Source organism: Triturus cristatus, chromosome 1_1, assembly GCF_964204655.1.
Source record: "Triturus cristatus chromosome 1_1, aTriCri1.1, whole genome shotgun sequence".
Lineage (NCBI taxonomy): Eukaryota > Metazoa > Chordata > Amphibia > Caudata > Salamandridae > Triturus > Triturus cristatus.
Window position 1 is genome coordinate 81242217 of NC_140579.1, and position 288358 is coordinate 81530574.

Here is a 288358-nt window from a genome sequence, read left to right on the forward strand (position 1 = left end):
ATCGGCATAAAAAAGTGCCGGAATTGGGACGATGAATTATTTAGGGTAGGTTAGCTAGCGCACTTGCTTGTCAAAGTGTTCCCTACACTGTTAAGGTAAAGATTAAACAGGAAGGGGGCAAGGATGCATCCTTGACGTACCCCTCTTCTTATATTAAAAGGCTTGGTACAGTTACAATTAATACCGTAGCGCACTCTGCCACTGGCCAATGCGTACAGGTCTCTAAGGAAGTTTACAATTGCACAATCCACTCCCAGGCTAGTCATAATGGACCACAGTTTCTCGAGGACCACAAAATCAAAAGCAGAAGACAGGTTCACAAAAACTAAAAACAAATTCCCTTCCTTAATATACATATATTTGCCAATTAAAAAAATCCAAATTAGTGGCCTGTTCGGTAGTCCCCAGCCCAGGTCTAAAGCCGTACTGCAGGTCTGAGAGGATGTTGTTAGATTCTGCCCAATCCTCCAATCGATCCAAAAGAATAAGCCCAGCCACCTTCACTAGGGAATCTAAAAGGGAAATTGGTCTATATTGTGTTGGACTGTTACGGTCACCCTTTTTATATATGATTATATTAAGTAATAATGTGGCCCCATAGATCAGTATTGGACTCAAACAAGTCGATGGGGATCTCATCTGGGCCCGGGCCCTTACTAAACTTCAATGCTGCAGCTACTTCATCCAAAGTGAAGACCGGATAATTCCTTTGAATAGGAGGTAAGTTTGAGGCGGAAGTGCTAAGGGAGGGTAAGGCGATCTGGAAGGTCTCAGTGTCATTAGTGAGGGAATATAGGTCTGTAAAGTGTGCTAACCAAGTAGCCTCGGTAATGGCTATCTCGGCTCGTGGGCGATCCCCAGGGTCGTAAGAAGGGGAATTGATAATACGCCAGAACATAGTGTTGGTCTTAGACAAACTGGCTTCGAGTAAACTATTCCAAGTGTCCTCCTTTAAAGAGTTTTTTCCATTGCTTGATGGCCTTGTTTTACGCAGCTCTGCATTCCCGTACCTCCAGGACCTGTCGCGGCTTTCTAGCAGGGCGAGTTTTAGCAATTTGTGTGTTTTAGAGCGTGTCGCGTCAAACCAACCAGGTTGAGGTGATCTGCATGATGAACAGCCCTTCGCCAATGCCCTTTTTTATAAGAATGAATGCTTGGATAAACTCATCTGCCTCCGTGTTTTCATCAAGACATTGTTCGAAAGCCTCAATATTTTCTCGAATTAATTTCGCTAGAAAGTTAGACAAATCCACCAAAGACCATCTTAAAACATACCCATGACGACATGAGATATCAATGTTCTTCAAAGTAATGGCTTTATGTCTGTCCTCCCTCTGGGCCAAAAGATTAATATTCAGTATAACGCTTTTAGGAAAGTGGTCGCTAATAGCAATGCCATGTAAAGATAATCCTTGTACTAAGCTAGAATGGCGCTAGGAGAAGAGTAGAAAATCTATCACATTATTCTCACCTCTGCCGTTGGAAGTACAACACACTGGAACCGGGGTACTACTAAGCTCGTTACAGAAAGACAAATTATGTTTAAAAAGCATATCATTTAGATAGTCCCCATAACCTGTGTGGGAAAAATGGGAAATATTACTGTTATCTGGGGACGTCATGCCACAGATCTTGAATGAGGATGTTAAAATCGTCGCCCCAGAGAATTCTTACAATTGACTAGGAAGGCTATCTCTAAGTCATGGTCTAAACAATTGAGAACAGCAATAATTTCCAGGCTGCAAGCATTGTTATAGAAATTTTCAATAGCAATAAAGGAGTGTGCAGATATTTGTAAAATGACAATTTGATAAAATGCACTGGTAGCAATTACAGTTGTATTCAAGGGAGCCAGCAAGTTTGATACGTGTATGCACAGGCCCCCTTTAGGACGTCCGCTATTGGATTGGATCGCTGAACAATGATATGTTTTAAAACCTTAAGGGTATCCGGTCCACTGACCACATTTCCTGTAAACATAAAATGTGAAAATTGGTAATGAAATCAAACCTCTCGCTCATGGTACTTTTATTGCGTAGACCAGCAACATTCCAATATAAAGCCGTGTTAGCTTCCAGGGGAGTCTCGGTGTCATTGTGAGGTGATGTCAATGACATAGGGGCATCCACAGTACCAGGATGTTGTGCCCGAGCAGGGCAGGGCTTACATAACTTTTGAATCTCGTCGGAGTCCAAGCAAGGGACCCCTGCACGTTCTAGAGGTATGACAGGTCCGCACAGTTTGTCGCCGCTGGGCCGGTCAGACTCCCTCAGTCAATCCACACCACATAGGGTGGAGAGTGAGCCGAACCTATTAGAAATTTTGGTCAAGGAAATTTGTAATGCAGGAAAGTGCACCTGATGTTGTGGCAGGGCTTCTAAAGAGGACAGGACTGGTGGCTGGTAGAAAAAACCAAGAGGCAACACAACAATCTGCTTAGTCTTGAGAGATGGTATACTAGCTCTCTCTAATATTAGCATTACCAAGTTAGGGGATGTGAATGAGAGCCCCACACAGTCTCCCTCCAAGGTTTTTACAACCTGAGCCCACCCATTTAACTCTCCTGATCATTTTTAAGTTGGCAAAGAGTGCGTTGCCAATGCAAACCCTTGTATTTAACCAGTTCAAAGATTTATTTTGTTACCCTAAGTAGGAGAACTTATGAAGAAAGGCTACAAAGAGGAGATCCGTTGGACCTGGGAACAGTTCCCCAGTCATTTTTTGCCTCTGTCTCTTTTACAAAGTGTATTTTTTATAGGTCCGGGAATAATTGAACTGAACATTCATAACAGGTTGCATCAACTAACGTATCTGCAATTTCTATAGACAATGGCAAATATAGTAGGGGATGCACCCGCTATAACATATGAAAGGCCTAAAAGCCTTAGAGACAAGAAAAGTGAATGGGGGAATAACATAAATGTTTTTCACAAATGCAAGAATGGCAAAGTATGTGAATTAAGCTTAAAAAAACCCAATTTTACTCTTAAACATTGTGTGCTTCATTTGTGAAAAGTGTTGCATTGCTGGTTGAAAACATTTCATTGTGCCCTCTCTTCGACACCTTGGATGCGATGTATTTACAGTACATTTTGTCGCAAGCATTGACTGGATCCGCCAGCAATCCTGACGTATTTGGTGGCACAATAATGACGCATTGCTGGAGTGTATCGGAAAACAGATGCAACTCCAGCAATGTGTCATTGCACATGGGATAGTCCAATGTAAAAGGGCCTGCGTCAGTCCTTATGCCTGCTGTGAAGCAGGCAAAAGGATTTGATGCAGTGAACTGGTAGAAGGGGCACAATGAAATCTCATAAATTTCTACCCGAGCTGCAGAAATACCAGCACAACTGCAGTTTGCACTGCACTCTGCCACTCGTGGGAACTTTGCAGAGTTTTTTGTAACATCGCAGAGTTCCGCGTAGCCAAACTCCGCGAACTATGCCCAGGCCTACTAGAAAATCCCCCACAAGGACCGACTAAGAGGAGGCATCTCAATTGTCCACAAAACACCCTCTGCCTGACCACTTACTTGGTCGACCCAGCAACCATGGAACACCACCATTTCCAGATCCAGACCAACCTCAACACCAATCTCCATGGCAACCTCCTCTACAGGTCTCCCGACCCCCTCCCATCCTTCACCAATGCCAGTGTAGACCTCATCACACCCCAGACTCTCACATCCACTGATTACACCCTACCCAGCGACCTCAGCTTCCACCTGAACCACCCTAGTGAACACAACACTGCATCCCTTCTGGAGAATGTTGCCAACATCAGACTGAATCAGCTAGTCACCGCTCCGACCCACGCAGCAGGACACACACTCGACCCCGTCTTTTCTGCTAGCGAAAAATCACCTAAAGCCATGCCACCAACCACCACTGCGTACACTTTGCCTTCACCACATCCACCGTACATCACCACCCTCACCACCCGCCTTCATAGCTGGAACAAGACCACCAAAGAACATCTCACCAACCTCCACAGCACTAACACACTGCCGACATTAGCAGACACTACCACCACCGATGGATCTTCCACTATGCCAACACTCACGCACACTTCAAGAAGGCACCAGGCAAGCAACACTTCAAGAAAGGCAGCTGGTTCACTCCTAACCTCACAAGTACAGCTGCACCTGTAGATGACTCGAGAAGAAATGGAGGATCAACAAAACCCGAATAACCCATGCAACTTTCAAAATGGCAATCAACGCACACCACCTCCTCCTCAAAACCACAAAGAAAATGGCCCTCCAAGACATAATCCATGACAACTCACACAGCAGCAAAGAACTGTTTGCCATTGTCAAGGAGTTTGCCAGGCAAGATCACAGATGTCCCACCCTCACACGACCTCTTCAAAAAACTCGGCACCATCTTCTACCACAAGATCAGGTAGATCTACAACAGCTTCGACTCCCAATACACTCATACACCCACTGATTCATCAATAAACCTTAGTTAATATATTAACACTCACAAACATTTTAAAAACGCTGACAGTCACTGTGTGATGTCATCAGTTATGTAATTTGAGATGTCAACAGTGATGTCATCAGTGATATCACTGACCATGTCATGAGTGATGTAATATCTGAGGTCACAAGCACTACATTGCTGGGGCGTGAGTTATAGTTAGCTAAGCTAACTGTAACGGCTGAATTTCACTGGTTATGTACAAGTGAAATGTCAGCCTAACTATAATGTCCTTGTAACCTTAGTTTTTTTCTGTGAATTTCTAAGTTTTTAAAAAATTCTATTTCCTTACTAGATGACCATGCAGCGTGACAGATGACGCAACGTGTCTCTGGTGTCACACAATCAGCTGGGCACCTCCTTGACACTATCTTTTCCAACATTTACCTGTTAAAAGTCCATACCCCTCTCCTTATGACTTAGAGAAATCACTATTTAATTTCAATGTCCATCTGCTTAGAAGGCCCTAAACAGCCCTTGTAATGAGACCCTATTTCTAAACGCCCATGGCACAAGCTCAATTCCAACAGAGTTTTAGATCTTCTTTGAACGCAGTGCCCTCAATTGACCTTTAATGTTCAGGCAGCAAACAGTCTCTTCCATGAATGGCTTACTCATGCTCTTGACATGTCCATCTCTGTCAGATCGACCTGTAGTAAGAGAACGCAGGCCAGCCCTTGGTTAAATGAGACATTGACTTCAGACAAAAACTGCAATGTCCTTGAACGTACCTGGAGATGCTCCCACGATCCCTCTATAAAAACACTTTACAGAGCACCCATTAAAGCACATCATACACTGATTCTGAATTCTAGGGCCAAATACTTTGCAAATGCAATAAAAAACAGTAGTAACCCTGCACAGTCATCTTCTCTCATCACACTGATCGCATGAAACCTGCATCTGCGGTAGAGCCTTCTATAGCTTCTAATGCCCAATGCGAGGAACTGGCAAAGTAATTTAGTAGTAAGGTAGAACATCTTTATTTCAACTTTATCTCTGATACTAGGGATTTAAGGTTAGAGGTTCATACCAGTTTCTTCTTGCCACGCCTCCACTGTCTTCCTCTACTATCCTTTGAGGAGCTACAGATTCTCTGCAACAAAGTCAAATCAGGCTCACCAGCTGATCCCCTTTAGCTGGATCTGTTTTTTAAATTTCAGCATTGTCTTTTTCCACTATGTCTTGAGCTGATTAGTCTTTCCTTGCCATCAGTAACTGTACCAGCTTCTTGGAAGTATGCCAAAGTTATTCCCCTTCTGATAGAACCTGCTCTGGATGCTTCCAAACCTGGAAAATGTGCTCCCCATCTCCTTACAGCCATTTCTTGCTAAAATCCCTTAGACACATATGAACACCATCTTAACACAATCCGAATCCTGGACATTTCTCAGAATGGTTTTACTGACAACACAACACCTAGTCGGCTCCAGATGCTGTTACTAAGCATCTTCGAGGCTCTCTAGATAAAGGCAGATCCTCTGTTATGATCCTGCTTGACTTAAGCGCTGCTTTTGATACCGTGTCTCATGATATTTTACTTTGGTGTTTACAGGAGATTGGTATCTGCAGAGCTGCTATTACCTGGTTCTCCTCCTTTCTCTCTGAATGATCTTTTAAGGTTGTTTCCCCCCACATAGTTCAAATTCACATCCTCTGCAACATGGTGTTCCCCAGGGCTCCTTGCTGAGCCCTACTCTATTTAGCATTTATATTGAACCATTGTCCATGGTTGTAAAAGCCCAGGAACTTACTATGGTTGCATATGCTGATGATACCCAGCTTGTGATCTCCTTTTCCAACATTCCTACTCTGGATCTGGCTAAGTTCCAAAGTGGTATGATGGCTGTTGCGGAGTGGATGGCGGCCACTTTCCTACAACGGAACTCAAGTAAATCCGAAATACTTATTTGTGGAAAAGAGATATCCATTATTGGGGCGACCATTGGTGGACCTTTTCTTTAGGGCTACCCCCGCAGACTAAGGTGGTGGCAAAAAATGTAAGTGTCTGGATCGATAATGTCTTGACCTTTGAAGTGCAGGCAAAATCAGTGGTAGGCCTCCCGGTTCCTGCCGGCTCCCTGCCTCCTGCAGGAGCCTGCATTGCTTTGAGACCCAGGGAGCTGCTCACAGGCAGCTCCATGGATCCAAAAGCAAAGTGAGTGTTTCCCTGCTTGCTTCACAGCAGGCAGGGAAACAGACATGTTCTGCCTTCAGCAAACAAGAGCATTTTTGCTCTTGTATGCTGAAAGCAGAGCTGGTTTGGTATTGCTTGGCAGGAGCGGTGCTCCCACCAAGCCATAACAAACTGCAATATCCTGGGTGGGTGCACCCCAGGACATTGCTAGAGCCAGCCCCAGAGAAGTTGAGGTCCGGGTGGCCGGGGTTCAGTAGCGGACCCCCTTCATTATTCTAATTGTGCTCCGCGGTGGCGGTCCTCGAGGTTGCATGGGGGACCAAAGTCCTTCATGCATTATTATTTATCTTAGCCCAGGGGAGGTGCAGGGGAGCCAAAGGTCTTACCCTGCATTGTTTTTTTGGGGGGAATTAATTAATGCATGTGCCCCAGGGAGGTGGTGGTCCCTGAGGCAGCAGGGGGGGCAAGCAGGCCCTGCACTTTTGCATAGAACAGTGCCCCGGGCTGTAGCAGTCCCAGCGGCAGCGGGAGAGGCTGTAGGGCCTCCCCACATTATTTAATTATAACATTTTTGCCCCGGGGAAGTGGCGGTGACTGGGGCTGCGGGGGAGGCTATTCAGCCTCCCCCACATTATTTAATTATAACATTTGTGCCCCAGAGAGGAAGTGGTGTCTGGGGTAGAGGTGAGGCCATAGGGCCTCCCCAGTATTATTGAATTGAAAACATTTGTGCCCCAAGGAGGTGTCAGTCCCCGAGGCAGTGGGGGAGCCACCAAGCTCCTGCACATATAATTAAATCACTGCCACGGGGAGGTGGAAGTCCACCGCATTATTTAATGATAACCTTTGTCCCCTAGAGAGGAGACGGTGTCTGGGATATCAAGGAGGCCATAGGGCTTCCCACGCATTATTGAATTATAACTTTTGTGCTACAAGGAGGTGGCAGTATCCTGGGCAGCAGACAATCCAGTGAGTGCATCAGTAGGGAAAGTGTTGGATAGTGGAGAGGTAAAAATTACTATTCCCACTCCAGTTAGTGCAACAGTAGGGAAAGTGTTGTATAGCGGGTGGGTGTATCAAAGGTTATATTAGGGTGTGAAGAGGTGCATCAGATAGTAAGTGGATGATGTCATCAGTGATGTCATTTGAGATGTACTCAGTGATGTCATCAGTGATGTCACTGACCATGTCATAAGTGATGTAAAAATACTATCCCCACTCCAGTTAGTGCAACAATAGGAAAAGTGTTGGATAGCGGCTAACGACTCGTACCCCGGAATTCCACCTAACAATTCCACCTAACAAACCAGCAAGTACGATTCGTACAGAAATACCATTTCCGTACGAATCGTAAAAAACACCATACGGCTAAAAAATACATACAATTCTGATCCTGGACAGCCCGTACGCGACATCCGCATGGAGTCAGGCAGCGTTTTACGGACCAGCAAGTACGATTCGTACCTACAGCACTCCGCACGGCTATATTTTTACGGGAGCCAAAAAGTGCCGGAAAAGCTAAGTACGCTGCGATGCACGAGGAAAAGGGGGCCTGCTACGTGACGTACATGCCATCACCCACCTCGTACGTGTCATCATGTGCGGTGCATATCCCAACATTGCATATGTGTGGTCCTTACCCCCCACCCCCCGTTTGTATGGACCGTACCCCCCACTCCCCGTACATCCGCACCGTACCCCCCACCACCCCGTTTGTACAGACCGTACCCTCCACCCACGTATGTCCGCACCGTACCCCAGGCGTACCCCCCCCACCCGCGTATGTCTGCACCGTACCCCAGGCGTACCCCAATCCTCGTGTATGTACAGACCGTACATACGCGAGGATTGGGGTACGCCTGGGGTATGGTGCGGGCATATGCGGGTGGGGGTACGGTCCATACAAACGGGGGTGGGGGGTACGGTGCAGACGTACGGGGTGGGGGGTACGGTGCGGACGTACACGGGAGGGGTGGGATGCTGGGGTGGCCGTACGACTTGTACCCCGGGCACAAGTGTACTCGGGGTAGGGGTCGTACAAAGTTCGCTCCATACGGGGCCTTCTCCATGCGCTTGTGTTTTCGGATGGGCGGTATAGATCATACTTGCGCGCGCGGACTTCAGTTTTACCATTTGTATGTAAAACTGTCCAGGGACGTCTCGTAGACTTTTCCCAAGGCGATTCGTATGGATTTTTCACGTACGAATCGTACTTCGTCGTTTGTGGATAGTCACATAGCAATATCCGAGTATGTACATCTTAGCTATAACTGGCACAGGTGATAGCCGTTTCCTACAGTGAGAAGAAATGCCTGAGATATCAGTTGTCAGTGGCTAGATAGCCAAGTTCAAATGTCGGAGTATGCACACCTTAGCTATAACTAGTGGAGGTGATACCCGTCTCCTACTGTGAGGAAAAATGCCTGAGATATCAGTTGTCATTGGCAGGATAGCCACGTAGCAATATCTGAGTATGCGCATCTTAGCTATAACTGGCGCAGGTGATAGCTGTTTCCTACAGTGAGAAGAAATGCCTGAGATGTCAGTTGTCATTTGCATGATAGCCACGTAGCAATGTCCGAGTATGCACATCTTAGCTATAACTGGCGCAGGTGATAGCTGTTTCCTACAGTGAGAAGAATGCCTGAGATATCAGTTGTCATTGGCAGGTTAGCCAAGTACAAATGTCAGAGTATGCACATCTTAGCTATAAGTAGCGCAGGTGATAGTTGTCTCCTACAGTGAGAAGGAATGCCTGAGATATCAGTTAGTAAAACGTGTATTGTTTTTGATTAATTAAAACCATTACAAAAGTACATTCTAATAAAACATTTTGATAAATTGACTTTTCGATCAATGCTCTATTAAAAGATTTGTGTGTCGATGCACATGTGCGTCAGTTACTGTTGCTGGGAGCCTGTGGGGAATTATATACTGGTTGTGGTACCAAGCATCTTTTGCTTTGATACTACTAGAAGTAAGAAGTTAACAAGCTTCCCATTTAGTTGTGGATCCATTGGGTTGGAGCATGCGAGTACTGTTTGTCTCCGGGTGCGTATGCCTCGTTCATTAAAATGAGTTTTTTGCAGGCCAACCTTTTCCTCATTTAGCTTAATGCAGGAGCATATTATGTGTTCAATGTCCTCCTTTCAAACTCCGCATAGCCGGCATGAGTTCCCGTAGTTCTTTCTCAGCCATGGTGGAAGATGGGGTATGGCAGGCAGGATTCCTAACCTGTGTTTTAGAAAGTCTTCTTTAGGCTTCCTAGAATACCCCAGTCCAAAGTATGCCTGTGATCCAAATGATGTGTAACTGGACAGAGTCATCCATACATGGCTCCTGTGTGCAAATGCGGCTTTGTCTTCTATGAGAGAAAGTTTCTTGATAACCTTATTTGTGACGAGTTTAAAGAGCAAGTGAGTTGTTGGGGTTTCCCATATGTCGGCTAGTTCAGTTATGGCGAGCCATTCCTCCAAGTAGGCTTTAGCCTGCGAGGTAGATGTGCTGCTCAGTGTAACGCCCTGAACGTCTCAGGATCGTTTAACAGACACGACAATGAGGACGCAACCACTTGTGAAGGGTTAGTTCTTTTAATGAAGGCAAATAAAATACAAAGAACAAACAAAAGTTATAGTCACTGGAATCCTCCAGGTTAAGTACGTTACCAGCCCACAGCACGGATGGTCCTAACCGTCCTCTGCATATACGCCGATCCCGGCGTATGCCAACAGAGGGCAGAAATGAAATGGCCGACAAAGCCAATCGGTAGGCTGTGAGGGGCACGAAGAGTGTTGGGGAGAATCGAGGAGTCAGGGAAACACCCAGCCGGGGTCTCTACCTGAAAGGAGCAGCCGCTCAACCTCTTCCTCAGACTGCACCGGGACGCGGAGTCACCTCCTGGTGATGCGTCACCGATACCCCAATCACAAGCAAGAAGACTGAACCGAGAGCAGCCGCTCGATCGATCCTGTGGACTTCCGAGTCTGTAACGCGGCAAAGACCTCCTGGTGTGCGTTACAGCTGGCAGTCCCTGTGTCTCTGGTCGGGCTGGGAGTTACGACTCCAACCAGCAAAAGCGCCACTGCGCTTGGACTCAGCCGAGTCAAAAAGCGAAGCTCAATGGTTGACCGGTAGAGCTTCCGGGTCCTTCACAGGTGACGATGGGGCAAGACACGGCCCAGGGAGTAACGACTCGACCTACCTCCGTTCTTGCCTTACTGGAGCACCACTCCGGAACACTGCTCTTCACGAAGCAGGTACGTCGGTGTAAACACAATATCCGACAGCGTTGTACCTCCCGGTTCCTCCCTTTATAGGGCGTGTTTTCCTTGAGTTATGTAACAGCTCTCCTGTTTACATAAGGGCGTGTTTCCCTTGGGTTATGTAACAGCTCTCCTGTTTACATAAGGGCGTGTTTCCCTTGAGTTACGTAACAGCTCTCCTGTTTACATAAGGGCGTGTTTCCCTTGAGTTATGTAACAGCTCTCCTGTTTACATAACCTCTCAACCGCTAAGCATCCTGGGAGATGTAGTCCGTTTTCGCTGGTTACCGTTTTCCTCCCCTCGTATGACAGGAATTCTTGACAGTACATCCTCCCTCTCAGCGGCTCCCCACGGGTCCAGCGCTGGCAGGAAAACGCCGATGGAACAAGGAGACCAAGCGTGGAGCATGAACCCCTTCAGCCGGTTCCCATGAATGCTCCTCCGGGCCATAGCCTTTCCACGCAACCAGGTACCACAGCTTCCCCCTGCGCCATTTGGACGCCCGTATGCCCGACACTTCATACTCCACCTCCGACTCCACGCATACCGGCCTAGGTGTCCCAGATGGATTGGAGGGTGCTGGTTTGAGCAATGATACATGAAAGACAGGGTGTATCCGCAATGACTGGGGCAAGCACACCTTCACGTTCACGGGACCCATACACTTGGTAATTCGATAGGGGCCCATGTACTTGGGATGGAACACACTGTTCTTTCGAAACCTCATGTTTCTTGTGGATATCCAGACGTAGTCTCCAGTGCGGTACAGTGGCCCGGGCCTTCTCTTCCTATCTGCCGCAGCCTTGTATCTTCTCTTGGCCTCTATTAGGACAGCCCTTGAGCGCATCAACGTGTCTTTTATGTGTGCCACCCTGTCCGCTGTGGCGGGAATCCTGTCCTCTCTGAACGGATGTAGAAATGGCAAGAACCTGGGATGTTGGCCATAGTTGCTATAGAACGGAGATGACTGTGTGGAGCTGTGAGTGGCGTTGTTATAGGCTATCTCTGCAACCCATAGCAAGTCGACCCATTCTTCCCTGCCCTGGTCCACAAAACATCGCAGATACTGTTTGAGCGTTTGGTTCAGGCGCTCGGTTTGGCCGTCCGTTTGAGGGTGGTAGCTGGTGGACAGGGCGGTCTTAACATGCAGCGCAGTGCACCAAGTCTTCCAGAATTGCGCAGTAAACTGCGACCCCCGGTCCGACACGATCACCCCAGGTAATCCATGCAGTCGTACCACATTCTTTAGGAGTAGTGACGCCAATTCCCCGGCCGTAGGGACTCTCTTGCAGGGGATGAAGTGCTCCATTTTCGTCAAGTAATCCACCACCACCAGTATTGCCGTCATCCCCTGGTCTACCGGTAGGCCCACCACGAAGTCCAGTGATATGCTATCCCATGGTCTATCCGGGGTCGGAAGTGGATGTAAGAGCCCTTGGGTTCGGCCATGGTCGGCCTTCATGGTAGCACACGTAGGACACTCCTGTCCCCACCTCCTGACATCCACTCTCATGGTTGGCCACCAGAAATGCCGTCCCATGCTAGCCACCGTTTTTTCAAAGCCCAAATGACCTGCGCATGGAGAGTCATGGCACCAGATGAATGCTTGTTTCCTTAGCCTAGGCGTGGGTATCAATAGGCACCTGCCCTTCAGGGGTATCCCGTCCTTCAGCTGCCATTCTCTGTGACTGAGGAGCCACCTCCGCCATGCGAATGACCTGATCCCTCTCTTTATTCCCCTCAGGAAAGTATCCGGTTGGATAACCCCCAATACCATCCTCGGGGAAATGATGGAACGCTCGGTCGCAGGCAATGGTTCCTTAACTGCAGATTGACGGGACAGGGCGTCCGCCTTCCGGTTTTCCGTCCCCGGCCGATATGTGATGCGGAAGTTGAACCCCGCAAAGAAGATCATCCACCGCAGCTGCCTGGGAGAAAGGTGTCTAGTGGCCGTCATGAACTGTAGGTTCCGATGGTCCGTGTACACCGATACCACATGTCTTGCCCCCATCAACCAATGCCTCCATTCGGTGAAGGCGTCCTTGATTGCGAGAAGCTCCTTCTCCGCAATATGGTAGTTGCGTTCGGCGTCGTTGAGTTTGCGGGACATGTACGCAACGGGATGAAGCACCCCTGTGTCGTGGTTGCGTTGGGACAAGATAGCCCCCAGCGCCACATCCGACGCGTCCGCTTCCACCACGTAGGGGAGATCCGGATCGGGGTGAGCCAACACCGGCGCCTTACCAAAGGCGCTTTTCAGGGCCTCAAAGGCTTTGTTCGCTTCAGGGGACCAGACAAACTCCTTGGACTTCCTCAGTAGCTGTGTGATTGGGGCCACCACTCCTGAAAATCCATCTATAAACCGCCTGTAAAAGTTGGCGAAGCCAATGAAACTTTGGACGTCCTTCACGCTTTGGGGCACCGGCCATTCTTTCACCGCCTTGATCTTTCGTTCTGCCATCTCCTGTCCCTCTGGACTCAGCATCACTCCGAGGAATTCCACGGATGTGACGTGGAAGTCACACTTGCTGAGTTTACAAAACAGCATGTTTTCCCTCAGCTTTTGGAGCACAGCTTTGACGTGGTGTACGTGCTCCTCCACACTGGACGAATAGATGAGGATGTCGTCGATATATACGACCACGTAGATATCCAACTCCTCTCTGAATACCTCATTCAAAAAGTACTGAAAGGCTGCCGGGGCGTTGCACAGACCGAACGGCATGACGAGGTACTCAAAAAGGCCGAACCTGGTCTTAAAGGCGGTCTTCCACTCGTCTCCGTCCCTCATGCGCACCAGATGGTATGCCCCTTTCAAATCCAACTTGGTGTAGATACGAGCTTTCTTGACCTGTTCCAGAAGTACACTGATGAGAGGCAAGGGGTACCGATTTTTTATGGTTATCGCATTCAATGCCCTAAAGTCCACACAGGCTCTCAGCTCCCCATTAGCCTTCGGGATGAAGAAGAGTGGCGAGGCGGCCGGAGACTTGGACGGGCGGATGAATCCTAGCTTGAGGAGTTTATCCAGGTACCCCGGAGATGCACGTTTTCAGGCTCCGTCAGGGCATACAGCCTGCCGCTGGGAACGCTGGCCCCTGGCACCAGGTCGATCTGGCAGTCAAACTGTCTATGTGGTGGTAGCACTTCCGCCTTCACCTCATCAAATACATCCTCAAAACTGTGATAAGCCTGGGGGAGAGCCACATCTTTTTCTGCCGCTGTAGCCACCGTCTGACTCCCGCTCTCATCTGCGTCAAGGGATTCCGTTCTTATTCCACAATGCAGGATGCAATACGGTGACGTCATTTCGATGCGATGTGTTGGCCAATCCACAAAGGGGTTGTGTTTCTGTAGCCACGGCAATCCCAATATGACGCCATATTGGGGCGCTCGGATGATGTTAAAATCGATTTGTTCCAAATGGTTCCTCCCATATCTCATCGGAAGGACCCCCGTGTGCTGCCCGATGGGCCCCGTCACCAATCGCCTTCCGTCTACCGCATAGACGTCTTCGGGTACTGCTTTGGGAAGAAGCACTAGCCCTAGCCTGCATGCCTCGTTGTGGTCCATAAACATGCCAGTGGCCCCTGAATCCACCATGGCCACAACGGGTATCCACTGGTCATGCACTCCCACGTGCACCGTGATAAACAGGTGTCGTTGTCCCTTAGTGACCGAGTTGGAAAGTGAAGGGATGGATGAGTGACTCCGAGATGCCCCTTCTCTGGTCTTGGAGTCCTCTAGTTTTCCGCCGGTATGTCCACCACGGCTGTTACCGACCGGTTGGCCCGATAACGTGACGTCTTCGGTTTGGCAGGGCATTCACGTACGTAGTGGCCTTTTTTGCCACAATATAGGCACAATCCTTGTTTACGGCGTGACTCTTTCTCCGTGGCTGTGAGGCTCGCTCGTATTGCGCCGATGTCCATGGGTTCTCCCTTGGATGCGGTGGAAGTTTCAGGACTTCCCACCGTCACATAGGATGGAAGGGATTTTCCTTTTCTCCCATGATCCCCCTTTCTTTCACTTAGCCTATGTTCCAGCCGTAATACCATGTTGATAAGGCCCTCACATGTCTTGGGTTGAGGGTCAATATGAGCCACGGCGTCCTTGAGCTTATCGCACAGCCCTTGATGGAAGAGCGCCGTCTGTTTAGCAACAGGCCACTTGGTTTCCGCAACCAGCCTTCGGAACGCGTTGAGATACTGCACCAGGTCGTTGGATCCCTGTCTCAACTCAAGCATTTCACGGTCCGCCGTGTACGAGTCAGCCCTTCTGTCGAATACCTTCAGGAATTCCTCGCGAAACGCACCCCAATCACATAAGAGGGGGTCGTCTCTGCTCACCAGAGGTACGGCCCATTGTGCCGCGTTTCCAGCCAAATAGGATATAAGGAAAGCCACACGAGCCTGACTCGTGGGGAACGCCTTTGGTTTGCACGATAAATGTAGCGCCACTTGTGTGAGGAATACCTGCACTGTGTTAGGATCCCCACTGTACCTCTCTGGTGTTGCCAAGGGGATGGCTACCGGCATTTCCACTACTACCGCAGGGGTCTGGTTCGTGAGGGAGGTGCTGGGCGTGAGCGGGTCCAATTGGATAGCATCCAGTCTGGCTTTTACATCGGCTGTTTCTTGCCTAGAGGCAGCCACTTCAACTTGCATGGCCGCTAAAGCAGCCAGCACATCCTCAAGTGTTGCCATGTCTGTTATCGACCGGGAGACAGTTAATGTTATTAAGGTCGGATATTTTGTAACGCCCTGAACGTCTCAGGATCGTTTAACAGACACGACAATGAGGACGCAACCACTTGTGAAGGGTTAGTTCTTTTAATGAAGGCAAATAAAATACAAAGAACAAACAAAAGTTATAGTCACTGGAATCCTCCAGGTTAAGTACGTTACCAGCCCACAGCACGGATGGTCCTAACCGTCCTCTGCATATACGCCGATCCCGGCGTATGCCAACAGAGGGCAGAAATGAAATGGCCGACAAAGCCAATCGGTAGGCTGTGAGGGGCACGAAGAGTGTTGGGGAGAATCGAGGAGTCAGGGAAACACCCAGCCGGGGTCTCTACCTGAAGGGAGCAGCCGCTCAACCTCTTCCTCAGACTGCACCGGGACGCGGAGTCACCTCCTGGTGATGCGTCACCGATACCCCAATCACAAGCAAGAAGACTGAACCGAGAGCAGCCGCTCGATCGATCCTGTGGACTTCCGAGTCTGTAACGCGGCAAACACCTCCTGGTGTGCGTTACAGCTGGCAGTCCCTGTGTCTCTGGTCGGGCTGGGAGTTACGACTCCAACCAGCAAAAGCGCCACTGCGCTTGGACTCAGCCGAGTCAAAAAGCGAAGCTCAATGGTTGACCGGTAGAGCTTCCGGGTCCTTCACAGGTGACGATGGGGCAAGACACGGCCCAGGGAGTAACGACTCGACCTACCTCCGTTCTTGCCTTACTGGAGCACCACTCCGGAACACTGCTCTTCACGAAGCAGGTACGTCGGTGTAAACACAATATCCGACAGCGTTGTACCTCCCGGTTCCTCCCTTTATAGGGCGTGTTTTCCTTGAGTTATGTAACAGCTCCCCTGTTTACATAAGGGCGTGTTTCCCTTGGGTTATGTAACAGCTCTCCTGTTTACATAAGGGCGTGTTTCCCTTGAGTTACGTAACAGCTCTCCTGTTTACATAAGGGCGTGTTTCCCTTGAGTTATGTAACAGCTCTCCTGTTTACATAACCTCTCAACCGCTAAGCATCCTGGGAGATGTAGTCCGTTTTCGCTGGTTACCGTTTTCCTCCCCTCGTATGACAGGAATTCTTGACACTCAGTTCCTGCCAGAGCTGGTGGGAGATATCAGTTGTCATTGGCAGGATAGCCATGTAGCAATGTCCGAGTATGCACATCTTAGCTATACCTAGTGTAGGTAATAGCCGTCTCCTAGAGTGTGAAGAAACGCCTGAGATATCATTTGTTGTTGGCAAGATAGCCAAGAACCAATGTCCGAGTATGCACATCTTAGCTGTAACTAGTGTAGGTGATAGCCATCTCCTACAGTGAGAAGAAATGCCTGAGATATCAGTTGTTGTTGGCATGATAGCCAAGTAACAATGTCCGAGTATGCACATCTTAGCTATAACTAGTGCAGGTGATAGCTGTTTCCTACAGTGAGAAGAAATGCCTGAGATATCACTTGTCATTGGCAGGATAGCCAAGTACCAATTTCTAAGTATGCACCTCTTAGCTATTTCTAATGCAGGTGATAGACGTCTCCTACAGTGAGAAGATATGCCTGAGATATTAGTTGTCGGTGGCAGGATAGCCAAGCACAAATGTCTGGGTATGCACATCTTAACTAAAACTAGTGCAGGTGATAGCCATCTCCTGCAGTGAGAAGAAATGCCTGAGATATCAGTTGTCGTTGGCAGGATAGCCAAGTACAAATGTCTGAGTATGCACAACTTAACTATAACTAGTGCAGGTGATAGCCATCTCCTACACTGAGAAGAAATGCCTGAGATATCAGTTGTCGTTGGCAGGATAGCCAAGTACAAATGTGTGAGTATGCACATCTTAACTATAACTAGTGCAGGTGATAGCCAAATGCATGAGATATCAGTTTTATCACGTAGAAGTAGTTGTTTGTTAGTGGGGGATATTTGCTGGACCACAGAGAAATTTAAAATGCATTTATGAACATACTGTTTGGTATACAACAGGGGACAGATTTACCATCATTTTGCATCATGGTTGTACCACTTTTGTGATGCAGCCACAGTGCAAACTGCTGGTAGATATTTACAAAGCCATGCCGGGGACAATCTGCGCTGCCTTGCATGGCTTTATAAAGAAATGAAATACAACGCAGTGGCTTCTGCTGCACATCATTGCATTTCATTCTGGGAGGCGTTCCATGGTTGGAGCATGGGCATTCCTGTGCATTCAACAATGGATTTCAAAGGTTTGTAAGTCAAGGATTGTGTGAAATCACTGCACCTTTTAGAGGATGGTGTAATGAGGAGTAAAGTGTCTTCCTCTTCTCATTAGTTCCTCTTTCTATGCAGACATAGAAAGAGGGAAAGTTTCTCTTTCTGCACAAAAACAATTCTGCTTGTTATGCAGGCACTCTTGCATGTGGTGCATGGGTGCCTGCGGTTGGGACTAGGCTGCCTGAAGTCTGCCAGCGCTATGAGAGTGGAAGTGTGCCATATCTTTGTAGATATGGCACATTATTGCTCTCTCCCTGTCATGCAACGCAGCGCTGCAATTTGCCTTGCTGAACTGCGTTGCATGAAAGGTTAGTAAACTTGGCCCCAGGTTTTGAGCCTATAAGAAAGAAGAATTTACACATCCTTTTGCATGAACTAGTTTCCTGTCTGAGATTCGATGGGCAGCTGCTGTGGTATCCTTGCAAGAAGTTACTGAAGCAGGTGCTGTGGGTATTCAATGGAGATGCAAAACATCTTTTAATAGACGTGTTGATGAACACGTCCACTGGGGATACGTCTAGTGCAATGTTCTTTCTTTATCGAGCTGAAGCAATAAACATTGTTAGCAGCTATCAGAATATGTGGCTGATGCACTCACTCGACAGTGAATGATTAACATCTAACAGTGTAATGTGTTATCTATACAAAGGTTTGTGTTTAGTGATTACAAAATTGTACTGCGTAACATCTGAATTTTAAATTTAACGGATGCGCAGTTTGTCTATTCAAAGTGTTTGATGTATTTTATACCTGAATACAGATTCAATACCTTGAATTGCTCAGTCTTCCAAGGCTGTCTCCATCTCCCCAATGATACTGGTGCCGAGCCGCACAGTATTCGATGGGATTCATTAGGCAGCCATGTATCTACAGGGATTTCTTACTGTGTGGTTTTTAGATACTGGTCGAGGCACACAGAAGCTTGTGCCTCAATTTGGCTAGTGTTTATTTATTATACTGAAATGTGTGAGAGTATTTGCCCCTTCACCCCTTGATGATTTCACGATGGTTCCAGTGATCTACAGACACATAGGCCCAGATTTACTAACATTTGATGCAACGCAGCGCTGTAACACAACCTGCTGCGCTGCATCCACTGCAGAGCGCATACGGCGCATTCCTGCTCTCGCTCTGCGCTGGCATACTGAGTGCCGCCTGGTGCAAATGCAATGGTGCAAGGATCCCTGCATTACAGGCTGGATTGTTTTGGGGCAGGAAGGGACACCTTTAGAATGCAGCACATCTAGAAAGAGGAAACAAACACAGTTCTCCTTATTATGCCTCTGTAGGGATGGAGTAGCATTGTGATGCATTCTTAGGATTACTAACCATAGCGAATCTGGGAATGGGCCAAAATCTGTGGGTGAATGTGTGAAAGTGCCCACACTTCACCCATGGGATGCTCACACTTCACCCATGGACCGCCCACACTCCACAGATGGAACACCCACACTTCACCCATGGAACGCCCACACTCCACCCATGGAACGCCCACACTCCACCCATGGAACGCCCACACTCTAACTCCCACACTCTACCCATGGAACTCCCACACTCTACCCATGGAATGCCCACACTCTACACATGGAACGCCCACACTCCACCCATGGAACGCCCACACTCCACCCATGGAACGCCCACACTCCACCCATGGAACGCCCACACTCCACACATGGACGCCTTCCCAATGCAGAGTAAAGCAAGGTAGGGATTTGCGCTGCCTTGATTAGTCTGGATTTACTGAGCCACACAAGGCCAATCCAGGTGGTTTTACGTGACTTAGTACATATCACTGAAGCCCTTGTGTTGCCGTACCTATCCTTGTGTGACTCAATGGCAATACAAGGGCGTTGTAAATCTGGGCCACATAGCTCCTCATCTCTAGATAGTGACAAATGAAATGAAATGCTATTGTTGTTTCTGTGATCTCAATATTCTTCTGCTTCTCCTACTGCTCTCACCTGTCCTCCTCTCTCCCCCTCACTAGTCCATGAACGCCATACACAAGGCCTGAATCAACAAAGGTAAACTTACAGTTTTGTGTAAGTTTACCATTTTTTGGTTTTCACAAAGGGATTAGCAAGTAGTATCGTTAAAGATGCGGAGTGTCTACACATAAAAAGTTAGGAGTGTTTTTATGTGTGGAGACTGCACTGGTAAAGATACTACTTATAAATCTCTGTGTAAACACCAAACAATTGTAAACTTACACAAAAGGCTCACAATGTTTCCAGACCTTCCCTCTACAGTGAAGCAGGACCACATCTCCCCCAACCCACCCTAATGCAGCAAAGAATTTTCAATACAGGTCTCATAAGCAATTTTTAAACATAAGAGAGTCAATGAGGGTACTCGATCGGGCACTCAAAAATCATTAATACACACAGACACCTCATAGGCATAAACTTAAAAAACAATAGGACATGTTTGGGCCTAGATTAAAAAAAGGGCTAACATGCCACACTGTTTTAATCCAGGTGTAAGGTGAAAAATAAAGCAAACAATAGATTGACAGACCACCTTGAAAACAATTTTAACTTTTATTTGACTGTTCCAGTACACCTGTACCCAGAGAGTACCTGACACCGCATACAATGATACAAAAAAAATTGTTGTCCCTCGGGTGTTTCTCCAAAGATTTTCGCAGGTGCGATATCAACCCCGCGGACCATCCTATCATTCCCCGGTCACTATGCAATTTCATACGTGCTCGCGTAGGCCCCCTTTCTGCTGGAGAATGTTCCCTTGGCACCTCGGCAATCCCGCATACCAAGATATGCTCAATACGGCGATCACTACTTCTTTGGCAGATAATGGCCCACCCGCCCCCTCTGGTAGTGGGAAGCCCTTAAACCAACAATTCGCGGCTCTGAAATTAGTTACCGCACTACAGAGAAACATACACATCGAGAGCTCCTTGACACCCTAGAGGCGCGCCATGTGACCCTATCTTCCGAACTCAATGCCAACCCTGGCCGCATCCTCTGCCGTAATCTGCTACTCGCACAGCAAGAGCTGAGACAATATCTATTGAATGAGGCCAAGGAAATATGGGAGGCGTCAGAGCATCGAATATATCAATGGGGTGAAATATCCAGTAAAATGTGTTGTAACTTGCCCTTTAAGTTGCAGTTCTGACCTGGAATGTAATGACATGGGCTGGAATGGTACAAGGGACTGGAGGGACAGTTGAAGCTGAAGTCTGCTGTCATCGCTTGTACTTGGTGGGTGTGATGATTAAACACATATAAAGAAACTACAGATTATGTGTACTTCATCCTTATAATACTGGCGACGACTAAGAAGAAACACCAACCAAGAGAAACCCAGCGTGCTATCAAAAAACGAGAGAAGAAACGAACTCCAAGGTCTGAAATTGATTAATATTTGAATCGAAGGGCTGCCTGTGTGACACTTGGGAGAAGAGTAAGGATCGGCGATCGTACGTGTTGAGAGGCAAGGATGATTTATTTGGGAATTACAGCCTCATTTTAAAAAAAGAAAAGGAAAACGTGCGAGGAAGAAATAAAAGCGCAAGGTGTGTTCCCAACGCGTTAGGCAATCGTGTGATGACAGCGGATTGAAGATTGGAGAATATACACTTTGTGCGAGGCAAGTCATGCTATGTTGAGATTTATGGCTTCATTTTAAGAAACGCGCATTGTTTGAAAAGAAGCGCGTGGTGTAAGCCAGACGTGTTAGCTGAGCGCGTGCTGACAGCTGCTTGCTCGTGTGGAATAGAAGCGCGAGGTGAGAGCCAGACGCGTCAGCTGAGCGCGTGTTGACAGCTGCTTGCTTGTGAAGATTTATTGAACAATGGAGAAAGACGTCGGCGCGTGTTGTCTCTGAGCCATGGAATGCTAATGATGTGAATTAGCTGAGTAAACAAAGGCGGAGGAAGTCAGCGCGGGGAGTCATTGTAAGAAGAGCAGCTGCACTAAGATTGCTGCTGATGAACATAGTTTGTTTTTGACGCTTAATGGCAATGTTAACATAGTTGAGTGGAAAAAGTGGTGAAGTTATTTATTTATTTATTTAGTTTTTTTTCCTTTTCTCTCCACAAATGGGTTATGCGCTGGATTGTGGTTTAGAGCTTTCAACAAGAGTTACACAGTGCATGGAGTGAACATTTTTTTTTGTGTTAACATTTGCTGAATATTAATTCTGCGCATAGATAAGTTCATACAGGAATAAGTCAATTCCTTACATTTTGAACATCAGTGAGAAAGTATTCAGACATGGCGTCGGCAAGTGGCATGAGTCAACCACCACAGTTTTTAAGTGAACGAGGGGAACCTGTGCTTCCCTGGAAAAAATGGAAACCGCTTTTTGACTTATATTTGTTGGCAATTGGTGGTGAAAAGTTTTCTGCAGTAAGGAAACAAGCTATACTACTTCACAACCTGGGCACAGAAGGAAGGAATATTTACGACAGCCTGGATCCTATACCAATTGACAGAGGTGCAGGTGAACCTAATGATGTGTTTGAGATGACGCTATTGCAGTTGCAGAGTCATCTTGGACCTCGCATAAACGTGGTTATGGAGAGGCACAAATTTTTTATGCGAGTACAAGCCAAAGGAGAGAGAGTTGGGAACTATGTGGCAGCATTAAAGTCCTTGGCACAGACTTGTGAGTTTGATCAATTGTCTGACTCCCTCATCCGTGATCAACTAGTACGATGCACCAATGATCCAAAAGTTCAGGAAAAACTACTGTCAAAAAATCCAAATCTTAAAGAAGCCATTATGATTGTGGAAAGCATTGAACACACATCTTTTTGGGTCAAGGAGATGCGAAGTGGGATACCTTCCTCTGTTCCCATGTCTAGTGTCAACAATGTGGACCAGGGAAGTGAGTCAGGTGAAACATCTGTTGCTTTAGTTAGCAGAGCAAATCCCAATCAAGACAAGCCTGCTGTTAAAGTGGATAAACAAAAGTCAAATTTTAGTTTCAATAAAGAAAATAAGTTTAAATGTCCTAGATGTGGCAGTCAGAACCACGGCCAGAATTATCCAAATTGTTTTGCCAGAAGTACTATTTGTAGAGGTTGTGGGAAAAAAGGTCATTATGCTCGCATGTGTAGGAACATCAAAGTGAATATGTTAAGTGATGCTGATGAGTTTTCTCAGCGAGCAATACATTGTATTACAGATAGTAAAGTTGAGTCAGTGAATAATGAGAAGGCAATAGACACTGGAAATGTTGATATGCTTTTGTGTGATGTGTACATTGGAGGTAAATGTGTTCCCGTATTAGCTGATTCTGGCTCTCTTTATACTCTTTTGAGTGATAAGTTTTGGTTCTCCATTTTTGGCTCTTGTGATATAAAACTCATGACACCTGACATCAATCCTGTGGGTTATGGTGGGCAGAAAATTGATTTAATTGGTTTTTCGATTCATCCTATTGTATTTGAAGGAAGAGAAACAGTAGGGAAAATCTATGTTGCAAAACGAGGAGATAATTTGTTGGGTTGGCGCCACCAAAGGGATCTTGGTATTATCCTGAACCCCAATGCACCTAATCAAGTCATGCTAGTTTCACAACAGAGTGATGTTCAAGATATTTTGGGGAGGTTCCCGGAAGTGTTCAGTGAAAAGCTTGGGTGTCTTAATGGTTTTAACCATAAAATATTTTTTTTTTTAAATTCCACACCGATTGTACACAAAGTAAGGAAGGTTCCCAACCTTATGTTGGAACCTTTGAAAGAAGAAATCAACAGGCTTCTCGATCTGCAGGTGATCGAAGAAATAGAGTCGTCTGAATGGTTGGCTCCCATAGTTTTGGTCCCGAAGGATAATGGGAAGAAAATCAGGATGTGTGTGGACTTGAGGAGTCTAAACAATTGCATCTGGGTGGACAGACAACCTTTGCCCAACATTAATGAGGCATTATCAAAGTTGGGTGGTTCTAGTTTATTTAGTGTAATGGATTTATCTGAAGCTTACCACCAAATTTTGTTAAATGAAGATTCTAGACACCTCACTTCATTTGTAACCCCTTTAGGTGTATACAGGTTTATTCGTATGCCTTTTTGGCTGGCAAGTGCGGCAGCTTGTTTCCAAAGGGTGATGAAGAATGTTTTGAATGGCATTGATTCTGTTCTATTTTTCCAGGATGATATTCTTGTTCATGGGCAAGATAGGGATAAACATGATGAAGTTTTATTCCGTGTCCTGTCAAGGTTGAGGGAGCGGGGACTCACGTTGAAGAGTGAAAAATGCAAATTTAGAGTTACCTCTGTTTCTTATTTAGGACATTCAATTTCTGGAGAGGGCATTAGTCTTAAGGTTGATTTAGCAGAGGCAATTTCTCAAGCACCATCGCCTCTGAACAAAGATCAGGTCAAATCTTTTTTAGGATTATCTGAATATTATTCAAAGTTTGTGTATAATTTTGCTAGTGTTATGCAACCATTAAGGGGTTTGCTCAAAAAAGGAGTGGAATTTGTTTGGACAAATGAGTGTGAAGATGCTTTTAAAAAAGTAAAAAAGGAGATTGAAAGTATGCCAACCTTAGGACATTTTGATGTACAGAAAAAGACCATTTCAACTACGGATGCCAGTGTGCGTGGTTTGGGTGCGGTGTTATCGCAGGTGGTGGATGGCAGTGAAAGGGTGATTGGTTTTGCTTCTCATTCATTGAAGGGTGCAGAAGAGCGCTATTCGGTGATAGAACGTGAAGCATTAGCTTGTTACTGGGCTATCAATCATTTCAGGTTTTACTTGTGGGGCATACCTTTCCTGGTCAGAACAGACCACAAACCGCTTGTACATATGTTTTCTTGTAGAAATGTTGAAAGCACCACACCAAGAATTAAAAGGTGGGTTGAGGGACTTTGGGAATACAATTTTACTGTGGAATATTTACCTGGGTTGAGAAATGTCCCAGCAGATTTCCTATCCAGGATGCTTTTAGAAAAAGGCTTGGTCAGTATTCCTGACAATACTGTTTGTTGGGTGAGAGAGTCAGCCATTGATAAGAAGGAATGGGAAGCTGGTTGTGAGGACGATGAGGCTAGAAGTATCATTATGAAGTTCATTGTAAATGGTTGGCCTTCTTTGGATATGGTTCCAAATTGTGTGAGAGGTTTCTGGAATGTACATGAAGAACTGAATATTTTACAAGGAGAGCTTTTGCGGGGGGACAGACTGATACCTCCCATTAGTATGAGGGAGAAAATTGTCAATCTGGCTCATGAGGGTCATTTAGGCCGTAGTTTGACCAAAGCGAGAGTTAGAGAGGCTTATTGGTGGCCTGAGGTGGATCGTAAAGTGGAAGAGGTGGTCAAGGATTGTGTCATGTGTGCAGGTAATGACAAGTCAAGGAAAGTTAGGACTGCTCCCCTTTCTCCTGTTGCGATACCTGAACGTCCTTGGTCAAAGCTTGCTGTTGACATTGTAGGTCCTTTTGACAATTTGTCCCCTTCAGAAAGATTTGTGGTGGTACTAGTTGATTACACATCCAAGTGGGTGTCTGCTTCTTGTATGGGTTCAGTTGTAACCAAGAATATTATTGAATTTCTGAGGGATGCTTTTACTTGTGAAGGCATACCGGATGTTATTGTTTCGGATAATGGGGTACAGTTTACCTCTCAAGAAATGGCAGATTTCTTGAAAGAACTTTCCATCACTCATCATAGAACTGCTCTTTATGCTCCACAGGCAAATGGGTTAGTTGAGAGTATGAATAGACTAATAAAAGCTTCTGCCCAAAGTGCCTTGGAGAGAAGGGTTCCACTTAAACCCATCCTTAGAGAGAAATTGTGGGCGCATAGGAACACACCCAATAGTGTGACTGGTTGTTCTCCATTTGAAAAGCTTAAGGGGAGAACAGCTGGTTCTAAGTTGAATCCTCTTTGGTTGAGTGTGAAGGATAGAGGGTGTGTTGTGAGAAATTGGAGACTCAATAGATATCAAGAGAATTACAAGCGTAGGTTTGATATGAGAAATGGGGTATATCAACCTATTTGGAAAATTGGTGATGTGGTTTTTGTAAAGAAAGCAGTTTGGTCTCCCAAGGGTGAAACAAAATACTTTGGTCCGAGGCGCATTATTAAAGTCATGAGATATGTTGTAATGCTTGATGGGGGTGATGTGTGGAGCATGTCTCGGTTGTCGAGATGTGCTCATTCTGGGGATGGTTTCAGAGATGCTCTAGTTCAGCCCAAATTGCCGGTATGCAATGAGAATGGTACTTGATCTGTTCCATTTTCTCGTGGTTCCAGAATTAGGAAACCACCTGTGTATCTTCTTGATTACTGTGTAAAGCACAGATAGTATTAGAGAGTTTTATGTTTAGCTCTGCAAGCTAATTGGAATTGTTATGTTCTCGAACTATGTGTTTTCTTATATTTGCTCCAGCTGTTGTATTTTATCTTTCTTTTTGTTTTCATGCTTTCTGTTGTGTTTTTATATTGTTTATAAAGGGAAGATGTGTTGTAACGTGCCCTTTAAGTTGCAGTTCTGACCTGGAATGTAATGACATGGGCTAGAATGGTACAAGGGACTGAAGGGACAGTTGAAGCTGAAGTCTGCTGTCATCGCTTGTACTTGGTGGGTGTGATGATTAAACACATATAAAGAAACTACAGATTATGTGTACTTCATCCTTATAATAAAATGCTTCACAGACTGTGCCAGGCAGAGAGGGCCCTGACTGTGATGCCCACTATCCGGGGTTCGGATGGGTCCGTCTACACGACACCTAAAGGTGTTGCCAGGGAGTTTGCAAGATACTTCACATCCCTATACGCCCGGAAGGAACAGATTTCTCCCGAACTTATTGCGGAATTTGTAGTGGACATTCCGCCTCGTCGTCTCCCCGACTCGGCCCGGGAACATCTGGAGGCCCCGATCACGTTGGACAAACTGACTGCCGCCCTCAATGCACTACACCCTGGTCGTGCCCCGGGTCCCAATGGGTTCCCCATGGAATTCCTGTGTTCCCATTTGCATCTTCTAGGGCCTCATCTCTTGGCGACTATCACTAAAGCCGCAGATCTGGCCTGTATGCCGAGGGACTAGCGACACGCGGAGATTGTACTCTTTCTCAAGCCGGGTCGACCTCCAGAAGATCCCGCCTCTTATCGCCCCATCTCCCTTTTTAATTTTGAACCCAAACTGCTAGGGAAGGTCCTAGCAGATCGCCTTCGAGGGTGTATCACAGATCTGATTCATCCTTACCAGTCTGGCTTTATGCCCCAGAGGGCCACCAGGCACAATATCAGACGAGTCCATAACGCCATAGCTGCCGCCCCTACTTTGGGTAGGCCCGCTGCTCTGTAATTAGCAGATATTGATAAAGCCTTTGATTCACTGAGCTGGATCTATCTTTCAACAGCTCGAGGCGATCAATTTCGCACCCCGCTTCCCGACGTATATACGCCTGTTATACACGGACTTAACGGCATAAATCCGGATTGCGGGACACCGCTCACGTTCTTTCCCAATCCAGAGGGGCACCCGTCAAGGCTGTCCACTCTCTCCATTGTTGTTCGCCCTTGCAGTCGAGCCTCTGGCGACCTGGGTCAGAAGTGACCCAGTGCTCAGGGGGTTTGACTGGTCCCGATCGCGGTCAGACCGTATAGCTTTATATGCGGATGGCGTTCTCTTTTTCATGACGGACGCTTGGTATTCTGGACCCCGCATATTGGAAATTCTGAGGGTATTTGGGAGCACTTCGGGCCTTCACGCCAATCATGCCAAGTCCGTCTTGTTTCCAGTATGCGGACACCAGGGTCGCGAGTCATGGGCCGCACAGTTCGCTCGGGCTACAGATGGATTCAAATATTTAGGGATTTATGTCTCCCCTTGCCCCAAGATCTCCTGGGTGCATAATATTACCCCATTGTTAACTAGCCTTAGGAATGAAACAACAATATGCTCCGCTCTCCCCCTCTCCCTCTATGGGCGCTCAGCCATCTTTGAGATGGTTTCCTTACCTCAGATCCTGTACCGCCTCCAAAATTTTCCTTATCCTCTTCCACGCACTTGGTTTGCGCAGGTAAATGCTTTACAAAATAATTTCCTCTGGGGTGGTGGGACTGTTCGCGTGGCACTCCGTACGTGTATACAGTCCACAGGGGGGGATAGCGCCAGCAGATATTTATTCCTATTACGTTGCGTCTCACCTCCTCGTAATCAACGAATGGTGGTACAATTCCCCTACTGACCCGGCATACACTATCGAACATGCCGCAATGGAACAAGTCCCTCTTCTCCACTTACTGTACAGGCACACACGCTTAGACCACCTACCGCCGGCTGGCAGAGTAGTCATACAGCTATAGAGGGCCAAGACTAGACAAATGGGGTGGAGGGCAAAACTCACTCAACAATTCCCCTTGTGGCATGGCACACACCTTCGATCGGCGACCTCCTTGGGCGGGTTCCGGGGATGGGACCTAGTGGGGATCTCGACCCTAGGGGATATAATACGGGGTACTACCCTTAAATCATTTCAACAATTACAGAACAGATGGACTTCGGGCTCCATAAGTCACAGTTTTATAAATTCTTGCAACTCCGTCATGCACTCACCCCCCAGATCCGAAATTTAGAGGCTCTCCCCGAGTTCCAGCCCTTGGAGGGTCGCCTGCTGATGGGTGACCTTGGTTTACACAAAATTAGGCAAATATACCAAACGCTGACGACGCACACACCCACTACCCTCAACAACACCAGACTGGCCTGCCAGGCAGATATTCCGGAACTCACAGATGACGACTGGGCTGAGGCGATTGCCAGCCCGAGGGGCGTGGCGGTCTCCACACGATACCGGCTCATCCAGTTCAAATATTTACATAGGATATATTACACTAGGGTACGACTGTGGCGAATGGGGGTTATTCAGTCCCCAACGTGTCTACGGAGTGGCATAGAGGATGGGTCCTTCATACACACGGTATGGAGCTGCACAGCTCTGCAGCCCTTCTGGAACAGGGTTAGATCATGCCTTGGTGAGGTGTTGGCGTGGGTGCTCCCACTCAACCCCAACTGTTTTTATTGCATTCCACCGATGACATAGGGGGGGGGAACCGCTATAAACAGCATCTACTATTCCTTGCCTTTACTATTGCCAAAAGGGATATTGCACAGGGGTGGAAGGCGTAGTCTCCCCCGAATATAGGCTAATGGAAAACTGAATTGGATATTTGCATGTGGGCCGAGATTGCTGTGTTTGAGGCCCGGGGCTGCCCTAGGAAACATCGCAAGATCTGGACATGATGGGCGACCTATCGAGGTATTGACCTGCCCCCCCTGCCTGAAGAGGATCCATGAGTGTCTTCCTCATATCCCTGACATGTATCACACAATATTATGTCATTTGGTCGTATTATTGCACTGTCATGTTGTATTATTAGAATTGGACGAATCTTGTGCTGCATTATTGAGATTAACAACTGTCTGCATAATGGTTGTATTATTGTTTCACCTGCATGTTTGGCGGGTATTGTTCGTCAGTATAAAAATGGTTACGGATGCAAATATTATCCTTCTTTTCACACAGATCCTTGTAGGGCCTACGCGCACTCCAATGCAGAATAACCAGACAAAAATGGATTAAAAAAAAACAAAACAATCCGCTACTCTACTTGGTTGTGATCGATCTCTCCAGTGTATTCGACTTTACGGATCAACTTTGTTGTGATCCAGGATCTCAATATTAATGATTCTCTTTCCAGGTCTTCCTTGTTGATGCCAATAACTCCTTCTGCTTCAACTGGATCAGAGCAGCTTGTTGAGGGGCTTGAGTCAGGAGGGTATCCAAAAGGATTTACAGAAGAGCAAGTTCTGGGACAGGCCCTTGGTCCTTCTGTTCACTAAATGAACAAGGAGCCAGAGACTGAACACTCTGGGGGTCTATTTGTAGCAAACCCTATTTATCTGTACCATGTTTCATACCAGGGAATCACCTTTGTCAATTCTTTCCTTTTTAGTATTTTTGAGGGGAGCATTCTGGGTTCCCTGCAAGAACAAAAATCAATTACTTGCAGGGGTTTTGCTATTCTTCCTCATCAATAGCGGACCATAAGTGGTATCCTGATACTTTTAAATACTAAGTCAATGGAGAGGGCATATCTCAAGGCACACAAGCAGCCACCTCTCATGGCCAACTACTGCTGCAATGGTGTTGCAGCACATAGCATCGCCACCCCTGGGATCAGCATGCTCTTGATGCAACTAACTTGTATGTACACTGCCTCATGCTCACCTTTGCAAAATCGTTCAAAACCATTTTTACAACATTTTCATTGTTACAAAACTAGATCAGAACCGCACCACCCTTCTAGGCAAATATGCAAAAATTCTTAAATGTCCATATCAGTCCCATTTGGTTAAATTAATGCAAGAGAGGTCACTTGATCCAAACTATGATTTATAATTTCTTTTATTTTCAAAACAATCCTTCAGCCAACGTGTTTTCTCCTACTCTGCTAGGACTTCTTCAGGGCAAATATATTATCTGTATGAGAAACTTCAGAATAGGAGCGACTGTCCGGTATAAAGTAGCCAATAGTCTCCAAATAACTGATGGTTCTCAGCTATTTCACTTTCCATCATATTTGGAATAGTCCACAATGGAAATATCAATAGACATAGAAACGAACCACTTACTGCTGATAGTTGGTACAGATTCCATTGACAGTTTACACACCATCATTACATACAATACAGGATGGATCTCATGTGGCCATGTTAGATTTTATCGATATCCACTAGATACATTTATCTGAAATCAATCTAAATAGAAACCCTTTACAATGTCAGTGGTTATCCTGAACATCTGGCATACATCAGCATTTCACCAGCAATCACTGAGTCATTCATCTGCACGTCATTGCCTATGATGGAAAGCTGGGTTTTGTATGTGGGATGTGTTTACAACAAAGAGGTGGGTGGAGAGAGAACATTTTTAAAGAGGTGTAACAGATAAAGAATTGGTTGTGAAAACCGTTTTAAACTCACTCAATTATTCTCATGTTTTGTGTAACTTTACAAGTAAAGTTATGTTATGTTATGTTATTGAAATTTGTAGAGCGCGGCAATTACCCGGAGGTGTCCTGGCGCTGTCTAGAATAACCTGAGAGTCCTGAAACCGGGGGAGCTAATAGATGGATGACCGGGGTTATTCATTAAGGAACAGCCAGGTCTTGAGTTGCTTTCTAAATGGCAGAAGATCTGTCATGGTCCTGAGATAGAGAGGAAGGTCGTTCCAAGCCTTCGCGGCCCCATAGATGAAACTCCTACCACCCCAGCGAGCTTTCCTAATGCGCGGAACATGGGCCAGATTAGCTTCTTTTGACCGCAGGCTTCTACCCGGCACATACCAGTGTAGTCGGTCCTTTAGGAATTCTGGGCCTAGGCCATGCAATGCCTTGAAGGTCATGGTCAGTGCCTTGAACCGAATTCGGCTTTTGACAGGGAGCCAGTGCAAGGTTTTTCTTCCCAAGGAAGCCGAAGCAAATCTTGAGGAGCCCGTAAGTAGACGGACTGCAGCATTCTGCAGAATCTGTAGTTTACTCAATGCTCTGTGTTGCGCGTTTAAATAAAGTCCATTGCAGTAATCCAGTCTTGCCAAAACCAGCCCCCTGACCACCATGTGTCTGCTATCCTGTGGCAACAGGGGTAGCACTTTCCTCAGCATCCTGATGGTGTACATAGTTTTGGATGTCACCTCCTTAATATGATGCTCTAGCGTCAGTCTATCATCGAGTATTATGCCGAGGTTTTTGGCTTTTGCAACCGGAACTGGGAGCGTACCCATAGAATCGGGCCAGCAGGCCGGGGTCCAGAAATTGGAGGTGTTTCCGAACAGAATAACCTCAGTTTTCTCTGAATTCAATTTGAGGCAGTTCTTAGCCATCCAGCTCCCTACTGCCAGCATGCACTCCCGCAGACGTCCTTCCGTATCAACCTCCCCCCCTGGAGTTAGAGATACGACAATTTGAGTATCATCTGCGTAGGAGGTGATACCAAATCCATATGCGCCAATAACAGGTGCCAGTTCGCTCACATAAATGTTAAAAAGGGTGGGGCTAAGTGATGACCCCTGAGGGACACCACAAGGTGTGGAAAAAGGTTTAGACTGGAACTCCCCCAGAGTTACCACTTGTTTTCTATCTGTAAGAAAGGATCTGATAAGGTCCCAAGCTTTACCACCAATACCACACGTTTTTAAGGGATTAAGAAGTATAGAGTGGTGGACCGTATCAAACGCTGCGGACAGATCGAGCAGGATCAGTGCCGCCTTACCTCCCTGATCCACTGCCGCCCTAATCTCTTCCGTGGCTTCAACCAAAGCGGACTCCGTACTGTGACCTGGCCTGAAGCCATATTGAGTAGGGTCAAGCGCCTGTGTATCTACCAAGAAGAGACTGAGTTGTCTGTTCAAGAATTTTTCGACCAGCTTGGCCGGTAGGGGAAGTCTGGCGATCGGGCGAAAGCTATTAGGATCATTGGTTGGAAGGTTGGATTTTTTTAGTAATGGTAAAATCGATGCTAGTTTCCACTGCCTTGGAAAGAGACCAGTTTCAAACATAAGATTAAATATGCTTGTAAGCCTCTTTGCAATCAGACCCGAAGCCAGTTTAGCCACCCTGCTGTGGCAGGGGTAAAAAGGGGAGCCTGAGTTAATTTCCATCAGGCCTTTTTGTATATCCAGTGTAGAGATTGTCCGGAATTTGTCAAAGGTTGGGCCGGAAACATGCTCTGACCTCGGGCCTTCCCTGCTCACGTCCATAGAGCCAGTACTTCCCTCACTAAAAAACCCCGAAAATAACTTCCGCCTTGGCCAGAAAAAATTCGGCCAGGTCTTCACATAGTTGTTGGCTCGGTTGAACCGGCCTATGCTTTGGCGATGCCAACATCGCCACCATCTTGAACAGTTCTTTTGCTGCGTTTTTAGACTCTAAAATTTGAGCGGCAAAGTATCTTTGTTTGGCTGACGCGATTTCTTGTTTATAGGTCTGCAGGCCAATTTTATACGTTTTTTTCTCGGCTTCTTTATAATTGCTCCTCCAAGCGCGTTCAAGCTGCTTACAGTTGAGCTTTTGGGTCCTGAGCTCCTGCGAGTACCATGGGGCGGAGGGCTGTGCTCTCTTTGGCCTTAGTACTTTAATCGGAGCCAGTCTGTCACAGGCCTGCTGCAGCCAGCCCGTATAATTTTGACAAGCGCTCTCCACTTCATCTGACATACAGGCTGCTGAGGAGGATAGCATCTTATTAAGAGAATCTTCCTCCACCTTATTCCAGGCTCGGCTTTTTATATTGTTTTTTCGACCAATGGTTTCCTTACCAAGATTGCCTAGTCGTATCTCTAACCACCAGTGTCCATCCTTTCCTCCATCAAGTGGCATCCTATTCATGTATGGAAGTCTTTTCTCCAAGCTGGTTATGATAATCAATTCTATGTACTTAGTCAGGTCTTCATGTATTTGTTCTTCTAAGATGTTCATCGCTTACAGAAAGAGGAGACCCTTTCATGATTCTTCCAAATCCCAAACAAGCATTTGCAATGCAATAGGTCTCACATTTGTGGGAGTTTAAGCTATTGGCATTGTAAATGACAAATAAAATGCATTATCTCTTTTGATAATAAACACATAAATAAAAGGCATTGTCATTTACAATGCCAATAGCTCAAACTCTTGTGAATGCGAGACCTGTTTCACTACAAAGAAGCAGCTGCCATCGTCACGGGCAGCTTGGAAAGTGAAAGCAGGCGTGGAGCGCTGAATGGTGCAGGAAAGCATGTCATGCCTGCAGTAGGAGAAACTCAAAGACAATAGTGCTTACAAACTAAATAAGACATATCGTGTAACAACACATGAACACTCAAATTCGGAGCAAAAGAGGGAAATACAACCAGGACGCCCTCCACTCATATTTTTTTTTTAAAAAGGCCTCGTTATAAGCAAACATATACATTTGAAAGAATGTTTGAATCAGCATCACATCGTACTGCTTTGGCAAGGCAACGCTGACAAACTAGTCATGCCCACCAATGTGTGTTACTCAGATTAATAAAAAATCATCAACCCCCCGCGTCAAGTCGAGAGGCCACCAGCCTATAGTCTCAGGACGGGATTACAAGATATAAAGAAATGTTTTATAAAAAAAGTGAGGTGGGTTTGAAAGTGCCTCACATAAGCAAGATCCATGTAGCTACTGGTTGGTAACCACCAGTTGGCTCAGTTTATCATCTGCACTTTCCTGACAAGAATGTGAGCTAACTCCAATTAATATGTGAAGAACAATAAAAGAGCGAGGACTATCAATGCAAGTGATATCTATCTACCATCTAAGCCCCGTAGTGTAAAGGAGGTAAACTACACTCCCCTTGAGTTGAAATTGAGTTGCAGACACCTATCACCCATATCCTTTCATTTTAAATGGTGTTCGCACTCAGTTAAAAAATAATGGCATGGTTGGACCATTTTAACCTGAACGGCCGACATGTTTCATTGCCCGAAACATTTGTGGCAATTTTATCAGGGCACGGGCTACAAGGTGGTTGCCAGGTGGACTCCTATCAGCAACTCACCTGAAGTGGACCTGGAGGGTGATGGCCCCCCACATACCAACGCAACCAAAAAAGCACACCTGAAAGTAAATATGTGCACGTTACCATCAAAAGAATAAATCTTCCCTTTTTCCAAATCCCAAGGTACTGTAGAAAGAAAAGACCCATGCCCGTTATAATCCCCCAAAATCAATGTGATCAAGTTTTCAACCTTCATACATCTGTAATTGTAAACTCAATTCACCGCCTGGCTCGGTACTAGCGTTAAGGGTGAAATCAATAAGCCTCGCTTGTTATAATCTAATAATTAAAAAACAAGTTTGAAGACCCTATCTCTGGTCTGCTAACATTTTCTGTTGTAGGATCAACGCCCTGCCAGGCACTCGCGTTTAGGACGCAGTCAATGATCGCACAGGAATCGGGTTCATTAAGACACATGCCAGCGTCTCCCGACCCGGAAGGAGTCTGCGGGCATGACCTTCAATCCACGAAGAGTTTTTCGACAGCACGTACACTGCATAAACGAGGCCGGTCTAGTCTGGGGGGGCCATCTTGAAGTGACTACTAGAATAAGGATGGCTAGTCATGGGTGCCATCTTAGAGTAGTGGCAATACGCAATTGGTATTTCGGGAATGTTTATATAAATTGACAATGCCCATACATGAAAAGCTCTAGGTAATACATATCCTTATTATCCTGACGGTCAGAATGAGAAAATGTGTCGTTTATAATAAGTATTTCAAGGCCAAAGCACAGCAGGACCCTATAGGTGGACAATCATTTAAAACTCATTGATTTTGCACATTCATCCCTACCATGATGTCAGGATTTGAATACTCTCAATCATATTGCTCGTACATGATTCCAAGTGTGATAGCAGGGTGCAACAATACCCACTCACAATCAGATACTAGGTGCCTACAGTCCGAAACATAATGAATGACAATGACATAAGCCAATGACAAAAATGGGCAGAGTGTGGGCGGGGCTTCAAGTCCATTCTCAAATACAGCATGCCTTGCAGAGCAGTGCATGCACTGCCCAGGCTTGACCTACAAATGATTATTGATGCCCTCGAGGGCTTTGTTGCTGAGCAAGCATCAAGGAAAATCAAAACCATCTACGACAACACCCTACACATGGAACCCTCACCCACCTTTCCCCACACCACGCAGCCCACACTTGACAGCTAGACCACCCTCAGCATTGAAGACACCATGAAGACTATGAAGTCAACCCACTCTGGGGCCCTCATGGACCCCCGCCCCCACCACATCTACCACAGAGCCACAGACATCATCACCCCCGAGCTTCGACGAATCATTAACCGCTCCTTCCCAGATGACTGGAAACACACCAAAATCAACCCCCTCCTGAAGAAACGCTCGGCGGACCCCACCCACCTCAAGAATTTCAGACCGATCTCCAGCGAAAGTCATTGAAATAGCAGTCAACAGTCAACTTGCCTCCTTCATAGAAAAAAACAACATCCTCTACTCCTCCCAATCAGGCTTCGGGAGAAATCACAGCACCGAAACTGCCCTCCTCGCCACGAAAGACGACATCCTCTCTGCCCTCGACAGAGGAGAGACCGTGGCCCTCATCCTCCTGGATCTCTCCACAGTCTTTGACACAGTCTCACACCGCACCCTAGTCCGCAGACTCCACGACGCAGGAATCCAGAACAAAGCCCTCGACTGGATCTGCTCTTTCCTGTCTGGCAGAATGCAGCGGGTCAGACTCCCACCTTTCCTCTCGGAACCCACACTAACCACCTGCAGAGTCCCCTAAGGATCCTCCATCAGCCCCACCCTGTTCAACGTCTACATGACCCCGCTCGCATCCATCGTCAGATCACAGACTCTAAATTGTATGATACGCAGACAACACCCAACTCATCCTCTCCCTATCCAACGACCCAACATCTCCAAACACAAATTTCAGGAAGGAATGGAAGCAGTCGCCAGGTGGATGAAGGACACTCAACTCAACACAGAAAAAACGAAGTACTCATGGGCCCACACCCGAACGCCTTGAACTACACCTAGTGGCCCCCTGCCCTCGGGAGGCTTCCATCCCCCAAAGACCACGCACACAACCTCAGAATCATCCTGGACTCCGAACTCAAAGTGGACCGCCAGATCAAAGCTGTCACCTCTACCTGATACCACACCCTCCGCAAGCCCATCAACTGGATTCCCCTCGAACACAGGAAAACCATCACCCGTGCCCTCATCAGCAGCAGACTAGACTACAGCAATGCACTCTACACCGGGATCAACAAGAACCTGACCCGCAAACTCCACAACATCCGGAACGCCACCACCAAACTAGTCCTCACCCCACTGCCACATCAGCCAACACCTACGGATGCTACACTGGCTCCACGTCAAGAAGAGAATCACCTTCAAGTTTCTCCCACGCAGCCATGCTCACAAAGCACTCCACAATACCTGGACCTGCCTACATGAACCACCACCTCTCGTTCCATGCTACCCAAAGATCCATCTGCTAAGCCCAGCTCTCTCTTGCGACTGTACCATGCATCAAGAACACCGGAACGCGATGACGCTTCTTCTCCTTCCGGCCAAGGCTTAGAACACCCTCCCTCTCCACCTCTGACATACACCATCACTCTCCAAGTTCCTGAAGGGCCTGAAGACCTAGCTCTTCGATGAATCACCGTGAACTCCCAGGAACTGCGCCCCACCTCCCCTGCAGGGCCTTGAGACCCTTCCGGGTGAGTAGTTACGCTTTATAAACCCTTGATTGATTGACAATCTGATGAATTGTTTTCTTTTCATCTCCACCAGAAAAAACCTGGCAGTCTCAAACAGACACACAAAAAAAAAGAACAATTACCTCTGCACTCTGGAAGAAAACTCCTGAAAGGGAGAAGGGCGATTCTTTTTTTGTTTTTCAATAATCAACGCCTGCTTTGGCAGTTTTTTCTTTGAAAAGCAAATAAAAAATGTGTGCAGCCACCCGAAAGACAGAGGCTGAGGAACAAACTTGTAGTGCCTTCATAGGAGATCACTGTTGGTCTTGCCATGATCTCTAGGTAGGGTGGGCAGCAGTCCATCAGGGTGGTGGACATAATGTCCTCCACCTCTCATTGACAGTGGGCTGCTTGTCAAACAATAAATCAGACCCAAGGTTTTAGCATATGGTGGAAAATATGTACCACCATATCCTGTTCATTTGCTTTGGCATGCCTTTTGTTTGTTTCGCACTGGACTTTAGAATATCCAAGCTCACTGTTGAAGGTCCATGTTTATGTGACATATGATAGTGTAGCACTTCAGCCCAATTCGTTTTCAGGGGCACCCAAAGTGTAGAGAGGGTGATATCTTGATTACATTTTTCCCCCCTCAACATGTACTGTCTCCCACCCTCTTTATAAAATCTATTTTCCCACTAGTGACAGTCTTCCTTAGAGTGTATATGGTTGGTAGACTGTGGAGCTGCATGTACCTGGTATGTGTGGGAGCAAGCAAGTAGACTGGTGTCCCATGTGGACTAGTAAGTATGGTTAAATGTGATGGTGATTCTATGGCAGGACTGGAGGTGGGGATTATGCAAAGACTTTCTTGGTTTATTTTAACAGCAGCCATTTCATTATATTTTAACACAACTACAATTCCCATGACCCACAGGGAATTTAGTGAAAATCATCAAGAGACAACAATGCAGAGACAGTCAATCGGTATCCAATCACAAGCCAGTACTCCTATGAAGCCCATCCTCCTGTGACCTCACAGCCTCTTTCTTTGCTGCTTACAGCCAAGCTAAGTCTCCTCTTTCCTATTGCTTTTGTGACAAGGCCTTAATTTGTTGGCTTTGCATTTTGTTGTTAAATATTGCTTGCATTGGGTTCGAGTGTGTGTAACAGTGCCAGCAGAGGGACCTCCAAGTGCTCCTTCTCGTTGGTGATTTTCATCTGGTGCGGCTCGCTCTGTGGGGTGGTCTTCCACCCGCTGGGGGGGGGGGGGGGGGGAGGGTCTGTGTGCAGCAGCGTAACTCTATGGTCAGGGCGCGAGACTTCAGAATCTCCTCAGAAACTGGTTCCAAGTCGCAACCGTTTTCCCTGTGTTGCTGCCTCTGAGCCTTGCCCACCTGGAGAGTGACGCCCCACGCATCAGGGTCTGTACAGGCTGCGACCTGCATTTTTCCATTCCACCCATCAAAGGTCTGTAGTGTGCATGTTTGTCGATCACCCAGTAGTGTCAGTATTAACTTTTAGGCTGTGAAGGACTTTTTTCAAGGCACATGCTACCAGGCAGGGATCCCCACTAAGATTGTAGCACCAGAGGGTCTCTCCCATGGCTGTGACTCACCTGATCGTGAGGCATTGCCCATCCCTAACTGCTGCTGGCGCCCAGCCCCAAAACAAAATCTGTAGCGCTTCTGCCCTGCCTTTACCCACCATAAGGCACTGAGATAGCACTCTCTGAGGGATATGTGGGTCCCCCGAAGTAGCTACTGCTCTTTACTTGCTCGTATGCTCCCACTGGCTTGCCATGGAGAGGACAGAAGATATGGTGGGAGAGGGAGACCCCTTCTGTGCTCTTCCTTGGGATGACTAGTTTTATCAGGCAGTAGATGGCTCTATCGAGCTGTGGAGGAAGCCATGGCGCCAATGGAGCAACACTTGTCCCAAAAGATAGCGCAAAGCTGATGCCTGCCAATACTTCTCCAGGTCCCGGTCCCCCCTCCTCCTCCCCTACAGTCACAGGACCCAGACTTGATCCCAGTTACATGGCCTTGCGAGGCAGGGGTGAATTAGGACGCGTATGAGCTTCTTAGAGAGGTTTCCTTGGCGCAGCACCGACCTCCTATACCCAATTTGGATTCAACTGACCCAGGTACTCCCCCTCCCCCACCCCCCACAGGCCTCTCCTGATCCCCTTTATGATGGGCATGGGAACTCGGATGATGTTGAGGGCCCCTCAAGGCCCTGGCGCCCCTCCCCGCCAAACCCCAATCTCAGGGCATGATACCCCCACTGCACCTGATGACCCCACCGACTTGCTTGAGCCTAAGAAGACACTGCATCCTCGCTCCTCTGAGTGGGCTCCCTCTACATGGTTGACAAGTACATAGCAGCAAGAATTAGGGCACGATGGGCAAAGAGGCGCATAAGCGCCTGAGGGCTGAGTGTCCTTGACCCTCTTTAGATGGAAAGGGGGATCTTACCCCGGAGCTTCTTGGCCAAGTTTATGAAGGACCTCAAGAAGGGGATTGATAGATCTTGGCGAACATGCCAGAATAAGCTGCTTGACATTCTTGGCCCTCTCACCAAGATCTTCGACACGGTGGAAGATGCCAAAGTTTTAGATGCTTTGATTTCCCCGTAGGTCCTGCCTGGATGGGCGCAGCGAGCAGTCATCTTTCTAGGCATTGCGAACTGTGTGCGGTCCACGGAGCACTGCTGCTCCTTGCTCATAACGATGGACCCAAAGCTGGGTGATCGGACTGAGCACTGTGGTTCAAGGGGGACTCTCCGGGGAACCCTTTGTCAAAGAATTGGGAAGGTTTGTGAATAAGTTCACGCGTTTGGACCAGGCTACCAATTCTGGTGAGACCTCCATTAAAAGAGTTTTCCCCACTTGGGTTTTCGGGGGGGAGGGGGGAGAGAGGGGCGGTCAAGGCAGGGGCCACTAACCCGGTCAATCCTCACAATAAGTACCTGGATGCAAGGCTGCAGAGGGGAACATTATCAGGACCAGTCCCGCTTTAGCAACTTTTACCCAACCAGGGGAAGGTGCTTCAGAGGACACGGATCCAGAGGCTTTGACCAGACTGCCAGTTCCGGTGAGTGTTCATCCTGCTCTCTTTCTAAAAGTAGGGGGCCGTCTAGCCAATTTTATCCAAGTTTGGAAACAGATCCTAACCAATGCATGGGTCCTACAGCCCATCCAGGGGTTTCAAATAGAGTTCCTTGGTTCCCCCATTCAAGCAGTGCGCCCAAGACCCCTCCAGTTATCGGCTCAGGAAGCTGCGCTGGTGGATGCAGAGGTCACCGCACTTCTGGCCACAGGGGCTATTTGCCCAATCACACCATATCCTCACGGCTTTATCAGCAACATATTCTTGATTGCAAAGGACAACGGCCAGTTATAAGCATATGCCAATTCAATGAGTGTCTAGGGTATCGCCACTTCAAGATATTCTCTGCCCCGCCGACTGGATGGTTTGTATAGACCTGAAGGACACCTACCTGTGCGTTCCAGTGTTTCCTCCATACAGGCGTTTCCTCCAGTTCCTCTACCGCCAACAGGCCTTTGAGTTTTTCACTCTGCCCTTCGGCCTTTCCTCCGCCCCATGGTGCTTCACGAGAAGATTTTATGGTACAATAAAATGTTGCCGTAATGGAGTATACCCAAGTACAAATAATAATGTGTAGTTATCAAGATATGAGAATTAACATTGATTTATGGAATTCATTTGATTTTAAGATGACTTTAATTGAAATGATAATATGATTCTGAAATCGAACAATGCTTCATGTTGGAGGGACTAATTTAAACTTGTTCTGAGCTAAACGATGGTCTACTGAGATTAGAAATTGTTATTTTTTCCATACTTAGAGTGAACATTCCAATGGACATTATGTGATTCGGTTCTCATGAGAATATGGACACCCTGAAAGTTATGCTAACCATAGCATGTATGATACAATAATGTTTCTTTTCAGAATTTGATATGAACTCATTCTTTTCCGTTCTCATGAAATACATGAGATTATTAGTTGATGTTTCTACTTTCTAAATGAGCTAATTCTACATCCTGGACTGGTGATGTCTTTCAATGGTGGTGTGACACCACCTGACGCAAGCATTTGTAAGAAATCGTATATAAGATGGAACACCGAAGGAGGGGCAACACACTCAATTAAAATTTTCCTTTGTGAGTGGCAACACATTCCCAGTTTCTCCTTACTCTTTGAGAGATGCACTTTGCTTTTTGATGCGGACTGACTTTGGAGGATTTTTCGAATTAATTTTGGAATTATGGCTCTATGCTACATTCAGTAGCAGACAGACTGGGCTTTTGCCCTCCTGAACCAGAACTAATCTTGAGATAGATTCTCTCTTTAGTTAATGGACAATTCCCATAGAGACTTTATTCTTCTATCCTTGGATTAGTGTAGCTCTTTCTTGTTAGACCTGGAGAATTATCCTTCTACCCAATGGCAGTCGGATTGTGTACCTCTGTGTTTTGATTCTGATTTCCTTGCATAAATGCTGAGGGCTTTGATTAAAGGAATTGTATTATTAACTGAATTATTGAAAAGATTATTAATAATGATTGATTTTGGATCTTTAATACAATAATGTAACTAAATCTGGTTTGTAATTTTATTTGTTTCTGTTATTTCATTGAACTGTGCAACTATTTGAGTAAGTAAAAAAAGTTTATGGAGAGTAAATGGGAATTCACCCCTGCTATCATCTAAAAAAAGGTACATCGAAGATTTAGAGATAAACGAAGATCAGGATACTCTAATAGTAGGAGGGTCCAGTGCAGTTGGGGTATTGGAGAAAAAGCTTTATGCTTCCGCACGTAGAGATAAACTACTCTAACAGTTCCTTCCTGTGGGTTTCCAGTACAGAGATGGAACATGTTTGTCATTGTGTTTAATCAACAGGTCTAGAAATGGTATGCAGCCATGGCCTCTATTGTAGGTGAACTTGACATTATTATAGTTATGTTCAGATATTCAACAAAACATTCATAGTTCACTTGATTAGACATTTGTTTTTCTGTTCCTAAGGTTACCTATATTTTCTCTGATCTGCCACAGATTATTATTAATTAACATTTGATAGAGCGCATGGCTACCCTTAGGCATCCCAGCGCTTACGACAGCAAGCGGTCGGGTACAGTTCAAGGTCACTTCTGGAAAAGCCATGTTTAGTGGTTTCCGAAACAAGAGATGGTGGATCGTTGAACGGAGAACGATGGGGACCATATTCCATAGTTTTGCAGCGTTACAGGTGAACATTCAGCCTCCAGACTGTGCTCTTTTGATTTTGGGTACTGTCCCCAGGAACAAATTAGCTGGATGCAAGCTTCCCAAGGGGCGGTGAAAAGCTATAACTGAGAGGGTGATTTTAGGGTCCATACCCCAACGTGTTTTGTGTGCTATGCATAATGATTTGAACTTTATGGGTTCCTTGATTGGTATCCAGTGTAGCTCTTTTAACGCCGGCTTGGCCGAGTGTGCTTTAGGGATGTTGCGCAGCAACCTGGCTGCACAATTCTGCACCACTTGTAGTTTCCTTGTTCTGGACTTTGGAGTACCCAGGTAGAGGGAATTTCCATAGTCCAGCCGGGATAACACCAGTGCCTGAACCATAATCCTACGTGCAGATTCAGGGAGAAGTGGAAGAGTTTTTCGCATCGGTCTAATGATTCCGTAACATGAGGCTGATAATTGTACTGCTTGATGGTCAAATTTGAGCGACCTATCCAGCCAGACTTTTAATCTTTTCTTTGGGTTGTGGAGATGAGCCAAGACACCGTATCGAATGTGGAGCTCCGGTCAAGCAGGACGATTGCACCGTGCCTCCCTGGTCGAGACCTTTCCACGATTGCTCCACTACTGTTAACAGGGCCGTTTCTGTTCCATGATTTGGTCGAAAACCTGTCTGGGAAGTGCAGAATCGAGTGAGCTCCTAAGTACTTAGAGAGAGTTCTATTTACATGTTTCTCTAAGATTTTACTGGTCATGGGGAGGAGCGAGACCGGACGATAGTTGCCCCATAAGTCAGGATTAAGGCTGGTTTTTTTTTAAGTTTCTCTTATCATAGCGTGTTTCCACAATCTGGGCACTTGGTCAGTTGCCAAAGAAGAATTTAAATACTTCCAGTAGCACAGGTAAAATGACATCCCCCACCTTGCGCAGCATGTCAATGGGGGGCTACGTCCAGGGGGGAACCGGATTTAACTTTGGGAAACAGTTGGAATAATGTAGCTAAATCCAAAGCAGGTATATCTTCTAGCCGTGGGAAACTACCCCCCGGAATTTCTACCTCCTGGTCCAGGTTATTAAGGCTGGAGGCATTAGGAAAAGTATTGTAGATATCTAGAATTTTTTTATTAAAAAACTCTGCGAGTTCCGTGCAACGTTGCTGAGAGGATTCTGCAGGTAACTCAGCTGGTGAGCGCTTTGTAAGATTTTTCGTTATTAGGAAAATTTCCCTAGGAGCGTTGGCTGCCACTGTAATCTCCTCATAATATTGTATTTGTGCTCTGTTAGTTTCTGCCTGATAAGATTTTTATAGCTGCTCTGTAGTTCTGTTTATTATGATCAAGTAACACTAACCCTAGTGGCTACACTTACCTCTAGCTGAATTATAGAATAAGTATGCACAAATAGTTTGTTTTGATATGCCCTCTGGGCTTGACAAGTGTTATGTGCTTTGAAGTAGCTCATTGAGACATCTAATAAGTCAACATCACTAGACTATACCTTAGTTTTAGTTTCTATATTTTAATTGCCCCAAATCACGTTATCAATGCCTCTGGATGGAGGTTTCTTCATTATACAATTTGGCTCCAAGCACATCCTAAGAAGCAGTGAAACGCTTCTGCGTTTCTAGTCTTATTCCCATCAGAACAAGGTATCATGTCTGAAAAGCAGATGCCTTTCGGGCCGCGTTTTCGCCAAAGATGCGCGCGCATCCCAGAGCCATTTTGGCTGGACAGTGACTGTATCTCCACCTCTCTGTTGCGCGAAGGTCTCCCATTGTGAGATGTTAGGTACAGGCTTTAACCTTCAGATTCTGGGTCCTCGTTGCTCCATAGTTATTGTTACCTTGGCAACGCGAGAGCCAGGTCTTCAAAGCACATGGCTGCAGATTTCCTGACTGCTCTTTAGAGTGATGCGGGTAAGAACATACTCCATTCCCACTATTGATACATGAAGCAAAAGTGCATTTCTGAGAATGGCATCCAAACAAATGATCAAAACACACACAGCCAGTTCCTGAACACCGACTTTGCATAAACGCCGAAATGTTGCTAGTGCACTTAATTGGCAGATTGCCCATTTTATACGCAAACTGACCCAACCGGATCTTAAACCTAGCCTTTTACTCATTTCTGCCCTCAAATCTTACAAGATTATAGGCTCCCAGTTGATCTTGTTTAGGGAGCCTAGCTGCCATGAATATCTAATCTTACAATTAATGACAGTAAATGATGATCTTCAATACTGATGAAAACAATGTACACTTTTATGTTGGGAGTTTTCTTGGCTACTAGTGTCTCCGCTTTCAGAAACTTGAGGGCATCATAATAGAAAGTTCTGGAATTTGAAGACTACAATTAAAGGTTTTGTAATAATTACTATTACTATTATTATTCATACTCCCAAAATTAAGACATAAGTGGAAATTACCCATGCCAGCTCTTTTTGTGAAGAAATGTGGTCAAGTCAGCAAGTCGGGGCCAAAAGAGTATGTTTTGATAGGGCTGTTTAGTCCCTGGAGCACTCGGCTGAAGCACATACAGTGGAACAATCACATATTCATTACTATCACCATTACCTAGACAAATCCAGCTAAATTAACTGAGGGTAGGCAGAGCTGTTTTCTGGCCACTGATATACTGTCGCTAGTTAAGGTTGGCGATTTACAGGTTGGACTACATGCTCTTTTGTAAGTTTTCAGTTTTTCCTATTTACTAATAGTATCAGGTACAATCACACCTGACAAGCTTTAAACTGAGGTGGAGATATCAAATATGGTACAAATGAAAGGATTCAATAACAATGTTCTGCATCTAGGTGACCGTTGTGGAGGAAGGCTACGAGTACTTTAGATATAGTGCAGTGCAAATTCAAAACACAATCCGCTACTCTACTGCGCATCTTAGCGTAGGTGCCAGAATTGTTGGGAGGGCAAGAAAAGGAACATTATTAAACCCAAGGCAAAGACCGGATTATCAATGATCATGTCCTCCCAATTTGAGAAGTGGTCTTTCTTCCACAAATGCACAGTGTAAGGTTTCCTTTGTACAGAATGCCACTGGGTTGGAAACACATACATGTCACTAGTAGAATTACAAAGAAAGGTGCTTGCTGGGAGCAGCAATGACGTGTCTTCAACTACTCTTCTATCTAAGTTCTACACAAAGAAACCTAGCAACAATATACATTTACAGGCAGTAGACATAGTGGTAAATCCAGGAGGAGGATCATTTGCGCAAGTTTGCCCCTTGGAAGGTCTCACCCTACTAAAGGGTATGAATAGCAATACATCTACATATCTGTACATGTGTTCTTGTGAAACAAACTTAATATTGGTTTGTATTTGGTTTACATACTCTTTATAAATGAAAGGAATATGCTACTTACCAGTATGTATCTGTTCTTGGCATGTAGAGCTGCAGATCTACACACTTTTACCTGTATCTGTTCCAGTCTATCTTATTTAGATACAACACACATGGGCCTCTTCACTGTTACTACTACGCTCCATCTTTCCTTGTTGGCGAAAAACAATCTGAGGATGGAGCCGAAGCCCATGCGCAATACGAACCAAGGGAGGAGTCACCGACCTCGTGACTTCCAAAGACTTTCCAAGAGGAAAAACAAACTGCAAACATCCGGGCCCAACACCAGATGGCGATCTATGAAAAAGTGTGTAATCTGCAGCTCATATGCCTCGAACAGAAGAGAACCATATATGTAATCATAAATGTATGAACTGTAAATCAAGTATAAACATGATGTCCTATTTGCTTGAAGCTTCCCATTATAGTGATTGCAGGCCTTAGCAGGCTGGGGAGCTCTAATGTTACATGTTGTACATTTTCCAGTATTCTTCCCTTCAAGGCTGCCCTGGACTTCCTTGAGGGGAAGATCCTAACACCTGCACTATCAGAACAAGTTTCTGTCAAGTGATCTTATTGTTTTGACTTGTAGGCAGAGACATTGGATATATATACTAGCTCAATTGGACATGTTTTTTAGCTCTGTGCTCGAACTGATCATTTTCTAGGGAGAACCTTGGTAGGTTAAAAGGACAACTGTCCTTGCTGTTTTGATTGGATGCTTTCTATTTAGCATTAAAGACTAGTTGGATTTGAAAGCTGTCAGTTGTGTTATGTTTTCATTTTAACACTTTATAACCAGTGGTTCTGTTAGTAGACAGGCCGATCCCAGCTTTAGAGGATCACCGGCACATCTAAGAGAATCTTTGGCAGGATCCATCTGCCTCCGTTCAGGTGTCGGGAAGAAGATAGCACAAAGACATGAATGACACAGTGGGGGAAGAGAGGTGTAAACTGAGAACAAGGAGAGCCTGCAGTACAGTAGGAAAATAAGCAGACTGAATGGGCAAAGGTGTGCTCTGAGTTAGTATTAAAAAAACAAATGCAAAATTCTCGTTTTTGTAAAGGTTTTTTAATATATCTTCGATATGGGCACAAAGTTTCAAAGGAAGATGATGAATTATCAATGATCAAAGGATTTTTAACGAAATCCAAAGGATGGCGTCAAGAGCTGGATGGTAAATGAGTGCAAAAATAAAAGTGCAAAAACATCAAAGTAAAAGACATTTGAATCCCCAAAAAGTCCGGTTAATCCAAATATGTGTTAAAAAATTGAAAGGTTTAAGTTAAAACAATGTCAAAGGTGATATGTTAAATCCGGGTGCGATTGTTGACAACATTAAGCTTGTAAACTTGGGTGACCAAACAAAGCTCCCACAGGTTTCTTCAGATTGAAAGAGTCAGTCAAACCCCAAAAGCGCAGTCCTGTGAACCTCGTTAAAAGAACGCTGTGCCTGCTGTCTCTCAATCATCATCTGCAGGATGGTCTGGGGCACAGCACAGTAAAATAAACCTTGCTTCCATCAATATTCTTGGAGCCCTCAAGGATGCTCCAATTCACATTAGAGGATAAGACATCATACACAATCAAAAACAGAGAAAAGATGGTTGCGGCACATATGCTTTGCATTCCACATCTCATGACCCCAGTAGGACAGAAACCTAAGGGGCAGCTGGGATCCTAAATCACAAATTAAAAGAAAACAATCCAGGCTTAATGAAGTGATCCCCTTCACCCTCTTCCAATTTGTGACTAAGGTTGAAGGTGGTTAATACTGTGGCTTTGTGTAAGGCATTCTCAACCCTGTATCAACACCCTACCCCTTCTAGAGACGGAAAAGCCTTATTCAACATGCCCTCCTGCTCCCCCGCCTCTCTCGTATATCATACATTTCTTTTAAGGCCCACAAAGTCCATTAGCAGCGGCTGCAATGATCAGTCACAGAACCACATGAACAGAAAACAGTGATAATAGACAAATGCAGTACACGCGCTAAAGCCACTCGCCGAGTGGACCTTCACTGGAGGTCTCCCTACAAGTAGAGGAACATGGTGATCCTAACAAATGGCAGAAGACCTCGCTTAGGCCCGCCTCCCATACACTAGGGTGCATGATGGAAAAAGGAACAGCACCGGCACTGCCAGTTGCAGCCACTTTGGGGAGGTATGCAGAGTGAGAGAAAATAAACACAAAAGGTAGCCGGGGCAGGAAGAAGGGCAACACACACTGGCAAGTGTGTGTGATCTTAAACCAACAAGAGGCATTCCAGACCAATAAATAAGTCAAAACAGGTCTTTGCAAAACTGAGTTCCCATTGCACTTACTGGTCCTTTCATCCAGGATGCTAGGACAGTTTCTCATGAAGGTGTGGAGCCACTGATGGGGTGACTGGTCTGTGGCCAGAGATCCACCCAGCTTGAACTCTGCACCCCAGAGCCATTAGATGACAGTCTGCAGCCAATGATCATCGTAACTAGTCACCTTTTTCTGATTTAAACAGATCTGGCTCAATGGTGACTCAATAATCACATTTACATGTTCAATAGCCATACTGACTGTTCACCACAATTCAAAGTTTTCATAATCCTGGGCCTTGTTCTGTACCTGTAGGAAGCCTCCACAATAATTGCAGTACTAGCAAGGGAGGGGCAATTTCAGTACAAACATATAAGGGATGGGATTACATGGTCCTGCCACAGCAGAAGATTGTGTTCAGATTACTGCAGCCCTGGAACAAACCTCTTCAAAGACCTCTCAACTGCTGCATGTAAAGGAACAACCTGGTGTAGACCATGTGTTAATCACAGCATCATCACAGCCCCTTAGGGCTCCACTCTTATGAGCAAGTGGGGTTATTCTCAAAACCAAGGCAAGCATACCCCGATACAAAAAAAAACCCTAAGAAACAACCAGCCATTCCTGAAACACCAAAAGTCAAGGCGAGAAGGAAGAGCACCTTCATACGTGCTGAACCGCAGGCTTTGGACAGAGGGTCTCTCTCAAGCGTAAGAGCAGCAGAGGAACTACACATGCTAGTGTATGGCACCCTGTGGACGGAGAGGTGTGGACTGAGACGGACGCTTTGGGGAATGCAAAGGCTCTTTCAGAGGTGCACAGTTAGTGTCTTTCAAAGGAACCCGTTAGGAACTCCTGCACCAGGCATTAAATGCGTTTAGACTTCGGTCCCCAGGAATGCCAGAAAGCTTCATGTCTGCTCCTAAATGTTTGTCACATCCTAAAAGCTGCAAGGACTGCACCTATCGCCAGTTCAAGCACTCTGAATCCTGGTCAGTAGCTGCTTTCTGGATGTACTGTCAAGCTCTTCCAGAGCCCCACAGAGGAGTCCCGACAAGGAGGCCTTGAGCAGGTAGGAGACTGACGAAGGAAGACGAGCAGCAAGGTATGGATGCAGGGGATACAGGAACGGAAGGTCTCTCGTCTAGAACCGTCATTAAGGCACACCATTGTTGGTAACCTCCAAGACACGCTTGCGAAGGTGAAAAATGAACTCGAACATGGTCGCTGCAAGGCTTTGACTGATGAGATATTTGGGCAGGCGGCCCTATAAGAGAATGAAATATGTTGATTAGCAGTAGAGAAATGACCAGACTCAAATACAGCCACAACAGCAATTACTGTAGGCAGCTATGGGGCCACAAAAACATTTGCTAAAGCATACAGCTGGGACAAACATAGCAAAACGGACTGGAACAAAGCAGAGGGAGCAATATGAACATTCAGATGGGTATGCAGTTTTATTTGTTTGACAACTTTAGGAGAGCATTTTGAGAAGAAATGCTGTACATAGCTGTCAGGCTACATAAAAAACAAACATTGAAAATGCAACAGGTCTTGCTTTGCTAATGGTATTATATAGCAAAGCAAATGGCTTTAACTTAATTAAAGGCGAGACCTATTGCATTTTTAATACTTGTTTAGGACAGGTGAACAGATCATTCGGCTGACACTGACTGCACGAAATACCAGACAGTATTTGAATAACAGAGCTTTTAATTGTGTAGCACAAAGCAAGTGTTTCAAATTCTGTGCACGCCGTTTACAATATGTAAAGGGGGGGGCTTCAAGGTCTTCCAAAAGTATATTAGTGCTTTAAAGGCTGCAATTGGAACTTAAGCTTTATTTAATGAAAAAGCACAGACCTAGGAAATATGGGTCGGTATTCCCCACAATATAAACTCCCCCGACATAGAAGTATTTACTTAAGTTTTTTTTTCTTCAAGATATACATTTTAGTTGGAGAAAGCATGAGAGCGTTCACAAATTAAACCATTTTCAAAAGCATGGGTGTCAATGCCCCATCTTTATCAGTGCATTCGTCAATGGGCTGAACGATGCACCACTCATAACCCCCAGTCCACTGAATAAGCATAAACCCTTTGACTGCGCAAACATTAGCAAGACATGTCCATTGACATTTGTGGCTCGTGCGCATGATATATACGCGTCATGAGAGCGACCTGGCTACACACACATTTTAATAAGGCAGTCGAGGAGTTTAATCGGAAACTACCTGATAGCTAGCATACTTGGCTGTGTAGAGTGCAGATTAGAGTTCAATAACATGCCCACACAATGGTGGGTGTGGAGCCCAGGACCGCACCTGCGGAGTAGTGGGGGCAGAGTGAGTCCACATGCTGTTACCTCAGATGGAAGGTGGGTCTGGAACGGTCTAAAGTCCAACCCATTTTCCCTCCTCCAGGGATGGGTTGATGTAGAGACCCAGACCAGATTAGCCTCCATGAGCACTAATAAAGCCCAGCACCACCACTGCAGAGCAGTGTGCACGAAGTCTTTAGCATCTCAGCAACACACCAGGGCAGTGTGTGAGGACCTTAGCATCCGCATAGCCCTACCACAGGAGGCGAAGAAATCAGTGAGAAGCTAGCACACAGAAGCAGTAGGACAAGAGGCAGTCCAATCCCAACCCCTGCAGAGCAGATCATCTGTCAAAGGGCAACAGCAACACAAAAACGCATAACCAAAGAATTGGTGGGAAGAAAGTACAAGAGCAGCCGGGCGAAGTAGACAGGTGGAGGTGGGTGCGCAACTAGGGAGCACAACAGGAACAGCAAGCAGTCGATGCGGAGTTCAGCCCTGCCTTTGTGAAGCGATGGGCAACTACAGTGGCCCTCTACAGGTAAAAAACAGCACTCACCTCAATCTTATGGCCCCCGGGCGGAGGTGCAGGCCCGAGGTGAGAGTTGCGGGCGAGCCAGGTATGTCATTCAAGCAGGAACCGCGGAGATCAGCCTGAGCCCTGCGCAAAGAAGGGATTCTCTGCAACCGTGGCAGAGGGTGGGGCCTAGGCCCGGGCTGAAAGCCGCGGTGCTCCGGAGCAGCAGGAGAGAGGGATAGTCAGAAGGGGACCGCAGGAAGTGACGCACTCATAACACAAGTACAGACCGGGTGGCTCTTCCCAGCAAAACGCACCAAGGAACCTGCTGCGGGGTGGAGTCGATGCTCAGACTTCAGCCCGCCTTAGGGAACAGTTGACATGCTACCACCAATCCCGTGCAACCATGCAATGGGAAACTTCCGCCTGCCAGGGGCACCGGCTCATTGAAATGGAGTGGAGTTACTCTCCCATTGAAAAATCATTATATCTGTGCTATCGTTACTAGAGTCGCCTACTGACAGACGGCGAGATGTGCAGCTGCTCAAGACAGCGCCACGGGGGCACGTGCACTTTCCGAGCTCATAGAGCCAATGAGGTACTGTAAAGTATTTTCCCAAACAATAAGCTCGTGTTTAGTTTCTAAGGCAAGCCAGCCAATAAAACAAGCTATCACCATTGCACAAGTAACAAGCGCGGTACCAAAAGTGAAAGAGAACCACGCTGCAGCCGGAGCATGGGGATCTCTTGTCTTTATGGGGCCATGTGTTTCCAATTAGAAACACATGGCCCAATAAAGATAAGAAAGTGCTTTGCGACAGTTGCAAAGCAGGCGACCCAGTCCGGCTCAGAGGCGAAAGGACGTCATCCAAAAACCCTCAATGGCAGGCCACCGTTTAGCATAAACGGTGACGCCAGCCAATGGAAATGAGGGGCGGGGCTTAAAGCCCTTTTCTGAAATTCCTCATTCACAATAAATCTCGCCGACGCTAGCAGCACTTTGCGATGCAACGCCATGCGAGACCTAAAAAGAAAGTGTGCATTCATTGGCAGGCGACAGGCAAACAATGCTAGGCGTGCTCTGGGAAGCCGAGTCCTGACTGCAACACCCATTCCAGATCTGACCCTGACGCGGTGAGCTGCACTGATAATAAACTGCGCTCCACGTGTGCAGTTATTAGCTAACAAGACCGAAAGAACCGCACTGTGAAACCGAACTGACATTCTCAGCGGCCAGTAGAGTGTACAGCCCCTGTGTGACGCTGTGTAACTCTGTCGGACATTTCCGTGCAGATGAATCAATCAATTAATCAGCGAATTTGTATTGCGCGCTACTCACCCGCAAGGGTCTCAAGGTGCTGGGGGGGGGGGGGTCGCTACTGCTCGAACAGCGAGGTCTTGAGTTGAGAGATGGTTCTGGGTCAGCCGTAGGTGGGTTGGGAGGGAGTTCCACATTTTGGCTGCCAGGTAGGAGAAGGACCTTCCCCCGGCGGTGGTCTTGCGAATGCGTGGAACGGAGGCGAGGGCGAGGCTGGCGGAGCGGAGCTGGCGGGTGGGTGTGTGGAACGTGAGGCGGCTGTTGAGGTACTTCGGGCCCATGTCGTGGAGGGCCTTGTGTGCGTGGGTGAGGAGTCTGAACGTGATCCTCTTGTTGACGGGGAGCCAGTGCAGGTCTCTCAGATGGGCGGAGATGTGGCTGTGGCGGGGGACGTCCAGGATGAGACGTGCTGACACGTTCTGTATGCGTTGGAGTCTTTTCTGAAGTTTGGCAGTGGTTCCGGCATAGAGGGTGTTCCCGTAGTCCAGGCGGCTGGTGACGAGGGCCTGGGTGACTGTCTTCCTGGTTTCGGTGGGGATCCATCGGAAGATCTTACGGAGCATGCGCAGGGTGTTGAAGCAAGTTGATGAGACTGCGTTGACTTGCTTGGTCATCGTGAGGGAGGAGTCCAGGATGACGCCCAGGTTGCGTGCGTGGTCCGTAGGCTTGGGTGCGGTGCCCAGTGCCGGGGGCCACCAGGAGTCGTCCCTGGCGGAGGGGGATGGTCCCAGGATGAGGACTTCCGTCTTGTCTGAGTTCAGTTTCAGACGGCTGAGCTTCATACATTTCGCAACGTCTTTCATGCCCTCCTGGAGGCTGGATCTGGCGGAGGCGGGGTCGTTGGTGAGGGAGAGGATCAGCTGGGTGTCGTCGGCGTAGGAGATGATGTTGAGGTTGTGTTGACATGCGATGGCTGCGAGAGGGCTCATGTAGATGTTGAAAAGGGTGGGGCTGAGTGAGGAGCCTTGTGGGACGCCGCAGATGACTTCGGTGGCCTCGGAACAGAATGGTGGGAGGCGGACTCTCTGGGTTCTTCCGGTGAGGAACGAGATGATCCACTCTAGGGCCGCTCCTTGGATGCCGGAGTTGCTGAGTCGCTGTATCAGTGTGCGGTGCGATACCGTGTCGAAGGCTGCCGAGAGGTCCAGGGGGATGAGGGCCGCTGTTTCCCCGTTGTCGAGCATGGACCTGATGTCGTCGGTGGCAGCGATGAGGGCGGTCTCGGCGCTGTGGTTTGCTCGGAAGCCGGACTGTGAGGGGTCGAGGTAGCTGTTCGTCTCGAGGAAGGCGGAGAGTTGTTTGTTGACGGTCTTCTCGATGACTTTGGCAGGAAAGGGGAGGAGCGAGATGGGACGGAAGTTCTTGAGGTCCGTGGGGTCCGCGGTGGGTTTCTTCAGGAGGGCGCTGATCTCGGCATGTTTCCAGCTCTCCGGGAAGGTGGCGGAAGCGAAGGAGCTGTTGATGACGTCCCAGAGATGGGGTGCGATGCTGGAGTCGGCTTTGTTGAAGATGTGGTGTGGGCAGGGGTCGGTAGGGGATCCGGAGTGGATGGTGTTCATCAAGCTGGTGGTGTCTTCGGTGCTGACGGGGGTCCAGGTGCCGATGGTGGTAGTGGGGGACGTTGCTTCAGTGGTTGGGTGTGTGGTCTGGGCGCCGAAGCTGTTGTGTATGTCTGCGATCTTCTGGTGGAAAAAAGTGGCGAGTGAGTCGCAGAGGTTTTGCGAGGGTGTGATGTCGTTGTTGCAGGCGCTGGGGTTAGAGAGCTCTTTAACGACGCTGATGAGTTCCTTGCTGTTGAGGGAGTTGTTGTCCAGCCGTTCTTTGAATGACGTCCTTTTGGTGGTGCGGATCAGCTGGTGGTGTTTGCGGGTGGCGTCCTTGAGGGCTGTCATGTTGTCTGCTGTCGGGTTGTGGCGCCAGGTTTTCTCGAGGGTGCGGCAGGTTTTCTTGGAGTTCTTGAGGTCGTCGGTGAACCACTGGGTTCTCCTGCTGCCCGGGAGGATTCCTCAGTGGTGCGAGGTCATCGGCGCAGCTGGTGAGCCACTGTGCGAGGTTGCGGGCTGCTTCGTTGGGGTCCGTTGTGTTGGTGGGTGGGTTCCGGCTGAGGGCGGTGGTGAGCTGGTCGGAGGTGATCTTGCTCCAGCTTCTGCAGGTGGCCTGTTGCGGGTGGTGGTGGAGCGTTGTTCTCCTGAAGGTGAAGTGGACGCAGCTGTGGTCTGTCCAGTGTAGTCCGGTGGAGTGGCTGAAGGAGATGTGCTTGCTGGAGGAGAAGATGGGGTCAAGCGTGTGGCCGGCGTAGTGGGTGGGTGTGTTGACCAGTTGCTTGAGTCCGAGGTTGGCGAGGTTGTCCAGCAGGGCGGCGGTGTTGTGGTCCTTGTCGTTTTCCAAGTGGAAGTTGAGGTCTCCAAGGAGGATGTAGTCCGATGAGGTGAGTGCGTGCGTGCTGACGAAGTCTGCGATTGCTTCGCTGAATTGTGTGCGTGGTCCCGGGGGTCTGTAGATGAGGATGCCTCTGAGGGTGGTCTTGGGGTCAGTGTGTATCTGGAAGTGGAGGTGTTCGGCGTCGGTGAGGCTGTTGTCGGAGTTGGTCGTGATGCGGAGGGTGTTTTTGTGGACGATGGCGATGCCTCCTCCGGTTTGGTTGACGCGGTCCCTCCGTGTGATCTTGTAGCCGTCCGGGATGGCTATGGCGATGTCGGGGGCTGAGGAGGCGTTCATCCAGGTCTCTGTGAGGAAGGCGACGTCTGGTGAAGTTGTGTCCAGGAGGTTCCAGAGTTCGACGGCGTGCCTGTGGACGGAGCGGGTGTTGAGCAGGATACACTTGAGGTGGTTGTTGCTGGTGCTGGGTTTGGTGGGTGCAGTGCAGGTCCGGAGGCAGGTGAACTTGCAGGCTTGGCAGGTGAAAGGTCCGTGGGTGCGTCTCGGGGTGGCTCGGTAGCAGTCGGGGTGGCTCGGCGCGGCCGGCATAGGGGCTGCGTGGCCCGTACTATGGGGAATGGTGACTTTCAGGCCGAGGTAAGAAGGCTCACTTTGGGGTTTATGCACCGAATGCGAGCTCTCTGAACTCGGCGATGCGCTCCCGCTCAAGATATTGGAACTAATAATCAAGGCGTAAAAGCCACGAGGCGGCAGAACGGGCCCTCGTTCCGTTATGTATTTCGATGCACCTGGCTGGGGTCTATTTCCACCTTGGAATTGGAATCGGCGATTTAGCAGCTCCAAAAAGGCGCCCTCAAAGCGAGCTATTTATTCCCGTGACGTCTCTACCTCTAATTTTGCCGGTTTGGGATGAAATTAGCTGCTTTCATCAAGCGATGACCTTGGGTGTGTTAATCTGTGACATAAAACACATGCATGTCCAATCCCACGAGGAGACTGTATGCAAATGTGCGTACCAAGGGGGTAAGTCATGTCTCCCCTCTCCGTGTGAAAACATTTAAATTTTGCACAACCTGTGCATTTATTTAACAGGATGTCGTCGTGTAAGGAGTTCATTGTGCTGGATAGAAATAAAATGCAAAGAACCCATACATTCCAGTTTATTATTCACATTATGAACTGCCCTTGAGCCTAGTCTGAATCTCCAGACTTCTCGTTATGCCGAAGAGCTCTCTGGGTAGATTGTTTCTCATACGTCAGGTATCACTGTAATGCAGGAATTAGGACTGATTTGAGGTTTCGTTTCTGGTTTCCCACCTTAACCTTTCCATTTAAACGATTCCAAACAAAATGGAGGCCTGTGTGGTCCTTTTGCAGTTTTCAGCCTTTGACCGGGTGTAAGGAACAACTGGTCGTGAACGAGGTTTTTTTTATCTTGTTGGGGTTTGTTTGGACACAGGAGCATGACACTACCTGGTTTATTCCACGAACCCGGCCCTTTTTAGTTTATCCGACGAGAAAAGACGAACAGAAGGTTTTTATTCATTAAACTAGAAATGTCCTTGTGGAATTAAGATTTTTGTTTCACATCAACTGATACATTTGTTTTTAGAAACAGCTTCCAAGCACTGTCTAGATTCACCTGCGTTGCTCGAGACGTCTACAAGAATTGATTGATTGTCAAAAATGTTAATTAAGTCAAATGTTGGTAATGTTTGTTACAATTGTAAAAGTAAAATCTTGAACAAATGAGTAGATTTCGTCCATTCTTTCTTTATTCCTTGAAGTTTTACTCTTTTGTGTCCTTAGCAGTAGCTCTCGCTATAAAAACGTTGCCGTGGCATGACACTTTGTACTTTGTAATGTCTGCTTCTAGTTGTACATTCTACAAATCCCTAGTGTGCGCACCCGTGTGACCATGTGCACATACTCACACTTATCAGATATCGCGTGCACATACCTATACACACTGTATAAACAGACCTTCTCTATGTGTAGCACAAGTGTTGCACTGTGGGCCCCTCGGCTCCTGTCAAGTGTTTCACTATGACGCCTTCTTATGTTCCGTTTCAAGTTGGTTTTGTTTTTAAAGGCTTGCGGGCGCGGTGGAGCCCGGCACTTGGCCGCAAACTTAAACCCTCCAAATTACGCAGAATTGTACAGGGGAGTGAGTACCTTTGTGGGATTCATTGCTAAAGAGAATAGCATCATTACTTATTAACTAATTTGACAATTGACTCTGCCCGGTGTAGAGATCGACTAGTAACGAGGATGGATGGATAGATGGATGACAGACAGACAGACAGACACACACACACCTCAGTCCGTCCCCGTGGAACTCGTGCCTTTAAAATACCTTCGACAACACAGGCTTCGATAATGAAAGCTTTGTTGTGTACAATAAAGTGCCCGTTAAATGCCCGTTAAATACCCTGTTTCCACAGAAAATAAAGTACAAGTTTCAAACATGACTTTTATAAAGGCAAGCTGACTATGTTCAATGTACGTATCAAAATACATTTTTGTGGCGGAGACAAACAGGTTACTTAATTGTGTATTTTACTGCTATACCCCCTTTTCAAAATCGGCTTTTCTAGATCACAGTGTTGAAATGTATGTATATATTTCCCCGCTGCTATTTTAGTGGCGTCCTTTGAAAACATGCGTGTCCGTAACTTTGAGGTGGAGGGGAGGTATCGCTAGAAAGTTTCAAGTGCAGATATGTTTCAGGTGGGTTATTAGCATGGGCCCCCCCACTCACAGTACCACCGCCAACACAGAAGATCGGATCTGACTTCTGCACCGGCCAAAGTAACATTTGATTGGATGAATCGGCCAAAGACCCACCGCGCAGCAGTGTGCACTCTTCCCTCCAGACTGGGTTTTATATGTACACTTCCAAGCCACAAAGCAGAGCCCGCTTAAGAGGGGTTTAACAGAGGCATCTCATCTAACCCCGGATACCTCTGCAACACCAACATGGCGGAAATGCACGGCGCCACTCGCCTTTCGCAAAGCAAACCTTGACTTTTCAGCACTACAAACCAAGAAACTTATATTTCATCTCGTCTGTTTCATCCCAGTCCCAGGTTGGTTTCTGAAGAAGCAAGGGGGGGGGCGATTATTGATGAACTGACAAAGCGGTGCCTTCTGCTTTACACTACAACAAAACACTTCTAGAGTGCCCAAAGACTTCACAACATAGTGTACTGAAAGAACAAGCGTTGATCTCTTATCTTTATGGGGCCATGTGTATGTAACACATGGCCCCATAAAGATAAGAAACTGCTTTGCGACAGACGCAAAGCTGGCCACCGAGTCCACCCGGAGGCCAAAGGGGGTCCACCAAAAACCCTAATTTCCAATGGCAGGCCATCGTTTACCATAAACGGTGACGCCAGCCAATGGAAATAAGGGGCGGGACTTAAAGCCCTTCTCTAAAAGTACTCATTAGCAATAAATCTCGCCGAGCGAGCTGCGCAAGTGCGCCGCTGCGCTAGGCAAGACCTAAAAACCATATATCTATAATGATAGCATCACCTTTTCTGTCTCGTCAGTACTGTTTTGCTTTTTTTAGGTGTGCTACATCTATTCAAGGTGTACAACTCAACTGGCTTCACCAAGGCCTCCATTCACTTGTGAGTTTTGTACAACCCCATTGGCTTCACCAAGGCCTCCATTCACTTGTGAGTTTGTCTAGTTGAAAAATAACACAAGGTCCAACAAATGCTCTCTTCTGATTACTGGGATTTGCACTGTTTTCTACAAGAATTCCACATGCCACCGTAGGCCTACCTTGAGTGGCGTAGAGGCTGCAATACGGCACCGAGCAACCGCCGGTGGCGGAAATTAATTCAATTAATTTTTGTAACATGTTTGTTATATAATGGAATAAGGTTCGTGCAACCTACAACTTTCCTGCTGGAACATTTAGAAGGAAGACAGCCAATGCACAAACCTATTGGGGGCACAAAGCTTAGCTTTGCTTAACACCCAATCCCAACACTTTCAGTGAGCGCTTTCAAAGAAAGACATGTAACCCTGAACAAAATCCTCAGCTTCACTCCACCAGTGAAGTCCTCTGGAGCGCTGTTTTATCTTTTGCCCAAACCTCTTAGCAGTCTACCTGTGTGCCCCCTTAAAGCGTTAGGATGACCCTCAAGAATGCTGCTGCAATAAACTTAACTGGGCATAGTTATTTGCATCCACCACACTTGTGTCACTGGGAGCAAAAGGACGGACAGCCGATGCGCTCTCTAGACAGAAACAGATATTCTGTATTGTGATCCTCACATGGGAGTGAATTAGATTATCAACTTTAACTCTGAGAATCTGATCTTCCACTGTGATCAGGGAGCACAGACATGCCTGTCAGTTCCCTCTCCACGCGGAGTATTTAGAAGTCAACAGTGGGTTGCAGAAGAGTGGTATTAGTTGACCTGGTCAAACTCATGCACAGCTCGTGATGACATTGAATAGGTGTCTTGCACCAGCTAACTGCAGCAAAGACTAGAGAGGGCTAAGTCAACGTACCAGGCAAATTCAGCACTGAGACAAGGAGGGAGGCAAGCTGCACTGATGTACAGGGTGGATGCATCATGAGCAGTGCCAGATAACAGCAATAATATTGTAGTGGGGTGCAGAACTAAGTGGGGGATGAAGGAGGAGCATGAGCAAAGTGGAGACCTTGCCATAGAATGTGCAGGAGATCAGTGGAGGATGGAGAAGGGTGAAAGTGGATGGGGCCAGGGGAGTGGAGGCAGAACATGGAGACTGCAGGTTGGCAGAGGATGATGAAAGATGTAGTCCCAGGTAGAGGCTGGAGAAGGTAGTGGTGATGGAAGCCTGAACAGACAGTCGAATAGAGGTGGTGGGGGACATGCGAGGGGAATGAAGGCGGAAGAGGAGCATGGAGGCGAGTGGCGGCTGCAGAAGCAGGAGCTAGATTCTGGGTGAGGGGGAAAGAGTAAAAGCAAGAGCAGGGGTGACACCCCACGGTGTAGGAGGTTAAAGAAGGGCATGAACTATCCAAATTACCTTGAGGTCAGTGTTGAGGACCCAGATGACTGTACACACTGTTGGATTCCGGGAAGACTTCAAGACCACAAAAGCACCAGGACCGTTTTCTCCACTGACAGAAAGAGGACATGAATGAACATGCACAATGGTAAGAAGCTACATGAAGACATCCAGTGGTTGTGTGTACACTTGCATGTGCCCACACACACTTCAAATTCTGAAGAAATATCCCACCCACAAGATTGAGAAAAATGCTTACCGCACGTATTTGGGATGTGGAGGCCTGGCTGCATGAGAGACAGACATCCCTGAGGAAATATAGCGATCCTTTCGTCTCTCAATCCGGCGAACATTCACAAAATCCCTAAATAAGGAAAAGCAGCATAGACTGAATGACCAGAGCAGGGTGCAGGAAATCAATTAGTTCAACAAAGTAGAGGGCGAAGCTAAAGGACTGACTGCACTTATGATGTGGACACTACTTGCTAGGTCTCTTGGCGCCGGTCGGAAGCACTGTCTAGCCAAACAATATTACTCTGAAGTTTTTCCTGAAAATTGTCAGTGTAGAGAAGAGCTTCCTGTCCAGCAGAAGCGTCTTCCCAGACAATTGTCTGCTGAACAGGAAATCCACTCCAAGAACCGACGGGTAATCAGGACTGTGAAAAGATATTTACTTTTCTGTATCAATTATGCGAACCTTTGTATGTAAGCCAGATACAGCTCTGAATTGGAGGACTTGGCAAAGTTTTAGGTATTGTGCAATAGAGGGAAGTGCAGGAGTTCAAAGAGGGATTTATTGCTACACAGTCACCTAAAGCCTGTGTTTCTTTCCCCAGAAAGAAGCAGAAAGCTTGCATGTCATTTCATAAACTGAAACTAGCAGTACGCTGCTACCGAGCTGACCTCTGGCGTAAGAGAAACTCAGCTTTTGAACTCTATTTGTAGGCTGCAAGTCCACACCAAAGATTTTCTGAGTTGGTATGGCTGCTTGAGGTCTGCCTTTGTGGGCAAATAAGAATCCTATTTGGAGTTGCTAAGTTGAAGATAACGGTTATGGAGGGCTGAACGCCTGCAAGTAAATGCGCATGATCTATATCTGGTGTGGGGGGTCCAAGAACACAGCACATACAAGGGTGTCTATCATTAGCGTAGCATTGGACAACATCTACACTTGAAAATGTCAAAGAAGGCAAGATATAGATTAAACAGGGTATGCACAGAGATGAGCCATGAGGAACCCCATCAATTAAACTATATAAGCGACAGAAACCACCTTCAACATTTCATTTCAGCGAAACAGCCAGTTTCTCTTAAACTCTCAAGCCTCCCCATAGTAGTCTCTCTCCAAAGCACCATCGACTTGCGCCGGCCCCTCACGCCCAACCGTAATCAGGCCTCTCCCCATGTCTTTGAATCTCTATGCCCATGTGTAGGGTACTTGCCACAGTGTTCATCAGCTGCTGTTCTTCCACCCCTGCAAGCCTACCTATGAGACCTGATCTCACATGAGAGCTTTCCAGAGCCAATCAACGCCTTCTGATGCCATAATACAGTGCAAAATTGGGTTAAAATGTAAAGTTTAATAGTTTTGTAACCTGACATCCACCTCTGTTTGCAAATACCTTAAATGAATGGGCAGACTAACCTGCTTGTTCCAAAGTACAAGATGATTAAAGCTGCAGACTGGATTTATTTGATGTTTAATACAAGAAATAGGTTTGTCCTAAGGAGGGTTTCACGGCGAGTGGTTATGTGGGCTAACTGAGTAGCATGCAGATAAAAATTCCGCAATCATCGTACAGCCTCCCATGATTCTTGCAGTTGCAGCTGAAGGAAGCTATGAGGACCATGTCCAAGTTATCTGATGCGTTGACTTTAAGATACTCGTGAACCAAAGGAATATAATGAAAGGCATAATGGAATTCCCCTAACCCAATAATTCAGTTAAAGACAACCCTCGTATGGAATTCTCTCCTGTTTCCGTACAAAAGAAGGGAAAATCTTGATGACTGTCCTTTGTCGCAAATGGATCTACAAGAGGACACCCCAGCTCAGGCTCTCCGCTTAAACACTGCTTTAACCCTCAAGACGAAACTCTGCACGAAAGGTGAATCACCCACTTGTATAGTTAACAGTCGGCGGACACACAGAATGAAGCGATCTCTCTTCGGGTCAGTTCAGAAATGGCTAGGATGTCTGAGATCTAGAATAAGTTTTCCCTGAAAAAGGGAACAAAGGATCTTACTTTAGTAGATTATTTCTTGGACGGACACAAACAATGAGTAATTCGCCCATGGCATTGTGCGGCCCCGTAGAGCTGGGTGGAGTCTGTTGTCGATGCCGTTTGTGCCAGTGGAGGCTAAGTACAGAGCTTTGTGAAGGCTGTATTGCTGAGATCATAAAAATGCGTGTGAATGTTGATCAACAGACTCTTGCTAGCTTGCAGCGAATGTACTCTGGGATTCAGGAGTTAATAGCCATTCCACACTTCAAGAACTTCATCAGTCGGAGGTGCATATTAAGGTCTGGCCATCAAAAAGCACCTTCATGCCTTAGGCCTTAATGTGTATGTCTTGAGCCAGGCGTCCCCGAGTGTAGTCAGCCATTCACAGCTCTGCCCGTCAGGTCTCTGTTGATCTCCAGCTGCTGCAACGCAGATTCCTTGGCTGCTGAAGTCCAGAAGACACATGGTCTCAGAAGGAAGCCGTTCTTCAATGTAGTCAATGCTGAACAAGTACGTTTTCAAGGTTATAACCGGATAAAGAAGACATAATTAGCCTTCGGGAAAGAGAAGTATTCTGGATCATTGTCTTTTCTTGATTCTCTCACATTTCAACCTCGTTTAAAATTGGGAAAAGGGAGACGGCTGCTGTGTCAACTGCTAAATGAACAGGGAGATTTTGGATTACGATGAAGGGGTGATCCTGAGGAGACATTTTAAACACAGTAGTGGACACTGCCATCTTTGAATGCGGTCTTCTTCAAGTGAGCACCAATAAATTGTTGGTGAATCGTATATATGCTTAGACAAAAACAATTGGGCAAGCCTAGACACCGTCAAGAAACATAAGACTTACAGAGTTGGAACAAACTTGCAGCCTGCTTAGGTTTTAACAGTATAAAACCCATTAAATGGATGTGGCAGATCTGGGTGATATCCAGCCTCCGAACTCACATCAGAATCTGTAAGCATCACGCCAGTTGTAGAGGGATAAAATGGAAGTGATGATCTTCGGCAACACCAACCCTTGGAATGACTCCTGGTGGCCCTCAGAACTAGGACCATCACCCAAACCAACAGACCACGCCAGAAACCTCCATATAATCCTGGAGAGCAAACTGGTCATGAAGCCCCAGATCAACAAAGTTGTTACCGCCTGCTTTCACACACTTCACATGTTTTGAAAAGTCTTCAAATGGCCCCCCCTGAACACCAGGCATACCATCACTCGGGCCCTAATCACCAGCCGATTAGACTATGGCAACGCACTCTACGCTAGGAACACCAAACACCTTGTGCAGGTACTCCAGACCATACAGAACTCCGCTGCAAGACTCATCCTTGACCTCCACAAATGGACCCACATCACCCCCCACCTTAGAAAATTCTACAGGCTCCCCATGCAGAAGAGATGCCAATTCAAGCTGATGATCCAAGTCTACAAAGGATTGCACAACCAAGGATAACCCTACATCAACCCTCGCCTGAACTTCCACCACCCTACCAGACAACTACGCTCTGCCTCCCTCTCACTCGCCCACACTGCCTGTAGCCACCAAACCAACAGTGGAGGACGCTCTACCTACCTCGCAGCTAAAACATTGACCGACCTCCCTCTGCAGCTCCGGACCGCCACCCATTTACTGGGCTTCTGGCGAGCACTCAAGAACTGGCTGTTCAACGGAGTCGCTTGAACGATTATGCCCCTCTACAGCGGATAACAGACAGGTCGCTGAGCCCCGCATTGATGCTTCTGGTAAAGAATACAAATAATGACCTGTACTCAGTGTGTTCAACGCAATGAAGATGAACCTGGAGAGCTGTATATTCATCAATAATAAAGGTGTAGGAGGAGGAGGAGTAAATTAATACTTTGGGAATACTAGATTGTCCAGTGCAAATCTGGTAACCCACTTGAATGGAATTGTTGAAGACATGCCACTCAGATGGCACAGAAACCTATTACGTGACTTGTGTCAAAACACCTCCAGCATTGAGAGACCATGGTACAAAGACATTCTGCATTGTATTGACATACGTGCACAAGAAGACACAAGCCTGGCAGTATATTTAGATACATGCCTGGGAGAGACGACACCTCCTGCAACCCCTGAAGCCACGTCATAGGTCACCAGTGTATTATCATCCACTCTTTGAAGGACCTGCATTAAGAAAACAAAACAAAGGTTACATTTAGGATGCTGGGACCCGTGTAGGTCTGTACTCGATACACAAATAACTATCTGCGTGAAGTCAAAAACGTTGGTCTTGCAGCCGGTGGATTTGACCCCGGTTAGCAGTACGTACTGCCAGTGTAAACTGCGTTGAAACTACTTTAGAACATCCTATCACACACCGCAGCGGCCCACCCTTAAATACATAAATATTGTGTTAAGTTGTAGGCCATTTAACAAGTTGGCATCACTTGTCGAATGCTAGGTTGGCGTTTGTGTGCTGCCCTGCTATAGTAAATGATCAGTCTACTGCTACATGTTCTCTGCTGTGAGCCGCCTGTCCCCAGCTCAGACATGTGCAACTCGATTCCATGGGCTGGGTGGGCACAGCTGTAAGCTGCCCGGCTCCGCCGTGCCCTGCACGATCACATCAGTCATAAGAAGGTAGCTCCCTAAAATGATAAACGTTACCCCTCACCCCTGGGTACGGCCATATGGCACATACTTCATTCAACTGAGGCTCCCTTGGCAAGGAAGAGATGCTCACTCATCACTTAGAAAGAAGGGGCGGGATTTAGCTCCCTCGCGACCATGACCATTTTTAGATTGGGCTCATAGTGCTGCTATCTATAGGACCTATTGTTTACAGTAGACCCTGGGTCTGTTCCCTTCTGCAGGTGGCTGGTTGAAATCAATCACCTCTTGGCTCATACCAGAGGGCCGTTCTCTCAGCACATGATGCTGTCTGTCTGGTGTAGATTCCTTTTCAGCAACAGCTGTAGGGAGCGATTTGGAGGAACTGAAAATTCACCCAGAAAAGAAACCTCCCCTCTACACGCAACACCTGAGAAATAGCGTTGACATGTGAGCGGACATCCGTAAATGAAGATCTGTGCGGTCTGACGCCAAACTCGGATAAACAGATACCTCTGTGCTTGTGGCTCAGTGTTAAAAACTGGGATCTACTAGCAAGGGCTATGGTTTCGGCTCATTTCTCATTAATGGAATATGCACTGACCTGTCCAATAACTTGCTGAGCAGCAGGAAGGAGGCTGCAAGTCTAGCTTCAATCATATCCGGGTCCTGCAAATCCTTTTAGAAAAAAGATTCGAGAGCTGCAGAACTCCTTGGCAGCCGTCTGTCTGCCCAATGAGCAGATCAAATGTGATCCAATGGTCCAAGCGCGGAGTGTGTTCACAGGCACGCGACATGTCTGAGGGTTCGGTCTCAGAGTTCTGCTGTCACTCAACAAAGGGCACGATGTGATTGGCAGGGACCTAGTTTTATCCATGTAGCCATAAGCTCTGGGTTTTGAATTCCATCCATCTTTTTTTATTAGGCACATTACAGCATTGTCTGGAGTTTGGGGGATATGGGGAACCTGTGGCAATGACTTATCAAAATAAAATAAATCCCAATAAGGGAGCCAGAGGCCTGCTTGCCGTACATCCTCGACACATGAAACATAACTACGGCTCCCGGTTTTATGGTATTTATTTTTTTAACATTTCCGTCTGTGTTTATCCATATTTATTTTTTGTTCATTTTATGTGTATTTTTACACATTTATTTTTATAGCAAGCAAAAGAAGAGGCTGCAGCTAGTATTTTTTCACATTTATTTAAATAGCCAATGCACTCTTGCACTCGGTTGTTATAGATTTATAAACGTATCTACATATGCCAAATTAGCGTTACTTATTACACTCATCTGAACACTTTGCCATTGTAGCACAAGCCCATGTTCAAGCTCCTAGAGCCAGAGTGCTCGTGAGGACCAGATCAGCTGTTTCCCTTTGCAGCCCGACGCCAGTCGTGCTGCACGTTTCATGACGTGTGTAATTATTGCAGGATCGATGACATAGGACACGTTGTGATCCACTGTTGTGTGCTTCCTAGCAGCTCCTATACTTCGGTTTTAAAACAAGCTTCAGTACAACACTGAGAATGACGTCATGTAATAGCTGCAACGTGCAACGTTCCAAAACAACAAAGACAAAATAGACCACCGGTGTCTGTAAAAAGTTATACGTTTCCTATCCCACTCAGAGGAAAGCAGCCAGCAGTAACTGTTCGCCACCCACTGCATGCCAGGAGTACAGGCCGATCTCGCACCCCATTCTGGATATTTAGTATTTAGTGGACTTCCCCTTAGATACCCTGCGTCGCCTCCCACCCCCTGCACCTAAAAACCTCAATCTCGAAATAGCGCACTCTGATACCCTGGTGGTTTAGAATGAAGGCGCGCTTATGCTTCTGAAACGTCAGAAGTTTAAACATCATATAAACAGAGGGACACAGCATTCGGCAGGTGGAGGGGCTCTGCACTAGCCCCATCCAGCTGTCATTTCTCCCTTAACACCAGTAAGGAATTAAACCACGACCCCCGCACCAGATATAGAGTCCAAAACCTGAGTTTCAAGGTGGCGCAGAGAAGTGTGACTCAGGCTCACCTCTCCACTTAAAGCAAGGTTTACACTACAAAAGGCCACCCCCCTCCGTCGCTCCGCCTTATAGATGTGCCCCCTCCCTTTCACTTACATTGGCTGAGGGGGGCTGTTATGCCCACACTAACACACGAATCCGACAAGGATTAGGTGAAAGGCACGGATTAGGAAAGGTCAGCAGGGGGTTGGCGGCAGGCAGAGTGCGTCCACAGATCTAAATCGGACCGAGGGAAGTGGCAAACCTGGGCTGGAGCCTGGCTGCCCAGTACAAGTTTCCGAATCCGTTTTTTACCGTTTCTATTTATAAATACAGACAAAGGAAAAACAGTTTCCCGTCTGTATTTATATGTAAAAATCAGTGAAAACCAGGAGCCTTCAACATAACACCCCAGCTATGGCGAGGCCTATATTCCTGAACTCATTTCTGGAATAACAAAACTATGTGTTAGAAAAGGCTGAAATAAAATAAGGAGATAGATTTGGACTGAAAGGCCACTCCCACTATTAGTGGCATACTTCATCATCGGCCAGTTTGCCCCACCATGTTAACATGATACTAACTTGGTGGCTCAACCTCATTGGGGAGGGATATCAGATTAAGGGTTCTCTGGTCATAAACGGGGTCCAGATCATTTTTTAGAACAACCTTCGTTGCCGCCTCTCCCTGATTGAGGCATAACAAGATCAGCCAATGAAAGGAGGCGACAGCCACAATCCTCCAGGAACCACCAAGGCTTCCTTCCCGTCACTTGATGACGGCTCCACGTTCTGGGGTATTAACATTTTTAATGCATTAGATTAACTTGATTAAAAAAAATAATAATAATAAAAGCCAGTACCATTTACAATTCAAAACTCACACTAGTACACATGCAATGCGATAGATTTCGTAAATACAACAAAGTGAGCTATCGCCATTTTGCATTCCACCATTTGATAAATGCTTCAAGGAGGGAAAAAACCCAATAACATTTGTGTGTGCTGGGAGAAGCCAATAGCAAATATAAAGTGTTAACCATAAGTGTGAGGATTGCCGGCTCAAAAGAGGGCAGTGCTGCGTGGGCCCGACATATCCTTCACCTCCGTCTCATTACTGAGAAACTTTCCCTGCACCTATTATTTACGAGGGTGAAATCGGTTGCGGCATCAATTCCAATGGCCATTTGTATTACCTTATGTCAGTTATAGCTCTATAGAGTACGCATTAGAGCAATAGGCACTTAGGCTCTGTATTGCCTATGTCTGATAGGGCACAATCGGAGAATTGCCTGGGTTACCTGGAACTGCAGAGCGTGTCTGCACGAGGCAGACTGGTTAAGCCAGGGTGTCCCATACAGGCAAGGATCATGGTTGTCCCTGGGACTCCTATCCTTGCAGGATCATGCTTGGACCAGGGGTCTCTTATACTTGCAGGAGTCATGATAGGGCCCTGGATCTCCTGCAATTGCAAGGACCATGGTTGGGTCTTCTGTACTTGCCGTGGTTATGGTTGGGTCCTGGGTCTCCTGTACTTGCAGTGGTTATGGTTGGGTCCTGGGTCTCCTGTACTTGCAGTGGTTATGGTTGGGCCCCGGGTCTCCTGTACTTGCAGTGGTTATGGTTGGGCCCCGGGTTGTACTTGCAGAGGTTATGGTTGGGCACCGGGTCTCCTGTACTTGCAGTGGTTATGGTTGGGCCCTGAGTCTCCTGTACTTGCAGTGGTTATGGTTGGGCCCCGGGTGTCCTGTAGTTGCAGTGGTTATAGTTGGGCCCGGGTCTCCTGTGTTTGCAGTGGTTATGGTTGGGCCACGGGTCTCCTGTACTTGCAGTGGTTATGGTTGGGCCCCGGGTGTCCTGTAGTTGCAGTGGTTATGGTTGGGCCCCGGGTCTCCTGTAGTTACAGTGGTTATGGTTGGGCCCCGGGTCTCCTGTACTTGCAGTGGTTATGGTTGGGTCCTGGGTCTCCTGTACTTGCAGTGGTTATGGTTGGGCCCCGGGTCTCCTGTACTTGCAGTGGTTATGGTTGGGCCCCGGGTTGTACTTGCAGAGGTTATGGTTGGGCACCGGGTCTCCTGTACTTGCAGTGGTTATGGTTGGGCCCTGAGTCTCCTGTACTTGCAGTGGTTATGGTTGGATCCTGCGTCTCCTGTACTTGCAGTGGTTAGGATTGAGTCCTGGGTCTCCTGTGTTTGCAGTGGTTATGGTTGGGTCCTGGGTCTCCTGTACTTGCAGTGGTTATGGTTGGGCCCCGGGTTTTACTTGCAGAGGTTATGGTTGGGCACCGACTCTCCTGTACTTGCAGTGGTTATGGTTGGATCCTGGGTCTCCTGTACTTGCAGTGGTTAGGATTGAGTCCTGGGTCTCCTGTGCTTGCAGTGGTTATGGTTGGGTCCTGGGTCTCCTGTACTTGCACTGGTTATGGTTGGGCCCGAGTCACCTGTACTTGCAGTGGTTGGGTCCTGGGTCTCCTGTACTTGCAGTGGTTATGGTTGGGCCTGAGTCTCCTGTACTTGCAGTGGTTAGGATTGGGTCCTGAGTCTCCTGTACTTGCAGTGGTTATAGTTGGGCCTCGTGTCTCCTGTACTTGCAGTGGTTATGGTTGGGTCCCGGGTCTCCTGTACTTGCAGTGGTTATGGTTGGGTCTCCTGTACTTGCAGTGGTTATGGTTGGGCCCAGAGTCTCCTGTACTTGCAGTGGTTATGGTTGGATCCTGGGTCTCCTGTACTTGCAGTGGTTAGGATTGAGTCCTTGGTCTCCTGTGCTTGCAGTGGTTATGGTTGGGTCCTGGGTCTCCTGTACTTGTAGTGGTTATGGTTGGGTCCTGGGTCTCCTGTACTTGCAGTGGTTATGGTTGGGTCCTGGGTCTCCTGTACTTGCAGTGGTTATGGTTGGGCCCCGGGTCTCCTGTACTTGCAGTGGTTATGGTTGGGCCCCGGGTCTCCTGTACTTGCAGTGGTTATGGTTGGGTCCTGGGTCCCCTGTACTTGCAGTGGTTATGGTTGGGCCCTGTGTCTCCTGTACTTGCAGTGGTTATGGTTGGGTCCCGGGTCTCCTGTACTTGCAGTGGTTATGGTTGGGTCCCGGGTCTCCTGTACTTGCAGTGGTTATGGTTGGGTCTTCTGTACTTGCAGTGGTTATAGTTGGGCCCAGTGTCTCCTGTACTTGCAGTGGTTATGGTTGTGTCCTGGGTCTCCTGTACTTGCAAAGATTATGAATCAGTGCTGGGTCTCATGTACCTGCAGGGAGTAAGGCATAGTCTAGGGATCCCATATACCTGAAAGGATCATGGCTGGGTCTTTGGGCTCCTGTGCTTGCAGAGAATAAATGGGGTCTTCGGTACCTAAGAGAACCATGGTTGTTCCCCTGTTCTTCTACATTTGTATGGACCATGACTGGGCCTTCGGCCTGTACTTACATGGATCATTATTCTGCTCTTTGGGTCTCGCCCATGCTTGGATCATCAGCGCCAGGCACACCAAGATGAGGCAGCAGTGTCCTAGAAATATGATGTATTCACTGTAATTGAACCGTAGGTGTACGGTGCATGCTGGAATCATGGATGGGTCTGGGATTACCAGGTTCAGAGGACTGACTATATCAGTGACCACATGGAACAGTGACAATACAAAGCTGAATATGAAACTGGAAAAAGGCACAAGTTTTAATGTCAATATGTGTACGAGCGTCTTCTGTAGCCAAATTCTCTCCCTGGTCGCACTGTATTCTGACACAACTAAAAACTGAAATTTTAGGGGCCTTCTGCAATTTGTACAACATTGTCTTCCTTCCTTCCCCATTTCTACGGGGGCAGGTAGGATGACAGGGTTTAAGGGTATGCACAATGGGAATAGACAAAGGATTTGATGCACTGACTCCTGGGTTACACACCTGACATAGAGAGACGGTTTTATTCCACAGGGTCATTTTCTCTGGCTGTAGGATAACCTCTTGGTAGATCACTTCAGCAGTACACTGCATGAAAGCCTGGGAAGAAATACAGTGATGAATTTGAGAGAGCCTAGAGGAGAAGAAGGTTTCAAGTGGTACAAAGCTTAAAGGGAGAACAAGCATGCATAAGAGAGAACCTGTGGAGGAAGAGAGCAATTAGTGAGAGTTTGAGAAGTAAAAGATGCATGAGTGGGCTAGAGTCTTGGGGAAAAGTGGCATGCATAGGGCAGAGCTGGGACAGGCAAGAGGCATACATGGTGAAAGGAAGTGGCATACATGGGGGAAAGGAAGAGGCATACATGGGGCAAAGGAAGAGGCACACATGGGGGAAAGAAGAGGCATACATGGGGGAAAGAAGAGGCATACATGGGGAAAGGAAGAGGCACACATGGGGGGAAAAGAAGAGGCACACTTGGAGAGAGTCATGAACAGAAATCAACCTGCAGAGAGGGAAGTCAAAAATGGACGAGGAGGAAGACTTGAATGAAATAGTCACCACAAACAAGAGAATCATGAATGGGAGACAGAATGAAGGAGGAAAACTGACCCAAGTGGGCGAGAGCTTTGAGAATGTATGGTCATGAATGGACAAGAGCAGGAGAGAAGCTTAAGACTTTTCTTGGGGTTCAATGCCTGTTGGAGGCAATAGGGAATTAATTGTAGAAATGAATGTTCTTTATCAGTGGTGTTCTTATGCCACAACATCTGTGCACATCTGGATAACCAAATGCTCCTTTTCTGCAATTGACTCTCAAAGGACTGCATTCAAGACTTATTTCAAAAGGTGGTGTCAGATTAAAAACTCAGAAACAGTTTGACACCACAGACAACCATTAATAATGTTAAGGTCTGGTCAGTTCTTAACTTTTATGAAGAAAAAGGAGGTTAATGCATGTTAGTACATCAAAGAAGCTTACAAATAGAACACAATGAAAACCTGAAGTGCCTACCATATTCTGGCCTAGAGAACAAGCACAAAACTTTAAGTGCCGGTGCCCCAAAACAGTTTAACACTGAGCCCTGCAGACGAATGTAAGTGATGACAAACGCTTCACCTTCTCTAAGGTTAGTTCAGAAGTGCTGGCTTCTTTAGCAAAGTCACTGAGAGGCAACATTCAGATGGAAAGAGAAAGTGTTACACTATTGGTAATCAATATGTCTTTTATTAATATTCAAGGACTTGGACTCAAGTTAAAGCTATTTAAGGGATGCAAGCTGTGCATCCTCCACGCTCCTAAGGCCAAACAAACAAGTGCCCACCCTTCACAAAGGATTTCTAGATTCTTCAAGGACTTTGTGTAGTGTCGATGAAGTGGCGCACCATGCCCATTGAAGGGGAGCAAGTCAAGCACTGAACTCTAAGCTGGGGACAGTGGCTGGTGACGCACCATGCCCATCGAAGGGGAGCAAGTCAAGCACTGAACTCTAAGCTGGGGACAGTGGCTGGTGGCGCACCATGCCCATCGAAGGGGAGCAAGTCAAGCACTGAACTCTAAGCTGGGGACAGTGGCTGGTGACGCACCATGCCCATTGAAGGGGAGCAAGCCAAGCACTGGACTCTAAGCTGGGGACAGTGGCTGGTGCTGCACCATGCCCATTGATGGGGAGCAAGTCATGCACTGAACTCTAAGCTGGGGACAGTGGCTGGCTTGCGTGCAACTAAACACTAGGAGTCCCTCGGATGGCTGTTTTAGAAGTATGGGAATTTATCTTGAGCTGCAGCTAGTCGTGGTGAAGATTGTTTGGTGGTAGGAGCACCAAAGTGCTGTAACATCCATATCAGATAACGAAGAGGCCAGCAAGAACCAATGGTTCTTAGTTGCGGTTTTGACTCGTGATCTCTCAAATCAGAGAAGCTATTAAGTCATTTACAATGGTTCCAGAATCAAGACAACCTCCTCCAGCTAACATGGAACCCCAGGCCAGGAAACTGAAGTCGGTTCAATTCTCAATTGTGAGGGCCATCAAGCGACTTCCTCAATTAAGAGGCAATCGTGCTTGTCCCTGGGTAGCTGGCTCAAGACTCCTTGTGGCTCTGGGGCAGTCGGAGTACATCAAGATGTCCTCTACGCAGGCCTTCTCAGTTGCCTGGTCCCTGGCGACCCTCTGTGAATCAGATTACTCATACTGGCAGGGACAGTCCAACTCCTTGTCATAGTAGGCAGACTGGTCTTCCGATCTCCACAGACCCTTCAACAACTCTCTTCGGCAATCTTCCCGGATTTAAGTTGTTTCAAAGATAGTAGCAAACAAGCAGTGACAACAAACTTAGAAGCTAGTACTTACCCTTTCTCTGGAGAGTAAACCATACCAATCAGTGAGGCTGCCTTATGTTATATCATATCTCATTAATATTTTTGTTTTGTCTGTTTAAAATGTTTTTATTTTTTTACAAGTAACATATTGAATACTTAGATAATTCTCGCAGGGCTTTACAGTGCTTCACCATTAATGAGTTTCCGCAGAATTAGAAAAAGTTTACAGACACAGTGGCAGGTGTAGGACTGATGAGACAGCTCATTTGGTTGTAGGGCAATATTGTATGTTCCCCGTAGGCTGCTCTACCTAATGTTCTGGTTGGTTTACTCTTACTTCCATCCTCAGACTAGATCAGCCCATTGAGTTTCATCCCATGCCTCATACATTTTTAAAATATCTTTAGGGCAGCCCATGCCAGCAGAAACTGTTTTTTGCTGCTGCAACGCACCAGTCCATCAATATACTAAGTCCCTTTAGCTACGATGAAGTTCACGATCACAATCACTCTCTGGTATCTATTCAAGGTCTGATCATCCCATATTCGTAAATGTACAGATGCTGTCTCCAGGCCTAGTGGTACTCCCTGGGTGGCAGCTATTTAAGGCACCAAACCAGCACTGTGCTATTACTATTCACTACCATATTGTATGAAGATTCCTTGTTCAGTGCATTCCCTCAGGTAAGCGTCTCCAACCGTTCTAGGAAAGATCTGAGCCCTCGTGTGTATTCTGGGAAGGACTAAGTTGCCCCAAGTTGAACCGCAATCTCAACAAGACCTCCCTGGAGTGCTCGAGTGCCTCTTCCCCGGCCTCCCGCTCAGGTGTACCTTTGTCAGCTTCTCAGTGCGGTTTTAGGGTTCGCTAAATCCCTCTGGGTAGTATTCAGTCGCTTTCCATAGACTAAAGAGGTGTCTAGAGTTTTGCTCTTCACAATCAATTCTTGATCGTAGGACATGTATGAGCTGTATGTATTTAAAGTGTTTGATATGCTGTCTTTTTTGAATGTTCAGATGAATGTTCAGATGTTACCCAATGCCTGGGGGAGTTTGCTTACAGCCATTAGAGACTAGTTTTTGTTTTACTCCAAGTCTGTGATCTCTCCTGACATGGCCTGTTCTGGGCAACCATTTCACAAAAGGATGTGGTCACAGACAGGAAAGGGGGAATTTCATGTTTTGCCTTGTCATGGGAATCTCTACTACTGAAAAAGCAGTGGCCGGCTAACTCTTCCCACTAAACGGGCTGATCTGGTTTTGGCTAAGGAGAAAGATCAGTATTTGAAAGCTGGCATGTCTAAAAGGTCAACAACCAGCCGGGGACAATGGAGATCACCATTTTGTGCAGCACAGACACATACATTGACTCCAATGTTCTGTCACAAGTCCATTCGTAGACAAACACACATCTACCAGTCCTGAGGAAGACTAAGAATCCATGTATAGGGGATTGAAAGAACTTTATGGAGGAGATGCCTGCGGACCTGCTCCTAACTCCCCACAAGAATACAGATATAAAGGTATGTGCTCAACTCCACGCAACAATGCCACGGCTGTTAACCCTGCATTGCCTAGGTAGAGGGGCAGCCTTACAAGAATAAAGTGCACTACAGGTATTAGAACTGAGCGATTATGTCACTTGTGGTTTAAACAGAAGAAATTGTACATAAAGGGACCCACTCAGAGGTAAGTGAGGTCAGGGAGAAAGAGGGGAAAACAAAGCAACTGAAACAAGAACAGCTCCCGTAAGACCTATATTTCTTTATCGGACATTAAATCTCGTATGGGTTGAAATACAAATCTAACTAGACATTATTTTGACATTTAAATACACATATACATGTTCTGTTTTTTTTCTAAAAATTAATTTTATTTTTAGTTCTTATTAGTTTTCATCTGTTGTTTATCAATACATATTATTTTATATTTTTTTGTTCACTAAGAAAACATTTTTTTAAAAACATTTTGTAGTACACAAATAGATACACCTGATTATAGACAATACAAGATAACTATAACAACCCCCAACGGAAAACTGAATCTGAGGTCAATTAAGATGTTTTAACAGAACTCCAAAACTACATTAATGCAGCACACTTGGAGCCTTTGGAGTTTACTGGGCTCAAAAGGCAGGATACACAAGGATTGATCGTGGCTAGAGACCAGGGACCGATGGGCTTTCTGAAGGAAATAGGAAATGGCCGGTTGTATTTTGGGAGGAGATGACAGAGGACGTAATATTGCACATCTGCATGATGAACGAGATAAGAAATGTCCAGATGGATCCTGGGATGGTGTCATTTATGAAAGAAAGAATGCACCTGCATATGAACGTTGTGTGAACTGTAGGAGCTCATCTGCTCATCTGCACTGTGAAAGGGTGTGGGTTAGCCATGGAGATAAGCAGTAGTTAAGGCCTCAGCTGGTTAAGGAAAGAGAATACCCAGGTAGGTGCGACATGGAGTAGAAAAGTAAGCCGGTGTTCTGTGGGAAGAGGAGTGTATTAAGTAGGTATCCTTACCTTCAAGATGAAGGACTTGCCATAGAACGGTGTTTCGATGGTGTAGACAACATCTCCCACTTCCTGAATAACGAAAAAACACACAGAACATATTAAAGGAGACTGCACTATAAGGAAATGAAGGTGCGGAAGATCAAAACTGACTCCGTGAAAGAAGGTGGGCCACTTCAGCCGTGAAAGAAGGTGGGCCACTCCGTGAAAGAAGGTGGGCCACTTCAGCCGTGAAACAAGGTGGGCCACTTCAGCCGTGAAAAAAAGGTGGGCCACTTCAGCCGTGAAAAAAGGTGGGCCACTTCAGCCGTGAAAAAAGGTGGGCCACTTCGGGAATGAAAAAAGGTGGGCCACTTCGGGAATGAAAAAAGGTGGGCCACTTCGGGAATGAAAAAAGGTGGGCCACTTCGGGAATGAAAAAAGGTGGGCCACTTCGGGAATGAAAAAAGGTGGGCCACTTTGGGAATGAAAAAAGGTGGGCCACTTCAGGAATGAAAAAAGGTGGGCCACTTCAGGAATGAAAAAAGGTGGGCCACTTCAGGAATGAAAAAAGGTGGGCCACCTCGGTCATACATTAAAGATAAGCACTCAGTGACTGGTTCAGCTAAGCGGGAGGATGAGCCACTCGTGGCCGATTTAACAGGCAGGGGAAAGGGCAGACAAGGGCAAACATCCGGGAAAGAATTAACGTATTTCTGTTTACACTTCCACATCTCTGATACAACGCAGGGCGTGGAGCATTTGCACTATATACTGGGTGGTGGTAAACGTCTGCTGCTCTCCTTTGGGGGCTAACTGCCTTATTCTTCATGTGGTTCCGAGTAACAGTTTGTTATGGTCTAGGAGAAACACCGGCACAGTCCAGAAGTCTCCGCAACTAATTGCCTGGTCTTTCTTCACCCTTGCTCCTTCTGGAGTCTCGTCCTCCTATAAGGAGTTTGTTAAACGCAAGGAACATCTATGCCTAGTAGATAATACCTCTAAAATCCCACTATATCTGTGGAGTGGGTCTACTACATTTCAGCTTTTGTCCCCTCTGCACTGCCCCACGTGTATACCCTCTTCCTACAATTGTATGTGTGCATGCTGTGTGTGTGTGTCTACCGATGGAATGTGTGTGCTGTGTGTCTGTGCTTGTGGTTTTCGCAAGTGTTTGCGCGTACGTGCTTGGGCATGAATCTTTGCTTAGGGTGACCAGATTCTCAAAATAAAAAACGGGGACAGGTCATAGACATAGAAGTAGGACTACGGTTTGCAGTAACCATCGACATAAAAGTAGGACTATTTGACAGCTGTCATAGACATAGAAAAAGGACTACAATTACAGCTCCCTCCACAGACCGAGATGAAGCATTACAGACAACAAATCCGCGGTCTTTTATTGGCAACCCTGTCCTTCACACAGCAGCATTAGTACTTTTTATTACATTTACACTTTTAAGGACTATACCATATATTTGCCAAAAATCAATAAAACATCACAGGCTAGCAAACGCCAGATTTACTAGCTTTATCAATGCTCGTTTCTATAGCTGCAGGTCAGCACCACATAAAGTACAACTCACCAATGTTGCTTAGTTGCTCATGACAGAAAAGCATGGGAGGTAAACTGCGGAATGCTAAATTGCCAAATGGCAGCCATGGACCAATGTACAAAAAAAAACTTCTCTCCAGGTATTACTGCCTTAGGGTCTTAAGGGTGGCAAAGGTTGGCCGACAACACTGTCCTCCCACATTTGCGTAGTCACTGCTGAGATGTCATGTTACCTTACTGGGGTATGTATAGTGCACTCTAGCCATTGGTGTCATCTCATAGTGCAATAGTGTGAAGACCTGAGCAAAAAGCTCGAGCATCGCTGCTCGCCTCTCCCACAGGCGTTAACCCTGCTCCTTTAAGTCCTTTCCAGCTAAACAGTTTGCCGTGATCTGAAAGGTCAGTCAAAAGGTCAAGTCATAGCTTTGATATGGAGAACACAAAGCATGCATCAATTGGTTATGAATAAAACATGCAATGAGCAATGCATTAATCCTTGCACGGTATGCATAAGGGCTACTGAAAAGTTTGTATGACTATGAATACAAGCTACAGGATGAAGAAATAATATTTTATCCAAAGTAGAAACTTTGGCTGGCACGATGACGCAGGTGGCGCTGCGTGTAAAATGTCTCTCTTCAAAGGATTTCCCTTCTTGCTACAGCGCTCACCTCAGTGACGACACATGCCGTAAACAGTGCAAAGAGAGCATGCGCGCACATGCTCAACCGGAACAATGAAAAACAGGGACATTTCTGTGTTTAACAGGGACACTGTTTGAAAACAGGGACATTTGAGTCACTTGGAGAAAAGTGTCGGGACACGGGGACACTTACCCAAAAACGGGGACCGTCCTGGGAAAACGGGGACGTCTGGTCACCCTATCTTTGCTGCATGTACATCTGTGCAGTATGTACCCATCCGTGTCTGTGCATTATGGTTTCTGTGAATGTATCCGTTACTGTGTTGTGTGCGTCACTACTGTGTTTGCCTACGGTGCAAGTCTATTTGTGGAGTGTGAGTTTTATTTGTGCAACAGTGAAATGGAGCATTTTATGAACATTTGTTTAAAACATTTTTTAGTAAAATTGAAGGGTATCTGAAGAGTGTGTTCTTCCGAGTGAGCTGTGTTCATTCCTGTGACACATTCTGAAACAGCAGCCAGAGTTCAGTGCCTTCTTCGCACCTACTTGTTTTCTCAACCACGTACACAAACACTTGGCACTTATCCGATATAAAGAAACACGTTTCGTAATTTTGAACTTGTGACTCGTTGTCCCTCTACGTGAGTGTACTCATTCTGGAAGGAGTTCCTGTTACTTGTATGAGGCATTATTATACTTTCAAGAAGGAACACATTTCACAACAAGATAGTTTTAGAATGAAGAGGGACTCTGGAAATATAGATCAAGTTGTAATGGTAGCCAGTGAAGCACTTGTATGTATAAGAGCGGAAGAACGGTGGCCCCCGGTGGATCATACGCCCAGGGCAGGCCAGCGAGGCCTGTACCCGGGAGGGGTCCGAGACGGGCAGGCCAGCGAGGCCTGTACCCGGGAGGGGTCAGAGACGGGCAGGCCAGCGAGGCCTGTACCCGGGAGGGGATCGAGACGGGCAGGCCAGCGAGGCCTGTACCCGGGAGGGGGCCGAGACGGGCAGGCCAGCGAGGCCTGTACCCGGGAGGGGATCGAGACAGGCAGGCCAGCGAGGCGTGTATCCGGGAGGGGGCCGAGACTGGCCGGCCAGCGAGGCCTGTATCCGGGAGGGGATCGAGACGGGCAGGCCAGCGAGGCCTGTACCCAGGAGGGGTTCGAGGCCGAGACGGGCAGGCCAGCGAGGCCTGTACCCGGGAGGGGTCCGAGACGGGCAGGCCAGCGAGGCCTGTACCCGGGATGGGTCCGAGACGGGCAGGCCAGCGAGGCCTGTGCCCGGGAGGGGTCCGAGATGGGCAGGCCAGCTGGCGCCTGTCCTCAGGTGCGCTTAGTGGGCCGCTGTTAGATAACTCAGTGGACATCACTCCCACAGCCATAAACCCACTATTAAATGAAACGCTGCTGGAATATTCAATCCTGAACCGTGCGTCCCACCGCCATCCATTTGATTTTACAGCCCCCTCAGCCCCACTGTGAAAAGAACAATGGATAAGATGACCACTCTTCAGACCCCCCCCCTCTGATGACTTCCAGACTTCCAAAGCAGCTCACGCTGGTTCCTGGTGCCAAGAGTTCCCGAGATGAATTCCGTGCAGTGCTTGTTAAAGGTGCTGCAGAGGTATCAGTGGAGGGATGAAGTAAGTGCTGCCTGGGTTGAAGTCAGGTCCAATGAGTACCGGTACTCTCTTCATTCTAGGAAAAGTGCCGGTACTCAAGGGGAGAAAAAGAAAAAGTGCCGGCACTCAAGGGGAGAAAATGAAAAAGTGCCGGTACTCAGTACCGGCGAGTACCGGCCCATTTAAAGCACTGCTTACAAGCCATTCATGGTTCATCGATGATTCAGACCTGTAGACTGGGGCAGACATGCCAACGAAGCTGCTAAATACCAATTCTATTTCCATCCAAGTTTGCACATTTTCAAATAGTGGTCTAAGTTGGTTCTAGGGATTTCAAGGTGGTAGGAGAGACCGGCCCCCTGAACTCCTGGAAACTTGTGTGCCACTCGGTGTTATGACTGATCGCCAAGGGACTCGGGTGTAATTTTGTCCCCCGTATCCTATTATCTTTGTATTAGTGGCTCATCAGCAATAAATCCTAATGGCGACTGCGCCTTGAACCTATATTTATTGACTGCATTCAGGAACAGGCTCTGCACCTGGATGGCTTCAAGCCCATCTCCTGGAACTGGATTGGTGGACCACAATTCTACAATGTATTTACAAGCAGGATTGTTTTACCAAAATATCTCAAAGAAAAAGCTAATTACTCTTAAATACTCCTCCAGTTGCAGATACAAGGCACCTGCAGATGTGTAATGTGGAAAGGGGACTTGACAATTCTACAACTTGCTGGAGGAAAGAGGGGAAATGCAGCAAGAAAAGGACTCTAAGAGATTTCATCAAAAGGGCTGCCCTTCCCAAGAAAATACATGATCTGATCATACACATTCTGCCACAGATCCCCATCGGTATTCACTCACGTTGCTTTTCTCGAATCTCCAGCTGGCCTCTTGTGCCAGGATCTGCTCGACCACTTCCAAGGACTCCTTGCCTTGCTGCACATACTCTCGTTCCTGAAACACAGGGGTTGGTTATTCTTGGGGGCGGTTGGGACAGAGACCCGCTTCACAAAGCCAGGCAGAGCATGCAATGCTGCCCGGCACCATATATGACATATCCGGGAAGTGACAAACCGGGGAACTTTGAACACCCCTCTGTTTTCTTTGGTTTCATATTTCACATTTTAGATTCCTACAACCTACACTTCTAGATGACTGTGCGGGTGAAGTACAAACGTTTTATGGATACCAGAAGGAACATGGCTATGTAATTGTAAGCTTTATTGTTTAGTTAATTAAACCATTACAATAGATAATATCTACAAAGAGTAAAAACAATTGTCAGACAAAATTCTTTAAAAAAAACTTGTGTATAAAAACATGTACAAATGAGATATTTGTAAACAATCGGTCAGTTTAATACAGCTTGTGTTTGGTGAAACGCAACAGTTCTACTGCTTAAAATATGTACATTAAAGTTTACTGAGGCAATCAGCGCATTCCAGGACTCTTTAGAAACTCTCGGACTGCAGAGCGGGATCGGCCTGTTGGGTTTGACTTTGCATTTCCACCCAGAGCTTGTTGATAGACCCCGCCTGAGTATGGCCACATGTGTGCGCATCTTGCCATGACCCAGGGGCAGAATTTGAAAAACAGATGCTGGAAGCTTCCTGACATGGCTATGGCCCTAAGGCATTACTCAAACTAGTGTCCCTTACAAAGCAACATACCAGTTACCTCTAAATGTCCTAAATGAAGGTGACCTGGGATCCAATGTCAATCATTTGGCTAGACAAGCTGCATAACTGGTTGATATTCAAATCAAGTGGAATTCTTTTTTCACCTGGCTGTTCTCTAGACTGAGAAGTCTCCTTTATTCACTAGTTCCACTGTCTAAGACAATAATTAATCCCAACTATTTTATCTGGACCTTTTTCCTACCAAATTCAAGTCAGAATTTGTGCTAGAAAGGAAATACTCGTGAAAAAATAAAGTGGATATTTTGTAAATCATAAATTGATTTAAGTCACCGCTCACACATCACACATATACAGGTCTAAAGTAAATGCAAATACACCTGCTGACACATTTCTTCCACAAACACCACTGCAAAGATAACTTTTTTGATACGGGGTTCTTCAGAAATGTTAGCACGAGGTAAAAATAGTTGGAACCCATCACTTACCTCTTTGCGATCGCATTCTGCTTGGAAGCCCAGCTTGCCAGACCCGAGCTAGTGGTAGAGAGGAGAAGAGAGGCCCACCTGGCTAAGACTACTTGGAAAGCCGAAGGAGAAGTAAGAGTGGAAGAAACGAACACTCCTCTACGCTTTTAATATGGTTTTACTACTCTCAACATTGCATCTTTTCAGCCAGCAGGGCAGTTTCTTCTCCTAAAATACTGGAGATTCCGCCAGATTATCTGTTCCTTCAACCATGAGCAAACCCAACAATTTACCTGAGCTGTGACTGCTTGTCCCCCTGTCCCGCCATCATCAGACTCATTGTCAGATCCTAAAAAAGGCAGAGACACAGGTCACAAGACAGATACCGGCCAGTATACCAAAAGATACAGACCTCTGAAGTTCTCTTGTGCTAGAGGACATTTTCTCACACAAGGGGTGTTTTTTTAAAAAACTGGAACACTGGAGTAGAGACCTCTGGTAATAATTCATAGCTGGTGCAACATGGTCTGATGGAAAGGGAGGCAAGATCACTTGAACAATTCCGCACAACCCGAAAGGGATAGGTTTTCACTAGCACAATGGGAAAGTCTACGATCATACATGGCATTTCCAACTCCAGGGCAAGGACGCATCACAGAGGATCCAATGAGATCTTCTTGCCCGGGGTTTGGGTGCACGAGACCGCCACAGTAGATCCCAGTAGTGCAGTCACACATCAGCTGCTCCACATTCGTTTAAGTTTCTAGAGGGATCCCCTTCTCACCTGCAAAGGACTCCGGGGGAGAGTAGAACTGTCCATCTGAGATGGCGCGAGGGTAAAGCAGGGGCCGATGATTGGCCGCAGACTGTGTCGCCAGATACCCTGCAACCAACAACAATTAACAAAAAGAAAGGGCGCACGTGCACAGAATTAATGACGCTCCCGCCTCTATCTTTAATGGTCATTACACGATGAAAGTTGAAGTTTGGTGAAATTACTCCTCCTAGAAACCCAACTCCCATCATCCTTTGCCAGCAAGGAGCCCAGACACCACTGCCCCAGTAATCCAGGATAGAACTTGCAAGCATCTCACATAAGTAAAGAAATTCAATAAAAATGTACTTAAAAAATACACTTCTGAAAATAACCTTCCCTGAAAGGGTAAACAAGAGACATTTTTAATACAGCAGATGCAGCATCACAGGTCCACGGCCATCCCCGTAACGTCTTCCAGGAGCAGCCGGTGTGTGTACAGGGAGGCTGGGGCACGAGGGCAGATGCTAAAGGTGCAGGCCTCCTCTTGTCTGGGGTGAAGTGCTCTGAAGCCCAATTATGGCTCCTCAAAGGGCCTGATTGGGTGGTAAAGGATAGTTTTCAAGCGAATGTATTGTATTGTATTGTAATTGCATTTATATAGCGCTCACTACCCCTGACAAGGTGGCAAAGCGCTTTTCGGAGAGTAGCACGCTACTCCGGAGCCCATAAAGGATTAATTTTGAATTAGTATAGTGAAATATGAAAGTAATTTGAGTGGTGGATAGGTTACTCAGTTATTTGGATTTCAGAAGGATAGCGTAGGGATAGGAGAGGAGAAAAAAAGGTTTTTATTTATATAGCGCTTGTTACCCGGGATGGAGTGTTGAAGCGCTTTTTCGGCTAATGTGTAGCAGCCTCTGAAATAGTACTTCAAATCCGTGCACCCCCATCTCCTAGACCTCTGATATTAATATACTTTGGCTACACAGGGGCCAGATTAAGCCTCACCATCTCGCCAATGGCAGTAGTGTCATGCCTCCCCAATGGCAGTGGTGTCATGCCGTTCCAATGGCAGTGGTGTCATGCCTCCCCATCTCCCAAATGGCAGTAGTGCCATGCATCTCCATCTCCCCAATGGCAGTAGTGTCATGCCTCCCCAATGGCAGTAGTGGCATGTCACCCCATCTTTCCCAAAGCCAGCAGTGTCATGTCTCCCCATCTCCCCAATGGCAGTAGTGTCATGCCTCCCCATCTCCCCAAAAGGCAGTAGTGTCATGCCTCCCCAATAGCAGTAGTGCCATGTCTCCCCAATGGCAGTAGTGTCATGCCTCCTCATCTCCCCAATGGCAGTAGTGTCATGCCTCCCCAATGGCAGTAGTGTCATGCCTCCCCAATGGCAGTAGTGTCATGTCTCCCCAATGGCAGTAGTGTCATGCCTCCTCATCTCCCCAATGGCAGTAGTGTCATGCCTCCCCAATGGCAGTAGTGTCATGCCTCCCCATCTTTCCAATGGCAGTAGTGTCATGCTTCCCCAATGGCAGTGGTGTCATGCCTCCCCAATGGCAGTGGTGTCATGCCTCCTCAATGGCAGTGGTGTCATGCCTCCCCAATGGCAGTGGTGTCATGCCTCCCCAATGGCAGTGGTGTCATGCCTCCCCAATGGCAGTGGTGTCATGCCTCCCCAATGGCAGTGGTGTCATGCCTCCCCAATGGCAGTGGTGTCATGCCTCCTCAATGGCAGTAGTGTCATGCCTCCCCAATGGCAGTGGTGTCATGCCTCCCCAATGTCAGTGGTCTCATGTCTCCCCAATGGCAGTAGTGTCATGCCTCCCCAATGGCAGTAGTGGCATGTGTCCCCAATGGCAGTAGTGGCATGTCTCCCCAATGGCAGTGGTGTAGGTCACCTCATTCTCCCCCATGGCAGTCTTGTAATGTCTCCCCATACCCCCAATGGTAGTAATGCCATGTCTCCTCGTCTCCCCAATGGCAGCAATGTCATGTCTCCCCGTCTCCCCCAAAGGCAGTAGTGTCAGGCCTCCCCAATGGCAGTAGTGGCATGTCTCCCCAATGGCAGTTGTGTCATGTCTCCCCAATGGCAGTAGTGTCATGCCTCCCCAATGGCAGTAGTGTCATGTCTCCCCAATGGCAGTAGTGTCATGTCTCCCCAATGGCAGTAGTGTCATGCCTCCCCAATGGCAGTAGTGTCATGCGTCCCCAATGGCAGTAGTGTCATGCCTCCCCAATGGCAGTAGTGTCATGTCTCCCCAATGGCAGTAGTGTCATGCCTCCCCAATGGCAGTAGTGTCATGCCTCCCCAATGGTAGTAGTGTCATGCCTCCCCAATGGCAGTAGTGTCATGCCTCCCCAATGGCAGTAGTGTCATGTCTCCCCAATGGCAGTAGTGTCATGCCTCCCCAATGGCAGTAGTGGCATGCCTCCCCAATGGCAGTACTGTCATGCCTCCTCATCTCCCCAATGGCAGTAGTGTCATATCTCCCCAATGGCAGTAGTGTCATGCCTCCTCATCTCCCCAATGGCAGTAGTGTCATGCCTCCCCAATGGCAGTGATGTCATGTCTCCCCAATGGCAGTGGTGTCATGTCTCCCCAATGGCAGTAGTGTCATGCCTCCTCATCTCCCCAATGGCAGTAGTGCCATGCCTCCTCATCTTCCCAGTGGCAGTAGTGTCATGTCTCCCCAATGGCAGTAGTGTCATGCCTCCTCATCTCCCCAATGGCAGTAGTGTCATGCCTCCTCATCTCCCCAGTGGCAGTAGTGTCATGCCTCCTCATCTCCCCAGTGGCAGTAGTGTCATGTCTCCCCAATGGCAGTAGTGTCATGCCTCCTCATCTCCTCAATGGCAGTAGTGTCATGTTAGTTGAGCCAGCTGGCTTCAGTTATACTGGCCCATACTTATCGGCAAGGATGGCATGAATCCAGGAAACAAAACACACAGCGCTCCCAGCCCACCAGCCAACTCACATCTCTCCTCCGCGGCTTCCTGAGATAAGACTTTGAAATCAAGGAACCAGGTTTCCAACCAAGCGATGACGAAGGACACGATGGGAAGGAGGTAGCCGAATGCCCCTTTTGAGAGAAGCTGCAATGGAGGAAGTTACACAAGACATGAGATGCGTCACTTGGATTGGCGATCTGTTATGACGAAAATGTTGCCTCAGCAACAATGTTGAGAGCAGGACAACATATTCATTCACTTACCTGCCTTCACTCAAGAGCTCGGTTGGATCTCAGCACAACTTCTATAAAAACAAAAAGTGACTGGTGCCAACTCTGCAGCCTAGGTGCATTATTTGTGCATTTGTGTCCAATGGTGCCAGGAGAATGGACACAAGACTCTCTCCTACTGAGGGATCCATTCGCCTCAGCTGCACGTGGGACATTCCAATGTAGCAGACAGTGAAGAGCACAAGGGCAGGTGCTGGGAACCTCTTCCTTTAGTTTACACTCTTCCAAGAGAAGTAGTTAGTACAGGGAGGATATAGTCATGCCCAATGCTTCCAACTAAACAGGCAGCTATAGAGCTAGAAACATGTCGCCGTAGATCAAATATAGCAATGCCGAAAGCAATCCGAGCTAGAATCGATTCTTACCTTGGAAAGTGTGAGGGCTGAAAAAACCCAAAGTCACACTAACCACCACAACAGTGTTTCAACAGCCTGACCCTACAGATTATAAATGTAAAACAATGTATATACATGCGCAATAAAAACATCAGAACTACTCTGGCAGGGCAAAGAGCCTTGGCTGTGCCCAGACGAGGAGCGACCCGCAGATGAAGCATGCCACCTAGTGCGGGTTAGGGTTTGTGTCCTCTTGAATTGCGACAAAGGGGACAGTAGGGGTGGATTTTAAATTGCACATAACGTATTTATAATACAAAGAGCGGTGGTTGGGGGTATTTGTGGAATAATTCAGTACAAGGGTGGCAACCTTGACCCCTTTGAAATGACACTGCTCTTTCTCTCCCTTTTACTGCGCCCCATCATCATGGATGCAGACAGAATTAAAAGGATGCGGGGATTCTGGCCGGCCCCACTCTGGGGTCTCTGGTGCTGCACCACCAAACTAGTCAACTGGAAAGACACTGCGACTCAACACACCAAATACTTTGTGCCTAGTGTTCAGAGGATGACTTGCTCAGTCTTACAACTGCAGGGACAAAGCATATGATTTTAGGGAGGACCTAGAGGCTCCATGATGGAAGAAAATAGCCCGGCGCGTACTGCGTTGGTCTCTGATCTGGACTGGAACCCCAGGTGCTGAAGGATTCAAGCCTTGACTGAAGGCTTTGCTAAAAACCTCCAATACAACCTGTGTTGTTTCTCTTATGGGTTGGTAGACGGGGCACTCTGTCAGACTGTGGTTTCTGGTCTCCAGCCCGAGGTGCTGGAAGAGTCAAGCGTTTACTGAAGGATTTTGTAAGAACCTCAAACCAAGCCCCTTTACATTTATTATTTTTGTAAGTAATAAACAACCTTTTTATGGTTTGGGAGACGGGGTACTCTACTGTGCACACTATCTTAAATAGATGTAACTGTCGAAGACGGGAGCGTTTAGAAAAATCTGGCAAGATAATGCAGCAATTTGCGTTAATTTAAGCAGCAACCAAAACTCTGGCAAATTAAGTGCTACCATCAAAACTCTAGTCATGCAACTTAAACTATCGATTCGAATGGCGATTTCATTTTAATCGAATGAGACGGCTCCACCTTTCTATGGAGGTTGTGCAGTTGCCGATTGTAATATTTCTCTCACTCTTCGTTTGTAAGGGGTCAAAGTTGCCTAAATGCGGAAACACTAAAAAAATAAACATAAATGTATTATTTTACCTTCACTAATGTTGTCCCTACCTACGTATTGAAAGCAGTGAGGAGGACTAGGCTAAACAAGCATTGTTAGCACCACGGTGCCCAAAACATGAAGTGCGGTGTTGGAGTATACCGCACTTCATGTTTTAGACAGCACAGCGCTATCAATGCTTGCTTATTTTAATGCGGTTCGCTAAAATAAACATGCATTGTTAGCACCCTGATGTCCAGAACATGAAGCGGGTCTCAGGGAACAAAACGTGAAGCGCGGTGTTGGAGTATACCGCACTTCACGTTTTAGACAGCACCACGCGATCAATGCTTGCTTATTTTAGTGCGGTTTGCTAACATAAACATGTATTGTTAGAATCCTCCTGTCCAAAACATGAAGCGCAGAAGCGGGGAACGAAGGAGTGAGACGGAGTCCTGCTGCAGGGGCGGTGTGCACTCTGAGGGAGGTGTGGCGTTTCGACAAACTGCTACAAAATAAAGAAGCATTGTTAACATGAAGCGAGGTGCTCAAGAAGCGGGTGCGTGCTGATTTTTAAATTTTTTTTTAATGAAAAACATCCCCGTTTTATTGATGTGGCTGAGAGGTCCATTCACGCTTAGAATCGTATTAAAAATGGCGTGGGCTGTCCTAAAGTAAACATGACATAAAAAAACACCAGTCTTACGGATCGGAAAATAAATGACGGTATGATCTGTGGGACCCAGACAACAAGCAGGACTTTTCCTTAGGAATGTCAATATGCAGGTGCTTCTTAGCAGCACAAATACACCGAGCCAATAGTAAGGTCTGTCCATCGGTATTCTGTAGCTCCTCACTGTGGCATGGGCTGAAAGTTAAATAAAAGACGCGCTCTGTGGTGAGGAAGGGGCGGGAATTGAAGCGCAGCCGGGCTGAAAGTTAAATAAAAGACGCGCTCTGTGGTGAGGGAGGGGCAGGGAGTTGAAGCGCGGCAGGGCTGACGTGTCGGGTCAGTGGCAGAGAAACATTATTTATCATGAAGATTAATAAAACAAGGGAGAGAGGCTGAGTGCTGAAAGCAAAAGAAAACCAAGCCGCGAAAGTGATCGGACAGAGGCAGAGGGGAAAGCACGGGAAATAAAAACAAGCATTTGCCGCGCGACGCGGGAAGCTTGTAATAAGAGACGCTGACGAGGAGGGAGTGGGAGAAGGGAGGGGGTAGGAGATGGGATTCACGCGTGCGCTGTAAAGCTTAATGAGCCATTACAGAAAGCCAGATGGCAGCTGTGCACGTCGCACACGCTTGTGCGCGTAACAGCAAGCTGGTGGCCGGCAAAAGCCTGTGGGTAGCACTTTTAAAACCCAGTTACTAAATGTCTCGCCAGAGCAGCGCAAGCGCTGGCTCAGGCGAGACCTAAACATGAGTTTCATTATTGATAAAAATCTTTCCCTGAAACCTCAGATGTCCAGGGTTACGGCATCCTGCGTTGTTCTCACTCACAATGCACAGGGCAGCCCCTCACCCCTAGAAGCACTGCACAGCCCTCACTTGTGAAGCATAGGACAGCTCCTGACCCTAGAAGCACTGCACAGCCCTCACAATACACTGGCAGCTCCTGACACCTAGAAGCACTGCACAGCCCTCTCTCACAATGCACGGGAGAGCTCCTGACCCTAGAACACAGGTCTTCAAACTGTGGGGCGCGCCCCCCCTGGGGGGGCATGGATGGGTTCCCATGGGGGCGCAAAGGCCTCTACAAGCACATGTAAATGAAGAGGCCTGAAGTGCAGCGATGTTTATTTGCTGTATTTCCAGGCGGTCTTCATTTACTCTGAAGCCCTCAAGTGCTGTGGGGCCAGAGTTCACTGGGTGTGCTGATGGGGGCTCACTGGGCAGTGTCTGAAGTCTTATTAAGACTCCAGCACGCCTGAGTTTTTCACAGGTCTTTAAAGACCATTGGCACATTTACATACCTTTGGAAACTGGTTACCGAGGCTTAGTTTTTTTTTCTGTTTCCAGTACCCCCTGGGCCCCCACTCTGCCTATTTTTACATTGCATTTTACATTTACTGCTGTAGTATGAGAATGCATTTCATGAAAATGAATATAAAGTAGGGTTGCCAATAGAAAAAATGCCAGCCATGTAGGTTTAAAGAGCCTGCAAAGACCTTGCTTTGACACTAAATAGGGATTTAAATAAAAACGTATGTATTCATTTGTCATGTGACTTTGTCTGTTCCTTTTATTTTCAGTCATGAATCATTCAGGCAGCCCTAGAACACATTTAAAAGTGCTTTATATTTGCTTTTTGATGTATGCACAGATAAGTGCTGAAAATAGGGCTTTAGGTACTGTTTATTTTTGTACTGTCTGGCACATCAAAATAATGAGCTGGCAACCCTAATCATAAGACTGGAAGTTTGTTGCAGGATCAGCACATTTTTATTTCCTTCGCCCCGTCAATAACATGCTGATTAACTTCAAGTGTCTGGGAATTCACCCTGCATTTAGACAACTCACTCCTCATTCTCACCCTTCACTTTCACGCTTACCCTGCACTCAAAGCACATAGTTATGGTTTTCCTGCATTTGCCACATAATCCATTGTCTGCTGCATAATTTGCAGATAAAAAAATGCAGTGGAAGGCCCTTTCTAAAGGTTAACTGGTCACCTTTCTGTTGCTTATTTCTATATGTGGGTGTTAGTGTGGTACGTATGAGGGGCAATAAAGGCCAGGACAATGTCAACAAGTGTAAAAATAGCACAGTAATGCTATCACAAAAAAGCAGCATAATTCACCTTTGCTTGCTGCAGAATTTAGTCAACCATGCTGCATAATTTGGCCTTCTCCGTTCCGCATAATTCCAATGGCCCTGTTTATAGTGCTGTGAGGTCCCAGCCTGTGGCAGAAAGCACTGTGAATATGTAAGTCATTATTTTAAATCAGTATTCACATACGCTAAGCTAGTCTGCTGCAAAATGATGCAGTGATTGAGATAAAACAAGTTCTTACAAAATATACTTTTTAGTAAGAAGTAATCAAACTGGATCTAATGCAGACATTTTTGTACGTGTCTCCACTATTCCAGATTCCAGCTGATAACTCCTTTACATTACATCTTAAAAAGAATAGATCTTTGCCACCATAAAGCTTTAAGCAGATCCACTGGAATTATTCAGCAGAAGAGGACAACATTATGCGGCACGTTTGACTAAATTATACAGCAAGAAAAGGTAAATTATGCGGCACAATGTGCCACATTTTATGGTTAGCATTACTTCATTTTTTATCATTTTAACTCACGGTAACGCTGTCAGGGGAACTATTTCACCTCATTAGTACCAGTTTAACACCCAAATACAGCAGTAAGTAACTACAAGATTACCAGTCAATCTTTGCAAAAGGCTTTCCACTGCTCCGAAAACTTTGTCATGCTTTAAGTAACTTTTGTTTCGTTTGAGCTAGAATTAAGTTTTTTTGGTTGAAATGTGCAGATTATGTAGCAAATGCAGTAAACTGATAATTATGTGGAAAACGCTGCTGCTGCAGAAACTCATAATTCCAGTGGCCCTAGCTTTAAGTGACTCAATCAATCAATGACTGGTAAGAAGGCTGGTTTCTTTTTTTTAACTTTCTGCACTACCACCACACACTTCGATTTCAGGCAGAGGCATCTCAAAGTCCGTATTAACCATGCAGGGGCAGTTTTTTTTTGTGAAAGTTGAGTCCATGGGGTGGTAGGTAGGTCAGCAGGGTTGCATTCAGATGCAGAGCCCTAATCCTCTTGATCCTTGGGGCTCACAGTAATGGTCCAGGAGAAAGAGGAAAGGAGCGCGATTCATAGATATTGACAAAGAGAACGCCCAGAATAGGGAGCACTGTATACGGACTCATTTTTAGGTCTCGGCTAGCGAAGGCTGCGCTTGCGCAGTCTCGCTCGCGAGACATAATGACTTGGAGAAGAGGGGCTTGAACCCGCCCCTCTTCTCTCCTCTTCTCCATTGGCTGGCCTCTTAAATGCTGGCCAGCCATTGGAGAAGAGGCTTGTCTCGCAAAACAAGCCCCGTCCTTTTCAGATTCGGGGGCGTGTTTTTTCGTTGCTTTTCCCAGGGCGTGTTTAAACGCCCCCGAAGCCGAAAACACGCCCCGAGTCCGAAAACGCCGCTGCCTTTCTCCTAGGTATTTCTGCTTCACCTCGGAGAAAGGCAGCAAGGCTCAGCTCAGGGCACCGCAGTCTGCCACATTTCCAGCTCCCAAGCCACTCTTCGAGCCTCGGTACTTGTACAATTTTAAATGAATTAAAGTATATTTACTCGGTGACGGGGCTGTAGTTTAATAAAGCAGAAGAAAGTTTAAGCATAATATTCCCCGCCGGTTCTACCATAGAATTGTCCTGCCCCGACATATGATCAGTCAGAGTGGATTAACCAAGGGGATTCCCACAGCATCGTGTGGAGTACGTCGCGAAGGGAAAACATGTCGTCACTCGACTCCAACAATGTCGTGTACGGATCTTCCGATGCCTAGCGGAAGAAGGAAATTGGTAATGCAAGATGGCCGCTGTCGGAGAAGTAACAATAAAGTTGACAGTCTAGTCTTTCTTCTAGTCTTGAGAACGGTTGCCCTTCAGCCTGTGGTTGTGAATGATCTACGCACGATGCGACGTCACACCACCTCCGCCTGTCACTATCGGATAGCGACTCTCCATACCCATTCGCCGGTTCGCTCTGTGCTGTGACAGTGTGTGCACTTCCCGGACGTCCTCGGAGCTGTCACCATGAACACTTTACCCTATTTCTGTAAGGGGGAGGTGGTGAAGGGCTTCGGCCGCGGTTCCAAGGAGCTGGGTATTCCCACTGGTGAGTCGTGCTGTTGGGGTGCTGCGGAGCGCTACACTAGGGTGTTGCGAAACATGCTGGGACAGCGTACGCATTATCCCCTTTGCCTTCTTCTATGATAAAATCCCCTTTGACAGCACATTTCAACTGTTTCCTCACACCTACAGCACAGCTCATTAATCATCAACCCACAGGAGGTAGATTTTGCGGCTCATGGTGCGGGAATTCAGTGTGCTACCTGGTTTGCTTTAGAGATACGCTTCAGGAGGAAAACGAATGAATTCCAACCTCGTGTGGATCACGTTTTCTATTAAACGTACACAGTTTACCAGTGACCTTTTTAACAGCATATTTTAAGGACCGTCTTAACGTAGCTAATTTCAATGATAATAGGTCCCTTCATCCGTGACCGAAAGTTTGTTGCTTATCATTGGAAGGCTTGACATGTATAACTTCAGACGGCAAGAATTCTTTTCTTTTTCAAAGTGTTCATGTTCATTGGTATGTTGTACTCGAAAGGGGGAAAACAACTCCAGCATCCCATAGAATTGGCAGTGGCACGATGCAGCACGTTTCCAGCTGTGTTTTTTTTTTCGTTAAATATGTCAAATATGTCAAGCCTCTGAAAACTGTATTTTGTTGCATTTATTTACTTGCCCTTTGGAAACACTCTGAAGTGCAGATAGCTGCAGGACCAATCCAAAAGGCTATTCACGGGCTGCTCTTAACACACCCACAGTTGCATGACCTGCAGCTGTCCACCTTTCTTATGAGTTCATGACGTTTACGATTATACAAATATATAGTTAGTCCTAAACCTGCCCCCCCTCCCCCCCGCCTCCCATCAGCAGTAACAAGGATGCTGTGAACCCAAAAGCAAGGAAGGAAACTGGGGACACTGCTTGGGAAGTAAAAGAAAGCCATAATTGGGGTGCAGTGGGGCCCTGACACCCCAAGGTTCCTGTCACACTGGAACTCCTGCACTAATCATACTAGCCCCTTGACCTGAAATCTCAAATACAGACCACTCGTTTGGACAATACATTTTGCTGGAGACGGTGCATGGATTCCCTGTTGATAAGTCATAAGCCTCCATCGCCCACGTTAGATGTGAAAAAGTCTTTAAATGTTTTAAAAACATAAACCAAAATAATGTCATGAGCAATGCCAATAGCTGTAACTTTAACAATGCCGAGACCGTTGCATTGTAAATGCTTGTTATGTTTACAAATGGCCAGAGACCACTTCTTCAGAGAGATACCCCAAAGAAGGGGACAATAAGTGTTTTTTTTTTTTTTTAAAGGGACATTCATTAGTGAAGTTGGTACTGCTGCCAAGTGTGAAAGTGGCCACTGCTGGTTATCATAAATGAGCAGATGTAGCAGTACTGGGGCCCAGGGATTTGGGGGCCCACTGCATCACAATTATGACTGTCTACCTTTAAAAAAGGGGCATCAGCGCTTATTGTCCTTTCAAGCATTAGGACAGAGGTGATGATCCATCATGGAGAGGAAGAGGTAAAAGAGGCAGAGGAGATATCCTGCTACTCAGGACTGCAGTTATCATTAGTGCAGCAGGTATAGTTGCATTGGGGTCAAAGAGTGTGAGGGGCTCACAACACCCCAATTATGAGGAGCAGTTTAGGATATCTGTTTTTGTTTGATGCATTTGCTGTTTTATAAGTCTCATACTTGGTGCGGTTCTTAAGCTATAGAAAACGTATTCCTGAAATCATCTCATAAGCTCCTCTCCCTGCACGCAGCCATGTCCCTTCCGCTCCCCCAATCCTTGCCATAAAGTTTTGGAGGGGGGCCCGACCTCAAAACATTTTGCTTAGGGGGGGGGCTCAGAGTAAAAAAGTTTGAAGACCTCTGCCCTAGAAGCACTGCACAGTCCTCGCAATGCAGGGGGCTGCTCCTGACCCCTAGAAGCACTTCACAGCCCTCATTCACAATGCACGGGCCAGCTCCTGCAATAGGAAGTTGTGCATCGCTATCACAATGCATAAGGTTTCTCCTGAACCCCTACAGAACAGCCCATTCACAATGCATGGGGCAGCTCCTGACCCCTAGAAGCCCTGCACAGCCGTCACTAGCAATGCACAGGGCAGCTCCTCACCCCTAGAAGCACCGCACAGCCCTCACTTGTAATGCATAGGACAGCTCCTCACCCTAGAAGCACTGCACTGCCCTCACAATGCACGGGCAGCTCCTGACACCTAGAAGCACTGCACAGCCCTCACTCACAATGCACGGGCCAGCTCCTGCACCATGGAGTTGTGCACCGCTGTCACAATGCATAGGGTATCCCCTGACCCACTACAGAACAGCCCTTTATCAATGTACGGGGCGCTCACTTTTAATGCATAGGACAGCCCTTGCCCCCTAGAAGACCTCTCTCGCAATGCACGAGGCAGCTCATGACCGTAGAAGCGCTGCACAGCCATCACGCGCAATGCACAGGGGAGTTCCTGACCCCCAGAAGCACTGCACAGTCCTCACTCACAATACACAAGGCAGATTCTGACTCGCAGAAGCACTACACAGTCTTCACTCACAATGAACGGGGCAGCCCTTGCCCCCTAGAAGCACTACACAGCACTCACTTGCAATGCACCAGATCGCTCCTGACCCCAAAAAGCACCGCACAGCCCTCACTCACAATGCACAGGGTGGCTCCTGACCCTAGAATCACTGCGCAGCCCTCACTCAAAATGCATGAGGGAGATCCTCACCCCCCAGAAGCACCGCATAGCCCTCACTTGTAATGCATAGGACAGCTCCTCACCCTAGAAGCACTGCGCAGCCCTCACTCACAATGCATGAGGTAGCTCCTGACCCTAGAATCACCGCACAGCCCTCACTTGTAATGCATAGGACAGCTCCTCACCCCTAGAAGCACTGCACAGCCCTCACTCACAATGCTCGGGCAGCTCCTCAACCCTAGAAGCACCGCACAGCCCTCACTTGTAATGCATAGGACAGCTCCTGACCCTAGAAGCACTGCACAGCCCTCACTCACAATGCTCGGGCAGCTGCTCACCCCTAGAAGCACTGCACAGCCCTCACTCACAATGCTCGGGCAGCTGCTCACCACTAGAAGCACTGCACAGCCCTCACTTATAATGCATAGGACAGCTCCTGACCCTAGAAGCACTGCACAGCCCTCACTTGTAATGCATAGGACAGCTCCTGACCCTAGAAGCACTGCACTGCCCTCACTCACAATGCTCGGGCAGCTCCTCACCCCTAGAAGCACTGCACAGCCCTCACTTGTAATGCATAGGACAGCTCCTGACCCTAGAAGCACTGCACAGCCCTCACTCACAATGCTCGGGCAGCTCCTGACCCTAGAAGCACTGCACAGCCCTCACTTGTAATGCATAGGACAGCTCCTGACCCTAGAAGCACTGCACAGCCCTCACTCACAATGCTCGGGCAGCTCCTCACCCCTAGAAGCACTGCACAGCCCTCACTTGTAATGCATAGGACAGCTCCTGACCCTAGAAGCACTGCACTGCCCTCACTCACAATGCTCGGGCAGCTCCTGACCCCCCAGAAGCACCACACAGCCCTCACTTGTAATGCATAGGACAGCTCCTCACCCTAGAAGCACTGCACAGCCCTCACTTGTAATGCATAGGACAGCTCCTGCACCTAGAAGCACTGCACAGCCCTCACTTGTAATGCATAGGACAGCTCCTCACCCTAGAAGCACTGCACTGCCCTCACTCACAATGCTCGGGGCAGCTCCTGTTTACAATCCACAGGGGAGCTGTCACTCGATTGCAGCACCACAGGGCTACAGCTGTTGAAGGCCCTGGTGTCAGCAGAGGTGACCTCACACATGACCCTCAAGGCACAGGGGACCTGCACAAGATGAGGACGCTCTGGAGGCCTGCGGGACGCAGACAAGAACAAAGAACGGATATTTTAAAGTAGACTGGGGGTTTGGGATATGAAAGTATAATGCTGCATTAGATCCTCATAAAGTCGCAGAAAGAAGGAAATGAAATCGGAGGTCAGAAGGGAAATTCCCAGTCTGATGAGGAGAGAAAACAATGGTCATGTGTGCTTTGGGGGAAGGGCGCTGCTGCGAGAGTTGCTGTGAAGGGGTCTGGCACTCGCAGGTGCATCACTGTGCGAAGAAAAGAACTGCAGATATCAGGTTCAGTACAGTACCAGAAATGTTACTGCACAGAGAAAGGAGCTGTAGATCTCACGGCAGGCACTGTACAGGGAGAGCTACTATGCAGAGAAAGGAGCTGTAGATCTCACAGGTGGTGCAGTACAGGGAGAGCTACTGTGCAGAGAAAAGGGCTGTAGCTCTCACAGCAGGCATTGTACAGGGAGAGCTAATGTACAGAGAAAGGAGCTGTAGATCTCACGACAGGCACTGTACATAGAAAGCTACTATGCAGAGAAAGGAGCTGTAGATCTCACAGGTGGTGCAGTACAGGTAGAGCTACTGTGCAGAGAAAAGGGCTGTAGATCTCACAGGTGGTGCAGTACAGGGAGAGCAACTGTGCAGAGAAAGGAGCTGTAGATCTCACAGGTGGTGTAGTACAGGCAGAGCTACTGTGCAGAGAAAGGGGCTGTAGATCTCACAGGTGGTGCAGTACAGGGAGAGCAACTGTGCAGAGAAAGGAGCTGTAGATCTCACAGGTGGTGCAGTACAGGGAGAGATACTGTGCAGAGAAAGAAGCTGTAGATCTCACAGGTGGTGCAGTACAGAGAAAGCTACTGTACAGATAAAGGAGCTGTAGATCTCACAGGTGGTGCAGTAAAGGGAGAGCAACGGTGCAGAGAATGGAGCTGTAGATCTCACGACAGGCACTGTACATAGAAAGCTACTGTGCAGAGAAAGGAGCTGTAGATCTCACAGGTGGTGCAGTACAGAGAGAACCTCTGTGCAGAGAAAGGGGCTGTAGCTCTCACAGCAGGCACTGTACAGGGAGAGCTAATGTACAGAGAAAGGAGCTGTAGATCTCACGACAGGCACTGTACATAGAAAGCTACTGTGCAGAGAAAGGAGTTGTAGATCTCACAGGTGGTGTAGTACAGGGAGAGCTACTGTGCGGAGGAAGAAGCTGTAGATCTCACAGGTGGTGCAGTACAGGGAGAGCTACTGTGCAGAGAAAGGGGCTGTAGCTCTCACAGCAGACACTGTACAGGGAGAGCTAATGTGCAGAGAAAGGAGCTGTAGCTCTCACGACAGGCATTGTACAGAGAAAGCTACTGTGCAGAGAAAGGAGCTGTAGATCTCACAGGTGGTGCAGTACAGGGAGAGCTACTGTGCAGAGAAAGGAGCTGTAGATCTCACAGGTGGTGCAGTACAGGGAGAGCTACTGTGCAGAGAATGGAGCTGTAGATCTCACAGTTGGTGCAATACAGGGAGAGCTACTGTGCAGAGACAAATCTGTAGATCTCACAGGTGGTGCAGTACAGGGAGAGTTACTGTGCAGAGAAAAAATCTGTAGATCTCACAGGTGGTGCAGTACAGGGAGAGCTACTATGCAGAGAAAGGAGCTGTAGATCTCACAGGTGGTGCAGTACAGGGAGAGCTACTGTGCAGAGAAAAAATCTGTAGATCTCACAGGTGGTGCAGTACAGGGAGAGCTACTGTGCAGAGAAAGGAGCTGTAGATCTCAAAGGTGGTGCAGTACATGGAGAGCTGGTGTGCAGAGAAAGGAGCTGTAGATCTCACAGCAGGCCATGTACAGGGAGAGTTACTGTGCAGAGAAAGGGGCTGTAGATCTCACAGGTGGTGCAGTACAGGGAGAGCTATTGTGCAGAGAAAGGGGCTGTAGCTCTCACAGCAGGCACTGTACAGGGAGAGCTACTGTGGAGAGAAAGGAGCTGTAGATCTCATAGGTGGTGCAGTACAGGGAGAGCTACTGTGCAGAGAAAAAAGCTGTAGATCTCACAGGTGGTGCAGTACAGGGAGAGCTACTGTGCAGAGAAAGGAGCTGTAGATCTCACAGGTTGTGCAGTACAGGGAGAGCTACTGTGCAGAGAAAGGGTCTGTATCTCTCACAGCAGGCACTGTACAGGGAGAGTTACCGTGGAGAGAAAGGAGCTGTAGATCTCATAGGTGGTGCAGTACAGGGAGAGCTACTGTGCAGAGAAAAAAGCTGTAGATCTCACAGGTGGTGCAGTACAGGGAGAGCTACTGTGCAGAGGAAGAAGCTGTTGATCTCACAGGTGGTGCAGTACAGGGAGAGCTACTGTGCAGAGAAAGGGGCTGTAGCTCTCACAGCAGGCACTGTACAGGGAGAGCTCATGTGCAGAGAAAGGAGCTGTAGATCTCACGACAGGCACTGTACAGAGAAAGCTACTGTGCAGAGAAAGGAGCTGTAGATCTCACATGTGGTGCAGTACAGGGAGAGCTACTGTGCAGAGAAAGGAGCTGTAGATCTCATAGGTGGTGCAGTACAGGGTGAGCTACTGTGCAGAGAAAAAAGCTGTAGATTTCACAGGTGGTGCAGTACAGGGATAGCTACTATGCAGAGAAAAAAGCTGTAGATCTCACAGGTGGTGCAGTACAGGGAGAGCTACTGTGCAGAGAAAGGAGCTGTAGATCTCAAAGGTGGTGCAGTACAGGGAGAGCAACTGTGCAGAGAAAGGGGCTGTAGCTCTCACAGCAGGCCGTTTATAGGGAGAGCAACTGTGCAGAGAATGGAGCTGTAGATCTCACAGGTGGTGTAGTACAGGTAGAGCTACTGTGCAGAGAAAGGGGCTGTAGATCTCACAGCAGGCACTGTACAGGGAGAGCTACTGTGCAGAGAAAGGAGCTGTGGCACTGTAAAGGGAGAGCTAATGTGCAGAGAATTGAGCTTTAGATCTCACAGGTGGTGCAGCACATGTAGAGCTGCGGTGCAGGGAAAGGAGCTGTAGCTCTCACAGCAGGCCGTGTACAGGGAGAGCCACTGTGCAGAGAAAGGAGCTGTAGATCTCGCAGCAGGCACTGTACGGGGAGAGCTACTGTGCAGAGAAATGAGGTGTAGCTCTCACAGCAGGCCGTGTACAGGGAGAGCTACTGTGCAGAGAAAGGAGCTGCAGCTACAACAGTAGGCCCTGTACGGGGAGAGCTACTGTGCAGAGAACCGAACTGTAGATCTCAGACCAGCATCGTATGGGAGGGTCATTGTGCAGAGAAAAACTGCCCACATCAGAGGTGGTGCAGTACTGGAAGCGTCACTTTGCAGAGAAGCTAAATGTAGCTCTCAGAGACTACATGGTAACGCAGAGAAAGGCAGAGTAGACTGCATGAAGTAGTATGGCACTGCACACTTTAGTGTCAAGTGAAGGAGGTGTACGGCACATTCTCCAGGAACCATGCAATGTATTACTCTGCAGAGAAAGGGAGTGCAGGCCTCACTGGTGGCACAGTGCCGGATGAAGTACTGAGAAATTAAGAAAAAGGGAGTACAGACCTCACTGGTGGCACAATACCGGATGAAGTACTGAGAAGTGAAGGGAAAAGGGAGTACAGACCTCCCTGTGGCTTCCACCATTCTCCTCCTCACCAAAACGAGTGACCACAGGGGTTCCACAGGGATCTTCGTTGAGCCCTCTTCTTTTTAATATTTACGTTACCCCTCTGGTTCAACTGGCTGAGGACTTAGACGCGAAAGGTAATCGCTTACGCCGATGACACCCAGCTCTTGTTCCCTTGGAGTGAAAAACGAGTCCTCCATCTCTGCCGCCAAACATTGCCTGTCTGCAGTTTTTAGATGGTTGGCGGCAGCCGAATTGAAATGTAATGAGGAAAAATCTGAAATCCTCTTATTTGGAAAGTTTAGCTTTAGAGAATCAATCTGGCCGTCCGGCTCTGTTCATCCTGCCTCCTCAGGGCAACCTGTCAAGAACCTGGGGGTTTGGTTCGAGGAGAACCTCCTGTTCGTGACCCAGATTAAGTAATTGGCAGGGACCTGTTTTGGACTTTTAAAAACTCTTAGGAAGTTCCTTCCTCTCCTTCCTCAGGCTTCCAAGGAGACAGTCATACAAGCCCTAATTCTTTCTCGGTTGGACTACGCCAACACCCTATATGTTGGCGTCCCGAGTGATATACTTCACAAACTGCAAGTGGGGCAGAATGCGGCTGCCAGGCTTCTCCTGAACATCTCGGCCAGGTGTAGCGTAAGACATCTTCGCACTCTGCACTGGCTGCCTGTTACAGAGAGGGCTAGCTTCAAGGTCTTAGTCATCGCCCATCGCACTCTGTATGCTACAGGGCCAATCTATTTGCAGAAACGATTCTCCTTTAACACCCCTGCAAGATACCTGCGCTCCTCCTCCCATATTTCTGGCTCAAGTCCCACGCTTTCTCTTGCAAAGGACGGGCGGTAGCTTTCTGGCTGTCAAGGCCGCTTTAGGCTGGAATGATTTGCCCCTTGCGCTCCGTTGTACTCGGGACTTCAGTCTCTTAAAAAAAAAGCTGAAGACGCACTTATTTCCTTAATTCTGTGTCCCCTCACTCTTTCAAGGCTTGTGCCGGGACACTCCTGTAGTATCTGTGCGCGTTAGACGTAAAAATAACATAACAACATAACATAGTACCGGATGAAGTGCTGAGAAATGAAGAAAAAAAAAAAAAAGTAGTGCAGCCCTCACTGAGAAAGGATGATATGGGAGGCCTCCGGGTAGCCGTGCACTATACACGACCACAAGAATAGAATAGAATGGTGGGGCGCGTGGGGTAGAGGGTGGACGGGGAAAACAAAAATGCATTATTTCCATGATGTCAACAATTTAAAGATACAAATCGTCTAGTAATAACAATGGTAAAGACGCGATGCCCCAGGGGCGCAACAAGAATAGAGATAAAGCAATGAGTAGCATCGAACTGAGACAGATATTAACTTTATCCAGTCATAAACCAGGGGCTGGTCAAAGCTTATTCCAGGAATTGTAAAAAATAAGTCTTCCTAAAAGCTGTCTGTAGACAAGATCTAAAGAAAGAAAAATATAAGAAGTGTCACAGAGGGGTCAATGGAAAGCTGAATTATTTCAGTAGAAAACAAGATGGGGCGTGCAGCTCGGGTGTGGGTACCATTTTTATTTATTTATTTTTTTTAAATCAGACAACTGTGACACCCTTAATCTCCTCGTCATGGAGCACCTTGCCAACCTAACCAAGAAAGTGGTTCTTGGAAGTCTCCCTCCTGGAAAAAATCTTTAATTGAAAAGTGTGTCAAGTGGTGCAACTGAAGCTAGTTTGTGAATTATTTTTGTGAATGCACACTGGAAAGGATTTTAATGTGCGCACAAGGAACATTTATATGACCAAGTCAGTGAAGTTACTTTTACATTAAAAAAACGTTTGTAAAATTACATATGCGCGCACACACACACCACGCATATATATACATATATACACACACACACACCAAGCGCACACGTGATCACATAGACACACATACTCATACGCAAAAAACAATAATAAACTGCAATAACCTACCCAAATGAGGTCACATGTCATACATAAACACAAAAAAAGATCAATTGATCAATTACAAAACTAAACTGTACTCTTAAAAAGAACACTCACTGGTAGAGACACTTCTGCTTTTGATATAATTTAGAGTGGCATGGCTGATCAAAGATAATTTGATAAATTTCTCATTTGTACACGTATGCGCACACATACACATATATGCACACATATATAGATGCATATATACATATATGCAAGTCAAAACAATACCCTTTCAGGCTTAGAGTGACGCATAAACTATGCAAAAAAGAAGCAAAGAATTCTGGGTAGATCTCAAGTTTGGATGGAAAGCAGCTCCAGTATAGAGCACCCTCAACACCAGCGACACTCTAAATGTGCTCATCTCAAAGGCCTGCTTTCCTGTCATAGCGATAAAAGGCTTTTGTCATTTTACCGCTTGGCATGGACAGCAGTGCTAGTCCTATGCTTAAAGACTTTGCTGTACAAGTGACAAAAGACTTTGTCCCTGCTTCACTTGAATGAATAATGGCTGCACCCCTGCGACACTCTAAATGTGCTCATCTCAAAGGTCGGCTTTCCTGTCATAGTGATAAAAGGCTTTTGTCATTTTACCGCTTGGCATGGACAGCAGTGCTAGTCCTATGCTTAAAGACTTTGCTGTACAAGTGACAAAAGACTTTGTCCCTGCTTCACTTGAATGAATAATGGCTGCACCCCTGCGACACTCTAAATGTGCTCATCTCAAAGGTCTGCTTTCCTGTCATAGTGATAAAAGGCTTTTGTCATTTTACCGCTTGGCATGGACAGCAGTGCAAGTCCTATGCTTAAAGACTTTGCTGTACAAGTGACAAAAGACTTTGTTCCTGCTTCACTTGAATGAATAATGGCTGCACCCCTGCGACACTCTAAATGTGCTCATCTCAAAGGTCTGCTTTCCTATCATAGTGATAAAAGGCTTTTGTCATTTTACCGCTTGGCATGGATAGCAGTGCTAGTCCTATGCTTAAAGACTTTGCTGTACAAGTGACAAAAGACTTTGTCCCTGCTTCACTTGAATGAATAAGGGCTGCACCCCTTTCACTGTACGAATCCCACATGGAGAGATGTGTCCATTCACATGCATGTGAGAAGAGCAGCATGCTGAGAAGAAATGCTCCAGTGGAAAAGTTGATAATGTCAAAACACATGTTTCTCTTTGAATTCTCACCAGGCCAAAGAATGCTATTTTGGGCAATTCTTTTTTAATAAGTTTTATTGGAAGCACCAAGATGTGGCACAATTGGCAGTGTGCTCTATCCTATAAAAGAGCTATCGCTCTGTTCGTCAAACAGCATGCGTAAAACAAAAGAGCATGTGTAAAAAGGGACGCGGTTTGCATGGGCCATGTGACTCATGCCCCATTGCTGGTCTGGTTATAGTATCCTTTTCAGACTATATAGAGTAAACAGGCGAGCAACAAAATTGGTTGGAATTTGGAGTTTTCATATTTGTGACATTTTAACCTTGTTTTAGTATTGATACGGCAGATCGCATGCGCAAATCAACATGATTCATGTGTAAGGAAATTGTGTGCGTTTTTTCTCCTCTTGGTTGCATCAAAATAAAATTTAAGATACATTGCTATAATTAATATATAGTTTTAAATGGACCAGATTTGTTTTCTCCAGTTTGCAAACAAGTGTCGTATTTGTAATGGTCATGGGGTACTGCTGGAAAGTCATTTGCTGTGACTTTTCAATGGGAGTATTTTTCTTCAGGGTTGTAATTTGGTAGTACAGCGCAGCTCTGGCATAAGATCAAGGTAGCAACTGCCATGCTGATATTAATTTCAGCTCATATATTCTTCAGTTAAGGTCCCTCTATAGAAATGTATGAAGGTCACAGTGTGATATGAGGAATGGCGCAAAAGCATCACATGCATTTAACAATCCGCGTCAGTTTCAGGGACTCCTGGCAGTCAGTGATTGGGCACTGAGATTGGGGAGAGTCCCAGACAATTCTTTCAGAAGTGTAGCATAGGGAGAAGTGTAGTGCAGGGAGAAGTGGTGCAATCCATTGAGTTATTGCGGTAGAGGAGAGGAATGTTCCTCGGAGAACTTGGAGCATAGAGAGAAGCAATGCCATGGAGACTAACCGAGCGCGCCCCTCGACGGTGGCAGGACTGGATGCGCCTACCAGATCAGAGAAGCAAGTGGGGCTGTGAGTGACGAAAGCTGCATAGTATAGGAAAAGCTACTAGAGAGGAAGAGAATGAAGAAATGTATGCCTCGGAGGCAATGAGGCACACAAAAGAAGGGAGAAGATAGAGGGCAGTATGTGCCACGGAGGGGATTTGGTACAGGAATAGTTTATATATTTAAGAAAAAAGGTGTGCACCAGAGTTGGAGAAGAGATACTGCAGTGGAGATTAGATGGAACATTGGACCTCATAGGCAGTGTGGTGCAGGAGGTACTGCACGGAGAGGCTCTAAAGAGCTTCTGATAACAGTGATCATCAGAAATGGGTGACTTCATAGGACCTTGGAGCTCACTCGAAAGCCACACACAATCTAAACTGGTCAGGTCTCTCAACCGCGGTGCTCATGGGGGTGGGGGGGATTCACCCAACTCCCCCATCCAAGGATTGACAAACAAATCATATGACCTTAGGCACACGTAAAAAGTTCTCAAGATCATACAATATATAGTGGTAAACATGGATGTCTTTTTTGATGTTTTATTTTCGGCCAATTGGCCTCTTCTTTTAGCCTTCTTTTTTAGCTAACACACGTTTGTCTTCTTAGGGTATCCCTACGATTGTCGCAAATACTGAAGCACACATGCTCAGGCGAATTTTGGAATACTACCACGGGAGGGCATTCCCAATTTCGAAGAGCGCCTACTGGCGGTGTTGTAAAACAAGCATTTGCAATGCAATAGGTCTCGCATTTCGAGAATTTGAGCTATTGCCATTGTAAAGGACAAGGTCTTTAATTTATGTGTTTTGAAAACCTGCAAGCAGTGCCTAAACACGCACTTTGAGCTTATAGTCCTTGCTTATGAACAGCAAGGCTGGCAATAAAAGAGGCGCAGTTACTGCCAGCCTTGCTTCTCATTAGCAACAACTATAAGTTAGAGCACTACAGATTAATACAGACCGATTCTTGTGGGCAGACATGCTTGGTTAAATGATACCTCCACTAATTTCTGCACTTGCTGCTTTGATAACTGTGCAGCCTGCAGGTCACCGGTTTAAAGCCCAGAGGAGTGGACTCTGCCTTTCAATCTTTAAACCTCATTAAATTGAGTAAAAATGAGCTGGGCAACAGTAGCACTAGTTACCTATAGCGCTACCTAACACCAAATATTTAGTCGTGAACGCTACATAAAAACATTGCAGTGTGCACTGAACAAATGGTTCAAGAGTTAGAGAACACCTTTGGATTTTATTAAAATAATATGTATAATATAATTACTTATTATAGGGGCTTTCGGGCAGTCCTCTTCTTCCATTGGTCTCTTGGTGTTTGTCACTTTTTTCCTCCCACTACAGCATACAGCCGAGGGCAATGGGTCAGCCCACTTCCACCACTGGCTAATTTCACTGTGAGTGACAGCAGTCTGCGCTTTCACAAGGAGCACACCCGCACACAAGGTAATTTCCTCCAGTGCTTGGAGCCATCATAGTAATGTTTATTTTTTCAGACTGCAAAAATATTTTGTCCGTAAGCTTTTTTTCTTTTGTGATTGATTGATGAGGGTATGGGAGGTTCAACAACAATAACGTTTAGCAATAATGATCACAAAGTAAGCAATGACAAAACCAAAAGGCTGGTGGCCAATACCAGACTAGTGGCTATGCCAATGCCTATTGCTAATCTAAACGAGACCAATCAATTTATCAGCAACGGTTGTTAGGTGACTGCTAGTCGGTGTATTTCTACATTGCCTATTCCGCTGAGCTTGCCTGCTATCCCTTCTAATATGAAGCAAACGATCCTGTCTGGATGGGCCGTTCGAGAAGGAGACAGGCCGGTAACCAAAAGCCTCCTTTTCAATGGGAAGCCAGCGTTTAGCATAAAAGCTGACTCAACCCAATCAGAATGATGGGCGGGGCTTAAACTCAACTTCCCAAAAATCCCGATTACAAGAAGCCTCACAGAGCGAGCAGCGCGTGCACGCTACAACGCTAGGCGAGACCTAAAAATACGTGATATTGGTTGGAACTGTGAACAAAACAGGTTACTCCGGGTCGGATTGTCAACCGGAAGTAGAGGAAAGGCTTTAAATAACTGTTTAGCTCAACAGCCCTCATGAAGTCGTAGGGATATACCCTAAGGCGATGAGACACCTGTTGGCCAACTGGCCGAAAATAAACCATCAAAAAAGACATGAATGTTTACGACTATATATTTTATTATCTTGTGAACTTTTAGCGTGTGCCTAAGGTCATATGATAGTTTTGATAACAGGAAGATTTTAAAGTCAACTCTTCCACAGAAATCTCACTAATATACATTAGTTCTTTCAACCCAGACTAGTCCAACTAGAAACCATAAACTGTCAATGTGTGAAACTTGAACCTGAGCACAAGCGGCCAGAGCTGGGAACAGCTAACTCACCTCAGACAGAATGACCTTTGCGATCAGAAAGGCACAGGACACCAGTGTGGTGATCTGAGAAAAGAGCAAAGGGAACGGTGAGTGGTGCACAGTTCACAACACCGGGTATACTTCAGAGGTCCCCCCACCTCAATACCCCCTTGGGAAAAACCAATGAAGTGACCTGCCTGCGATTCACCGGATCCCATCCGGGGACTAGCAGACTCCTGCCACAGCTCCACGCAGCATCCAAAGGGCTGTTTTAATAACATCACAGTTTGTTGATTTTTGGAGCAAATACAACATATGTATAGTGACGAGTGCAGAAATGCTCAAAATCTGCAGCAGCTTTAAGGGAATTTGCTCACTTCCAATTATAGAGATGTGGGTATTTACCGATAGAAAAAGTGGCGAAACATTCTACGTATTAAAATGGAAAAAAGAGCCGTCTGTTTCATTTCCAACAATTCATGGAGAGCATGCATTTCTCTTTGACCTGCTAGGGGTTGCCCATCAGAAGTGGGCAAATGAGAAAATGCAGACATTATTTGCTAAATGAAGCCCAATGAAGCATTGGGTTTATGTAATGCCACACAAGAAACAAACACATGAATTGCCCGTCACCTTTAAAGGACCAGCTGTCCATTACCTCTCCTTCTAAGCACCTGTATACCCACTTTAAGAAGCCTGCACTGGCTGCATATTGCAGTCACCTCAAAGCACTGGCTGCTGCAGTTCCCCACTTCTAAGGGCCAACTTTCACCTTCCACTTGAAAATGGAAATAACCCACCTCCCCGAAGCGGCAGTTGTCATACTGCCTTCCAAATACCAACAGTTCTCTCACATTCCTAGCATCGCTGTCCTTGCGGCCTTCCAAACAGCAAGCCTCACCTTCCTCCGAGTAGCATCTGCTGCTGCTCCTCTAAACATAGTCTCACACCACACACCCGACACACTTCTGGACCATCACATCACTTCTGGAATTCCTAATGGCCCTCAAGATCTGGCTGGTCGAATAAGTCTCCGGGGCCTGCACGCTCCTGGATACCCTATCGGGTGACTAGCCATGCTTTATAAACCTGATTTATTGAAGCTCTAATTTGGTTGGGAGTGTGGCCCTACCTCATTCCAAGTCCCTGCCTCCTGCATTGGCTGCTGCTAAACCATGTAGCTACAGACAGAACCAGCGCAAACTCACTAGTCCCATGTCCTCTACTCAATCCAGGCATCACCGCTTCAACCAACGGGCATGTCTATCACAGTGTGTACCTCCATATAGGGCAAAAGTTACAGTACTACTTACCGCTATCACCCACCAGTGTTGAAGACGAAATACCGCGTACCCCAGCAGCAAGCCTGAGAATCGAAAAAAGGCAAGAACCTAGAGAAGATAAACAAGGTGTGTGGATTAGAGGTGGAGAGGAGTTGGTGCAATGGAGATTAGATGGAGCATTTTAACTCAAAGGCAGTGTGGTGCAGATTTAAAATTGTGTCCCAGAACCAATAGAGGGCCAGAATCGCACAACCTTATAGTTTTTTGCACTTTCTGGTTTTCCAAGAACAACTGATTTCATTTTGCGTTATCTTTTACTTTAACAGTCTCACTACATAGCTTAGAGATCAAATTAGCCCAAACATTCCTGCACAGTCTTGGGGGCTGGGCTCCAGTTTTCTGTTTTGCCCAATTTCCTTCTTTTATTGACAGGGGTAAATGGAGAATTTCCTCCAAGAAAGAACATTCACTGGAGTCATGATGAATGTGCCTCAGCCTGTAGGCTGTGGTGGATATCCGCTAATGTGGAGTTCCATGTAATCAAAGATGACTGGATCTCACCGTGACAGCTGTGGGGTATTCAAGGCATGCAACACTCCAATTATAGGACCTGTGGGGCCCTAGTCTCCACGCACATTTGCATTCAGGTGAAAACCTTGAACAACATTTTTTTCGGGATAGTAAACAGGCTAATATGTATTTAAACTGGCTCCATCCAAACAAGTAGTGAATAAATGAAAACAATGTCAAATCAACATATCCATGATTGTTGCAATTTATTCATTGCCAAAATGTTACTTGAATCTCCATCTTTTTCTTTGTACAATCCAAAATTTTCAAAAAATAACTTTTCTAAATGCCCAATGCATTTCGAGCCTACTGGCTCTTCGTCGGGGGCTGGGTATCTAGTAAGAAAATAAATCAACAATGTATGTATTCTAAATGAACATGACAATGATGTCTAAACGTCAGTTAGCAAATACACGATCAAATTGCAGGTATAATAATAACATGCTGAAACTCAATTAAATAAGTAAGCTGAGTGAGCGGATAATAACCATGAGTGACCAGCACCATAAAGTGTTTAAATGAAGTTGTGTGAAAAAAAAAAGAAACGTGAAAGAAGAGACGCTTGCTGAAGCCGTTACCTTAACGTTCAACAGAAAAAACGCTCTTCAAAACGTGAAGTCCGATCTGAAAAGAAAACCATGGTGATGTCATCTCTAAAACAATATAAACGCGAAGCTAACTGGAACGATCTAGTGAAGAATCTTACCAACAAGGTTCAGTATGGTCGGACCAATTCGGAAACCAAAAGGTAGAGAAAACCTGACGAGCTGTTGGTTCAAAGACCAACAGAAGAGACTGTTAACGGCGGGAAAAAAGTTCGCGCGTATATATGAAAACGTACTGAAAATAGACAAGGTGACTGAAACGGGACCCTGATAAGACTGAGAGGAACTCTCGTATATATCGAAACTGTACTATAAATAGACAAGGTCGCATGTACGAGACTGATGACGATAAAATAAAAAGTGAACGTATTCAAGGCATCCCACGCTGTCAGTCGTGGTGTTCTCCAGGGTAAAATAGTGCAGTCAAGGATAAAAGGTCTCATGCTACCAATGGTTGGGGGGGCGCACGGGATCTTCTTGAATGAGGACCCTCGCAGTCCAGTGCAACAGGATCTCGCCCTGTGCTCAGTGGTGTCCTCACTGCTGTCAAAAATAAAGTGCCTTGGCCTATCGCCTGCAGGGTCTTTTGAGAAGGGGTAAATTCAATGTAGTAAAGGTTTCTCAAAAAAACATCATGATTGAAGCCAGACCATCTTCTCTACTGCTCTTCATAGGCCATGGACACTTCTGAACGAATGTCTAAATGGTGCATCCTCAAACTAAAACAAGCATTGAAAATGCAATAGGTCTCTCCTTTAAGTTAAAGCCATTTGCTTTGCTATACAATATTATTAGCAAAACAAATGGCTTTAACTTAATAAAAGGCAAGACCTATTGCATTTTCAATGCTTGTTTACAAATGAAGCACTGACATGTTATGTTATATGTATCTGTAAAGTGCACTATCACTCGCGTGGCATACTCACACTTAAGTCCCTGTGATCTCACTGGGCTCCACTCTTTGACCTGGCGGATTTGGGACTTCAGGTGATGATGACATCTTTCCCAGAGAATGTTGGAACTCCTGCTCGGTCTCTACACTGACGGCTCCACATTGAGAGGTGGAGGCGTATGACGAGAGCAGCGCATGCGTGCTGCTTTCGCCAGCCGAGACCTAAAAAGACAGGCCAATGCCAAAAATACCCACATGGATTGAGCAGTCAGTTCCTGGCTTGCTGGGTCTGCTCTTTCAGATGCAATGGCCTGTCAGTGAATCTCCCAGACCTTATCAGTCAGTTCATCCAGGGTATTGACTGCTCTAATTTATACGAAGAACAAAATATTACGTGGATAAAAGAAAACGTGTTCGTCTTTTGGGAAAGTGTCATTGTGCAAATTGCATTACAGAAAACAATACGATTTCATTTGACCATTTGGTCCGGTGCGGGAGGCGGGCTTCCTGATTCCGCAAGTGACAGCTGAACAACCAAGCCACATTCCACCCCGGCCCCAAACTGTTTGTACTTTAAGAGTCAACTGACAGGACTGTTTGTCAACAGGTATTCCGAAACAGAGATTGTTCTACAGTTAAAAAAGCCTAGAGAGAGCAGGCATTGCATTACGTGACTTGTGGTATGCGGAACACATTGCTTTGCAAACCCTGTGAACATGCTTAGGAATGTGTTTTTTCTAAGTGGGCGAACCTGCTTTCTAGAACGGACAAGTTTTCAGCACGTCAAGGGGAAGGGTCGTTCCACTTTCATAAGACCTGAAACATGATCACGCGCTTAAACGGGGCTACTGTGCGCATATTTTGTTGACGTCCCTACTGCAAGCGAGTTATTGCTTTAAATTTAAAGACACAGATAAAGCTTTATCACCAACTTGACCGATTGCCAAACACAGAGTCACAACACTGCACCCTACCCTAGGAGAATTATTCCTGCACCACTAAGTATTAGCAGGTGCTATGGTTTCCATGTGAACAGGCTACGGATAATCTGGAGAGGAGCAAAAATATCCATCAAAAGCCATCATCATCTGCAAAATCAAGAACCTGCAGACACGTGTGCTTTTTTATGAAGTCTGACTACAAACAGCGTTTGCTGTCTGGACGACCTGTTCCATTCTTTAAAAACAAAACAAAAACTAACAAACTAACAACTAACAAAAATGATGCACTGAGAGAGCGGACTATGGTATAACCCCGCTCAGCTATTGCCTTCCACACAGTTTTCATTCTTTGCAATTGGGCGGAAGGGCTGTTCATCAAGGCAATGCCATTTTGTGGATGGTGACATACATTTCCATTAGGTTTTGGTGATGGGGAATGGAGTAGTCCTGTTATGTATCATGACATGGAGCGTGTGATGGAGAGGTAATAAGAGTGGTTTAACTAATTTACTTTGCTGAAACAACAACAACATTTGAATTTCTAGTTTATGGCTTTTTCGTTCAGAAAGTGTGGTCCAGGATCACGTTCAAGTAAAAAGGAGTGCAAAAGGCACACTAGAGGGCGCTCAAACACAAGTTAATGCAATAGCGAAACCATAAGATGCGGATCCAGCCACGCCACCACTCATATGTCCCCCAGTTCCCTCGCAGCGCCGCGGAAGGCCATCAGCTACCAGACAATCACAATACATACACCCGGCTAAACATATATAATAAAAACAAAAACAAACATGCAACGCCTAGAGCTTTGCGGGTGTGTCGGGAGAGCCGCTCAAAGACTGAGAGGGCACAGGGCGACCTCTGTTCAGAACCCAGAATCCTACTAACAAACTGTATGCAAACGCAGCCGCGTGTATATTTTGCTTCGCGCTTTCACTTTAAGTGAAAGCGCGATGCGAAAATAAACACGCGAGAGTCAAAAAGTAATGGAACAAATCCCCACCCATGGAGAAGTCAGCATGAAACTTACCTGTTGGAACAAATCGCGTCCTGCAAACATTCACTGGCGATTTTAAGCCAAGTGAGAAGAAAAAAGTGCGTGGGGACAAATAATGGAGTGTCACGCCGCCAGTAAACGATCCAATGCCGGGAGGCGTGGCCAAAAGGAGACATGGCAGCAACAAGGAGGGACTAAGAAGCCTCCTTTACAATCAGAAGCCAGCGTTTTGCAGGTAAGATGACCCTAACCAATTAAAACGATGGGCGGGTCTTCAACTCCGCCACCGAGAGCTTCAGAATATGCATTGATTTCAAGAAGCTCTCGAATGCCGCGAGCAGCGCATGCGCTGCTTTCGACAGCTAAGACCTAAAAAGGGGACATTAACGCACACCTGGAAGGATCCACAGGTCAGATTAGTTTACTTCCTTTATTTAGCACAAACAGCTTCAAGGCACCGGACGAGGCAAAGCAAAGATAAATGCAAAGACAAATATAAAAAATGTAAACACAAAGTTTTCAAAAATGAACCGTTAGAAGTTAAAAATAATGTTGTTTATGCAAAAAAACAGAAAACAGAAAACCTGAACACTTGAATGGGGCATAGGTTGCAGTAGTCTGTTTTCTATTTCTCCTGCAACGCTAAACAGGAAGTGAGGGGAATTGAGAAAAATAATGGGGAAAGGTCAGAAACCGATGGCTGATCAAAAGTGAGGCAGGAAAAGTAAGTAGGAATTAAGTATTAAAAACGGAGCAATGCAGAGAGGTGAGGGAGTATTCTGCTTCTAAACTCAGTTGAAAAACAGGAACACAGTGAAACAAATTGTATGTAGTGAACACGTAGAAAAGATATCGGAATATACATTGTTTTAATCATGGGTTCTGCATGTTGCATTCTTTTCTTCCGCTTTTGGGAAATAAATCCTGTAGATTTTGATTGCTGTTGCATATTACTACAATTAAGGAATGAGGAAGCAAACACTGGCAAAGTCAATGGGACAGGCATTGTCGCCAGTCTGTTTGCTTTGTCAATGCTACTGTTGCATTGTCCTGTTTTTTAAATAAAAAAAAATTAAAAAACCTTATTGGGAAAACTGCTGGGCTCTCAAATAAAAAATTAACAAAATAAAGAAAATATTGGCTAAAAGCAAAATCTTTTTTGGATGTCACAGCACACAGTGCAATAGCAGTCCTTGGCACTTAATTGATTGAATGTTTGTGTGGACGTGCTCCTTGTGAATCTGCGAAAGGGCAGCGTGCCGGCACTTGATGGCTGAAGTGGCCCACACATTGCCCCATAATGTATATTGTGGAGTCATGCACATTTATTCCACCCACTACACACGACCAAAGGATGAAGAGGGCTGGCTGAAGGCCCCATAAGTTAGTATATTATCTGTATAATGGTAGTAAAATTAAAAGGTCTTGATTAAACTCAGACCTTAAAACAGGTCGCACTTACAAATATATCGAAGAACGAGCTTGAAAACGTATACTCCAAAATCTCCTTCCTCAGATTCTCCTTGATCCCATCACTGGTCTGAGGATGAGAAACAACAACAATAATGGGTCATAAGGGCTGTGGAAATCAGAGGTGAAACTGTATGAAGACTACAAGATTAAGCTTGCCATGAGAAACCTGAGCACAGTCAACAAGTGTTTCAAGGCACTAACACCTGAGTATCGTACATGAAACCCCTTTGAGAGAGACCTATGATCGTCACTGGCATTTGTAAATACTAAGATAATCAACCTATATATAGGATATCACTTAACAAAACCCTTTTAAAGCCCCAACTAAAGGCACAGTTCTCTTCTTGGTTTTAAATACATTAGACATAAGTAGGACCATTTAAAAGATGTACAATTCTTTTAAATTGTCTTCCATCGAAAGCTAAATGGAAAAGAATACTAAGTCCATCCCAAATAACCAAATGTACACTAAGGTGTCTACCCAAGGGGGCAGATCCCAGTAGTGTTGACTGGGTGCCATGGTTGAATATTTATTATAGCCATTGTGCTCGATCAAGAGTTATCCGAAGAGGCCACCTCGCCAACTACAGGAAAACCATGATATGTAGAAGTATGAGACCTAACACGGCTAGTCCCAAAGGGCCATCCGTCACAATGGTCACTCATAATGTTGCCTTGAGATACACTGCAACACTCAGTCCAGCCCCAGGGGCTCCACAACCTCTCTGGAATGATCTCCCTTCTTATATTCTTCCCCTGTAGGGGACATAACTGCTTATCTACCTTCACTAGAGGGATAGGAGGATTCACATCCTCACAGCTAGCACCCACTGCACTCCTTCCTTTTCCATAAGGTTGTAGGCCATAAGGTAGTGAAGCATGGATGGGTATGCAAGTGGTTTGAGGGACTCTGCTATGTCCCATGCTGCTCCAACAAATGGATAGGGAGGCCTGCCGTAACTATTTGCCATGTCTGAGGCAGCCTATATCTTCTGGCGCGCCAAGTCCTACCATTGCCATCTCTCAAACCTACACCACTCCACACTTGAGATCGAAAGGGTCTGGGCATTTCGCATAGCAGTGGCTTCTTTACATCTCCTACCACACTTTCAGAAGCGAAACCTCTCAGAACCTGAAGCTCCCAAGGAAACCGCCAGCCGGTGTCCAGGCCCCTCCACCCTGCGTTGGTCTCTTACATGCTGATGCAGTATCACAGCCCCAACTGCAGCTCTGAACACAATGCGACTGAGAACAGCCCAACACACTCACCAGGGGCAGCACCTCAGTTATGGCGGAGAGACGTCACCTACTAAAAAATTGAATGATAATAAAACCAGTTTATTATCATTTTATTTTTCTTACTGAGTTAATTGCCAGCCTTAGGGCAGGGGCAGAACCATCCTGACAGAGCGTCACTCAGCTGCAGGGAGGAGAGTTTTGCACTGTAAGTGCGCATGCCGGTTTGGCCGGCTTTCTTAGGACGGCCAAACCGACATGCGCACTTACATTTCTCCAACCCAGCTGTGATGCACAGCCGAATGGAGAAATAGCACAGGCTCCCTGTGCCTGAGCAAGCGTCAGGTCACCCCGATCAGGCCAATTATGGCGCTGCTCTCATGCTTGTATAACCAGCATGACAGCAGCGCTGTGATTCGCCCATAGGAGTCTGTGCAGTGTGCCCAAGGTCAGGAGAGGAGCACCAAGGTGGCCGCTGCAGCGGCAGGTAAGTGTTTAAATGTTATTATTTCCCCTTCCAACCACCTACTGCCCCCCAACCCCCGGCGTTTGCTTTGGCACACCACTTTGCTGTTAAAGCAGCCGCCACTGACTCACTGCAACTGCACACATATTCACCACTGCTGACCTGTCTGTACACACACTCACTACTTCTGGATCACAACCAATCAACTATCAATATGCACTGTCAAGCTACAGACCAAGCACACACTGCAGACACTGCCCTTTGTTGAGCTTGAGGCAGCGATGGCCTTTCGACTATCAGGCGACTAGGTCTCCAACGTGCACTACAAATTGGTGTATGGTACACAAAATTATGCAATATTAATAAAAAATTACACTGTGATGATTTTCACATTACAGCATTTCAAACTTCATGTATTTTTCAGCATATGTGATGCTTACAAAAACGAAGTAGACCATTGCAAAATATAAACATTACACACTTTGCCCAAACAAAACAACAAAACCCAATGCATTTCGGGACTCTGGATCCCTTCATCAGGGGTAATCTGAAATAAATAAAGAAATGGGAAACGTCTCAAAAGATGCACGTCTGAATCAAAAGAATTGTCAAAATGATTTGAGAGCGTCTTACAGTCATAAGTGGTCATGCACCCTACACCTCATCGTGATAAGATGAGTGACACGGTGTGGTCAGGGCACTTACTATTTTCGCTGGGGCGACGCTAAAAATAGAATCTGTAATAACAGTATAAACCAACATGGATGTATTAAAAAGAGACAAATGGCCAATGCTTTTGTGCATAGTCATATTGATAGTTCACGTACCTAGGTGAACTGTGTTCAAAGTTCTATGTTCACTCAAGTAATTTTTCTGTGGTCACGTGGTGTCACGCACCTCACATGAAATTATGCCTGATCCCCAGACAAATAACGGGGAGGCAGCGCACTCCTATTTGTTCAAGATAGAAAATTGATTTTATCACTTGTGACTAAGGTGCTGGAGTGGTATGCTTGCTGTCAATCGAGCATAATGTCTGAAAGAAAAAGAAACTAACCATGCGGTAGTCGCCACTGCGCACAGTGCTAGGGGTAACTATGACCCTTGATTATTAATCACCTTATCAGATGCAAATTAATCAAACAGATCAATTGAATTCAATGAACATTTATTGATTCATATATGTAAATCATTTTCACACATATACATATAATTCATTTTGTTACAGAATACATCGCTTGTAGTGTATCCTGATGCTGATAAACATATGTCAATAAACAAACAAGGTACATTTTTGGTTAACACAGTTTAGTACACGAGAGAATAAAGATGAGCCCAATGCATTTCGGGACCGACACGTCCCTTCGTCAGGGGAAATCTAAAAACAAAAACACAATAATGATTGACATTACTAATAATCAAACACATACTGGTTGTACCCAATGAAACCCATTACAAATGATTCAACAAACTATTAGCCACACTACATCAGTGGTGAGACAAGACCCAGTTTTTGCAGTGTGTGAATACAACAATTTGCTGTGCTGAAATGGAGGCAGCAAGAACCACGCCACCAGAAAAAGTCATACACCGTGGTGATAATCAAGAAAGTGATGATTTGTACTCTACTGGAAAATATGAGAGGAGGAAAAGGTGATTCAAAGGTATGTATGGCGAGGTGGACTCACCTCGACTAATGTACCAAAAAGAAACGCATTGAAGGGAAGATTGCGGGCAAAATCGTAAATACCAGCCAATATAATTCTGCGGGAGAAACAACGGTGCAAATTGTAGAAAAAAGGCTGGGTAAACGAAATGATAAGATACGAGGGAACGTGGCTTCCCACTTACCCACCGCTGATCGCGTGGTGAAACAAAAGTAGTGTTGTGCTAAAAAACGTAAAAATATATGGATAAGAATGATGGGGCAGTCTCATGAAACAAACGAAAAACAGCCTTGAAAACAAACGAAGCTATGCGGAAAAAACATTGAGAGAAACTTACATGGATGTCAGAGAAGAAGAGCGCGAACCGTTGGATCAGGTGAGGACCAGTACCTGGAGGGAATACTCGCGAGACTGCAGAAAGCCGCTAGATAAAGACTAAAAAGGGAGGACGGCTCCAGTGGGTGACGTCCTATGTGGACCATATTAAAGATAGAAACAGGACAGGCGAGAGTCCCGCCATGATGTAATAGTAAAGGTCTAATGCTACTAAGGACAAGTGCACATGTAATAGGGATAAAATCATGAAGCTTCCTCATAAGAAACACGATGGGGGATAAGTGAAGATGGATAATAAACTACTAAAAAACGGGGGGAGAAATGTCAAAAACGAACCCGATGTCGGGCTTCAAGGTCAATCTATACAATACGGTAAGTAAGGAATACAAAAGGGAACGGGACAACTAACTGCCCTCAAAGGCATACGGTACTGTAAAGAAGAAAAAAGATAGCTGGTGTAAAAAATATATATAGACCAAACTCCATGGGAAGAAAGAAGGCTTCGCAACCAGAAAGTGATAGTTGAGGTACAGATAATAAATGTCAAAAACCTAAAAGTGTAGTGTGATAAATGGAGAGTGAGTAATGAGATCAGAGGACTGTCCAGGACTATTGCATCCAAACGCAGGTGTGTAATTGAAAGAAGATATAGATGATATGGGAAGAAGAGATTGAGTGTTGAGGGAATCCTGAGGTTTACTTTAGAAAGACTTATTATAAGAAACATGACATATCCAGACGATCATTAAGACCAGATGGGGTCAGAGTATGTCGTTTTTGGATCCAGTAGATTTCTTTACGTAACAGCATGTTGGTAACATCTAAACCTGGTCGAACGTTTATTGTCTCAATAATTTGGAACCGCAGTTGTGAAATCGTATGTTTGGCCTCGGTCCAATGAGTTGCAAGGCTTGAGGTAGTGTTCTTGTGTCTGATTCTGGATTTATGTTCAGTTATGCGAGTTTTAATTTTTCGTTCGGTTTTCCCTACGTATGCTTTTCCGCAAGGACATTTAATGCAATAAATGACGTTAGCTGTGTTGCAGTCGCTGGTATGTTTGAGCTGTATCTTCATGCCAGATAAAGGATGGGTTAACATGTACCCTGTGATTACATTGTTGCAATGAATACAAGATAAGCATCTTCTCGTCCCATGGTATAAAGTTGGTTCCTTAGTGATGACCGGGGAATTCAAGAGAGTGCGTAAATTTCTTCCTCTAGTATACGCAAACAGGGGTTTATGTTGAAACAGGTCATGAAAATCCTCCTCTTGTTGTAGAAGTTCCCAACGGGAATTAATGATGTTCCTTATGTCGGGAGAAATGGTTGAAAATTTAGTCACAAATACCAGTCGTTGTTGAGGAATGCGTGGTTGTTGTGTTAGGAGATCCTGACGAGGTTTAGCCATAGCTTTTGATAAACAATTCGTAAGAACTTCCTGGGGGTAACCCCTTGCTGAAAACCGTTTAGAAGTTTCAAGTAATTCAGTGGAACTGTTCTCAGTGTCAGAACAAATTCTACGAATCCTGATGAACTGGGATAAAGGCAGGTTCCTGATAAGACTTCGTGGATGGAAGCTTGAAAAAGCTAGTACGCTGTTTTGGTCTGTAGGCTTGTGGTAAACGGTAGTTTGAAAATGATTGGATGATGTTTTCACAACTTGCACATCAAGGTAATGTATGGTGTCTTTATGAATTTGGTATGTGAGTTGGATGTGTGGATTTATGCTGTTCAAAGACTCAATCATTGTGGTAAAAGATAGCTCGGAGTCGTTCCAAATGAGGAAGATGTCGTCAATGTAGCGATAGTAAAGAATGATTCGAGACCACCAAGTGGGATTGGCAATGATGTTATCCTGCTCGAATTGCGACATGAAGATATTGGCATATGCTGGTGCTCCGGAAAATCCCATTGATATTCCTGTGAGTTGTGCAAAGAATTTGTGTTGATATTCAAAGTAACTGTTATGTAGACAAAATTTGAGGAGTTGAAGAATGAAAATTTTCTCAATGCCTATATCCTCCATTTGGAGAAGCGCCCATTCGACCGCATCGAGACCTGCTGTGTGCGGTATTGAGGTGTAGAGTGCTGTTACATCAATTGTACATAAATAAATGGAACTTTGAGGATCAATCACAACTTGTTGTAAAATCTGTAGAAAATGTGTCGTGTCCTTTAAGTATGTACACCACTTCTGGACGAACTGTTGTAAAAAGTAGTCCAAGAATTTCCCAGCGGGATCAAAAATGGAGCCACATCCGGACACAATTGAACGAAATGGTGGGTCATTAGGGTCCTTGTGTATTTTAGGGATCATATACAATTGAGGCCTCCGTGGGTTAGTAGTCGTTAGGTAAAGGTGTGTAGCGTCATTGATCCATTCGTTGTCGCATGCCACCTTAAGGAGATTATTAAGCATATCTTGAAGTTGGGCAGTGAGATCAAAAGGAAGTAACATATAAGTGTTAGTGTCCGAAACATGTGATGATACTTTAAGATGATAATACTCAGTATCCATAACCACTTTGGCCCCTCCTTTGTCAGCAGGTTGCAAAGTAATCGATGGATTGTTGGCAAGATTTTGAATAATATTGCGATCGTATTTAGAGACATTGCTGTAGTTTTTTGGTCGATAATTGAGTTTTTCAAGATCTTTGTTGACTAGAGTCTCAAAAGTATCCAATGTCTTATGCGAAGTTGGAGGCATAAATGTGCTTTTTGGTTTAAATCGCAACTGAGTCTGTTCAGTTTCTTGATGGTCTGAAACTACAACATTGGTGAAAGTTTTTTTCAGTCCGATGGTACGCATGAATTTAAAGAATTCACCCTGTGTTTGGAGAGAGGTGGTGTGGGATGTAGGTACAAATGACAATCTCCGTCCAAGGAGGGTTGTTTCATGCTCGTTGAGTGTATAGGAGGAAATGTTGATCACTAGATTACTGTTTTCCCACTGCGTAGAGACTTTCCGCCTGCTTCCTTTCCCTCTGCGTGTTTTTCGTGTTGTACTTGCTTGGATTGATCTAGATGGGCCAGAGGACGCCCATGATCCATAGCTTGAGCTAAAAAAGGAGTAGGAGGAGAAGTTGATGTGCCTGATGCCGTAGCGACAGATGAGGTAGAAGGTCCAGCTTGTTGAGAGAGAATTATGGCTGATGCTGGTGTGCGGCTAACGGTTGTATCTTTGTCTGAGACTAGACTCTCATCAGAAGATATTGGCGTTTTCTTAGTGTCAAACCGCTTTCGGGTGTATATGTCGGCCCAAGTATAAACCTCATTCAGTTTATAATCAATCGTGTCCCGCCTATACTTGCGTAATTTGCCTTCTTGCAATTCTCTTTCATACTTCGAGTTTCTAGTTAAGTACTTCTAGTTGCAATTTCCAAGAATCAGACTCCATACGCATCTGTAGCTCGCTTTTAAGAGAGTATATTTCGTCCTCAAGATCTTTGATGGTTTTAGATAATTCCTCTATGATCAACAGTATGAGGTCTAAGGCGCATTTGTTAAGGATAGCGTACCACTTATCCATAAAGCTTGTATTGAGATTAAATCGAAATGACATTGGTTTTATAGCTAGACGTAAACCTCTGGGGATCCTCTTGGCTTTGTGATATTGAACAAGAGTTGACGCGTGCAATTTTTGGTTAAGCTGTCTCCTGGTTATGAATTCACGTTGACGTAGTTGTTGAGTAATGGTTCCACCATGAGTGTCAGTAGTTTTGACTTCTAGAATAAGGGCATAAATTTCAGTTGCTTCATCAGAAGTATAAGCTCTAGTGTTAGCTCTATTGTCTGTGATATTAGTAATAGTATCAAAAGACATGTTGATTGGATGGGTGCTGCTGCTGAGACAGTGCAATCAGATAAAAAAACGGGGAGGCAGCGCACTCCTATTTGTTCAAGATAGAAAATTGATTTTATCACTTGTGACTAAGGTGCTGCAGTGGTATGCTCGCTGTCAATCGAGCATAATGTCTGAAAGAAAAAGAAACTAACCATGCGGTAGTCACCACTGCGCACAGTGCTAGGGGTAACTATGACCCTTGATTATTAATCACCTTATCAGATGCAAAGTAATCAAACAGATCAATTGAATTCAGTGAACATATATTGATTCATATATGTAAATCATTTTCACACACATACATACAATTCATTTTGTTACAGAATACCTCACTTGTAGTGTATCCTGATGCTGATAAACATATGTCAATAAACAAACAAGGTACATTTTTGGTTAACACAGTTTAGTACACGAGAGAATAAAGATGAGCCCAATGCATTTCAGGACCGACACGTCCCTTCGTCAGGGGAAATCTAAAAACAAAAACACAATAATGATTGACATTACTAATAATCAAACACATACTGGTTGTACCCAGTGCAAATGATTCAACAAACTATTAGCCACACTACATCAATGGTGAGACAAGACCCAGTTTTTGCAGTGTGTGAATACAACAATTTGCTGTGCTGAAATGGAGGCAGCAAGAACCACGCCACCAGAAAAAGTCATACACCGTGGTGATAATCAAGAAAGTGATGATTTGTACTCTACTGGAAAATATGAGAGGAGGAAAAGGTGATTCAAAGGTATGTATGGCGAGGTGGACTCACCTCGACTAATGTACCAAAAAGAAACGCATTGAAGGGAAGATTGCGGGCAAAATCGTAAATACCAGCCGATATAATTCTGCGGGAGAAACAACGGTGCAAATTGTGGAAAAAAGGCTGGGTAAACGAAATGATAAGATATGAGGGAACGTGGCTTTCCACTTACCCACCGCTGATCGCGTGGTGAAACAAAGTGGTGTTGTGCTAAAAAACGTAAAAATATATGGATAAGAATGATGGGGCAGTCTCATGAAACAAACGAAAAACAGCCTTGAAAACAAACGAAGCTATGCGGAAAAAACATTGAGAGAAACTTACATGGATGTCAGAGAAGAAGAGCGCGAACCGTTGGATCAGGTGAGGACCGGTACCTGGAGGGAATACTCGCGAGACTGCAGAAAGCCGCTAGATAAAGACTAAAAAGGGAGGACGGCTCCAGTGGGTGACGTTCTATGTGGACCATATTAAAGATAGAAACAGGACAGGCGAGAGTCCCGCCATGATGTAATAGTAAAGGTCTAATGCTACTAGTGCACATGAAATAGGGATAAAATCATGAAGCTACCTCATAAGAAACACGATGGGGGATAAGTGAAGATGGATAATAAACTACTAAAAAACGGGGGGAGAAATGTCAAAAACGAACCCGATGTCGGGCTTCAAGGTCAATCTATACAATACGGTAAGTAAGGAATACAAAAGGGAACGGGACAACTAACTGCCCTCAAAGGCATACGGTACTGTAAAGAAGAAAAAAGATAGCTGGTGTAAAAAATATATATAGACCAAACTCCATGGGAAGAAAGAAGGCTCCGCAACCAGAAAGTGATAGTTGAGGTACAGATAATAAATGTCAAAAACCTAAAAGTGTAGTGTGATAAATGGAGAGTGAGTAATGAGATCAGAGGACTGTCCAGGACTATTGCATCCAAACGCAGGTGTGTAATTGAAAGAAGATATAGATGATATGGGAAGAAGAGATTGAGTGTTGAGGGAATCCTGAGGTTTACTTTAGAAAGACTTATTATAAGAAACATGACATATCCAGACGATCATTAAGACCGGATGGGGTCAGAGTATGTAGTTTTTGGATCCAGTAGATTTCTTTACGTAACAGCATGTTGGTAACATCTAAACCTGGTCGAACGTTTATTGTCTCAATAATTTGGAACCGCAGTTGTGAAATCGTATGTTTGGCCTCGGTCCAATGAGTTGCAAGGCTTGAGGTAGTGTTCTTGTGTCTGATTCTGGATTTATGTTCAGTTATGCGAGTTTTAATTTTTCGTTCGGTTTTCCCTACGTATGCTTTTCCGCAAGGACATTTAATGCAATAAATGACGTTAGCTGTGTTGCAGTCGCTGGTATGTTTGAGCTGTATCTTCATGCCAGATAAAGGATGGGTTAACATGTTCCCTGTGATTACATTGTTGCAATGAATACAAGATAAGCATCTTCTCGTCCCATGGTATACAGTTGGTTCCTTAGTGATGACCGGGGAATTCAAGAGAGTGCGTAAATTTCTTCCTCTAGTATACGCAAACAAGGGTTTATGTTGAAACAGGTCATGAAAATCCTCCTCTTGTTGTAGAAGTTCCCAACGGGAATTAATGATGTTCCTTATGTCGGGAGAAATGGTTGAAAATTTAGTCACAAATACCAGTCGTTGTTGAGGAATGCGTGGTTGTTGTGTTAGGAGATCCTGATGAGGTTTAGCCATAGCTTTCGATAAACAATTCGTAAGAACTTCCTGGGGGTAACCCCTTGCTGAAAACCGTTTAGAAGTTTCAAGTAATTCAGTGGAACTGTTCTCAGTGTCAGAACAAATTCTACGAATCCTGATGAACTGGGATAAAGGCAGGTTCCTGATAAGACTTCATGGATGGAAGCTTGAAAAAGCTAGTACGCTGTTTCGGTCTGTAGGCTTGTGGTAATCCCATAGATCCCCAGACACACACTTCTCTGATGAAGGGTTTCTACATACCTTCAACCACACAATAGATTTGGATATAAAACATTCACAGAGATAACCAGTATAGATACACAGAAAAAACACAGTTGAACACACAGAATTAAAGAGTCAACTGCAATTAGATCAACAACCCATCCTTTGATACAATCTTCATGCCCGCAATTTCCACACTTTGAGCAAAGTCGTAGACCTTTTTGACAACACATGTTTCGTCGAGATGGCATATCACCCACGCCTTCATCAGGGCTTAATATAAACAACTAACTGTAATGCTACCAATATAAGGATGTTGTAACAATATCAGGAGTACTCTCCGGTGCTATTGGGATATGAAATATAGCATTTTGCACATGAAGAATTCCATCTTCAATGGTAGCATTACAGTTAATCGTTAATATTAAGCCCGGATGAAGTTAGCTAAAAGTTCAAAGACTTGGCTCAAAGGGTGAAAACTGGAAACATGAAGATTATATTAAAGGACAGATTGTTGATATAATTGCAGTGGACTCTTTGATTCGGTGTGCTCAAAGGCGTTTTTTTCAATGTATTGAGCTTGTACAGTTCACTAAGGTGGTTTGGTGGCCACCTTTCCGTTTAGAGGAGTGTAGTAGTGCTCAGATCAAACCACATCACTTTCTGACAATTTAAGTGTGCGCCACTAGTTATACCAATCCACAGAACAATTTGTTACTATCAATACACAGATTAACAAAGGACACACATATTCACATACACAAACAATGCAAATGCAGACATCCATATATTCACACAAACATGTAGACTAACATATCAATTCAGTCAAACAGCAACACAGATAAGAATTCAAACCTATTTATAGGCACCCATCTATATAGCTTGGAACAAATGCAAGTATGTGCAGAATCCACACAACGCAGAAGCAACATAGACAAAAATAAACCATGGTTATGGAAAGCTTGAGAGAAAAAAAAAAAGATGTGGTAGGGGCAAGTCTACCGCACAGTAGTGCGTCACTTAACCACTGTCTAGTTAAGAGCTTCACAAACTTTTTAGAACCACTTCCACTTTTTAGAACAACAAACTTTTGCGGCCCACCTAGCTTTAATGGACATAAGGCAGGTGGTTTTTTGATGTAACTAAAGCATCGTCTGCCAGTGCCCTCATTAACAGGCAGCACATCTTCTATTGAAAGGCCACTAAATTTGCAGAGACATAGAGTTTACTATTAAAACTATACATAACAGAAATCTGGAACACCGAACATAGAGAGGCTGTGGCGTTGTGGCCAGGGCTGCTGACTTGGGAGCTGGAGAACCAGGTTTGAGCCTCGGTGCCGGCACAACATCCTATAATTCTGAGCAAATAACTTAATCTCCATGTGCCTGTTAAAACGAATATGTCCTTGTGTAATGTAACCGGCGCACATGTAAAGCGCTTCAAGTCGACTTTGTGCTATATAAAACAAGCTACGACTAACAAAAATGTGAGAAAGGGGCATGCTACGACTGGAATGAGGTGGTGGGAGGGACAGGTCAGCATGAACGGAAAGGGGCATGCAGCAAAAGAAGTGCGGTGGTGGTAGGGACGGGCAAGCAACCAACTGCATGTAGAAGCTGAAAAGTTAAAAAAAATATGTTTGTTAAAAGTGCTCGACCAATGGAAGGACACAGGCTGCCGGAAGCAGTACTTGGTCCAAGTACCACAGCAAGGTCGAAGACGTGAAGCCAAGCAGGAAGCTGGAGGCAAGAGGAGAAGTTGACCAACAGTAAGAAAGGAAACAAGAGTGACGTGGGATCCAACTAATGGTAAGTAAAGGTAAGTAATGGGCGGGCTCCAAGCCCCTTTTTTTTTTTTTTCAAACGATTTTTCAAGAATGGCGCAAACTAAAAGCATAAGCAGCAATTTGTCAGAAGATACAGCATGACATTTGACTACTGCCTTTGTATTTAACTTGTCACATTTGCCGCACTTCAGAGTTTAAAGGCATCTTAATTTATAGCTTGGACTTTTACGACTCACCAAAAATCACTAGTGGCTTACGACCTACAGTTTAGGAAACACTGGTTTAAATAGTTTAAACTACACATACATACATGTACCATGAAGGTGAAGAGCCCAAACAATGGGAGACTGCATGGACTTTACAGAAAGAGAGTCAGTAAGGTATCCCACAATGCTTTTAATTATGTGTTTTGAAAACGTGCAAGCGGTGCTTATAGTCCTTGCTTACGAGAAGCAAGGCTGGCAGTAACTGCACCTCTTACTGCCAGCCTTGCTTCTATAAGTACAAAGTGCGTATTTACACACCGTTTGCAAGTTTTCAAAACACATAAATAAAAGGCGTTGTCATTTACAATGCCAATAGCTCAAAATCTCGCAAATGCGAGACCTATTGCATTGCAAATGCTTGTTAGTTGTGATTCCACAGGTTGACCTGGAATTTACCCTGCATGTAAAAATGTGTGAGGCGCACTTTTGGCAGTCCTTGATGCTTGCATCCTCTGTGTTTATAGTGTAAGGCAAGACAGGGGTTGGGGCTGTAGTCAATATGGAAACTCACTTGGTATGCTGTAAACAATCGCAAGGCAGACATCTGGGTTTCCCTTGGCAGACTTGGTTAGCTAATGACAAAGCAGTGACGGTGGCACTTGAAGACGAACAGAGTCCGTTCCTTCCAGCCCTAGAACAATGCCGTTTTACATCAACAAATCTTTCATATTGCCTGAACTGCTTTCATTTTTTCTTGCACCAATGCTTCAGAAGCCTTGCAGACTGCTAAAAGCACAGCCCACCCTGCAGAGGTGAAGGTGTGCAATAAAGAACTGCTTTACGCTGGTTCTGTGGGAATAAATAAATATGAGATGCATTTGGTTCTTTGAAAGTGAGAAGAGTCAACGGTGTCCTGTGTAACGTCCTTGTTTCTTCCAGTGCTCTTGTGTGTCCAACGCGCCCTGGGCTCTCTGATTTTCTGTGAGAAAAGGAGCTTACCCATAAGACTACCCTCAGTACTTTTCGCTAATGGGGAGAAACATTTTTAAACAAAATAGGTAAATCGCACGTCAAAGGATAGAAAAACTAGTGGGACACTTTCTTAGCAGCAGGCAGTTTAACCCTCTGCGCTGCCTTAGGATGAATCAAACTTTCCACTACAGAAACCTCCGGTCTGTTTCTAGGAAGCAGATTAATGACGGGGCTTCTCTTGACATTTTAATTGATGTCTGGAAGTTGCTGGAGGGCAGGAACGAAACTGAACGCGCGGTGGGAGCGCAAGAGACGCCATGAGCGTGCACATCGGCTGTCCCGGCGCAAGATGAAGATCGCCAGAGAAGACACGCCGTCTATCCGCGCTGAGGCTCCGAGTCTGAATCAGAGGCCGAAGCGTCCTTGAGCGGCCACCTGGGCAGAGGTACACTGAGCACCCCGTGAGCTCTGGAGACACGCTGCAAGGCATTGCACGATGTATGGCGTAGCGGTAAGGAATACGGGGGGGGGGAGTAGCTGTATGGAGGGGGCGTCAGGGGCTGAAAGGTTCTGCTGCGATGCCTTCATCCTGGCGAGGGTAGGAAACGAAGTCTGTAGTCCTGGAAGAATATGGTGGGGGTCAGCAGAGCGCAGGGCTGGCTGACACAGGAGGGGGTGCAAGGACAGCTGGGGATTGGAGAGGAGCGACCTGGTGAGATACGCAGGAAGGTATGTGGCAGTAGGAGGAAGCGCTCGCCTATGTGTAGAGTGTGTTTGTGAGCCAGAGCGAGATGGAAGCGAGAGAGTGTTTGTAAAATATGAGATTTTGCATGATTAATCTGGTAAGATAAGACGTAAATTTTCCGTCACCCCTGTTCACGTGTTTGAGAGTTGTCCGCCAACCATACCTTCACTCTTAGTACAGAAGTAGGCGCCTGCTTTGGCCAGGGGACGACTACTTAGTGCACGATGATCGGGAATCACTTAAGTCAGTGCCTAATTGTGCCATGGGGTACTTCTGAGTACACACTCAATCGGAGCATACGAATGTTTTTTGAAGCATGGCAAAAATTGCAATGACAATGAAGTCTAAATCCGTTTTCCAAGCGAATAATTATTTAAACACCAATTTTTTTTTTAAAAAACCTAAACGCTATCTTTTCCAGCCATAAAACAAAATAACCCCACGAATCCTGTTGTACATGAAGAGTGTGTCTGCGAGTGGCCGTTTTGAAAACAAGGGAGTTTACCATTGCTGTTCAGGAAGGCGGCATGACCTACGCAGCGCTCGTAAAGGAATTTAAAAAAACGGGTGAAAAGCAATGTTAATAAAACAAAAAGCTGTGCGCTTGTAACGGAATTTTAAAAAAACGTGAAGCAGCAACAGGGGGAAAGTGACGGACAGAAAAGCAGCGGGTGGAAAGCAACGTTAAGCCAATAGTCCGGGCTTGTTGTAGGTGTAATGTTATTTGTTGTGTAATATATCTGGATGAATGGACAGAAGCAGCAAAATAACATTCGGGCGGCACCCTATGCTAAGCACACATTTTTAGCTTGTGTTTTAAGCCACGCCCTTTATTACAGCGGTCACACCTCTATGAGCGACTCCCGTTTTTTATCTCACTTAAAAAGAGGGGTAGGGCTGGGCCAAGGTCAGTGAAATATGATGCCTCGGATAGGTGGAACGAACTGGAGGCTGGTTAATCACATGTGAAGCCGATCCCTCTGGGGCAGTGTTAGTCGGGCCAGGCCGGCCCTTTGCAATGTGGATAGGCCAGTTTAGGGCTGGAGCAGTGCCACTTACTGTGGGCTCCCTTGGGGTATTGGAATACACTAAAACATAGGTGTTGCTTTACAAGCGCTCTCACACCAGATTAGCGGATGCAAGACAAACAAGTGAAAGCGCGTCACTCACCGGGGCTTGAGGACATCCCGAACTGAGCATGCGTGCACATTACCAAAGTGAAACTGCGTGAGGCTTGCAACGATGGAAGGGGGACAGGAGTTGTGCACATCGCGTGTCTGTACGCGTGCACATCTCCTCAGTAAAAAAAAACGCCATACACGTTTGGAATCGAGTCAACTAATGAGCAACAGCACTTATTCGATTTCCTGCGCTGTCATCATTGGGCCAATCGTTTACAGTGATGTTATAATTATGCTTTATTTGAAACAAACCCTACCTCTTTTTGTGCACCTTGTTCCTTCGCCTCGTAAGTACACAGGGACTGCAGAAGCCTCCCGCCTTCAGCCTCGAGCGCATTGGGAGGATGTCGGCAGAGACAGGGCGCGAGCGGAGTCCCTCCGGAGTGAGAAACAGCGCCTCTCCTTAGCCGTGCACAAAGTGCCGAACCGCCGCCAACTCAGGCCGATGGGGCAGTACAGCCGAGCGCGCGGCGGGAGCGCTCGAAAGTTAAGAGAAGCTGTGCGTGTCCAACTCAGGCCGATGGGGCTGTCCAGGTGAGCGCGCGGTGGGTGGGAGCGCTTGAAAGTTTAGAGACGCCTGCCATGCTCATCTGCTGCCCGGGGCAAGCTCCAGGCGCAAGCTGAAAGACACGCCATGCGCGTGCCCATGTGCTGTCCTGGAGCAGGCTGATACACACGCCGTGAGCGTGCACATCGCCGGTCTGAGAAAGTGCACATCTCCTGTCCCCCTTCCAAAGTCAAGTTGGCAACAATAGATCTCGCTAGCGAGCAGCTTCGCTGCATCGCTAGGCAAGACCTAAAATGCGGACGCATCTTTGAATTCAGATATCCTGTAGTGTTGCATGGGGTAGGAAACCATGTTAAATGCTGCAGTGAGGTCCAGGAGGAAAGGAGGTTTGCCGTGTCTCCTCTGTCCAGTCTCATGAGGATGCAGACATGGGTATAACACACTAACAGGGCACTGGAACGAGGGCTTTCAACACAACACAATATCCAGAGCCCGAGTACTGTGCCATGAGGGATCTTCCACCCAAGGCACAAGAGCATTGTGTTGCAGGAGCCTTCAAAACAACACACAGAAACTTCACACAAAGGGACTATGGCATGAAGTGTGTCCTTGCCAGCTACATGAACTCTGCACAGCTCTGCTATGGTCCTCCCTGTAAAGGGTAATCTTTCTAGAAAGATTCCCCGTATTAGAAGATCTTCCTGCACACTGGCTACCCTGGGTAACACCTCACTTCGTCCTAGAAAGCAGGCCTCACCGGAACGAGTGCTTTAAATGGGCAGGTGCTGTACCTGCACTTCTTAAAAGCGCTGCTGTAGGAAGGCATAGCCGTCACAGGGGTGATCCTAGCTGAGGTGTAAAGTGCGCCGCCTCCGTCAAGGGTCCCCCTCGCAGTGGAGCCTCACATTCAGGCGGCCATCTTCCTTCGTGGCCAGACCACGGCCCCCAGCAGGGGAGATTGATAAATAAAAGAAAAAATGAAAACTCTTAGGGGGCCCCATGGGCCTCGAAACTCTGGAGTCTTTAAAGGTGCAAGGCCTCATGGCTGGGAGCAGGCGCGGGCCCTGGACAGCTGCCCATGCCTAGTGCCGGGAGGGGGGGGGGGGTATCTCAAACGTGCATGGCCGATGTAATTAAGGGCGTGGTTTAAAGATACGCAAGCTAAAAATCCCTGCTTAGCACAGTCTGGCGTCCGACTGGTATTTTGCTGCTTCTGCCATTGTATGCAGATATATCATACAAGTAACATTACACATACAAGACGTCACGGATATAGGCTTTGCCAATGGTTGTTAGTTGTATAAAATAAATAGCAATAACTATGGCTTCGTTGTATACAATATTGAACATGCTTCAGTTCTCTAATGAGGACACCGAAAGAACTAAAACGAGTCTCTTTAAGGTTACCTCAAAGGCAGTGATGGGTGGTACTGCTGCAGAGTTAAGATTTATTTTTCACCCTGAGGGCAAAAACGTAGAGCCTCAGCACCTGCTTTTTAGCCCAGCCACTTAAAGCCCTGGCTGTATCTGTTGGTGCTATGGTGCGATTTGTGTTGGTAAGGTGAGATGGAACTCAGCACAGTTGTACTCCATTGCCTCACTTGCACACTGTCTTGCCCGGTACCACACTTGGAATACCTCCCGGCTTCACCCGGCCACAGCACATGTAAAGCGGCACAAACCAGAGAAAGAGGGCTAACAGTAGCTACCAAAGCAGGGGCAGCCAAAACAACGGCCAGAAAACTGATGGGACGATTGTTACCAAACACAGATGCAATAATCCTGCACGTGTGGCCGCTGACCCTACATACATACAATTCTTGACCTCATTATTTCGAAAGGGCAGACCGTCACCTTGGACTTTATTACCCCATGTGACTGGTCAGACCACCACTGCATCCTTGTTTTTTTTATCAACAAGGAGGTACAGGTGTGGAAGCCCAACCAACGAAATCAAAGATATGGAAAAGGGACCTCAGACTAGTAAACCCTGTTGAGCTAGCCGCCCACTGTACATCTGCCCTCTCCTCTCAAGTGGACCTGACTGAGGTGCAGTTACTCACTGACTCCTACAATGTGACCATCTCCAACATGAATGACATTGCTCCACTCAAACATACAAATGCCTTAACAAAAATATCCAAACCGTGGTATAATGATAACCTAAACACGGAACGTCGCAACCTTAGGGCAGTTGAACGCTCCTGGAGATCAAATCCCTCCTCGCACCAACTTAAACTCCTAAGAGACGCTAGGAGCCTTTACTACAAACAAATCAGGAACGCCAAGTCTAACTATTTCAGACACCAATTAGATCAAGCGGCAAACCGGCCCAAGAAACTTTTCGAATTGGTCAAACAGCAATCAATTGTAGGTCCAAACCTATCGGAACCTGGAAGCAGTCCACCCTCCTGCGACGATCTTGCTTCTTTCTTCATTGAGAAATCAAAACTTATATCCTCTGACCTCGCTGCTAAGAAGGATGTACTCCTCTCCTCCAGGGCAGCCTCTCCACCTGACCTCTCTGAAAAGCTCAACTCTACCCCCCTGATCCCTAAGTACAATGCTGCCTGGGACACCTTTACCCCACTCAGTGAACAAGACATCAAAAAGATTCTCCTGAATATCAACCCTTCCAACCACTTCAGTGACCCGTTACCCCCATCCATTTTCAAGGAAATCAAGAATGCACTCATCCCTACCCGGACAAGGATTGTAAATGCGTCTCTTTCACAAGGCACAATCCCGGATTGCCTAAAAGCAGCTCAAGTATCCCCTATACTAAAAAAACCTAACGCTGATAGGACAGACCTCAATAATTTCCGAACTATCTCCAACATCCCCACCCTTGCGAAACTCCTTGAAAAATGCATTCAGTCCCAACTCTGTGCTCACATTGAGAACTACCAGCTCTTAGACCAACATCAATCCGGCTTTCGGACGGGGCACAGCACTGAATCGGCCCTCATTCATGTATTGGATGACATTCTAAAGATTCTCGATCAAAACGAATCCTAGCTCCTGATCCTCCTTGACCTTTCCTCTGCTTTTGACACGGTCAATCATGACAACCTCTTAGCCATCCTGCAAAACAGGATGGGTTTTGGTGATCACGTGCTACAATGGTTCTCGTCCTTCCTCCATCACAGATCGCAAAGAGTCAAGGCAAATCACTCTCTCTCCAGGCCTTCGCCTGTTCTCATGGGGGTCCCCCAAGGATCTGCGTTATCTCCTATCCTCTTCAACCTTTTCTTGGAACCATTAGCTAACGTACTGAACTCCATGGATATTCATTTCCACATGTATGCCGACGACACGCAACTCTACTTGAAAATCTCATCCCCGGAAAACCTCATATCACTTAACACCATCCTAATGTATACTCAAAACTGGTTAACTGAGAACCATCTCCTGCTCAACACCTCAAAAACAGAATTCTTGCTCGTCTCCCCTCAGAATTACACCCCCAATTTGACCCGTGGCTGAGCCACCTCACTGCTTTCAACTGCACTCCGCTCATCGTAAACTCAGCCAAATCTCTAGGAGTCACTATGGACAAGAACCTGAATATGAAAAATCATATCAGCAATACATGTAAAGGAGCAAACCACTTGATAAGAACACTCAGAAACATCAAACCTTTCCTCCCTCTTAAGGATTTCAAGCAGGTGGTTCAAGCGCTTGTCCTACCGAGGCTAGATTACGGTAGTGCCACCCTCTGTGGCCTACCCAAATACACCCTGGCTCCGCTAAGGGCTTCACTGAATGCTGCTGCTAGACTGGTTACAGGCTCCAAACGCAATGAACGCATATCGCCAGTCCTAAAAACTCTAAATTGGCTCCCCTATGAAGCACAAATCCAGCAAAAAATTGCCACTATGACGCACAAAGCTAACCACTTCAAGACGCCCAGGTACCTGGCACAAAAACTTGAACTATCTTGTGGTGCAAGAGCCTCCAGAAGCGCCACTACCTTACTCTTGAAACCACCTATCCTTAACAAAAAGAGAACCTGTCACAGAGCCTTTTCTGGCGCGGCTCCAAAGATATGGAACTCTCTTCCTCCAGAAATACGCAGAATCTCCAGAACAACGGTGTTCAAACTGGAAGTCAAAAGATTCCTGATGAATAAACTCCTTCAATAATTGGGCTAGCCCCTTGGCCCGTTGTCCTTGTTCCTTCTTCCATTGTTTCAACATTTACTACTACATTTTTATTTTTGTGTGTCATACTGTGTCCCTCTGTTGTTACACTGTACCTTGTTTAACATAACTTCTATTTGAATTTTCGTGCACCTTATGATCATTTGTGTTTTTAACTTGTTGTTGTTACATTATTATCCTTCCAGTTCTAGTTTCATTGTAAAGCGCTCTGATATCCATTGGGATCTTGTTTGCGCTATATAAAACTTTATAAATAAATAAATATGAATACATTTACAAACTCTATCCATTCCTGTACTATATCTGATCCTCTCTACTTCAAAGGCACCCACCAAAGAGCAGAAAGAGACAGACGGCTGAAGGCAGGAGGCAGAACAGGGCACCAAATTCGGCGGTGGGACCACAGGAAGGGACAGAGGGCTGAAGGCAAGAATCAGAACAAGGCACCAACCTCGGCGGTGAGACAGCAGATTGTTGCGGAAAAGGCAAGAGGCAGAACAGGACACAGGCTGTGGTGATGGGAGAATGGATTGCTGCAGAAAGGGTCAGACTGGAAGGCAAGAAGCAGAACAGGACAAAGGCTTCAGTGGTGGGAGAGCACAATGCTGCAGAAATGGTTAGAAGCTGAATGCAAGATGCACAGGGGTTTTGGAGGTGGGACAGTGGATTTTTTGAGAAAAGGACAGACAGTGGAGGGCAAGAAGCAGAACAGGACATAGGGTTCGGTGGTCAAACAGCAGATTGTTGCAGAAAGAGACAGAGGCTGAACGTAGGAAGTAGAACAGGACACAGGGTTCGGTGGTGGAACAGCGGATTGTTGCAGAAAGAGACAGAGGCTGAACGTAGGAAGTAGAACAGGACACAGGGATCGGTGGTGGAACAGCGGATTGTTGCAGAAAGAGACAGAGGCTGAACGTAGGAAGTAGAACAGGACATAGGGTTCGGTGGTGAAACAGCAGATTGTTGCAGAAAGAGACAGAGGCTGAACGTAGGAAGTAGAACAGGACACAGGGTTCGGTGGTGGAACAGCGGATTGTTGCAGAAAGAGACAGAGGCTGAACGTAGGAAGTAGAACAGGACACAGGGATCGGTGGTGGAACAGCGGATTGTTGCAGAAAGAGACAGAGGCTGAACGTAGGAAGTAGAACAGGACATAGGGTTCGGTGGTGAAACAGCAGATTGTTGCAGAAAGAGACAGAGGCTGAACGTAGGAAGTAGAACAGGACACAGGGTTCTGTGGTGGAACAGCGGATTGTTGCAGAAAGGGACAAACTGGTGAGGGAGGAAGTAGAACAGGAAACTGGCTTAGGTGGTGGGACAGCAGGTTGTTACAGAAAGAGGCAGAGGGTAAAGAGGGCGTATGACAAGTAGAAAGCGAGGGGCACACAGGCCCAAAATGACCCAGGCAGGGAGTAAGAGGTGAGCGTAGGAGAGGAAGGACAAATTGCAAGCAAGATCCATCCATCCATGAGGTTGAAACAGCTACTTACATAAAAAGGTAACGCACCAATAGTACTCCAAATGTGATGAAGAAGCTATGCTAATGTACCGCAATCTTGACTGGCAGCACCCTTATGTCACTGGACTGGGACCATCCCTCTGTTTTCATGATATTCCTAAATGGTGCTTTGAAGTTTCGGTGGGTCCAGCTATGTTCTGCTGCATAGTCCACTACTTGGATACATTATGCCAATAGCTTTCCTCTTCTGATGATAATAGGTCACTAATCAAAGCTAGTTGTGGGTCATTAGAATAGGGAAAGGTGGCAGATAGCGGTGCATCATATTACTAGAAGAGCAGTGAATGTTAAAGGTCAGAAGGAAGGAGCTTTGGAAGAGCCCTCAGGAGGTCTTAGTAAGACAGGTCAACACAGAGGTGCACTTTTAGACATGTCTCAATGTGGGAACAGCAGTACGCGAGGCAAGTCAGACTGGATGAGAGATGGCCTCTTCACGTCCCTGCGGAGGGATAGCAGCTAAAAAAGAATGCAGATTACGAGAACATTCCATGCACAAAAGTGCAACATTAGTTTACGGTGAAAGGAAAATATTTGTGGTTGTGATCCAATTCATTCATTTTGTTATGGAATTGTAATATTTGGGAATCCCCTCTAAAATTCCATGTGTGGTCAAGGAATGTGTGGTCAAGGGGAAAAAAAAAAAAAGAATCACCAAATCGTACCACTGGACTTCAATAACATTGTTTGAATGTCATTTATTCGTTAGTTATAGTCGACCAATCATGAAAGTACATCAATATTTCTACAGTAAACAAGTGTTTTGCAAACTCTGGAGCATTGCGGCCTACTTCACAGTTGCCCGACTAGATCTAATAAAAAGAATTACCGTCCACACAACTTTAATGAATAAGGATTAGACAATTCTTGGATTTTTATCGATCATACAATAGATTTTTAGACTCCCCGCAAGTGCCATAATCAAGATACCTTAGAATTGGCCCTACTGGGGTGAATAGTGACCGAATCGAGGATTACATTATATGGCCCAATAAAGCTTCCTTTTGCACCTTGCTGACTAAAGATTGCCATCAATTCTAACAAGACAAGTACAGTAAATAGTTCAAGAAACATAATATATTCAAATTGTCTCCCTGAAGTTTTACACAAAACGTAAAATGTACTAAACATATTTTAAACTAAATGTTCCCAAGAATAAGGTTTACTTTTTAGAATAACACCCCAGCAAAGACCTCTTCCACCACACCCACCATGTTCGCTTGTCATACTGTACTTTTTGAGCAGTTATGCCGAATTACTTGTCAAATTCAGACTTAAGCACCTGAATACCAGAGACAGATACCACCCCCGCCCCGACTTTGGATGATATAATACGCAGAAAGCATAAGGGGTGAAAGGACAGACAGTGACCGGGTAGGTCATTCCCTTGCCTCCTGTCGAGCCTCTAATCCACCACTAGTGGTTTTGGAGCAGCATGCATGGTATGATGAGAGGTGGTGGCAGTTTGGCAGCAGGTGGGGACTCTTGGCAGACTAGATAAGCCTACAGACCCCTATTTAATCTTCACTGTACAACAAAAGCCAACTGTACAATTGAACTTCCTCGTCAATAAGTTTCTATATGTACTCATAACTATGCTGAACCTGTAACCTTGCATTTCTCTGGTCATTAGTAAACCCCTTTGGATATTGAGAGGGTGTGGAACAGACACCAAGGAACATCAAGAGCAATTCCCCGGTGGGCTGCCAAGATGGGGGCTGGTTTTGGACCCGTGGGGATCAGTTTTTTTGTTACACGGGGCAGGGGTCGCAGCATAGCTGTAATATCGGCCCCCCCTGTAACAAAAGCAGCCAAAACCAGCCCTGGCAACAGCTCACCCGCACCCCCACTCCCCAGGGGAGGACGAGGTGGGTGCCAGGGCCAGATTAGGTTACCAGTCCGGCTGTGACCCAAACATCCAGTTGTGCTGCCATCCTTACATGGCCATCAGAGAAGGCAGCATTATAACAGCATTCTAGGGGAGAGCAGGATGCCACCCAGGCGCCCGGAAAAGATTCCAGCAACCCAGACTCAAGTTAGCAATAAGCATCTCTCAAACCTCCCATCGTTAACCTTACTTCACCCTCAACACCACAATTTGGATGTGTCGTAACAGCCAGAGCAGTGAACTATGGAACTGGGGAACCAGGTTCGAGTCACAGAGTGAGCTCAACATCCTGTGATTGTGGGCCAGTCACTTAAGATCCCTATCCCTACCAAAGATGAATGTGTCCTTGTGTAATGTAACTGGTGCTCATGTAAAGTGCTCCAATACCTTAGGGTCGAGTTCACGCTATATAAAACGGCAGAAAAAAGAAAAAGCTTCCTCTATTTTCACCACATCTTCAAGACCAACTTTAAAACTTAGGAATGGGGCACGCTCACAAAGAGTAAGTAAGAGAGGCAGCAGCTACTCTACAGGTGAAAGTGCATCTTCACTGAAGCCAGTGTGGGTGGGACTGCGGGAGGGTGAATGTGAAAGCGAGTCAAATACAAGCTAGAAGAGCGAGTGCATGTATGTAAGAATGAGGGAGTGCATGTACGGATGAATAGGTCAGACATTTAAGGCCCCAAAAGGATGACCACCACACTGACCGTGTGATATGCAACAACAAATGAATGAAGGCCTTCTGCAAGGCTTCTTTTTGGTCCTAGGTAAAAGATGGGTTGTCGAATAGAAAAATCATGATCATATTTCTCACAATATACCTCTATCAATATATCCTCTAACTCCACTCTCTCGTTGATCTCAAACCCCATACCACTGCTATGAGCCCCAAAATAACCCATTCTAGACTCTTTCATACTCTACCCCTCCTTGTATCATATCATACTTCTCCGATCCCCGAAAACAAGCATTTCTAAAAACCCTTCCCTCCGACTATTCCCCATCCATCTCCCTTTTACTCATCCCAAGCCTCCTTTTCCTGCTCTGAGCTCCAAAACATCCCTCCACTATCCTTTTCATTCCAAACAATAGACTAACATGTCCACCTCTCAAATTCATTTATTTCACTATACTGATTCACCACTAATCCTTTATGGGCTCCGGAGTAGAGTGCTACTCGCCGAAAAAGCATTTCGATGACGCGTATGGGGTAGTGAGAGCTATATAATTAAAACAGAATACAATGATAACTTCAGTCAACAAATCAAACGTACTTCCTTGATCTGCTAAAATATCAAACCGCCCCACAATCCCCGAAGGTTGATGACAGAAGATGACCCATTGACCCAATCACTGAACTGCAAAAATGAATAGCTGGTTCTAGTCCGGGCCTGTGTGCCTTCAGAGCATGGTCTGAAAATGAATGTATGGAAACACCCTTATAACAAAACATCATATCCCCTGGGTGCGCCCTTAGCTCTTCCCACCCAAATCTTGCTGCATCTCTAAAGCATGCTGCAGAGAGGCAATTGTGTGACATGTGGCAAATGAACCCACCTTTGCTGGAGGAAAACTCAAACCCTCCTCACGCCCAAGCATCCACGACAAGCATCCACGACTGCCATCTAAGTCCCATGAGGCAATTCAGTGAACAGACCTCTCCGATGCAGAAGTCATTTATTCAGTCATTCGTGGTGGACGGCCGTTATTCACTTACTCACTTCCAGCCCCTCACAAACTAATTACAAACGACATCTAAATAAATAGCTCAATTAAAAAAACCACAAATGGATACGGTTGTGTTGGAGGGTGGGGGGGGGTACTTACGTTTAACTCAATAATCCACAGGAGGGAAACGAACAGAAGGTCAAAGGTCACAAAGAGGCAGAAAGTCCGTCTGACATCCGAGATTGGCTTCTTCTTCTCGGGAGTCAGGAAATAGTGCGGGGAGTAGAGCTGGCTCTGGGCGTAGGAGGTGTTGATGGATGCGATGGCGGGCAGGCTTTGCTCCAGCTCACTAGGGTAGGACCCCAGCGGCTTACTCATCGTCCTCTCAGAGCCGGGGCCCGGGGGCAGGCGCGGGGGTACGGCCAGCAAGCATCAGCACACAGTCTGAGGATAGAAACGGGGACAGTGAGTGGAAGGACATGTATAGAGCAGTGGCGTAACAAAACTTGAGAGGGCCCCCCTGCAAAGCACATGGAGGGGGGCTCCCCCGGCGGCATGGCCCACCATCTACCACTTTGCCCTACCACCCAGAAATCTAGCATATTTTGATTTGAAACCTCCAACATTTAAATGAAATGCCTCTATATTGTCTTTCTCTAAGTTCTAATGAGAAAGTGTGCAACACTCTTAACATACAAGCTATGCCATTTGTAACAATACTGTCAAAAGCAGATTATTTAACTGAGGCAGCAATCAGAACAAAGCCAAGGAGCGATCCTATTGTCTCAGGAACTGCCTATGGCTGAAGAACAAAGAACAACTATGAAGGTTCTGAAATAGAATTGACAATACCTTGAAACTTTGAAAGACCAACCCAAACCTGCAATTCCATAAAAACTCGACTGACAATATACTTGAGAAGTACACAAGCTATAACTCAGTATCCTGCGAAAGTCAAGAGAAATAGACTGGTGAATTATCTGCATGTTAAAAAAAAACGAGTAAGCAATAGGGTCTGAGGGAACACACTACCAGCCCGGACTAAGTGCCCCTACTAACAATATGAATACACAGAAGTCCAGGGGTATAGAAAACCAAACAAAAAGAAAAACAAAATCCACCTGTCTGCAGTGAACCTAACAAAAGCCTGAATGAAGCTAACACTAGAACCTAGTATTAAAGTCCTCATAAAGAGGACGTAATCCCATCACCCACCGTGGTGGCATGCTTCATCATATGGGATCTCCTCTTAACCAAACCTGGTTTGGCTAAGGAGCTGCCACTCCCAAGGTGTATCTAAGGGAGGAGCTCGCGGATGTTTTAAACTTCGCTAATGAAATGAGATCTCCTAAAGATCAATGAGGCTAGCCGAAGTTGGGTGAGGCCCTAAAGTGCAGTGTGAAACTAAGTGATATAAAATGGACTACAGGAACAGAAAGAGTTTAATTAGGAGTGTGCCTGTGCCAATGTTAAAAACAGAGTAGTTGCGCGGTCTGATCAAATTAACGAGCGCGCTTACAATAAACCAAAAAAAGGTCTACATGTTTCAGCCATAACAGATCATAAAATTGTGATCAAGGCTTTCTTCAGGACCAAATAACCAAAACTACTGCAACTGCAAGCTAGTGCAAAAGTGAGCACTGGCGTGACATCGTGTCTAAAAGTAGAAACATGAAACGATACAACCAACCTTGTACCACAGGATCGATTGCAAAAATTTGAACTCCTACCGGTCAAGAAGGTAAGTGCCAGTATCAATGTAATAAAACATGAAAAAATATATATATAATTAATAACCAGGAAATGTACTTCATACAGGTTTATAGACACTGCAAATCGAAGATATCAAATAACCCAATATGAATCTTACCCGGAATGAAATCGGGACTAAGCCTGCCGCTCCTGGTAGCAACTCAGAGCGTGAGGCAACGCTCTGTGAAGGAAACAATTAAAAACATGGTCTAGTATGATGAAACATGTGTGCATCAGAGGTGCAGCAGGCACCGAAGCCTGTCGCTCCCTCAACTGAATCGCAAAGACATTCAACAGGCAGGGAAACAAATGTATTCAAAGAGGGACCGTGGGATGACTCAACCATAGGGCCGAGTGAATCCTCACTAAATCCCAAAAGCAGGTACACTTTATATATACAAAATTAGAATAATTAACAATAGTGCCCGAAACAGCGGAGCACACGGATTTTCTTAAACTGTCAACATTGAAATCAAAACGGGCGATCGTAAATGAGGAGATCACCTCAAAGACCAAAATACCCGCATGTTATTTTTATTCATAATTTTTTGCATGATAATAGCAAATACCCTTCATAGATACTTCAAGAGTAGCTCGCACTTCACTGGTGTTCAAAAGTGCGCGACTCTAGTGTCAAGAAACAGCCTCAAGGGCTAACAACACTACCAGCAAAAAACGGGCAGTAGATAGAAAAAGGGAAACCCTCTATATACGAGTAAAGGCAGCCGCCGATGAACTCGAGAAAGGTACATCGCTGCCGATAATGCAGCAACAGTAGCACACGTCAGTAATTACAACAAATCTCCGAAGATTGTAAACGAAGATTCATAACAACCCAACCACCGCAATTAAAAAATACGGGCAGTGACTGGGAAAAACAGTGTTACGAACAAGACGGCACAATGCAGAAGGTGCATCGACACGGAGAATCTCACCTCTCCGTCGTTACCCCGAACCTTCTTCCTGGATGCTGGCGGCGGCAACCAGTAAACGGCCGAACACGGGGTAAAATAACACCAACAACGCCCAGACGCACAACATAGCGTAATGACGTGGCGCGTCAGTGGCAAAGTGCAGAGCCCTATTGATGACGTCACAGCAGGCAAGGGAAGTCTGGGAAATGTAGTTACCCAGTCTCAAAAACCTCCGGCCAGATCATATAAAGCCTGAGAACTTACAAGAGAACAACAATGAGTTCCAGAGAAACAATCTACCACAGTCATGCCACACAGATGGAAAGGGACCAACACAACAGTATTGGTCACTTCTAAAGGCATCCTAGGCTGATCGGACAACAAAACGCAAAATAACCGAACAAACCCAACTGGATCACTAGTGTGTAGGTAAGCATAGTGGTATTCTGCATGATGTTTGACATGAAAGCAAATAACAGCAGACCATGCACACCATCCACTAGACTATCTAGTGAAAAAACTACCACTTGCCTGTAGGCTGTTTGAGTGCTGATGAAAAATCACAATATACAGATACAGTCACTAAAATACAACCCACTCACGATAAACATCTACAGATGGGACCATGGTATGGAATCATTTAGACCAAAACAGTCACTTTGTAACTTAAACACCCAACGTTGTTCTTTATTGAAAAGAAATTTAGACACATCAGAAACGTGTGCAGGAATAAATGGTTGTTCAAGTACCGTCCAAGACATCTGATTAGGACTGTGATTACACTCCAAGAAATGGTTAGTCAGTCTCGTTGATGCCTTTTTGCATCGAATGGTGCTCTTATGTTCCATGATGCGTTGTTTCACTTTTCTCATGGTCATCCCCACATATTGTTTCTGACAGGGACAAGTGCTTAGGTACACTAACTTCTCACTATTGCAATTAGTGTGACGCAATGGTTTCCACGGTTTGGCAAGACCAATGTTAATCTCAGTAGTGTGTGCTGTCTGCGCACAAACCACGCACCCACCACACGGGAAGTGTCCCCTAACCGGTGGAAGATCCCATAAGGGGTTAGCAACAGTTGGTGGTACGCTACGAGGTCTGGTATGGACCATGGCATCACGCAAATTGTCCCCCTTTTGTACGAAAAAAGCGGAAAAGCCAATTTTAATTGGCCAGTATTCAAAATACGCCAATGTTTCCGCAAGATCTTCTGAATTCGATTGGAAAACGTACTGAAGGTGTTCACAAAAGTCAATCTCTCATGTTGTGCTTTGGGAACAGCAACTTCTAAAAGGGCATCCCGATTGTTATTGGCTGCTCGTTTATAAGACTGTTTGATCAGCTTCGATGGATAGTTTCTAAGCTTCAGGTTCTGCAAGAGAACATTGGCATGTTTCGTAAAAGCTTCGGTGGTAGAACAGTTCCTTCTCAACCGAAGGAACTGGCCAAAAGGCAGACCAGTCCTTAGTCCCTTAGGATGGAAACTGTCAAATTTCAACAAAGAGTTTCTTGCCATGGGTTTAGTATATAATTCACTACCAAGGCCTCCCTCTGTAGGAAAGATCCACAGGTCCAAAAAAGCCAAACCCAGTTTGCTAAATTCAACAGTGAAGTTGAGGAAGACATTTTGGTCATTGGGCCAATGGTGAAAAGCCGAAAGAGAGACATCGTCTCCTCTCCATATGACCAAAACGTCATCGATGTAACATTTCCATACTTTGATGGATCCAAGAAAGGGATTGGTTGACGTGAGCACGTAATTCTGCTCGAAGAGATGAACATAGAGATTGGCCAGGCTGGGGGCAAAAACACTGCCCATTGAAGTACCGGAGATCTGAAGGAAAAACCGGTCTTCAAAGTTGAAAAAAATTTCCGTCATGGCCAGCCTGGCACACTCCATTATGAAAGGAACAGGTGAACTCAGTGGCTCAACGATGTTGTCCAATAGCGATCTAATCGCTTCAAGTGTATCAACCTGGGGAATGCATGTGTACAATGATTCCACATCGAAACTGACCAAATAGTCAGTCTCAACGTTGAAATCAATACCAGGTAATATGTTCAAGACGTCCTTGGTATCCTGAATGAACGTGGGCATCGTTTTTACCAATGGTCTCAAGAACACATCTACAAAAGATGACAAGGGTTCTAAAAGTGATCCGATGCCCGAAATGATGGGTCTACCAGGAGGAGGACGTTGCTCCTTATGCACTTTAGGCAATGTGTAGAAATAAGGAGTCACAGTGTAAATCGTCACCAAGTAGTCAGCCTCAAGACTAGAGATCCATCCTTCCAATTTTGCTTCGGACACCAGTTCACAAATCTCTTTTTGGAGTCTCACCGTAGGATCGGAACTCAACAGTTTGTAAAAGCTCTCGTTAATGAGTTGCCGCAGGCACTCTTCACGGTAGTCTGAGGTGATAAGTATAACAATAGCACCGCCTTTATCGGCCGGCTTGATGATAATAGCCGGATTTTTGGACAAGGATTCAATAGCCTTTTTGTCAGTGTTAGAGAGATTATGATAGTAGTTGTTAGAGCCCATGTCTAATTTCGAAACCTCAAGGGAAACCGCTGTTTCGAATGCCAGTACAAGTGGGGGTACCGAACTCGCGGGAGGTACAAAGGTGGATTTATTACGTAACCCACTATCTGTAATCTGATCCATTGGGGTAGCATTCTCAACGGTTTTATCTTGAAAGAAAAAACATAATCTGATCTTACGAAAGAATTTGGCTAGTTCACACTGGATCATGAATGGATCACCTGGGTTTGTAGGTACAAAACCCAACCCCTTGTTAAGAACATCCGTTTCAGCAGGGGTCAAAAGATGTGAACTCAGATTGACAATCAACTGCTGCTGGGACCTGCCGTTTGAGGCCCCTTCGTCATGCTGCGCAGACTGCGTGGAGATGGCGGCAGACTCCAGTGTACTCGTGTTTGGCCCTGTTGTCCTCTCCTTCTGCCTCGGTTTCTGCCTCGACCTTGCCCTAAAAAAGGCTGTTGTTGAAACATCTACGGAGGCGGGTTGAAAGGCATCATTTGTGGGTGGAATGGGACATTCGGAAAATGCCACGGAGCCGGGTTCCACCATTGTGTATGGGGATTCCCTTGCCAATTCCGTCTGTAGCCCTGTCTGCCTCTCCCTCGGTTAAGCAAGAACTACCCCAAATAGCTAAAAAAGGCTTAGCAAGGGGGCGGGGGGATGGGAGGCCTAGCAGCGATGGGGTTAAATATTGCAAATGCGAGACCAAGTGCATTGCAAATGGTGCAGGATGGTTTTAGTCCTTACTGCAGGGATGTGGAAATCCTATAGCCCAATGCCTGGTACATATTGTTTGGGAATAACACTGAATTTACTCCAACTGACCAAGGACTGGTCAATATCAACACACGTAGATGGAATATTGTGAGGAAGCTATTGAGGGAAAATATTAACTTCACCACTAGGTGAGTAAGGAAGCAATTCCTTTTGGTTTAGGTACCCTCACACACCCTAGTGGTGTCATGCTTCATCATCGGGTCACCCCGATGCCTAGAAGTCGGGGTGGGCTCAACCACAGTGTTGGGAGCTCTTTGAAGATATTGTAGACCATGGGGGCTAGAAAATTAAAAAACCTCAGACAGATCCCCAGTATCCCTTTATTATCGGGTCTGTCTGGGATACTAAAATTATTTAAATTAGGGTCTCTATAGGATTGTTATGGTCCTATGACCCTAGTGCCAACATGTTTCAGTCCGTATGTGGCCGTAAAGGTCCAGGACTTTCTTCAGGGCAAACAGAAGGCCACCCTGGGTAACAGAGGAAGGAATTCCCTAACCTGTTTTTCGTAGCAAGGGCAGAGTAGCTGCTCCTTGTTTGAGCGACTGATTAATTAATCTGTCATGCTTCGTATCCCATCCAAATTTCGAATGACATCCGTTTCTCGAAACGCCGGGGATCGAGACCAAGTAGGTGGACAGACGGGGCAGGACTCTTGACGAAGGTTTGACTACAGAGCTACCCCCAATAGCCTTACGATCCCCTGAGAAACGGGTGTCATTCGAAAGTCCTGGACCTTTACGGCCACATACGGACTGAAACATGTTGGCACTAGGGTCATAGGACCATAACAATCCTATTGAGACCCTAATTTAAATAATTTTAGTATCCCAGACAGACCCGATAATAAAGGGATACTGGGGATCTGTCTGAGGTTTTTTAATTTTCTAGCCCCCCTGGTCTACAATATCTTCAAAGAGCTCCCAACACTGTGGTTGAGCCCACCCCGACTTCTAGGCATCGGGGTGACCCGATGATGAAGCATGACACCACTAGGGTGTGTGAGGGTACCTAAACCAAAAGGAATTGCTTCCTTACTCACCTAGTGGTGAAGTTAATATTTTCCCTCAATAGCTTCCTCACAATATTCCATCTACGTGTGTTGATATTGACCAGTCCTTGGTCAGTTGGAGTAAATTCACAGTGTTATTGATTATATAGGGAGGTGTTACTCTGACCTAGAATCCTCACCACCCTTCCGGCACATGAAATACCCTTTTCAATAGCCTTTTGTATACACATATTGTTTGGGGTCAAGGGCAACACGTTTTCATGTGTAGGCCCAACCCCGTACAGCACAAACCCTTTGGCTGCTAGTTTGCAGTACCACATTATGGATCAGGGAACGGCACTGCAGTTAAGGTCATATTTGTGTCCCGGTGTTAATGCTGTTCAAACATGTATTTATGGTTCATTAATGCCAAGCCTTTATCATTAGGGTGAGCGCTTTAAGTAAATGTTTTAAGCTCAGACTGCACTACTATCAGTGGTTCCAGTATAAAAATGTGTACACAAGTTTTCAATGTTTAGCAATATGAGGCTATGTATACCGTTCCCAGAATTCTCTCTGATTAGATGCAAATATTTGCAGAAGATTGAAAGCAAAATTGATGATTCTTTGGTTTCAAAATAAAATGTTCACAAAAAAATGCAAAAACATTTCGCTAAACTACAGTAAAATGTTAAGTACCATTTCTTTGCAGCATCATTAAGTAAAATGTGTTAATGTATGCTAGCATTGCCCAAAATATTTATAATGGAAAAATCAGGGTAACCAGTTTTAATAATATGATGGGAAACATAAAAATAAACAAGCATTGGTAAAGCCAGTAGGTCTGAAATTGTTGGTCAGCCTTTTACTTTTGTCAAGGTGCGACTTGTTTTGGCATGGTTTCTGTAAAACCGTATTGGTGTGTGAGCTGCCAGGCCCCTCACCATTTTAACAAACATTGGCAAAAGCAAAAACAAAATTTGGTCTCAAAAGCACACATTGCCACAGTGTTCTTGGCACTGAACAAAACGACTGTCAATACGCTCCTTGTAAAAGAACAGAATGCTGTCACTCAAAGTGAAGCTAGCACATAGACAGAGAATTTTAATAAACACATAAAAGTCATGGTTAACGCTAGACCTATTTAGGGGCCCGATTACTAAATGAAGTCTCAAAAGTGCACCCATGTCCTTGCATTAAGTGCAGATATACGACTTGTGTGAATTCACTCGACTTTACACAAGTAGGCCAAGAAATAGTACTCCTAAAAAAGATTTGTGAACTGCATTTCAGCATGAGCAAATATCCAGGTGTAGATTTGCTCAAGCGAAAATCTGACTGTTTGCAAGTTCACTTTCCGTCCAACCACTTTTTTTCCCAACCCTGGAAGAAGTTTTATGTCTGCCATGGTCAGGAGTAAATTTCCAACCTCTCTCAGTATGGGAAAACAGAGAGTTGGTGAAAACCCTTAAAACATGCAAGTTAGTAGGTTTGCACAGACTCAAAAGGGCATTCCAACCCTGGAACTATTGCTTACCTCTACCTTCAGCCCCAGTATGTAGATCTGCAGAAACACAGCAACATAAGGGAATTGCTAGTATTCACACCCTACTACGGAAGGAGCCGTGCCATAATCGGAGAGGCTATTTTAGAGGTCTAATGTATAATGAGATTGCTGCCATCATTTGTCGCCGCATTACACGGCACCAAAGAGACAAGTGAACTTTGTTACAGGACAAGTGAAGTTATGAAGCAACCGGCCCCAAGGACAAGGAGATATTTTATTACATTTCACACCCCTGTTACCGTTAAGATACGTCAGGTTACAAGTTTAATGGCACAAAGAAATTGAGCCCTTCAAAGGGTGATAATGAAATAAAATTGTGATAACAGTAACACTGGTTATTTACAGCAGTGTAAGCAGGAAAAACTGTGGTAGGAAACAGGGCAACATTGTTACACACCAAAAGGCCGGAATAGAGATTCTTAGGGCTGCAAGCATTAGTATGAGGGAACATTATTTAAATCTTCGAGAGGTTGTTAAAAGTACGTAAAGAAAGGTTAACTCCAGCCCTTCAAAACTTGTTCAGGTAGAAATAAGACGCTCTTCTTCCATGAAGCCGTAAAGCAACAGCTGCTGCCTCAAGCACTGGCACTGCCAACCCTCTCTCACCTCCACCCCGACGTCTTTCAGGGAGCTCACAGAAATCCGCAGGCTGTGCAGAGTGCCAGCTGGCAGACCTGTTCGGTCTGCATGGGAGCGGCCAATCTCACTCGGCGCACAGCAACATCTCCATCACCTTTCTCCTGCCTCCTGTTGCAACACCTCCTCCTACCATCACTTTACTGGTGTACTTGGTCTCTCCCATCACCTAAAAATTCATCACTCCACTAGGGCATCATAAATGACCATCGCACTCAGTCCCGGTGCATTCTAATTACTCCATCACTCTCCTGGTGCAAATTTCCAAAGGCTTCCATGCACACCCCAGCCCCTCCCCCACTCCGCTGGGGCACCAAACCCTCTCCAGTTACTCCCTTGCCCTCCATTACTTCGCGAGAGGACCTCCAACCCTCCAGTTACTCCTTTGATGCACAGTAATCCCCCATAAACCCCTTCGTAAATGCTAACCCCTCCATTACTCCAGTGGTACACGACAACCACTCCACCACTCCCCTGGATGACCTGAACTGTATTACTCAGTGGTGCACTGCAACCCTCTTGTCCACTCTTTCCTGACTTCCAGTTTCACCTTAAATTCAAATCCCCGCTGCCTTGAAAGTACACTTCTATGCGTACATGCACAATTTAAGAACACCCATAAAAATGCAGCATTTCCACTTGCATAACTTCACAAACATCAACTTCCCAGTTTATAGGCCACAGAACACAATTATTTTTGTGCTTTTACACTGAACTTCTGGGCACCAATTGCCCCCTCCCCCAAGCTAGACACATGACGGGCAGAACAATCGCTTCCACTGCAGCAACTAGCTCCATCTTCTCACAGCACATCATGTCGGGCAGAGCATTTCACATCCTATCCGATGCACAGCAGGCCCCAGCTGCAGTTGGACCTTCCCGGCCTCAGCTGTAGTAACATATCATCAGGACGCGCTCTGCTCGCATCACTAAGGAAACTCAATTCCAAACCCCTCATTCTCTGTGTGGAATTGGGAAATTCTTTCTGCTAACCATTTTGTGACTGGAAACCCAGCAAAAAAAATATTTGCAATGCTATAGGTCTCGCATCTAAATATGAGACCTATGGCATTGCAAACAAACGGCCGCCATTGTCCCAGTGGCTGTGAAAGTGGGTGTGGCCCACTGAATGTAAGCAAAGCACGTCCTGATGCCTAACGTAGGGAAAACTCAATAAATAAAAAGAACACTTACTGTGTAACAACCAAGTAAAGGGGCCAGTAGCCATGGGAGGATACAAATTACAAGATGGCCCTACTAAGGAGGGACTAACGAGCCTCATAATGAATCAGAAGACAGAATTTACAAAGGACAAACACCCAAGCCAATGAAAATAGGGTCTGGGAGGGATGGCATCAAAGTGAGAACCCAGTGGGACAAGAGATTGAAAGTGAGGGGACCTTTGGCAGCCAGGGCCGGACTGGGAACCAAAACCGGCCCTGGCAAAGTTGTTGGGCCCCCATGGATACTGGCGTGGGCTGAGAAAGAGAGTGGTCCACCTCTATTCTTTGGGATCTGTGATGGTGGAAGGACGTGAACCATTGCAACACCAGACCAGAGAGGCCCATCCTGTGCTCCAAAATAGATAAGAGGTTTACATGATTTACAGTATCAAATGCAGAGGAAAGTTCAAGGAGGATTAGGAGGCAATATTCATTGTGGTCGAGCATTTTTTAAATGTCATCGATAACGTGAGTGAGAGCCGATTCAGTGCTGTGACCACTCCGAAAGCCAGATTGGTGTTGGTCTAGTAGTTGGAAATTCTCAATGTGAGGGCAAAGTTGTGATTGGATGCTTTTTTCAAGGAGTTTGGCCAGATTAGGGATGATGGAGATAGGGCAGAAGTTGTTAAGGTCAGCACTATCAGCATTAGTTCTTTTTAGAATAGGTGAAGCCTGAGCTGCTTTTAGGCAATCAGGGATTGTACCTTGAGACAGTGAAGCATTGATAATCTTTGCCAAAGGGGGGGATGACTTCCTTGATTTCTTTGAAGACAGAGGGTGGGGGTCGCTAAAATGATTAAATGGGTGGATACTCTGAAGAATCTTGTTAATGTCTCTTTCGCTGAAAGGAGTAAAGGTGCCCTATGAGGCATTGTTCTTAGTGCTCAGACTAGCTGGTTCGAGCTGTTCTGAGAGGGAAGGAGGGTGCGCAAACCAATGGGATGGCAAAGAAGCCTACTTCGATTCCAGTTCGATATTGAGAAGTCTTGATTTCTCAGTAAAGAAAGCAGCCAGAGCGTCGCATGAGGGTGGGCTGAATTCTGGGCCAGAGCGAATGGGTGCATCAACTGATTGCGGTTTAACAATTTCAAACAGTTACTGGGGCGATTAGAGGCTTGGTTGAATTGTGACCTGATGTAGTCGGCCTTGGCGCGCTTGATTTGTTTGTTATAGGAGCTCCTTACCGTTCTAAGGACTTTAAACTGATCCGAGGATGGTTTGGATCTCCAAGATCGTTCAATTGCCCTTAGGTTGCATCGTTCAGAATTTAGGTTGTCATTGAACCATGGTTTGGAGATTTTTGTTAAGGCTTTTTTTTGTTGGAGTGGTGCAATGGAATCCGTGATAGTAGAGTTGTAAAAGTCTGTGAGTAAATTAACCCACTGACATGTCAGCATGGGAGGAAAGGGCAGATTTACATTGGGTTGCTAGTTCAGCTGTATTGATATGTCTAAGGTCCCTTTTTCATATCTTCAGCTTCTTCGGTTGAACCTTCTTCAGGACACATCCCAGTTAATATAAAAGAGGATGATGTGATGGTCGGACCAATCACAAGGGGAGATGTTATCCAGAGAGATGGTGTTTCCACTGGAGAGGATGAGATCCAGGATTTCTCCTTTATTATGCGTTGGCCGGTCACAGTATTGAATCAGCTTGTGATCATCTAGGAAAGATTTAAGGCATTGACTGCTTTGTCATTGGGGTTAGACCAGTGAAGGTTGAAATCACCAAGGAAGATTTGGGACACTACGGAATAGACATTACCGGAAATGATTTCCATTAATTTCTCGATGAAGGAGAGATTGTCCCCCACTGGAGGTGATAGAATGTATGTAGTTTACATACCGGGAGGTGGTTACTTGACATGTTGAGACAGAGGTATTCACTGGAGGAAAGCGTGAGGATTCAGAGTGAGAGACCGAGAGTGTACGCCGATATACACAAGCTAGGCCACTGACCTACTTCAAGCAGGGATGTATTCTCCCCAATATTGCCATAGGTTGGCCTGGGCCACTGCATGATGTTACGGGGCTCACCACGGATAGGGTTTGTTGCTTCGAGCTGCGGCACCTCCATGCCTGAATCTGTGAGAGTTAATTCCTGGCGTGGGAAGGATTGGCATCCTGAGGAACTGAGCAGGGTGGGACCGGCAACCACTCTCAGAACACCGGCAGAAAAGGGCGCTCCTCCCCCTGGGGCCCGAGGGTGGGCGTCCATTAGCTACAATAAATAAACCCTATCGGCTCTTAGCAGGAACGGCCCCACAGGAAACAACGGCACTGAGTCCCTCCCCCTCCATGTACTGCAGCCTTCATCTTAAAAAGTCTGGGAAACACCGTTCAAGTCTTAAGGGACCGTGCTGGGTGCTATTTTACACACTATATCCACAAATACGCAACATGGGGTTTTCTACAACGCGTTTGTGTTGCGATTGGGAATCACAACGAGAACAAGCAGTCATGGACGGCATCCTCCCAGGTCAGAACTGCATGCAGGGACTGCGTGCGCGTGGCTGAGTGCGCGTGGCTGCGTGCGCGTGGCTGCTCACTTCCACGGCAGTACTCCATGGGAGTTAACTTCCCAGAAAAGGTGGGACATGCACCCACCAGTAGTCATTTGCAGGCTCCAAGTTTTACAGGACACACACAAAGGCCAATACAAAGGCGTGGGAGGAGTCAAACCCCACAAGTACATACCACAGATCACCACAGCGCAAGCGCTGTAAGCTCAACCTAAAAATAGTCCCACAGAAAAAAACACTTAAGCAACCAAAGTATAAAGATACTTGTGCTTTGGAGTTGCCCTGCGGGAGGAAACTAAACACAAAGGTGGGACAAAGAAGGATTCACTATTAGCAACTACGCATTTGTAAAAGACAATGGAAGGAACAAATAAAAAAGCCAGGTGGCGGGCTGTAAGCCTACAGAGTGAACGCAGCACTTTGTACTATACCTGTATAATTGTACACAAGGTGCCTGCACACATTCTACTGTCTGCTTGGCGTCTGTATACCGCAGCGTTAGCATGTAACAGTACCTTCATGCTCTCCATGCAGCTAAAAAAAAAAAACGTGCCCACATTTGCACATCAGGGCAGTTTGGCACTTGCATACGATCTATAGGTGTTTTGGAAGGTAACTGAGACTGCATACATATGTGCTTCATATGGGCAATGTTTGTAGTAATAGTAAGGAATTAGATGATGGCCCACAAAGACCATACACCAGGCCCAGAAATTGCCCCCTCACACTTTATTGCTGACATTGCAAAAAAATGTAATTTGGGGAAGCCATAAATTGGGGGTAAAGGTATGGAAATGGGGTAGAGTAACCAGGGCGGAGTCATAAAAAGCAGAGCCAGACAGTCAGCTTTTACTGTTTTTTTTTTTAGCTCTGCTGCAAAGCAGCTAACACAAACAAAGGAGACATTAAATCTGTTCCGGCTCAATTGGTTAAAAAGGCTGCATTTAAATAATGCGTATGTGGTAAGACATGCTGCATATATATTTGTGTACCCAACAAATATCTGGGGATAAAAATATTGGTAAAATAACTCCTGTGGTTAGTGCATTTGCTGGAGAGATCAGTCACAATTTTGAATCATAAAGTAGCATAGCGAAATAATGCATCTCCAGATAGTTCCCAGCCAGGATAATACTCTAACAGGAGGGCTGATGGCCTTTTTTCTTGGGTCTAGCTTGAATTGAAAATGCACATTGCTGCCCCAAATAGAAAGCAGACAGTACGGACGCTGCTGAATATGTCCCAGTGTTTGCAAATTACACCAGGACAAATTCAGCATAATTCAAAGGGTCTGGCAAGATCCCCCTCATTTCCTGCACTGTCAGACCAGCCCTTCTGGCACTGCCAGACAGCCCCGTAGGCCACTCCGACCCAGCCACAAAGAAAAGAATTGGGCCTAACTTTTTTCCAAAGCCTGTATCTGGGGTGCCTCTACCTCCGAGACTTGACTGTAGCCCCTCCTCTCAGGACAAATATTAAAATATGAGGCTGAATTCCACTCTGACACTATGCACTGGTTTGAGCCCATCCAGAGTTTAATTCTTTACTGCCTGGGTTTTATGTTGGGAAGAATTTTTCGCCATTCTGGCAACCTGTTCTGAACACAAATACATGGGATAATTCCTATCTGCCCTCAACAGACAGAAAGAGTTCCCATACACAGTACCGACCAATTGGCTGGGGAGAAACCCTACACCCACTCAATGCCTAAATACACAAAGTCTGAAAGGAGGACATTGCCTTGACTCGACACAGACTCCTGCCTTGAGCATACAATGGTCAAAACTTTGCCATGTTTATCTCTGTCCAACTCTCCCCTGTTCAGTTTGCTTTCCAGCATATTTACCCAACACGTATCATGGGGCTGTCTCTTCTCGGCACACACTGGTATGAGAAAGGGTGCTGGCTGCCCTAATCTGTGTAGTTTTTCCACCACTACTTTCCCAAGCCCAGTTCACAATCAGAGTCTTGCCAACGCTTTTATCACGTTGCTGCCCATTCTTGCTAGCCCTTTATTAGGGTGACACAATTTCTGCCAAATTTGAAGTGTACCACTGGATGCAGAGGAGGTTCTCTGTGTAGCGGTGTGGGAATCGACAGAAATTGCAGTTAGCATGAGCTGAAGCCATCCTGGTTGTCGCATCCATTTTGTTAGCCATGTGACTCTTCCGTCTTCACTGTTGCTTGCTTTTCTATTCTGCTTGAGTCATCAATTGTAGTTAACTCCTTCAGTACCGTGCCAGAGCAATGTGTGTGGTCAGAAAGGCCTGTAGCTGCTGGAATGCACCTGCTTTAGAATGTAACTGTCAGGTTATTTCAACTGATGTATGCAGTTCCGTTTCTCCTCCCACTCTGCTGACTAAGTAATGTTTGTCTGACCATGTTGGTCAATAGCTATCCCTGTGTGCGCCTGTACCTTCTATTTGAGTCTCCATGCTTACTTAGCTACAAAGTGGGTATAAAAGACCCATGGTTTCTGCATTCCATGTACTACCTCCTACAGTGCCCGAGGGTGCTATATTGATGTAGACCCACTCATGTGTGACTGATAAACTTGTTATTTGATATTTCAGCTTCCGTGTTATCTCTATTTTGTTGGTCTAAGGACCCGTGGACAAGATAAGGGTGACCCCTGCACCGGTGAGCCCCTAAAAAGGCTCATTTCCACAGCTGCTGTAGGTATGTGTACAGTATGGTCCAGGTACTGTCTACATTTGGCGATTGTGTCTTCAGGCGCTGCTAAAGGTCCAACGATTCGGGCTGGGATTGTGAGGGCACTCCAATTCTACCTCTCAGTCCACCTTGTCTACTCACTGAGACATCACATTAGTACAGCCTACGATTTCCTGTTACACAGAATTTATTCTTTGCCTGCTGTGAAAACATTCCACATTCAGTTCTTTTAAGTAACGAAACAACATAAAACACTTTATAAAAACTCCTAAATAAGTAAATAAATAAAAAAAATATTGCAGCATAAGGAGGAATAGTTTTGGTGTTTTAATCTGATAGAATGACTGCCGAAAGGGGCAACAAGGACTAGGAATTGTAGTTTGGTAACATCATACTTTGGTCCAACCATAAACGTTACTCACAGTTTGCAAGTAAAGAGCCCCAATCCTAGAATGCGCACCAGTGTCCGGAACAATGCCTCTCTCCCCATCAAGACAGGTCCAACCTTGCACCCCTTTAGAAAAAGATACACCGGTTTGAAGAGCGCCACATCACAATGCAATAACCACGCCCAGCTACGACTCCGTTTGTTTGTGGACTGTAATGCTGCCCTTAGCCCTGTACAGCAAGCACTCCGCTGCCTTCTGGCAAGGTTCACGCCACTCAAATAAAACTCATATGTACAACACGTATAATGTTCGAATCATTAGTTTTCAACAGGAACTTGAGCACCTGAAATTCGGAAAGCGACTCAAACACACTCTTCTTAACTAGGGCCCGTTTTTAGTTCTTCTTAGCCACAACAGCATCACTTCAGCCCCTAAAATGGGTCTCCATATAGTATTTTATGTAATTGTAGTTCATCCACCCATTTATTCATTCCATTTGCCGGGATACACTTCTCAGGTTATGCACCATTAGCATTCTCATAGAATCAGGTAATTATTGATTTTAAAGACCACCACCTCTACAGAGAAAGGCAAACCTGGAATTGAAGATCACAAGTGACATTGCTGTTTGGAATGGCCTTGAGCTGCAGAGGTCTTGGAACAGGGTGAGAACTCACTGACTGCATGCAGATTTAGAAGTCATAAAGACCTGTCCTGATCGCTCACAAAGGACTTCTATCAGAAAGACACATTAAGGGGCTGACTGGAGGTAAGGGGGGCTGTCTCCAGTGAGGACAAAGACAACTCAGGCTTTTCACCAACAGCTGGGCTGAGAGTGTTGTCACTAGCTGAGATCAAGCTATGTGAGACAGGGCCAAGAACATGTTTCCTTGGGTGCTGTTACTCAGATGGAGCAGCAGAAAGTTCTTAAAGGTTATTTTTAAGGCATTGTTACCAAGGCCGTAGGAGACACAAAGGGCCTCATGTAGGAAGCCAAATACCGGTCGGTAACGGCCGAAATTCGGTAAATATCCCGTTACCGACCGGTATTTAGGCTTTTGCGATGTAGGGGGCTGATTTCTGGATTCGGTATTTACCGAATCGGAAATTAAGAAATCGGTAAAATACCGATTCGGTAAATACCGAATCCTGAAATCAGATGTAGGGAGCACTTTAAAGAGTGACAATTAGTAATAGAAATTCGTTATTTACCACCAAATACAGGTTGGTGATAAATAACGAATACCTTGCAAAAAGTAATATTTTGCAGATTTAAGAGTGCCATGTGGCAGACATACATGCCCTTAGGGCATGTATGTGCACCACATGTGCACACATGCAAGATTCAGGGGTGCAACAGGGTGTCAATGTGACACCCTGCCACCCTTGAATATGCTCCCCCCATTACCGAATCGGTATTTACCGATTCGGTAATGAGGCATACCTTCCCATTGATTCCTATGGGCCTCCAGGCCCATAGGAATCAATGGGAAGGTATACCTCATTACCGAATCGGTAAATAGCGATTCATAATTACCAAATTTTTCCGATTCGGTAAAATTTACCGAATGATTACCTACATCACATTTACCGATTCATAAATACCGAATCTGTAAAATTCGGTATTTATGAATCAGTAAATGTGATGCTCCCTACATATGGCCCAAAATGTCTGGGGGGAGCACAGACAGCCAAGTGCCTGATTTGGTTCCAAGAGCCAAAGCATGAGTCGAGCCATCAATAGATGTAAATCAGGTAAGAAATGGTACAAAAAACTGTGAGATACTGTAAAATGAAATGCACTTTTCAAAAAATTTTCTAAATTAAGTACCTGATTGTCACTCAATTCAGTGATATTTACTGTATGTAAATATATGTAAATATATGCAAGTCAAGAATTCCCCCATGCACTAGCAACCTTGCCATGAGTTTAACAAAATGTGTCCGTTTATGTTGTCTAATTCTATAGCCTATATTGGTCCTAGATGAGAAGGAAGATGATTTTCTATTAAATATATAAGTAAGGTTCTGTATAGGATAGATCTTGTATGGAATTACTTCAATGAGCTCTCAAACTGGATAGTTAACAGAAAAATGTGCAGTGAAATACAGCAGTAAGACCTGGATTACATAATTTGATTAAGTGGGGATGCCGGGATTAGGACCCATGATCCCTAGTCTCACACTAAACAATGCAGAGACTTTAGAGTTACAGCCTTCTCTCTTCCACTTAGCGCCAAAGGTCAGTGCTTTGTATTCATGCATGAAAGTGTCCCCAAACTTTTTTCTCCAATGCTGATGGTTATGGTTTTAAAAGTGCACTGGAGCATCCTAACCAGACCCGATTGCCAGTACTGTCTCCCTAAAAGTGATGTATGTGAATTGGTAACTCCAATTGGCAAGGAATCTAGCCCCCTTAAAAGTCTCTGGTAAGTAGTACCAGTGGTACCCAGGGCATTTAGAATTAAAGGTTTCACCAGGGCCTGAAGCACTGGCTGTGCCACCCTGTGTGGCCCAAGTCAACAGATGACAGCAGTCCTGCCATTGCAGATTGCAGAAGCTATGCAAACTGCTCCAACTCAACTTTGCTGTCAAAATGAGTAGCATGGTCACAACACTATTTTTAATATATGTCAGTCACCCCTATGGTAGGCCTCTAGAGCCAAAAAGAGTTAAACAAACAGGGGTAACCCTATAACCCAAGGAACCTGGGCTTCATCAATATATAAGAACAATGGTTCCGTAGGGAGAAAAAATTATTTACAATAGAAATAAATCAATTAAACAAAACAACACAGCAAAAGATGATCTAGCAAATAATTAATCCTTAAGCAATGAATAATTATTCAAAAAACATAATAATTTATTTTTTTGTATTTCAAGTGAATTTTAAATCATTCATCAACTCCTTTGAATATGTACAAAAAATCAAAAAGGCTGTATATACAATGATATTTACAAAAAAACGACGCAGTGACAAAGTGAATAAAGTGACTTGATGCGATAGTGAAAATGTGAATATTTACAATATATGTATGTGATTATCAATAAAATACATAGAAAGTTTTGCAAAGATTTTTTGCAAAAGAGTCCGCAGCTGAATTCTGGTTAGGTAGTGATCCTTGTAAGGCACTGGTCCTAGTTTTTCGTGTATACAAGGAGTTCCGATTAGTACTGGACTGTGGAACCGTCAACGTTTCGACCCTATACCACCAGTTGTTCTATACAATCATAGCGGGTCTTCATCAGGACATGGGAGGTGTATAACAGCCTACATGAAAAGAATTTGGATCAGTTTCTTAGCTGTGTTAAAGATCTAAAAACAGGGAAGAAAAGAATTTTCCCAACAACTCACCTAATAGTAGGTGATATGGCAAATGTCCAGCAGTGTGACGTAGTTGCCGCTCACTTTCAGTCAGAAGAGACTACCTAATGACATGTGTGCACATTAGTAAGCATATGATAAATGTAGAGCTCAATTATATCACATTAGGGACATGTAAACATAATTTAATTTACCAGTGTTGTGGAAGATCTAAGTTCGTCTTCTCCTAGTTATTTGGTCATTTTCTTCTTTTTAATTCAGATTAATGAGCCAGGTTTGAATCACTAAAGACATAAACGCAGATAAGGGTACTCAGAATGATGAACGGATAGCTTAAATTAGGTATCAATGGAGATTTGTGGCCCACGTAATGGCTCACCTGACTTCCAGGTAGATACTCTGCTTTGCGGGAGGCACGGTTATCAGGATGCGATTTCGACTAGAAGAAACCATATATAACCCACATTAAATACCACTGACCTCATGTTGTCTGTAGCTATTTCAAAAACACCCAACTGTTAAGTCATAGTCTGTCCTAATTCCCTGCGTTGGCAAATTACCATGTGATCCTGTTGGAGAGAGAAGATTCAACCCCATCGGTGCATACGCGAACTAGGTAATGTATAATCAATCCTAAAAACATTTCTAAAGGTTCCAGCGATGAAACAAAACAATCGATACATAAAAGCACCAGGCATAGTATAATCGATCATGCAGCCATGTCTGCCGGTTCTAGCTACTCTATATCTCAAAAAAACCAATCGGTCAACGATAAAAATTAACTACTCTACGCATCACCCACAACTCCTGAAGTTGCTACTTTATGTTGTGGTTCATCGGGCAGTCCGTCTACAGCAAAACACCGGCTCGAATCCGGAGCATGCAGCAGCTAAATAGTAGCTGTTCAAAGATATGGCTCTCTAAATGACCGAACGGTCGAATTGGGAATTGCTAAACTTGTTACAAGGATTACTCAAAAAGCACTTCTAATCCGAACAAATTATTTGTGTAATAACCCTGAAAAAATGTCTTTGAGGGTTCTAGCGAGCGGTGCATAAAAGCACCCAGCAATATAAACTCGATCACATAAACATTTCTGAAGGGTCTTGTTATTCAGTGTCCGATAAGTTTATCAGCCGTCATTTGACGATAACTAACACCTGCTTAACAAGCGTCCCACATCTATCCTTAAAGAAAACTCATACCTGATATGTGAATATATTCTTAGTCTCGGGCAATCAGTCCGGAACACGCCACCAGCTCGAGTGCAGAGCGTGCAGCAGCTAAATAGTTGCTGTTCATAGATGTAGAAACAGGACTATCTCGAAGCCCAAACGATCGGGTTAAAAAATGCCAGATCTGTTAAAATGTTAGGCTGCATGGAAATTAGGTCGGACAGGGCCATGATTTGATTAATCAGACTTGTATTTATAGTCTGGCCCAAGTATTTGCGCAAACTGGTAACATTTAATAAAAATCAGCTTACGAACATTTCATTACAATGTGAAAATCAAAACAACATCTTTTTACATGCCTGAACGAAATCAAAATCATTGGTCGAACCAACAATACAATAGATTTTTTGAAAAAACAAATATTTGGAAAAACATCGTATTGCCATCATGATAAACGGCAGTTGTTCTAGATAGTGCACATAGTAGTGGATCATAAATTTCCCTCAGCCAATTCGAATGGACGAGTTTGAATATAGTATATAGGCATATAGTAGTTTCAATAAGATGAAGCACACGTGATGTTATTATATGAGGATTCTTCAACTTTGCGTCACACCTTGGTGACTGGAAAAACAAATGACGGCCATGGTGTATAACTTATAAAATATTATCAGTAGACTAACATGTTCATCCCTGTTAGTATGTTACTAAGATGGAATAACCATAGTATGAAGATGGTGTCATTAAATCTGTATTTTCAAATGTACATCGAGTCTTTAGACCAGGACTGAGAATCAGTACAATAATCATGACATGAAACTATGGATAGTTGTCAAAGAACCCACAAACTTATAGACAGGCGAAGTGGTAATCTATAACTACCTAAAGCATAACATTCCCAGTTGTTTATTAGTCTCCTCATTTTCATTGAGCCCTGTCTTTACAGAATCCAGAGAGTGGATCCATCTGCACTCCTTATAATTGAGCATGGAATGAATGTTACCACCCCTCAGATGCAGCCGCACCCTCTCAATTACAGTCCATCTCATACTGTCTGGTGGATGGTTGAGGTTTAGGAAATGGTCCACTAGGGGTGCCCCTAGTGTTCTGCATTTAATCCTACTCATGTGTTGCAAGATTCTGGCCGGCCGCAACACAGTGGAGGGAGTCGGGGGGGCCAGGTCCGGCCCCCGGGATATTCGCAGCAGGTCCGGGGCGTCAATGATCAGGATAACGGCCAGGCTGGGTGCGGAGCTCTCGGCTCACACGTCCATCTCCATCAGCCTCCAAGCCACGCCCTCCATATAAGTGCAAGCTTACATGTTCCGATAGTTGCATCTTTCTATTAAGGGCTACTATAAAAGTGTTCAGGGGGGCATAGCATAAAATAGGCTGCCAACGCCATTATGGTCTCACTGAAATATATATTGTTTGGCATCAGACAACTTGTCTCAAACCCAACATTTTCTAAATTCAGATTTTATAGGACATGCACCCAGGTGGCTACTTTAGAGGTTGCCTATGTGGTTGCCCCAGCCTTTTCTGTACCCTGGCTGCCAGCCTACAGCTGCTGCGGCCAAGACAGGAATCTAACCGCCTGCCAGAAGGTGTGAACACTCCCAAGAGTCAGAAACTAAGGCCTGTCTGGGAAGGAGGTGACACCTCTATCCCTGACAGGATGGCTAGTGAAGTGACACATCAAGGCTTACACTGCCTCAGATATTCATTCAGGCTGCTTCCCAGGAGGGAACAGCCAACCCCCTGACCAAGAGGTACATTTGCCTCCTGACAAGAAGACAAATTAGGTAGTCAGGAGCTGTACAACCCAAGAAGGCTAGCCATGCCCCAAAGGTGGGCTACCTGGTCTGTACAGCCAAGGAACATTTCTGCCATTTTTAAAAGAGGCAGAATAGTGGTTCTGTGTAGAAAGGGTAGTACACCTGCTCCAGATGTGGTCACCTCAGGGGCGGTTTAGCTGCTGGGGATAGTAGCCCATCGGCTACTTGCACCCACACCTCTAATACCCTTAACTATAGGATTTAAGGGGCACCCGTGGCACCCAACCTCAGATCCGATTCGACTTGCAACCAAGGACAAAGAGACGAGTCTGCTACTTCAGGACCTGCAGAAAGCAAAGGCGCGATACCCTCACCTGTGGCAACCACTCTGTAACTGCACAACAGCTTAATTAGTACTGCAAGAGAGCTCGGTTACTCAAGCAACAGGAACCCCTCTGGAGCCAAAGTAAACTCAGAACACCCTTGGACTAGAAGCACTAGTCCCTTGCAGCTACAAAACGTGCCCAGAACCAATAAATCACTGGCCATCAGTCCCGTCGAAAAGTAAATCTTCCAGTGAGTTGTGGAAAACGTAGTCCTAACCTCCAGCAAGTAACAGGAGGCTATCGTTTTCCCCCAGACTACAAGATGCCAAAATAATTCCATGTGGAGCATGCCGCTCCTAAGGCCTGTTGGTGGCCAGTCCTCCTACCGCTAACTTTGTTCTATGCTATGTCTTGAGGGAACCCTGCAGCATCTTCAAACCGCCACCTCAGTGGCCCTGTTGAGCGTTTGCATCCGTTTGTCCCCCGCACCGCCTAAGCGGTAATACCAGTTCCCCCGTGCCACCTGCTTCATCACCAGGGACAGCCAGAACAACTTTGCACCTGGGCCCTCCGAACCAGGTAAAATCGAAATGAATGTAGTGGCCTGGTCCTGGGACACACATCACCTTACCCACTAGTGGTTTCCACTAGACTCGACCGGTAAGTGACTGATTGTCACTAGTGTTTATCTCCACTGACCACCATGTTAAAGTTTTGCAGTACTGAATTATTTTTCATTCGAAACTACATAACTCCAGTTATACTGACCAGATTGTGTTTGTTTAGGTCTAAATTTATATAAATATCTACTTTATGTTTATAAATTGGTGTAGGATTTATTTTTAGTCATGTCAATTATTTATCGTCCGTGTTGGTACTCTGAAATGCTTAACTGCTCTGTGCCACAGTACCAGTACTGAGCTAGGGATTTATTAGTGGGAATCCAAAGAACCTATTTTGGGTTTTGAGAGAGTATTGCATAGTGAAATCTAACCAGCCTGCACAGAGGTGTAGCAGAGCAGCCAGACTGGCTGACTCCGGAGTGCGGGGCTCACGGTTCGATCCCCAGCGACAGCTCAGCATCATGTGAGCCTGGGCAATAGGTCACTTAATCTCCCCAATGGCCCCCAGAGCCTTGAAACCCACATGGGTGATATGTTCGTACTTTATTATTATTATTAAATTTTATAGAGCGCGTAGTCACCCGTGAGTATCCCAGCGCTAAGATCAGTACACCTGGGGGTAGTGGGGGCAAGGGGGGGGGAGGTTAGGAGTTAAGGGAAGAGGTGAGTTTTCAGTCGCTTTCTGAAACGCAGATAGTTAGGTTCTGTTCTCAGGTCGCGGGGTAAGGCGTTCCAGAGGCATGCGGTATGAACCGAGAAGCGTCTTCCACCAGTGCGTGCCTTCTTGACTCTGGGAGTGATGATGAGGTGTTCCTGATCGGATCGAAGGGATCTTGGGGCTTTATAAGGATTGATAAATTTTCCTAGGATCGGGGGACCTTTGTTTTGCAACAGTCTGTGAGCCAGGCAGCGGGCTTTGAACTTCACTCGTTCTCTAACCGGGAGCCAATGGAGGAGCTTCAGAGCTGGTTTGGCCGAGGCTCTGGCAGGAGTGTTGGTGAGGATCCGGGCAGCCGCATTTTGGATCCTCTGTAGCCTGTTCAGGGTTGCCTCAGGAGCGCCCAGATAGATGGAATTACTGTAGTCGATCCTGGATAATATTAGGCCTTGGATCAGCAGTTTTTTTGCGGTAGGAGGAAGTAAGGGCAAGATCTTTCGGATTGATTTGAGAAGCCCGAAGCAAGTCCCGGCTACTTTTTTTGCCTGTGTTGCAAACGATAGATCTTTTTCGAGCCAAATGCCCAGGCTCTTAACCTCGGGTTTCGGGTCAGGAGGCGGGCCTAAACAGGGTGGCCAGATGTTCTGTGACAGGGAGAGTCCCTTCTGACCCAGGAGGAGAATGTCAGTCTTTGAACCATTGAGTTTCAGATAGGACCGGTTCATCCATCCTTGTATCTGCGTAAGACAGTTGTAAAGGTCCGCAGGTTGTTGGCTTGGGTGAGATAGGGATACCACTAGTTGAGTGTCGTCGGCGTAGCTGACGATACTCACTCCGAACGGGATGACAACCTCCTCCAATGGGGACATGTAGATATTAAACAATGTGGGACTCAGGGAGGAGCCCTGAGGTACACCACATTGGAGGGGAATTTCGGAGGAGCGGGTGTTGTTCTCCCAGATCTGAAAGGACTGATGACCCAGAAAGGACGATAGCCAGTGTAGTGCTTTTCCTTCTACACCGACACTCCTGAGTCGGTGGATAAGGAGTTGGTGATTGACGGTGTCGAAGGCCGCACTGAGGTCGAGGAGGATCACTGCCACTGATCCTCCAGCGTCAAGAAGTGCTCTGGCCTCCTCCACCGCCGCAAGGAGGGCGATGTCGGTGCCCTGCCCTGGGCGGAATCCCGTCTGCGAGCTTTTCAGCCGATCATTAGTTTCCAGAAATTGTGAAAGTTTTCTGTTCACCAGCTTTTCGGCGACCTTACTAGTTCCTGGGAGGAGGGAAATTGGTCTGTAATTGGCCAAATCCGCAGGGTCAAGGGAAGGTTTTTTCAATAACGCCTTGACAACTGCCGCCTTCCAGCTAGAGGGGACAACTCCCTGTTGCAGCGAAGCGTTGATAAGCTGGGTAAGGGGGGGATGATCGTGGGTGCTACTCTCTTGAGGATACGTAATGGTGCGGGGTCCATGGGGGAACCGCTTTTGATGTTATTAAGCGTGCTTTCGACCTCCTCGGCAGTCACTTGTCCCCAAGAGGTGAGACAGGGTGAAATAGGAGTGTTATTGATCTCTTTTTCCTCGCTCGAGTTAGTGGTTGGAATTGAGTCGAGGATTTTCTGGATCTTATCCTTGAAGAAGTTAGCTAGTTTATGGCATTTTTCCTCGTCTGCCTTGGGGTCTGGTGGATTTCTGGGTCCGGGGTCAGGGACTTTAAGGAGTTCTTTTAGAATAGTAAAAGATTCCTTGCTTGAGCACGCGGAATTTCCTATTCTTTCTTGGAAGAATAGACTTTTGGTCTTTCGAAGGGTAATTTTATAAGTTTGTAGTGCGGTGTGGTACGCGTCCTTTTTTTCCTTAGACTTATCCTTCCTCTAGGAACGTTCCGTTTTCTTACATTCCTGTCGTAGGGACTTAAGCTCCGTAGTATACCAGGGAGCGGGGGTCACCCGTTTGGTATGTTTAAGAGTAGTAGTTTTGGGGAGAAGTTGATCCAATGAAGATGTGACCCAGAAATTAAACTGTTCATCGGCAATGACAGGATCGGCGGAGAGAGTGGGTCTGGAATTTGAAAGGGTAGTGGCCCATTCCTCTGGAACAAGCTTGTGCCAGCGACGATCGGTGACCCGAGTTTAGGAAGGTTGGGAGGGGGCTATGAATAGATGACAGGAGATAGGGATTAGGAAATGATCTGTCCATGGAAGAGGAAGGGGGGAACCAGTAGTAATGTCCGCGATATTAGTCAGGACGGGGTCCTGGAGATGTCCCTTGTCGTGGGTGGGTCCATTATTGACCAGCCGAATGTTAAATGACCTCAGGTCATGCAAGAGGTCCAGTGCTATGGAATCTGTGGGGTCTGTGAGGTGGAGATTGAGGTCGCCCACTAAGAGGAAGTTAGAGGCGGAAGAAGCTAGTTGTGCCACCGTTTCGGTGAAAGCGTTAATGAATTTCCCGGGTGTACCCGGAGGTCGATAGATCAACAGTCCTGTTATGGAGTGTGCCGGGGAGGTTTGGAGAGCGAAATGGCAACTTTCGCAGTCTTCAATGTTAGCATTGCTGGTTCTGCAAACTAGGTGTTCTTTGTGGATTATTGCCAGTCCCCCTCCTCTCCCTTTAGGTCTATGCAGGGTTTGGATAAGATAACCTGGGGGAAGGGTATTGACAATATCAAAATCTGAGCTGGCAGAAAGCCAGGTTTTTGTGAGAAACAATACGTCCAGTCCATGATCTTGTATCAGCAAGTTGGTTTCGTGCGCATGCTTGGGGAGGGAACGGCAGTTAAGAAGGCCCATCTGTAGTCCAGGCTTTACCGGAGTCTGGGCGACTGGGTTACAGCGTGCACAGTTGATATACGGTTTGCCTTCATCATGGATGTAGCGACATTCCTGATTTTTTTCCAGGTGGAGAGCCCGAAGCATGTCACTTGTGTACACCAGACGCCCAGGCGCCAAATCCGGCAGAGTTCCTGGGCCTGGGACCGGCAGGGCCCGGACGGGCCCAGACGGGCTTGCCTTAGGCGCGCCTTCGGCGCGCCCGCTGCGCGTACGTGAGGTGCACATGTTTTTGTATGCGGAGTGGGCGTGGCCTCGAGCGAGTGGGCGTGGCCACAGGACCGGCTCACTCGCTGCTGGCGACAATTACTTGGGCGTTTCCCGCTGCAGCGATTAGCTCTGCTGCTAGGCGGTGAGGGTGTGAAATGAAGCCCCCAGTCTACGTGCAATTGGGTGAAAAAGGTAGGTTTCCCAGTGAAAGTTTTTACACACAAGATAAAATTACAGCGCTAACTTTTTAAAAAACAATGCTCCCGGCTGTGCCTCAGGAGTACAATCCAACCAGAGCTCTCAATCGGCTCGGTTTTGTAGGCGGAGTGGGCGTGGCCTCGAGCGAGTGGGCGTGGCCACAGGACCGGCTCACTCGCTGCTGGCGACAATTACTTGGGCGTTTCCCGCTGCAGCGATTAGCTCTGCTGCTAGGCGGTGAGGGTGTGAAATGAAGCCCCCAGTCTACGTGCAATTGGGTGAAAAAGGTAGGTTTCCCAGTGAAAGTTTTTACACACAAGATAAAATTACAGCGCTAACTTTTTAAAAACAATGCTCCCGGCTGTGCCTCAGGAGTACAATCCAACCAGAGCTCTCAATCGGCTCGGTTTTGTAGGCGGAGGGCGCGTGGCCTCGAGCGAGTGGGCATGGCCACAGGACCGGCTCACTCGCTGCTGGCGACAATTACTTGGGCGTTTCCCGCTGCAGCGATTAGCTCTGCTGCTAGGCGGTGAGGGTGTGAAATGAAGCCCCCAGTCTACGTGCAATTGGGTGAAAAAGGTAGGTTTCCCAGTGAAAGTTTTTACACACAAGATAAAATTACAGCGCTAACTTTTTAAAAACAATGCTCCCGGCTGTGCCTCAGGAGTACAAATAGGAATTATTATTTACTACACAATAATCCACTTTCCTACAGTTCAGTTGTTTGATTAGTATTGGGAGTTCATAAAACACACTTATCACACCTTAAATCAAACTCATACTATACACGAATATACAGATGTGTGCAGTGATACAATTGCTAGACAGAGTGATTTTAGGAGCAGTTTGAGGTTATGATAAGGGAGATTTATAAAGCGCACGTACACCAACAGGTCTCTTGGTGCTGGGTTAGGAGGCCACCAGTGATAAGGGTCTGTGTCTAGCTATATGCATGGGTGAAGAGCCATGCTTTCAGCTTTTTTCTGAAACACATGTAGTCTGTTTCTTGTCTGATGGGAATGGGCAATGAAGTGCAAAATTGGGGTCCTTGTATGGAAAAACGTGAACCTCCTGTCCGTTTACGTCTGAATCTAGGGACCACAAATAGATTCATTTGCGCAGATCTGAGAGTGCGCTTCAGGGAGGATCTGTGAATCCTAGAGGATAGGTATTTGGGGCCTGTTTAAAAACAAGCATTTGCAATGCAATAGGTCTCGCATTTGCAAGAGTTTGAGCTATTGGCATTGTAAATAACAATGCCTTTATTTATGCGTTTTGAATACTTGCAAGAGGTGCGTAAACACACACTCTGTACTTAACAAATTATCACAATCTAACTCATTAATACTTTCTTAATAAGTTAACCCATAAGAATCCACGTTACCTGCCTTATGTGAAGGCAGGCCCTTTTCTGCCCTCACTCATTCTCGCAGGACTAACATCCCAAATGTCCAACGATGTCACTACCAAAACATTTGGTTTACAACATACAAATCTTCCTTCTGGTAGCTCTGAATAATTCACTCGGCCATGTCAGGTATGGATATTTTTCAATTTAAATCAAAATGCCAATTCACCATTTTCAGCTCCTCGTGGGCCCTTGTGGTTCATAAGTAATTAGCAGTTGCACATGTTGGGATCAGCTTTTGCCTCTAGATACTTATTCAATTACTGCACTGCATTTGCAACAAGCATTTACAATGCAATGGTCTCGGCAATATTATAGGTAGAGCTATTGGTATTGCTCATTATTTTTTTATCATTTTTGTATCCCTAAATAAATGGCATTGTCATTTCTATTGGCATTAGCTTTTTTTTGCATATGTGATACCTATTGCATTAGCAGAGAGATAGTGAGAGAGAGAGAGAGAGAGAGTGGGGTATTGAAATAGAGAGTGAGGTAGTGAGCGAGAGTGAGGTAGATAGAGAGTGAGGTAGTGAGATAGAGAGTGAGGTAGATAGAGAGTGAGGTAGTGAGATAGAGAGAGTGAGGGAGAGGAATGTTGTGAGGTAGTGATATATAAGCATAGAGTGATGTTGTGATGTAGTGAGATAGAGAGAGAGGTAGTGAAAGAGAGAGTGAAAGTGAGTTAGTGAGATAGAAAGAGTGAGGTAGTGAGATAGAGAGTGATTGAGGTAGTGAGAGAGAGTGACGTTGTGAGGTTGTGAGCTAGAGAGTGAGGTAGTGATGTTTTGAGAGAGAGAATTTGTGAGATAGTGAGGTAGTGAGATAGAGTGGAGTAGTGAGGTAGAGAGAGTTATGTAGTGAGAGAGAGTGAGGTAGTGAAACAGTGATGTAGTGAGGGAGAGGGATGTTGTGAGGTAGTGAGATGTAAGCAGAGTGGTGTTGTGATGTAGTGAGATAGAGAGAGGTAGTGAAAGAGACAGTGAAAGTGAGTTAGTGAGATAGAAAGAGTGAGGTAGAGAGATAGAGAGTGAGCGATGTAGTGAGGTAGTGAGAGAGTGAGGTAATGATCTTTTTAGAGAGAGAAGTAGTGAGATAGTGAGGTAGTGATATAGAGGGGAGTAGTGATGTATAGAGAGTTATGTAGTGAGAGAGAGTGAGGTAGATAGAGAGTGAGGTAGTGAAAGAGTGAGTTAGTAAATGTGAGAGGTATTTTCTGACGTAGTGAGATAGAAACAGTGAGTGATGTTGTGAGATAGAGAAAGACTGAGGTAGTGAAAGAGAGAGTGAGGTACTGAGGGATGTTGTGAGGTATTAAGATAGAAACAGAGAGTGATGTAGTGAAGTAGTGAGATAGAGTGAGGTAGTGAAAGAGTGAGTGTAAGTGACTTAGTGTATTTGAGAGAGAGAGAGTGAGGTAGTGAGATAGAGAGAGTGAATTAGTGAGTTAGAAAGAGAGAGTGAAGTTGTGAGGTAGTGAGAGAGTGATGTAGTGAAGTTTTGAGAGTGTGTTGTGATATAGTGAGGTAGTGAGAGTGAGATAGAAATAGATAGTGATGTAGTGATAGAGAGTGAGGCAGTGAGATAGAGAGAGAGTGAAGTTTTTAAGTAGTGTGTTATAGTGAGAGATAGTTACTGTGGTAGTGATATTGTGTTGCTGTGAGAAAGAGAGAGTTGAGTAGTGAGTTAGAGAGTGAGGTAAAGAGTTAGTGAGAGAGAGTGTAGTATAGTGAGAGATAGTGAGGTAGTGAGAGATAGTGAGAGAGAGAGTTAGGGAGAGAGAGTGACGTAGTGAGAGAGCCAACCCCACACACATACAGAACCACCCACACAGAGCCACACACATACAAAGTGTATCCCCCAGACATACATACAGAGCCACACATACAGAGTCAGCCAGACACAGATAGAGAGCTATCCACACAAATATTCAGAGCTACAGACATCCACATACAGAGCCACTGACTTACACATACAGAGCTGGCTAGAGAAATAGACATGTCCGTCAGGCACTGCTGCACCGCCTTAGCATCGCCAGTCCACGTGCCCCTCTGAGGCCCGACATCCTCCATGATGGAACTAAGCCTGGGAAGAGAGAGTAAACACGGTGAGCCATTCGCCATTCCCCGGCCGGTGTGCCACTCCAGGGCAGCTGCCCCGGCCAACTATCCACGCATGGCATCACTTTCAAACAAACAATTCCTATAGTTCGTTGCATTGCACGGGTGAAGTTGCGAAACAGTGCAGGGTAACAACATCAAGTCAATGCGTCAGGCACACAAAATGCAGAAGAAGCAGATTGTTTGGGATATTTTAATGGGAATACGGTATAGGTAATAGGAATTTCAGTAGTATGTTCAATGTAACACGTTGTGTCCCCATTATTGCATTTATGAATAATTTGCACATCTTTGATTTCGGTGGCATATCGGAGAGGAGTGCACAATGTAGGAGGTAGACCCCCGGAGTGTACAGACGGGAGGGTGCCCCCCCAACACCCCTTGTGTTCTAGCCATTTTTCATGAATCATGCCCAATGTAGAACTGCCGATGGACCTCTTTTAAACAGCTACACATTGTAAGTGTTTAAGCACGCGCGCTCCCAGTGTTAGAAAAGCGCGCACGTGGACCTCAAGTGATCTGTCAGTTTCTTGGCATCTGCCAACTAACCATTAGCCCGGGAGTACGGAGAGTCGATCCTGCGGATTACCATAATCACGCGCTTTCCCCAGTGGTATGTATTCTAACTAGGGAGCAGGGCTTTTTGTGAGAGCTACGTGCTCATTCTGATGAGGGTGGTGAAAGCCTCGCCCTGCACGGGAGCAGAAGCGGTGTCTGACCGGAGCTTCTGCGCCGTTTGCGCGAGCCGGGCTGCTAATACTTACACTGCGCCATGTGGCTGCCGTGTGACAAGCGCTGTCACAAGGCACGCTCCTCCGCTCTACTGGCGTAGAAGCCGGATTGACAGAGGTAGGCAGGTATGTGGAAGCTCGTCTGCAACTGAATGACACCGAGAATTAGTAGCACTATATAGAACAGGGCATCCTCTGATTTTAGCGCTTTATTTAATGTTCGGACTTTACAACTATTGTCTAGCTTCGGAAACAGGATCGTTTTAACAACTTCTTTATAATTATCCTAATGTCTATTGTAGGGCCAGGGTATAGGGATGTACGCATTCGTTTTGAGACCTACATGCTTCAGTGCATTCTGACACAATCTAGACGAGAGTGCGCGGCCTTGCGCGGAAACAAGCAATCACGCCTTGTTGTGGGCACTGAAAGCAGGGCTGGAAACGGCGATACATGTAGCAGGACTGCAGAGAGCGTGGCACCCACAACTCGACCGCACTCGAAAGAAGTGGGGAAACTGCAATAAAGGCAACACCGCACGGCTTCATTAGCACCTTCAAACCAAGGGAGCAGAGAGCAGGGGGAGAGGACAAGCACACCACTGCCTTTCTCCGAGGCGAAGCAGAAATGCCTCGGAGAAACGCAGCGGCGGTTTCAGATTCGGGTGCGTGTTTTTCTTTTCTCTCCTCTTGCCATTGGCTGGAGGAGAGAAAAACACGCCTAAAAAAGGGCGTGGCTAAAAAGTGGAAAGAAGAGCACGGAACACGCCCCCGAATCTGAAAAAGACGGAGCCTATTTGGAGGGACGGCTCTCTCCTCAAATAGCTGCCCTCCGTTTAGGAAGCCAGCCAATGGAGGAGAAGCAAAAAGAGAGGCGGGCTAAATGGCCACTCTAAGAATCATTAAATCTCCGGACTTCCGGTTCTGCCTTCGGCAGACCGGACGGTCCCTCGACCTAAAAAGGTAAGAAAGATAATCCCAAATTCCCTCAAGTCATTTTAGAGTACGGCATGGCCACCGGACAAAAAGCATTTATCAAATAGGCTTGGAAAAATATACATGGGAGGGGAATGGAAGGTGTAGAGTTCATATTATTTGGAGGTGAATCTGGAGCGCTTATAGTACAGAACAATGAATAGCTTTGGAGGCTATTTCCTGACTCTACTAAGGGCACCATAAGGCTTTCAAGATCAGGTGTCATTACATGGGGAGATCAGTGAGAGCCACGTCAAAGGAGGTACTGAAGGGGGTTCAGGAGAGCAGCCGGACAACAAATTGTCGGAAACATGTTTTGTCTTCCTATGTAAAAGTAGTGTTTAGTAACTTCATACATAATCCTGAATGTAGAAACAATTTAATCAACTATGGTGGTTGTTTTATTCTCGTTTCCAGCTTCCTGTTAAGCTGAATATGGTTGCTAATTATCTTTTATCTTTTACTGTACTTCTTTGATGTTTTGTATTATACACAAGTTGGACTTTAAGCTTCCCGACGTGTGTGTGGGTTTTGTTTTAACAGAAAGTTGTCAAAATTGTAACATTGGTTCAAAATGGGTGTTAAAGGAGGGACATAATGAAGAAAAGTGAGAGAGGGGTGTGTCTGTAGTAAGGATGGGTAAGGCCGCCAGATTAGTCCATGTGACCGGAACACTATATTTCCCAACTTAATATGTATCTAAGTCTCTTGCTGTGTCTCTTCTTCCACGGTGTGTCCAGTATGCTGTGACTGTTGGTCTGCAGTGTGTTCAGTGTGGTCTTGTTACTCTGACCACATCCACCGACATTAAACATGTCTCCACTTCAAGTGCCTTCAGATGGTTGGTGGAAGCAGGTCACACCCAGCACAACCCCACTATATGATTATATTTGAAGTGAAACAGTGAAGCTGAGGAGTAAAACCCCTGCAGGTCTATTGGACGGATTGGCCTGCGTGTGGAGCGGTGCAGCGTGTGGTTCACTCCAGAGGTGGCATTCTTACATTTTGAAAGAGAGGGCTGCCTACTACTCATATATTCTGAACTAGAATCTTCTGCCGTCATGCAGTAGTGACCATGGTATGCAGGGGCATTATTTACGGATCTCCTGGACTATTCTTTCTGCCAATAACATCACAGTGAGTTAAAACACAAGCACATTATGGTAACAATTATTATCTTAGCAGGATTCGTTGTTATCATGCTAGGAGCTAACCCGACCACATGCCGGGCCAATTGTATCAAGGATAAATGACATTTAGGCTACCAGACTGCTACACATGCCTGCAGCTGATTTTGAAAGATTGAGCTTACCCATCAACCCACAGATCAACCGGAGGTGCCACAGACGTTTCCAGAAGGGGCAGTAATACCAGTCCGCCCGCACCATCAGCAGTAAACCTTGGCATTACAACCAGGAACACTGCAGCTGATTAGCAATGCAGAAACATGGTTAGGCGGTGCTGCTTCTGGAAAAAACTGAAGTGACTTATTGCATCCACAGCCAACCATAAGCCTGCTAAGAAGAGCAATGCCACAGTTAACAAATGGCAAGCGGCAGGAGAAATTACCCGGGAGTTTCACCCCGATACAGATTACTTGAAGTCTCGGAGAGACAGCACATGCAAGCTGCCTAGGCGAGACCTAATGATACAACCTATTTTGAACATGGATTGCTGCTCCACTAGAAGCCAGTAAAGTTCCTTCATCAGAGGTTTATAATGGTAGCGCCTAGGTTGTGGATAAATGATCCTGGCAGATACCTCAATGGCCTCAATTAATTTACAAAGAGGTCTTGTGGCCCCCACAGAGTTACCTCCTCTGGTTACAGTACTACATATGCTGCATGGCTTCAGAAGAACTTGATTGGTTTCATTCATGCCAACCCTCCCAAATCAGGTGGGAGACTAACAATTTTAAGTCTAGTCTCCCGCCTCCTGATTCCTGCATGCAAAAACCCGATTCCTCTGCGAGCTTCTGACGGCAGGCACTGGTCTTGAAAAACTCAGATTATACACGGACAGTAACATGCTCTTGCAGGCAAGTGCACCACATTCTTGTCACGCTCTCTCTGCCTGCCATAGCGCTTTCTCAGTGGTCTTGACAGGTAAGGAAAAAACATATATTTGCATTTCTCACATCCAATCCGGCAGCAGCACACTTGCAAGTCCCATACATGCCAATGACCCTATGCAGACTGCAATACAAGTTCTACCACCTTCTTCTTCTAAAATGTTGCAATGTATGCTGTTTGCAACAGTTTGTTCTGCAGCGGTAGTACCAACAGAGTTGTTTTTTTAGGCTTAGAGAATCATGCATCGAAAAAAAATGAAATTGCATCATTTTCTTTGCAAGGTTTCGAGGATTGCAGAACAGTTGGTGCATGTAAACATGCACAGGATTTTGTTTTTTCACTCGCTCAAATGAAGCACGGGGCGTCTTTTCAGATTTCAATTCAACGGACTGAAAAACAATACTCCAATTCAGTTCATCAACGTGTTCGTACGGTACAAAAGCAGAAACTCCATGGAATCCGTGCTCATGCAAATCGGATTCAATCACTGGAGCGGCTCGCTTTTGCATACACTTTGCAGGCACGTTTTTAGGTCTCGCTGAGCCCAGCACATGCGCTGGCTCGGAGAGACATTTTGGAGGTGAGTTTTCAAAGTGCTGCTGGCTGGCCTAGCGCTTGCGTTCACACGCGAACGGCTAGCCTTCAGCAGCACTTTGAAAACTCGTGCTTTAGTGCGTCATCGCGATCACTTTGGCTTTCAGAGCGATCGCAATGACTTTCGCTTTTACGGGCGCGCGGCATTACTTTTACTGCCGCGCGGCCAATGCTTGTTGTCTTTGGTATTCAGCCGTCCTGCGCCATTTCTTGCCTGACCCCTGACGCTCTCTCTGCCAGGAACAGGCGCATGCCTGCACAGAGATCTTAAACCAGCCCCCGGCGTGCAGAGGTACCGCGGGTATGTAGCTCTTCTGACAGGGGCCAGGCCACCATCAATGCGCAGGGCTCACACGCACGCTCAAGTACATCGAAGAAACAGTCTTTCACAGCCTGTCACACTGCTCGCTCCATAAACAACGTGGCGCCCAGTGCACAGGGCAGGAGACAGCAAAGGCTCTGCTTGGAATGATTCATGTGAGTCCAGAGCACTGGTGGGGTCACTTGGGCATCAGACAGATGGGTGTTGCTCAAAGCTGTCACCCCACACCGCAGCAAAAATTCAATGTACAGCCTCAGAAAACAAAGTGCTCAGCAATGAATAACTGCCCATGATGGGATGCCCCCTCGCAGTGACTGTACAGCCAACGAGCTTTACTTGTGACAACCTTAGAATACATCGCCTTCAGGGCAGCACTGGCAGCCTGGTATTGGGCTCAGGTTCAAAGCTTCGCAGCCTCCTCAAGCTGCGAGTAACGGGAAACAGTGAATAAAAACTAGAGATATACCGGCTCGTGCCAGCGGAGTAAGGACCAGGGGCCGCATTACAATAAGTGCCCCTGGAGCGGGCCTCCGTTTTACAAATACCCGAGCAAGATATTTTGTAATTCTCACGAAATGCTGTTCGTCCCAAGTGAGCTTAGGCAGTGCATGCACTTGCCAAGTTTGATTTTAACATGTGGGATTCTAGATTTTTTTTTTTAAATTGCCTGGGCAGCTGACCTGAGAGGCGTGCGAGGCTACTGCTCCCCCAGCCCTCCCAATCCCAACTCTCTCCCCCACCACTCAATTCAGCAGCGCATCACTCCTCTGCAGAAACCCAGCACCGCACCTACACACCGACCAGCGCATGCCCAAAGCACCGAGCAAGATATTTTGTAATTCTCACGAAATGCTGTTCGCCCCAGTACACTCCACTTAATTTTAGTAGGAGGAAAAACAGTGCGACAACCCCTGCAAAAAGCAGCAGAAAGTTGACGAAATGCGACACTTTTCCCTCCTCCCCCACGTGAGCATTACCACCTAGAATAGCTGAAGAGCCAACTCCCCCATTGTATCAGGGCCCTACATGCTGTCAGTGTGCATTTCAGCATCACGGGACTGCATTATTGTCCCATCTGCCTTCACCTTATCGCTCATGGGTTGTGCAGCATCCATGGTATTTTAAAAACGCGCTGTAGCGTACTTTAATATGCCTCTCTACAGTTTCTCATCTATCTTTCCAGTCTTTTTATTTCATTTGTCACTGTTTTTTACCTCTCCAATCTATCTCCCTTCACTGGCTCCTCACCCGCCCCTTCACCCTTCCGCTCTCTCACTCCCACTCTCTCCTTTCGAGGTTTCCTGTCTGCACCCAAATGCCAGAAGAGCTATGCCATATTTGTAGGAAAGGTGTGTTTTTCTTCAGCTGGGGAGTAACAAGGCCTTCTGTGTCTCTATTGATCATAATAAATGAACCACACTTGCGTAACAGGCATAAACCTTGTACTAGTTCAGCGGCCCACAGCTTGTTTCAAAGCAGGTAATGTTTATAAAGAACTAAACTCAATGTCCACAGGTCTGTTTTTAAGAAACCATGAAAATGCAGCCAACTCTTTCTGCTCTTTTACTTTGCTTAATACAACCCATGTTGACCTTCAAGCTGTGTAAGGGAGTCTGGAGAAGTACGGAATAGGTAAATGTTGTAGAATGCCAAAATGAGGCGCCACAGTGAACTACTTTTACAACGTTTTTATACTATCATTTCTTTGACGTTTTGTTGTTTTCTGCATGCTGGTAGTGTTTGTTTACACAGTAGTGAATAACTTACTTCACTCATGTGTTTAGGTACCACTAATGCGATACTTTTACCCACACTAAAATTATTTTTGCGGGTCATGTCTGTGTAAGAGCTTGTGATGATTTTTAAAGTGTCCGTTTATAAACCACTTTCATGTATATGCAACATACGATTTCCATCAGCATTACAAAACCGAACAAACACAATGCTCATAGACCATGTCACCTATGAGACGCCAGTCAGTGTTGGTTCTTAGTCAGAAGACTTGCATTATAAGATTTGATTTTTTTTTGTTAGTTACCTTGCAATTAGCAGATAGATGCCCACGCATGCAAAGTGTGCTTGGTTAAAAGTCCAACTGATTGGTTCAAGTATAGGACCTCAAGATTGGCCAGTCTCAGAGGCACATATTTCCCTCATTCTTTTTGTTGGCTTTTCAGTGCAGAATATCTGCATATGGGTGGGGAAAGCAGAACTTCCAATACCAGGCTACCAGGAAGTACAAAACAGAATTTGAGACAAATGGACTAACACGTAGGCCAAATGTTTGTATGAAGTAAAAAAAAGCATTGACATAGCCATTAGGTCTCGCATTTGGGACCTTATAAGTGTTTAGTTATCCACCACAATATCCTTGGTGCAACAACATCAACTGTTGCATGGCTAAACACTTATAAGGTCCCAAAGGCGAGACCTATTGGCTATGCCAATGCTTGTTAATTCCTTCAGTCTAGTCTGCAAAGGTGCAGAAAAGAACCAACGAATGATAGGGAGCTGCATTCTTTGAGGCGGAGAAGGAACAATAGCCTACAAAAACCACCGCTCTCCTCCGAAAACAGATTCCCAAAGAGTTACTGAGCACGTACACATAAACAATTCCAGTAGTTTCATATATTATGTCCCATAAAACGAGACTGTCCTTCAATTATTATTTTTAAGTGTTACCTTTGTTGACAATAAGAAATCCCATCGTGGGATAACAAATATTTGGCTAAAACTGAAAAGCGTCGGCATCCTGCCAGATCCAGTCTCTAACTCCACACTTTACCTGCCACCCGCAGGTCATCTTCAGAATATCCGTGTGTGATTCTGCATCGCTTCCGGGTCTGCAGGGTCAGCGAATGGGAGAGCTCATTTCTTGTGACTGACAGGGAGTTGGAAACGTAACGTTCGCTCCGGAAGAAATAATAACGGAAGTTATCGCCCCAGTGCATGATCCCTGCGAACATTACAGTGAATCCATGAATAATGACTAGAGGACAGCCAACCAATGAGAACGAGTGTGCATGGTCTCCTCTCCGGTCCTCTCCATGGCTGTGTTCAATGTGAGATGAAAGATATCGAGGACGGACATTGGACGTTGCCCTGGTCCAATGAGCAGAAGAGTTTGGCAGTTTACTTTCTGGCTATGAACGGTTCCTTCATTTTTGCAGTTTTATATAGCGCGAACTCGACCCGAAGGCATCAGAGCGCTTTACACAGGCACCTGTTACGTCACAGAAGGACACCGTCCTTTTTGGTAGGCATGGGGGGAAGGGGGGAACAAGTGATTTACCCAGAGTCACAGGAAGCTGAGCTCACACCAATGGTATTTTTGTCCCGTGACGCACCGGCAGCGTAAGGGGCTTGTCCAATCTTTGGTCAACATCGCAGGCGTTTCAGGAAGTACGGATGATAGGAGGCTTGCTATTGGAAGTTTTGTTGGTCCAATGAGTTCACACGGCGGGGAGTTTCCTCTCTGGTCCGCAAGTCCTGTTAGTGCAGAATGTCGTGGATTCACGAATTGCCCAGTTATGCGGTTTCCTCACCGGCCCGGACTCAATGATTTATGCTCCAAACTTTGTTCGGAGATAAAACGTTTCTGATTGGTGGCGGCTCTTTGCCAATGAGTGGGTTTGCTTCTTACACTTTCGCACTGAAAGTAACGAGTTTTGACACATTCAGACTTCCTACCGAAAGGGCTACCTCACCTGCGGGTTAGAACCCGAGTACAAACTTAGGGGCAGATCTACAAGAAAGTGCTGCATTGTGGCACCGCCAGCCCTTTGGCTGCACCACGCTGCGGCACTTTCAGAGCACAGGACTGCAACATATTTACAAGAATATGTCGCATTCCTGTGCTCTCCCCTGCGCTGGTGCACAAACAGCTGCCAAGCGCCGTCGCAGGCACCCCACCCATGCAATATGGTGCTAGGATGCCTACGTCGTGGGGAGATTCTTTTTGTGCAGGAAGGGACACCTTCCTGCACAAAAACAATCACTAGAGGCTTTTTCCTCTTTCAATGCGTGCTGTAGAATGCAACACGCATTGACAGAGGAATAAACGAGGAGAAATGAAAACCTTTCTCCTCGTTGCGACTTGATTCGCTACCTCTAGGGTGGCGTAGCATTCACACGCATCTCCAGATTTACGATTTCTCGTAAATCTGGAGATGTGTCTTGTTCCATGGGTGTTGCGTAGGAACACCCAATGCAACACCCATGGAATGCCCCTTCAACGCAAAGTGCTGCGTGTGAACGGGCCGTATTTACAAGGAGAGGAAAAGTCACGCAGGGTGGCTTTTTCTGCCCTTGTAAATATGGAGCACCCTCCCCAGCGCTACCAGTACGTCACAAAAAGTGACGTACTGGTGGCGCAGGGGGCTTGTAAATTTGCCCCTTAGTAATCAGGCATTATTTTTTTTTGTTGCAGTTTTATATCGCGTGAACTCGACCAGAAGGTATCCGAGCGCTTTAAATGAGCACCATTCGCAGTACAGACGGACACATTCACTTATGGTAGGCATGGGGAGATTAAGTGAGTTGCCCAGAACCTCCAGCCAGACTCCAACTTAGTTCCCCAGCATCAAAGTCGGCCGCTCTGGCCATTACGCCACATCATCTCCTAAACGACTTCCACAGAAAGGGCTCAATGTCGTCACAGGTTCGTAAAAGAATGTCTACATTTATTTTTTCAAATAACCACTCGAGAAGCCAGTGAAACAAGCATTTGTAAAAGCATTAGGTTTCACCGATATTGTTAATGGGCTGTTTAGGTTTTGCCTGCACAGCGCGTGCATCGAATGTTTGAGGGGTGCAGAAGTGGTATAAACATCCATTACGCTTCAGGTATCATGAAGAGGCCCGTCTCAACTCTCTGGAGGAGGTGAGGTGGATTTCTGGTGACATCCCACAGGACGAGTGCTGGGTGATTAATTGTACAATAGGACCTGTTTTCCTCCCCACACAAGGCTGAGTCACCCGGGTACCACATCTGGAGTAACACACCCTCTGAGGTGACCATGTACAGGTGTCACTTCAAAGGTTTCCGCATTAGAATTTAGACACCTGCTGTTTGGGGTCCCCAAAGGGAAACTAATCTGAGTGTGAATTTGTGAATCTCCCCTCTGGACGCGAGGACGGGAAACTATTCTTTTCGTTTAATGACTCATGATCTAAATCAAGTGATGGGCACTGCCCAGATAATGTTTCCCTGGAGCTGTAATGAATGCGCAGATACAAACGTCCCCACTGCAGAGATGTCCTTTCTTTTAAACAGCCTCAAAGCTGAACTGACATCATTTTGTTATAAAAGTTTTAAAGGAATAGTTACCCACCCTCTGACACAGAGTGGTGCGAGTCAGATATATTAGCAGGGAAGGGAGAAGTCAGGAAAATAAAACACCTTTCACTCTTATCACACAACTGTTGGTGTTGGTGCCGAAAGGCTGCTTTGCTCCTAAGAATTTTTTTGAAGGGCCAAACAGTACATTTTACAGCAGAATGTTGTAAAACAGTTTCCACAACCAACATATTTTCCGGGTAGTTCTGAAGGGTACTAATCCAAAAAAGTCCCACTAATGTGCTGATGTTGACCCAATCCAAGGACCCAGAGAGTTTCCTTCTTACCTTCTGCCCTCTTCTGCCTTTTCTTTTTTCTTACTTCCCTGTTTTTCTTTTTCTCACCTCTACACGTTTTGTTCCTTTCTGTCTCTCTCTCTCTCTCTGCCCCTCCTCTATTTCTCTCTTTGTTACTTCTCTGATTTATCATTTTTCTTTCCCTGAGTACATCCCTGTTGCACACTTGCCAGCCCTTGACCCAAGAGCTCTCCATCGCCTTCTGCTGATATTATTCATCAGTTTCCTCATAAAAAGAGGGGTGGGGGGGGGCTAAAAGCAGTCATTTTTCTTTCATTATGACTAAGCCCGCCACACCATTGGGCTCAGTAGCAGCCCCAGACATTGGCTATGTTAATGCATTTGTGTATATCACTAGAAACAACCAAGAGCCGCACACAGATGCATTTACATTGCCAACCCCTAAAGGTCTCTGATTGCAGAGATCTATTGGCTTTGCCAATGCTTGTTTTCTATATGTTTTGGAATATGGATTCCACCGATAAGATAAGAATTGTCTGTCCCATTGTTGAATGTGATTGTGAATGTTAACCTTGCTTCTCTTTTAGGGAGCAGACAGGCCTCCTTTAGATGCCTTTTTCTGCATTGTGGCTTCCTCCGCAGAGTTCACATCTAGAGGAATTAGTCAAAGAACCCACCAAGGATCGGAGACGACTAACTCCAGTGCGCCCACCTTCGAGAGGGAATGGATTTCGATCCTTTGTCAGGTGTCCTCTTCAAGAGGTTCCATTCAGCCCTTATGTGGCAGGGGATGAGGCCCCTTTGGTGAAAGATCATGACAGCAGCCAGCTATGCCTCCGGCACCTCCAGCAACCAACTATGCCTCCTGCACCTCCAGCAGCCAGCTATGCCTCCAGCACCTCCTGCAGCCAGCTATGCCTCCGGCACCTCCAGCACCTCCAGCAGCCAGCTATGCCTCCGCCACCTCCAGCAGCCAGATATGCCTCCACCATCTCCAGCTGCCAGCTATGCCCCAGCACCTCCAGCAGCCAGCTATGCCCCCAGCACCTCCAGCAGCCAGCTATGCCTCCAGCATCTCCAGCAGTCAGCTATGCCCGAGCACCTCCAGCAGCCAGCTATGCCTCAAGCACCTCCAGCAGCCAGCTATGCCTACGGCACCTCCCGCAGCCAGCTATGCCTCCAGCATCTCCCGCAGCCAGCAATGCCCCCGGCACCTCCAGCAGCCAGCTATACCCCCAGCACCTCCAGCAGCCAGCTATGCCTCCTGCACCTCTAGCAGCCAGCTATGCCCTAAGCCCCTCCAGCAGCCAGCTATGCCTCCGGCACCTGCAGCAGCCTGCTATGTCCCCAGCACCTCCAGCAGACAGCTATGCCTCCGGCACCTCCAGCAGCCAGCTATGCCCCAGCCCCTCCAGCAGCCAGCTATGCCACCAGCAGCCAGCTATGCCCCCAGCTCCTCCAGCAGCCAGCTATGCCCGCAGCACGTCCAGCAGCCAGCTATGCCCCCAGCACCTCCAGCATCCAGCTATGCCTCCAGCTTCTCCAGCAGCCAGCTATGCCTCCAGCACCTCCAGCAGGCAGGTATGCCCGCAGCACCTCCGGCAGCCAGCTATGCCCCCAGCACTTCCAGCACCCAACTATGCCTCTGGCACCTCCAGCAGCCAGGTATGCCCCCAGCACCTCCAGCAACCAGCTATGCCCCCAGCCCCTCCAGCAGCCAGCTTTGCCCCCAACACCTCCGGCAGCCAGCTATGCCTCCAGCACCTCCAGCAGCCAGGCATGCCCCAGCCCCTCCAGCAGCCAGCTATGCCCCCAGCACCTCCAGCAGCCAGCTATGCCTCCTGCACCTCCAGCAGCCTCCGGATCCTGACTATTCTGGCAGAGTCGGGGGAGGATCCAGAGCTTTCACAGATTCTGGGAGTCAAACATTTCAGACTCTTGGGTTCTTCAGCTTGTAAATGACGGAAACAAAATAGACCCAAAACTCGAGTCAGGGTAAACTAGACACACCACTGAGATGACCTGTGCTCACCCTCTGGTAGTGTGGTGCAGAGCAGTCAGGCTTATCAAGAGAAGCAATGTGTAAAGTATTTGTGACACACACACACACGCACACATGCCCATGCACGAGCACACGCACGCACACACCACACACACGACCACACACACATGCACACACACGCGCACATACACAAACATCACACACACACAAACACACGCGCGCATGTGCACACACATGCACATGCGTGCACACACATGCACATGCGCGCACACACACACGAGCGCGCGCACACACACACACACACGCACCTCTCTGCCTCCCGTATAGCATACTGGCAGACTCGTATCAGACCAATTCTTCTCTCCGTCCATCTTGCTTTGACTCACCTCTTCCTCATGGTGACCTCGAGTCTTGTCACTGTGCTCAGCCTGCTGCAGTGTCGACAGAAGCGCCCTGGAGCTTCACTGCTATCTCTGCCGCTTGAGGGGAGGTCTGGACATCGCATCATTGGAACTGGCATCTGCTGCGGAGCCGGATTGAACCTTGTTGGAAACCGGGCAACCGGGTTAGCGGTCACCAGGTTCCCAGCACAATGGTAGCTTGGCTCGAGCGGTTGGGGGTCAGGCACCGTGTTAAGCGTACGTCACACCCTCACAATAACCATGCGTTCATCCGTTCCAAAAACGACACTACACCGTAAAAATTATGGAAGAAAGAAGAAAATATATATTTCTTTATCTTATTTTCTCTTAGTTGCAGGCTTCACATCATAAATACAATACTATAGGATTTTCCTTCAAAAGAGCAGGTCAAATAAACAATGCTACTTCGGAATTTCAACAAATAGGTTCAGGTCATCATTAAGCAAAGAATAAATAGAGGTGCAATAAATATAGATGGCAAATAAATACAGTCAGACAATAAATACAGTGCAAGAAGAAATTAGTGGAAGACAATAAATAAAGCACCTTCAATAATTAAGGTAAAGCAATCAATGACAATTACAGATCAGATCACTTTCATGAGGTCACTTGGTCTTACTTTGCCCATACCGAGCTTGTGGTCATTTGGGTGGCATGGGGGTGTCCCACCTAGATTGGTCAAGGCTGGGGCTTAAGCTGAGACAGAATGAGGATAACCTAATGATCTGGCCCTCCAAACTACACAGCCCCTCACAGATGTCACTGCACCAGTCTCAAATCACCCCTGGCACTCCCAGGCTGGTTCTAACACCCCTCTAGCCCCTAGAATGGTCTTTTAGGGCTCCACGGGGCCTTAGACGCCCCCTCTACCACTTACTGTCCCTTCCACGACTATCAGCTCCGCTCGGCGCCGTGTCGACGCCGTGAGGCAGCTCCGGATCGATGTCGCTGGGCGGCCTCGGTTCGATGTCGCCACTATCGGCTCCGCTTGGCGCCGTGTCGAAGCTGTGAGGCGGCTCCGGATCGATGTCGCTGGGCGGCCTTGGCTCGATGTCGCCTTCCGGCGTCGCAGGGACACGGTCTCCCCGCTTCCGGGTGTCTCCGGAGTGCGATCTCCACTCCCGACCTCCAGCGCGCTTCACCTCAGTTTCCGACGACTCCGGAGGGCGGACTTCACTCCCCCGTCAACGCCTCACCTCGACCTCCGGTGCCTCTCCACGACCTCCTTTGGCGCCCTCACCACGACCTCAGGTGACTTCCTACTCGACCTCCGGTGCCTCTCCACGACCTCCGCCGGCTCCCTCTCTCGACCTCTGTCGGCTCCAGGTACGACGTCTGCTTTCTATCAGCGCCGCTTCTCTACCTCAGGCCCCAGGTCTCCAGGCTTCCCGACGTCAGGACTCCAGGAGGACACCGCTGAACAGGTCAGGAGCTTGCTGTTTTTCCTCTTTAAGGCCTGTTCCAAATGTTCAGGTCCTTAAGATGGTTCTTCTGGTCTTGGTCCCACACAGGGCTTTAGGCTGGGCTTGGTCAGTAGGGACTAGCATCAAGGGTGGGTTTCTGGACCCCACTCCAAGCACTGGTTTCCACCCCTGCTGCCTTACTCCGACCTCCTTCTATCTCTGTGTCTTCTCTCCTCTCCAGTCAGATGCCAACTGCCTCTCTAAGATGGCCTCCCAACATTCTAAAACTGCCTCCCACTATCCCAGGATTCTAGAATGTTCCAGAAGGTTCTAGAAACCTCCAGTGAGTTCTGATTATGTCACAGGTGACAATGGGTGGCCACCATTTTGTGTCTCAGGCCCTCAGACAGAAGTTCCAGGGGTAGGGAAAATGGCTCCCTGACCCTGCATCAACACTAACAAGTCTGGTGGTTCCCAAAAAGGAAAAGTTATAACAGGGTTTGAGGCAGAAGTGGGACAAAATAAATAATGATGAGGAGGGACCACCCAAAGGGCTGACAGGTCTAACACACGTCCCCCCCAGCTGAAAGTGGGGAGAGCTACCCAACCCCTTGGGAGTTCTCATCACTAAGGCGGAAATACCTTGAGAGACCGTCTGCATTGGCGTGGTCCACTCCAGGCCGATGTTCCACCTGAAAGTCCATTCCCTGTAGGGAGATAGACCACCTTAGCAACTTGGGATTCTCCCCCTTCATCTGCATCAGCCACCGAAGGGGTCTGTGATCGGTCTGAACTAGGAAGTGCGAGCCAAACAGGTATGGCCGCAACTTCTTCAGAGCCCATACCACTGCAAAGGCTTCATGCTCTATTGCACTCCACTTCTGTTCCCTGGTAAGTAGTCTCCGGGATAGGAAGACCACGGGTTGGTCCAGACCCTCTTCATTGAGTTGCGATAACACTGCCCCAATGCCATGTTCCGATGCATCCGTCTGGACAATGAACTCCTTGGAAAAGTCTGGGGCCCTTAAGACCGGGGCCTCGCACATGGCTTGCTTCAGTTTCACAAAGGCCTGCTGACAAGCCTCCGTCCAGACTACCCGTCGAGGTTGCTTCTTGGACGTAAGCTCCGTGAGGGGGGCCACAATGGTACCATACCCCTTCACGAAGCGGCGGTAATATCCGGTGAGGCCCAGAAAAGCTCGGACCTCAGTCTGAGTCTTGGGGGGTTTCAAGGCCATAATGGCCACGATTTTCGCCTGGAGGGGTTTCACCGCTCCCATACCCACCAAGCGTCCAGGGTACATTACCGACCACTGCTCGATCTGACATTTACTGGCCTTAATCGTTAAACCAGCTTGCTTCAGGGCCTGGAGAACAGCTTGCAGGTGACGCAAGTGATCCTCCCAGCTGTTACTGAAGACGGCAATGTCGTCCAGATAAGCAGCAGAGAAACTCTCCATTCCAGTGAGGATCTGGTTCACCAGACGCTGAAACGTGGCAGGTGCGTTCTTGAGCCCAAAGGGCATCACGCAGAACTGGTAGTGGCCCTTGGGCGTGGAGAAGGCTGACCTTTCCTTAGCTCCATCAGTCAGAGAGATCTGCCAGTACCCGGAAGTAAGGTCAAAGGTACTCAGATATTGGGCAGCTCCCAGCCGGTCAATCAGTTCACCGCCCTCGGAATCGGATGAGCATCAGTCTTGGTTACTGAGTTCAGTCCCCGGTAGTCCACACAGAACCTCAGTTCCGGTTGGGCACCCGGTGGTGCAGCTTTTGGTACTAATACCACCGGACTGGACCAGGGGCTGCTGGAAGGTTCAATCACTCCTAGCTCCAGCATCTTAGTGACTTCACTGTGAATGCTGGCCTTCACCTTGTCTGTCATCCGGTAGATCTTTGACTTCACAGGTGGGCTGTCTCCTGTGTCCACGTCATGGACGCACAGGTGAGTCCTACCCGGAACAAGGGAGAACAACGAAGAGTACTGCCCCAGGACCTGGCGGCAGTCCTCCTGCTGTTCAGGAGTTAGGGATGGGGAGAGAATCACTCCCTCCACCAACCCATCCTTCTCTTGAGACGCAAATAAGTCGGGGAGAGGCTCGCTTTCCACGTCCTCTACTCCGTCAGTCACCATCATCAATATGACTTCGGGCCTCTCATGGTGGGGTTTGAGGCGGTTGGCATGCAGCACCCGTAGGGGCTGGCCAGGGGTCTTAAGATCCACCAAATAGGTAGCCTTACCCTTCTTCTCCAACACCTCAAAGGGTCCTGACCAGCGATCCTGGAGGGCGCTAAGCTCTCCTGGTTCGATCACCCACACCTTCTGGCCAGGCTCCAATTCCACCGGATGAGCATTGTGGTCGTACCACGCCTTCATCACTGCTTGGCTGGCTTCCAAGTTGTCAGAAGCTTGCTTCCACAACTTAGCCATTTGGCTCCGGAAGGCCAGCATGTAGCTCACCACGTCCTGGGGAAGCTTTCTGGGAGTTCTTTCCCATCCGTCTCTCACCAGGCCGAGAGGTCCACGCACAGGGTGCCCATACAAAAGCTCGAAGGGGCTGAAGCCCACTCCCTTCTGTGGCACTTCCCTGTAAGAAAACAATAGACAGGGTAGGAGGACGTCCCATTTCCTCCGCAGGCTTTCAGGCAGACTTCTGATCATGCCTTTCAAGGTTTTATTGAACCTCTCCAACAGACCATTGGTCTGGGGATGGTAAGGAGTGGTGAACCGGTAGGTCACTCCACACTCCTTCCACATGGCCCGCATGTATGCTGACATGAAGTTGGTCCCCCTGTCAGACACAACTTCCTTGGGAAAACCCACTCGGGTAAAGATTCCCATCAGGGCCCTAGCCACAACAGGTGCAGTAATGGTCCTCAGAGGTATAGCCTCTGGGTACCGTGTGGCATGATCCACCAGGACCAGGATAAACCTGTGACCAGCTGTGGTAGGCGGATCTAACGGACCCACAATGTCAATGCCCACCCTTTCAAAGGGGGTGCTAACGACAGGAAGTGGTTCCAGGGGAGCTTTCAGCTTCACCCCTGTTTTCCCACTGGCTTGACAAGACACACACGTCCGGCAGTAGGTGTCGGACGACACTTTCATTTGAGGACAATAAAAGTGTGAGACAAGCCGGTCAAAGGTCTTGTCTTGCCCCAGGTGTCCTGCCAAGGGGATCTCATGAGCCAATTCCAGGAGAAAGGCTCGATAACGTTGAGGGACAACCAAGGCCCGTGACGATCCGTGCATGGGTGCCTTGGGTTCACTATAGAGGAGGCCATCCTCCCAGTAAATGTTGTAGTTCCCCTCAACGTTCCCTGCTGCCTGGGCTTCGGCCTGTCGCCTCAGTCCCTCAAGGGTAGGACACTCCCTTTGGCCCTTGCAGAATTCCTCCCTGGTCGGCCCTCCCTCCACGTGCCACTCGGCCGGGATGGGTAGGTTCTCCAGTTCGGTAACATCCCCCTCCGCGGACTCCTGGACCACCACCTCCGGTGGCCTATCCGTCACACGGGGTGCGGATGCCGAGGCAGGCTCCTCCTGCCCTCAGTTCTTCCCTTGGTCGGCAGCCGGCTGTGCCTTTGTTCCAGGCTCCCGCCTAAACGAACTCCCCCTCCGGGTAGTCGCAGACCCTGTGCTGACACAGGCCCAGTCAGGTGTACCCAGCATCTCCGCATGAGTCCGGTATTCCACCTCCTTCCAAGCATTATGCTCCATGTCATTCCCCAGCAGACAATCGACTGGCACGGCAGGGCTTACGGCAACTCGAAGCAACCCTGCAACCCCTTCCCATTCAAATGGAACCTCGGCCACCGGATAGTGGCAGGGTGGAGTACAGTGGGAATCACCTGCTCTGGAGACACCAGTTGGCTACGTACCATAGTCATACTGGCTCCTGTGTCTCTCAGAGCCTCCCCTCTTTGGCCGTTGATGGTGACCCACTGCCCATACTTTGTGGTATTTGCGGGCACCTGGATCTTAGGAACCATCTCCCGTTCTCCCAGGGACACTAAAGTGACACCCGCCCACTCCCTTCCCTTATCTAAAGGCATCTCCTCCCCGAGCACTACACTAGCTACTCCGGGGGCCTTTGCTCCGATGGGAGGGGGTGGTCTTTTCGGGCACTTCACATCTCCCTTATAGTGTCCGACACCACCGCACTCGAAGCAATGGACAACCCTTGGCTGCTGACTCTGGCCAGGATTAGGGTTTCTGGGTGGGTTAGCCCTAGTGGTGAATCCCGTTCCCTTCCCTTGGAAACGTTTTCTTTTCCCCTCCCTCTTTCTTCTGGGGGGCGCCCTGTCCGGTCTTTTGAGAGTCCCCTCCAGTCCCCCTTGTGGACACCCGGGTACTAGCCCAAATGTCCGCCTCCTCAGCAAGCTTCCGGGGATTGGTCAGCTTGCTATCCACCAGGTGTTGACGCAGTTCGGGGAAATATTTTTCGAGCAGGTGTTCCTTCAACATCAAATCAAACAACCCCTCATAGTCCCTCACCTCGCTGCCCTGTATCCAACCCTCTAATGCCTTCTTTGCATAGTCCAGGAAATCCACCCAATTCTGTGTGCCCAGTTTGTGGGTACCCCGGAACTTCTGTCTGTACTTCTCGGGTGTTAGTCCAAACTTCCTCACGAGCGCCACTTTCATGGTGGGGTAGTGGGTCTGCTCATCCTGCTCCAGGGCCAATAATGTATCCCTGCCAGCTGGAGGAATGTATTTATACAATCCCCCTCCCCAATATTTCTCTGGAACCCCATGGGCTCTTAAAGAGACCTCATAGGCCGCTAGCCACTTGGCGATGTCATCTCCCACACTATAGCTGGCTACTATGTCTTTTGGCAGATAGGGTTTGGGTTCCCTGGTGATTTCTCTGTCTTCGCTGCCACCATTAGGAACAGTGTGTGCCCCGACCCGTAGGATCTGGAGATCTATCTCCCTGAGCCTCAACTCGTGAGCCATCCTCTGTTCCTCCTTTTCTTTCTCCAGCTTCGCCAACTCCCATGTGAGCTGTCTTTTCTCCCTCCGGTCAATTAATTCTGCTTCTGATAAGCCGTTGCTAGAGACACTGCTGCCCTTCCTTGAAAGTGTTCTGGGCCCCGCTAATAGGTTCCCCACCTCAGGTTGGTACAAACCAGCCCCCTCGCTGTCAGTCTCTCCATCCCTGTCCTCCTTCTCAACCTTACTTTCTCGTCGTGCCTCCCCCCAAGCCCTCAAGCTGGTCTGGAGCTCACCCTTCTTTGCACCTTGGGGACAATACACCCCCTTTCGCTGACAAAACTCTCTGAGTTGGGCCACAGTGTAAGTTTCCACATCTTCCAACACAAACTCCATTTTGCCCACTCAGGATAGAAGACAGTTGCTTACAGAAGCTATGCAGGGGGGTACCTTTTGTAATACCTCCTCCCACCACCAGAAGCAAATTTGGAAAAAACAAAACTCAAAATTAGGAAGTCCGCTTGGAGAAAACTCCCGGTGTAGGCCTATGGACTACCCAAAGTTATTGTCGAGTAGACGCAAGCACAGCTCTATCCCACCGCTGAACACCAATTTTATGTTGGAAACCGGGCAACCGGGTTAGCGGTCACCAGGTTCCCAGCACAATGGTAGCTTGGCTCGAGCGGTTGGGGGTCAGGCACCGTGTTAAGCGTACGTCACACCCTCACAATAACCATGCGTTCATCCGTTCCAAAAACGACACTACACCGTAAAAATTATGGAAGAAAGAAGAAAATATATATGTCTTTATCTTATTTTCTCTTAGTTGCAGGCTTCACATCATAAATACCATACAATAGGATTTTCCTTCAAAAGAGCAGGTCAAATAAACAATGCTACTTCGGAATTTCAACAAATAGGTTCAGGTCATCATTAAGCAAAGAATAAATAGAGGTGCAATAAATATAGACGGCAAATAAATACAGTCAGACAATAAATACAGTGCAAGAATAAATTAGTGGAAGACAATAAATAAAGCACCTTCAATAATTAAGGTAAAGCAATCAATGACAATTACAGATCAGATCACTTTCATGAGGTCACTTGGTATTACTTTGCCCATACCCAGCTTGTGGTCATTTGGGTGGCTGGGGGTGTCCCACCTAGATTGGTCAAGGCTGGGGCTTAAGCTGAGGCAGAATGAGGATAACCTAATGATCTGGCCCTCCAAACTACACAGCCCCTCACAGATGTCACTGCACCAGTCTCAGTTCACCCCTGGCACTCCCAGGCTGGTTCTAACACCCCTCTAGCCCCTAGAATGGTCTTTTAGGGCTCCACGGGGCCTTAGACGCCCCCTCTACCACTTACTGTCCCTTCCACGACTATCGGCTCCGCTCGGCGCCGTGTCGACGCTGTGAGGCAGCTCCGGATCGATGTCGCTGGGCGGCCTCGGTTCGATGTCGCCACTATCGGCTCCGCTTGGCGCCGTGTCGACGCTGTGAGGCGGCTCCGGATCGATGTCGCTGGGCGGCCTCGGCTCGATGTCGCCTTCCGGCGTCGCAGGGACACGGTCTCCCCGCTTCCGGGTGTCTCCGGAGTGCGATCTTCACTCCCGACCTCCAGCGCGCTTCACCTCAGTTTCCGACGACTCCGGAGGGCGGACTTCACTCCCCCGTCGACGCCTCACCTCGACCTCCGGTGCCTCTCCACGACCTCCGTCGGCGCCCTCACCACGACCTCAGGTGACTTCCTACTCGACCTCCGGTGCCTCTCCACGACCTCCGCCGGCGCCCTCTCTCGACCTCTGTCGGCTCCGGGTACGACATCTGCTTTCTATCAGCGCCGCTTCTTTACCTCAGGCCCCAGGTCTCCAGGCTTCTCGACGTCAGGACTCCAGGAGGACACCGCTGAACAGGTCAGGAGCTTGCTGTTTTTTCCTCTTTAAGGCCTGTTCCAAATGTTCAGGTCCTTAAGATGGTTCTTCTGGTCTTGGTCCCACACAGGTCTTTAGGCTGGGCTTGGTCAGTAGGGACTAGCATCAAGGGTGGGTTTCTGGACCCCACTCCAAGCACTGGTTTCCACCCCTGCTGCCTTACTCCGACCTCCTTCTATCTCTGTGTCCTCTCTCCTCTCCAGTCAGATGCCAACTGCCTCTCTAAGATGGCCTCCCAACATTCTAAAACTGCCTCCCACTATCCCAGGATTCTAGAATGTTCCAGAAGGTTCTAGAAACCTCCAGTGAGTTCTGGTTATGTCACAGGTGACAATGGGTGGCCACCATTTTGTGTCTCAGGCCCTCAGACAGAAGTTCCAGGGGTAGGGAAAATGGCTCCCTGACCCTGCATCAACACTAACAAGTCTGGTGGTTCCCAAAAAGGAAAAATTATAACAGGGTTTGAGGCAGAAGTGGGACAAAATAAATAATGATGAGGAGGGACCACCCAAAGGGCTGACAGGTCTAACAAACCTGGTCTGCGGTGAGGTTGAAATATTGAAGCAGGTCCCACCCCCATCCATCGTCTCATTCCGATTTACCGGCTCGGTTCCTGCTTTCTGGAATCTTCTGCCTGCCAAACTCTACCTGTCCTCCCCATCTTCAAAATCTTGCATTAGATCAGGACTTTTTCTGATCTGTAGTAACCATCCTTTCGATTCAAATGTTTGCAGTTAGCTATTTTCTGCTGTATTTTGCTTAGTTATGTGCAGCTCCTAGATATATACATTGCACCCACAAACCACAATGTATACAACAATCATATGCTCACAATACATCCGTCAATGTTTATACTGCTAATCGGAGACCAGTTTTCTACATTGTTTATTCAAAATATAGAACAAGACCCCCTTCATATTAACCCATTGTGAAGGACGATGCCATTGAGTCAAAGGTTAGGTGCAGTCATCCTGCTGTTCAGGAGTTAGGGATGGGGAGAGAATCACTCCCTCCACCAACCCATCCTTCTCTTGAGACGCAAATAAGTCGGGGAGAGGCTCGCTTTCCACGTCCTCTACTCCGTCAGTCACCATCATCAATATGACTTTGGGCCTCTCATGGTGGGGTTTGAGGCGATTGGCATGCAGCACCCGTAGGGGCTGGCCAGGGGTCTTAAGATCCACCAAATAGGTAGCCTTACCCTTCTTCTCCAACACCTCAAAGGGTCCTGACCAGCGATCCTGGAGGGCGCTAAGCTCTCCTGGTTCGATCACCCACACCTTCTGGCCAGGCTCCAATTCCACCGGATGAGCATTGTGGTCGTACCACGCCTTCATCACTGCTTGGCTGGCTTCCAAGTTGTCAGAAGCTTGCTTCCACAACTTAGCCATTTGGCTCCGGAAGGCCAGCATGTAGCTCACCACGTCCTGGGGAAGCTTTCTGGGAGTTCTTTCCCATCCGTCTCTCACCAGGCCAAGAGGTCCACGCACAGGGTGCCCATACAAAAGCTCGAAGGGGCTGAAGCCCACTCCCTTCTGTGGCACTTCCCTGTAAGAAAACAATAGACAGGGTAGGAGGACGTCCCATTTCCTCCGCAGGCTTTCAGGCAGACTTCTGATCATGCCTTTCAAGGTTTTATTGAACCTCTCCAACAGACCATTGGTCTGGGGATGGTAAGGAGTGGTGAACCGGTAGGTCACTCCACACTCCTTCCACATGGCCCGCATGTATGCTGACATGAAGTTGGTCCCCCTGTCAGACACAACTTCCTTGGGAAAACCCACTCGGGTAAAGATTCCCATCAGGGCCCTAGCCACAACAGGTGCAGTAATGGTCCTCAGAGGTATAGCCTCTGGGTACCGTGTGGCATGATCCACCATGACCAGGATAAACCTGTGACCAGCTGTGGTAGGCGGATCTAACGGACCCACAATGTCGATGCCCACCCTTTCAAAGGGGGTGCTAACGACAGGAAGTGGTTCCAGGGGAGCTTTCAGCTTCACCCCTGTTTTCCCACTGGCTTGACAAGACACACACGTCCGGCAGTAGGTGTCGGACGACACTTTCATTTGAGGACAATAAAAGTGTGAGACAAGCCGGGCAAAGGTCTTGTCTTGCCCCAGGTGTCCTGCCAAGGGGATTTCATGAGCCAATTCCAGGAGAAAGGCTCGATAACGTTGAGGGACAACCAAGGCCCGTGACGATCCGTGCATGGGTGCCTTGGGTTCACTGTAGAGGAGGCCATCCTCCCAGTAAATGTTGTAGTTCCCCTCAACGTTCCCTGCTGCCTGGGCTTCGGCCTGTCGCCTCAGTCCCTCAAGGGTAGGACACTCCCTCTGGCCCTTGCAGAATTCCTCCCTGGTCGGCCCTCCCTCCACGTGCCACTCGGCCGGGATGGGTAGGTTCTCCAGTTCGGTAACATCCCCCTCCGCGGACTCCTGGACCACCACCTCCGGTGGCCTATCCGTCACACGGGGCGCGGATGCCGAGGCAGGCTCCTCCTGCCCTCAGTTCTTCCCTTGGTCGGCAGCCGGCTGTGCCTTTGTTCCAGGCTCCCGCCTAAACGAACTCCCCCTCCGGGTAGTCGCAGACCCTGTGCTGACACAGGCCCAGTCAGGTGTACCCAGCATCTCCGCATGAGTCCGGTATTCCACCTCCTTCCAAGCATTATGCTCCATGTCATTCCCCAGCAGACAATCGACTGGCACGGCAGGGCTTACGGCAACTCGAAGCAACCCTGCAACCCCTTCCCATTCAAATGGAACCTCGGCCACCGGATAGTGGCAGGGTGGAGTACAGTGGGAATCACCTGCTCTGGAGACACCAGTTGGCTACGTACCATAGTCATACTGGCTCCTGTGTCTCTCAGAGCCTCCCCTCTTTGGCCGTTGATGGTGACCCACTGCCCATACTTTGTGGTATTTGCGGGCACCTGGATCTTAGGAACCATCTCCCGTTCTCCCAGGGACACTAAAGTGACACCCGCCCACTCCCTTCCCTTATCTAAAGGCATCTCCTCCCCGAGCACTACACTAGCTACTCTGGGGGCCTTTCCTCCGATGGGAGGGGGTGGTCTTTTCGGGCACTTCACATCTCCCTTATAGTGTCCGACACCACCGCACTCGAAGCAATGGACAACCCTTGGCTGCTGACTCTGGCCAGGATTAGGGTTTCTGGGTGGGTTAGCCCTAGGGGTGAATCCCGTTCCCTTCCCTTGGAAACGTTTTCTTTTCCCCTCCCTCTTTCTTCTGGGGGGCGCCCTGTCCGGTCTTTTGAGAGTCCCCTCCAGTCCCCCTTGTGGACACCCGGGTACTAGCCCAAATGTCCGCCTCCTCAGCAAGCTTCCGGGGATTGGTCAGCTTGCTATCCACCAGGTGTTGACGAAATTCGGGGAAATATTTTTCGAGCAGGTGTTCCTTCAACATCAAATCAAACAACCCCTCATAGTCCCTCACCTCGCTGCCCTGTATCCAACCCTCTAATGCCTTCTTTGCATAGTCCAGGAAATCCACCCAATTCTGTGTGCCCAGTTTGTGGGTACCCCGGAACTTCTGTCTGTACTTCTCGGGTGTTAGTCCAAACTTCCTCACGAGCGCCACTTTCAGGGTGGGGTAGTGGGTCTGCTCATCCTGCTCCAGGGCCAATAATGTATCCCTGCCAGCTGGAGGCATGTATTTATACAATCCCCCTCCCCAATATTTCTCTGGAACCCCATGGGCTCTTAAAGAGACCTCATAGGCCGCTAGCCACTTGGCGATGTCATCTCCCACACTATAGCTGGCTACTATGTCTTTTGGAAGATAGGGTTTGGGTTCCCTGGTGATTTCTCTGTCTTCGCTGCCACCATTAGGAACAGTGTGTGCCCCGACCCGTAGGATCTGGAGATCTATCTCCCTGAGCCTCAACTCGTGAGCCATCCTCTGTTCCTCCTTTTCTTTCTCCAGCTTCGCCAACTCCCATGTGAGCTGTCTTTTCTCCCTCCGGTCAATTAATTCTGCTTCTGATAAGCCGTTGCTAGAGACACTGCTGCCCTTCCTTGAAAGTGTTCTGGGCCCCGCTAATAGGTTCCCCACCTCAGGTTGGTACAAACCAGCCCCCTCGCTGTCAGTCTCTCCATCCCTGTCCTCCTTCTCAACCTTACTTTCTCGTCGTGCCTCCCCCCAAGCCCTCAAGCTGGTCTGGAGCTCACCCTTCTTTGCACCTTGGGGACAATACACCCCCTTTCGCTGACAAAACTCTCTGAGTTGGGCCACAGTGTAAGTTTCCACATCTTCCAACACAAACTCCATTTTGCCCACTCAGGATAGAAGACAGTTGCTTACAGAAGCTATGCAGGGGGGTACCTTTTGTAATACCTCCTCCCACCACCAGAAGCAAATTTGGAAAAAACAAAACTCAAAATTAGGAAGTCCGCTTGGAGAAAACTCCCGGTGTAGGCCTATGGACTACCCAAAGTTATTGTTGAGTAGACGCAAGCACAGCTCTATCCCACCGCTGAACACCAATTTTATGTTGGAAACCCGGCAACCGGGTTAGCGGTCACCAGGTTCCCAGCACAATGGTAGCTTGGCTCGAGCGGTTGGGGGTCAGGCACCGTGTTAAGCGTACGTCACACCCTCACAATAACCATGCGTTCATCCGTTCCAAAAACGACACTACACCGTAAAAATTATGGAAGAAAGAAGAAAATATATATGTCTTTATCTTATTTTCTCTTAGTTGCAGGCTTCACATCATAAATACAATACAATAGGATTTTCCTTAAAAAGAGCAGGTCAAATATACAATGCTACTTCGGAATTTCAACAAATAGGTTCAGGTCATCATTAAGCAAAGAATAAATAGAGGTGCAATAAATATAGACGGCAAATAAATACAGTCAGACAATAAATACAGTGCAAGAATAAATTAGTGGAAGACAATAAATAAAGCACCTTCAATAATTAAGGTAAAGCAATCAATGACAATTACAGATCAGATCACTTTCATGAGGTCACTTGGTCTTACTTTGCCCATACCCAGCTTGTGGTCATTTGGGTGGCTGGGGGTGTCCCACCTAGATTGGTCAAGGCTGGGGCTTAAGCTGAGGCAGAATGAGGATAACCTAATGATCTGGCCCTCCAAACTACACAGCCCCTCACAGATGTCACTGCACCAGTCTCAGCTCACCCCTGGCACTCCCAGGCTGGTTCTAACACCCCTCTAGCCCCTAGAATGGTATTTTAGGGCTCCACGGGGCCTTAGACGCCCCCTCTACCACTTACTGTCCCTTCCACGACTATCGGCTCCGCTCGGCGCCGTGTCGACGCTGTGAGGCAGCTCCGGATCGATGTCGCTGGGCGGCCTCGGTTCGATGTCGCCACTATCGGCTCCGCTTGGCGCCGTGTCGACGCTGTGAGGCGGCTCTGGATCGATGTCGCTGGGCGGCCTCGGCTCGATGTCGCCTTCCGGCGTCGCAGGGACACGGTCTCCCCACTTCCGGGTGTCTCCGGAGTGCGATCTTCACTCCCGACCTCCAGCGCGCTTCACCTCAGTTTCCGACGACTCCGGAGGGCGGACTTCACTCCCCCGTCGACGCCTCACCTCGACCTCCGGTGCCTCTCCACGACCTCCGTCGGCGCCCTCACCACGACCTCAGGTGACTTCCTACTCGACCTCCGGTGCCTCTTCACGACCTCCGCCGGCGCCCTCTCTCGACCTCTGTCGGCTCCGGGTACGACGTCTGCTTTCTATCAGCGCCGCTTCTTTACCTCAGGCCCCAGGTCTCCAGGCTTCTCGACGTCAGGACTCCAGGAGGACACCGCTGAACAGGTTAGGAGCTTGCTGTTTTTTCCTCTTTAAGGCCTGTTCCAAATGTTCAGGTCCTTAAGATGGTTCTTCTGGTCTTGGTCCCACACAGGGCTTTAGGCTGGGCTTGGTCAGTAGGGACTAGCATCAAGGGTGGGTTTCTGGACCCCACTCCAAGCACTGGTTTCCACCCCTGCTGCCTTACTCCGACCTCCTTCTATCTCTGTGTCCTCTCTCCTCTCCAGTCAGATGCCAACTGCCTCTCTAAGATGGCCTCCCAACATTCTAAAACTGCCTCCCACTATCCCAGGATTCTAGAATGTTCCAGAAGGTTCTAGAAACCTCCAGTGAGTTCTGGTTATGTCACAGGTGACAATGGGTGGCCACCATTTTGTGTCTCAGGCCCTCAGACAGAAGTTCCAGGGGTAGGGAAAATGGCTCCCTGACCCTGCATCAACACTAACAAGTCTGGTGGTTCCCAAAAAGGAAAAATTATAACAGGGTTTGAGGCAGAAGTGGGACAAAATAAATAATGATGAGGAGGGACCACCCAAAGGGCTGACAGGTCTAACAAACCTGGTCTGCGGTGAGGTTGAAATATTGAAGCAGGTCCCACCCCCATCCATCGTCTCATTCCGATTTACCGGCTCGGTTCCTGCTTTCTGGAATCTTCTGCCCGCCAAACTCTACCTGTCCTCCTCATCTTCAAAATCTTGCATTAGATCAGGACTTTTTCTGATCTGTAGTAACCATCCTTTCGATTCAAATGTTTGCAGTTAGCTATTTTCTGCTGTATTTTGCTTAGTTATGTGCAGCTCCTAGATATATGCATTGCACCCACAAACCACAATGTATACAACAATCATATGCTCACAATACATCCGTCAATGTTTATACTGCTAATCGGAGACCAGTTTTCTACATTGTTTATTCAAAATATAGAACAAGACCCCCTTCATATTAACCCATTGTGAAGGACGATGCCATTGAGTCAAAGGTTAGGTGAAGTCACTTCCTGTGGTGTATTGTGGGTCATAGATCACGTGATTTTACCTTCATCATGGAAGCCTGGCTTTCAACCTCCAACCTTCTCTGTTTGTTTCAGAGGTCTGGTCATGATGATGAAATGGAACTGCCCCCTGAGCATTCAAGAAGAACTGAAGACATCTTTTCAACTGTGCTCTACTCGCAGTACTTACCCCCACCATCCTCTGCGTCATTGGCTGATGATTGCTCGACTACCAACCTCGTGAGTATGTCAGCATCAGAGTCAGTGGTTTGGTTCAGCATCCTTCCTGGAGAACAAGACCCACCAAAGCCAGCTTGATGCTTATCTCTCTATCTTCCCCCTTCACCTAAGGAATCAGTTCACCCATCTCTCCGCCCCCCCACTCAAGACATCGTTTTGCTTCCACCCCTCATCCACATCGCTTTGGTCCCACACACGTGTCTCCATCTTGCTTCCACCTTGTGTTGTTTCCTCCACCCACTTTAAAAACCTAGCCTCCACCAGAGACCACCCATCTTGTTTCCCACCACCTGCTTTCAGAAAAGAAAAAAGGAATGTTTTATTTAATGCGCCATTTTGTGGGTGTGCATTCATGCGTGGTGCATGTGCATATAGAATGATGCAGCAGGCAGTGTCAAAAGTTTTTTTTGTTTTTGTTTTATTATTTCGTCATGCGGCACAGCATTAGGAATGATAAAACCATTGGCAAATCCAATTGGACCCAAAAGGTGAGAACTATTGGTTTGCCAGAGCTCGTTATCCATTGTGTTTTTTTACCACCTTTTTGGTGTTAAATGGTTTTTTTTTGAATGAACACGATACATTTGCCTTTTGAATCTTTCTATTTACTCTATTTCTGTATCTCAGAAGTGACCAAGAGGTTGCCTAGTTGCCTCTGCAGCATTTAACTTTACAAGTCTGTGGTCTTGACAAACACAACCTTATGGAATCAAATCCAACAACCTTTGCAGTACCAGAACCTGCCAGATAAGTGATGTGCCACAGCGAAGCATCGGCTTTTAACAACTAGGATTTCGATTTAAGAAGAAGGTTCTACCTTAAGATGCAAGACAGCATCAGTAAAATATGGGAACGCAAGGGTCAGGCACTGATGGAAAAGCCCCACAGCCTGCTGGGTAGTCAGCCATCTGGAATCCTCCCTCACATGAACACTTCCTTTTGTGGTTGCTCCGAGCGCAGAAAAGAGACAAGAATGGACAGCATCAAGGAAGGTAGAGACACTATGGGGCATATTATCAAGGAAACGCGATAAATATTGCATTTCCCGCTTTGCGCGATTTTGGCCAACGCCGACTATCGCTGGAATTAATCGCTGAGATATCGCGTTATTATCAAAGCATTTCTCCAAGGCGATTAAAAATCCGGGGATAGAGGCGAAATGCAGGATTATCGCTGGGAATCCAGCGATAAACCTGCAGCGATAGGGGAATCCTTATTGATAGGGAGATGTGGACTTAGCCGTACAATCCACCTCCCATGATACAGATAGGCAAGTCAGGATTTTTGCAGACGTTAAGTACCGGCGATAACAGCGGTTAGCACAGCTTTTTTTATCGCTTCATGGTTCTGGGGCTGCGTTGATAATAGAGCGAAGTTGTGTCTGCGAGTGTTTCCATGACGTGTTAGTCAGGAACGCCTACTTTGCATGTCATTAGCGATATATATCGCTGACATGTAAAGTGGAAAAGAAACAACAGCTAACGCCTGTAATCCTGCGCTAACACCTGTTAGCGCAGGCTTGTTAATTGGGCGATTAAAATATCGCTGCTTTTTCGGCAAAAAGGGCCGCAAATATGGCGATATTGCCCTTGATAATATGCCCCTATGAACCTGAATCTCTGAAGCAGACAGGAGCAATAGATACTGATACGATCCACACTGTGGACGCAGCCAATGTTGAGGGGTTTTGCGATGATCTGGGAACTGGGGAGGAGGCCAGTGGGCCAGAGAGAGGAAAAAGCAAGAGGAAGGGGCAGAAAAAGCCCTTATCCCTCCAACAGCCACCACCAGGAATAAGAGAGGAGCCGGGACATCCAGCAGGCAGTGCTCACACGCGGAAAAGAACACCCAGATCCAGTAATTGCGGGTTGTTTGAATAGTGGGGATGGACTCTAGCCTACATTAACCTATGGGAATTCTTGCATCCATTTGGAAGACAATGACCATGAGGAGAAAAACAAGTGCAAAGAGCGCTAGAGGGCTGATGGGTTAGTGGAGCATAACACGGCATTGGGAGGTTCATGGTCACTTCTTGGCCTCCATGGGTCCTGGGGCACCGCTGGGGTAAGGGCGGCAGTCTGTGCCCAGGGGGATAAGCAGAACACCGTGATGAGAGATTGGCGGTTCCTTTCACTCTTCTCCAGGATGATGTGGGCCCACAAGAAGATACTGCCTACTCGGAATAAACCAATATAAAGGCTGTTAAAAAATATATACATATATATATATGAAGTACATGGGAATAGGCAGGTGGGGACCCACGCTGTATTATACAGATATTATCAGATCATAGGTAAGAACCTCCATATTAATGTCATGTGTCATTTTCTAATTGAATATTTTAACATTTTTATATATTTTACATAGAATTGTTTCTTTTAAATATTTATTGTGATGAGATGATTTTACGATTTGATCTATTATTGTATTGCTGATTTGCATTCATACAAATGGTCAAGATACGAATTTCTTCTCTGTCCATTAGGAAGTAGAAAGCACGTGTGCAGGCACTAAGCACTGGTAATGAGACTCCGATACCGCGTCATGTGATCAAGGCCGTGGTAGGCCGAAACGCGTCATGGTGGTCATGGTGGATTGAAGGCTTTTAATAAAGACACTGACTGAGCACTGAATTTGGGTTTGCTCGCCGTTCTTTCCTGCGAAAGGGAAGTCCATGGATACGGTGGTGAAAGTGATATATATATATCATCACTTGTGGATGCATTCAGCAAGAACTAATATTTTTTATTTTCTTTATTTTTGCTGAATCCAATGAAGACCGCACTCTTATGGCAAAGTTATGGACTCCAGAAGCTGTATGACAGTGATGCACCCTCACCATCAATTGCCCGCAAACAGAGAATGAGATGAATTTGAAAGGTTTATGGCCATAGGGCCAGGTTCAAAAGTCATGATGTCAAATACTTATGATTTTTCATAACTGTTTGAAATACTCCCATGTGGGCACACGAGGCTCCCGTCACTGAGTGGCTCTTCGGAAACTCTACCTATCGACAAATCAAGGAGGACTGGCACTACCCAATCTAGAAGAGTATTATCTTGCTGCGCAACTGCAATGGGTGGCCAGGTGGCTCTCACTGCAGCCATCTTCCCGCCCTGGTCCTTTCGAGCCCTCCTCACTCTGTTTCACCCATGCAACAAGGAGAAGGCGCCAACCCCGCTGCTGCTCCACACAGCATACCATTGCTACCGCCGGTGCCTATACATAACACGAGGCGCGAAACTGTACCCAGGAACCCCCAATACACTTAACGATACAATACCTGCATGTCATAGGGCAAGGCCGCCACCTCACAAAATAGTTTGCCGCATCCCTCAGGCGCCAAACAGCAGCAGCACTATCATCCTCGCGGCAGAGCTGGAGGGATCTTTGCCGTCCCTTCACAGATGCTGAGTGGACCACTGTATTAGAAGGTCCTATTAGTGTACCACGGAACATACGCTGTCAATTAATACAATACTACATAACACAAAAAGCATATCTTACCCCGGCTTAAATTAATAAAGTTTTCAACCGCCCATGATGCTATACCATAGACGCGGACCTGATACACACGCTGTGGAGCTGTCCATGACTCGGAGAATCCTGGAGAGCGGTAACCGATGACAAGGATGACATATTGGCACCCATCACGACTACACAATGTGAATTAGAAGAGACGCGTAAACACCCAAAGTGCAGAGTAGAGGTAGTGCCAGTAAAACCACAATCAGATAGCACCAGATGTAGACCTGGCACCATGTACTTACAGTTCGAGACGAGGAGGCGCATAGGACGCTAATTGAAATGGGGCACGGGAAGGGTTGCTCTAGTTCGAGTTAAATGCAGATTTTCCACAGTTTTAATGTATAGAAAATCATGATTTTATTAAAGGCACGGAGGCTAATATTATGCATAGTTGCTTTATTACTACTCAAACAGCAGCAACATCACATGGAATTAGAATACGAATAAACACTCTAGAACACTGAACATGCTTATATCCCCGAACAGGCAGCCATCTTCCTCTTTGTAGCTGCGAAAAACCAAGTCCTTTGTAAACATACTCCTTCTTTTTCCAAATTCTTCCGTCCTCAATGCCAAATCTCTTCTTCTTTGTCAACCTATAAAACAAACAAATTTATTAACAATCATGGGAGGGCACAGCGGAGGGATAATATTAGCCTCCGTGCCTTTAATAAAATCATGATTTTCTATACATTAAAACTGTGGAAAATCTGCATTTTATGGCAAGGCCCGGAGGCCAATAATCTGCATGTTCAAAGTTCTTATAAAACCGAATCCAACACATTTTCCACAGGCTTAAAGTAAAACTTTCTAAAAGTATTATCATTAGACCAATCAGCCGATCTCATAATATCATTCAAACTAAACCCTCTCATGAAGGCCTTACTTGCCATAGCTCCTCTAACCGAATGAGCTCCAAAAACACTAATATCCACACCGGCCTTAATCATTACTCCCCTTATCCACCTTGCTAAAGTGGGTGTTGAAACAGCCTTATATGGTCTTACATATGAAATTAGTAATTGTGTACAATTTCCTGATCTCAAACCCAAGGTTCTTTTTTCATACTCCTTTAAACAACTTACCACACACAACATTCTATCCCCCTCAAAAAGAGGATAAAAATTGTCTTAGACATAGTATTTGTTCTTTTCCTAATTTCAAAACAAACCCCTCCTGGCTGAAAAAACCTTGAATTCACCTCCAATGCTCCTACATCAGAAACCCTCCTACAAGAAACTAGACATAAAAGCATAGCTAATTTCCATGATAAAAGTTTCAGATCTAAACCAGAATTTGCTCCCCAACTTTCCAACTCCTTTAATACCACTGAAACATCCCAAAGTGATGAATACTTTGCCCTTGGTGGATGCACAATACGCACACTTTTAACTAATCTTTTAATCAAAGCATGCTGACCAACAGGAAGTCTATCAACCAAAGCATGACCTGCCGAAATCGCCGACCTACTTGAATTTACTGTACTATACGCCAAACCCTCTTCAAATTGCTCTGACAAATAATCTGCAACCTCTACCACAGGTGCCGATATGGGATCCAAACCCCTCTTAATACACCAATCATTCCATTTTCTCCATGCTGAACCATATGACCTTGAAGTACCTCTTGACCAGGATTTAGACACAAGATCCTCCGCTCTCTTTGATAATCCATGCATCTGCCATACTCTCCTGAAATCAACCAAGCTATTAACCGCAACTGCCCTGACACCACCATTTCGTGAACGTTCCCTTGAACATCTTGTAGAATTTCCCTTATATTTGGCAAGACTACTGGATCCTCCACCAGAAGATTCATTATGTCCGGAAACCACACCTGAGCTCTCCAAAAGGGGGTTATCAGTATTAACTCCGCTTGCTCCCTCCTGACCTTGTTCAGGACTCTCTGGATCATTGAAAACGGAGGAAACGCATAATTCCTTCCCTCCTTCCATATCTGTAGAAATGCATCTACCCCAGTGGCGGCTGGTCCATAGGGGCGTCGGGGCAGCGCCCCAGTTGGCAAATCAACAAGAAAAACTGCTCACGGAGAAAGAAATGTAAGCAAACGGCAGACGCAATTCGTCTGTTTACATTTCTGGCCTGTGCTGGCAGCTGCTTCACAGCCTCAATTGCGCATGAGTCATTCAACAATGAACGTACAGCGCACACACGCAGGCAGAGCAGCAGGAGTCCAGAAGTGGACTCCTTCTGCGCATCTGCGAGCAGAGCGCTTTTTATTTCTGCACCCCACCCCACTCCACTGACATTACATTGGGTATGCTGCGCATGCCTAGTGTAGTGCAGGAGTCTGTAGATACGATCCTGCTCGGCCGGTGACGTAGAGTTGCCCATGCCCTGTAAAATGGCAGGATATCGCCGAGTAGCTGCCCCCAGTCGCATCCAGTCTTCTGATTTGCCACTTGTCAGGAGAGGACTCGGAGACGTGATGCGACGCGGGACCGGCGCAGGAGATGCCTTATCCTAGTAAGTTTGTTTTTATTTGATTTCATTAAATACTCCCTCCCCCTCCCCGCGCGTACCCCCGAGTCATGCCGGCCACAACTGAGCCTTGGACGGATGATCTTCACTTGTTGAGGTTGTGTGGGTCTGGTGCCATGGTTTATGAGGGCTGGTTCACCCCTGGAGGAATGCATCCTTGATTTGTACTTTCTGGTTATTGGGTAGGTTATTAAAAACACTAGAGTACAATCCGATACTATGAACTAACTTGGACTTTAGCAACTGTGTGTGTATTAATATTATGCTTATGCGACCCTCTTTCCCTAATCACGCGTCCTTCCTGTGTGACACTTTCAACTTTAACATCCTGAAGCAGGCTGGCACGTGGCGCCTGCAGTACAACCAGTAAACACATGCAAGTGTGCAAGGTCCAGGTTTTGCCGAGTTGAACTGCGGGGTGCAAAAGTGTAGTAAAAAACAAAAAGGTCAGGGGTGCCCAAGCTTCGGTTCACAAAGGCAGCCTCGGCTCGAAGTAAGTGTACCTCAATGTGCATATTCTGAGCTGGCCAATCCGATTTCCGGCGCACGCTTCCTGTACTTCAAGGACAACAAATATCGATCATGATTTGTGTGACATCGTGATGGAAACACACGCAAGTCAAGGGCGCAGCTCTCATTGGAAAATCAGGTGCAGTGGCACCGGGGCCCAGGGGTTTGAAGGTCCCACTTCTCGCTGATTGCTGCTGTCTCTTCCTACCCGATGGTGGCATAGAAGGGCCCATTTACTGTGCCTCCATTAGGGCCCCTGGGACTCATACTACGCCACTGCTTTTTTGTCACAGACTACAGAATATGCCCGTATGGTTCATATTTTCTTGAAATGAAAAAAGTATAAAGTCGCTTTCAGGACCTAAGGGGGTGTACATTAGGAACATTTTAAAGCATACGGATTTCTATGAGAAACTTCAAATATCTTGGTAAACAAGTAAGCCTGGGGCACAGTACCCTTCAGCATGTCAGCATGCATACACTCAATATTACAGTCCAGGTTCAGAGCACTAGGTCACCTTATTCCTACAATGACTTCAGTCAAATGTGCCCCCTTGATACATTTTCATACCTACTATACATATTCAGCACGAGGCATACTTTTAAATCAGAGCAGAATACCAACAGCGTAAGTGTAGCCAAGCAACCGGAACATATTAAAAAAACAAACCAGTCTTGAAATGCTAATAGATTCGCTTTTATTCCAGCCTAGTTGTTAAAATGACAACCCCCTCCCATCCTCCCAGTGGTTTGCTTGTAGTTTTCTGCCCCAGTGCACATGTTTGGTGTTATTTGGGAGGGTATGTGCGTATGCCACCTGGATTTTTTGCTGGCACCCGACGCAATTCCATACTTCGCTCAGGACGACAGCACAAGGTCACACGGCGTGCGAAGTCTGGGGAGTCAAGAGTTCTCACATTCCTGACCCGAAACCCAGGCTCTTGGAGGGAGGCCCTGTCAAGCTCAGCCCCCAAAGTAACGGTATTCTAACTTTTCTCTCGCCAAACCACCTGTGACGTTGGTCCGCTGTACACATAAATTGGTGATTAAGGCCTCTTTTAGTCCCCAAATCACACACTTGGGAGTTTAGAAGCCCCGGTGCGAATAACCAGGCAGTGATTTCATCAAAGACACTGCACCCTGCCCAACACAGCTCTCGTGAAGGGCACGAAGGTAGGGGCACTTAGAGGGCACTTGAAACCGAATTACCACATTCCTGGGCCGAATTAAAGAGCTCTGCTAAAGCATTCAAGCTGGCTTAAAGGTAAGCTCCCTCCTACAATAAAATGTTATACTTGCAGGCATCATCTTTCACACTGTGAAACTGTTTTAGTGCTGTTTGTCCAGATGCAACACTAGCTGAACGCACACTCTGCGTCACATATTGTTCATCTGCCATGGTCTTCATAAGCGGAAGACACTACATGACACGAGGCTCCTGTCAGCCGGCTCAGAAATGCGATTCAGAGAACGTGCCGAGCTATACTTTGCACGGTCGCCCCTGCCTCTTTCAACCAGGCATTGTTTGCAGTTAATACTCGTACAAATATCAAGGCGAGGGCAGAACTTCAAAAGCACGTTCACCTTAGGAGAATCCATAGCTATAAAGAGTTGTTAGAATTCATATTAGCGCTCATTGTTACCACATTTATCATCTTGTTTTTAAAGTCAGATTATCATGTCAGGAAAATGGCAATATGGATAAAAAAACGATTGATTTAGCAAAAAGCACCAATTCATTTTTCTCAAATGTAATTTGTGCAAATTGTGTACAATTTGAACGAAATCAGCTGAACTGTGGAGACTGGCATTTGCCCCGTACCACGCAGGCTTTATTTGATTAAGTTATTGGATATTTCATTCCCCTCACCTAATGTAAAAAAGCAATCATACACACTTTCGCTGTCATCTACCAAGGGAAGCTTCGGAGTTGTGAAAAATATATTGCTTCTTCTGAACATGTCAGAAGGTTTAGAAGGGGGTACCTGGTAGTTCTTATTAAAAAGGGGTATTCATTTTGAGTTTACTTCTCTTTAATGCAGAAGGTAACGATAAATTAATCGAGCACTGACAAAGCTAATTGCTCTGAATTTAATGTGCAAAATATGGATACAATGCTCTTTAAAGCTAATCCTATCGCCTTTGGCACAGCTTTGTTACCTGAAAACATAGATAGAGACAACCAATGCAGAGGAGGCAGACGGAGAAAGCAATGTAAACATTCATACTGAGAAAACAATAGGAAAATAAAATGCAAGCACAGGTAACTTGAACGCTACAGGCGAACAAAGGGAAAAACAGACAGGAAAAACATACCGAGGAATCCTGACCAAAACTTGAAAAACATGATACAGCGGAAAAAAACAAAAGAAAAATAACTATTTTCTGTATACAACGCAAATAATGTATTATGTGATGATTAAGTTTCATGTACAGATGTAAATTAATCTGTCACGCATTACATTGTTAGGTAGTCCACAGGAGTCTGAGTGATACACACAACAGCCAACAGAACGACATGAAAGAGTAACACTCCTACGAATAGAGGCAAAGTACACTCACTGTGAATTTTAAAGAATTGGTAACAATAGGTCTTTCAGACAGCTGCACTGTCAAGCCAGTCCTGAAAACCAACGGGATAGCCAATACATATGCTGCAGCACAGACACATAATCTATGCACATGAGACATAGTTCCCATACATTCACATATATAGAGAAAGCAACACCAATGCCACCAATCATGAACATACGGGGCATTAGGCCTAAAGACATTTACATATTGTGGAAGGGTTCAATAGGGATGTGCTCTATTAAGCGCTGCTGTTTTGCATTGCATTGTGTACAGTGCTGTACTTTAATGTGCTGTGTATTGTTGTGTTATGTTATATTCTGCTTTGATGTTCACTGCTCTAATCGAGTGCCAAGGGGTTTCCCGTATTGAATCGGATGTCCGGATTTGTGCTTTTGTCGTGTGCTATGTTGCACTGTATTGCACTGTTGTATGCTATAGTTTTCTGTACTGTATTGAGCGGTAACGTTGTGCACTTATGTTTGCTCCACAGTTCTGAGGCTTGCTGGACTGTGCTGTGCTTTGCTACACTATACTTTGTGGTGTTTTACTTGCTTTGCTGCGCTGCACTATACAGCGCACTATTGATGTATACTGGAATGGTCAGCAGTCTGTGCTTTGCTGTACAGTGTTACACCAATCAGCGGCAGCTCTGCCACGGTTGCGCTCACAGCACTCTGACTCGCAGACTGGGGCAATGGGATATTAATTAGGGAGGAAAATGTCTAAATGTATGGAAGTGCATTTCAGAACCTTTGGACCTTTTGAAGCCTGAATTTGGACTCTAAGCTTCTCAAGGAGGTCATTAGCTGGGGTTATATGTGGCACTTCAGAAGTATTCCAATCGGAAGATATAGTTAACCCGGTATGAACGTTACTTAACAGGGTGGTGTCAGTGGGAAGTAAGAGGTTGATTTAATTTTATTTTGGTTGTGATTAGTTTAAAGAGCTCATTTATAAAGAGAGCTGTTTCTACGACACTGTTATAAAACAACAGGCCTCAGTCTCCTTGCAGTAGTAAGGGGGAGGTCAACATTTTTGTTTTCACAGTGCGCTATGGGAATAAAACGTTCAAACTATGAAAAAAAAAAACGAAATAAAGCAAGTCAGAGTGTTTGCAAAGTGGCTAGATTGATTTTATTCACAGAAACAATAAAAATGTCATGATAACGCTGATGGTTAATGTTTTTCCTAGAGAGAGATCAGAGTTTTGCCTGTGGAAGTTTTGAATCATGGAAAGGTAGTGCAGAAGGTTAATGTGCCTGCTGCAAAGAACATGTACCTGATGCAGATCACAAAATGCACATGATGTTTAGATGTTTAGTTGTTTGTTAAATAAAAAACATCTGTGAGGTACTCAGAAATGCATTGTATCTCAAAGTCTGTTATGAAGATCTGTGGTTATACTGAATAAGCAGCTGCCTATACTGAATAAGCTACCTATGTTATATGACATCTCTTTATTAATGTAATAACTGCACATTCACAATTGCTTTATTAACCTTCCTGCTTTCTCAAATTTGCTTGAAAATGCACCATTTGGCCACTCTTTTTTCTAAAGCCCTCCTTAGTTTGTTCGGGCTCGCTCGCTACGGTGTAGCATGACAATAATGTTATGCTCACCACTTTCAAATGTCACCATCCGCCACTGATCTACCCCTTTCGCCTCTGGATCCGGACTCCAACTGTAGAAATCTTTCAACTGAGCATTCAACCTGTCTGCAAAAAGATCCACTTTCAACGGACTCCACAACCTCTCCAAACTCAGAAAAACTTCTCTCTTCAATCTCCAATTGCTTACATCCCTCAGGTATCTTGAATACCAATCCGCTTCTACGTTGTTCAGCCCTGGTCTATACTGAGCTTGAACCTTTATCTCCCTTTCCAAGCAAAACTCCCAAAACTCCTTGGCTAGCTCCGCAAACCCTCTTGACCGAGCACCTCCCATCTTGTTCACATACCGAACTGCTGACAAATTGTCCATTTTCAAAAGTACACAACACTTCACTCGATCCTTCACAAAACTCTTTATCGCAAAGGATCCCGCCAGGAGTTCCAAACAATTTATGTGCATCTTTCCCTCTTTCTTCGACCATTGTCCCCCCGTTGCAATCATTCCACACCTTGCACCCCATCCGTGCATGCTCGCATCCGACTCTATCTCTATTTCTGGCATTTCTCCAAAAATTGCCCTTCCGTTCCAAGCATCCAAACTCATCATCCACCAATCCAACTCTTCCTGAGTTTCCTGATTCATTCTCACTTTCTGTGAATATCTCACATCCTTCCTTAAATGATATGCCTTCAATCTCTGTAAAGAACGATAATGAAGAGGTGCTGGGAAAATTGCCTGAATCGATGATGACAGAAGACCCAGCAAACGAGCCAATTGTCTCAGAGTTATCCACTCCGCATTCCTGACTCTCCTCACTTCCTTCCTGATTCTCCTTACCTTCTCCATCGGCAACGTCAATACACATTCCAATGTCAGTATCTGAAAACCTCAAAATTTCATTTCCTGTTGTGGAACCACACAAGACTTCTCCTTGTTCACTACAAAACCCAGGTCCTCTATGACTTTCACCGCAAATTCTGTTTGTTCCTTCTCCAGAATCCTCTCCTCTGCCATAATCAGAATATCGTCCAGATACACAATCAGACGAATCCCTCTTGATCTCAACCAGGCTACCACAGGTCTCATCACCTTGGTAAAGCACCATGGAGCCGATGTTAGCCCGAACGGAAGACTCTTGAATCTCCATCTTCTCCCTTTCCACCTGAATTGAAAAAGGTCTCTTTGCTCCTGACACATCGGAATTGTTAGATAAGCATCCTTTAAATCTAACCTCGTCATCCAATCTCCTTTCCTCAACAAGTCTCTCAACATGTGTATCCCTTCCATCTTGAAATGATTGTAACCAACCCAATCGTTTAGCTCCCTCAAATTTATTACCGGTCTCATACCTTTCTCTTTTTTCTCTACCAAAAACAAATTGCTTATGAAACAGCCTTGAACTTCTCTTGCTGGCTCTATTGCCACTTTCTCCTCCAATGCTAAGACCTCCTCTGTCACAAGCAATTCCATCTCTCTTGTGAATCTTAAGATTTTCGGTACTCTCTCCTGAACTGGTGTACTGACAAAATCTATCCTGTAACCAGCTATAGTTTCCAACACCCAAGGATCTTGAGTAATTTCCTCCCAACGTGAAACAAATTGGGCTAGTCTGCCGCCCAATTTTATTCGAGTAACGGAATGGTCTGCTAGAGGTCTTACCTGAAACTCCTCTAGGCCTCCTCTCAGCACGCGAGCCCCTTGCTCTTCCTCTTTGCCTTTGTGGAAAGAAACTTCCCTGATCTGATCTCGAGAACACATATCCTCCTCCAAAACTTGCTCCATAGGGTCTTGAACCTCTTCCAAAATTGCTTCTGGTGAAGCCTTGTCCTCGGCCGGGAAACCGACCCTGCGTTCGCTCGGCTGATCCAAAAACCTTCCTAATGTCTTTTTGAACCTTTTGTAAGCTATTGAATGTGCCTACATATCTGGCCATGTCTTTAACGAAGTCATCTCCGAAAAGTAGGCCTTCGCTTCCTTCACCCAACTCCTTGCCAGCCAATTCTGCAAGCTTTGAGTCAATTTTAAAAAGAATACTCTTTCTTCTTTCTATGCACAAAGCTGCATTCGCATTTCCGAGTAAACAAATTGCCCTTTGCAGCCGCTGGCGCATCTCAATTACATCCACACCAGTATTACTGCTATGAGCTTCCTCACACATATCAAAGACTTTAGTCAGTGGGCCCAAGACGTCCAAAAGCCTGTCCTGACAACCCTTTAAACCTTTGTCAAGACCTCTTCTTGGATCCCTACCACCTTTATTTATAAAAGCCAACATCTTCTGATCTAATTCAGGTGTGTATGCCACCTTACTATTGAAACTAGGCCTTGGACACTCCGAACGTAGCCTCGTTCTTACCTCTTTAGGTATTTCTCTTCTAATCCAAAATCTTATATATTTGGCTACATGATCAGCCGGAGTCCACTGTGGTGATAATGGGTGCTGAATCAATAGCGGATCAAACATATCCTCTCCTTGAGGATCTACAAAATCCCCTATTTCCATTTTTATCTCCTTATCATCATATTTCCTTTTCTTTATAGGGATCTCTTCAACATCTGAATCCTCCAGGCTAGAACTACATGTCAGTTCCACATCACCTGAGGATGAACTTGAGTCACAGGATACTGCACTGTGCTTCCTCTTTTGCGCCTTTATAGCGCTAATTTTGGCCTTTATAGCCTTTTCTTTCTGAACCTTACGTTCATCACCCATTCATTTTTTACCTTTCTCCACATTCTTTCTTTTCTCCTTCCTTTTTCCACCTACACCAGACTTTCCTGCCACCACATCAACATCTTCAGTCGTACAATAATTCTCCTCCTCACCACTTTTCTGCCTATTGTCTCTTTTTCTTAAGCTTTTCTCAAAAGTATCCTCTATGTTCTTATCAATTGATGCTGTTAAACCATCAAACATTTTTTCCATATAGGATTTCATCGTCTTCCAAATTTCCTTCTATATTCTCCATTTTAAATTTATATTCTCCAAATAATCTTTCTCCAATCAAAAAAATATTCTCCTATTTTTTTTCCTAAACAACCTCCAAATCTTACCTCACTCAGTACTTCCCGAAAAAACAACACCTCTCAACTCAATGCCAAACCTCCCTGACCAAAACTCGACCTATCGTGTGTGAAAAAACGATCAAACTCTGACTGACATCTCCTTACTTCACCGACTTCCCTAAATATGGACGTCCGTTTTCCTATATTAACTAATGTGCACTCTCCCAAGCTCACAAAATGGCCGCCGTACGTTGCGCTTGTACGGCGACTCATCTAATCCATTTCTCTAATCTTATTTTCAACAAATAACAAACGCGCTCGAGCGTAACATTCAATCCGCTCGGGCGCTGTAAATCAGCACGCGCTGACGCGCACAAAGCAACACGCCCCTCGTCTCTCCTCGTGTGCTGCCCTACTGCTCTCGCACACCTAACGACCTCCGCCTCTAAATACCGGTAAATCTCTTTGCGCGAAGACTGCTCTCCGCTTCTCCGCGTTTAAACATCCTCATTTACAGAATAAATACCTCCTGTAACTCTCTTTTCAACCATCCATTCACGCTAAATTATCCCAGATGTCCCTAGATCAAAACACACCGTTTTTTAATAAATAGCCCTCTCTAAGCTTTGCTCACAACTATTTATGCTTTTTAAAATTTAAATTTAAATTAATATTACTTCCTAATTAACATACAACCTCTATAATCTTTCATGATACAGTTCATGTAAATGTACTTATCTTGTTGTTCGAGCAGCAACAAAAGAGGAAGATGGCTGCCTGTTCTGGGGATATAAGCATGTTCAGTGTTCTAGAGTGTTTATTTGTATTCTAATTCCATGTGATGTTGCTGCTGTTTGAGTAGTAATAAAGGAACTATGCATAATATTGGCCTCCGGGCCTTGCCATAAAATCGAAGATATACACGAAAAAAGGAGAATTATTGCTCTTCTTTGCCATTCTGAGACGCATTATTCAGCATCTAACAACTCGAAGATGAGCATTCAGCCCCTGTTTTCGAATTGCTTTAAGGTAAAAACGTGGTCAGTGAAATAGTGGGATCGGATTGTACTCAGAAATGGCAGGCATCCGTAACAATTGAGGCGGTAGTGGTTATTTTTGGTTCTGGAATTGCATCGCTTTTAAAATATTATTAAATTCTGCAGCCGTCTTCTTCCTCGTTTAATTGTGGCCTGACTCTGAGCATGCCTTTGGAAATAAGCACAATTAGGTTGGGAGGTGGTGTAGCCGCCGCATGCAGATCTTCTTGAAGACCCTAACGGGCAAAAGCATCACCCCAGAGGTGAGTGACCAGGGTCCTCCGGTAATAATGCGGGCTTGTGTTCGGGACCGGTAGACTGGGGACCTGGCCCTGAAGCTCATGTACTCGACTCGCCCTGCCTTGTTTCTGATCTCAGCCAGACTTGTGGCTTTCGGCCTGAGTCCCTGTTTCGAAGCCTTCGGTGAGACCAAGTCTTTCCGACAACGCATGCGTGGCCGAGCCTACTCGCTGCCACCACCTGTCCTCCACTGGATGGCATTTATAATTGGGAGTTATTTTACCTAACTGTTCTGCGTACTGCGTACTCTTACCCAGTATTTAGTTGAGCCTAAGGTCTGTCACTTGTCTGAAGTGTGGTATTCCATGTCGCTATCGGAGTGTCGTGACCAGTGCTCATCTGTCCTTTTTGCAATGAAATGCTTTCATCTTGGCTTTCACGAGCCCTTGCTTGCCCTCTGTGACGTCAAGCACCAGGCTGACTGTAACCTGTACCCTCCTGCTCATTTATAATCTCTGCCCCACCCGTAGTATGCAGCTATATTTTTTAAGGATAACTATCTGGCTGTCTTGCGAAATATTTATGGGATCTATAGCGATGACATGTGGAGCGCATTTATCTGCCTTTTATTGAGGGATTGCTATTGTGTATTTTTTGCTAGAATTGGACTTGGTCAATTGTCTCTGAAGATTGTATGCAAGAATCATGCTCGCTGTTGCAAGCATGTGCTCGGGTAAAAAAGAATCTGCTTTTAATGTGTACAGATTGGTGACGGTGATATATAGCTCAGTAGTGATCTATCTAATATGCCCTTTAACATTTGAGCGTTGTACATAATCCCATGCTTAACGAGGCATCAACAGCAGTTCTAAGGTCAGGATTTGTGTTGCTTTCATTTTTACCGGACAATACACTGTAGCATGCACGTTAGTATTATCTTGCACTCTTGTCAGAAAACGGGAGTTTATTTCTGCACCGAAATCTGATGGTGTACTTTGGCTTCCATGCAAAGTCTTCGGACTTATTTTGTGCAATATCAAATCGTTAGACATGCTATCGCTTTCTTTTTAACAAGTGCCCAGGGTCGATGGTAGAATTGTTGGCAGATATAGTACGTTACTAAAGCTTGTATTAACTACTGTAGCCAGAAACTACGTTAATTCCCCCTCATAATGCATTGTCAATGAAGACTGGTATTATTTTGATTATTAGACACAGAACTTCAGAAAATGCATGAACATCAATGGCTCCTTACAACGTTCTTAACTCAACGTTTGCCCTCCCAAGCCTGCTTTTTTCCAACAGTTGGTTTGTCAGCTGTCACATTTTTACCTCTCTCGAACCTTTATTCTCTTATCATCTTATACTTATTGTCACTCTTCCCTCTCAATGTCTTTTGTTTCACCATCTTTTCATCACAATTTTGTTATTTCTACCATGTTTCATAGTCTTCCTTTCTATTTTTTTTATTTTTATTTAATCTACTTATTTAAGCTCCCTTCTAGGTTGAAGCCTACCAGAGAGCACAGCTGTCTGGTTTGTTTGCTAAAGAAATCTTGGAGATTCAGAAAACTGGCCTAGAAATGCATTCGCCTGTTGCTTACCATTGGCTTTGTGGTTTGTAACTCACATTTTCTGGCTTTCTATTTGCTAGCTTTATTTGCATTAGTCTGTCCAGCTTGAGTTTGCCCCTCCTGTTGCCCAAATCTTGTTTACTGTATTCTTCCACAGGTTCGCTTTCTGTAAACAGGCCTTAAAATCTTGTTCTTATCTTGTCACACATGTTGTTGTGCATTCAAAGGCAGAGGTCTGATGTCTGTCTCTCTCTTCCAAGGAGCTCAGTGTTTATTTTTTGTTTTCTGACTTCAAAGTGAGAGAATTTGTGACAGTCCTGCTGAGTACCCATGTAAGAGGAGAGCGTGCTGGATGTTTTTTTTTTGTAGCACACGACTAAAAAAACAAGCATTGGCATAGCCAATAGGTCTCACTTTTGGGACCTTATAAGTATTTAGTTATGCAGCACAATATCCTTGGTGCAACAACATCAACTGTTGCATGGCTAAACACTTATAAGGTCCCAAAGGGAGACCTATTGTCTGCCAGTGCTTGTTGAATTTTGCATGTATGTGTTTATGTATAAATGTATGCCTATCTGTGCGTGAGCGCATGCTGTGAATGGGTATGCGCACGTATTTTTGCTTGTGAATGGTGGGTGTATGTTTGTGCACTTGTGAATGGATGTGTTTGAGTGATTGCATGGGGATGGATGACTGTGAGTTTGTGTGCTCTTGTAAGTGAATGGGTGGCAGTGAATGTTTGTGTCCGCCTCACTGCTCAGCCACTGAGTATTATATATCATAAAAAACTTTAGGGAAAAAACTGTCTACCTGTGTATTCCTGTGCATTGTCAGAATCATTGCCATTCATGAACGTTATAAGAGAGTAAAAATGATTCTATACCCTACCATGGCATCTTCTGGTGCCTCAGTGGCACTAACTTTAGTCCGTGTTTACTATAATTGTGTAACTATTTCCAATATTTTCCCCCTGGGTACAGAGTTCCACGAGGTTAGAAAGCTGAACAATGGTGCACTGTTTGTGTGATTCTTTTGAGTGGGCAACTGGGAGACAGCAATGATAAATTGAGAATTGTACGCAAAGGATAATATTTATTTTGCACAGCTAAAGTATGTGTGTGTGCACTGCATTAAAGAGCAGACGCACTGCTGGCTCTCCAAGCGAACAGGCCCAGAGTCTCTCTACCCCTTGCCAATGTTACTTGGATTGCTGAGTTACTGGAAACTGGGTGCTGCATTGAAAACCGCCATGCCAACTTAATGCCAGACATCTTGGATGGGGGCCCACTGAGCTTGTGAACTTGAAGACAGCTCAAAAGCGAATTCTCAGTAGGATCCGGATGTTTTCTGCGTTATTTCCTGGAGCGCTAAGTTTTTACTTGCGAAGTGTGCTCAAGGAACACCGGCTTCCAGCACCACTGCCACCCGGCAGAGTTCATAACAATGGATCCAGTACATGGGTGTGCTGACTTTCATCATTGCATCTTCGGGAGGCAGGTCTGCCCTGCTTGTAGAGGTGGTACTATCTACACTCATAGAGGTAGCTTCGTGTGCGTAAGGTAACCTTATGAATGTCAATAGGAGGGTGGCTGAGGGTAGCACGCCTTTAGTACCCGTGGCAGCATTTTTGCTATCACTGGTCTCAGGGGTCAGTGGCAGGAATAGAAAGTGAGAAGGGACATGAGAGCTGCTTTCTGCAGTTTTACTACATTGTCTTGCACGTTCTCTCTCTGCAACATATAGGAAGCTGCTGACGTGGCAAACCGTGTGACGCCATCAGCTGCATGATGCCACTTCTGCCACCCCTTTCATTTTGGTGAATGACCTCCGTGGATATGGTCCTTTAAACACAACAGCTTTAAATCTCAGGTGGTGATCCTTTGCTAGACTCAGATGGAACTGGTGGACAATGAGAACCCTAGCTTCATTCGCATAACAATAATTCACCATTATGCCCAATAAGGTAATTTATATCTTACTATAACTCTTTAGGGCACTTGTTATTTACAGACTTTTGATCTCCTTGGGTAAATATGGCTTTTTCTTTCTGCACGTCACCTAACGCTTCTAATTTCTTCTTGGTCACACCTCTTGCGATTGTTTCCTTTAGGTTATCATTTAATTCAATTACCATTGGGTCTTTTTCTCACTACATTTTCCTTTTTCTCACTCTTTCATTACTTTTAACTAAAATTGAGAACATCACTTTATGAGAAATTTCAAAAATAAAAAAATATACTCTTTTGTCTTTTTCCTTTGGGGCACGAATTAATTGCACCAAAATACCTAAATGCTCTTTCCAAGATACTCACATCAACAAGGAATTGTCAATAAGCCCGCATTTTCGTTATGTTTGCGTTTGCAGCCTTGATAAAGTTACTTTATAGTAACGAAACACATGTCGGCTGTCCTCTGCTACTCTACAACCGGGCTGTCCTTGATTGTCTTCATTCATCAATGTTTGATAAGTTCCAGGATTGGGACTTTCGTCTTTGATCTATGCATCGGAGTATAGCGTGCCCAGTGAAAGACATTATAACATAACACAGAAAATGTGTTTTGTACTTGCCAACTAATACCAAAATTTATTTTGCACTTGGCGTCAAATACACTGTACTCATTTGTGTTTGGAGTGGTTTCATATAAAGTAATATTGAAATCGCATTTTTGTAATGGGAATTGAACACACTGCTTTTTACCAGTGTCCGGAGTGGTTCAACTAAATAAAAATGTTTAATATTAAACATCTTGAACAAGAATTTATGTGCTAGTGATGTTCTATCTTTATGTACAAATTGTACTTTTCCTCTGCTCCTCTGTCTAAATTACTCAATACACATGTTTTAAAATAGCCATCTCTGTCATACTTACCTTCCAATTATCATAGTTTGTTTTGACTATTAGAGTGCCGAGGTACTATTCTCCTTATAAATATATGTTTGAACAGGTTTTCCAGTAATACTTGTTTGTTATACATCCTTGGTAGTGGGATGTACATGTTACCTTGATTGGCACCATCACTTGCATATATAATATAGTGAAAAGTACAGAAATAGTAGAATTCGATGTGCGACAGTTCTTAAACCATCACTACCTTATCTGATATTGTAAGGAAGCTGCTGATGTGGCAAACCGTGTGACGCCATCAGCTGCATGATGCCACTTCTGCCACCCCTGTCATTTTGGTGAATGACCTCCGTGGATATGGTCCTTTAAACACAACAGCTTTAAATCTCAGGTGGTGATCATTTTACAGGGTGCCTCGATTATATACGGCCCACACAATATTGACCTACGGCTATATCGACTCTACAAGGTTGCCTTTTGTTTTATAAAGCTCAAACTTCACTCAACAGTGTTTCAGAGCACTGTGCCTATGGTTAATCGGAAAACACCAAGCAGAAGTCAACCCTGTGTTCACTGGAGATATTATTTACAATACTGTGTTTGAGAAACAGGATTTCAGTACCGTGGTGTCTAGGATGAGCAGTGGTGCATAAGATTGGTGAGTGTGCAAAATCTTAGAATTCCAGAGGATTGCAAAGCACATGAATAACAATTAGGCACTTGTGCCTTTACTAATAAACGTGACATAGCAGATACCGTTTAGCAGTTTGAATGATATATAAGCAGAGTAGAACCTAAAATGTAGCCTGGAGTGCCAAAACTAGAGCACGAATATAGACATCAAGAAATAAATCCGTACGTAGAAAGAAAACGGCGATTTGCGTGAAGCACCTTTGATTATACAAGTATGACTTGTGCGTGGTATAAAGGACTGGGTCACAAGAAGAGTACAAGTAAAAAAACACTGAAGTATGTATGAAGATAGAGTAAAGCAACAATTGCACAAGGCAACATTGGTCGAAATAAACCTCAGAGGTTAAAAGAAAACGACAAGAGACTGACCGAGGAATCTCCTAGAACCTGGAAGATAAGTAGTTTTAAGGATCTTGTGCATTACCACGAGTTAGGCATTAAAAGCAAATAATTGAATAAATGTAGACAGCCTGCTAGGTATATAAATGAACATAGATTTGACCTAGAGGATGTGATTTAAACGGGAAGGACAAGTGTTCCTCAAGTAGCAGGTTCAACAAGTGAGTGGGTAGGTCGATCCAAATATAAGGGTGGAGCAGGGTTGTGTATAAACGGTTCAGAGTGCAAAGGGCAAGAACAGGCTCTGGACAGAAGTGCGATTTCTAGTACATTGACAGTAATTAAAGGCGCGAGTGAACTAGGTATGACATCGGTGTGCAAAAGATAAGCAACTATTCTAAGATACTGAAACTTCTAGTATTTTTGCGCGGTAATATAGTACAATAGTGGGGTCAGTAGAGATCGCATTGAGCACAAAGCTGTTTAGATTAGTCAAGATAGTGAAACTGCAATTGCACCCTAATCACCATACCAGCCACCCAGGGAAATAACAATGGAATAGCCCATATAGTTAGGACAGAACAGGAGCACTACCCAGGGTCCAACCCCCTGCGTCCCTCCGAATGGCTGTAAAAGATAAATTGTTCAGATATATCTGGATAGATGGAGAAATGGAAAACACTTCCCTGACACCTGTAAGGTGGGTGCCACAGAACACATTGAGGCAGGAAAAGGAGGCCTGGGAGGGGCATCCACCATACTGACCCTTAATATGAGAGATCCCTGAGGCCAAGCACTTCCGGTGCATCAGTGGCATGTGTGTTAGGCAGGAAAAGGAGGCCTGGGAGGGGCATCCACCATACTGACCCTTAAAATGAGAGATCCCTGAGGCCAAGCACTTCCGGTGCACCAGTGGCATGTGTGTTAGGCAGGAAAAGGAGGCCAGGGAGGGGCAGCCACCATACTGACCCTTAATATGAGAGATCCCTGAGGCCAAGCACTTCCGGTGCACCAGTGGCATGTGTGTTAGGGGGCATGAATAACTCTCAGCACTCCTAACAAGAGGTGAGAGGATGTAGCCTTACGGCTAGAGCGGTCGACCTCGAAGTTTGAGAACTGGGTTAGAGTCTCAGCAACGACGTTCAACATCCTGTGATTCTGGGCAAATCTCTTAATCTCCTTGCGCCTAACAAAAATGAATGTGTCCATCTGTAACGAAACTGGTGCTCATGTAAAGCGCTCTGATACCTGAAATCTTCGGGTCGAGTTTGCGCTATATGAAACTCTTTAAAAATAAAAAGGTACGTTTTTACTTAACTTCACAAGTTAGTCCTTCCTAACCCTACAATGTCCTTCATTTTGCCTCTTGTACCTTATTCCTCTTCACCGGGCACGTCTTCCTCATTCCTCTTGCTCCTTCACTTCCACTCAGTTGTTTCTTGCCAGCATTCTTCGGTCTTAGCCTCTCCTTCACTCCTCTCCAGCCTCCCTTCTCCTCCCCCCCTCAACGCTTCTCCCCCCTTCTGCTCAGCTCTGACTCTTCTGCCTGTAGTCCTATTTAATACATCCAGTCTTCTTCAGCCTCGCCTCTTCTCCCTTTCTTCCTTTCTGTGCTTCACATACCCTTACCATTCATCTCCCCTTTTGCTTACTTCATCTACTTAACTTCTGTGACAAACCCCAGCAAAATCGACACAATGGTTATCTTTGTTCTTTTTGAGAAATCCTGCAATATATTTCTACGTAATGTAAATCATTTGTATATGTTTTTCTAAAGTGTTTGTTTTTATTTCGTATGGTTAATGAATATGAATTTTTAGGTTGAGCTTTGGCAGCGCGCAAGCGTTGCTGCAAGCAAGACCTACTGTAATCGATACAACCGCTTTATTCCTGCCTACAATTGGTTTATTCCAGCGTTGAACTTCTTTGTCGCCTCCTGTCTTGTTCCCACAGCCGATGCCTCACTTCCTTTAAAAACTCAGGAGCACCAGTGTACTAGGGCTAGCCTTCCTTATAGCCTTTGAGTAAGAACTTTTGTATGTATCTTTATCGATACTTTTGTCCAGTCGCTGCTTCTGCCCGTTTTGATTCCCCTTCTGCTTTGCATTACAAACCCCCCCCACCATACGAGCGCACACAGCCCCTTCAGCAGTCATCTTTTCCCCATCATTGCTTAGGTTAATTTTTGTTGCTTTCTGCCCTCTTGACGATGCCATGCTTCTTGTTTGGACGGCATTTGCCAATCCGTGTGTAATAAAGTAATGCAGCAGTAGCGCAGACACAGCCTCCTTCTTTCCGAGCCCTTTCTTCCCTCCACAGCAGTCAGCAAGCTGCAACGGATGGGTATGATTGATACGCCACACAGCATGCCACACAGCATGCCACGCCCACCCTGGCTTCTGGGAGAGGCCTTGTCCAGAGACCATGCCGTTTACAAGCACACATTATGTAAACCTAATCAGTGCAACCATTAAAACATGCATTTCAGCTGTTGCAGAGTTAAAACTGACATTCGCTGTGGCAGCGCACAGTTAATTATGTTTATAAAGCGAAAGGAAAAAAAATTACCTTACCTTTAAATGGCACGAGAGGAGAGGCAAGTCAGGGCGGTGGCCCAAATAATTATTTTTATATTGGAAAAAGTGTGTATAAAAGCAAAAAGTAAACCTTTGTATTGTGATGCTGTCCTTCTGTAACTCCACTAGCCCCTTCACTGAACGCAAACCAAAAAAGTGGCACTATTTATTGGTCTTTTCCCCCTAAACGTTACTGTGTAACATAGGCTAGTTCTGTGGGTGAAGCCAGAGTATGAAGCACGGACCAGTGACCCCTTATAAATGTGTGTCTGGCACAGATCAGTGATCCACATCTGGAGTATGTAGCATGAATTAAATTTGTTCTATGCAGCTAAGCACTGGTATATTGTATGTTATGTACCTTCGACCAGGGCCATGCTTTTTCTTAGCCTGGTTATGCAGCATGGCTGAGAGCCCACATCTTTGTTTGCCTGGTTCTGCAGAATGGGCAGTGGCCCTTTTTTGTTAGCTTAGTTATTCACCTTATGGTAAAAGAAGTTATATGTATAATTGCAAAAAACAATGAGAGGGACTAGCCTTAACAACTGAGTACCGGAGAGTACCTGCCCATTTAAAGCTCTGGCTATTTGCAAGGAAGTTTTAGAACCAATTCAGAAGCCTTAGGGTTGCGAATGAAAATAAGTGGCCATATTTAAGGCGCTGTTCTCCTTAAAGCTCAACAGCAATGAAAACAACTTTCCTTAATTGCCCATAGAACTGAAAAATATTCTAAAGTATGCAACTAAAATGTAAAATATTTACATATTTAAAATATAAAAACTGAATTTGTAAAAGTAAATGCTTCGATTTGTGCATAATTAGGTCTATGCTATATTTATTCAGTCTTGCAAAATCTCCACTGATTTGTTAATTTGTGTTTTTTCTTATTCTTCACTGCGCATTCATCTCTGTATTCACATTAATTCCACCCTCCTGTACGGCGTTCGTTACCACGATGGCCGGCGGCCATTTTGCCTTGGTCATACATTTGTAGTAATGTCCCTTCTTTGTACTGTTTCTATTTCAACTTTGGGACGGGCTAGAACTGTGCGGATTTTCACATCGTAATGGCGGCGGCCGGAGCTGCAAGACTGGGTGAGGAGGGCAGTTGAGGGTGGAGGTGCTTCTCCCATTTCGTAGGGGTTAAAAGTTCCAGGATTGTTTCCTCACTTGAAAACTGCTCGCAAGGAAAGCGGCCATGAAAGCTAACTCACTCATACTCCTGTTTTCCTTCTCCATAATGACTGGAAGGCACGTGTGACTAGAAAATGCCAACTATGAAACCCTTGATCTACTCTAGAGCAATTATCTATGTTGAAGGGTGGTGGCGCAGTCTGTGAGCCTCCCACATTTTGACAAAAGCAGCCAGCATTTGCGTAAAATAAAACGATTCCCTTCACTAGTCTAGCAAGGAGTATCCATCCCCTTTTCAAGTATATGTGTCAAAGGGAGTCTGACGTATAAGAGTAAAGTCATTTTACTAAGCCTACATGTAGTAATCTCACTTAATGCAGAAACTTTAATTGTAGGTTTATTATGAAGCTTGGTACAAATGCATGCAGGTCTCTGTCAAGCCCAGCTGGAGAATGCATCATAACATTCTCTGCACACCGTTTCTCCCCACATTCTTATGACACAGCTCTATTCCAATTCTATCTCATCTTAAAGAGATATGCAAGTTACTACACATCTCCCTCCTTAATACAAACGACTCTAAAAATTAAAACAACTTCAAAAGCGAACATATTCCTCAAACCTCTTTGGAGTTATTATACGTCTTCCGAATTTGTTGGATTTGTTTTGCACACTGTTCTCCTTGGTCACGATTCCATTCTGCAAACCAGATTCCCCAGCAATCACAGGATTATCAGATTCACTCCCATCAGGATCCATCCCCAGCAATCACAGGATTATCAGATTCACTCAAACCAGATTCCCCAGCAATCACAGGATTATCAGATTCACTCCCATCAGGATCCATCCCCAGCTCACCTCCATTACTACACTTCTCCTGAGGAACACCACAACTCACTCTGCCGTCAGCATTTGGTATGACCAGTGGACTATCCAACAAATGAGAACTGGGATCCTGAACTCCAGAGAGGAAACCAGACTCAGACAAATTAGGCTTCTTAGTCACATCTCCTCCCTTTTCAACAGAAGGAACAATATCCATCCACTAAAACTCTTTTTTTTTCTTCCATAAAACGCGTCTTCCTTCTAACAATAGAATCATCTGAAATGGAAATACGACTCATGTGATGTACACTACCATCATCCAGTTCAACCGTGTTACGCATTACTTTAGTGACAATCCTTGGATCAGAGAAACTAGCTTGTAACTTACCCACTTCCTTTCCACTTTTAACCCTGACACTTTGTCCAATATTTATGCAAACATCTTTAGTACCATCCCATCCTCGTCGCCAAATTAAGTGTAGTAATCACACTTAATGCAGGAACTTTAATTGTAGGTTTATTCTGAAGCTTGGTACAAATGCATGCAGGTCTCTGTCAAGCCCAGCTGGAGAATGCATCATAACATTCTCTGCACACCGTTTCTCCCCACATTCTTATGACACAGCTCTATTCCAATTCTATCTCATCTTATAGAGATATGCAAGTTACTACACAACACCATGAAAAGACGTTTGTTCTTTGTATAGAACACTAAGATGACCATGTTCACCTGAAACTTGGGTGGATGAGTACTCATCCACAGGGTCTTCCCTGTGCAGAAGAACCTTCACCCATCTGCATCTGTAGATCTAGAGCCACTGATATGTGTACAACCCATCTTCAACTGTGCCGCCTTGGTGCTTTTCAGAGGTGAACGCTGTGTGCAGGAAATGTATGGTTTTGCTGTGAGGCCCACACTTCGTCACACATCGTTAGGTATCCGCGGTACCCCTTTCCTTATTTTCTTCATGATACCTCCCCTTTCCTTGGTCCTTTTCCTCGGCCTTGACACATGGTACCCCATTCCCGCAGTATTATTTTCTATTTGTTTCTTATATCCTTTTTGTCATGAAGTTGCAATGTATTGAGCGGCTTCACTTACGTGCACTTGGTATTACTTTTTTATTGCATAGGATGTTTCATTTATTTCTTCTCACCAAAGTGTATTTGCTAAAACTGGTTTAATGACCATCAATATCTCTCTATCATTTTTTTATCCATTTTGGTTAATTTGCACCGTGCAATACTTTAAACTAATTGGAGCGCCGGATTTCAATATTTGAAACCTTGATAAGAAAGGGGCAAAACACATGTCGGCTTCATGCAATGAACAGCACACTTTCCTGACACTGTCAACATTGGACTGCCTTAATATTCCATTGGTTACTGTTTCATAAGTATAATGTGTACCTGTAATATATAGTTTGACTAGATGAGTTAACGGTAAATTAACGTATTTGTGTGAGTGTACGTATTTATATATATCACTGTGCAATAGTGGTAATTGGAATCACAGTACGCAGTATTCTTTACCTGCAGTTGCCCCTGCCGGGTGGGCCAGGCATTTAATTTTCCAAGCAAATATTTCAAAGAAGCAACATAGGGAACTTTACCCCAGAACGGTGCAAAACGTATTTTAATACAAATTCCTTAATGCAAGTGAAAAAATAGCCCTTGCACTAAGCAATTTACAAGAAATAACTTTTTGTACCTTTCCGTAGTGCCATCCCTTATCTCGCTCCTGCAAAATACTTGTTTGGAAAATATATATAGCTTGAAACACCTATATCTAGCACCACAAGATGTACTATGTTGAGCCAACATTATTGCAACTTTGCGGATGGGGTGTCTTAAAAAATATATGTGTAGCGGCAGTGGTGTAGAATGGTAATAAGGGCTTCCCAAGTCCTGTAGGTTTTTGTTGGGCAGATGGTTTGCTCTGAATGTGTAATTGAGCTTACCCTGACCTTACAAAAAAACCGAAAGGGGCAGGACTTTTGTTTGGAAACAGAATAATGTGAATGTGTGCCGTAGGAGCAGCGCTGTACTGTGTAGAGTTGAGTTTGGTTGACTGGATGTAGTAAGGATTTGGAATTTGGAGGCAGAGCTTGAAAGTATGTTTGAGGGAAAAAAGGGATACAATTGAAGATATAGTGATCTCAAGATGTTATGCTGGAAATTGAGGAAATAGTTGACTAAGGTGAAGCTCCGCCACGTGTACAGGTGATGATGCTCATTTAGGAATGAGCTCAGGCAAGGAATGAATGATAGCATGAGAGAAGGATGTTGGGGAGATGAAAAGGTGTGTCGTGACTGGGCAGTATGGAAAAGCAGTCGGAAGGTTCCAAAAGCAGTCCGTCTCGGATTATTGATGTAAACAGAATATCTGGGGAAATGCCGGTTCTTTCTTTTCTTTCCATTTGTTAATTTTCTTTTCTTATTTGTGATTGGGATCTGTAATATATTTGATATATTCCCTTCCTTACTCTTTGGATAGAATGAAGCTCCGTTTCCAATTCCACGATTCCCTGACTTGATTTCATAGGGTGGAGCAATGTTCTGCAAATTCATAGAACCGACCTACAATTGTCTGTCTGCTTGAGCTTTTCACTATGTATGTGAAACGTCATGCAGCGTGGATTCATTTTACATATAGCTTCCGTATCCTCTCTTATGCTTTCTACCTTAACTTGCCCTGTGAGAATTACACAGTTAAAGTAGAATGCAGATCATGCTTCAGGGGCTTGTCAATGTTGATGGGTATTTGAGGTTGAGGCATTTGTCTAGTTGATGAACAGGTTTCTCCTGAAAGGCTGGCCAATGATGACATATATTGTAAGATGTTTTAGTTAAGAACGTCCATGCTTTGTGCATAAGCCTAGAGCCAAGTATTAACCCTTAAGCACAGCTATCTGGTTTGTTGAACGCGTACAGTGCAAAGAAACTGGGACGTGGTGTGCACAAAAACTCAGACTCGAAAGGCAATGTGCAAAAAACCTGACGTAAAACTCAGTATTGCATAGACTTCCCTCTTATAAGTCCAGGTCAGTACTTCACTTTGTCCTGGCTCCTGCCTTGCCTGTTGTGCATAGCATGGCAGAATCTCTTCTACAGTCCTAACTGGTTAAATCCCACTGACCGATACATGAAATAAATGGTTATGTGTGACGCACTTGAAACAAAAGGCAAAATAGGAATATAACTGGCTGTAAAGGCACTACGACAGTGTGTGCAGAAACCTGACTGAAAAGGCAGAGTATGCAGAACATATATTAAAAATGCAGTATGTGCAAAGAACCATATTGAAAAAAGGTTTATGCTGACAATCTGAACTTAAAAGGCATTGTTTACAAAGCACCTAACAAAACAAGCATTGGAAATGCATTAGGTCTCGCAATTGTTAGGTTTAGAGCCTCGGTGTTGTAAATGTTAATGTATATGTGTAAAAAACAGTTAATGAAAAAAGAAAGTGTACTTTTTATTTAAAATCCCAAAACTGCCATGTAGCTGAAAAGTGTGTTGATGCTGCCGTAAGGCTATATTGCCTACAGCTACTAGTGATAGCATTAAGTCAATTTTGCAACCGCAACAGTGACATTTTAAATGTTGAAGGCTATAAATCATGCCGTTACAATAAATGCGACAAACAGTGTCTCGTCTCGTACCACAATTACTGGATGTTACATTAACGTCAAGACTCAAACCTTGCTCCCCAGCACCAAAGTACATAGATGTTTCTGTTATGCCACATCTTCTCGAGTGTGTATTGGTAGACATCTCCTGTATGTAGTTACCATTATATGAATGTCTGTGTGAACGTGAGGCCGTGGCTATGCTTGTAAGGGTTTGAATGGTGGAAATAAGAAACCATGGCCTTTAAGTAGATATGGCAGATAGTATTACTGTATATAGTAAAAATGTTATCGTGCAGGTGATATTTGTCTAAACGTGTAACACGAATAAATAGTTTTAGAGTTAGTGTATCTTTCATTTTCACGTTTCGCGTTCACGCACAGTGCTGATTTTGTTTTAAAAATCTGCGATGTCGGCCTAAAGCAAGCACCTTGTATTGAAAGCCCAGTGCCAGTAAGTCTGGAGTGGCATAGCAGTTGTCAATGGTTTCACAATGTACTGTGAAAGGAAACAGCAATACTGTACTAAACGGAAACAGGCCCTTGTAGTGAAGATCTTTTTCAGTGTGGACGTAGCATGTGGTACCTCTTCACTAGAATATGTTTGAAATGCGTTGGCACCTTCTTTTCAGAAGAAAAGATAATGGTGCGCTAAGAAGTCTGTAAACGTGTGAAAACTTTGAATAGTTTGTGAACGTGTTTAAATTGGAGACTAGGAACAAATGTTCAACTGCGTTTTGGAAGTATTTATCGCGGCACCCACACTTTACCTTTGAACATGTTAAGCTAAAACGTGGTAGCCGTGATTGCTGCAAAAGTAAAGAAATTGCAACTAAATCTATTTCTTTACTTTTTAGCAATCGTGGCACATGTGCTTCAGGTTAACATGTTTAAAGGTAAAGTGCCTTGAAGAATTGTTTACTTTTTATTAACAGGTACTTATTGTTTCCAACTAAGTGGTACTCATTTTATCTTCTTCAGGAAGAAGAAGGCTCGCTGATTGCAGTCCTATACCAAAGTAAAAGTCTGACCTGGCAGGAAGCAGATACAACACAGTAAAGAGAGGGCAGATTAATTCTAGGTTTAGCTAACCAAGCACAAGCAATGGTTGTAAAAGGACAGGGTCTATTTCCATTGGAAATTTGGAAATTTTCCAAGTAGATTAGCAACCCCAATTGCTGTAACTGTACACAAGGTGAGACCTATTGTATTTGTGTGCAGGGTTATTGTAATGAAATAGAGCAGAATTGGCATGATGCGTACGTTATGGTGCCTCAGGCGTTTGGGTGTCTCGCTGTGTGAGTAAAAGGAGGGTGGTTTCAAAGCATTACATAGGTGAGCAAGCGGTTATCTTTTTAGGTCTCACCTGCGTAGGCTTTGCGCATGCGCAGTCTCGCTGGCGAGATTTAATGAGATGTGGGTATTTCTGTAAGGGGCATTAAGCCACGCCCCTCTTTGCCATTGGCTGGCGTCACCATTTATGCTAAACGGTGGCCAGCCATTGGAAAAGAGGTGTTGGTGAGGTATTTGCTTGGCTTTCTGAGCCGTCCCATTTGGACGGCCTGGCCTGCTTTGCGTTCGTCGCAAAAGGTTTCTTATCTTTATGGGGCCAAACACATGGCCCCATAAAGACAAGCAACCCACTAACAGGCGAGGCCGTCCAAGTGGCTCGGCAGAGAAAAGCACGAGCAAATACATCATGCGTCATGGCGATCTGCTCCGTGCCCGCGGTCGACACCCGCCACCAAACCGCCACAAACCGCCGCCGCCATGTTGAACAGCAGCTGCCTTCTTGGAGGAGTGAAGAGGAGCGCCATGCTGCAGCTGAGCGTGTGCTGCGGAGGGCCACGCCCCCCGCTCGGGTAAGCGGACTGCGGGTGTAGCGACGGCTACAGCTTGGACTCCAATTCCAGCCCCTGCAGCCCGACTGCGGAGTCTCCGTGCTTTCTGGTACCGGAAGCCTCCCCGCCTGCCACCACTGGTGTAATTTAGGAGTCGATGAGTTCACAACTACCACGGAGAGTGTGTACTAACACAGTCAGCGGCCCAATGCCCTTCATGTGTGCGTCCTCCCATTGCCCTGAATCATGGCTTTCACACCTGAACTTCTCTTTGGCGGTCATGTGTGCGTGCTCTTAGACAAAACATCCCCAAATCCTCTGTGGGTGAGCACTGCTACATACATCCCCCCGGAGTCATTGCTGAGTGCACAAACACTAATATATTTACTGTTGTAAAGAGTGTGTTCACACGCATTAACATCCCATTGTCCTCAGAGTGTGCGCTCATACATTAAAAATGTGTTTCCACTAGCATGAGATCACACTATCACCCGAGAGCCTCCTGAGCCAGAACGTGAACTCACACCCTGCACACCCACGAGTCTGTAGTGACTGTGTTCACGCAGATCGTCTAAGAGCACATACGAGTGTTTGTTCACACTCAACATACAAGGGCATGTAGTGAGTGTCTATTGACAAGCCGAGCATCTGCAAATATTTAATGAATGTGAAATCACACAAAGACCATCAAAGAGCCCGTTGTGAGTGCCTGCTCACAGTGAATATTCAAGTGTCTGTAGTGAGTGTGTGTGACACTGGATATTGAGCAGGATGTTGAGCAGACGCCGTGCCGAAGTCAGCAGCTTTGACTGTTACGCCACACCCCCCAAGTAAATATGCTTAGTTAATAATGCCAACACCCCTTCCCATTTGAATATTGCTCCAGAGAGCTGCTAGAAGACATCTTATCTAAGTAGGCGCTTGCAAGAAATTGTATTTGTATCTAGCGCTTCCTATCCCTGAGGAGGCGGCTTCAATGCACCAAGCCTTTGTTCCAGAGCCGGAATCCCCTCTCTGCTTGGTCCTCGGGAAAGAATGGTGGCCCTCGTACAGCACCGCCCAGCAGCCTCTTAAAATGCACGGATTCTGCAAGCAGCTGAACTTGCACTGCATCAAAGAGTGGCGCTGCGGGTGGTCAAGATCCCGTTTTCAACTCGGTGGTTAGAATCCCATGACGTCACAGCCACACCCCCGGGTTATCTTTGTAGTTCTATGTCTTTGCATGAGGTTATTAGCTGACCCGCTGTCTCGAACATCAATAACGTAGAGAGGTTGGTAGACTCTCGGCTCCGTGAACCTCCGCATCCCGCACGGATATCCTGCACGAGATCCTCAACCTGTGCTACGCGGTCGTGTTTCTGAAGGAGAGTGGCACCCGACTGTGTGACTCCGAGGTTTCTGGCTGCGGTATCGCCGGAGAAACGAGCATTTGAACTTTGCGGCCTGTGCGGCCCTGGAGCCGGGACCTCAAGTGGACGCCGTGGCCGGGTGGCAGTTCAACAACAGCGGCCTGTTGTGACTGGGCGGAGGCGGTCCACCGGAGCGGTGCCAAACTCGGCCTACATTTCGTCGTGGTCGTTTCTACTGTCAAGTGTAGCGGTCCGAGTGCATGCCCGTGGGTGCAATTCTCAGATCCTCCGGTGGCTGCCCCTGCCTTTGATGGTGAGCTGCCCGGCTGCCGCCCGTATCCTGCCCTGATCATTGCGGGCCGCCCCCGGCTTTTCACGGGAGCGGGTCCGTAGTGGGGACGACTGTTGCCCGTGACCACGCAACGGATAACTTTTCGCCTGCCCCCGGAACCCGGTCACCAGCGACGTGGCCATCGAGACGCTTGTCCCAGGGTCCCGGCCCCGGTGAGGGTCGGGCATACTTGGCGGCCATCTTGTTGCGATGAAGCCTACCATCCTGTCCGCTGGGTCGCAGCGGGCTTGTGAGAGTGCGACTTTTGGGAGTGTGGCGGCGCGATCGCAGAGAGCTGTGCTGGGGTACGGCGACCTCCTCGAGGCCCTTGGTGCTCTTCACTCCTCCTTGATTCATGGTGTCGGGGTCTTGGGGAGTAAGCTCGACGGTGTGGCGTCGGCGTTGGGGCAATGGCGGCCCGCCTGTCCGCACGTACATAGGGACTACCCACACTGCGCACAGGAGGACACTTTGGCGGCCACCCCTGAGGTTAGTGCACGGCTGGACACTCAGGCCAGTATGCTACAGTGTGTTCGTCCAGCTGAGGGCCCGATCTGTCCCGGAGGCATTGGACCTGAGTGGGGTGTGGTAGCCTCGTCCCGTACGTGCCCTCCTGCGACCCAGGGACAACTCCAGCAACTATTGTCTGCTTTGGCTGCTTCTGCCTTCCTGGACCTTGAGTGCAGTGCATATCCTGGGGCAGCACTGGGAAGCCTGTTTCTCCACGCTGCGGACTGTGTTGATGCTCGGAGACTTCCACCCCACCTGTGTGCGTCGCTTCTCGGACGTTTTTGGACAATCCTCTACCTTGGAACGTCGGATATGGTGCTGGGTCGAGGGGTAGGCATGGGCAGAATTCCAAAGAGTGGTCAGGGATAAGGCGGATCCTTCAGGGGTGGTCATCTAGTGGACGGGCGGGCTCAGGGGTTGCGCGCTCTCATGGCATAGCTAACAGCATAATAGGTGCATAGTGCTCCCCATCTTTCTTGAGAAGATCGCTTTTGTGCTGTTTATTGTTCACTTTGGGGGAAATTTACCGTGCGGGAGGGAGAAGCCGGGGGTATGTTTTGAAGGCCCTCCTCCAGTTTATTAATACTTTCTCCACACCCCGTCTGGTGGGGTTCTTTTCCTACTTCTTTTTCCCTCTTCTCCTATATTTCGGGTTTGGTTCCAGGGCGACAGGCACACTGCTGGGGGGGGGGGCCGTACTCATCTGCAGAGGTGCAGGGTGGGGGGTTGGGGGAGGGGGTTCTTTCGTCTTTTATCTCTTTTTCCATGGCCTCCTTTTTCTTCTCTGATTCTTTTTGTTTTTCTTTTTCTGGGATCAGTGTGATACACCTCCTTTGCTATGACTCGTTGCCGCTCCATGTGTACCACAATTTCCGGGGTGCTCTCCGGGAGTTCTGGCGGGGGACTGCAGGCGCTACTGCTTATGATACTCTTCCTCATCCTGATGTTCTTGTGTTTGCGCCATTGACCTAATAGATTGCTGTAAATTGTTTACGTCTATTACTCTGCATACCTGTAATTGCTGTTTGAAAATAGTCTGGCACCTGATCCTTCTGCCTTGTTTCATTATAAAACGAAAACCTTTTTCTCCTGGTGCCCTACCTACGCTGTTCACAGTATTAGCATCACGATTCTGCTCCCCGATGTGCTGCCTGTGTTTATACTTGCCTGTTTTTGCTCTGATTGCTTAGCGGCCGGCCCCGGGGGGTTGTAGGCCCATACTTGTTCTCTATTGAACTGTCAATAAAGATTTTCAAAAAAAAAAAAAAAAAATAACGTAGAGAGGTTACAGGAAAAAGTGCATAAGAAGGAACTGATGACAACCAAGCACATGAAGAGACAGGCACAAGCACAGCCAGGCATACACACATACGCTCAGCACACAAACACACATGCACGCATACACCCAAAAACATGTATATACCCTTAGCGCAATCACAGAGGCACACGCACAGCCACGCGCACAAACACGCACAGATGCAAACACGCATGCACAGTTTGACACAAACTCACACACGCGCACAAAACCCTCACCCAAGGCGGATTTCCTTTGTGCTGTCAAACGGGCCTTCCTCTCCCACAGCGGCACACGAAACGGGGCCTTTCAGGGGTAAATAATATGTGTCAAATCTACGCGGGAAAGTAGACCACAAGCCGCCTCACACTAGCCACTGGTGCAGTGTCTGATCAAACACATGCCATCTTGGGCGACTAAATATACACACACAGGGCAGGCTGTGTGGGAGCTCTCACTGTATATTTACTTGTGACATTAGACACCACCAGCTGGAGTAGCGGCATATAAATCAAAAAGAACCAGTTAATAAAACAAAAGACACTCCGTGCACTGGAAATAATAATAAACAAGCACTGGCACAGCCAATAGGTCTCGTGTTTAGAGAGAGCTATTGGCTTTGTTAACGTTTTTAATATGTGTTGCAGAGCATTGTGAATGTTGTGCAGCATTTTTAAAAGTTATAAGTAATAATTAAAAAAGTGTTATAACCGTTTGTCACTTTATATATGACCTAGAAAACATTATATACAACTGAAGTATCGTAATGCAAGCATTTGCAATGCAACAGGTCTCGCATTTATGCGAGTTTAAGCTATTGGCATTGTAAATGACAATGCCTTTTATTTATGTTTAAAAAACGAAAGTAAAAATAAAAGGCATCGTCATTTGCAATGTCAATAGCTCAAACTTGCGTAAATGCGAGACCTATTGCATTGTAAATGCTTGTTTAAAATAGCAGCATGGCCCCGTAGTGAATGGTGCAATCGATTGTGTGAGAGAGGCTTTTTTGTTATTAAGCGCACATTGGTTGAGACGCTTAGAGTTAATAAATGATAAATAATTAATACAATCCAGTGTAAGAAAATGCAGCACATAATATTGGTGTGTTTAATTGAAGCAGCAGTTATACTTTTTTTTTTTTTACTGTTAAGCAGAAGAGAAGTATGCGATTTTGCCACATTGGCAGTCTAATCAGGTGACGGAAAAAAGTGAAGCTTTAATAATTTACTTAGTATTATGTGATGTTAAGTGAAATAATGACTCGAACCCTGCTATATAGCTGAAAAATTTGTAGATGCTGCTGTAAAGCTATATTGCCCACAGCTAATAGTAATAGCATGAAGTCAATTTTGCAACTGCAACAGTGACATTTTAAATGTTGAAGGCTATAAATCATGTCCTTACAATAAATGCAACAAACAGTTTCATGTCTCGTCTCGTACCACAATTACTGGATGTTACGTTAACACTCGAACCTTGCTCCCCAGCACCAAAGTACATAGATGTTTCCATTATGCCACATCCTCTCTGTAGACATCTCCTGTAAATGGCATGAACGGAATCAAAACATTAGAAAAAAAATACTAGCAACAAAACATTACTGCAAATGCGGACCGAAAACAAAACGTTACAGGAAAACAGAAGAAGAACGTTAAAGTAGTTTTACGGGCGGAAACAGAACATTACAATAAAAAATAAATGAATGTTGAACCAAAAAACTACAGTTTCAATGTCAGCCAACACAAAGTATCGTTTCAATACGTTGTTGAACGAAAGAACAAAAAAAGGTCTAAAACCAGAGCTATAAACCTCACTTGTGTAGCGAGATTGTAATTACTCACTGTTCTCTGGGAGGAGCAACAGTAAATTGACAATGGATGCCTTTAAAAAATCATACTGCTGAATTTACGAGTGACAATGCAAGCAGCCAATTGTAAGAAAATAACCTCACTTTAATCTCGGGGAAACAGGGAGCTTAGGGAACCATTTGCAAGCCCTTAGTCACACCTGTGAGAACTGCGGCCTTCACCAGCTTATTCAAAAACCAACTCATAAGGGAGGCCATACGCTCAACCTAGTGTTTGCCAAACTGTCTGAAACAGAGGTACTCAGCATTCTTCCATTAAGCTGGACTGATCATTTCTTAATACAGTTCAGGCTGACTATACCAGCCGGCAGGGAATAATCAAACTAACTTTAGGTGGTGGAGGGATTGGGCCAAGCTCTCCAAAAAGGGCACAGCACCTCTCTTTTCAAGACGGAACCTGTTTAATCCAGAGGAGGTGCCTGAGGAAAACTATAATAGATATAGCAACTCCATTAACCAAGTGTTGGAGGGATGTATACCAAATAAAAAGCTCAGAATGAGAAGAACTCCCTCGGCCCCCTGGTTCAGTGAGGAGCTTAAAGTGCTGCGTTCAGCTCACCGACAGGCCGAAAGAAGCTGGCGCAGGTTGTACCTAGAAACAGACAAAAAAGCTCTAAAACTAATACAAGTTCAATACAAGATGGCTATTAGGGAGGCTAAGTTGCAATTCTACGCCAGCTCCATTCTGCAGGCATCTAATGGAACTAAGGCCCTCTTTAACATTGTAAGAGATCTTAGTAACCCTAGGTGTTTGGCCAGCACAGTTCAGCCATCACAAAATCTGTGCAATGAAATTGCCACTTTCTTCATTGATAAAGTCACTAACATTGTCAGTGGGTTTGATCAGAACGTCGCCGAGACCCCTCCGACTATCGCAGATATCAGGAGAGACATCTCTTTGAACTATTTTCAACCCCCCACGGAGAACTCCTTCACCAGCATAGCTCGGGAGATATCATCTGGGTCACCCCTTGACCCCCTCCCTCACTAGGTTTGGAAGGAATTCGGTTCCGACTTATTTCCAGATCTGTGGCAAATTTGATGCCAATCCTTGAGTGAAGGAGTTGTACCAAGCTGTTGGAAGCAGGCGATAGTCACCCCTCTACTGAAAAAAACATCCCTAGATCCATCACTGCCAGCCAACTTCCGTCCCATATCCCTCTTACCTTTTCCAGTTAAAATCTTGGAAAAAATGGTCAGCAAGTCCTTGTCTAATTTCCTGGAAGAAAATTTGCTCCTGGATAGGGACCAGTTTGGATTTCGACCAGGGCATGGGACGTAAACCGCATTGACAACCGTTCTGAACAAACTTCGAATGCGAGCCGACAGTGGCAGTTCCTCAGTGCTGGTGCTGTTGGACATGTCGGCCGCATTCGACACAGTTAGTCACGCGGTCTTGCTGGCAAGACTGGAAGGTCTGGGGGTAACGGCTCGTGCCTTGAAGTGGTTACAGTCCTATTTGGCTGACCGCCAACAGGCAGTCACCCTGACGCCATTTGTCTCCTCTTGGTCCTCGGTATGCCAGGGAGTGCCTCAGGGCTCGGCAATTAGTCCAATCCTCTTCAATGTCTATTTAGGGCCCCTGATCCCCTTAATAAAATCTCATGGGATTGAAGTGGTTAATTATGCGGACGACATTCAGCTGATGTTCTCCATGGAAGGAGAGCATGCAGTTTCCTTGAGCTCTTTTCAGGCCTGTATGAGGCAGGTCTCTGATTGGCTGAAGGCCAATTCATTACAGCTGAACGCTGGGAAAACGGAGGTACTGCACTGCTGCGCAGCTAAAATGTCTAGACATCTTTTGGGCGAGTTCCGGCTTAGGCCGGAGGACGCCCCTATAGCTGCAGCAAAAACAGTTCGTAACCTGGGAGTCTTGATGGACGAAGACCTTCAACTGCAATCTCAGGCTAACAAAACAATCAGCACCTGCATTGCCCTGATGAGAGCTCTTTGCCAAATTCTCCCGTTACTCCCTAATGAGGCCAGGTCCCTGGTGGTCCAGACTGTGATCCTGAGCATACTGGATTATTGTAATTCCCTGTACCTGGGTGCTCCCCAATACATTGTACAGGGATTACAAAGAATACAGTCCATGGCAGCCAAATTGGCACTCAGGAGACAGCGTGACTCATCAGTAACACTGGCACTGAGGGACCTTCACTGGCTGCCTGTTAAAGACAGAATCAGTTTTAAGTCGCTGGTCACGGTCTACAAAGCCCTATATAACATAGGCCCATTACCTTTATGCGAACAATTCTCCTGGTATGAACCAAAAAGACTTCTCCGGTCCACCAGCCAAAGCCTGGCATCCGAGTAAAACTTGCTAGGATGGGAGGCAGGGCTTTTAGCACGGCGGCAGCCCGCCTCTGGAATAAGATTCCCCAAGATCTGCGACAGGCTAAATCGCTGTTGGGCTTCAGGAAGGATCTTAAGACCTGGCTCTTTTCCCAGGAATAGGTAGCACCATTCTTGACTAGCGGCTGTTTGTTCTATATGCTTCATGTTACTACGTTCTCTCAGCGCCAGGATACCCGTAGGGTGGCAGCCGCGCTATACAAAAACGTATACAATACAATACAATACAATACTTGAAGCCCACTGAGTCATTACAGCACGTCTCGAAGAGACAGCGCATGTGCTGCCTAGCTCGACCTTAAAAGGAGTGAGCAAGCTAGGAATAGCCTGGGCATGGGATGAGGTTCTATATGATAGAAAAGACATCCAGAGAAGAGACTTAATAAGGCCTAACTAAAAGGAGGTTGATCTGGAAATGGACTACTAGAACAAATTTAACAGAAAAGACTACAGACGTGTGTGTGTGTGTATATATATATCTATCATGCACAACATTAGAATGTACCTAATAAAGTGTTTTTATTAATTAGAAAATAGTGCTTACGTACATGTTTTTAATTAGTATAACTAGGCCGCAAATGCAGAGTTATAAAGAGTATGCAAAAATCAGAAAATGTTATAAGTCTCGATGGGCAGCAAAATCAGGAAAGAATTGGGCAGGCTCCCTACTAGATTAGTAATGTCTTTCGTTCACCACCAAAACTGAGGATTTTTTATACACAATCTTTGCATAGAAAATGAGAACTTTCTTTCAGAATCATGGTGGTGTGAGGACAAGAAAATAAACATCATATTACCTAAACACCTAAACATCAACCCACCACACGAACAATTATTCAACACCATCTATGCTAATATCATTGAGAGATGTTCGAGCAGGACAAGTTACATTGACAATGGCATAGCTGGCATAGTGTGAAGGAATAGCTCTCAGTGAAAAATGGTAAAGTAGGCAACATGTTGCAAATTACATCCAAACTGGGGAAAATCACTGTGACCAGAACAAGAATAACAATTAAAATATCCCAATACACCACAGCTTGACTGTGTGCCATGGAGCTTGCCGGGAGAGAATGCTCGTGGGGTGGCGGGGCCGCGGGGGGAGTGGGGAGAAGGGTGAAACACAAGGTGAGTGACAGAGTGACTTCCATCTTGGTCACAATGGCATTTTGCACAGAAATGTGGCCTGATTAATATACATTAGAAAACGCACCTCTACACATCATAACAAACTTGATTCAAAGACATTCATATTCAAATCAGTCTGTATATGTGAGGTCACGTGTGAAATTTCATTTTGCTCATTGCTTATAATGCAGTAACATATACATCCATCAAATTATTTTACAGTGCCGCCCTCCAGTTGAATGTATGCTATAGGGATAAGCCAAGCTTGACCTTCCTTCGGTAATAAAGTGTGTACATGTAATGGAAATTGAGCGTCACGAATTGGTCTGCCTTCGAGACAGCATTACTGATGTAAGAACGCAAAGGAAAGGGAGACACTCCAAATGCAAGACATATTTAATCAATAAGAAATATGTGTTCTCATATAACTAACTGAATTGCCCTATATGCTAATATTTGACCATGAAAATGATTTGGATGATGCTTTTAAAAAAACCATTTCCAAATTAGCATGCTTAGTTAAGCTCCAGATTGCTCCATACCATACAATGTCTGTAAGAAATGCGCACCCACTTCATGACAGACAGATGCTCAACAAATGTAAAAAATACATTTCAGCTCACAAATCTCTGTAAAAAAACAGCGCCATATATAAATCCCGAAATCGAAAAACATTTAACACCACGGGACTACATTGTTAGTTGCAATCTTATGTTTATCGATGATTCAAGTATTTTAATTCGTAAGCAATGAGGAATTTTAAGTGGCGTGAACGACTCTACAAAACCCATTAGTTGGAAAACAAGCATTTGCAATGCAATCGGCCTCTCATTTACGCAAGTTTAAGCTATTGGCATTGTAAATGAAAATGCCTTTTTTTGTAAACATAAATAAAAGGCATTGTCATTTACAATGCCAATAGTTAACCTCGCGTAAATGCGAGACCTATTGCATTGCAGATGCTTGTTTTTTATTCTTCACTGCGCATTCATCTCTGTATTCACATTAACTCCACCCTCCTGTACGGCGTTCGTTACCACAATGTCCGGCGGCCATTTTGCCTTGGTCATACATTTGTAGTAATGTCCCTTCTTTGTCGTGTTTCTATTTCAACTTTGGGACGGGCTAGAACTGTGCGGATTTTCACATCGTAATGGCGGCGGCCGTAGCTGCAAGACTGGGTGAGGAGGGCAGTTGAGGGTGGAGGTGCTTCTCCCATTTCGTAGCTGATGTTTCTCCCAAGAAACATTTTTATCTCTCTCCTGCATGCAGTTCCCGCATTACACTACATTCAGAGAGTTCTGCTTCCAGAAGTGTTCTTTTATTGTAGGTTACCATTCTCTCTTCGTTACATAGGACTTCTCATGCGTTTGTCCCCATTACTTTACATCTTTCGTTACATAGATTTCCACCTCTTTCAAGAATTCACTTCGAATGATCAGTTCGGTGCTCCGACTCGAAATCCAAGGTCATGTTCATACAATAATAATAATAATAAAGCCATTTCTAAAGCGCCTGGCTGCACTAAAAATAGTGTGTCCCCGCGCTGAAATGTTGCTGTGTCACAAGAGGCATCGAGTTAGAGAGAGCGAGGAAAGGAGAAGGAGAGAAAGAAGTTAGTTGGGTGGAAACAGGTGGGTTTTGAGTTTGGCACGGAATCTGGATTCTGAAGGTTCCATACGGAGGTCAAGCGGAAGTTCATTCCAGTGCCTTGGGGCCAGGTACCTAAAAGAGCATCCTCCCATTCTGGCTCTGCGAGTACGAGGAAGTTTAAACAACATCGCTCCGGATGACCTTAAATTCCGGATGGGGCGGTGAATAGTGAGGAGCTTTTGCAAGTATCTAGGACCTTTGCCATGGGCGATGCGATTCAAGGGCTTTGAATTTGATGCGTTCCCTGATCGGAAGCCAGTGAAGCTTAGTTAGAGCATTTTTCCCAGATGGTGGTGGACGTGGTGGTGGTGGATGTGCTGTACATTGTGGTGGTGGTGGTGGTGGATGTGGAGGTGGAGGACGTGGTGGTGGTGGACGTGGTGGTGGTGGACGTGCTAGTGTTGAACATGGTAGTGGAGGTGGTGGTGGACGTGGTGGTGGTGGACGTGGTAGTGGCCGACCTGGTGGTGGTGGACCTGGTGGTGGTGGACCTGGTGGTGGTGGACCTGGTGGTGGTGGACATGGTGGTGGTGGACATGGTGGTGAACATGGTGGTGGATGTGGTGGTGGACGACGTGGTGGACATCGTGGTGGTGGTGGAGGATGTGGTGGTGGTGGAGGACGTGGTGGTGGTGGATGTGGTGGTGGGAGACGTGTTGGTGGTGGATGTGGTAATGGATGTGGTGGTGGACTTGGTGGTGGATGTGGTGGACATTGTGGTGGTGGGCGTGCTGGTGGTGGTGGAGGACGTGGTGGTGGATGTGGTTGTGGACGTGGTGGTGGATGTGGCTGTGGACGTGGTGGTGGTGGACATGGTGGTGGTTGTGAATGTGGTGGTGGACATGGTTGTGGTGTTGGTGGACGATGTGGTGTCGGATATGGTGGTGGTGGATGTGGTGGTGGTGAATGTGGTGGTGGATGTGGTGGTGGTGGATTTGGTAGTGGCGGACATGGTGGTGGTGGACATGGTAGTGGCAGACATGGTACTGGTGGATGTGGTGGTGGACGTGGTGGTGGATGTGGTGGTGGATGTGGCTGTGGAAATGGTGGTGGTGGACGTGGTGGTGGACATGGTGGTGGTGGAGGACGTGGTGGTGGAGGACGGGGTGGTGGTGGACGTGGTGGTGGTGGACGTGGTGGTGGTTGTGGACGTGGTGGTGGTGGACGTGGCAGTGGTGGTGGACATCGTGGTGGTGGGCATGGTGGTGGTGGACGTGGTGATGGATGTGGTAGTGGTAGTGGTGGATGTGGAGGTGGTGGATGGGGTGGACGTGGTGGTGGTGGACGTGGTGGTGGTGGATGTGGTGGTGGTGGACATGGTGGGGGATGTGATGGTGGATGTGGTGGACGTGGTGGTGGTGGTGGACATGGTGTTCGTGGTGGACGTGGTGGCTGTGGATGTGTTGGAGGACATGGTGGTGGTGGAGGATGTGGTGGTGATAGATGTGGTGGTGGAGAACATGGTGGGTGTGGTGGACATGGTGGTGGGCGTGGTGGTGGACATGGTGGTGGTGGATGTGGCTGTGGACATGGTGGTGGTGGACATGGTGGTGGTTGGACATGCTGGTGGTGGTGGACGTGGTGGTGGTGGTGATGGATGTGGTGGTGGAGGACATGGTGGGCGTGGTGGACATGGTGGTGGGCGTGGTGGTGGACCTGGTGGTGGTGGACCTGGTGGTGGTGGATGTGGTTGTGGACATGGTGGTGGTGATGATGGTGGTGGACATGGTGGTGGTGGTGGACGTGGTGGTGGTTGTGGATGTGGTGGTGGTTGTGGTGGATGTGGTGGTGGTTGGGGATGTGTGGTGGTGGTTGTGGACATGGTGGTGGATGTGGTGGTGGTGGACATGGTGGTGGACATGGTGGTGGTGGACCTGGTGGTGGTGGATGTGGTTGTGGACATGGTGGTGGTGGACGTGGTGGTGGTTGTGGACATGGACGTGCTGGTGGACATGGTGGTGCTGATGGTGGATGTGCTGATGGTGGATGTGGTGGTGGTGGATGTGGCAGTGGACATGGTCGTGGACATGGTGGTGGTTGTGGATGTGGTGGTGGTGGACATGATGGTGGTGGACTTAGTGGTGGACATGGTGGACGTGGTGATCATGGATGTGGTGGTGGTGGACATGGTGGTGGTGGTGGATGTGGTGGGGGGAGACGTAGTGGTGGTGGTGGATGTGGTGGTGGTGGATGTGGTGGTGGACGTGGTGGTGGATGTGGTGGACAAGCTGGTGGTGGTGGAGGACATGGTGGTGGACATGGTGGTGGTGGATGTGGTTGTGGACATGGTGGATGTGTTAGTGGACGTGGTGGACATGGTGGTGGTGGACGTGGTAGTGGCAGATGTGGTAGTGGCGGACTTGGCGGTGGTGGACCTGGTGGTGGTGGACCTGGTGGCGGTGGATATGGTGGTGGTGGAAGTGGTGGTTATGGTGGATGTGGTGTTGGTGGTGGAGGATGTGGTGTTGGTGGTGGACATAGTGGAGGATGTGGTGGTGGTGGTGGACGTGGTGGTGGTGGTGGTGGATGTGCTGGTGGTGGATGTGGTGGTGGTTGACGTGTTGGTGGAGGACATGGTCGTGGACGTGGTGGACATGGTGGACATGGTGGTGGATGTGGTGGTGGTGGATGTGGTGGTGGATGTGGCTGTGGAAATGGTGGTGGTGGACGTGGTGGTGGTGGTGGATGTGGTGATGGTGGACATGGTGGACATGGTGGTGGTGGACATGGTGGTGGATGTGGTGGTGGACGACGTGGTGGTGGATGTGGTGGTGGTGGAGGACGTGGTGGTGGTGGTGGAGGACGTGCTGGTGGTGGTGGTGTACATGGTGGTGGTGGATGTGGTAGTGGAGGACATGGTGGTGGTGGAGGAAATGGTGGTGGTGGTGGATGTGGTGGTGGGCGTGGTGGTTTACGTGGTGGTGGTGGACGTGGTGGTGTTGGTGGACTTGGTGGTGGTGGATGTGGTTTTGGACATGGTGGATGTGGGTGTGGACATGGTGGTGGTGGCTGTGGACGTGGTGGTGGATGTGGTGGTGGTCAAATATTCGCTTAACTGGCCTCTGTAAATTATCAGTACCTCCATAAGTCACATTGTATATATTATGCACTTTTCACCACAGCACTGAGCACTATGTCACTTTGTCACTAATATGTTTCACATTCGACAGCCTTTGCAATCAGTTATCTATGAATGATGCAATTCATAAAGCCGTTTTGAAAAGTATTTATGGTCTCTATGTGTGTTCATATAAACAAACAAAGGAAAGTTTTTTCTAGAAATAATACTGTTTACCCGACAGAACCGTTTGTATTATTTTGTGGTGGTGGTGGTGGCGGCTGTGGACATGGTGGTGGACGTGGTTGTGGTTGTGGTGGTGGTGGACATGATGGTGGTGGACATGGTTGTGGACGTGGTGGTGGTGGACTTGGTGGTGGTGGACACGGTAGACATTGTGGTGGACGTGATGGTGGTTGTGGATGTGGTGGTGGTGGACGTGGTGATGGTGGAGGACGTGGTGGTGGTGGACGTGGTGGTGGACATGGTCGTGGTTGTGGACGTGGTGGTGGATGTGGTGGTGGTGGACGTGGTGGTGGTGGTGGACGTGGTGGTGGTGGTGGACATGGTGGTGGTGGATGTGGTGGTGGTTGTGGATGTGGTGGTGGTGGACATGGTGGTGGTGGTGGAGGACGTGGTGGTGGTGGACTTGGTGGTGGTGGATGTGGTGAATGTGATGATGGTGGACTTGGTGGTGGACGTGGTGGATGTGATGGTGGACATGGTGGTGGTGGTGGTGGTTGTGGATGTGGTGGTGGAGGATGTGGTGGTGGTGGACATGGTAGGGGTAGTGGTGGATGTGGTGGTGGTGGAAGTGGAAGTGGTTGTGGTGGTGGAGGATGTGGTGGTGGTGGACGTGGTGGTAGACGTGGTGGTGGTGGTGGACGTGGTGGTGGTGGATGTGGTTGTGGACGTGGTGGTGGACGTGGTGGTGGTGGACGTGGTGGTGGTGGTGGTGGATGTGGTTGTGGACGTGGTGGTGGACGTGGTGGTGGTGGACATGGTGGTGGTGGACATGGTGGTGGTGGTGAACATGGTGGTGGTGGTGGACGTGGTGGTGGTGGTGAACATGGTGGTGGTGGTGGACATGGACGTGGTAGTGGTGGACGTGGTGGTGGTGGTGAACATGGTGGTGGACATGGATGTGGTGGTGGTGGACATGGATATGGGGGTGGTGGACATGGACATGGTGGTGGTGGACATGGACGTGGTGGTGGTGGACGTGGTGGTGGTGGACGTGGTGGTGGTAGAAGATGTGGTGGTGGTAGACGTGTCAGACGTGGTGGTGGTGGACATGATGGTGGTGGATGTAGTAGTGGTGGACGTGGTGGTGTTGGTGGACGTGGTGGTGGTGGTGGTGGTGGACATGGTGTTCAAATAGCTAGCACATTTGCCGTTAGGATTCATACAGAATGGTGATACAGGACATTTGCTTCAACAAAACTTCCACAGTATGAGTGAAATATCAGATGCTATTTAATAAGACACATACAAATGAAACGTATTTCAAATATTTTTACTGTTTGAAAATTAAGGGCTTTCACTTTTAAATTCCCCAAAGAAATTGATTAAATAGTGCTGTCAGTAATAAAGTTAAATCGGGAAATCAGGGAGATGAGTTATCTGCAAGATGACAAAACAAGGAATGCGCGTGAGATAGAGGGGGAGCAGGAGGTGAGCCCGGGAGTGGTGCGTGCGTGCAGTCTGCTCATTTTCAAGCACTGCACTCCTGCTTGTGGTGCGCCCATGCTTGCTCCCTCCCGCAAGGTGGATGCCGCCACAAGCACCAGTGTGTGCTTGAAAATGAGCAGAGCGACGGCTAAAGGCCCTCCTATGCGGCGCATGCGTGCTGCGTAGGCAAGACCTAAAAAGATGTGGAAGATCAACTAACATCACATAATACCAACTATCACCTACAATCTGTTTTTGCAAGGGATGCAGCACAGAAGCTTCAACCTTTACAATCCACGATGCCATAACTCAGAATATTGGACAGTGTCTGTCACCTTTTTCATCTCAATGTATTTTCCCCATGGATTCCACTGACCAATGTTTGCTTTGCCAGTGTCTGGAGACCCACATATGCTACGGTGGAGCGGTTGTCAGTTAGTTGACCTCTTTCCTCACCAACTGCAAACATCTGGTCAGGATGGGCACACACCTTCCAACCCAACCCCAGTCACTTGTGGTGTGCATAGGGGTATAAGATTTGCTCCTACGCTTTTGAACTTGTATTTGGAGCCACTGAGAAATCTATATGGGAAATTGGCCAGAGTGCCAAAGACACCCTCAACTATCGGGAAATAAACTCTATCAAACATTTGTTGACTGTTAAGGGTTGTTTGAAAATTTCTTCAGACTCCTGCTCTTTATCACCCAGAGGCCAATGGGATGGTGGAAAGATTTAATAAAGTAATTGAAGAGACCATTGCATTGGCTAAAGGAGTGGGAATTGATTGGAGAAAAGAGGTCATTGGTAAGGTTGAGGAATACAGATTGACTCCACATGCAACAACTGGAAAGACTCCGTTCTTGTTGTTTCGTGGCAGGGTGCCCAATACGTGTGTTGAACCGTATTGGGTTAACAAGTATGAATTATCAAAAGGAAAGGAGAGAGTGTGTGATGGGGAACATATGTTAAGAGTAGAAGAAAAAGCAAAATTGAGAAAGGCATATTTTGATGTCAAACATGCTGTAAAGAAAACTAAAGTAAATGTAGGTGATTGGGTCAGAATTAAATGTCCTGGCTTGTTGGGGAGCTCTTCATTTAAATTCATGAAACCAATTAAGGTAATCAAAATATTCAATAATGCAATTCAAACGCAGGACCATCGAATTTGGAATTTAAATAGAGTATTTGTGTGTAGTGGTATGTCGGAACATAGTAAGGGGGTGGTGTCATCTAAGGAAAGTTCTTCTTCTCACCAAACTAAGGGGGAAGAGGGAAAGGTTACAAATTGCCCTAGGACATCTTCCAGAGTGGTGAAAAGACCAAGTTATCTTAATGATTTTGTTAAAGTTATTGTTTAATCTTATGTGTATAAAAAATAAATAAATAATGTTTTCTTTCAAGGGAGGGAGATGTGTGGTATTTCACATTGGAGTAAGTTGCTAGGTGCTATGTAGGTATTATGTCATGCTAGAATCTCATCTATGTCATGGATTGTTGTATGTGGGGAAGTTCTGTAAATGAGAGTTATAGTAATGCCTCACTGGCTGTTGGATGGGATCTTCTCTTATGGAATAAATAACCTTCTCATGTTCAACCTGGTCCTGGATTTATTTAAGAGGAATCTTACAAGCCCCTTCTCCACTGCACAGTATTTGACATCATGGAGGACAGAGCTCCTTATTGGCTAATCCCCAGCTGCCTGCACATGTCATACTTTTTGTGACGATGGGTCTTCTCTTCCTTTACATCCAGGGCGAGACAAGATGCGTGTGGGTTTTCACTGCGTAATGTACACGAGCCGGCCAAAACATGCTGGCGCTCATGCGTAATATACAACATGCCCGCCCCTCGGATGCCAAGCGGCCACCTGTGTGCGCGCGCCTCCCTGGAGTCCATGAGGCCCAGGGGTTCCCCCATGGAGACACAACACAGTCCCCTCCCCCACGTGTGGAAGAAACCAGCTCCCCACCCCCCTACGCACGGAGTAAACCAGCCCCCCACCTCCTTACGCATGGAGTAAACCAGCCCCCCCCACTCCCCACGGAGGATAGTAGCCAATGCCTGCGCATGTGACCTGCTGACACGCAGTTTGTCTTACTGCTGTCAAAATGCAGAGTTTCCACAGTTTTAATGGGTAGAAAATCATGATTTTATTTAAGGCACGGAGGCTAATATTATGCATATCGCCTTTATTGCTCCTCAAACACAGCAGCAACAAACATAAGAATTTAGAACATACAAAGCTCTAGAACGCAGAACATGCATATATTGCCAGAACAGTCAGCCATTTTCCTCTTTTGTTGCTGCTCAGTTGCAGATAAGTCCGCTAATTTTTTTGATCCTTATTGAATGTAATTATGGTGGTTTTAAGTTGTGGATATATATAGTATGAAATTGGGTTGTATGATTTCTTATTCAAATGAAAAATAAGGCATTTTAACTTCTGATATGAAAGTGTGTATTTTAAAACGGAAAGTATTTTGAATTTGTGATCGTTTGAGGAGGAGATGTATATTTTGAGCAGTAATGCTCTTTGTCTATCAGGTACGGGTTTGATATGTTTCTGTAGGCCGAGAGGAAAGCAAAAAAAGGTTTAGGAAAAGTCAAAATGTCAGTTTGGACACCGGTGAGACACATTGTGTATGTCTTCATAAAACAGTCCTCAAGCTACAGTGTCAGAAGTGACTGGAATAATTGATAGGGAGTGAGGGTCCCCCTATCAACTGTTGGTTCTGTGGACTTGGGGTTTGATCCCTATTAAAATATACCAGCACATATTCCCTTGTTTCACAATGTTTTCAGTGTAATATGAAGCGCACGCATGGCTGCCCTGAAACAGCATGGCTGGCACAAGTGAGGTGAATTTGTAAAGTTAAAAATAAGAGCGCCCAGCCGTATTTACACAAACGCCAAATGTTGAGAAGTGCGTCTGCACTTTCTTTAAATGAGGGCAGCTGGGGCCGGTGGGTCACATATAAAATGAAAAAAACAAAAAATTCTACACACAGGGTGGAGGAGCAAGTGGGAAAAAAAAGTCCTCAATTATACTTTTAAAGCTAAGGGTGGTACGCAGGTCTCGGGGTTCTCCCCAAAGTGCTATTATTACTGTATGTTAGACCATCTGGTTGGGGGCATACTGGCTAATGGCATACCAAGAGCAGCAGATGTTAGAAAATTATGGCTAGCCACCTCAAAACCCTACGTGACAGGATTCGGTTTAATGCCCCTCCCCAAGGCGGGGTTCACTGACCACAGCATCTAGAAAACTGCTTAAAAAAAATAGACACCCAGGTCCCGCAGCTAAAGTCAAATGGGGCGTATTCTTGTTACCAAGCCAGAAGTAATCCCCCCCCTTTTTTTTTTTCTTCTTGTTTGGATCATGTCTGCGCTAGATGTTTTCTTCATGGCATGCAGTCCCGATAGCACCCCAAAACGCTTTATAGGTCTCCAAAGAAATGGAGCTTTCAGCTATAGGTGAAACCATCCTTAAGCCTGGGATGTTGAGACCCACAACCACACACAAGTCAATCAGATAAGAGGCCTCCTCGTGATGACTAGTTTGAGACTCCAGTTGGGGTCCGCTCGACCGTTCATCCTTCCGGTGATCGACAAGATGGGTACCAACTTCATTAGGTAGTGACAACTATCTAATCTGAGAAGTTCAAGAGGCCCCAGCCAAAAGCTAGGGTCATCGGGCACTCCGGAGGTACTATTAGAAGGTGGAGTGTGGTCTGAGGGAGAAGGGTGTGCAAGGAAAGTGGGCTTCCAAAGTCTATCCCTGCTCCAGATGGAAAACAGGGCACCAGGTGCACTCCCTCCAGGCTCACCTCTATTCAAAGCATATGCTATTCGCGTTGTTCCAACATTGTAGGCACGATCAAGGCGAAACAGCAGGCCCTGACTTCTGATCCTGGGTGCAGTATAGGGGATAATATATGCCACTGAGGGTCGGCCATCTGACAGCATGGTCCATGTTTAGAGGAGTCTGCCTAGCCTGAAATATGGGGTAGGATTGGCCTAGTCAAGCCAAAGACGAGCGGTACGGAGAAAAGGGGTTCACAGCTGCTGGCCCTCTCCCCACGAGGCAAGGGAAACCATGAACTATGCGCCCCAAGGGAACACCCAAAACAAAATTGCCCAAAAGGAAGATTCCAGAAAAAAAGGAATGGCCGAGAGCAGCTAAAGCCAGGTCACTGGCGCCACAAGGAAAGGCCGCGTATTGCACCACGACAGATGCACAAACATAAAAACATGTTTCTGTGGCATGTTGCAAGCAGCAGCAACACCAAACAACAACACACCCCGCTTCCCACATGTTTGTGCACATGTAGCAAGCAAGAGGGTGGTCTCAGGAGGGGGGCAGCACGACAACTGCGATCTTGTACCTGCACAACGTGTTTTTGGAAGGGAAAAAAATTGTGACGCCATAAAAACCTGCTAAAGCCACAGTCCCGTCCCTCGCTGAGCTCTTGGTACCACTTCACAGCATACGGAACACTGACTTGACCACCCAGAGCCAAAATGTCAGAAAAAGGTCTGAAAACACCCTAATGGATTGGAACGTGGGCTCATCGCTTATAAAACTAAGATCTGTCCAATTAATGTTATATAAACCACCCTAACTCCCCTAACACCTAAAAGACCCATCCAATAGGGGTCACCTTCTGATACCTTACTAGATAGTATATTGATGCCCCCTGTGGTAAAATACAGGTTCCCCAGAACTTTTACGGAGTGTATAACTGAATTGAATTAACAGACAACAAAGTTCTTATTCACAACCGGTAGTTGGTAAGAGACATCGCAGTGCACCAATGCCGACTTTTCATCAACCTCCAGGACCCAAGGAGAAAAGAACAATGTTGAAGTTGTGCAAATGGAAGAATACACAGGCCCTCAGCGAGGGTCTGTTCAACACCCACGGCCCTGGAGGAGGAGGGAACAAGTGAGCCGTTCCAGCGTGCTGTCGAGTCCTTCCATGGAATTATCACCCTAGAACTGACAAACTACGAACTGGTCAGAAGGAACTCCGCCATCTGAGTACCACAGATGGCTCCCAGGGGACCCACCCCTAGAACTGCAGTGTTGCAGCAAAAGCTATCTATCTTTGGTTGTGTACAATCTGCTTTCTATAGGTAGTCCCCCAGTTCAGTACTACTGAGGAACTGGCGAGTCAAAGGAGTTTACTAAAGAGGAACTACAGCATCTGTGTGGGGATCTCACATGTTACTTATAATTACACCGACCAACTCCAGCATCACCCAGTGCCCCTTTCCATAATACATGGTACCAGCACATGACCACAGTCTGCTCCTAGGCATCAGCCAGATCATGTTATGTCTGTTAATCCCACATGCAGTAGGCGCAGACACTTTACCTGTCCCAAGAAGTCGCCCTGATAGAGCAAAATGCATTGTACACCTCTACCTATGTAGGATAAGGGACAAGGTCCAACCCAACAAAGTAGAACCACACAGTGTAGTGGTAAACATAACCCAATATAATCCCAACCCAACACCGCTATACACCCTAACTGAACCCATTGATACCCAAACTGTGCTAGACTGGGTGCGTAGAAAGGGCCAAATAAAGGACGATACCACCTGGCCGTGAGATTTCCTGGAGAAAAGTTTTTTGGGGAGTGACAAAAAACCCCAACTCTGTCAACAAACCCATCTGCTCCAGCGCACATCTGTGGACCAAGAGTGGCTCTTAGTGTAAGCGGGATGGTCTTCCTAAAGAACAAATGGTCTCCCTGCATGGAATTCCTATCCAGGGCTATCCAGCTCCAGGATAGAAAGGGTAATAGGTTGCAGGGGGGAGTGTCAAATGAAAGTATGACCACCCCATTTAAGAAAATATGAAACGCCGAGGTGAGAGGATTCACTTTATTAGAAGGGAAAGGGCAACCACTGATTGTACAGAAACCAACACTGTATTCCTTCTGTTTCCGAGGAAAAAACACATCCGATGGACACAAATGCTAATTGGAGTGATATTATATATTCTGGATATGTGAGGGGGCACCTCCATGCTTGTGGATTTCTACTGGCAGTGCGGCGAGTATGACTACTCTGCTTACTCCCAAGTAGAGGGAACTGTGTTCCCTGGTCACCTTGCACACCCAACGCTGGTCATTCCTGGAGAAGAGCTATCAGACTTGTACCAGCACTCACTAACGGAAAAGGCAAACTTACTGCATCAAGCTCGGTAAAGGGAGCTGTGCACTATTTTGGCTGGGGTCAATTAAGACATTCCAGAAGAATTTAGACTGTTCACGGAAGCACAGCTGCTGCCCTTTTTCAGCCATCAGACAAAAGCAAATGCCTGCTGACTACAAGTAACCCGGTGGGGGATGCTCAAAATGAACAGCACTGAGCTCGGCCTACACTCTATTAAAAAAACAAATGTGATCAATCTGCCTCAGGTTGATGCAGTATGTTCTGGATTGAATGACTGCAATGGAGGGAGGGACGAAGCAGCTTGCTGCGCGTTCATCCCATGGAATGGCATAGTCAATGGAACACTGACACTTGCCAAGCACTGCACAATCTACAAACAGACATGCGCAAGGGAGGTGCCCCTGAGCAGGAGTTGTTTTCTAATTGGTTCGCCTGGCTGCCACAATAGATATCCAGTTTATGTAAAAATCACTGTTGGCCTTTATCATTGTGTTGCTATTAATATGTGGGGTTTTGCAATTGGGGATGACCTGTTCTAAAAACGCAGTTCTCGCACTGGTAGAATAAAAACAGATAGATAAATAGGAGGGTGGCAGTTGTCACAGTCGAGCATAGGAAACAACAGGCAACAAATAAAGCTATTTTTCAAATACATAAGTTAGGTAGCGTAGTTGAAGAATCAACTAGAGTGGGGGAATGTTAATATGAATGCATTAATCGATGAAAATGAAATCCCGTCCTTATTAACTGAATCGTCCGTTGAAAACTCCACATCACCCTCGACTCGCAAATATGTAGTCAAGCAGGCCCTGAGACCAAGGCCCAGGGTTTGCTGATTGATCAGCTACAGGCGAAAGGGCGTGTAGCTGGCAGGCAAATGCTCAGGCAGGAAACTCTTGAGCAATCCCACAGGTGGGCGCATCGACATCACAAAGGTCATGGGGTAATGCCCGAGTAAAGCACACATGGCCAGAGTGGGTACATGCGTTCCTAAAACACCATAAAAAGTCAGATGCCTCATGATTTAGGAACACCTGGCCAATCGGGGCCTAGCACAAATAGTGATCACATGCTCCCCATGCCTGACCACTCAAGACACTATTCACTGGCCGTGTTGTGTCCACGCAAGGTCAAGACCCACCTGTAGTAACCAGATTTAGAGAGAGACTATTAATTTGACCCCCAAGGCAGCAACCAATATTACTCATCATATATGGTACGACAGAAGCTTTTACAACTCATTATGTTTTGTATATAAGAACGACTCTTACGGTTTGTAGATAGAGACAGTCCTCAGATCATGTAACTGTTCTCCCGGCTGCAATGTTTAATTACATGAACTGTTCCTGTTTTGCAATTGCCTGTTGTCGTCCTTTATTTGAGGGATTTCGAACTCCAGCAACAGAGGCACCAAAAGGATCCTAAATGTGTCTCTAGATCTGGGGATACATCATCCAGCTCGCATCAGGAATGGGCAAGCAGGTATTGTAAGGGGTGTTAAGTCTGTTGGCGACGAGTGGAACAAGTCATCCACAAGAAACTGGGGTGGGAGAATCCTATCTAAGGTTCTTGGCACGCTTGTTCAATAAGGCTCGAAGGGAGGAATTGTTCTTGAGGATGAAGTCTCATGAGATGTCTGTGGTACCTCTTATTTAAGAAGTGGACCGTAAAGTACAGTGTTTAAACTGTGCGACTTTCAGCATTCAGAGTCTGGGGTACCCTCAAAACGAGTGGCAGTTTAAATATACTAATATTTAGACCATGTCACGAATGATGCAATATGTGACATCATCAGCAGTGCATTGCGGGCGCGCGAGTTATAGTTAGCAGAACTAACTATAACGGAGCAATTTCTATGGTTTTGTACGAGTGGAATGGCCAGCTAACTATAACATCCCAGAAACCTATTTTTTTTTCTGTGAATTTCAAAGGTTTTTAAATGCTAATTTTTAAGTGTGATAGTAGTTATACCTATTTTTTTGTACTGATTTCCTACAGGTTTGTCACTGTTCATTTGTAAATATTTTATTCATTAAATAACATTATATATTTTACTGAAAATTGCAAAAAAACATTCAAAAAAATTCAAATTGAAATATTGCTACATTTTTTTGTTTTCAGTTTTTATTTTAATATATTTATATTATTTTCTTTAAAAAAATGTTTTTTCCAAATATTTTTCAGAGTCGCGCACTAAAAGTGTACACATCACGGTGGGTGTGCGGATTCTAGCCGCTATTTTAGAAAAGTCGTGAAGGATCCGCGTACGGTGTGCGACGGCTGCATGTTCTTCAGTTACATCATATACATTTAATATTACGTGATGTGCGCGATTGGTATGCGACCAGTCCGCGACTCCTGCTCCCGCGCATTCGCAACACATGCGCATTACGGTACGAGATGCTTGCGCGGTGGCGGGTCCCGCATGATGTCATATACGTGCTGGGGCGTGCAGGGTGCGCAACTCCTGCAAAAAAAATTTCTGTTCCAAAATTATATGTGTCTTTAATACACATATAAGGGCAAGAGATTATCTAAAATAGTCCTAAAAATAACATAATTGTACTTATAATACACTTATATTATTTTAAAATATATTTTCGCAAAGTAGGGTGCGTGCATCGTGAGTGCAGAGAACCAGGTCAGCAGAGGTGCTGTAGAGCCAGAGAAACCAGGTCAGCAGAGCCGTTGTAGAGCCTGAGAAGCAGGTCAGCAGAGCTGCTCTAGAGCCTAAGAAGCAGATCAGCAGAGCTGCTCAAGAGCCAGAGACCCAGGTCAGCAAAGCTGCTCTAGAGCCAGAGACCCAGGTCAGCAGAGCTGCTCTAGAGGCCGAGAACCAGGTCAGCAGAGATGCTGTAGAGCCAGAGAAACCAGGTGAGCAGAGCTGCTTTAGAGGGAGAAAACCAGGTCAGCAGAACTGCTTTAGAGCCAGAGAACCAGGTCAGCAGAGCTGCTCTAGAGCCATAGAACCAGGTCAGCAGAGCTGCTTTAGAGCCATAGAACCAGGTCAGCAGAGTTGCTCTAGAGCCATAGAACCAGGTCAGCAGAGCTGCTTTAGAGCCACAGAACCGGGTCAGCAAAGCTGCTCTAGAGGCCGAGAACCAGGTCAGCAGAGCTGCTGTAGAGCCAGAGAAACCAGGTCAGCAGAGCTGCTCTAGAGCCAGAGAAACAAGGTCAGCAGAGCTGCTTTAGAGCAAGAGAACCAGGTCAGCAGAGCTGCTTTAGAGCGAGAGAACCAGGTCAGTAGAGCTGCTTTAGAGCGAGAGAACCAGGTCAGCAGAACTGCTTTAGAGCCAAAGAACCAGATCAGCAGAGCTCTTTAGCGGTAGAGAACCAGGTCAGCAGAGCTGCTTTAGAGGGAGAGAACCAGGTCAGCAGAGCTGCTTTAGAGGGAGAGAACCAGGTCAGCAGAGCTTTTAGAGGGAGAGAACCAGGTCAGCAGAGCTGCTTTAGAGCCTTAGAACCAGGTCAGCAGAGCTGCTTTAGAGCCAGAGAACCAGGTCAGCAGAGCTGCTCTAGAGGCCGAGAACCAGGTCAGCAGAGCTGCTGTAGAGCCAGAGAAACCAGGTCAGCAGAGCTGCTCTAGAGCCAGAGAAACCAGGTCAGCAGAGCTGCTTTAGAGCGAGAGAACCAGGTCAGCAGAGCTGCTTTAGATCGAGAGAACCAGGTCAGCAGAGCTGCTTTAGAGCCAGAGAAACCAGGTCAGCAGAGCTGCTCTAGAGGCAGAGAACCAGGTCAGCAGAACTGCTTTAGAGCCAAAGAACCAGGTCAGCAGAGCTCTTTAGAGTGAGAGAACCAGGTCAGCAGAGCTGCTTTAGAGCCAGAGAACCAGGTCAGCAGAGCTGCTCTAGAGCCAGAGAACCAGGTCAGCAGAGCTGCTCTAGAGCCAGAGAACCAGGTCAGCAGAGCTGCTTTAGAGCCAGAGAACCAGGTCAGAAGAGCTGCTGTAGAGCCAGAGAAACCAGGTCAGTAGAGCTGCTTTAGAGCAAGAGAACCAGGTCAGCATAGCTGCTTTAGAGGGAGAGAACCAGGTCAGCAGAGCTGCTTTAGAGGGAGAGAACCAGGTCAGCAGGTCTGCTTTAGAGCCAAGGGACCAGGTCAGCAGAGCTGCTTTAGAGCCAAGGGACCAGGTCAGCAGAGCTGCTCTAGAGCCAGAGAACCAGGTCAGCAGAATTATGTGTCTTTAATACACATATAAGGGCAAGAGATTATCTAAGATAGTCCTAAAAATAACATAATTGTACTTATAATACACTTATATTATTTTAAAATATATTTTCGCAAAGTAGGGTGCGTGCATCGTGAGTGCAGAGAACCAGGTCAGCAGAGGTGCTGTAGAGCCAGAGAAACCAGGTCAGCAGAGCCGTTGTAGAGCCTGAGAAGCAGGTCAGCAGAGCTGCTCTAGAGCCTAAGAAGCAGGTCAGCAGAGCTGCTCAAGAGCCAGAGACCCAGGTCAGCAAAGCTGCTCTAGAGCCAGAGACCCAGGTCAGCAGAGCTGCTCTAGAGGCCGAGAACCAGGTCAGCAGAGATGCTGTAGAGCCAGAGAAACCAGGTGAGCAGAGCTGCTTTAGAGGGAGAAAACCAGGTCAGCAGAACTGCTTTAGAGCCAGAGAACCAGGTCAGCAGAGCTGCTCTAGAGCCATAGAACCAGGTCAGCAGAGCTGCTTTAGAGCCATAGAACCAGGTCAGCAGAGTTGCTCTAGAGCCATAGAACCAGGTCAGCAGAGCTGCTTTAGAGCCAGAGAACCGGGTCAGCAAAGCTGCTCTAGAGGCCGAGAACCAGGTCAGCAGAGCTGCTGTAGAGCCTGAGAAACCAGGTCAGCAGAGCTGCTCTAGAGCCAGAGAAACAAGGTCAGCAGAGCTGCTTTAGAGCAAGAGAACCAGGTCAGCAGAGCTGCTTTAGAGCGAGAGAACCAGGTCAGTAGAGCTGCTTTAGAGCGAGAGAACCAGGTCAGCAGAACTGCTTTAGAGCCAAAGAACCAGATCAGCAGAGCTCTTTAGAGGTAGAGAACCAGGTCAGCAGAGCTGCTTTAGAGGGAGAGAACCAGGTCAGCAGAGCTGCTTTAGAGGGAGAGAACCAGGTCAGCAGAGCTCTTTAGAGGGAGAGAACCAGGTCAGCAGAGCTGCTTTAGAGCCTTAGAACCAGGTCAGCAGAGCTGCTTTAGAGCCAGAGAACCAGGTCAGCAGAGCTGCTCTAGAGGCCGAGAACCAGGTCAGCAGAGCTGCTGTAGAGCCAGAGAAACCAGGTCAGCAGAGCTGCTCTAGAGCCAGAGAAACCAGGTCAGCAGAGCTGCTTTAGAGCGAGAGAACCAGGTCAGCAGAGCTGCTTTAGAGCGAGAGAACCAGGTCAGCAGAGCTGCTTTAGAGCCAGAGAAACCAGGTCAGCAGAGCTGCTCTAGAGCCAGAGAAACCAGGTCAGCAGAGCTGCTTTAGAGCGAGAGAACCAGGTCAGTAGAGCTGCTTTAGAGCGAGAGAACCAGGTCAGCAGAACTGCTTTAGAGCCAAAGAACCAGGTCAGCAGAGCTCTTTAGAGGGAGAGAACCAGGTCAGCAGAGCTGCTTTAGAGGGAGAGAACCAGGTCAGCAGAGCTGCTTTAGAGGGAGAGAACCAGGTCAGCAGAGCTCTTTAGAGGGAGAGAACCAGGTCAGCAGAGCTGCTTTAGAGCCAGAGAACCAGGTCAGCAGAGCTGCTTTAGAGCCAGAGAACCAGGTCAGCAGAGCTGCTGTAGAGCCAGAGAAACCAGGTCAGTAGAGCTGCTTTAGAGCAAGAGAACCAGGTCAGCATAGCTGCTTTAGAGGGAGAGAACCAGGTCAGCAGAGCTGCTTTAGAGGGAGAGAACCAGGTCAGCAGGTCTGCTTTAGAGCCAAGGGACCAGGTCAGCAGAGCTGCTTTAGAGCCAGAGAACCAGGTTAGCAGAGCTGCTCTAGAGCCAGAGAACCAGGTCAGCAGAGCTGCTGTAGAGCCAGAGAACCAGGGCAACAGAGCTGCTTTAGAGGGAGAGAACAAGGTCAGCAGAGCTGCTTTAGAGCCAGAGAACTAGGCCAGCAGAGCTGCTTTAGAGCCAGAGAACTAGGTCAGCAGAGCTGCTTTAGAGCCAGAGAACCAGGTCAGCAGAGCTGCTTGAGAGCCATAGAACCAGGTCAGCAGAGCTGCTTTAGAGCCATAGAACCAGGTCAGCAGAGCTGCTTTAGAGCCAGAGAACCAGGACAGCAGAGCTGCTTTAGAGCGAGAGAACCAGGTCAGCAGAGCTGCTTTAGAGGGAGAGAACCAGGTCAGCAGAGCTGCTTTAGAGCCAGAGAACCAGGTCAGCAGAGCTGCTTTAGAGGGAGAGCACCAGGTCAGCAGAGCCAGAGAACCAGGAAGCAGAGCTGCTTTAGAGCCAGAGAACCAGGTCAGCAGAGCTGCTTTAGAGCCAGAGAACCAGGTCGGCAGAGCTGCTTTAGAGCCATAGAACCAGGTCAGCAGAGCTGCTTTAGAGGGAGAGAACCAGGTCAGCAGAGCTGCTTTAGAGGGAGAGAACCAGGTCAGCAGAGCTCTTTAGAGGGAGAGAACCAGGTCAGCAGAGCTGCTTTAGAGCCATAGAACCAGGTCAGCAGAGCTGCTTTAGAGCCAGAGAACCAGGTCAGCAGAGCTGCTCTAGAGGCCGAGAACCAGGTCAGCAGTGCTGCTGTAGAGCCAGAGAAACCAGGTCAGCAGAGCTGCTGTAGAGCCATAGAAACCAGGTCAGCAGAGCTGCTTTAGAGCGAGAGAACCAGGTCAGCAGAGCTGCTTTAGAGCGAGAGAACCAGGTCAGCAGAGCTGCTTTAGAGCCAGAGAACCAGGTCAGCAGAGCTGCTTTAGAGCCAGAGAACCAGGTCAGCAGAGCTGCTTTAGAGCCAGAGAAACCAGGTGAGCAGAGCTGCTCTATAGGCAGAGAACCAGGTCAGCAGAACTGCTTTAGAGCCAAAGAACCAGGTCAGCAGAGCTCTTTAGAGGGAGAGAACCAGGTCAGCAGAGCTGCTTTAGAGCCGGAGAACCAGGTCAGCAGAGCTGCTCTAGAGCTAGAGAACCAGGTCAGCAGAGCTGCTCTAGAGCCAGAGAACCAGGTCAGCAGAGCTGCTTTAGAGCCAGAGAACCAGGTCAGCAGAGCTGCTTTAGAGCCAGAGAACCAGGTCAGCAGAGCTGCTTTAGAGCCAGAGAACCAGGTCAGCATAGCTGCTTTAGAGGGAGAGAACCAGGTCAGCATAGCTGCTTTAGAGGGAGTGAACAAGGTCAGCAGAGCTGCTTTAGAGGGAGAGAACCAGGTCAGCAGGTCTGCTTTAGAGCCAAGGGACCAGGTCAGCAGAGCTGCTTTAGAGCCAAGGGACCAGGTCAGCAGAGCTGCACTAGAGCCAGAGAACCAGGTCAGCGGAGCTGCTCTAGAGCCAGAGAACCAGGTCAGCAGAGCTGCTGTAGAGCCAGAGAAACCAGGGCAACAGAGCTGCTTTAGAGGGAGAGAACACGGTCAGCAGAGCTGCTTTAGAGCCAGAGAACTAGGCCAGCAGAGCTGCTTTCGAGCCAGAGAACTAGGTCAGCAGAGCTGCTTTAGAGCCAGAGAACCAGGTCAGCAGAGTGCTTTAGAGCCATAGAACCAGGTCAGCAGAGCTGCTCTAGAGCCAGAGAACCAGGTCAGCAAAGCTGCTCTAGAGCCAGAGAAACCACGTCAGCAGAGCTGCTGTAGAGCCAGAGAACCAGGTCAGCAGAGCTGCTCTAGAGCCAGAGAACCAGGTCAGCAGAGCCTCTGTAGAGCCAGAGAAACCAGGTCAGTACAGCTGCTCCAGAGGGAGAGAACCAGGTCAGCAGAGCTGCTCTAGAGCCAGAGAACCAGGAAGCAGAGCTGCTTTAGAGCCAGAGAACCAGGTCAGCAGAGCTGCTTTAGAGCCATAGAACCAGATCAGCAGAGCTGCTCTGTAGCTTAAGAACTAGGTCAGCAGAGCTGCTCTAGAGCCAGATGACCAGGTCAGCAGACCTGCTGTAGAGCCAGAGAAACCACGTCAGCAGAGCTGCTTTAGTGGGAGAGAACAAAGTCAGCAGAGCTGACACTGACTGACTGACTGACTGACTGACTGACTGACTGACACTGACTGACTGACTACTCTCTACTACTCTACTACCCACTCTCTACTACTCACTCTACTACTCACTCTCTACTACTCACTCTCTACTACTCACTCTGTACTACTCTGTTCTACTCTACTACTCACTCTACTACTCTCTACTACTCACTCTCTACTACTCACTCTACTACTCACTCTCTACTACTCACTCTCTACTACTCACTCTCTACTACTCTGTACTTCTCACTCTCCACTACTCACTCTATTACTCACTCTCTAATATTCTACTACTCTCTCTACTACTCACTCTCTACTACACTCTCTACACTCTACACTCGCTACTACTCTACTACTCACCCTACTACTCTCTACTACTCACTCTCTACTACTCGCTCTCTACTACTCACTCTCTACTACTCACTCTACTACACACTCTCTACTACTCACTCTCTACTACTCCCTACTCTCTACTACTCCTCGCTCTCTACTACTCACTCTCTACTACTCTCTGCTACACTCTCTACTACTCACTACTACTCACTACTACTCACTCTCTACTACTCACTCTGTACTTCTCACTCTCCACTACTCACTCTATTACTCACTCTCTACTATTCTACTACTCTCTCCACTACTGACTCTCCACTACTGACTCTCTACTACACACTCTCTACTACTTGCTCTCTACTACTCTACTACTCACCCTACTACTCTCTACTACTCACTCTCTACTCGCTCTCTAATACTCCCTCTACTACTCCCTCTCTACTACTCCCTCTCTACTACTCCCTCTCTACTACTCACTCTCTACTACTCACGCTCTACTACTCACTCTCTACTACTCTCTACTACTCATTACTCTCTACTACTCACTCTACTTCTACTCTACTACTCTCTACTAACTCTGCTACACTCTCTACTAACTCTGCTACACTCTCTACTACTCTCTACTACTCACTCTCTACTCTATTACTCACTCTCCACTCTCTACCTCTCTACCTCACTCTACCTCTCTCTACCCATCTACCTCTCTCCCTCTACCTCTCTCCCTCTACCTCTCTCCCTCTACACCTCTCCCTCTACACCTCTACCTCTCTCTACCTCTCTACACGCACACATATGCACATATATATATATATATGCACATATATGCATATGCATTTATATATATGTATGTGTGTGTGTATATATATGTATATGTATATATATATACATACATAATCTGCATATCTATATAAATACAAATATAAATGCATGCATACATATACATATATGCATACATATGCATGTTATGTACATGAAAGTTTGAAAAACACGAATACAAGCAAAGCTAAAAAGCCACCTACTTACAAACAGAATTGCTTTAACTTAAACGAGGGCCTATTGCATTTTCAATGCTTGTTTACTTGGTTCCATCAAGGAGGCATTCAGATGTATCAAACATTTGCCATAAATTATGAATGGTAGCACTCTGAACAACTGAAAGGAAGGCCGCCCTGCTGACAGAACAGTGGGAAACACTGGTTGAAAGCGCTAACTTGAAGAGCAGTGGCCCCTTCTGGTCAGCTGTTAGGAAGACGCGAGACATGGGGAAACATGTATCCCCAATCAGCTGTAACATAACTAGCAGTAGTTGGGAGGCTCACTTTGCTAAAATATATGCGACTCCTCTCAATGAAGTAACCATCTCTACTTCGGAGGAGTTCAATTCAATTCAATTCAAATGATCTTTATTCGCATATATTTAAAACATCCATAAAAGTACATACAAATTGCAGCATTCATCCCTATACACAATAAAAGTTACATCAACAGTAATAACTAAGATATGTGCAAAGCAGCCAAAAAAGTGCAAATAACAATGTGCAGATAGTACAAATACTTCTGGATCTAACAGGCCATTTCCATTTTGTTCAACATCAAGGAAGAAAAGGATAAAATTGATAACTCTATAAAATACATCCATTTAAATATATATAAAACATAAAAGTCATCCCAATGAACAAGGATAAAACAGATCTTATTAATCAAAGCACATCTAAGGGAACGCCCATTGTACAAAAATGCAATGTGCAAATAGTGATGCAAACTGTCAGGCCAGGTTCATTATGGTATATAAACACCCATTATGCAAAAAGTGCAATGTGCAAATGGTGCGAGATGGTAAACAACCTATCAGGCCGTGTTCATTGAGGCGCGAGAACGAACAGCAATTTTGAGAAAGTGGCTAACTCTGGAGATTACATCGTCAGTGCTTAGCTCCCGTAAAATTCTGAAAGCCTCGTTAAAATCCGTCAAAGCACTAACTCTAAAATAGGGAATTAGGAAGTGTTTGGTATATTTTGCATAAAAGCCACAAAACAATGTAAAATGCAGCAAACTTTGCTTCCCACCTTGGTTACATGGACAATCTAAATTTCCCAAATTATGGGTATAACCCAAGGGGAAACAAAGTAAATTTACCACACTTCCATCCCTAAACCTAAATAGCAAGCTCCTGTTCCATCTGCCCAGTTTCTTGCGCAAATAACCTTGGGGCATATTATGTGGCCTAGCACAGGGTTCTTGAATAGGAATGTACCTGAGGATTGCTGGCTTTGCGAGTTCAATATTTTCTCGATTCACTCGGTACAGGTCGAATAAGGCCCTTCTTACTATATTCTTATGCGAAGAGTCTATTGTTTCGGGAGCTAAGAAAAGGTGCCCCATTTCTACACTTGCTAAAGTCTTCTGTACCGCATTAAGCCAGGGAATGTAATTGGCCCGCTCACTTTTTAGGCAGTCTGAAATGATATCACGGGTCAACGAGGCAGCGGGGTTACGCCAAATTTTTAACCAAAACAAAGCGGGTCTTGATTTGATAAAATCCTCTATATAGGGGAGATTCAATTCTCTATGGCACACATATGAGGGTGCTGAAATAAACCCCCCCCCAGGGCCTTCCTACAGAATTTATTTTCTTCTGTCTGAATGTTGGTGCAATTCGAGTAACCCCACACCTCGGCACCGTAGGTTCCTGTAGGGACGCACTGGGTCTTATAAATTTGTAAAAGGGATGGGATGACCTCGACGTGCTTTGGTTGGCGTAGGGTAATTATAGAATTGATGGCTTTGCCCAGTTTGTTCCTCCCTCTGGCAACATGAGGTTGCCAGGATCCAAAATCAGAGAACAACAAGCCTAAATAAGGGAAGGTACAAGTGCTGTTTAAAACATTATTCCCTGACATAATATGGCGAATTTTGTGTTTCTTTGGCCCGCAAGACATTATGTAGGATTTTTTAAAATTTGTACATAAGTCAAGATCAGCCATATAAGAAACGAAGCCTGAGATTAAAGTGCCCAGTGCATTGAGTGTACGACCTATAAGTACCGCATCGTCGGCATAAAGAAGTGCGGGGAGAGGGTTGCCATTGACGAGCGGAACATCGGTGGTTAGTTTACCCAAAGATGTGCTTAATTCATTTATATATAAAATAAAAAGCAGGGGAGCCAGGACACAGCCTTGTCTTACTCCCCTGCCAATAAAAATCTCGCCCGAAACCTCACCATCGTTATTAATACGGACACAGGCTTTTAAATCACTGTGTAAATGGGCCAAAAATTGGACCAACGGTTCATCCAAACCGTATCTCAGCAAGGCTGTCCATAAACGGGAACGGTTAACAAAATCAAAAGCAGAACTTAAATCCATAAAACCTAAATAAAGTGGGGATTTTTTAGCTATGGTATATTTATCTAAAACTAGATTTAAGTTTAAGCACTGCTCCACCGTCCCTACATTACTTCTAAAACCTAACTGACATGGGTGTAAAATTTTATTTTCTTCAGCCCAAGTACTAATCTTATTAAAAATGACCCTACCCAAGATCTTCAATGTATTATCAATTAGTGATATTGGGCGATAACTGCCAGGGTCAAGTCTATTACCTTTTTTGAAAATAGGTACGATGGGGCTGTTAGACCAGGAATCGGGCAGTGAAGTAATAGATAAATTATTAAAAACATTACACAATAATGGTGACCAAAAGTCAGGCTCTGATTTTATTAAATCAATGGATAATCCATCGGGCCCCGGCGCTTTATTTCCTGCGCTTTGAAAAATTGCGTCCTCCACCTCCATTATAGAAATGTTCGGAAACTTAAAAGTTTGGGAATTTACCACGGAAGGGATCGGTGCCGTGTAGATATTTGTAAAATGCTCCACCCATACATCCCCTAGTATGCTACAGTTTATGGGAGTAATGTTGGAGCCAAACGATTTCAGGTACTTAACCTCGCTCCAAAACCCAGCAACATCCTTCGTTGCTGCTGTGCGTACAAGGGATTCCCAATGGGTTTTTAAGAGCTCTTCGGAGCGTGTTTTTAAAGTGCGTTTATAACTAGACCTCAGAGACCTCACCAGTGACTGATCAGGTGGGTCAGCTTTTAGGGCAATTCTCAATTCTCTATTTGCTTTAGAGCAGGAGTTATCAAACCATCTCGGGTTAGTATTAGTGTTAATTAAAGCTGGCTTAGATATCTCCTTTTTTATGGTCTTGCACAGCTCCGAAAATGCTTCCACAATCGCGTGTCCAGGGCAGTCGGAGGATAGACAGGTGGATACTAATCGGGGGTTAGACTTTATAACACGAGCTAACACCCCCTTATTGTCAATCCCCTTCCAGACCACCCTGAGTTTGTCTGGAATGCAGCCTCAAGATTGATCTCTCTGAGGTAGTTATAGCCATCAAAGAGAGCCTTGGTAATAAGGCCCCCGGTCCCGATGGACTTCCCATAGATATTATTAAGCATAACACGGATTTATGGGCACCAATTCTTTTTAACGTTTTTAACAGTTTACCCATGGTGCCTATGCCTGAAACTTGGGCCACTAGTACCATAGTTCCCATTTTTAAGAAGGGCGATAGGTCAGACCCAGCTAACTATCGTCCGATCTCGCTCTTGGATAATACTTTAAAAATCCTTGGACGAGTTATTTATAATAGGATGATAGAGTGGACTGAAGACACTGAATTATTGGACTCGTGCCAGATGGGATTTAGGAGCGGTGTGGGCACGGTGGAGCAATGTTTAAACTTAAAATTGATAGTTGATAAGTATAATGTTGCTCGATCAAGTCCAATTTATCTCGCATTCATGGACCTTTCATCCGCTTTTGACCTAGTTAATAGATCCAAATTATGGCTTATGCTTTCTAACTATGGTCTGGATGAAGCTCTTGTAAATTTTCTGGCTTATCTTCATACTGACCTCAAAGCACAAGTCAGGATCGGGTCCGGTGGCGATGTGTCCGGACCCATAAAAATAGGCAGGGGTGCGTTTTAGCACCTCTGCTATTTATCATTTATATTAACGGTCTTGCCAAAGCTCTGAAACAAGTGACGAGAGATGTTCCAATTATTCAGGGGAACCCATTACCAGTCTTATTATACGGAGACGATGCGGTCCTCATGGGCCGCACCCCTAATGCTCTTCGTTTGCTTGTTGGAGCATTCGCCCAACATATGGAGACATTGGATCTGCGTGTAAATTTTAAAAAATCTTTTATCATGTCTTGTGGACCCTGGAAAAGGAAGCTCAATATTATAAATGTAGGCTCGGATAAACTAGAATCCGTAGCCTCTTTTCCGTACTTAGGGTTGGTTTTCGCTGCGAACGGCTCATGGAGTGGGCATTCTGCCCACGCCATGGGCAAGTTCTCGAAAGCCACCAATTCTACATTGAGCCTCTCACGTCCGAAGAAAATAGGTGCCACTAGAGCTATTTAAATTTTTTTTAAACTACAGTGCATCCCTGTAACCACGTATGGGGCTGAGGTATGGGGTTCTGGGAGAAAACCGTTTTTGCAGAAAAATATTGGGTGCACCTTTCTCCGCTTCTGAATTCATTTGTCATAAAGAATTAAACCTCCCCTATGTTTGTGACTTTATTAGAGCCAGACCAGCCCTATTCTGGATTAGGATCTGGATAAACGATTCAGCGACCTTAACAAAAAGCATTATAAAGGATTGCCTAAAATGTGATCACGGCATGCTAATACCTTGGTTAGCCGAAGTCTCTAACACATTAACCACCGTGGATAAAGGCGATCTTTTCTCTGAACCAACTAGAATTGAGACTAAAGATAAGGTTGTGGTTAAACAAGCACTTTATGCACTTTTTAACTTAGAAAGAATGGGGAGGGAGTCACTCAAATCTTCTGTTATCACATACATGGGGAATGATTTGTGTAGGTACCCATTACCATCCTATTTAACTCTCCCCATGTCTAACTGGGAACGATCCTTGCTCTTTCGTTTAAGGGCAGGTTTTGTAAAATTCTTGTTGGCTTTCCCTCTGGGGTATCATCGTACATTAGAATATAACCCCTGTTCATGTGATGGCACTAGTAAACAGAATGATATCCACTTCCTATTCTTCTGCAAATTTTATCTAAAATATATTAATTGGTTTTTAACTCCCTATTTTAGAAAATTAAGACCCCTTTCTTTGGGGGAATCCTGTTCATTATTATTCTCCCTGGATACAGATGAATTAATCTTCCGCACTAGCACTTTTCTGAGACTAATAGTACGCGCACGCAAAACGATGGAAAATCCCTGAAAATTATCTTATGAGAGTTGCATTGAAAATGAATTGTCTTGATTATGGTGTTTTTATGGATTGTATTACTGTGTAAATGAATTGTTTTTGTTGTACTTTTATGGATTTTATGAAACCCGAATAAAGGTCTTTTGAACTTGAACTTGAATGGTAGCACTCTAGTTGCTCATTAGATCACTGTAGTAAAGCTACTGCTCACCAGGGAAGTCGGCTGCTGGTATTCAAAGTGCATGTTTCAGTCTGCATGTCAGAATTTTTTAATGAAATAGAAGAGGATTTAAGAAGTCAAAATGTGCCCTAATTTTTCATTTTGCAGCATTAATCATAATTTCTATGGCAAAATGAACCCCCTCATTTTTTTCCTTTTTAAATTAAATGTTTTAGGAGTTACCACTTTATTCCAATCAAGATGTCTTCAGGTGTTCCATACGTTTGTCATAAGTAGGACTGTTAGCGCTCTAGTTGTTCTTTAGAACACTTTGGGAAGCTGCAGTAGAACACAAAGGAATCAACTGACAGTCTTGTTTTACTGAAAATGTCAGACTTCATTCTCACATGACTGAGAAAGATAATGTGAATTTACAGAAAATATGCTCTCAGGTTAGCTTATAGATCACCTTCCAACCCTCTGTGGGAAAAGTGAGAAAATATTTTTTTCTCAAACATGATTCATGATATCCCAGCAGAAGGCTTTTTCACATGGTAAAATCACCTTAGAACACACTAGAATTCCTAAAATGGGTATGGTACCATCAACAAATGATTTATAATGTAACTAAAGTCTTAAAACCTTCTATTAACTGCAATGCTTTTTAATGAGGTGCTATCATGTATATTGGTCCCAAGATGGCTGCCAACACTTCTTGGATGAAGTGCTGACAGCCAATCAGATCTCACGATGAGATGTGTGGTTATGCTCCACCCAGATGTATGTTATTTTGATTTTGTTCAGCAGTTCGGGCTGTAGCTGCGGCTAAAGGTCCTATGAGAAATTGCATGGGGAAAACACGTTTTGGGATCCCCCTTTTTTCCTCGGCCCCTGCTACACGAATCATCCCGAGACTTTCAGGATAGGAGCGGACCACAGCTGGCCCAAAGTTTTGAAAATTTTGCGAAGATTCGTCAATCGGCGCCAAAGTTATCGGGAATAGAATTTTGCAGATTTCCTATGGAAAATAGGTCCTAACTATAACTACCTACTGGCGACTGCCAGTAGGTTAAATATCTATATATATATATATGTATATGTAATTTTTGCAAATTAAAAGGTCAAGACTTACAACAGACCATTAACTGAAAATGGTTCTTGTCCTTTTATAGGTGTGCACATTTGTGGAGAAAAATTAGCATGCCTTCAGAATAAGGCCAAAGAAGGCACATCATAACACCCTTTTTAGGTCTCGCTGAGTCAGTGCATGCGCTGCACTGTGAGACATTTAGTGTGTGGGTTTACAAAGTGCTGCCACAGGCTTTTGGTGGCCTAAAGCTTGCGTGCACGCGAGCGTGCACGCGCGCAGCCGCCATCTATCTGCCTCTCTGTTTTGTTGCTCGCGCAAACTCCCTCTCCCTCCCTCATCACAGAGCGCGTCTTTTCACTTTCAGCCCGGCCACACTTCATCTCCATCCCCATCCCGCACCGCAAGATCGCGTGTATTTGCACTTTCAGCCCGGCTGCGCTTCAACTCCCTCCCCTCCCTCACCACTCCTTGGAGTCAGCAGTCTATGGAGGCAGTCTCCTCTCGTTCAGTGAGCCCAGAGCTGAATCCCACGTGCTCTGTTTTTATCACTTTTAAATTGCACATCGTCCTGCTCTTCATATTGCTGTATCTCCTTGTGATACATCTGGTTTTCACCTATTGATGAGTCGCCCCATCCAATAAGTTTGTATGCTAGACTCCAATGCTCGTGAATACCCCACCACCTTTTTCTGCTCTAACTGTTCATGCTGCCATATTGGTTTTGCTGATTCTTGCCCGACTTGCCATGCCAGTACTGTACCTTGTATTGATTCTATGCCTCTCCCTACAAAGGAGGTTTCTTTCAACTATGGTCGAGTAATGCATACTGCAGTGTCATTTTGTTACCACATGAACTAATTTGGTTTATTAATCTTTTTAGACCTGTTAAGAAGGCTAGGTATGGAAAGTTAAATATTCCTCAAAAGATAAGTTCAGATTCTTCATTTTGGTCAAAGTTTAGCTGTAGTAAAGTGGGTGGATTTCCTTGAAATCAATTCAGCTATTTGGATGTTCACATTTCAACGTGCATGTATGTCTGTGTCTTCCATACCTTTCAAAGGGGTGTTGCATGGAGATTATCTTTTCCGTGGCAAAGCTGCTGATTTCTGTCTCTATTCTGTTAAAGGTGCTGCAACTTTTCATGTACTCTGTCACAAATGGATCGTTTGTTTTGCACTTTATAAGTAGTGCCTTTAGGGAGGAAGTGTCTTATTTTTAGTCTAGCCTACACAATACCAATTTTCTGATTGTTACTTTGTTTAATATTTATTTAATTGCTGTTCCTGCACTAATGTCTTGGTAATTCTTAGAGCCTTGGCAGAAGAGTACGAGTTCTTTCCAGAACTCATCGACTAGCTCTTTTTGTGACCATAAAGACATATCATGTTGAAGTGACCTGGTTTCATAGGATGATGTGACACAGCAGACGTAGCCAGTATATATCTTTAAGTTATTTATTAAGATAGTAAAGTCCATAGTATAGCCTCACCAGGAGCAGCCTGCTAGCTGCTCAGCCCATCCTCTCAACTGTCTCTCACCACACCAACATTCCAGTCACGTCATCATTCCACATGGAACACTCACACTGGCTGAGCAGCTAGTTACAAGATACAGGAGAACAGTAAACCTTATATGAAGATACTACACATGTATTGGTAGTTTTCAGATCAAGTGCCTCCAGATAGTTACAATTGTTAATTATTAATTTTAATTTTCATGGAATTATTATTTGGTGGCTACAATTTCATGCTTTGTGCAGGTCTTTATCATTTCATGAACTTAGCCATCTGACAGTGTGGTTTGCGCAAAAGCAATATTTGCAATTATTGAAGGAGTCTGATAATTCACGGTGTTGACCCGTTCTCAAAGGTTGCACTAAACAGCATTTTTTTTCTGCACTCATCCAACTCTCCTCAAACCTTACAACGGTTTCTATCCTTGTTGTTGGAATAAAAACGGGAAACTTGAATCAGGTGAGAAAAAGCAACATAGAGCTGTGACTGAAGCACACTCAAAACAAGCATTGGCATAGCCAATAGGTCTCGCTTTTGGGACCTTATAAATGGTTGCCCATGCAACAGATGATGTTGTTGCACCAAGGATATTGTGCTGCATAACTAAATACTTATAAGGTCCCAAAAGCGAGACCTATTGGCTATGCCAATGCTTGTTTTCTGATTGGCATTGGGAAAGCTTATATATCAAAAAGGTGAGACGTGTTGACTTTGCAAAAAGCTCAGTCTTATATAATTTTTTAATGCCGTGTGATAATAGGAAGCATTCACTGGCTATGAAGTGAGGCATCTTGTCACCATGTATTTAAAATTGTATTGTTATGGGGAGAGGATCTGACCCACTAATAAAAGGAACCTTCTATGGTGCTTTGGTTACTTCTTGAGTCCACACTCCTCGCTAGAAGGGGACCACAGAGGGAACATACGATCCTTCAGTGATCTCCTTCTATCAAGGAGTGTGAACCCTTACTTTACCTATTGCATCTTCACATTGAAAGTGTACTCTGAAATTTCTTCAGCGCACTTGTCTATATGGACAAACACATGTTTCATTACATGTCGATATACTTTTGTGATGGACTCTGCATTTCAGCTTATTCAGTGTTTTGTTTTTCTTAATCTAACAGGTGAAAATGCAGTAATAAATGAATACCTTAAAATAATGGAAGACTAGTGGCATGCCGAAGTAGTCTTCTACAGCATAAAACCCAGACTGCCCAATGAGGTCTGTACTTGGCTCTTAGGCATCAAATGATATACATAGAAGACTTAAACACTGACATCCTGAAGCAAGTCTGATGAGGTGCTCATTACGAAAGAAGAGCTAACCTGGTAATAGAACAAACTGGAGAGAATCGGTATGAATATCTAGAATGTGACAAAACATTTATTAGGCAGAAAGAGCAAGTTTGGCATCAGAAGCTTCATACTGGGGAAACACCATATTGATGGACTGACTGGAAAAGTGATGTTTGCAATGGAAGACATAGAGCAGCATCAGATCATCATCGTAGAGGAGAAACCATATATATGCACTGAATGTGACAAAGTGTTCCGGAGGGAGAAGAATCTAAAGCAGCATAAACAAATCCACATCTTGGAGAAACTGCATAAATGTTCTGAATGTGACAAAGTATTTACAACAAATGGAAACCTTAAGCGACATCAGAAAATCCACACTGGGGAGAGACCATATCGATGTTCAGATTGTGACAGAGCATTTATAGCAAATGGAGAGCTGAAGCAACATCAGAAAGTCCACACTGGAGAAAGACCATTCATCTGCACTGAATGTGACAAGGCATTTATTAGAAAGTCACGTCTACAGCAACATCAGAAACTCCACACCGGAGAGAAACCCTATGAATGTACAGACTGCAACAAGGCATTTATTACAAGGCAAAGGTTAATACTACATCAGAAAGTCCACACTGGGGAGAAACCGTGTGCATGTTCTAAATGTGACATGGCCTTTTTTTACCAATGGACACCTAACGCAACATCAGAGTGTCCACCTAGAGGAGAAACCCCATAAATGTACAGAATGTAATCAAGTGTTCCGAAGGAAGCAGAACCTAAAACTGCATCAACAAATCCACATGAGTGAAAAACAGTATGAATGTTCAGAATGTAGTAAAGTGTTCGGAAGGAAGAAGAATCTAAAGCAGCATCAAAAAAAAGTCCACTCTGGTAAACACTATGAATGTACAGAATGCAACATGGTGTTTATTACTTTGCAAAGATTAACTCTGCACCAGAAAGTCCACATGGGGAGAAACCACATCACTGTATTGAATGTCGCGTGGCATTCGTAATAAATGGAAAATTGAAGCAACTTCTGAAAATCCACATGGAGAGAATTCCTATGCACGTGCAGAATGTAATAAAGTCTTCCGCAAGAGTATTGAGCTAATGCAGTATCAACAGATCCACACTATGGCGAAACCATATTGATGTGCAGAATGCGACGAAGGATTTATTACAAAACTTAATGACAGAATGTTCACGCAGGAGAGAAACTATATAAATGTATTCATGACCACGCATTCATAAGAAATGGGGAGCTGAAGCGACATCAAAGGTCCACACTGAAGCCTACACTGAATGTGGCAAGGCATTTATTGGCAATGAAGATTTAAAACATCAAAATCCCCACTGGGGAAAATCTATACGAATGTGACAGTGTTCTTTATGAAGTAACTGTATGAATGTACAGATAGTGACAAGGCTTCTATCAGACGTGCACAGAAAATGTGCTATCAGAGTCCACATGGGGAGAAACCTTATCGCTGCACTCCTGTGACAAAGCATTTGTTAAAAAAGCAACACACCACGACATCAGAAAGTTCACATGGGAGAGATTATATGAATGTACTGAATGCAAAAAAGCATTTATTAGAAAGTCACAGCTAATGCACCACACAGGGGAAAAAAGTCATGGCACAAAGAACCATATCACAATAAATGTGTCAAGGCATTTTTCAAAAAAGGACTGAACATAACATCAAAGTCCACCATGGGGAGGAACCATATAACTGTACTGAATGTGACAATTCATTTATTGGCAGGGCACAGCTAATACAATGACAGTAAATCAACACAGAGGAGAAAGTTATGACGGTGAAGAATGCGTATCACTGCACTCAATGTGGCAATGCATCCTTTACAAAGGCAAAGCTAATGCTACATCAGAAAGTCTTTACTAGTCGGAGATATGTCCTCCACACAGGAGCGACACCATAGCAGGCCTCAATTTACTCTCCCACTCGCTATGCATAGGAATATACTGAATTTGACATGTCAATCATTACAAAAGGACTATTCATGCAGCATAGGAAAATACACACTGGGAAGTAACCAAAGCAATAAATATGAGTATGTACTGATCAGATTGTCCATATTGGCAGAAACAACTTTTTCTTGCAACGCAGGAGGAACCTAATGTGTCCACATGCATTCCAGGGAGAAACTATATCCGTCTTCAGTGTGACAAGACATTTGTTACTAATGCTTGATCAGAAATTATGCATTGGGGAGAAGCCATTTGATTATTATAAACGTGAAAGGCATCAAAAGGCCACCTGGGTTTCAGATGCACTTATTGTGAAGTCTTCGGTTGTTACGTCAAATATTCCACACAAGTACATAGATATTGGGGGAGGAAATAACTAAACAAAATGTGGAACAAAGAAACAGAAATAGTAGCAGTCATCAGGAGTGCCTTAGGATTAGTCAAGAAAAGGTCCCAAGACCGCTTACCCCGTTCCAATAAAGGTGAAAATATGCAGACTATAGAGAGCATCAACGTTTGGCAGAATACAAATGTTACAGAAAGCAAGAGCTAGATTTCTTTCACTGTTCCTAGCCTACTATGGTGTAAGGACTATTTTAGCTACCAAGTGATAAAACCTGGCCTGCCTATTTTACTCAGTTATGTTGGTTTGTTCTGCAAGGCCTTCTAGGGCTCTCATCCACAGTTATGGGGACGTTTGTGATAATAAAATGCAGAGTTTATCTAGTTATCTTGTGTTCATGCTGGTTATCTTTGACCTTTAGTTTCTTTCATTAACAATGCTGCCCGAGAGAGGACAAGTGGAGTTTTGGGGTCTGTTGAAAGTCAGATGCCACTGGCCTTAGAGGTTTGTAGCCCACGAAGTATGTGTTTGGTTTATGGTTTCATGCGGGACAAGAGCTCCCAGCAATTGTGTAAGATATTGCAGGACAGCTGGCTGGACAAATCGTGAATAAGAGGCTTTTGCTTAGAGCAGTGATTACAGTCTCCTATATCACGTGTAGGCAACAATTGTAATCTTTCTACTTCTGTACAGTGTATTTTTTTAACACGCCAAACTGTAATAAAATGAACTGCTAAAAGTGCCAACTGCAATCCTATATGATTGAACACTAAATTTTCTTATACCGCACAGTATATTTAGTTATTTACTTTTCTAAAGTGCTCTAATGTCCATTCAGGCTATGCCTGCGCATTAGAAAAAACTAACTTGTTTGCCTGAACAGGGAAAGACAAAGGAAAGTTTTTATCTCTCTCAACGAGACTTCTTCCAAAAGGATAAGCTCTGAGGCCATCATTGGGGAAAAATGGGAGGGTGTTAATTAGGAGACTCAAACGGAGGATTTATAATTAAGGGCTATGGAGAGGGACATGTAATGTTAGCAGTGTGTACCCCACCCCTTAGTCTCATAAAATTTGAGCACATGGTCGATCAATCAGGATTTGTATATCATGCCTGTGTCACCCTTGAAGGTCTTCAAAGCACTGCAGTATCTCGCTGTCTGTAGCTATTGGTTAACCATTCAGGTCTTGAGGTCCTTCCTGAACTGCTGGAGCGATGGGGAGGCTTAAAGGTGCAGCGGGAGGTTATTCCAGGTCTTAGTCACCAGGTGGGAGAAGGTGCGGCCTCTGCTGTTTGCCTGGCAAATGCCTTAGGTGACTGCTAGGGACAGGGATCTGGTACGGACTGCTGTGGTAGGTTGGTGGAAATTCACTTGTTTATTGAGGTACGCCGGCCCTTTGTTGAATAGACCTTGGTAAGTGTGAGCATCTTGAACTGGCATCTCTTCGCGATCTGGTCGATGGATCCCTTTAGTTTGTCCATTGTGGGTGAATGATCTAGTACCCCTTGGTGTCTTGCAATGATGTGGATGTGGCCAAAATTCATTCAATCCCGATCTTTTCTATAATTATTTGTTTATTCTTTATTAGAGGGTTTTTTTTTAAAGCGCAAACATGACCCAAAAGAATCAGAGCACTATACATAGGTACAGATTGTGTTGGCTACATATAGAAGTGCAATACAGATTTTAAACCATCAACACTACGTGAGAGAGCCATTGTATCAATTTTATCAACTCCTTGCCCCCGTGTACTTAGATTGAAGTGGTCTACGATGTTGCTGCTGGTTGTGGTGACTGGATAACACATCTAGTGATGTCCTCTTTACAAAGCTGACTCATGGTCACCAAGGAGCTTGACAAAACCCTTTTCCTGTTCCAGAGCCTTCTGTAATAAACTATCATGACAAATGCAACAGCTCTACCAAATTCCCGTCCTACCTGGTCCCCGACTAGGCTCCATCTTTCTAACAAGGATGAAAAGCATAATATTACTGAACTGGGCCCATTGGGTGACCGAAGAGCCACAGTGGGAGAATACGAAGATACATCCTCAGTCCTTGAATTGACACAGAAGGGGGCAATTAATAAGTAATTGTTTCACCGTCCTGAAGACGTTGATATTTGGATGGAGTCTTAAACTGGAAGCTTCTTTTCACTTGTTTATGGAACGCTAACTGTCAATTCCATAGTGAGCAGGGCTTGCTCTTGTGCTTGAAAGATTGTAAAAGAGGGAGGTACTTTGTGTGTGACTTAGAAAAGGTCTCCCCTCACCGACAATTCAACAGCTACTAATCCTTGAATAACCACCCACAGTCTCAAAACAAGTTACATCTCATCGATATGCAAAAAGAACAGGCTTCAAACACTCCTGCTATATCTAACACTGCGGAGCATCACATGAGCCTGGGCAGCAGTGTGATTGATGCCAGTTTAGCCACCCCGAAGCTAGAATGTAATGGTCTCGTGAAATGCGGGAAGGGCTTTGTTGTGAGAGGTGTTTGTGTGACTATTACTAGAACACAGGCATGTGGCACAGGGTTTTGATGTCAGAAATACTTCTGTCCAGACAGATACGCTTAGAGGAAAGAGGGATTCAAAACTGCAGAGACAACACACATGAATGGCGCAAGCCCCAGATGTAAGATTTGGTTGCTTGCCTGGAATGTGAGAGGGGTAAACAACCACCACAAGGCTCAACTGGTGATCACATACCTCAATAGACAGAAGGTGGCTGTCACATTAATTCAGGAGACTCGTGCTGTTTATGTGGGAGTTAATCATTTTGCCAAGAGCTGGAGCTCGTGCCTCTATTTCTCTTTTGTTAGTTGTGTGGCAATATTGGTTAAAAGAGGTTTGTGGTTCAGGCCTCTATACATGTTCTGTGATGGAGAGGGCTGGTGCGTGGATGTGCAGGAGTTGCTGGGTTCAAGAAGTATGGCCTCAAATTTCGAGAACCCCATTTGTTTTTTAGTTTTTGTTTTTTTAAACTAAAGTCTGTAATATGTGAAAAATACAGTAATTCTGCAAGTTGATTTGGATAGCACTGACCACGTGTCCAGCTGGCCCACCCAAGCGCAGGAACATCTGACATATCATGCACCAGTACAAACTGCTAGACTTGTAACATGTTGAATGCCCTAATTCTGCAGTGTTTACATTCCATTTCATAGTACATGAAATATCTTCCAGGATTGATTACTGGTTAGGATCTAGAGATGTGATGGGCTAGGTTGAAACTATAACACATTTACCTAGGACTTTGTCTGATCATTCTCTGGTTCTGATGGCTTTGAACATCGTCAGCGATGTGGTGGATATATAGAATGGCTGCTACCATCTAAGCTGTCAGAGCCAGTCTTTAAACCGAAACCCACCAAGCAGTTTTATCCCACCTCCCAGTAAATCAGGTCTCAGTTGCTTTGGGAAACGTTTGAAGCCATTATTAGGAATTCATGCATATCTAAAGTCACAGGATAGTAAGATCATTGACAGAATGTTTCGCCCAGAGCAGGCGAGATCATTGATAGAGTGAGAATATGTGAGTACTTGAGCCCAACCAACACTAGCTATATTAAACCTAAAAAGGCTGGATTTCTGTGGCGCTGTGGGCAGTGAAGATAAATTCCTAGATTAGCATATTGCTGCCCGGTGATGTGGGGGGCACGTGTGCTGTACACTCCCTGGTGTGATTCGACCAGCATGGTTGGCTTCAGACATAGTTGCAATAGAAACCTGGGATGGCGCGTATAGCACCCTAACCGTCGTCCCCCTTGAGAGGCTACAGGAATTTAGAGATTTTCATGCAGAACTTTACACTGCCAAGGCGAGCATTCCTGCCCAGGGTATATGTACGTATCTGGATTGAGTGACCCAGGAATGGCTTAAACTGTTCAAAGGAAGCCACTGATCAAGAGATTAGGTCTGTGATAAAAATCAATAAAGTATGCACCAGAACTTTCCTAATTTTTACTGGAAGTTTTCAATGAGAAGCCATTGTGATTGCATTACTAAAACGATATAAGCCACCACATAGGTGTGATCATCCTGCCCATTGTCACAAAAAATATTTGACAAAATGCTAGCTAAAATTATTGCAAACAGGTTACTTCCGCTTCTGCCTTGTCTGGTGCTGCCAGAACAGTCTGATATCATTCCGGGGCGATCAACCGCAGATAACGTGAACATACTTTTTGCCAAATAAATCCAGATATTGAGGCAGTCGCGGTGTTTTTAGACACTGCCAAAGCTTTTGATTCCGTAGAATGGTCCGTCTTACTCTCACCAATAGAAACGATGGGAGTGGTTAATGCTGTGCTCAAATGGATCACTCTACTATACACCACCTTAAGGCAAGAATAAAGGTCAACGATTTATTGTGTTCTCAAATTTCGATATAGAGGAACACCAGGCAAGGCTGCCCTCTCTTCTATCCTTTTTGCCCTAGCTTGCTAGCCTTTTTTCACCACAGAGACCTAAAATTAGGTGTGCGTAGGGTTGTTCTCTTGATGTATGCAGATTACATTCTGCGGTGCTTAAGGACCTTGCTTGTAATCTTCATCCTATAACTACTGAAATAACTATTAGGAGAATGGTCTAGATTAAAAATCAATAGATCCAAGCCTGCAATGATGTCCCTAACAAGGTGGACGACTAACTCGGAGTTGCAGGTACCACTAAGGTGGCAATTGGAACCTGTAAGATGCCCGTGAGATGAGTGTCATTTGGATCCGTTTATATTAATTAGTGATAACTATGGGAAGTGCATGACCAAAGTAATAAATGGATAGATGGATCAAAGTGCTGATATCAGTGACAGGGACTTACCTTATGAAAATGTTGCTTCTCCCTTAACTGTTCTAGCTATTTCATAATATCCAGGTCCCACTAAATAAAGCTGGATCTGGGTATTCTCAGCTGATACAAATCTGTGGGGGAGGGGGACATCCCTGAATAGTGTGGAGCAAGATGCAATTGCCATACAATCATTGGGGATTTGAACTCCCAACTTTGAAGTATATTACCTTAAGGCCCAGGCGCAGTTTGGCCATTACTGCTTCCTCAACACTAGCAACCACCATGCTGTGACATTGAGCAGAACTTGCAGCCCCGGTTTCACTTAGTACTGGTCTGGGGCTGAAGGTCATGCACCCATGTGGCGAAAGTCCAAACGGTAAGATGTACCTGCTGTGCATGGGATAGGCTGGCTAAACTGGGGGAAAAGATGGGCCGTAATCGCCAAACTTCCCTCTGCGTCACAACTGTAGATGAGAATTAACTAGCCCTGGGGTGATTAGACAGCTGCGTAGCTCCAAATCCTGGTTCATCAGCTCAGTGCTTCTCCTGTTGATCATCCAATTCCTTTCTCCTGGGATTCCTTATTCCTCTGGATTCAGCTCCAGTTAATACTGAAGTTTTTTTTTGTTCTTGTGACTTTTTCCTTCTTGGGCACTGATTCTGAAAGGCACCAGTTGACCAGTGAGACTGATATCTTCTGACGGCATGGTGGTTACTGGAAGGGTGGCCCAGATCTCACACAAGCCTGGTGGAAGGAGGACTCTAAGATCCAGCCTCCAGGCCCTGCGTTGATTCAGGTGTTGCATAGAGTGATGCTCCTCACAGCAGAATGGTCTGCTTTCTGGAGAACCCACAAAAGAGACACAAATAGGTGGGGCTACTGCACCTGACTGCCATCAGTTCATCAAAGGCATAATCTGGAAAATACCAATAGGCAGGTATCACCGAAGGGCTTTCTGGCCTTTCACAAGAGTCTGCAGTCCCACCCCTCACTCCTACCATCCACCAAATGGCAGTGCTCTGGAAGACTAATGAGCAGCTTCTTACTAACTAAAAGGGTTCCACGACTCACTAAAGGAGCCCTGTTTCCACTCCCCTCACTTGAGATTCAAGATCTATTTTGTAGTCGGAGGGTTGGGTCTTCATACAAGAGTCATACAGGTAGGAGGTATCTTTATTTCACGTTTGGTCCTTATGTTGTAGGAACAACAAGTGGGTCTTGTCCAATGTTCCCTCTAATTATTTTCCTCTGTGTGCGGCAGTGTAGGGTCTGTGTGCGCTGCAGTCATGGCTATGTGCGCCACGAACCACACCGCGCGTGTGTGCAGAGCCCAATATCACTACAAACGTTTGCTTAAAACCCTAGCTGCCCAGCTCTGTTAAGAGACATTTTATTCCTCTGTCTGATGTAACATTTCCTATACATTGATTTACACACTATGATTCAGTGTCTCTGTGCAATGTGCACTCTATGTAAAGTGCTTAACACCTTACACTGGTATGAGTGGCGCTATTAAACAAAATAAATATGAAGGAGAGAGGGGTTATGGAGACTTGAGGTTCACTGTTAAAGGTTGGTAATGAGAGTATCCGTGGCGGAGGTGGCCATTGGGGCGCCAACGAACATTGTCACACCAGGCGCCACCAGCACTAAAGCCGGCCCTGTTCAAATGGCACTAATAATGACAGTGAAATTATTAAAACATCCCACATTGCAATTTCAAACCTTGGCAGCTATGTTGCTGTATTTCTTTTCTTAATACGGTTGGGCTGCGGGGGGATTGTGTGCATTTGTTAAGGTTTTCGTGTTAATTGCAGCTCATGATGGGTGCTGCGATTAACATGAAAACTTTACCAAATGCACAGGGACATCTTAAGGATTTTGAGTGCCAGGGCCAAACCGGGGCCCCTGATTAGAACAGCTTTGGATTTATGATTCAATTTCAGCTTTTTCATGTCCTTTTTGGCCAGGTCACCCACACTGCAGAGGCACACTGGTCCAAATTCTAAATGTGCTTCCATGTAATATTCAGGGATAGTGTATGTTTATTTATTTATTTATTTATTTTAGCAGTTTTGTATAGCGCGAACAAGACCCTTGCAGGTATCAGAGCGCTTTACAGTACAGAGAATCAACAACAAAAAACAAAAACATATAGGTGACGTATAGTAGGTTAATACAATAAAGATGAGCATAGCGAATAGCATGTATTAACATGGGAATATCAGAGTCAAGTGAATTTGGATAGAAGAATCGATTTCACTTCTTTTTTGAAAAATGCTGCGGATGGATTAAGTCTCGTTTCATGTGGCAAGGCATTCCAAATCCTGGGAGCCATTCCCGAGAAGGAGCGGTAGTAAGTTTTCTTCTTGGAGAACCGTTGTGGTTTAAGTAGAAGATTGCTGGAGCTCCTAGTGGATCTGTTACCACCTGAAAGTACCAATTCCTCCGCTAGGTATCTCGGTGTTTTGTGATGCAAGGCCTTATGCGTCATACAAGCGATTTTCATTTGAATTCTGGCCTCAAAAGGAAGCCAGTTGAGGGCACGAAGGTCAGGGGAGATGTGGCTGTTTCTTTTGGAGCCTGTGATGAGCCTAGCAGCTGTATTGAGTGTGGCTCTTAAAGGAGCGGTCGTTGATCTGGGTAGGCCGCAGAGAGCAATGCTTCCGTAATCCACTTTGGGAATTACTAGAGATTGAACTGCCTGTTTAAAGTCGCTGGCCGGTATGAAGGGTTTCAGTTTTCTCAAGGTGTTAATCTGGAAATTAGCTCCTTTGGTTGCAGCGCTGATGTGCTTCTGCATATTTAATTTATTGTCCAAGGTTATTCCCAGTGATTTAGCTGAGTCAATGATGATAGGTTGACCATCGAATGCTGTAATGTGCTTCATCCATTCAAGGATGGTGGCCGTTTGGTTGGGAGGGGCGATTAGTAGAAATTCAGTTTTTAGACTGTTTAGTTTTAGATGATTTTCTGCCAGCCAGATCTGTGTTTTAAGGAGTGTTGAATTAAGGGACTTGATGTCATCAAGTGAGTGGACCTTAATGTAGAGTTGAGTGTCGTCGGCATACATGTGATATTGGATGTTAGATGAATTGAGTAGCTCAGTGAGAGGTTCCATAAACATATTGAAGAGTGTCGGGGAAAGGGATGAACCCTGGGGTACTCCCAGAGTGACCGGAGAGGGGTTGGAGAGCGATTGGTTAATCTTGAATCTTTGTGTTCTGTTTTGGAGGAAGGACGTGAACCAGTTTAACACAGTACCAGATAGTCCCATCCTGTGTTTCAGCAGGTCTAGAAGATTGTCATGTTTGACTGTGTCGAAGGCTGAGGATAAGTCAAGCAGGATTAGCAGGCATCCTTTGTTTTGATCCAAGATTTGCAGCGCGTCATCAATTATGTGAGTCATGGCTGATTCTGTGCTGTGCCCAGATCGAAAGCCCAATTGAAATTGATCTAGCAAGTTGAAGTGGTCTATGTGATTACTAAGCTGCACGTGAACACATTTTTCTAGCAGTTTGGCGAGGGTCGAGATGTTGGAAATTGGGCGATAGTTATTCAGGTCAGCTGGGTCCGCCGAAGGTTTCTTTAGGATGGGGGATATCTGACCCACCTTGAGGATGTCTGGGATGGTTCCTTGTGAAAGAGAAGTGTTTATAATCCTGGTCCATAGGGGTAATAGCAATGGCGTGAAGGTTTTTAAATGGGTTGCTGGGAGAGGGTCTGTGAAGTGATTGGAAGGATTCAGTGCTGTGATCATTTTTAAAATAGTTTCTTCATTGTGGCAGCTGAAGTCGGTCCAGGAGGCATTGTTCTTGAGTGCGGGCTTTGGAGGGGATATTATCGAGATGCTAGGTGTGGACGGAGCACCACTCCTTTGTGGGCCAGTATGTGATAATAGATCATTAAGTAGGACTGTCTTTAAGTTTTCAGTCTTAGTTGAGAAAAATGATGCAAGATCCTCACAATTGGGCAGTGTTTCGGGATCAGCTTGGGGGGAGTGGGAGACGCCCTTGGATTGGGCTTTGATTACTTCGAATAGTCTTTAGGGACGATTCTTGGCTTGGTCCAATTGTGGACGAATGAAGTCAGCTTTCGATCGTCTAATCTTTCTATAGTAGGAGTTTCTTTTACTTCTTAGCAATTTGAGGTGGGCAGCAGATGGAGCAGCTCTCCATTGTCTTTCAACTGTTCTTAGAGATCTTCTGTCTTCATTTAGCCTACCATCATACCAGGGGTTTGATCCTTTTGCGGTGGTTCTTTTCAGTTGTAGTGGGGCTAGGTTATCTAGTACCTGACTCATCGAGTTGAAGTAGTGGTTGGTTAGAACATGTACATCCTTTAGACCCTCCAGTGGGGGTGTGAGGGTGTGACTAGCGGTTGTGAGAGAGGCAGGGGTGATGTTTTCTAGGTTCCTCTTCCAAATTTTCGTTCTCATTGGTTGGATAGAGAGTGGCTTGACTTCCTTGTTGATGTGGAAAGTAATTATGTGATGGTCAGACCAATCGCAGGGGAGGATCGAATCTAGCTGGGTAGAGTCTGTTTTGGCAATTACTAGGTCGAGGATGGAACCCTTATCGTGGGTGGGGCCATCACATATTTGGGCCAGATTAAGGTTGGACAGAAAAGCTTTGAGGCTATGTGAAGTTCTTCATGTCAGACACTCCTAAAAAAGGCCTTTTTAGGCCCTGTGGTACCTGCAAAAAGAAGAGGTTACACAGCGATGACCAACATAAAGACTGCCTCTACTGTCTTTATCCGGACCACTCACCTAAAGACTGCAAGGTATGTTGTACCTTTTCTACAAAAACGATAAAAGACCATGAGGGAAGGCGTTTGACTTTGCTGCAGAGGCTTAAGGACAAAGAAGACCTCTGAGGAGAGTGAGACCTCATCAAAATCCTCTTCTAGAACACCTCAGAAAAGGCCCAGAGATGTCTCTCCAGGTCCTTCTTCGCAGCAACCTCAAAAGAAGACGCACAAAAAGGCTTCAAAACTTAAGGATTTGCCAGCCAGGGAGTCTCCTCCAGTTCAAAAATCGCAAACTACAGCTTCAGACCCCTCCGCCGAGGGTGAAACACACCTTTAAAAAGCCTTCCTCAGCCTCGTCGACTAAGATGGTAGTCGACGATGGCTTAGATGACAAGATCTCCTCATACAGCTGCTGGAGTAACTTCGTCGACGACAGTTTCCATACTTTGTCTCGTCGGCATCTCTTTCGTCGACGACGTCTTCGCCGACGGCACATACCCCTTTGTCATCGAACGGTCAAGAAATATTCGTTGACGTTAAAGATAGCGTCGGCGGCTCGCTCGACCACGAGCGTGACGATGAGTGCTTCGTCGACGATGTTACGAACGTCGAATAAGAGTATACCGTCGACGACCCTTCCATCGACGACTTCGTCGACGAAAGTTCCTTCATCAGCGACGGTGCCCTGTATGACCATCGATGAATCTTCATCGACGACGACGAGTGTACCAATGACAGCCTTGTCGACGACACCTAAATCTAGGACAGAAAGTGCACATTTTCAACAGAAATTCAGCAAGCAGAGGCTGACGCCTTCCCTGACATCACCCAGTAGGGTCCAATCTTTGCTTCCCTCTCATCTATTGGTTGAAGATGATGATTCAGACGAGGACAGTATGTTTCGGGCTGCAAGAAGTCCTTCTGAACTCAATGTAAAATATCAGGAAGACTGAGTATGAAGATCAAGATATGGATGAACAGGCGTACTATCAAGAACAAACCCATCCTCAGCAGCCTCAGATGGTATGTCTTCCTTCAGCCCTGGTCTCTGACCTGCAGTTCATGATTTCAGACTACAAAAAGAGGTTCCCTACCTCTGCTCCGTCTCCTGCTCCAGTTCTCTCTCCACCTCAGATGGCGCAAGTTCCACCTCCGCAGCCTCCTGCCATTGAACTGCTTGTGCCGCCGCCTCCCTCTACGGACGACGAGGAGGATGAGCCACAAGAAGAAGGGGAAATTCGAGATACCCAGTCTCATTATGACGAATGGGATGGCTATGCTATCCCTCTTCCAGAGTCCCCTTTACCTCCTCAGGCAGACTCGCCTCCAGAAGATATCGGAGGATTCCAAAACCTCCTGGAAAGGGCGGCACAACGTTTTCAACTGCTAATGCCTTCTCACCAACAGGACTGTTTCCTTTACGATTTCAAGGAACCTTTCAAGAAATCTGTTAGATCTATGCCTATCATAGATTATATCTGGGATCAAAGCTTATATAGAGCTCCTGACAACGCTCCAGCCTGCCTTATAGGCAACCCTGATTCGGTGATTACTCAGGCAGCTCAACGCAGATCAAAAAACCATCTGCCCCACTGTCAGCACATCCGGATAAAGAGGGCAGGCGCTTAGACAACATTGGGAAACGTTTTTCATCCCTGTCGGCGTGAACTGTAAGGGCGTCTAACTCGTTGGCATTATTGGGACGCTATAACAGGCAGATGTGGTCAGACATTGCACCCTACCTTGAGACCCTGCCGCAGGAGTCTAAAGAGGAAGCAAAAAAGGTGTTGCTAAAGGGCAAAAGATCGGCTTCTGAAATTATAGACTGTGCGATGGACATCGCATCCACTGGTTTCCGCCAGCTGGCTGAGGCGGCGGTCCTAAGGCGCCGAGGATGGCTTTAGGCAACAATATTCAGGCCTGAAATCCAGACCAAAATTCTTGACATGCCCTATGATGGACAACTCCTTTTTGGAGCTCATATAGATGAAGCCCTCCAAGGGATCAAGAAGGATACAGATTCAGCCAGAGCTCTGGGTACCCTTCAATATAAAACACCCCCTTTTTGAGGCTCAAGGGGTAGAGGACAATCTTCTTACAGAGGAGGCTACCATCAGTATAGGTATCCTACCTATTCCTCTTCTAACCAACAATACAGACCACAATTTCAGCAAAGGCAACAGACACAGACTTCATACAACAAGTCTTCCTTTCGCGGAAGGGCCGGACGACAGAAGGATTTCGCCCGACGCCAATGACCTCTCTCTACCGCCGATCCCAGTTACATCTCCAATGTAGGAGGAAAGATATCCCACTATCTTCAAAATTGGAAACAAATCACAACAGATCGTTGGTTCTCCAACTGGTACAGTTTGGACATTCTCTAGAATTTGTGCAGACTCCTCCACCGACGCCTCCTCAAACTATGGCTCACAAACATTTGCACCTCTACTCCTGGAAATATCATCAATGATCCAGAAGGGAGCCATAGAAAGGGTTCCTGTTCATCAAAGAGGGTAAGGTTTTTACTCCCGATTCTTCTCGGTGCGCAAAAAGGGAAAGAAATGGAGGCCAATCCTGATTTGAGAAGTCTAAACAAATTCTTGAAGAAACAGTTGTTTTGCATGGTCACCATTCAAGAAGTCTTGCAGCTTCTCAATGCGAAAGACTACATGGTATCCTTGGATCTCCAAGATGCCTATTTTCATATTCCTATCCACAAAAGACACAAAGTTTCTGAGGTTCTCCTTGGCCGGCAGGCACTACCAGTTTCGAGTTCTGCCCTGTCTTTCACCAGTGGCTGCATACCTCAGGCAGCAGCATCACCAAGTCTTTCCTTATCTCGACGACTGGCTCGTCAAGGCACCCTCGCTCGCCGGCGCGAGGAAGTCTTCCAGAGCCTGTCTACGGCTTTACAGAAAATTGGGTCTCACTCTCAACCAAGACAAGTCGGTCCTGCAACCTTCACAAAGAATAACATTTCTGGGCGCTGTCCTGGATACAGTCTGAAAAAAGCTTACCCATCACAGAAACAGCAACAAAAACTCCAGCAATTAGCAGAGCGCATAAAGAAAAGAAAGTCTCTTTCAGTGCGCCTATTCAAATCCCTCCTCTGAATGATGTCCTCCTGCATTCTCCTGGTACCCTACTGTCGCCTCCGCATGCGTCCTCTCCAAGAGGTTCTCTCCACTCAGTGGATTCAAATCAGCGGATCCTTCGACATCATACAGGTGACTCCTCAGATGGTCGCCTCTCTAAACTGGTGGTCTCATCCACAAAATACCTTTTCTAACTCAAGCCTCTCCTCAAGTGATAACCACGGATGCGTCTCTAGAAGGTTGGGGAGCTTTCCTTCAGGAGCTTCAGATCAGCGGGAAGTGGTCATCTTCCGAGCGAAAATTGCAGATAAACCTCCTAGAGCTGAGAGCTGTATATTTTGCCCTCCTGGCTTTCCTTCCCAGGATAAAAGCTTCACTGGTGCTCGTCAGAACGGACAACGCAACGATGATGCACTACCTGAACAAAGAGGGAGGAACTCGTTCGCTCACACTCTCTCGAATCTCAAAAAATTTGGAACTGGTCACTTCAACACAAAATTTCCATGAAAGCGGAGTATGTTCTAGGAAAAGACAATGCATTGGCAGATTCACTAAGCAGACTGCAGACAACCTGCCACGAGTGGGAGTTGAACCAAGATACACTCAACAGCATCTTATCTCAGTGGGGCGAACCACTGTTGGATCTGTTTGCCACACAACGCAACGCCAAATGCCAACACTTCACAAGCTGGCATCCCCAACAGGGGTCTCTGGGGAATGCATTTTCAATAGCATGGTTCGGTGTATTTGCCTACGCCTTTCCACCGATTGCCCTGATTCCAAGGGTCCTCAGGAAGATGAAGGCAGAGCCCTGCACACTGATTCTAATAGCGCCAGCATGGCCTCACCAACATTGGTTCACGGAACTCCATCTCCTCTCCTTGCAGCCTCCGATTCCGTTGACACTGTTTCCATCTCTCCTCACAATGGACCAAGGACAAGTCCAACACCCGGATCCAGCATCTCTCAAATTATCCGCCTGGCTCCTGAGTTCCACGAATTTCAGGCCCTAAACTTTCCTCCAGACTGCAGGCCAGTTCTATCTCGCGCTCAAGCAGACATTACAAATAGAACTTATTCTTCCAAATGGAAAAGATTCTGTATCTGGTGTAGATCGGCTAAGGTGCATCCCCTCACATCCTCTCCTGAAGAAATGTTACCATACCTTCTCCATCTAGCAACTTCAGGCCTCGCCCGCGCTTCCATCAAAGTTCACCTGGCGGCAATTTGCCGTTTCAGGAGGTCTTCTATAGGACCTTCTCTTTGGTCAAATAGTCGGATCAAACAATTTCGCAAGGGTCTATTTTGGACTTTCCCTCCTGAAAAGTCTCCACCTCCAACATGGCAGCTCAACACAGTCCTTGCTCAACTTATGAGACAGCCTTTTGAGCCGATACACAGAGCTGACCTCAAGTTTCTCTCCTGGAAGACTGCACTTCTTCCGGCCCTTGCATCCGCAAGACGAGTCAGTGAGCTTCACGCATTCACAATACAAGACCCATTCCTTCAATTCAAGAACGATAGGGACTAATCCAAAATTTATACCCAAAGTCCCGTTGGACGTCCACCTTAACGAACCTATTGTTCTAAAGACTTTCTTTCCAAATCCCCAAACAGCAGCGGAAAGAGCTCTACATTCACTGGATTTGAAACTCTGCCTTAAATTCTAACTTGACAGGACACAAGCTTTCCGCAAGTCCAACCAACTTTTCATGGCTTACAGTCTACCTAGGAAAGGTTTTCCCCTTACAAAACAGAGTATTTCTAGATGGATTTCTGGGTCTATTGTCTTCTGTCACCAACAAGCTGGTCAACCTTTACAATCAAGAATTCGTGCCCATTCCACTAGGGCAGTTTCTACTTCTATGGCATTGTTTGCGGGCGTGCCTATAACTGACATTTGCAGAGCGGCAACATGGAAGACGCCGCATACATTTACCAAGCTTTACTGCTTGGATTCGGAGCTAATGAAGGATGCTGCAGTGGGACAGGCGGTGCTGCGCCATCTATTTAAATAAAGGTGCGCCTTCCTTCCTTCCCACCAACCTCTATCTCTCTCTATACGCACATTTCTCTGTTATTTCTATAACTTTTGCATTCTTTACAAAAGGAAATGTGCTTATCGTTGCTTTTTATTCTGATTCAGGCATGTGAATCTATGAAAGAAATCCAACCTGGATAAGAAATGCGTTACTTACCTGTAACTGCAGTTATCCAGTATTGGTATCTTTCATAGATTCACATGCAACCCACCCGCCTCCCTTGGAAGGGCTCACCTAGTACTCTTAGTTGTACATCTATATAGCACTGTGCTTACGAAAATCTGAGGGACTAGAGCTCCTGCCAGGAAAGTTCCAGAGGGTGGTGACAGATGATTGGTTGTTCTCTAGAGTTTGGTCCTCATTACAAAAGGACCTGGATATGTTACTAATGTGAGGCCTTAGGCCTATTACTCCTATGTCTTATGAGACATTACTTTATTTATGTACCGGGGACTCCCATCCCGACGACGGGGAATGATTCCGGCATGTGAATCTATGAAAGATACCAATACTGGATACCTGCAGTTACAGGTAAGTAACGCATTTCGTCTTGTTGGAAGCACAGGATGCTCTTGCCTCTGTGGATGAGTCCACTGTCAAGAGACATCTTTATGGGAGTCTCTTGGGTGCCAGGTCTGCTTTTGGCATCAGTAGCTCTCCCATTGACTTCTGATTGTTACTTCTAAAAGCATATTCCTCACCTTGTGAATACCCACAGGCACCAATCTGGATCAGGAAATTTTTCTCAGCATTGCTACTGCACACCTGCAGGTGGAGTGTGGCTGCGCCGAGTTAGTCCCGCCCTCGAACTGACGCCGGAGCCACACATAAGCGCTAACCCTGCATGCTAATGTCAGTCCCTTTTTTCCACGCCTTCTCATGTGAATCCGGAGCTAGCTCCTTTTCCTCATCCGTTGACCAGTATCTTTTCGTAAAACTTTCTGGTGTGCAAAGTAAGTGCCACCTCCTAAAAACACAGGCTTTCAACCTTGTAGGGATTGTTGCAAACTAATGTCTGTGATGGATCCCCACAAGATGTACTTCTGGTGTCCAGGTTTGAGACATGACAGAGTCATGCAGGTAGTGTTCTCTGATGAATCTGAAGGCAATCTGGGACAATGAAGCCAAGCTGTATGCTGCCAAACATCATCTGAAATCACTTGAAGTCCACTGTTGCAGCATGAATCTTTTCTGGATTCACATGCTATGCATTATTCCACTATCTAGTTTTTGGGTCAGGAATTCTCCAGTGTACTTGTAGTCCTTCTTCTCTTTTTGTTTTTATGCTATTTTTGGGCATTGACTATCCCATCATTTGGTGTCTAATCCCGGCTCTCGTGATTTCATACTCCCAGGAAGCTTCCACACGTTGTTGCCATCTTCATATTCTTTTTTTCCACTTTTGGATCTAGAAGCTTAGCTGAAGGCTCTCCAATCTATGAAAAGAAGAAGTTTTGGAAGAGATTTTGTTGACAAAACGCTGAGAAAGATCTTCGAAAACAAGTACTGAATAAGAATGTATTGAATTTAAACGTCTAGGGCGAACCGGAGTATGCCCCCGGACAGGGGGCCCCCTATTCCGCGTGATATCCAAGATGCCCAGTGGTCTTGCACCTGGGCCTATGCCGAGGAGCCAGTTCCGCAGCTGATTCAGATGCACCCCAAGATTCACGGTCTGTCGACGCCGCTGCAACGAATTGAGGCATTTAAGGATGCCATGCTTCACACCTTCAGCAGCCTACCTGTTCCCACTGCGCACCTTTGGGCCTCACGGATTTGCAGAGGCCTCTATTCTGGTTACCACTGGCTGGTCTGCTCTTGGTGCCTGCTTCGGGATCAGCTTTGATCCTGGAGCTCATTTCACATCCAGCGCTCCAATCCAGGCCAGTTCCTGTCATGTCAACACTAGCCCAGGCGCCACAGATGTCAGAGAAAGACTTTGAGCCTATAGTTCTGTCCGACTCCGTACCAAATCCATCCTGACCTTTAAGCTGCACATGAGTTCAGTTCCTACGCACATGGCCCACATTCCTTCCAACTTAGATTAGACATTGCCTTTGCCTAGAGGTAACCCTCCAGCACAACAAATTCTTAGAGCCAACCCATTTTTGGCGGGTATGATTTTCCCCCACAAAATGATGGCAACTTCTTTATGAACTTGTAAGAGGCCAGTGGGCTCGACTCGTCTCCTAACTCAGGACTGGAGTCCTATCTGATTCTGCTACAGAAGTCTACGTCCTTTGCCATGGTAAGTATAAAGGCAGCCAAATTTCTAGATCTGCAATTGCCTTCAATTGAAGTAAAGACTAATATGCCCACTGAGTTCTAGGCCTGGACATTCTTCTCAGATCCTTTTGTTAACATTTAATGAGGCACTTACTTATATCCTCATGGACACTTCGGAAAAACCTTGATGACGCCCTTCAGTGAATAGATAGGTGGTCTGTCGCCATAGGCCAACTCCTGGTGACCCTGTAATTCTTAAAGTAGTACACTACTCCAGAGAGCCTGGTAGGACTGGCCTCTGCCAACAGTCAATCCTAATTCCTTTCCTACGGCCCTCGCAAATAGGGATTTGGAAAGGCTTGAGTAGTTGGGGAAGAGGATGTTTTCTTCAGACAGCCTCACCCTTAGGTCCATGAATGCCACATGATTACTGGGAGGCTGCTCCAATGCATTCTGGGACTCTGGTTGAAATTGGACTCTGGCCGTTTAAGATCATCAGGATAAACCAAGTACACCATCCAATCTGGGCGGGACACCACGGACTGGGAAGTACAGTCCATACCAGTGTGATGCTTTGGCACCACGCATGGATAAGATCCGCAGGTTTCTCCTGAGAGGTTCCGATTCCCTTAATTGACATGCCATTTGGCGACACCAGTCTCTTCAGAAATGATGCAGACTTTGCTAATAGAATGCTTCAAGGAAAGCAGGGCCGCGGGTTCATAATATCTAAAGAAATACCATAGCAGAAGGCAAGAAAGGAGGAGAAAATAAAACTTCAAACTGATCTCACGGAGGCAACCCAAGAACACTACAAGATTAGATCAGCGCACTCAGGGCAAAAACTCTACGAGGCTAAGGGCAGGATGAGGGACTTTTTATTACATCCTAGGTGAAACTAATAGCAATCTCTATGCCCAGAAGATCTATGAGGAGAGCGAATATACAGGCAAGCTCTTGGCCTGGCAAGCCAAAGAAAAGCAGGCTCGCAATAGAATAGATCAATTAATTAATCCCATCACCAAATCATATGCTAAGACCACAGCCTCTCTTGGCGAGTTGTTTTTAAAACACTATGAGGGAGTCTATCAAGCGGCCGAAGGGGCTTCATCTGATTCCATTGGGGAGTTCTTAGAGCATCTGGCAATACCGAAATTAGATGATGGGGGCAAGAAATGCCTCATAGAGGACTTCTCAATGTCAGAATTAGATGACGTAATTAGCTCTTTTGCCAACGGTAAGGCAAACGGTGATGATGGTCTTCCTATTGAATTTTTTAAAAAATTTGGAGGAACCCTACATAAAGAACTTTTACTTTTATTGAACGACCTACTCCAAGGAGGCTCCCCGCCAGACTCTTTCCATTCAGCTGTGGTGGTTAGCATTTTAAAAAAAGGAAAGGACAAGGAGAATATAAATTCATATAGACCTATAAATCTCCTAAATACAGATTATAACATTTTTACTAAACTTTTAGCAAACCGATTGAATAAAATAGTGGGATACCTCGTAGCTAACGATCAGTGCGGTTTTATTGCAGGCAGGCATCTCCACTCAAACACAAAGTTTGTATTGGAAGCACTAGATCTTTTTAAAACTAATAAAGTGAAGGCTCAAATCTGGTTTCTAGACGCGGAGAAGGCCTTCGATCTAGTGTCATGGGACTGCCTTTTTGCTATTTTGCACAGTTTTAATTTCCCGGATGCTTTTATCATTCTTTTAAAACATCTATATATGGATTCTAAGGCACAGATTATCATTAACAATTCTAATATTGGGACATGTCTGGTCACTAGAGGCACGCGCCAAGGATTCCCTCTATCGCCAATTTTATTTGCGCTATTTATTGAACCTTTGGGGATTGCGATCAGGAATATACGGACCGACAGAGTCCCAGTAGCTGGCATGACTAATATAAAATTATACGCCGATGATATTGCCCTTTTCTTAGATTCCAAACCCTCTAGTCAATTGAAAATTCTAAAAATATTCTCAGCTTTCCAAAATCTAGGGGGTTATAAAATTAATGTTAACAAGACGGAAATTATTCTAGTAAACTGCACTGTAGACACTTTAATACCAGAATTCAGGCAAATATATAATCTATCCCCAAATAGGTATTTAGGAATATTTATATCTGATAATCTGGAAGATCTGTTTTCATTGAACTTCTCACCATTGTTAAAAAAGGTGGGGTCTCTTTTAGATCGTTGGAACTTATTACCCCTGTCCTTGATGGGGCGAGCAGCATTAATATGAATGTCGGTCTTACCTCTTTTTAATTTCTTGTTCGATGCTGCACCTTGTCCAATCAGGTCTCTTTTTTTAAGAAAGTGGATGCTCTGATCTCTTCTTTTCTCTGGGCTAAAAAATCTCCTAGGCTTGCACGTGACACTTTATACCTTCCTTTCGCACAAGGAGGGTTGTCCCTTCCAAATATTAGAGAATATTACTTTGCATCTTTTGCACATCATAGTTTTAGTTTTTTTTTTCCCAGACACTAACGAAGCAGACAATTTTTTTATGATGAAGATGCTGTCAGAAATAAAAATAATTGATCCAATTAGAATTATAAAAGATCCAAAGAAAGTTCGCTACAAGTCCCTTCAGTGGATTTTCAAACAGAAAATTCAGTTTCTGAAATTCTACTCTATCCCTAGAATAAGTAATACAACGGACTTGAACAACTTTAACTTTGGAGAAGAGGGAGGTATGGAGA

At 46.1% G+C, this 288358-nt stretch overlaps 1 protein-coding gene and 1 pseudogene across 13 annotated transcripts; one reads left to right on the forward strand and one right to left on the reverse strand.

The window, feature by feature from the left end:
* Positions 1 to 46808: 46808 nt before the first annotated feature.
* LOC146869509 (stAR-related lipid transfer protein 3-like) lies at positions 46809 to 175413 on the reverse strand. 13 transcript variants are annotated; one of them, XM_085603354.1, is made up of 20 exons: positions 175143 to 175288; positions 167618 to 167732; positions 156824 to 156883; positions 156639 to 156728; positions 156475 to 156548; positions 153153 to 153244; positions 137288 to 137572; positions 112222 to 112299; positions 106785 to 106862; positions 105502 to 105555; positions 84783 to 84900; positions 81829 to 81927; positions 81338 to 81393; positions 79802 to 79894; positions 75147 to 75209; positions 70312 to 70407; positions 63907 to 63986; positions 59863 to 59967; positions 59622 to 59715; positions 46809 to 49315 (listed from the first exon to the last, which is right to left on the reverse strand). In XM_085603354.1, exons 7-20 carry the CDS (start codon positions 137504 to 137506, stop codon positions 49205 to 49207), a joined length of 1344 nt encoding a protein of 447 aa, XP_085459480.1. In that variant the 5' UTR covers positions 137507 to 137572; positions 153153 to 153244; positions 156475 to 156548; positions 156639 to 156728; positions 156824 to 156883; positions 167618 to 167732; positions 175143 to 175288; the 3' UTR covers positions 46809 to 49204. The 13 variants fall into 13 exon arrangements, with proteins under 13 accessions (XP_085459480.1, XP_085459490.1, XP_085459449.1 ...); XM_085603364.1 differs by lacking the exons at positions 156475 to 156548; positions 156639 to 156728; positions 156824 to 156883 and having other exon boundaries at positions 167624 to 167732; XM_085603323.1 differs by lacking the exons at positions 156475 to 156548; positions 156639 to 156728; positions 156824 to 156883.
* Positions 175414 to 266567: 91154 nt separating this feature from the next.
* Positions 266568 to 267503, forward strand: LOC146869510 (uncharacterized; annotated as a pseudogene).
* The last annotated feature ends 20855 nt before the right edge of the window (positions 267504 to 288358 follow it).

Coding starts and splice junctions, on each gene's coding strand:
- LOC146869509 (XM_085603396.1), bottom strand. CDS start 137,506: ATGAGTAAGCCGCTGGGGTCCTACCCTAGTGAGCTGGAGCAAAGCCTG. Junction 106,863..112,221: donor GCTCGTTCTTCGATATATTT/GTAAGTGCGACC, acceptor TATCTTCTCTAG/GTTCTTGCCTTTTTTCGATT. Junction 79,895..81,337: donor GACAAGCAGTCACAGCTCAG/GTAAATTGTTGG, acceptor CCTGTGTTTCAG/GAACGAGAGTATGTGCAGCA.